The sequence below is a fragment of the Urocampus carinirostris genome, chromosome 8, assembly GCF_059441175.1.
Source record: "Urocampus carinirostris isolate Australia breed hairy pipefish chromosome 8, RoL_Ucar_1.0, whole genome shotgun sequence".
Lineage (NCBI taxonomy): Eukaryota > Metazoa > Chordata > Actinopteri > Syngnathiformes > Syngnathidae > Urocampus > Urocampus carinirostris.
The window spans coordinates 31,376,686-31,665,043 of NC_142356.1; the positions used below are offsets into that span (position 1 = coordinate 31,376,686).

General features: G+C 39.4%; 1 protein-coding gene and 1 long non-coding RNA gene across 2 annotated transcripts; both read right to left on the reverse strand.

The window, feature by feature from the left end:
- Positions 1-8,976: 8,976 nt before the first annotated feature.
- On the reverse strand, positions 8,977-166,699 carry xylt1 (xylosyltransferase I). The gene is made up of 11 exons (XM_088342384.1): positions 166,349-166,699; positions 86,335-86,875; positions 68,890-69,062; positions 66,659-66,861; positions 55,602-55,682; positions 52,941-53,157; positions 52,593-52,769; positions 43,549-43,814; positions 30,162-30,360; positions 17,776-18,109; positions 8,977-15,106 (listed from the first exon to the last, which is right to left on the reverse strand). The coding sequence occupies exons 1-11, from the start codon at positions 166,622-166,624 to the stop codon at positions 14,784-14,786; spliced, it is 2,790 nt and encodes a 929-aa protein (XP_088198510.1). The 5' UTR covers positions 166,625-166,699; the 3' UTR covers positions 8,977-14,783.
- Positions 113,482-128,377, reverse strand: LOC148361638 (uncharacterized). The gene is made up of 2 exons (XR_015851143.1): positions 128,067-128,377; positions 113,482-114,003 (listed from the first exon to the last, which is right to left on the reverse strand). It is a non-coding gene; the product is annotated as an uncharacterized LOC148361638 (long non-coding RNA).
- Positions 166,700-288,358: the final 121,659 nt, after the last annotated feature.

Here is a 288,358-nt window from a genome sequence, read left to right on the forward strand (position 1 = left end):
TATGTCTTGTCTGTTCTGATTTTGACTCTCTCATGTCTTGTCTGTTTTGATTTTGACCCTCTCATGTCTTGCCTGTTCTGATTCCGCCTGTCCTGTCTGAATCGTCACTCTGAACCCGAACCCCCTGAGTCTGACTCTTCTGAACCCGAACCCCCTGAGTCTGACTCTTCTGAACCCGAACCCCCTGAGTCTGACTCTTCTGAACCCGAACCCCCTGAGTCTGACTCTTCTGAACCCGAACCCCCAGAGTCTGACTCTTCTGAACCTGAACCCCCAGAGTCTGACTCTTCTGAACCTGAACCCCCAGAGTCTGACTCTTCTGAACCTGAACCCCCAGAGTCTGACTCTTCTGAACCTGAACCTCCTGAGTGCGACTCTTCTGCATCGGCCTGACCTGAGTACGACTCTTCTGCATCGGCCTGACCTGGGTGCGACTCTTCTGCATCGGCCTGTCCTGAGTGCGACTCTTCTGTAGAGGCCTGTCCTGAGTGCGACTCTTCTGTAGAGGCCTGTCCTGTTTACCTGTTCTGATTTTGCCTGTCCTGTTTACCTGTTCTGATTTTGCCTGTCCTGTTCTCGTCGGTTCTGCCTGTCTGTTATCCCCTGTCCAGTTTGCCCACCAGACCCCCTCCCTGCCGAGCGCCGATTCCGATCCGCCCGACGCAGATGGCGCCTGCCTCTCCCCGTTCCTGCATGTTCGGAGGAGGGAGCGGGGTTGCCCCAATCGCGAGCGTCAACATTCCGGGGCGTGAGGTTGTAATTTTTTCTGTTTGGGACCTCGGGAGCTGTCCCTTAAGAGGGGGGCTCTGTCACGGTCGCCTTGGTGACCAGTCTGCCCCGCCCTCTGGGCAACAGCTGAAGCAGTTCCACTAATTGTGGGTCTGCTATTTAAGGCTGCATTGTGGGCTCTGCGGTTGCTGGTTCATTACTCTTATACACAATCCCGGTCTGTTATGCTTGTCCTGTTTTAGTCTGTTATGCCTTGTCATGTTTTAGTCTGTTATGCCATGTCCTGTTGAGTTCGTGCCGGAGGAACTCTGTATTGTTCTGTTTTGCCCTGGAGTATTGGGCGACTTTTATTTTATTAAATAAAACTTATGGATCGTCAACGCATTTGAGTTCTCCCTTCATGCCTCCTGCCTCCGTTCTGGTCCGGTCACCTTCCACGCCACCACGCCTCGTGACACTTATGTAAATGTGATTTCTTAGTTTTCTATTTTTAATCAATTCAAAAAAAGTAAAAAAAAAACGTTTTTGCATTGCCATAATGGAGTATTTTGTGTAGAATTTTGAGATAAGAGATTAAATTAATACAATCTGGAATGAGGCTGTAACATAACAAAATGTGGAAAAAGTGAAGCGCTGTGAATACTTTCTGGATGCACTGTATTTCTATATTTTATGCTTTGTTGAAAAAGGAAGAAAAATCAAAAGTGAGTTGAACAAAATGATCAACTTTTTTCCATAAGAGTATATATAGATTAGTTTAGTTTTTAATTTTAAAACAATACAAAAATCCTAAAAGATATGTATGAGACTTTTGTAATGTCAAGTCAAGTCAAGTCATCTTTATTTGTATAGCCCTAAATCACGAAGAGTCTCAAAGGGCTTCACAGATTATTACACTATATTACACAGACTATTTTTCAGCCGACGAGAAGACTAGGTTATTCATATGCTATGGAGTAGAAGTGAGTTTTAAGTTTAGATTTAAACATTTCCACTGAGGTTGCAGATCGGATCTCAGGGGGAAGAGCATTCCACAGCACCGGTGCCCGGATGGAGAACGCTCTCGAACCAGCAGAACACTTCTTTGCTCTTGGGATCACCAGAAGACCGGCACTCTCAGATCGTAGGCTTCGGACCGGGACATAGGGGCAAATCAGATCTGAAAGATAAGAGGGAGCAAGTCCATGTATGATTTTGTACAATACTAAGAGAACCTTGAAGTCACATCTATGGCTAACTGGGAGCCAATGCAGGTTAGCCAAAATCGGTGTTATGTGATCGTACTTTTTTGTCCTTGTTAAAAGCCTCGCTGCGGCATTTTGTACCAGCTGAAGAGACTTGATTCTAGACTTCGGGAGACCAGAGAGTAGTGCATTACAGTAATCGAGACGGGAGGTAACAAATGCATGAATTATAATTTCCGCATCAGACTGAGACAGTATTGAACGGATTTTAGCAATGTTACGAGGATGGAAGAAAGCGGTTCTAGTAATTTTCTTTACATGCATTTCAAAGGATAGATCAGGGTCAAATATGACACCTAAATTTTTAACTGAGTCACTCTGTGTGATGTGACGTTTGTCAATGTTCACAGCAGTTTTTGAGAATAAGTCACGGCATTTAGATGGACCAATGACTAACATTTCGGTCTTTTCAGAGTTAAGACGCAAGAAATTGAGTGACATCCACTCTTTTATCTCAATGAGGCAGGCCTCCAAATTTCCACAGTTTAGTGTGGTAGATTCCTCCAACGGAAGATATAGTTGAGTGTCGTCTGCGTAGCAGTGGAAGCTGATATTGTACTTGCGAATAATATCACCTAATGGAAGCATGTAAATGCTGAAAAGAAGGGGGCCAAGCACTGAACCCTGCGGAACACCGCAGGTAACATTAAAGGGCTCAGATGTCATTTCACCATATTTAACACAGTGCGTCCTATCTGAGAGATAGGATCTGAACCACGAGAGGACGGTTCCTGAGAGACTAATCCATTTTTCCAACCGTTCAAGTAGGAAATTGTGGTGCACTGTGTCAAAAGCAGCACTAAGATCCAGCAGCAGCAAAAGTGATGAAGCGCCAGAATCCATTGCCAGTAGGAGATCATTTGTTAAATTGATCAGAGCTGTCTCAGTAGAGTGGTTAGCCCTGAATCCTGATTGCATGGATTCAAAAAGGTTATTCTCGGATATGAAAACATTCAGCTGCTGTGCCACTACTTTTTCAAGTACTTTAGAGAGGAAAGGTAGGTTTGACACAGGTCTATAATTACTTAAGATTTCTGTATTAAGGTTGGGTCGTTTCAGTGTGGGTTTAATAACGGCGGACTTAAAAGCTGCTGGAACTACACCTGAGGAGAGTGATATGTTTATAATATTTAGAACTGAAGGCCCAAGGACGCCAAAAAGACTTTTAATAAGTGAACCTGGGAGCGGGTCGAACTGGCAAGTTGTCGGTTTGGCCGCATTCACCACCTGTTTGAGATCATCAAGTGACAGTTCACTAAAACCGGACAATTTCCCAGGACAGCCACCCTGTTGTGCATCTGTAGATTTCAGCCCTTTAATATGTGTGGTCTTAATAATGTGTTTAGCAATTTCTTCCTGTATGCATTGAATCTTCTTAATAAAGAAGACCATTAAGTCATGAGCAGAGTGCGTCGAACTATCTGCGATAGTCTGTTGCCTTGTAAGCGATGCTACAGTGTCAAAAAGGGCTTTGGGATTGTTCCTTTGAGACGCAATCACCTTCGAAAGGTAGGCTGATTTTGCAGAGGCAAGGGCCGCTTTATACTTTAACAAGCTGTCACACCAGGTTTGATGGAAAACCTCAAGCTTGGTAGCGCGCCATTTTCTTTCCAATTTCCTGCATTCTTGTTTAAGGGTTCTAGTTTCATCAGTAAACCATGGCGTGCGTCTTTTAGGACGTGATTTTAGCTTTATGGGCGCTATTGAATCCAGGACACTAGTCAGGGTGGTATTGAACTCATTCATGAGTGAGTCAATCGAGCCATTGTATGAAGGCAAGGACGCAACTGCTCCAGGAAGGAGTTCAAAGAGCTCAGAAACTGTGCCAGTGCTTATATTGCGTCCGCTAAATCCTTCAGCTTTTTTAACACTACATTTAGCTAGCACCTCAAATGTAACTAAATAATGATCCGAGATAACGGTAGTACACGGTAACACCATAATGTTTGAGGTTAAAACTCCTCGAGTCAGAATCAAGTCTAGCATGTTCCTATCTTTATGGGTTGGCAAATCAGCCAGTTGATTAAAACCAAATGCATCAATTAGAGACCTAAACGCAATAGTAAGTGAACTGAGTGGGGAGTTCATATGAATGTTAAAGTCCCCCATAATTATAATTTTGTCTGCATAGGTTACTAGTTCAGACAAAAGTTCAGCAAATTCGTCTAAGAAAGTTGTGTATGGCCCAGGTGCGCAATAGATAGTTATTACATAAATTGACAATAGAGAGGACCGCATCACAAGAGCCTCAAACGCCTTGTAATTATTAGAGGTACGAGGATTAAATTTGAGCGATTTTTCAGAAATTAACGCAACACCACCACCCCTTTTCAACGTGCGTGCTATATGGCTACTCTCGTAGTCTGGGGGAGAAGCATAATTTAGCGCTAAATACTCATCCGGGCGTAACCAAGTTTCACAAAAACCCATACAGTTAAGTTTATAATCACGAATAATGTTATCAACAAGTAAAGCTTTTGGAGCAAGCGATCTAATATTTAACAGACCAAATTTTAGCTTTGCTGAATCATTTGACTTAGCTGAACTCTTTGTAGTCTTTGTCGAGATCTTCAAAAGATGCCGCGGTTGTTGCTTTTCGTGTGCGCTGAGTGTAAAGCTTCGGTTGTCCGGCGAGGAATGAATGGTGTAATTAGTTACATCCTCGCGTCCATCTTGCTGCTTAGATTTCGCACGCTTCACACATCTACCTGCACGGCAACCACGCTTCTGTTTTCTGTCTTTACGGCGCCGTTGTCGTCGTTTATTAAGAGGAATAGCTGTCCACAAGGATGCCGGATCTCTTTGAAGTTCGCTCGGTATATCATAGGCGGTATAAAAAGTGCCCGAAAAGTCGAAATTTAGACGCCCACCCAACCGAATAAGTTCGTCCCTACTGTAAGTGTTTTTGGCCACACATGTGTCCAAAAGTGAAAGCAAAAAAGACAAGAGAACGGCAATAAAGAGAAGATTAGCTGGAGAGCAACTAGCCGCATGCATGCATCCATGCGCCGCCATGTTGACAATCTCATGCAGTAATGCAGTGAAGAAAAAAATAGTAAAATAAGAAAAATATATATTGAGACAACGGGCAATTGTGAAGTAGGAATTTTTCCAATACTTCTAAAGTTTTATTTTTGTCAGAGCTCACCCTCTTAGTGTCAGAACCCGAACAGATACAGGACCCAATCGCTTGACGCAGCAATGGGGAGTCATGCACGTTAGGAAGCCGGTCTGGTGTGGAAGGACAGGACGCCAGAGACCGACGAGATCGATAACGGATCAGGGTAACGAAAATAAACAGGAGAAACTAGACGGGAACCAAAACTGGAGAAACTAACCAACAGGACAAGAATAGACGGAAAACAAAACTGGAGCCCGAAATTAAACAGTACAAAAATAAAGCGGAACAATAACGGACTGCAGATATCACAGGAAAACAGGACAGAACCCACGGGGCAGAAGTTCGTTGATGGGGTGACACTGAAGCAAGAGAGCGCTGAGCTTTACATACACAGAAAGTCAATCTCTAAACGAGCCGCAGCTGCGCCACACGGGCGGGGCCAATTGGGCACCATGGCAACCTAGACACACTCGGGCGCGGCCAAGTTGGCGCCATGGCAACCATGACACTTAGGGCCCGGTCACACAGTTTTTCACGGGCGTATTGAGGCTGAATCACGGCCAGAAATTTCTGCCCGTGAAGCAGACACTGTTGGACGCTTTGAGATCGCCATACAGACGGGATACAGCCGTGCTTTACACGCGGTCAGAAATTCACACGCGGTTGGCCGCGCGAAAAAGTTTTGCGCTGCTCAAAAAGACCACGGGTAACCGCGGACGGCACACGTGGTACACACGAGGTAATGACGCGGAACGACGTGCTACGGCCGCGGCCAGGGCGTGGTTACACGCGGGTAGGACGCGAAATTTTAGCGGGTTATCGCGGGTGGAGCACAGTCATAGCACGTTTGTTCTGCGCCTGTATCGCGGTGTTATCACTTGAATTAGCGTGAGTAACGCGTGTGACGGTCAAACGCCTTGCTCCGCGTATATACAGCGCGATTTGCTGAGCACACGTCAGTTGCGCTCGAGACGTCAAGGGGTGAACATGGATCCCCGTCACCATAGTGACCTCGTCTTAATCCATTTTTATTTCTTGACATTTCTTTTCATTTCATAACAAGATAATAAAATAAAAATGAAAAACTATTACAATAATAACATATTGGCTTCTTCTTCGGTGCCATAGCTTGAAATCTTTATCTTCACGGGACTGTGTTTTGAGCGGTTATGATTTCTACAGCCCGGCTCGGCAGCTTTTATACCCGTGGTCCACACACGGAAACGACGTGGAACTGATGCGATGAGGAAGCGGAACAGTCGCCGGCGTCTGTTTTGCGGGCATACCACGGATGAACAGAGGGTTGGCCAATTTTGCGCATTTTCTACCGCGGGCAACCACGGGCAAAAAAAAAATCGCAAAATTTTACCCGCGATACAAACGCAAAAGGCTGTCTGACCGGGCCCTTAGTATAAAAGTAAGTATCAACCATTTGAATTGTTTTGTTGTGTACTTACAACCCAGAAGGTTCTGTTAAAAATGATTTTATAATAAAAACTGGTCATTCCAGCATTTGTTTTTCCCGTCGCGTTTCCCAATTCAAAAATTAAACGAATACAAGGGGGAATAACATGATTCCCTCCTTCAAATGGTGAACCCCGGGGCTTCTGTGGAAAGTAAACTGCAGACTAAGAGAGGCAGGCGAGCTAATAGTTATCCTCGAAGAATTTACCTTCTGTTTGCGAGGTTGGAGTCAAAATAGGGATGCACCTTTTATGCTGAAAAGTTTACCCTGGCTGGAGTAGGGAGCATTTGAATGGGCAAAACGTATTTTTGAGAAGCAGTTTTGTTCGGCGGAACTCTGTCAAGAAAATAATTATCTTAAGAGTACTCTAGGAAATAAATTATTCAGGTGTTCTTGCAAAAGGGATCAGATGCCTTTAAAATTAAGTTTGGGTACATGGTGATAACAATAAAGATTGCGTACCTCTTAAGGATAAGAATTGAGAGCTTTTGACTTGATTCAGATCTGGCCCTTTTAAATAAAGTTCCAGTACTATTAAAGGGGATTGGACTATGTTGTTAACTTTCTTTTATAGTAACAAAGAGAAACAAGTGTTTCTGTCAAAGTAAGATTTAAATATTGCTGATTTTCCGAACCATATTATATTTGAAATAATAGAAAGTACGGACATCAGGAAGTGAGGAGTCAAATTTAAAGATAACCAGACAGAAACGATCAAATCAAATTGGAAATAGCTGTGTCAGTCTCATTACGTCAGTGGTGGGACGTCTGGGCCTGCAAGGCCTTATTTGCTGGCCTAAAACATATCTGAATCATTTGATGTCAATTCTATTTTGTCCATGAATACCTATTAAATAATTCCAAATTGTCTGTCGACTTCCTTTCATTGTTTATCCCATGGATGTGCTGATTCCAGATGTGTGCTTTTATGTAAGGGCATTCAACCAATCACATTTCAGCCGTTACTTGTCACTAGGGTCATTCAGCTCAGTGAAGTTGGATGGAAAGCGTTTGTGAACAGCAGTTTTCAGTTTTTTCCACAGATTCTCAATTGGATTGAGGTCTGGACTTTGACTTGGCCATTCTAACACCTTGATATGATTTTTGGTGAACCATTCCTCTGGGGGCGATTCACCACCTGCTGGGAGGCATAATGAAATGTTAGCGGTTACACAAATTATGATATACTGGGGGCGGTAACAGAAGTACCACAAGGAAAACGTGAAGAAAAATATGGTATTTTCGTGTGCACTGCTTCTGTCAACCGGACTTTTTCAGCCCTAAATCACCTAAAAACTTACATTGAAGAGGCTCAACTTTCAGCATTAGTTTTGATGGTGATAGAAAAGAACTTCTTCATGGAACTGAAACACATGGAGAATCTTTACAACAGAATAATTACAATCTTCTTGAGGAAAGAGAGGAGGATATTTATTTTTTGCACAAATAAAATCATTCCTTAATAATAATGGAATTTTATGAGGATATTATTGATGCTTTCTTTATATGTGTCGCAGCCGTAGCTGCAGCAAATGTTTTATACCCATAAAATAGTTATTGAGAGCTTGATTGATTAAGCCTACTGAGAGCTTAGGTATAAAATGCACCGTCCACCACTTGGTTATCGGACCATTTAAGGGGATTAAACGCTGTCGCTTCAAACAAGGGTTTCTGTTAAAGATTTGAATATCACTGGTCGTCTGAAGCTCGATATCTTTGAAATAATATAAACTTTGAACATTAGGAAGTGAGCAGGTGACTTAAATGACAAGACAGAAAATCATCAAATTAAATTGGAAAGGTACTGTGTCAAACTTCATAAAATACCCCTGTTTATTCTACCTCTTATTTTTTTTTATATTATATGACCCCAACACTGTTCTGTAGCCACTCGCCTGAAAAGCAGTGCGTTACTACCAGGGTTGGGAGGGTCACTTAAAAATGTAATCTGCTACAGTTACTATTTACCTGTTGAATAATGTAATCAGTAACGTTATTCAAATACATAATATTGCACTCATATAACCTGATTACTTTTAATTATTTGTGGATTACACCAATACAAAATATGCTAATAAACACATACTAATAAATCTAAATAAAATTAACACATTTGGTTTTACAATGTAACCTTAGAACAGAATAGAGGAAACTTAGATCATATATTTGCTTGTAGTACAACAAAAAGTGCTCACATTTAACCACGTAGTATCGTGTATTGAGAAAAAAATACAAATTTTTCTTTGACGTGGCCGACAAGCTCGGTTTTACTTCACATTAAGAACCCAATATTGTTGACCTAGTAAATTTCTCATATAATATTTGAATCCTAACCACCTAACGCCGTTACATGTGTTGTGTTACTCCCCAAGCCTGATTAGTACACAGTGACAGTGAGAGCAGTTTGTCCACTGAATTTTATTTTAAAAAAGCAGTCAAGATAAAGTAAGACAAGCCTGACACAGTCAACAAACCGAATCTCCCAGAGGGAAGATGAAAAACAAAAGCAGATAGAGACAAAAGGCCTGATGATATATACCAGTACAACATAGCACACCTCTTCTTTTGGTCTTGTAGTACCAGTTTTAATATTTACCGTTTCATCAGGTAAAAAAAATGTGCAGAGAAGGTTCTAAAAGTCATCTAAGGCACACAGAGCCTCCCCAGAAAACAAAGGTAAAATAAAAACCAACAACAATGAGGACACAAATTGATAGGGGGAGTTGAGAGAAATTTGTGCAACATTTGCTCGACGATACATTCAAGCAAGAACGACAACAATCCGCCATTCGGTTTTCTCAGGGAGGCCCGGACACCGGACCAGGTTTTTGTACGCTTTCTGCACACGTTGACGACTCCTTTTACAGGCATGAAAATCAGTTGGGGGTTAAATAAGTGAGAATGGTGTGGCGGAAATACCGTATTTAATTGTGTCTAACGAGCACTGCAAATGTTTTTGAATATAAAAATCGCTGTAAAACTCAGTTTGACTTTTTCTTTTTCAAACTAAGCATTGAAAGTGACAAATGTTGTTGAAAGCAAGCGACTTTGATTCAAATCTATTATTGACAATACCAACAATACCAATTTATTTATTTAATCTCCTTCAAAGTCTGATTCAGCATTAGATACACCATAGAGTTGTTTTCCTCATTGTGATTTTTTGCGTTCTTTTATATAATTTGGGACAGCATTGATAGATTAGGATTCTCGAAATTAGATTGAGGACTCGAGCTGATCTGATAGGATGCTGTGACTTGTCCCTCCTTTGGCGTGTTTTTATCTAAAAGCACTCTTGCACACATTATTATCCAAAAGTCATATTGAGGAGGCTGTGTCGCCCCCCTCTGCGTGGGTGGGCGGCCAAGACAGTATAAGACCAGGCACTTCCTTAAATAAGACGGGCTTCTTCTGCGTCATGTTGAAAAAAAGCTTTACAGCAGTGTATTCAATCATTCTGGCATCCAGTGACTCGGTAAAAGAGAATATGGAGCCTCCTGGTTCTTCTTTTTAGTACAACGGGGATTTAAGATAAAAGAACCGGGCTATGGTTCAGGCAAATCTTTGAACTTTGTTTCCTCAATTCTTTAACATTTGTCTCTGGTACCGTGAAAAAAAAGGCATAATGAGATAAAACCTAATGCGAGTTACACAAAAATAAATACAGTAGTCCTGCCCGCGCAAACAAAACTCATTTTAATTCAAATGCACCATGTCTCACTCTGGGAAATCTCACAATACCCCCCCTCTCCACCTCAAAACATTTTCTCCTCGGATTTATACAATTCACGTAGGTCACCTTTTTTGACTTCAAAACGGTGAATTTCTCCTATAAGTGAGAGATTTTCATGCCTGACGTATTTTCACACACCGCGTCTTTTACATAGTAGCGCAGTAAAAAAGGCTTATATACAGTTACTTCATTGTTGATCATTTGTGTTACAAAATAAGACGTTGACAGTGAGTTACATTGGAATCATTCTTTCACCAAAAGTGCCAATAAATTCACATAGGTGTTGAGAAAACGCAACCGACGGAGAGCAACAAATTGTCCTTGGGAAATCAATGTCGTGAAAAGGAGGGTTGTGTGTTCCATGGAAAGAGGAAGGTGAACTTGAGATTAATGAACAGTAATATCTCTAAATCAGCCTTTAAAAAGCTAACATATACTTGCCTGTTGGTAACTAAGCATTGTTGAAAGACAGATTGAAATCTAATTGGCTCCAGTTACTCAATGTTTGAGGGGCAATTTTCCCTATGACCTTATCAGCGATTGTCTCCATGACGGCTAAATCATTTCAACGTCGATATTGTTTGCTAATTAGTCTGCATCCTAACAAAATGGTGCTTTGCCATATTATATGGAGAACCATCAATGTCAAATAAATAATGAAAACCTAAAAGGTACAGTGTTCTTTTTGTTATTTGACTACTAGATGTCACTGTATGGTGTAGTCCAACTAAAAACGAGAGCTAAAAAGCACAGGGAAGAATACAAACTACGGGGACATAAACTGGGGAAAATGCACTTTTTTACTTTTAAGGTTATGGGTATAGGTAACAGCAAGATGACGGATAATTATGCCAGCTCCCATTAAACGAGGCTCATGTTATGTAAAATAACTGGGAATTTCTCAATCTATGAGTATGTTTTAAAACACAAATTTATGATATTTATGATAGTTAATTTATTTTTGTTTAATATTTAAATCAATATTTTTTTCATGAATTGTTTTTTTTTTTACTACTAGAAAGCGCTAAATAATACACACTGTCCCTTGAAAAGTAAAGATAATTAAAATACACATGGAAATTAAAAACTGATGAATATATTTGAAAATGTAAATAATGGAATAGAAGTACATACTTGACAAGTTTATTCTGTTTTAAATACTGTACTGACGAGATGGCATAAGATGCCAGTTCTTTATTTTACTATTAAACCGAACTGTTGTTTGTTATTTTGACTATTATGCATTGTTTACATCACTATCGGCCAATAATGTTACTGTCCTTTGATTTTGAAGCTCATCCATCCATTGTCCGCACTGCTTATACTCAGTAGGGTCACGGGGGTGCTGGAACTTATCCCATTTATCTTCGGGCAGTGGGCAGGGGACACCCTGAGCTGGTTGCCAGCCATTCGCAGGGCACACAGACAGGCAACTCACTCGCTTATTCACATCTAGGGACAATTTGGACCAGCAAATTAACCCTACATGCAGGTTTTTGGAATGTGGGAGGAAAACCGGAGTGCCCCACAAGCACGGGGAGAACATGCAAACACCACACAGGAAGGTTCTATCTCAAGACCTCAGAAATGTGCCGCAAACATGCTAACCACTGCGCCGCCGTGCTGCCCGATTTTGAAGCCATTTCGGAGATTTAATTAAATAAACGTACGAGATTTTATAAAAAGAAAAGGCTCAGGGGTGGCTTTTGAGTAGGTTAGAACGTCTTATCAGAGGTTTGAGTCCTCTCCTGTTCTCCTTGCAAGTTGAAAATCCATGGATGTCTTCCCTCTTTATTTTGTGTGTCTACCAAACTATAAACTTATCAACACTGAATACAATTAGATTAAAACAGATAAGAAATAAATACAGTAATAAAATGAAACAAGCATCTATGAATAAAGTCTATTTGTACCATGAACAAGTTTGATAAAAATTTCATGATTCGTTCCCTACTGAAATTTGCAGCATAAATTTGAAAGAAGATAATTTTTATTTATGAATGTGTATTTTCACAGAATTTACTCTCAAGAATTATTGGCATTTATTCCTCTTGCTTATTTAAAAAAATGTCTTGCATTTATTTTGTCTTGCGTTTCATTTTAAAATATTGAGACATTTTTGGTCCTCCGTACAAGCGATGTAGACCTGCACCGTGAAAGCATTCAGAGCATAGAAAGCAGTAGTAACCAAAAGTTTTCTCTTCACTAAGGATCATCAAGAAAGTTAAGGTCAACGTTTCATTTTTGGTGAGGTCGTCGAGGAAGCTGGCCTTTAACCCCCTGGGTCAAGAGTTGCTTTCTCTTGGCAAACCCAAACAAGAAAGTCTATTTAACAACATTTAATACCATATAGGTGCAGGTTGTAAAATGGTACAGTATATGTTTGAGTTGTTGGCCTTTGTAAATAAAGGCAGCTTTTACAAAATAAACTAACAAATGATGAAAAACCAACAAATATTCATTATGCTGCCAAGGCAGCATCACAATTATGTAGTCACTGACTAAAAATATTAGTATTACTATAAGCTCAAAATAAATACTGACTCATGGAACCCCATTCACTCAATTTTGAGACTTGTTTTGTATTACCCTATACAACATGAAATGTCGTGGGAATAATCTGGAAACAAATATGGCAACACTTAAGGTCATCTTGGAATCTTGTGTTTCAAGTTTAAGGGAGGCTGGTAGGAAAAGTGAGCAGGATATGGCAACAAATTTAATGTTCCGACACTGAAAACATTTGGAAAATTCACTCATTCATCTCCCGCCCTGTTCAAATGAATACTTGACATCCGAAGCCAATATTGGCAGGGAATCCTAAAACTTGATTACATATTTAATGAATACTGAGTTTGTTTTACCTTCTTAAGAAACTTGTGCATTTATCGACATATTTGTGACTGATGGTTTAATTCGCTACCTCAGTTTCCTGATCAAGGAATCAGCTTGAGATGTGTAATGTGTTTTCTCAACCGTAGACATTTTTACAGTACAGGAAGTCCTCCGTTTATGAACTAGTTCCGTTTATACGGTAGCCATGTAACCCAAATTTCCCCCTATATCAATTTCAAGCTTAAGCCAAAATTGTAGACTGTAGCCTGGAGGTAAATTTGGGTACAGTGAGCCCTAGTTTATTTATTTATTTATTTTATAACAATTATTATACATTAAAATATTCCATTATCCACAAACACAAGTGAGTTTTTGTCTTTTTGCAGGCCTAACCATTTGTTTGGAACATAAAGGTAATGTAAGCTGCACATGTAAACATTTATCAATTTATTTATTCAACAATAAGTACTTTATTATAGACTAATTAGCCAATCAGAATGCAAAACAAAATCCATGATGAAAATCTGTGAATGAGTGAGACTGTAAAAGATGAACCGCATTATAGTGAGGGATTACTGTAATACAAACAGAAACCTTTTGGTAGGTTAATACTATGAATTCAAAATTGTTATTATTCCAAAATTAATTATTTCAGTCATCCGTCAAGCTCCCTCATGATGCGCGTTCAAGTACGTGCATTTTTCTGACACGCAGAAATAAGCTCTTTTTTTTATACTTTCTTGGTGTTTGGGTTGGTGTCTGGACTGCACTTGAAGCTGGCCTTTTCTTACGTTCTGCATTTTCATGCTACACTAACAAATAGAAACAAGATTAACTCCACTCACACCCCATTTGCTTTACCCAGTGCGTTGGCGCGGTGGCAAAAAACATAAACGCTCTTTAAATTCAGTTAGCCATTGTTAACACATACTTGATAGCTAATCTATTTAACTCAAACAATGCCAAGATTTTTAAGTAAAAGGGTATGTAAACAAATCATAGGCTAGAAAATACAATATTTTTTTCATTGTTAATTTTAAAACGTCGATGCGTAGAACAAATCATGATCCTTAAGTGACTATTGTACCAACAGAAGCTAAGATACTTGGGACTGAATGGTGGACAAGGCATGGCGTAACGTCAAAACATCACAAGTGGAGCACGTCATAAATCGAGGACTCTGCATTGATGGTTTCTTCAAGAGATATCATATTTGAAGTTCTCTAAAAGGCAGTAAATATTTGCTCTTCATAAACCTCTTGCTACCTTGGCCGTGTTGCTCTTCATGCTAACTTTTGGGAGGCACTGAATGAATCTGGTTCCCCGCAGCTAAGGCCTTTAGTGGAGCCACTCTGCCCCGTGCTTGAATATCCAAATCCAGAATTCATAGAGTAGCAAAAGAAACACTTGAAATTGCAAGATTTCATCACATTAAAACTCCCGCGAATAAATAGGGCGCAAAACTGAACTGGTAAATCCACGGCGTAGTCTTATAAAAGCAAGGGTGGGCGTCGCTAACATTGATCCACTTCTCACGTTCCCTTCGTCTCCTGAGACAGAAGGAGAACTCCCCTGGCAACTGCGCTTATAAATAAATAATAAAAGCAAAGTCAACAGTGACTCCTGCGGCCTCCCGTCCAGCTGGAGGCCTCGCTGCTACCTGATGCGCCCGTCGTCCCGTGGCAATCTCATTTGGGATTTGGGGTCCGGGCTCAGGGAGCTCCAAGGGTTCTTGGTGCATGACTGCATGATGGGGCAGGCGCTGGGGCCCACAGCGCAGATGTCCGCGGCCTCCCACAACTCGCCTACTAAACCGTCCACCCAACGCTCCAACTCAGGGCCGGTCAGGGCCGCGTTCCTCTTGGCCCGCTCTACAGACGCTGGGCTGACGGGGATGTTGAGAACCGGGTTGAGGCCATGGAAGCTCTGCTCCATGTAGCTGTTCTTGGGAGGTCCATTGTGCAGCTTCAGGGCGTCCTCTGAATGATGACGAAAAGAAACAGAGCGAGAACGGGTGGATGAGGAACCTCAATGAATTACCTTTACACCAGTATCTAAATTACCATAAGGCACACCAGATTATAAGGTGTACCCTCAAAATATTACTTAGTGAGAATTTCTTTTTATATGTATAAGGCACTCTGGACTACAAGACGCACAAAATTCAAACTACAATAAGAGCAAGAGTTGCATATTTAAAAAAAATAATCCATAGAAAATAAAAATGAGGAAATCTTGTCTCACGACTTAAATTGAATTGGTATATTCATAAATGTTTACATAATGTATGCATTTCATTGAAAATTTGCATTCCCAAGTTTCTTCTAATTGTGTTTCTGGTCTGTACTGTATTATGAAGCACACTTTCCAATTTCTGGCAAATTTAGGGTTTTTAGATGCATCTTATATAATATTTTCTGTTATATTGAGCTACCACTGTGACTTTCAACAGTATTATTTTAGGTAGATAAAATTGTTGCTGATGTCTGTTGGTTACTAAGAGAGCACCACCGCACTTACCAACAGCGATGGATGTGCAATTACAGAATTAAATGGTAATTTACTGGCAAAAAGATTAAAAGTTAAAAAACATAATTATGAAAAGTAACATTACAAAAAATAATCAGTGGAGTTGAATATCACCTCCCCCACCCACACTTGATCAAAAAATAGCCCTCCTGAGACTACCCTCTATTTGACAAGGACCAACAAAAGACAAAAAAGAAGAAATATTACATTTGGAATTACATTTGCTTCATGGTCTAGACATCATGTGATTAATTGTCTTTGCTTAAGCTTTACCGACCTTTTAATTGTCCCTTTTAATAGTTGTTACAAGGGTGATCCTAAAAACATTTTACAAAATAATGAATAATAGTAAGTAAATAATAATAATAATAAATAAAAATTAATAAAAAAAAAAATATATAAGTAATTAAAAAATACAAAAAAAAATCCAAACCGAAAAAGAATGATGATTTTTCTTTAAACTGTTCCCTTTGTAGTATTCAAACAAGTATTCATAAATTATGTTTACATTCAATACATGCAAAATGATAAAAAAGTGAAAAATAACACTTTCATAAAAATCTAAGGACAACATTCTCCAGGAAAAAAATGTTCCAAAAACACGCAAAATGGTTCAAATTTGTGAAGAAAAGCCTTTACAACACATTTCATAGAATTTTTTTCAACATTTTCCCAAAATGTTTATTTCTGTGACCAGTTAAACTAAGTATTTAGCTCAGTGCTGGTCACAAAAAACGAATAAACAAAAAATGCATTAAAAAAAATATGTGAAACTTGAAGCTACAAAAGTGAGCCTCATTATTAGGTTTAAATAATTCTGTTAATGTGTTATAGATAATATATTATGAACCATTAGCTTTGTTGTTATTGGTACTTGGTGTCAGTATTAGAGGTGATTACTCAACAGTTAGACTCTGCCCTACCAAAGTCCTACCAGTTGAAATCAACTTTCTTGTTTCATTTAAAACATAATTTTTCGTTCTTCTGTTGACAATCGACTCCTTCAAATGTCCGAGACACATTTGTTCCTTAAACCTGATCTGCAACTGAGCTGTAAATTCCTCACTGGTTCTCTAACTGGGCCAGCAGCCATTCCCTTTCAAGCTTGCTTGTGGAGCACAAACGCTCTAACACCCGCATGCGAGCAGACAGCGCTTTTCATGTCTTGGTGACGCACCCCCCAAATAAAAACTGCAGTCAGACATTGAGGTGCACCATCTGATGGAACGCCCAAAAGGAGCAGAGCTTGCTCCCTCGTCACGCAATGCCGAATTCATGTCGTTTTGCGTGTAGTCGAGCGTGGATGTGGCGGAGCTTCAAGTGAGTTTTTGTTTTTTTGCAGGTGCCTAAATCAGCAGCCAGCAGGTAGTGGGTCACGTTGTTAACTTTTACTGGCGCTGCATGTAAGGGGATGCCAGACATGGCAGTAAATAAGCAGCATGAGGAATGAGGCGCTTAGAAGCAGAAACCGTAAAGCTTTTGGCAAAAACACAGACGCTGTCCAAAGTGCAAAAGAAAAAAAAAACATGTCTACAACATTACAACCTTGTAGGCAAAAAATAGATGCATGTTATTAATTTATATCTTGTAACTTAAGGGACTCTATATAATATTTGACCACTAGATGCTGCTGTATTGTGTTTTGTATTAGCCTAACTACAATAATTTTTGCTTTAATAAGCAAAATCCACCTCTTTTTATTAATCTTTGGGGGAGGCCATTTTGAGGCATGTTTACCCTGGAGTGCCATGTCTAATCTTGTTGCATTCAATGTTTCACCACATTGATATCAACAACAATAATGACAATTCTATTCTATTCTTAAAAACTGATCCTGTCCAGTTAACTGTTGCTAAAGCTAGAAGGTCTCTCCAAAGTTTATGTAACATGGTAAAACTTTATTTATTCCTAAACACCAACCTTCTTAATTGTATTTTTTATTTAGTGTGTGATTTTTCTCTTTCAAATTTAGACATTAGGGCGGCATGCAAGCAAACACATGCTGTCAGATTCTTATCTACGCACCCCACAGTAAAAGCAAAGGCGACTGTTTAATGTTTGAAACGATAGAACGGTAGAACTTAGCGGAACTTGTCTCTCTCTTAAAAGGTTCTCTCACCTTGTCGTATAGGCAGGTGCTTATTATAGGCCAAAGGGGTAATAAGGAAGCGCATCTCGGCCACGGGGCTCCAGTGGTGCAGGATGCGGACGCTCCACACGCCAGGACGCAGAGGCTGGTTGAGCGGCGGCCGGTAGTGGGTGAACTCGGCAGACGCGTCGATGAGAATGTCGTATGTGGCGGCGATGACGTTGGTCGGGTCTATCCAAACCACCGTGACCGTAACGTTGGGTCCTTTGGTCCACTTCTGCATGCCCACTGTCTCATCCATGGGGCCCATCAGGCCACCAAAATTGCGGAAAATCCGTTCTTTGGCGTCCCAGTCTGTGCCGATCTGATACGAACACACACACAAACATAAGTAAAATGAATTGGAAAGAGGAAGGAAACTGTAAGAGATGGGGTTGTGTGAATTCCCTCCAGTGAACAGAAGGCAGCAAGAAACTGCATCACCATTTCGCCATACTATTAAGATAAGCAACACCCGGGCTGAATTATCACTGGAAATAATCTTCAGCATGCATTTTTCATCAAACAGCCCAAGCCTACACACAGCAGTTATAGAGTGTAGCATACAGACGCTGACAAGTCTTTTTTTCCCCAGGATGTCGAGGGGGGCGTGTGGGTTTGTGTATCGGAGTCCGTTTGTCCACAGCATATACATTTACCCGACTTCCATTACCTTGTCTGAAACTGCATTAAGTGAGACCGAACTGAAAGCAGTGACAGAGAGAGCAAGCTAGATGATGACAATAAATTAAGTTGAACCTTTGACCAAAACAGGTTATTTTCAAACAATTACTTTTCTCTAGAAAATATTGTGATAAATATATAAAGTTTGGTTTAGTTGTTTTTGTTTCAAATAATTTACAATGATGTAGTAATTAGTGAAGTCTGATGATGTTCGTGTAGTGAGGCACAATCAGATTTACAAATAAATAAACCTCCAGTACATCTTATTCATCATTTGATTGGTCGAGCAAGAAAGCAATATATATATATATACACAGTAAACTACAGCTTATTGTCTTACTTTAACTTATAAATGAAGTATATATGCTGCTCCTTTTATAGGAGGAAGAACTTGGGACAGAAGCTGATGATGTCCTTCTCTGTTATGCAACAAGAAATCATTTTTGGGATGGATTAACTTGCTCTTAGCTTGCTAATACTATGACTACGGTAATTTTATTGTTTGGGGCTGAGGTGTGCACCAAATCAAATTCTTAATCTCACTGTCCGACATTAGGCAAGATAATTGCGTGCCTTACTCTGCAAACGCTCAGCACAGTAATACATTCTATAATGTATTGTATTAATGATAAAATATAATGTGAAAATGTAGCAATATTGAAGCACAAAATCAAAAAGTTGTGAAGTCAAATGAGAAAGAACTGCAAACCAAAATCATTACAACCAGTTTTTGATTTCATATTTATGATGAAAGGTAAGCACATCGTCACCTGCCACCCCTGAATGCTCATCACTGGTTGTGATGTTGTTAAATTAAATATATAAATTACGGTAGGCATACACGAAATACTCGATACAGCCGAAAGAAAAAGCCACCGAAAGATGTCGTCATGTCGAACATGAGACGATCCTCACAAAACTTAATGCACAATGTGGCTGCTTTTTCTCCATTTTACACACGAGAAAGAAGGAGATGGAGAACGCTGTCAAAACAAGAGTTCGGCCAGGCTTTTGACGAAATGACATTTTATTGAAAGTGTGTGTGAGTATTTCTGCTTCCATGTTTCCATTAGCCGCTAGCCGGACTGACTAATGTTTACTTGCTAACGCTACTGAACTGACTTAATACAGTTTAGCTGTTTTAATCCATTAAGTTCATTGGCTAGTGGTAAGATACATACAGTGAGACTTCAATTAACTATTATTATTGTACTCTGGCAAGCATGTTCGTGTGATTTCTTTCTGTAAAATCAGTTCCCTCCTTCTCTTGTTTTCTTGTCACTATTTACTCTCACGTCCATTAAAAGCTAAATTGTTTAATATATCATTAAAAAGGGACATTTAGACTGTGTAGGGCGGCAGCTACAAGCTATTTATTTTTTATTATATTATTATATTACCACAAGATTTCTTGTGTTGTTAACCTTTAACAGTTTTACTTCTTTTGTATCACTTTCTTGTCTAACAGATTTTTTAGCACTTTTTTAAAAATTAGATTTTAATCAATTAAATACCTATAGTTAGCATCTAGTAATATGCCTCTTAGTTACTTATCATTTTATATTGCACCTTTTTAGCATGGCTGTGCCAAATAAGTGGTTAACATTTTTTTAAATTTTTTTTGGGTGATTCAAGCATTTCACATTTCCGGGTCTTGGTTTCGGCCACAGAATTTTTACTTTAGTGCTTCCCTGGTACAAACACATGATGTACCTTCGCAACTCTGTTGAAAAATCATTATAGTAGCGGTGGGTAAAATATATACTTTTTACAAAGTACAATTCAACTTAGATATCGAACAAATTTTCCCTAAACATGTTTCAGTCCGAGTCAATGTTGATGTTAAGCCCCAAGAAAACTATCCCATACACGTTGTATTACTGAATAACAGGATGAAGCCTCCCCTTATACAATTGTTACAGCAAAAAATATATAGGATTAGTTATTTTTTTTTCATACTGTATATTGACACAGCAATGACAACTTGCTTGATGCAGCGAATGGTATTCACTATATCATACGTGTTTAATAAATGCAGCACCAATAGATCTCATTGATGAGTGAGGAAAATAAATCTCTCTGGAGAGATAGCCGGCTACATTTATCACACTGGAGCATTTGCTGGATCTCAACACTTTTTCCAGTACGCAAAATGGAATTGGAGTTCTCACTACGGATAGAGGACGGTTGTATAGATGCCAAAGATGGAGATAGCGCCCGCAAACATGTAAGAGGTGCTGGCGGAATGGTGAAAAGGATGACAGCTTTAAGGAGCGCTCATCCTTAACAAAAGCAACTGATTAACGTGGCTTTAACCTGCCGGCGATCAATGTCTGACTGGAAGAGACTTTGTATTACACCCTTTGAGAGTTGAGAAAAGGATGTATGTGATAAATATAGACCAGGAAAATGAGTCAGAGTGAAGCATGTGTCTTGTGCACAAGACAGCTTACTTTCATCTCAATTATTTGACTGACCTTTTGCTATTGCTGCCCTCTGGACTTTGGTTCTACGCTCTTCAAATTGCTAATCAACCCTTGTCGGGCACCTCTGTAGCTCATTAGTTTATCCAATGCTGACTCCATGGCATCTAACATCCTCAATTGATTGGCAATAAGAACTTGGAAGGAGAGAAGGCAATAATGCTAAATGAGAAGTAATATCTATCTACCTACCTACTGACCTACCTGCCTAAAAACCCAACCGCCTACCCACCCTATAGGTATATTTTCTTAGTTTCCAAACCTATTTTTCATTCATTCATTCATTCATTCATTCATTCATTCATTCATTCATTCATTCATTCATTCATTCATTCATTCATTCATTCATTCATTCATTCATTCATTCATTCATTCATTTATTCAGCTAGTGACACAGATTTTGTCCACATTACTCCTGAGTTAAAATTTCTTTAACATCCCTAACGTCAACATTTTCCTGCTTAGACGTCAAACTACAGAAAGGTGTTAGTTTTGTGTTTTCATGATATAAGGAAAGTGCCTTGTGTGAGGTCACACAATATTGATGGAAGCCATTGCTTTTCTCCTTGTTGCAAATACAGAACAATCTTGATTTTACTGATTTATCTACAGGTGTTGTATCAAGCTTTGTGGAAACAGAGCGTATTGATTTTGTGGATGTTTTTTCTACAGAAATGTCAATTGCTCAGACATGAAACTTCAATAAAGTTGGTCATGTGACTAGTCAAGATGAATATAATTTTAAAACGTTTTTATATATTGCGTAGGGCAGTGTTTCTTTAAAATAGCGTGCCATTAGATCTTGTTTTGTATGCTGCTCCAAATGTCGATTTATGGAATTAGTTTTGTTATTTTATAAGAAAAACAGGTTCAAATATTATGGTAAAATGTGCTTTACTCGCAGATAATTCTGCTTGTTCTAAGTACATTTTTTCTTATTGTGCCAAAAAAGGCTGCCACAAATAATTCTATTCAAGTGACTTTGATGAGATCATCTTTACATTTTCAAGTAAAGCCGTGTAAGCCTGTATTGACCATTTAAACGTTATTAAATTAAACTGGAGCATCAAATGTATTCTTTTTGGTAAGCATTTCACTTGTTGGTGTGCAACCTTTTCAATGAAAAAAGTGTACCTTGGCTCTAAAAGGTTGAGAAACACTAGGATAGATTCTTCCCAGGTCCAGTCTCCAACTTGAGCAATACAGGACGCCACAGGAATCAAGAAAGTCTTCAGAATGAAAATGGGTCAAATACGGATTAACTGCTGGCTTGTTCGAGCTAGGGCCTATAGCTCACGATGCAATGACCTCCGCTCACAACCTGTCCCTTGGTGCCTATAACCCAATAATCTTGGGCTTAGGACCAATGTCTGTATGCTCACAAAGTCAAAAGCTTACGACCTTGTTGCGCTTATAGCTATACTTAGAAGTAGATGCCTATGCTCTACTAACTCTGATCCGGTAACTTCTTCTTAAACTGCGATCCAGTTTCTCACGTTTTCTCTTTAACATTACATTAGCTAAGCTTAAAAACCGCTAAGATGTTAATACTCAGGTCTTATTCACCTGCTTGGCTGCTTCCACATCATTTTTCCACTCCCTTCACAGTATGTACTGTATATTTCCTCATTTATGTTCCTAAGAGCAGAACCTTGGTTCAAAACATGAATTCATTGCCTTGCTGGCGCCCACAGCACGACATATCCGTTAATTAAGAGGGGTCAACTTGATCAGGCAGCATGCTGGACGGTCACAGTTGGCATCTGGCACTGTTTAAACCCGGAGGGCGCGCGTGCACCCTTGGGCCCCATTTGGAGCCTTATTAGTGGCCCTGCTTTGTGGATGTAATGAAACACAGGTGTTCTCGTGGCATCAGAGGATTTCCTGAGGCGGTGGTTACACTACTGATGACTGGATGTTGGCCATCCACGTTTTAATGTGGAAAGATAGGTGAGAAAGACGTGTCAAGGAGCAGTCAGCTATAATCATAGATTGGAAACATTCACAATGTGCTTTCCTAGAAGTGTCACATCATGCAGCGTTTGTTGAGTTTGGTGTGATAAAAACATTTCTGCACTTGCATTTTTCTGCAGCTTATAAAAACAAATTCCGATTAGCTTACAAAGCCAAGAAGGGACATGTAGCATCATTTATATGACACCGAGTTACACCACCAAAGAAGGATCAGGACTATGGGGAACGTGTTATCAAGGGTTTAATTTCCTTCAATGGATGGTGAAAACTGCAACAGTACAATGCAGTACTTCCAGAGCATTGGTCAATATGTTGCACATCTGCAGCATATTTCTGAGGTCATGGTTTCAAATCCAGCAACCAGCCTTCCTGTGCAGAGTTTGCATGTTCTCCCCTCGCTTGCGGGGGTTTCCTGCAGGCACTCCGATTTACTCCCATATTCCAAAAACATGCTTGTCAGGTTAAGTGGCTGGTCAGAAATGTGAATGAGCGAGTGAGTTGTCTGTCTTTGTGTGCCCACCTACTGGCTGGCCCATTCAGGGTTTTCCCTGCCCACTGGCTAAAGATTGCTAGGATGGGCTCCAGCATCCCCGAGAACCTACTGTGGATAAGCGGTGCAGATAATGAATGGATGGATGGATGGATGGATGGAGACGGATTGTCAAGGAACCATCAGGTTAGGGCCCGGTCACACCGCCATTTGCGTCTGTATCGCGGGTAAAATTTTGCGGGTTTTTTTTGCCCGTGGTTGCCAGCGATGGAAAATGCGCAAAATTGGCCAACCCGCTGTTCATCGGTGGTATGCCCGCAAAACAGACGCCGGCGATTGTTCCGCTTCCTCATCGCGTCATTTTCGCGTCATTTTCTCGTGTGGACCACGGGTATAAAAGCTGCCGAGCCGGCGTTATGCCGAGAAATGCATCCTTGCCGAGATTTGCATCCCCTCGCTACTACAACCACTTTTACCTCGTTTTATCCCACTTTTATATCACTTTTAGGGAATTTAATGGCGAACATATAACCAAAACCACTTCGTCTTGCATTTGTTGGGAATGTAATACAACTTGAACCATTCCATCTTTGTATTTGTTGTGAATGTAATCGAACGGTAATGCACGCCGTATACAAATCACTTTTGAGCAGGTAACATGTTTATTTTGCCTTTTTCTATTTAAATCGCTCGTATTGAAACTGTTATGCACTCTACCATAAAGCTTATTTCTGCATAATAAGCTTTACGGTAGAGTGCATAACAGTTCTCAAAAGTGATTTATATACGGTGTGCATTACCATTCGATTACGTTCACAACAAAAACAAAGACGGAATGGTTTATGTTGTATTACATTCCCAACAAATGCAAGACGAAGTGGATTTGGTTATATGTTCGCCATTACATTCCCTAGAAGTGAGATAAAACGAGGTTAAAGTGGTTGTAGTAGCGAGGGGATGCAAATCTCGGCATAACACCGGGCTGTAGAAATCATAACCGCTCAAGACACAGTCCCGTGAAGATCAAGATTTCAAGCTATGGCACCGAAGAAGCCAATATGTTATTATTGTAATAGTTTTTCATTTTTATTTTATTATCTTGTTATGAAATGAAAAGAAATGTCAAGAAATAAAAATGGATTAAGACGAGGTCACTACGGTGACGGGGATCCGTGTCCACCCCTTGACGTCTCGAGCACAACTGACGTGTGCTCGGCAAATCGCGCTGTATATACGCGGAGAAAGGCGTTTGACCGTCACACGCGTAACACGCTAATTTCACGTAATAACACAGCGATACAGGCGCAGAACGTGCTATGACCGTGCTCCACCCACGATTACCCGCTGAAATTTCGCGTCCTACCCATGTGTAACCACGCCCTGGCCGCGGCCAGAGCACGTCGTTCCGCGTCATTTCCGCGTCATTACCTCGAGTGCCGCCCGCGGTTAACACGTGGTCTAAAGTTTTGAGCAGCACAAAACTTTTTCGCGCGACCAACCGCGTGTGAATTTCCGACCGCGTGTAAAGCACTGCTGTATCTCGTCTATATGGCGATCTCAAAGCGTCCAACAGCGTCTGCCTCACGGGCAGAAATTTCTGGCCATGATTCAGCCTCGATACGCCCGTGAAAGGCTTGGTGACCGGGCCCTAAAGTTTTGAGCAGCGCAAAACTTTTTCGCGCTGCCAACCGCGTGTGAATTTCCGACCACGTATAAAGCACTGCTGTATCTCGTCTGTATGGCGATCTCAAAGCGTCCAATATCGTCCGCCTCACAGAATTGAATTAAATTTCTGGCCGTGATTCAGACGCAAACGGCTGTGTGACCGGGCCCTTAGCCATAATGTCTTTCTTTACATCGGGTGTCCTGGAACTGGGTGTAGCATGGAGCTTCAAAGTAGTATTATTTCGCCAATTCTATTTTATTTTTTACTAAAAGCTCAAATAAACAGGAACTATTTCTGTAAAATACTTCTTGATGAGCTTAAAACGATCTTTAGCTATGCATTCTATTTTAAACACATTCAATTATTTATCAGAGAAAAACGATTCCCTCATAGGCAACACACTCCCCGTCTGGCCTCGTAAATTGCTGTTACTAAACCTTGCAAGGAGGCAACATAGGACAAAAGATTAAAAAAATGAAGGCTAAGAAACGATTCTAATTTGGTTGAGGTCCAAATGACTAGAGCTGCACATACTTAGAAATGAAAGAGCCACATGTTTGTGGCCATCCTTCAGAAAGAAAATCAATGGAACATTGATCTGAAAGTTACCCCTAAATAAGGTCAAGCCTGTGGGCCATTCGTCAAGACTTCATGGCGCATTGATGGAATAATTTACTGACATATATGTAGACATTATGTATACCATCTATCCCCATTATGACTGTAGGTGGGCTCAAGAGTATTTCTGCTTACTTTGGGCTAGTGGGAGGGTAAACCTTAATTGGACCGGCTACCAGTGACTTGGTACAGTATATGCGACATTCCAGCTTTGACGTCAATAGAAATTCATTCATTCATTCATTCATTCACCCCATCCGAGCTGACATCAGGTAATGGGCATGGTACACTCTGGACTTATTGCCAGCCAATCACAGGTCACACATAGACATTCAACCCCTGAAACTCATTCCAAGAAATTTGGAGGCACCAATAAACCTGGAATGTAGGAGGGAACCTATGAAGGCACAGGGAGAACATGCAAACTCTGCACAGAGAGGCCAGTAGCCAGAAGTTAACTTTGAGACGGACGTCCTAACCAGTCAGCCACTGAACCACCCCTTAGAAGATAATTTGGAGTATTTTTTGCTACACAGCAAAAGTACCTATTAGAAAAAGAAACAAAACAAAAGAAAAATAATCATTTTTTTCAGGGTAAATTTTCTTGATCAACTGCCTGATCATTTTGCTCATAACAAATATAGTTTATGATATATCTTTTAAAGAATAGATTTAGGTGAAAAAAATAATACTTGATGAAAATTATCAAGCGCAACAAATGGCAGATAGCTTTAATCATTCTATATTTTTTTATAAGTTGTTTTGTTGTTCTTTTTAAAGGTAATTTATTACATTTTAGAATTGGTGGTTTATTCTAGTACTTATTTTCATGGGTAGTAAGAATAATACTTAAAATACACACATGCATATTTTTTTTTACCTCATTAATATTCTTACAATATTATAAAACACAAATAATTGAACGAACAAATAAAATCTATTTGTGTTTGTATACAATATACACAAATAATTTTGCTTTATTTTTAACTCTTAGTAAAATATTATTTAATCAGAATTTAAATGAAAATAAGTAAAACAATACTTAAAATAACTAAAATTATCTGCCAGCAGTACCAGACTTTTTTTAATTTCAGTGTAGTTTTTGTAACGTGGCAAATATACAATGCATTCTAATTGGACTCTTTTTGGCCATATTTATCACCCTTTTTAAACGCTATTGTTGGTATTATTTTGGTCTTCTGTTCTGGTTGGAGTTTGGAATGGTGTGACGAAGCATTGAAAATAGTGGAAAATATTTTGGACACTCTGATTCAATTTTCTGTGCGTAATGTGGATGTTATCATGTCGGTCATTGAACAAGCGAAAATATTTCAAACCCGCTGAAATAAACGTTATTTTTAAAGCTGTTCACTGAGGTTGAAGGCTATAGATGCCGGAGATGATTTTCATATATTCTCTTTGAGGAAATTAAAGGTTTGAATGTAAAATTTTTTTATCAGGGTTTGCACACCTTTTTAATGGCCGAATTCAAGCACTTTTAAGGACTTTAAAATCAAGTTTTTCAATTTTTCCAGTACCATTAAAAGAGAAAACTGGTGTTAATCATGTATTTTGCAGATCCACAAATATATTTATGATTTACATAAGACTTTTTTAATGTTATGTGTGCATTTCATAAGGTGTATGCTTTCTGACATCTTGGGTGATTCGCCAATATATTTGTAGATCTGAACAATTTGTGTATACATCGTTTTGAGACAAATTTCTCCCTAGATAGGGGTTGGGTAAAATAATGGAGCTTACATTTTCAGTTGCATGAAGTTCTTATTACAATTTACGATTAGGAAAGAGAACCTTAATTTTTTGCATGACAATAATTGATACCTAATCCTTGCACTTATACAAAACTCATAGTGCCTTGTATGAGTATAGAATGCACCTGTCCTCTTGGGCGCAACCCATTGGGGGCAATGACGCTTCATCGGATAATGCCATACAAACTAATGCCAGCTGCGGTTAATCACGAGGTAAGAAGACACGCAATGACAAAACGAAGACACCAGATTGTTGTTAATGAGACTTGTTAAGAAAGATGGCAAGAATTTCAAGCATTTAAAAGCACCTCACCCAAAATTCAAGCATGTTTCAAGCTTTAAAAATACAACATTTAAATTCAAGTATTTCAAGCACCGGTACAAACCCTGTTTCATGAAGGAAGAATTTCTGATTTATCTCATTATGTTGTACAGTTGTACCTAATAAAGAAGACTCCAATGACATTGCGTCACGGGGATCTTCTCTCATTAGTTCAACGATCAGACTGATTCATCCTGCGAAAGGTAATACTTCTGAATGTCATATAAATGCCATGTCACGTAAAAGTCGAGCTGATAGACTCATTTCAGGTGCTCAGGCTTAGAAACTCCAGAACGACATCACGCTGTAAAAGGAATATAAAAGCCACACAGCGTTAAAAGGAAAGACTTATCAATCTTGCTTTACTGTTTTGCAAAGGCGAATTCGGGGAACACGTTAAGCCGAGAACGAGGTTTATCTTGCAAGTTAAGCATATAGCTTTTGTATAAGGAGCCATATCTCCCCTGACGACTGCAATGCCACGATGTCTTCTTAAAAGTCTTTCTGCTGCCGTTTTGTAAGACAGACTGACAAGCAGACAGACTGACAGGCACGGCACGCTGCCAGACACTGAACGCTTGGTGAGGCTCAGCATCCAGATAAAAGCCACCGCTCACATCACTTCGCTGTCACTCACGCTTTCATACGCTCGGCACTCGGCGGGAGGCTGAACTTCCCTTTTCGCTCCCTTTGAGACGATTGCGAGAAAGGTCAAACAGAGACTGGGAGTGTCCAGGTAGACACAAGTGAGGCCCCCTCGGGCAACAGCAGACTGAAGCGATCTGTCGGTTGCGTTTGATGACATTTTGGACGTGACCTCCGCTCCAAGCTAAGTGACGAACTGGAGCGAAATGTCAGTTTGCATTACCTCATTTAATTTTGCGGATGCTGCAAACGCATTCTCCTGTTGTTGTGTCAGAGCGCCGGTTGCCGACTCGTACAATGAGAAAGAAAATCTAGGCATGCATTCACCGTGAAGGTGAGCGGACATTCGGGATCAACAAATAAACCCGTTGTGAGACTGGCCAATGAAGCTGATTGAATTCAATAAAGGTGCACTTTACAAGGCCGTTACATTCGTCATTTTGTTATTATCTTGGCGAGGTCACAGTAGTGCAAGGTCAACATTGGCCGTGTGGTCTTGCTCAGTGATGTTTACTGGAACAATTTCTGAGGGCCCGACATCCTGTAGTTGGCCCTGTGCTCACGGTCTGGCACTGTTGAGCTTGATTGGCATTTATCATTGGTGGTCCCCTACCTTCTCTGTACCACGAACCAGTTAACTGTGTCAAAATATTTAATGGTCCTGGCCAATAACTACAATGACAATAACAATAACAGCAATGAAGAAAAAAAGTTCGAGTTGAATATGTAATCAAGTGCAATATTTCCCTTGTTGCATGAACCAATCTCACTATGGGCAAATCTGTGCAAGTCATTGCAACACACTCTGGTCACTGCAATTATGTTTAACACAACTTGTATTCAAAAATAAAAAATCACCATGTAAACCTTGAGAAAAGTGTGTTGCGAACTATTTGGACTTAAATGGAAATGCACTGCCTCAAACACCTGGTACACTCCCTTGGGAGAATGTCTGTGACCGTAGATGTGTCAAAAAATAATAATAAGCCAAAAATAAGAGTATTTATTTTTCTTGCTGAGCTGTAAAAAATGACTCGAAGCCCAGTACCGCTCTTCAACCCGGGGTTTAGGAAGCCCTGCCATAGACCACTAGAATTGGCAGCTTTGCCACTTACCCCCTGGTACTGGTGCACTGGTGCACTGGTGCTCTTCATCGTTGAGAGCAAGTTTAGCCTGAGCACATGTGACCGACGTGAAAGGGTCTGAAATACCATGGTGAAGCGTTACTCAGTTTGACTGGTTAATCCTGCATAATCCTGGAAAGACGCAGAGACTTCCACAGGTTAGGTAATGGGACCCTGACTGCTATTAGATATCTGGATTAAATAATTTGACCCATTGTAAGAACCTATGCTTGTACAATAGGACCTGGGGGGTTCCTGGTCCAGGACAAAAATTGACGTCATGTGGCTTGAGTAATCAGGCAGTTCCTAGAAGATGAAGGAATTGATTACATTGACTGGCCCCTACGTTTGCATACCCTTAAATCTACCCAATAGAACACTTTAGGGCGGCCCTAGGTTGCTGCGCAGAATATCCAAGGGCTCAGGGATGCCCTGGTTCAGATCTGGGAGAAGGGCTCTCAGGACAATTCCCTCGTGTTGATAGGAGTATGCCTCAACATTGTGAGGCAATAAATTCACAGTGTGGTTTTGACAGGAACCATTTTTCGAATGTAAATATTTGGTGAACAGAGGACTCAAAAGATATGCCAACTTACCTCTGCAAACATCAACCTGCTGAATGTGCTTTTCAGAGGCGTGGTTAACTTGAAGATTTTCTTCGGTGCTACCCATGTCTCCATTGTCTCAAGCTTGCTTGTTGCTAAATTAGTGGCGTGGTGTCTCACGAGGTAGCCCTGGAACTGGTCGGACTGGAAATAGAAATGCACGGACGCTGGGTGCCCCATGGGAAAATACCTGGAATACAATTAAGGAACATTTTAGCAGAATGTTGTTTCAATGTGGCATGCAAGGACAAAATTGAGCTATTGATGTTCATGCATACGATTTGACGGTAAAATGAGTTCTCCAGCTTTTTGACACAACTCACATTAAAGCTGTGACCTTTAGTAAAGCGCTACTCATCAAATGTTCATCTCGAATACTAATCGTCACCCTTTATCTATAGCCTTATGTATATGTCTGAGGGACAAAGGTACGAAATGGATACAATCATTCTGACAAGGTGTCTCTATGAGAGATGAACCCCGCAATAATAATGCTTGTGTCATTGTACATAAGGGGTCATCAACCTGTGGCCTGCGGACCATATAGAACATCTAATTCTTCTGAAAGATGATGCAGTACATGTGGCCGCACACAGCTTGATTATCCGGTCGCACTATACAATACAGTGACACCTAGTAGTCAAATATTACATACATAAAGTAACTTAAAAATGTCAAATCTCAAATCTGTTCCAGGTTTTATGTCTTTATTATTAACAATAGAAAAATACATTTGTACTAGTGGGAGTGGTAATGAAAAGATGCCAGTACACATTTTAGACATTTTGTAAAGGCCACAGTTAAAAAGGTAAAAAGGATAAATACAAATATCATCAATCTGTACTGAATATTTTAATTTAGAAACAAAAAGGGCCTCAACTTTGAGGGGCCTGTTTGGCTTCTTCTGTCACTGATAGAGAATAGACTCTGCTTTGGATTCATACATACTATGAGAAAGAGTTCAAATACGGCTCTTTTCCTGCTCATTTTCTTTTTACTTCGTTTTTTAACTAGCATTGCGGGATCTCAAAGTTGATGACTATGCAAAACGGGCAATTAAAACAAGATACTTGTGTCTCGGACAAGAATAATTTATCATACTACCCTAATATACTACGCCTGTGAGCTTAAGATGTGATTTTAAGGTTCTGTTGCTTACATTCAAAGGTTTGCATGGATTTTCCCTCTTACATCTTTTTAATTTAATTGCGCACTATGTTACGGCTCAGAGTCTCTGCTTGGAAAACGCTGGTATACTAGTGATTCTGGGGGCCAAGAAGAAGTCTGCAGGTTCGAGAGCATTCTCCATTCAGGCCCCTGTGCTTTACAATGCTCTGCCCTCAGAGATAAGATGTGGAAGTATTTAAATCTAGACTTTTAAGACACACCTTTTTAGCTTATGAGTGATGTTGACCTCATACTTTTGTTGTTTTGAAGAAAAAGGATGAACCTTGATGTTGCACAATGCATGTGTTGTAAGCCATCGACCGGCACCTGGACCTGAAGCTCGACATTATCTGAAGCAGTGGTCTATAACTCGATTGATCTGAGGGATGCCGGAGATAAGTGTCTGATAGATAGATAGATAGATAGATACTTTATTCATCCCCGAAGGGAAATTCACATTTCCAGCAGCATCCCTGAGCTGAGAACAGTACAATAATAATGCCAAAAGAATACAATATACAAATACCCAGTGTGACGTGCAAATGCCCACTGTAGTGTGTTATATAGAGTAACTAAATAGTGCTACACAGAATACATATTGCAGTAAGATTCGGTAATATCCAATGTAGGGTGTGGTTGGGCCCAATCAAGTTTTCCACAAAAATAAGGTTTGGATAAGAAGATTCCAATCTTTCCAAATATTTTTTTATCCTTGCACATAATGAGATCAAAAAAACAAAACAAGATTTCATATGAAAATAAATAGATCAATCAATAAAAAAGAATCCATAATTAGCTTAGATTAATAATTTACAAAAATACATGACCATATATAGATGTGATTTCCTTTTAAATACACGTAGGACGAGACATTTCTATTTATTTTACATAACATGATCCTCACCCAGAAGGAAATTACATATTGTCTGCCATCTTGCTGCTACAGGTAACAAGAACAAAAAAAAGACAAAAGGCTAAGCAAAAACAAAATGAAAAAAAAAATGTGTTTAATGGTCACTTTGAGTCTCTGTAGCTTTCATTCTTATTTGAGACTTACTGCTTGTTGTTTGTTGCATGACAGAGTACTACAACATCTAGTAGTCAAATAATACACACTGTCCCTTTAGTTTTCTGATTGAGGCGCCGGTCAAGATTTTGAGACAGGAACCGCTAAACGGAACTATTCTGTTGTTCCCAGTACCTATAGTTGTTGATGTTAATGATAAATGCAGAGTCTTTTGATGCTCGTCCAATATCTATTGCAGCCTGGTCAAAAGACGATTACCTCGTAAGTGATCCCTTCTCAAGGTTACCTAATTGTTCTCATGCAGAGGTTTTTGGAGTTATTTCTTGCCCTCATAAAGGTGTCAGATCAGAGTATGTTGTAATGATATTTTGTGCAGCCCTTTGAGACTTTTTGTGCTGAATAGCTATACAAATAAATATCACTATATGGCAAGCAATAAAAGGACCTTGGGCCATAGTTTGTGACCACTGAATTAGAAGCAAAATCATGTAGGAAAATCACTTCTGGGATCTTGACAGTAATAAATAAACTTTGATATTCCCTGCTTTAGACCAGACTCAGAAAACGTTTGACAGCTGAGACCACAGAATTGTCATCCACATTAGTCTTTAAAGTGGGAACACACGCGCTCGGCCATATTGGAACTGGGTCATTCAGTCAGTTGGAGTTAAAAGAAGGTCTTTCCCTCCCGATTGGTCTCTTTGTTAGCGCGCCTCCGAGTGACTTCTGGAAAAACAAAAACACGCCCGGATGGCCACTGCCGGGCAACAACCCGCAGCTGCTCTCAGTGTATGTCCTGCCTCGCCTATCCAACTCATCTTTTTCTGCTCCTTTAAATTCATCTACATCCTCAGACTTTTCCATCAGCTAGTGCATCATCCTCTCGCACTGGCTGCCGCTATGCCCGGGGCCTCATCAGTATTCCGCAGAAAGGGCGGGAGTCGGCCCGTTGCGGTAAATGCTACCCTGACAAGCGGAACAGCAAATATTTGCACCCGCACGAAAAACAGTGCATTCTTTTTTCAAGTCTTTTTCTTGTCGCTCTTCTCGAGTTGTACATCTGTTTTTCATTCTTGCCGCTCTTCTGCGTTCTCCTCGGTCATGATCCTTTTCTTTGTCTCTTCCCTTGGCTTTCGTGTCTTAGTATTTCCCAAAAGACCAAGTTGGCTGGTGAGAGTTTAGTCTGCACAGAAGCTCCATTCAGCCCTTGACAGCCCTCACAGTCACGGTGGGTTGCTAAAAGAGTCAAATGCAGCCTCCTGACTTCAACCCACAGTGACGCATATGCTGGTTCTCCCAAATGATCAATGAAAAATCGTGTACAATAATCCCTTGCAATAACATGGTTTACTTTTCACAGTTTCTCTACTTTGCGGATTTTCACTGTGCATTGTGTTTCGCATTCTGATTGGCAAAACAAGCATGCCTCAAATCCAGCCCGGAGGCTAGTTACAGCCAGTGAATACATTTTTTCTGGCCCACGGCCTTCGTCATAAAGTTAATAATGTTGACCGCAGAATGAAAATAATTTGTACCAAAGAAAAACCAAACCATTTCATCAGATGATGGCGGTAGCCCTTTGGCCACCTTGCCCTTGGCTTCCTGTGAAAAATATAGCCTGCCCCTTTTCTGCCATGGTGACTGTACATAAAAAAATGAAAGATGACTGTGAGGGCCACCGCTTTCAGGACAAGTGGAAATTGGAGTATTGTTTTCACAGAAATCCGAAACTGCGCCTGCCTTATTCGCTAAGAGACTGGGGCTGTTTTCCCAGCATATAATATCAAAAGGCACTGAAGAGAAAATTTTCTGACTACAAAAAGCTAACTGGAAACGAACACCCGAGAAAAGTTCAAGCAACTGTAAGCTGCTTTAAAGGCACAGCAGCGCTTTTTCACAAGACCCTGCTACTCAAATCTGATCGCTAAGCACAGCATACCTTTCATGGAGGGTGAATTTATTAAGGACTGTTCAAAGAATGCCAAGCTGAATAATCGGCCCTCACAAATTTTGAGCTTACCAAATCAAGAAAAAAAAAGCAACAAAGTTTTTACGCCACATTTTTGGACATCAACAAATTCTTCCTTGCCGCCATTGAAGACACCATGATTGCTTGTGACCCCCCGTGCCCATCTCACAGCCTCCTCAACACGCTGCTGTCAGGAAAAAGACAGCAGAGTCTTAGAGCCAGAACCAACAGGCTCAAGGACAGCTTTTTCAGGCTGTCAGGACTCTGAATCTTCTCCCTTTAATATATGAGAGTTTAATGAAAGTCCAATCCACAAGATTTATGGATTCATTCATTACTGAACACATTGTTTCTCAAGGTTTTATTTTTAGAACTTATTTTGTGTAGAATTGTTTAGAAATGGTATTTGAGGAAATCAAAATGTCTGTTTCAGTGATTTTCTGGAAAATCCAACCCCGGTGACCTCAAGTAAAGCTAAAGGGAAAATAAAATAGGAATGTTGAAGGAACACTATTAAAGGGACACTGTGTGATATTTATTTTGTGTAATACTGTATCTATATTATGCAGTGCAAACGGAAATGGGTGCTATAAAACAAAAAGGAGAATAAAAACTACAGAGAAGTTTTTACCCAGTTTGGTGTTTTGGGGGTAGCTGAAGCAGCTGGATGACAGACAATCATGTCAGCTCACTTTAGGTTAGCCTCATGTTAGGTAAAATAAATACACATTTTTTTTGACCCATGAGTACTTAAAAAAATGCACATGAATATAAAAACGTGTATTTTTGCTTATTATTCAAATCAACAGTTTTTCTAACTTGACTTATTTTAACACCAGGAGATGCTGAAGAATACACGAGAAAAATCTTTAATTTGACAAGCAGCTCTATTTTGGTCATCAATGCAAAGTCTTATTTTTTGCAGTATGGGTCGGAAATATACAACATTTCAAAATGTGTTTACAAAGTTTTAACTTCGATCTTCGCTCAAGTTTGGAGGTCATGTGTTAATAAACCACAATGTCAGCAGGCTTTCTTTTTACACCCACATTCTGATTTTTTCTGAGGCCATAAAAAATGCCTCTTTTCGGCTGCAAATCTGAAGGGCAAAACCGCTCAACAGCCATTTTCCAACAATTAAAAATAAATTCCTTGCTTGAACAGTCATTTTTATACAAGGTCGCTGAAAGCAAAAATACTTGAAATAAGACATATGACACACAAAGATAAACCAGCATCAACCCCCGCACTAATACTTATCGGCGAGGTAACATTTACTTTAGATTTAAATCAAGTGGGAAGAAACCAAAGCACCTTGAAGGTAACCACACCATCACACAGATGAAATGCAGATGTTTACACTGTTCGTGTTAGTAACATCCATTCTTCCATTATCTGCACCGCTCATCCTCTGTAGGGTTGCGGGGTTGCTGGAGCCCATCCCAGCTATCTCCAGTCAGTGGGCCCGGGACACCCTGAACTGGTTGCCAGCCAGTCGCAGGGCACACAGAGAAAGACAACTCATTCGCTCATTTACACCTAGGGACAATTTGGACCAGCCAATTAACCTGAAATGCGTGATTTTTGGAAATGTGGGGGGAAACTGGAGTGCGCGGAGAAGTCTGGTAGGAGGTTTTGAACCAATGACCTCAGAATTGTGCCGCGGACGCGCTAACCATGCGTTGCCATGCCGCCCCCCTGTTAGTAACCATTCTTTACAAATGCATTTATGGGACTTTTGGGGAAAAATGCCCCCAACATTTATTAATACCAGCGAGCAAAGTGAGAGTGGTGATAATGTTTATGTTTGGGATCTTGTATGTTTGTCCGTTTGTTTTGACTGTTTGGGGGTCTGTCCACCCAAGAAAAGGGGAAAAGAGTTATATGTTATATAGATATAACCGCTATCTTTCACAAGCAGTCAGGTAGGTTACCCCAGATGTGAAGACTGCTTACATGACAAAACAAGTTTGGCCAGGAACACAATCTTTCACAAGAAATCAGGTAGGTCACTGGAGAGGTGAAAATGCCCCCCAAAACTGACTCGGCACTTTTTGTTTTGCCTATTTGGCAGTTTTTTCCCAGAAAATCATTCCCCTCTTCTCGGCCAGAACAACATTCAGCTCAATGTCTTGCAGACAATTAAAAGGGTTGCCTATATGTGAAAAAACAAAACAAAATGTTGACTCAGCACTTCCGGTTTTGCCAACCAAACATTTTTTCCAGCAAGATATTCCACTCTCCCAGGCCAAAACATCATTAAATATAGAAACCATTTTTTACAGGCAGTCAGGTAGGTTACCCCAGATGTGAAAATTGCCAATAAAAGAGAACCTGACATTTTTGGTTTTGCTGACTCAGCAGCTTTCCCAGAAAGATATTTTACTCTCTCAGAACAGAAGAAGTTTGGCCAGGATCACAATCGTTTACAAGCAATCAGGTTGGTCACTCGAGAAAATGCCCCCAAAACCCAGACTCAGCACTTTTTGTTTTGGTGACTCAGCAGTTTTTCTGTGAACTTTACTCCCCCAGGCCCTCTTCCCCTCTTCCAATTTTAGCACAATGTCTTGTAGCCAGTTAGAAGGGATAACCTATATATGAAAAAATGCCAATACTGTTAAAGTTAAATTTTATCCAAACTCTTTGGTGGCAATATTACCCAAGTAAAAAACAGACATTGAGTTAAATCAGTGTCCCTAGCAGAGGAGCCCTGCCGGGAGGCCATTTGGCCAAGTATCCTCGACAGAAAACTGGCTCGTACCGGTCGGGCGTGGTTTTATTGACACAAACAGGACAAGGAACACACATGAGGGCGACTTCACAATAAAAGAATATAAGATTGATAAACGTATAAAAGATATAATTAGACTGATGTTTGAAACGTGACTTTATGTGTGTGTGTGTGTGTGTGTATGTGTGTGAGAAAGATTGTTTTTACATTTAGGACTATAAAAACAAGTTATTTTCATTGCATTGAATTCTGAGAAATGCACAATATCCAAAATGGCCAACTTTACAAATACAAAAGTCAACTGAGCACTTTTGGTTTTGCCAACATTCACCTCATCCAGTTATGAGTAAAGGTTTTTTGCTCTCTTTTTTAATAACTTCATTCTTTGCTGTACTGCGCTCCATCAAACTGACTACCTTGTACTTGATGCAATGCAATACAGCGTTTTACCCGGGGTAGCACACGACCGGACGGCGTAACACGGACATTACACGTGAGTGACATCTGCAGAGATGTTTCCTGTCTGTCGAAGGCTTCACCCAGATGACTTTACAAAGAGCCCACAATGCATCAGGGGATAGCGCAAGGGTGCAGGCAATGAGACTGGACATGCCGTCCTGCTGAGTCTCGCCCTCAGGGGGCAGACCATCATAACTGGCTAACTTTTGACTACACAATGGCAAGCGATGCCACATTCGAAGAAAGTAAAATAATGTGAAAATATGCTAGTGTTCACAACTATAATTTCATATTAATATGTTTATTTTGATGAGGAGATGGAATAGGATGCCAGTTCGTTGATTTTGACTATTATAACCTCACTGTGGTTGCTGTTCTTAGTTTTTGAAACCCTTTAGGGTGGATCTGCATTTTGTAACCTAAGATATCTAATTTAAAAGAAGGGCTCAGTGGAGGGATTTTAGAACAGTTTTGGAATTTGGGCAAAATTCCTTGATGGTTTCTCTTTATTCTAGCTTCTCTAACTTATCACATATTTAGAATCAAATATTACTTCAAATTTAGAGATGTTCTAACTTCATTTAATTCCGACACGATAATGTAACTTTAACTAATTTGATGTGCTTTTTGTTTTGTTGCCAAATACGTGTCAGGATCTGGAATGCCATCTTCTGCCAGAGGGCACCAACTTGGCCCCATCTCCAGACACCAGTCCCTAATTATCAAAATACTTTATATTGCCTGCTTGGACAGCACACGGTGTCGGATCACAGCATTTCCTTTTCTAGTTTGGTCTTTATTACTGGTTGGGATATTGTCAGGTTTGATTTAGTTTGAACATGTAATATGTGTTGTGACCCTTGTTTGTTTGTTACTTTGTTCCTGATTTCGTTATTAAATACCATCCTTTTTTTGAACACCCCTGCCTCAGTTCCTGTTTTCCTCCACTTGGGTACTCCCGCAAAATGTAACAATATGGTCTTGAACGTGATTTAGAACAATTAGGACCTGGTTAAACTGAAGCGTAGTCAACGATGTAACATTAATGAAGTTTGGTTTTCTGGACCGCCCTTTCAGTATAATTGAGCGCATCTGCCATTTTCTATTTATCTATCTTTCGTTTTTAATCAAGGACCAACTTTCCAGTATAAAAGTGATTCTCAGTCATGTTAGTTTTTGCTGTTTTGAATTCCTACAACCATTGTACTGTAGCTCACTTGTGCCCGGAATAGTCTGTAATAAAAACATCCAAGAAAATGCTTATCTTTTAAGTATCTTCCAATAATGTTACTGATCTTTGATTAACACACCCTTCAGGGTGGATCCACTTTTTGTAAGCCAGGAAATTTGGAATTTGCTATTGTGAGGGTTTTTTGTACAGTCCGCGCCTGTTCTCCGTGCTACTTCAAATTTAGAGTTGTTTGTAATTTCAATTAATACAGACATGATCATATAACTTTTACTAATTTAAAGGGCCCTAAATGTAATAAGACCGAACTTGTTTGAGCCAGTTAGAATAAAGGTTATATTACAGTGGATAAGTGCTCAAGTTCTGACTTCCGTAGCTTTTGGTTTTCCGGTCTGCCCTTTTAATATATGCGTGCTTGTCCGCCATTTTACATTTTTTTTGGGTCTCATTTTGGCCGCCCGCCCTTACTATATAAATGTGATTGTCAGCCATGTTAGTCTTTGCGATTGTTAATTCTGACAGCCATTATTCTGTAGCACATTTGTGCCCGGAGTAATCTGTAATGAGAACCCATGAGAGAGTATAGCAGTATGTATTAGAGTATAGTAGTACTGTATGTATGAACGAGTACAGTAAGACTATGATGTTATATATGAGCGCAAGTATGATTTACTCCTCAAACGGCCTCTCACAGAATGAGTTTTCTTCCGGATCTTTTATGCATATACTGTATTCATCAACAGTAGTCCGCCCCACATAAAATGTTATTGTTGCAATCCTACAAGGGTTTAACTTTTTCTCCTGTGTTGTTTTGACAGGGCGCATTTCTCTGTCAAGCAGAAACAAATTGGCATTTCACACCTCTGCCTTCTGTTTTTAGTTTCTAACAGTTTAATCACTTTGCAGGTGGGTTTCATCACCTCTGCATAAACACAGCAAAGGAAAGTTGATCTGGTAAACTCTTACAGCAGTTGCTAGGAAGCACTTATGTTGATCAACTGCTTTAGAGTAAATGTATTCAAAATGTTCCAGTTACACTTTCAACAGTATACAAGAAGGACCTAATTAAACAAACATATAAACTAAATTCAACACTTACTCAGGGATTCAACCACCACATTTTCTTTCCAATAGTATGCCAAATGCGCCCAAAACTCTCAACAAACATTAAGATTTATGTTGTGTTGTTAAGGGCTCGTATCACTGCTGAGTTTCAGAAAACAGTTGAACCGTGATTGGTCATAACTCAGTTGAGCCCTTTGGCAATGTTACATGATATTCAGTCGACACCAAGTTACAAAATGGCTGTTCTCTGCGATGGATTAAAAAAGATGGAATATTTTGTTAAACTCATATTTAACAAACACAATGTTCATTAGCAGGGTTGGGTAGGGTTACTTTAACTGGATTACTTTCAATTACTTTTGGATTACTCCAATACCAAATATGCTAATAATAGACAAAAGAAACTAAATATGAATAAAATTACTAAATTTTGTGCAGGCTTGGGGAGTAACAGAATACATGGAATGGCAAAAATGATTTTGGCAAGCTGTTTGGATTTATTTTCATTTTGTTTCTGTCGCATTTTATGTTAGTTTTGCCGGTGATCAAAGAGATCAAAGCCAGGAGAGATAGCTTACCGGGTGTTGTGAGTCATCATTTTATTCATATTTAGTTTATTTTGTATTTTATTAGCATATTTGGTATTGGAGTAATCCAAAAGTAATTGAAAGTAATCCAGTTAAAGTAATCCTACCCAACCCTGTTCATTAGGTTCAAAATGCAAACTCCGAGTACTATTTTTGGTAAGACTGCCTGCTGATTTCAGGAGACAAAATATATGTCTAGTATTAGTATAAATATATATTTTAGTTGACAATGTTTGCTTATTGATAACAAGATATTAGGGTTTCAGGTCGAGTCAGGTTATTATAGTTTTTAAAAGGACATTCTCAGTAAATAGCACTTAAAGCGATTACTTGATACAACAATAGATGAACTCACAATACGCTAGATCAGGGGTCGGGAACCTATGGCTCGTGAGCCATATATGGCTCTTTTTATAAGTACCTGTGGCTCAGAGACAAATTTGATTGCATGCAAATTTTCTCCATCTCGTTCAAAACTTGAGCCATTATTCCTGTTCAGATACACGCAAAGCCAAACCAAGGCTGAATTATAATGTAGTACTTCGCAGAGTATACAGGGCACGTTCTCACTACAATTTACAGTCAAGGTGTAGCGTTGTACAGCCAAAACGAGTTTGTACAACGCTAAAGAATCCTTTATATTAAAGCTCACTATATAATCTGTGTTCAGTGTTCAGATACCTTATGATGAAATCCACAGAACAAACTGTAAATACGGCAAAACACCAGAAAATAATTTAAAATTATTTGATTGGGTGAGTGGGAGGGATGGGTGGAGCTATGCAAAAAGTGCAAGCACTCCCTCCCATCTCTCGCCCTACGCCGTCTGCACCAAAGGTAAGCACATCAGGCTCCCTGTTTGCAGAATGTTGTGACGTTTTTGCAAAATAACTGCTTGCATCTGGTTTTGAAACCAAGATGTATGAAAAAAAGTGTCAAAATGAGTTTAACCGATCTTGAGTAATTGCAAGAAAGAGACAAGTTTAAAGTGGTTTGTTTGTTGATTTTGGGACATGGGCTCTGACATTATTCTCTTTTCATAATTTTTATCAAATCATCAAAAATAAATGTTCTGAAGACTAAACTTTTGTCTGGGGCGCGGGTTTAGCAATTAAGTAAATTTGTCTCATAATATATGTTGTGGCTCTTTCCCAAAATAAAATTAATATATTTTGCTTTTATGGCTCTTTGAGTCAAAAAGGTTCCCGACCCCTGCGCTAGATGGTTTACATTAGTGGTAGGTATTTTTTGTGAACCTGGTGATACGATATGATCCGCACCTACACAGGCAGAATAGGATCGCACCGTGATATGATTTGATACTATTTTACCTGTTGCAATACAGGACAATAATATACGTTAAGGCCGTATTGCTTTTAACTTTTTGTTAAACATATTCGATATGTATGTCCAACCTGTACATACACAAAAAATTAGGAATACAAGAGCGACTTAACTTTTTAACTTTTATTTACAAAAAATATATACTTTTGTTATTATATTTATATTAACAAGACAAAATAATGTATTATTTCATTGTTTGGATTGCGATAAAAACGATTAGTTGTGTTTCAAATTTTGATCTGATTTGATATAATCTTAACACCTCACAAGAAACTCACCATCACCTTAAAGTATGGCAGTTAATTGAAAAAAAAAAAAGATTTTTTTTAAGTTAGGTAATCAATAAACTGAGAGCAGCCAATTGAACTGTCACTTGGGTGTAATTGAAATGTTTGACTTTAAATGAACAAAAAAACATTGGTGCCGCATGTCTATTTACAGTTTGGATATTAACTTAAATTAATATACACAGTATCTTTCTGTTTTCTGATTCTGTCTTTCGCAACACACAGTTGAAGACGTGGTCAGAGTGTTTAATCTATCAGAATGCACGACGCAAATCAATGTTATGGTCACGGTTGCCCATTGCCCTCACTTGGCCCCGCCCGTTTGGCGCCAGCTGGGGCTCGTTGCCTGATTGGCTTCCCTCCTATTTGAGCTCAGTGCTCTAACTCACCCCTTGTCAGTCCGTCAACGAACCTCTGCAAGACGTGTATTTTGTGTATCCTGTCCGGTGTTGATCCCTTTTATCTCGTCCTGTTTGATATCTGACTCTAGTCCTCACGGTCTGGTATCGATCCCGTCCATCTCGTCCTGTTTGATATGTGACTCCAGTCCCCAGTGTCTTGTATCGATTCCGTCTGTCTCGTCCTGTCTGATATCTGACTCCAGTCTCCAGTATTGAGTATCGATCCCGTCTATCTCGTCCTGTTTGATATCTGACTCCAGTCTCCAGTGTCTGGTATCGATCCCGTCTGACTTGTCCTGTCTGATATCTTGCTACAGTCTCTGGTATCCGGTATCAATTCCGCCTGTCTCATCTTGTTCGATATCTTGCGCCAGTCTCCAGTATCCGGTATCGATCCGGTTTGTCTCATCCTGTCTGATATCTGACTCCAGTCTCCAGTATTTGGTAACAAATCCTGTTTGTCCCGTCCTGTCCGCTATCGATCCCGTCAGTCCGGTATCTGCTCGTGTATCTGGTATCGATCCTGTCGTTCCTGTCCTGTGTCGATCCCGTCTGTCCGGTATCTGCCCGTGTGTCTGGTATCAATCTCGTCGGCCTCTGGCTTCCTCTTTTTACACGCCGGACTTCTGTCTTACTTCTTCCGCCCAGAGATCGCCGAATCACTGGCGTTAGTGTTCACGCGCATGACTGCCCCATTCCCGTAAAATAAAGTTTCTGTGAAAACGTTACGCATCTGGGTCCTCCTGTTCTTGTTCTGACAGTTTCTTGCACCAAAAATAGTGTGATGATGAAATATGTTTTAATGACGTATGACACCCGTACCACTGGTGGTGAAATGCAAAGTGTCGCCGGCATAACTGACACCACTGGGCTTTGGATCCCGTTGCGTTGATTATCCAATATAGAAGTATATTGTAAAACCTCGTTTAGTAATGCAAACCTCTAAATACTGTGTGCATTTCCAGTCTTACCCAATGTACTCAGTGGCAGTATATAAGGCGCACCGGGTTCTAAGGCACCCTTTCAAATTTCTGACTAACTTTGGGATTTTAGGTACGGCTTCTAGTCCGGAAAATACAATATTACAATAATAATAAAGCAATTTAAGGAATAGAGCTACGTGCATGATTGAGTGCGTATTGAAAATCGAACCTGCAGCTGTGATCCCTCGGGTTGCCTTGCAGAGAGGCTGCGGCGCGGGCCAGGCCCAACCTCGAGAAGGAGTGATAGTAGGTGAGCTGGGCGTCCGACAGACTGGCCACGCCATCTGGCTCATCGTACACATTTTCCCAGTACGAATTGAGGCCCGGCGTCCCCGGCGGGAAAGGTCCAAACAGGTAGGCGTCCAGATGGTTGACTATCTCCTGGTTCACGCTGGCTTCAAACTTCCTGGCAAAGAAGGTGGGCCGCACCGTTTGCTGCAGGGAGATGAGATTAAGAGAGAAAAAAAAGAGATTAAGAAATGGTTTTGTGCTAGGATGACAATGGAACAGATGTGATGGGTGTGCAGGGAACAAAGAGAAAAAAATGTTTTTTCAACACACAAGGACAAAAACTTTGCTATTTCCTCGTTGTGGACTAACTTTCCTCAACACAATGGTTCTTATCGTTCTATTTCCTAGTCCACAGATAATAAAGTGTAAGCGCTGAAAGTGTTTTTAATAAACGTTTTTGTGATGGGATTGTGCATACAGAACAATCTGACAAAAAAAAAAAAAAAACTAAAAAAAGAGTCTTATAAAACAAAAAAATAACCTAAAAATCTATAGTTGATTAGTTAATTTGTTTTTTAATATTGGGGAGATAAGGGAGATTGAACAGGATGCCAATTTGTTATTTTGACTTGAAATCATTGCACGCTGCTGTCCCTTGTTTTGACTATTAAGCACTCTTCTTTACATCAATGTCACTATCGGCCAATCATGTTGCTGTTCTTTGATTTTCACACCATTTAGGGTAGAGCTGTATACTGTATCCTAGGAGATTTAATAAAAATAAAGGGCACAAGAGAGGGCTTTTCTAACAGGTTGGAATTCCTTTTCTGAGGTTTTGTCTCTCTCCCTTACTCTCCTTGCAAGTTCAAAAGCCAATAACGTCTTCCCTCGTTATTTTGTGTGTCGTACATAACATTAAACGTATGACTATTAATACAAATTAAATAGAGTGTTCAATTCATTTAGCTATTGTGATTTCCCTGTTAGAATATCCATAACTAAGATATAAAAATAAAGATAATAGAGATATGCTGTACAGGACTGTCTCTGTAAATTAAAATATGATTTGTGGCCACCGTACTTCAGGAAGTAATACAGGTTATTCATTTTGGTAAATAATATTTCTGTAAAGTGGGATATTACATTATTTTCTAACTTGTTTTATTACATTTTTACCATTTTTGTAGAAAAAATGCAAAATAATACATAATATGAGCAAAAATGATCTGCCTTTCCAACCTTTTTTTGTAAAGTAAGAAAATAATTCAAATCCTTAAAATTGTATAGAATATTTTTACCTGGTTTATTTGATATATTCTTTCCAAATCAAAAATTACATATGAAAAGGCATTCGATTTCATCTTATTATCGCACTATTTTTATCCACGGTACTAGAGACGGACATTGTAGAATGGAAATCACAAAAAGTCAAGATATAGATATACGCAAAAGAGCACGACAAGGGAAATAAAATAGAATAGAATAGAATAGAATTTACCTTTATTGTCATTGTTACAACATGGGTTGAACACATTGTGACAACGAAATTGGACGTAGCACTCCAGTTCCACATTTTACAGTGAGGATAAAGAAATCAAAGAGATAAAGGAACAAAGAAGATGTTTGTACTGTCCTTGTTGCATAGGCTTAACTCTTTGGTGTATTTGATGATTGTGTTTGTGTTTATAGTTTACGTTGTTGATTAATAGTTTGAATCATTGTGACACATATTAAACAAAATTTGTCACTTACAATGCTTAGTTTGTGCTGATAGAATGTGAAACAAAATTTAATACTCATTGAAGAATTAGTGGTCGGCTTGATACACAAATATTTTACTAAGGTCGACAAATGGATTGAATCAACCATTCAAATCATCTTAACAAAAACAAAAACAAAAAAATTACCGTAGGAAACCCCCCCTTTCAAAAACATTTTTTTCTGACTTTGCCCATACAAGTAGTCCAGTCACAGCAAGAGGCACATTTAGATACAGGGGGCTACTATAAACCTGAAAGAGTTCATCGGCATCATCATTTCAGCTTTTCGTATCCACTAGACAATAGCAAACTCCTTCAAACAATAACATAATAAATTGTGCCCAGTAAAAAACAAAACAACAACAACACAGTGATTATTGTTCTTTGAGGAGATTGAGGTGGCAGCAGCAGAAACTGTTATTGCGTGATTAAAAAAAAAATAGATTGCAAGCTTGTAAACAGTGGCAGTCCTTGATGAGATTATGCTACGGTAAAAAAGGGCTGTGCTAGTTAGCCAACCCAGTAATGAGGCCCTTTACATCAAGGGCCCCCAATCTTTCTGTGCCACGGATTGGTTTAATGTCTGACAACATTGTCGCGGCTTAGCCCAATGATATCAGTATTAATAACAAGAACAGTAATGATAATAATAAGTCAAATCCCGTGGAAATAGTGACGGTTGAGCCTGGGCTCTGGTATGTAGTCGTTAGTATGTTGTCATTAGCATAGAACCGTTAGCATGTAACAGTTACCATGTAGCCATTAGCAGGTAGTAGCTAGCATGTATCCGTTAGAACAGTGTTTGTCAACCTTTTTCGAGCCATTGCATGTTTTTTACGTTGGAAAAATTTTGCGGCACACGACTAACCAAAAATGTTATAAAATGACACTGAACAGTATGTTTGATTACAATATAATTTATAATACCCCCAGTTTCTACAGCAATGACAATTGACAATTACATCATATTTGCAGAAAATGATTCATAAATGTTTTATAGAATTTAAAATTTTAAAAAGTGACATTGGATAATTTCTCACATCACATCTGACGATCTCTCACGGCACAGTAGTGTGCCGCGGCACAGTGGTTGAAAATCACTGCATTAGCATGTAGTCTATAGCACATATTTGTTAGCATGTAGCCATTGTCTCATAGCCGTTAGCTTATGATTGTTAGCATCTACTTGAGAGCACCTACTTGTTAGCATCTACCCGTTAGCGTGTAGCCATTAGTATTAGCATGTAGTCATTAGCATCTACTCATTTGCATGTAGTCATTAGTATATACTAATGAGGATGTAGTCATTAGCATGTTTTCGTTAGCATGTTCCTGTTTGCATACAGTTGTTGGCATATAGCACTGTTGAAAAGGAGTTGCACCTTGAAAGCCAGCCCCAAATAATAAGCCTAAATCCACTGTACAATCACTAGATGGATGAATGTAGATGACAGAGGAAAAAGCATTCCATTTTATCTCGGCATCACACTATTTTCTACTCATATACCAGACTGTCAGACTGGAGGAAACAGAAAGTAATCCCGAGATAACAACTATTTGGTGTACCTGTTGATGAATCCGACTTTGAAGGGCATTAACTAAATATTGTAAATGTTATGTTGGTATTACGTTCATAGTTTACTTTGTCAAATGATTTTAATCATGACCCCACGTATTCAACAACGTGACTAAAAATAGTTTGCTGATGAGATAACATTCAAGAGATTCAAAATTGTCTTATTGTCCTTAACATAAACATCCCAATGAAGGTTTATTTACAACCCCAGTGTACAATGTTGGAAAAATAATTCAAAATTAGGTTGCTCGCCACTCCTCTACATTACACAATCAGGATGTGGAACCTCATTTACGGTCTTTTTGGACTTCCCTATTATTTGCTGACATTTTGTGAGTGGACAAAGGATTTACTCCAGGTGTGTCCAGATCATACTAATATTTTATTCCTGTAGTCCAAATTATTAAAATTAGATGATTTAGTAAAATTTTCACTGCACAACTGCTATTTAAGGTCAGCAAATACATAGTGCCAGAAAACATCTGTAAATTATTCATTCGGAAAGAGGGAAATTATAACTTAAGGGGCTGTAGTGAATTCATAATCCCAAAGGTGAGAACCACTAGGAAAAGTATGTGTGTGTCTGTGTGTGGAGTCAAGCTTTGCATTTGCACGTCACACTGGGTATTTGTATATTGTATTCTTTTGGCTTTATTATTGTACTGTTCTCAGCTCAGGGATGCTGCTGGAAATGTGAATTTCCCTTAGGGGATGAATAAAGTATTTATCTATCTATCTATCTATCTATCTATCTATCTTTGGAACGGATTGCAAGACGAGACCAAACGGTGTCCAACTATTCACTTGGTCTGGTTTAGATACAAAGCAACATTCCTGGCGGAATACAGAGATGAGGAGGGTGGGGTATGAGTAGTGCAGGAAATTGTGAATAGTGCATCTAGTTAACTTTGTGTTATTGTTGCTATTCTTATATTAAATCTGTTATTATTAATATCATTACATTTGTTGTCATATCATTGGTATATTTGGTGGGGAAGATGAAGGGGTAGGTAATATAAGCATTTGCTTCTTACTACCCCCTTTTCGAACATATTATGTAACGTTATTTTTTTGTTGAGTTATTGTTTTGTTCTCATCTCATCTCATCTCATTAGCTGCACCGCTTATCCTCAGTAGGTTCGAGGGGGTGCTGGAGCCCATCCCAGCAATCATCGGGCAGTGGGCAGGGGACACCCTGAACTGGTTGCCAGCCAATCGCAGGGCACACAGGGACAGACAACTCGCTCGCTCATTCACACCTAGGGACAATTTGGACCGGCCAATCCACCTGAAATACATGTCTTTGGAATGTGGAAGGAAACCCACGCAAGCACGGGGAGAACATACAAACTCCGCACAGTAAGTCCGGAATTGAACCCACAAATCCAGCTACCGGAGGTTCCCAAGACCTTAGAACTGTGCCGCACACACGCTAACCACTCCAATTACACCGCCGTGCTACCTTTCTCCTGTTCTGTTTTTCTTTTATTTTGATGTTCAAATAAAGTTTTATTTCATTCATTCATTCATTCATTCATTGTCATCATAGGCAGTGAAGTCTGACACTGCTGGATTAAACAAATCCTTAATCACAGGAAACAAAGGGGTAGTATTAAGGTTAAGACAGATCTGTAACTATTATTTTATCAACAGAACTGTTTTTATATAGTCCCCCATCCAGCGAATATGTATGCTGAACATTTTCAATATTTAATCTTCAACATTTAAGAAATTTCAAGCCTTTATTTTCACAATGCAATGATAATGTAAGTATAATCGTGAGCTATTGTTATTATGGCCCAAAGCTAAAATATTTTATATATTATATAATTATTTTATTGGTTTATAAATTTAATCGAAAAATGTTATTCATAATTTACCATATTCACAAATTTGGCTGTACAGTAATTTAGGAAATAATTTACATTTTAGTAAAACAAAAATGTATTTTGTAGTGAGTCTGGAGCGAAGCCCAAAAACACACAAGGGGATCCGTTTCCAATTTGCCGAATTACTTGAGCCAAGCTATATCTTGTCTCACGCCTTGGTGCATTGTGGGGGATTAGTCAGATTTAAAGATTCTTATCACAGATGTAATGGCAAGTGGGTAATACTGCATGGCAATTTAACAAGTAGGATTAAAAAGAAACTTATGACGATGAGCTTTTTGCTGCAGTGTGAGGTGCATATTCTATAAAGTGAGAACTTAAAAATGTATAAAATAATAATAATAAAGGAAAGCGGTTTTGTATTATCTGAGAACATATGACTTTGACTCTTGCCAAATGGGCGCCCCTTCGTTGCGGTTTTGACGCCGCTGCTTGGTGCGAAGATGTGCAGAGAGACTGTGTGAGAAGAGAAAAAGTATTACTGTTAAGGCTAAAATGCTCTTAATGTTAAAAGCTGAGGTGATCAAAAAGAGAGGCAAATGTAAGTTTACAACTTTATTCACTGCGCAGTGGGTAGACTAGAGGAGTCTCACACCGTTCCCGCGCAGCAGACGGGTTTTGTTCAAAAGTCTGCGCATGCGCAGGAAGTATCAATGACGTCACACATACGTCTACGGTTCAAAGTTCGCACATGTGCAGGAATTACCAATGACGTCACACATATGTCTTTCGGTTCAAAAATAAAGAATACAAAATAGTAAAAACGAGTTGAAATGTAAGTCAAGTTCATCAGGATTATTTGTAACATAGAACACAGAGAAATACACAATTAACTAAATATGATCTGCTTTTACATTTAAAATACAAAAAAAATATGTTGGCGGCTCCTGTTTTCCAAATGACGCACATTACTTATAACTTTGAAAATACAGGCTAAGTGCTGCACACCATCCATTATCTGCACTGTTTATCCTCAGTAGGGTCAAATGGGAGCTGGAACGCATCCCAGCTATCTTCAGACAGTGGGCAGAGGACACCCTGAACTGGTTACCAGTCAGTCGCAGGGCACACAGAGACAGACAACTCACTCGCTTATATAAGACTTATATAAGTCACGTCACAAAATGTTTCAAAGGACTGCACAGGATTACAATTACTCCATCGCCTGATCTTAAACCTACATGCGGGCAAAGAAAAACTCAAAACCTCAATCCACCTTCCAGGATGACAAGGGTGGAATGGATTCAGCTTTGGTAAAAGAGAATCGCGACCCTAATAAGGATAAGCGGTACAGCTGATGAGATGAGATATATATAAACCAGAATAATAGGTAACATGATGAAATTTGTCCAGAAAGTGCATGACAGGCAACGATGCCTCACTCACAGGGAGTAATTAAGCATACAATCGCCACTGAGTAGAGAATATTCTTCTGTTGAATTGTTCTAACACAGATTGCATTTTTTGGGGGCTTTGCCTTCTTTGCTTTTTGCGCCCATGCCAACCTCGCTCTGAGTGCCCTTGCCACCGTTGCGTGTTTGGCTGTAGGTGTACGATGCCACCTCCACAGCTTGGCCTTCACACAAAGACTTGTCTTGTCAGCCATTGCCACAAAACTATTAACCAAAAGTTAGCTAACAACGAGCACCTTGGTGCAAGCTGCTCACAAAAAATATCAAATGAACTTTTGGCAGATTTGGGGGATTTTAGCTTCTTTCATTTTTCTGTTGCGACTGTCATTCCTCGCTGCCAGCTCGATACAACATGGCACCAGATGATTGTGTGCTGTTCCAGCAATTAAATGGAACGTGTAGGTGTTTTTTTTTTGCTTGAACCGTCCCAGAACTAGTGGGTTTTGACATGCCCTCCGGCGCTGTCATAGCTCGTCTTTTCCACATGCTTCTGAAAATGTAACTGCACAATGAGGACTGACCCATTTAAAAGGGTATGGTGCTACTTTCTTTTCAAGATGACGTTTTCGGAGGGTGATGGAAATTTAAAGGTATTTAGGCAATGATGAAACACCATCTGTTAGCTTAAAACTGGCCTATCAATTGCCAAGTTAGGCAATTTGGCCAATAGGTTATGACATATTTCACATCAACAATTACGGAAAATGTGACAAGTTTTACTGCTAGCCTTTTAATATTTGTAAACGTGACACAGAGGCATATTTTAAAGTGGTTTATTATTCAAAAGAGATTTATTTACGAACCTGATATATCTAATAAAAAAGTTATTTTCTGAAATACAAACCTCAACAGAACTGCTCAGCACTTGTTTCACTGGTCTTACAACCCTGATGTTAAACAAACAAATGAATAGAGAAAAGTAATTTGTTCTCCACTACAATCGTAAGAATTCATACCCTACAAATGGCTGATACCTTAACCGAAAATGAATCGTTTGAATCACTAAAATAGACATTTTTTTGGGAGATCTAAGAAACGACATGCTTTTCCAACCCCCAAATTAACAGGTAATGCATATAGTCCAGAAAATAGAGTAACAGTCTTCCATTATTGAGGAACAGGGGAAATTGTTAAATATTTATTTAAAAATTGAGTGAATTTTTTTTCGATCCAATGTAGGAGTTGTTTAAATTAATGTTAATTGATTGTCAGTGATTAGTTGTCTCACTCTCTACATATCAACATAATCCTGCTGTCTCTGATAGTGTATGAATTCATAAAGCAATGCCAAATTTGCTTGGTTTAAAAAAAGTCTATAGTAATGTGGTGGTCTCTCTTTGACGTAATTTCAGGATTCAAAGTCACCAGTGGGATAGAGAGTTCCTATTTATAAAGGAGCCTGGCACATTCCCTGTGTTGTTCCCTTCTTTATTCCCAGGATGGCCTTCATTGATACCACTGTGCCAACCGAGGCCGGCTGCACTGCCAGCAAGCTGTGGTGATTTGTTGGCACTCCCACGCCAGGGAGCAATGTGAGACGGTAGGCGTACCAATCTGGCGGCCAAGTCAAGTATGGTGGCTTTGACAGACATTTGAAGATAGGTAGTCACGCTCAAAAAGAAAGATGACTTCTCCAGGTCTTAACTGCAACTGAGCATTTTTGATTTCGTGCCGAAGATGGTACTTTGTGAAAGTCCAATCGGGAGACAGAATGTTTAACAGGTTCCTGGTGTTACTGCCACTTAAATCCATTTCGAAATGCTAACTATCTTTTGATACCCAAGGCAAGGAGGTTGTAGTTTTTCAGATGCTCACTTTGGGGAGTCACCAAAAACAGTTATATCATTTAGTGCTCATTGATTGTAAGGACTACGACAACATCTTGACAAAACCTGGAGGCAGAAGATTAACTAAGATTTTGTTTCTAAGATACCCATCTTTTCAAGAAGTTGCTAGAGGGAAAAACAATGAGCTGTCACTAATATTAAAATAAACTTTGGACTGTGTCATTAAAAGTGAAGTTCGTAATTTGAGGTACCCTTAAAAAAGTTGACTGTAGAATATTTTCTCAATTACGTATGTCTTAACAATGTCCAATTGAGTTCAAAGAGCCTTTTATCTGCTTTTATCCTGCTTTTAGCAAAGCTGTTTGGGGCGAAACACAAAACTTGACTTGAATTTAACAGATTAAACATATCCACTATTAAAATTTATAATCCATCCAATTCGTGTAGTGTGGTTAAAACGAGAAACAAAATGTGTCGAGCGTGACTGGCTTTGTCCCTGGCAACATCATCAATCATTACGCGGCAAAAGGGGAAATTAATGGGGGATGTTATTATTACCTGGAAGCGGTGGAAGTCAACAGGCTTGAAGTCATTAGGGGAACATCCGCACCAGTCGACGATGTGCTTGTACTGGCATTTACAGCCCAATTTACGATTCCAGTTGGTGATGCGCAGGTTGTTATCCACCATGCTCTCACAGTAGGCGCTGTTCTCCAGCACGGTGTGAAAAAACGACTGCCAAACAAACAAAAGGCGCCAGGAGGAGAGTGACGCTGAGGGAAAAATTGCTTGCACTCTACAATTTTTAAGTTCTTTTCAACAAGCCTGCAGTTTCTGTATGTGGGCAAAGTGCAAAGTTTTGCTGATACGTCTGTCACTCAGCTTTAGGAAGAAATAATGCCTTACCTCGGCAGGCAGCAGCGTGTAGGCGTAGAATCGCTTCATGTTGGTGACCAGATTGTCCTTGGAGTTGATGACATATTCTACAAACATGCGGTTGAGGAGGAACCAGTCAGAGCCGCCGTCCACGGAGATGCCCTCTGGGATTTTGCGGTCGCCCAACCTCCACATGTGCGTGTCGCACTCATAGAAAAGACGATCCAGGCCTTGTTTACGGATGAACCTGCCCGAGACACAAGTTATTTGGACTTAATAAGTTTAAAGTTTAGTAGACACTCATAATGGGAAGAAAATACATCAATGGATTTTGAACTTGGAAGGAGGATAGGGGAACGAGCCCAAACCTCAGATCAGACATTCCAACCTGTTCTAAAAGCCATCTCCTGAGCCAGTTCTTTTTATTAAATATCCTAGGTTACAGAAGCAGATCCGCCCTATAGGATGTGTATATTAAAGAATAGCAAAATGATTGGCCGATAGTAAGTACCCAGTAATAGTCAAAATAAAAAACTGGCAGCCAAAGCTCTCTTTTGCAGGTGTCCCAAAAAGGACAGAAAAACAGATGTGGGATGTCTCAAAACTAAAATACTGAAAATACTTGGACATTGCTGTAAGTTAGATTTTGTATTGCGTGCACCTTTTTCCAAGTACAAGACAGTACTGTAGTGCTTCTCATGTCGCTACTGGCGTGCTGCACTGTGAGAGCTCACCCAGCATCCACTCGGAAGAAAAAAATCCGCTTCCTCTTCCTAGTTTGTGTGTAAACATTCCATACTTTATCTCTAGCGCACTCAAAATTTGTACATTTTTTATTGTTTATTATCTCATGCATCCATTCAATATGGTTGGTGTGAAGTGTAAAGAAGAGGCAAGCCCTTTCTTTTAAAATGAAAGTGGAATAAGAAAGCTTGATGCGGTTGAGAAAAGGGTTGGATCGGGATGGGTGCCCAACCCTAAGGCCAGCGAGCGGGTCGTATCGAGTATACCTATGCCTTCTGTTCCTGCTTAGCCGATTTTGATCCTATTACCCCTTGCCAGCATGAAACTTACAATATATTTGACAACAGATGCATGGTTTTTAGATGCTGCATTCTTTAGTTATAAACTATTTACACAATTAGAACATTTTCATAAGAACATTTTCAATTAGGATACAGTAAGTGTTATTAGTTGACGACTTTTTTTTTTAAACACCAATTTCTTATTGTTGTAACGGACTACATTTTTTATTTTTCAACAGCTACAAGTTACACATACATATTAGATGTTTTTACAACTGAACATATCAAGTGTTGGCGACGGGGAGTCAAGTTCAGGTCAGCCAGCTGGGCCTCTTTGGAATTAGTTGCTTTCATTCTGAGTAGAGGTTGCATTTTTCAGCCATCCAAATATGCAGTACACATCAGCAAGGCAAATTGATGTATCAATGTGTCTTTTTAAAAAACCTGTCTCTGTGTAGTTTATATGATTAAATATATGAACACTAGGGCTTTAATGTAATTGCCTGAATTGATCAAACAATTCAGATTTGCAAATGAGGACTTACAGGCTATGAAAAAATGGTATAATATATAAAATATCAGTAGATCCAATAAAGCTAGTCAAAAAGCCTAAAGCACTACATTTTTCGTTTGATGGAATAGTATAGTAGTATATTAAGGTTGTTTTTATTGCATTTGCTCTTTGAGCACAACCAGTGGTGTGCACAGATTGTCACGAGGTAATGCTAGAGCTCATGTTCGTCAGTCTGCTTTCATAAAGGTGCACAACTAGAAAATTAGTGCGTTTTTAAGTTATTATTAAACTTTAAAGTTAAAAATGAAATTAATAACGACTGACGGACCTGGCCTCTTGAAAAATGTATGCCTTTTATTTTAAATCAAACTTCAAAACTCAATGGAAAAGAAAGATTAAGGAGCTGGAATTTTCAAGGGTTACCAAAAAAACTGCTGATTTTCGACATGGCACCTTGCTGCCTCTTTATAAGTTTAGTACCTGGAAGCAAAGTTCGTTAGCGACTCAACATTTGTAATATTGGGTACGTTAACACACAGGCAAAAATCCATTTGGAAATTGACTGTATAAATATGTATATCCAATTAAGGTCCTGGTCTTAGTGTTAGGATTCCAATGGGTAAGGTAGTCCTTTCATTTTCTTATAACTCGTGCATGTACCAGTATATACATTTGAGTAATCTGATTGCAACCTCAGGCTTACTCGCTAAAAAGTCTCATGTGTATTGGTTGATTTCTCTTGGACTTTTCTATTAAATTTTCTGCTGCCACAGCAAAGATTCTACAGTCCATTGGATGCCACAGTTGTATCCATCCATATATATTGTAAGTGTTTGCTTTTGGCAACCCCCTTTAAGCACACCTTGTAAACAATGGAGCTCAGTTTTGGAGGATGATGAAACAAGAAGGTTACTTTGTAGAATTTGGTGAGTGACATGAATGAAATAATTATTTATAAAAACGTTATATGTGTATGTATCTATATGTTTTATATATAACTTTTAATAAGTAAGTCTGTGCCCTTTTTATCCTGAGAGCAGTTGGCCCCACTAAAAAGATGAAAAATAAGCAGCAAGAGGGTCATCATAAAAACAGAACCATAATATGTAAATTAGCGGTACAGGTGTATAATTCCGTGCAAATTGGACTGACCTGGCGTTGTCCCTGCCATGGGACTTGATGAAATTCATGTCTCTGTATTTGGACAAGAAGGCAACCAGCTGATTGTTGGTCCTAAAAACAGAAGAAAATAGATGATTTAAAATGTTATGTAGGGCAGAGGTTCTTAACTGGTCTGTCTTAAAGACCCACCATCCCACTCTAATTACAAGCCACGATCCCCCGCCACCTCCCACCCTCTCAAAAAACAGCCCTCAAATCTATTAAATAAAAAGATAGTTTGTATCTTTCCTTGTGCTCTGTAGAACTTGTTTCCAGTTGCAGGACACGATACAGCTACGTCTTGTAGTAGAATATTACATACTGTCCCTTTAAATACAATTTGTGTTTCTGAGATTGGTCCAAACGATTAAATCAAGAAAAAGCAACAGTTGAGTGGCGATTATTAATAACCTTGGCTGCTCTGGTTGTTTTCCCCGGCGGACCGCTTGGGATCATAGAACAGATTGTGTGGCCATTATTTTTGATGAAAGACCCCATGCTGCTTTTACATTGCAGGCCAGACAGGCTAAAAGCTTTGCTCTGCGGGCCCCATGCCCCAGCCGCTTCATCTGCTTGACGGCCTTTCATGATGCTTTTGCTTTGCCTTTCGCTACAAAGCGGCCTGGCTTGCGCTTTCAAGCGTAAGGATCAGTGGGGGGAGGGACAAGTACATATTAATGTCATTTTCTCTTGAAGGAGCAATTTCACAGCCTGAGGGGCTTATCTTAGGAGGTCCTGAGCCATAAAGTCCAACTGATGATACGCTGTGCCGACGCAGGCGGGCTTCTGTCTCCCACCCACACGTGCGTGCTTCGTGACGGCTAGTTTGCACATCGCCAATATAATGTAATATAATGTACAAGCGCGAAGGCGCCGAAAGCGCTTTGGAGTTCGCATGCATACTCTGCAAGTGTCAGACTCCAACTTTGCCACCTGAGCGGTCACCCCCGAGTCCATTGGGTCGGGTTCACTTACTGTCAGGCCTGCGGTCATGAAGTGATTTTGGTAGTTTTTGCACGCACACAAAACTCTTGCTCACATCCCACCGGGCGGACCAGAATTGGCCACTTTTTCCCAATATCATAGTCAATTAAACATCACTACGATGCCACTGAGTCACTTCCTTGGTCTTGTTAAATTCATAATGTCCCCCTGTATATGTGGGATTTTCCTTATAAGATCTCTGGGTGAAAATAGCGCTGTGTTCCAGTTGAAGGGGTATTGCTCGACAAGCATACATTTATCATCTTTGGCCAAAACAGATATTAGTTTACCTACCTACCTACCTACCTACCGACCTTCCTCCCTCCCTACCTACCTACGTACCTGCCGCCATCACTCCTTCCCTCTCTCTGTCTCTCCCTCCCTCCATACCTACTTACCTACCTGCCCCCCTCCCTTCCTACCTACCTACCTACCAACCAGCCTACCTACCTACCTACCTACCTACCTTCCTACCTCCCTACCTACCTATGTACAGCCCTCCCTCCATTACTCCCTCCCTACCTACCTACGTACCTGCCCCCCTCCCTTCCTATCTACCTACCTACCTACCTACCTACCTACCTACCTACCTACCTACCTACCTACCTACCTACCTACCTACCTACCTACCTACCTACCTACCTACGTACCTATCCTTCCCTCCCTCAGTGCCACAAAGTACAAGGAAAAATTCAAACTACAGCGACTCAAAGTAACGGAACTGCACAATTTTTATTATTTTTCTTCCACAATGTTATGAGTTTTTGGGGTACCCTTAGCAGCAAGATGGCAGCTGATCATGTCAGCTACCTCTAGATGAGTCAAATGTTATGTCAAATAAATAGGAATTTCTCAACTTACAGGCTAGTTCATGTTTACCACAAAGAGGCACTAAATAATACTAAATTATATATATAGATATATATATATGTATACGTGTGTGTGTGTGTGTTTGTGTGGTCTACCTTTTATCCTGATGGTCCTTTTATATTATTTTTTCTTTGAAATCTTTATCACATGTTTACCTTGGAGTGCCATGTCCAATCTCTTGCCATACAATGTTTTACAACGTTGATATCAATGACAATAAAGATGTTTCAATTCAAATGAATAACAACTTATTTGATTAAAAACATACTCTTTACATAAATGTAGAAACTAACACAAAAATAAATTGAAATATGAATTGTTAAATTAAAACATTCCACACACAATAATCACAATACGTGTCAGAATTGTAAAAAAAAGTTGTACTAATACAATGGTACTGATTTGGAGTCCCAAATGTCCCAAACATTCAAATACCTGTATGCTAGACTCCAACTCAGAGTCCAATGGGTCGGCTTTGCCTACTGTCAGGCCTGCGGTCGTAAAGTGTTTCTCAGTAGTTTTTGCACGCGCGCAAAACTCTCGTTCACATCCCACTAGGCGGACCATAATTGTGCACTTTTTCCCATTATCATAGTCAATTAAACATCACTGCAATGCCACTGAGTCACTTCCTTGGTCTTGTTAAATTCATAATGTGCCCACTGTATATGTGGGACTTTCCTTATAGGAACTTTTGGTGGGAATAGCGCAGTGTTTCACTTGAAGAGGTTTTGCTCTACAAGCACACATTTAGCATCTCTGGCCCAAGAAATTGATACAAACATATAGACTTGGAGCAATATTTGCAATATTCTTATTGTTTTATTTTAGCTTAAAACCTTTAGACCGGAGCCCCTGTACAAACAATGTTCCTTATCTACAGAATGATAAACGATGCCAACAGCAATCTTATTTACGTATCGGTACTCTAAACCACTGTTTCTCAACTGATGGGTCTGGACCAAAAAATGGGTGGTGGACCCATTTTCAGTGGGTTGGGGGCCTTTACCTTGGCAAAATAATGCTAAGAAGAAAACACAGAAAGTCAGATACACTCCTCAACAGCAGAGGGCAATAATGTCCCGCTAGATCTCTTCTTCCTGTTCAATAAATTGGTCCTGTACCAATAGTGAGGAACTACATCTCATTTTATTGTGATTTTTTTCAATTTTTTTCTCCATAATATTGGGTCCCCGAAAAGTTTGTGATAAGGTGAAGGAAAAGTGAAAAACAGTCACAACAAGGATCGAGTAAAAGAAGTCAAATGTTTATTTGTATAGCCCTTAATCACAAAGAGTCTCAAAGGGCTGCACAGACCACATATCATTGCAAACCACAGACTATTATGACACCATCCCCTGATCTAAAACCTACATTAGGGCAAATAATACACAGATATTGTCAACATAAAATATAGGTTATTCATACTCTATAGCAGGGGTCGGGAACCTATGGCTCGTGAGCCATATATGGCTCTTTAAGTACCTGTGGCTCAGAGACAAATTTGATTGCATGCAAATTTTCTCCATCTCGTTCAAAACTTGAGCCATTATTCCTGTTCAGATACACGCAAAGCCAAACCAAGGCTGAATTATAATGTAGTACTTCGCAGAGTATACAGGGCACGTTCTCACTACAATTTACAGTCAAGGTGTAGCGTTGTACAGCCAAAACGAGTTTGTACAACGCTAAAGAATCCTTTATATTAAAGCTCACTATATAATCTGTGTTCAGTGTTCAGATACCTTATGATGAAATCCACAGAACAAACTGTAAATACGGCAAAACACCAGAAAATAATTTAAAGTTATTTGATTGGGTGAGTGGGAGGGATGGGTGAAGCTATGCAAAAAGTGCAAGCACTCCCTCCCATCTCTCGCCCTACGCCGTCTGACTATCTTCTACTCCCTCTGCTTTAAACTGCACTATCCTTTCATTTGATTTTTTGAGAATTAGGGTTTTTTTCTCTTGATCTGGGTTACAGCTTGTCATCGAGGTGGAATGGTGGGTCCTGAAGTCAGAGTAATTTAGGATAACTGCTCTAAACAGTGACCGATACGAGAACAGCGGGGCAGCAGTAGCTCAGGAGGTAGAGCGATCGTTTTAGGATTAAGGGATCCCAGTTCGAATCCCGGCTTGTCCGTGTTACATGTCGAAGTGTCCTTGGGTAAGACATTGAACCCCCAATTACCCCCAATAAGCAGGTTAGCGCCTTACATGGCTGCACAGATCACGGCCGCTATTGGGAAATGTGAAGCACAATGTAAAGCGCTTTGGGAAGTCATTGACTTGAAAAGCGCTATATAAATGCAGATCATTTCATTTCATTTCATTTCAACAGTTTTAATACTAAAAAGGATATAAAGCAGTGGTTGGCCACCACCGGGTTGTGCTGAAAGAAAAAAAAAATACCTTTTTGCTTAGACTGTATTTATTTGTGTATACACGCAATATTTTTTTAATCTGAAAAAAAAAAAAGAAAATAAATTGAGGATTAATGGTGGTTACTGTATTCGAGCAATGGTTGATCAGTCGACACTTTTGCTCAACATTGGGAAACTTTTTACTGTCAACATGACAATTTAACCTTTAAAAAAAACAAACAAACATAAACCTGGTACAGGGAATTCATTTAAACATTTTTAAACATTTTTTTGTCTTTGCTCAAAAAACTCTTGGAAACACTGGCTCAAATCAAGTTCGGGCGAGTGTTTAATTTTCGATTATAATCTATTTATTTTGGCAAATATGCAAGTGTAAACTTTTTTTTGCATTGAACTGCACAAGGTGCTGCACTTCTTCCCATTTTCTCGTCACTAGTTACTCTCCTGGTGAATGTGCTCACCTAATAGTCATTGTAGGATTATATGTTTGTAAATTTTCATCAACCAATTCGTGTTTTATTTATCCATCCATCCATCCATCCATCCATCCATCCATCCATCCATCCATCCATCCATCAACTATCTTCACTGCTACTCCTCAGTAGGGTCGCGGAGGTGCTGGAGCCCATCCCAGCTATCCTCGGGCAGTGGGCAGGGGACTCTCTGAACTGGTTCCCAGCTAGTCGCAGGGCACACAGAGACAGAAAACTCGCTCGCTCATTCACACCTAGGGACAATTTGGAGCGGCCAATTAACCTAACATGCACGTTTTTGGGAATGTGGGAGGAAACCTGGGTGCCCGGAGGAAACCCACACAAGCACGGGGAGAACATGCAGACTCCTCACAGGAGGGTTTGCGTTTTATTTAATTTATTTTATATTTATACATTTTCAATTGCAGTTCTTTTTTTGCAATGAAAAACAACACATGAAGTAGTCTGAAAAAAGTTCATCATTTTAAAGACTATCTTTACATCAATGAAAGAGCCTTACAATAGGGGGGCGGTAAGTTAAAAGCAGGATAAAGGGTTATACTATTTGGCAAAGCATGAGTATAGTTCATCCTTTGGCCTCTATGGCCATGAACAGTCATCCACACACATTCATTCTGCATCCCCTCAATTGGTGTGAGTGGCTCAGCGTTTGCCTTTGAGGGCCAGCCATGCAGCAGACAGACAGACATTATCAGGGAATTAGAGGGGAAATAAGGCTTGTCTCCTGTCCCCCTGATAACAACAGCAGTAGCCAAGACAGGAGACCACCCTTACTTCCCCTCCTCGTTTGGATGCTTGCCAGGACTGTATTCTCACAATGGAAAGACTGGCAAGCAGAGTTCTCTGATTAAGACTATGGGACTTTATGCATGTACGGTTCAAACTGAAATATTTTTATTAGAAGTTTTTGTGGAAGATTTTTTCATTTATTTTCAAACAGGGATGCACTGTAACATTTTTTTTTAACAAAGCTGATGACTAGTAGCATTCCGCTCTCATACACAGATACAACTGACTGATTTTTTTTGGTATGTTTTACTTAAACATAAGAAAAAATACACATGCACACACGGGGAACTTAGGTGCATGAAGCTTTTTTCTTTTTGGAGGTGTCAGGGTTTGCCTTAGCATGCCTCCTCCACAATAGAAAAACTAGCAGTAATCCCAATTTTATCAATTTTATACGATACGATAAACTCTAAACAAATAATATTGTTTTTAAAAAAAAATGATTTTTTTTAATGAAAAGTAGACTGTACGAAATACTCAGATAACAAATGATGCTGAATCAGTATTAACAAAACTTACACGGATACGTCTTGCAAAAAAATAATTCGTAGCATTGTCTAAAATGTGTGCAAAGACCTCTATATGTATGCTCTAGCTTTGAGTGACCCAAACTAAATTGGGGCTATTGTGTATTATTTAGCGCCTACTAGTGGTAAAAAAATACATTTGCTTTCCTTTAAATGTGCATTGTTGAAAATACCCGTAGGCGTCAAAATTCCTTTTTATTTTACATTACATGAGGCTTTTCTAGAGGTTGCTGACATGAGTGTCTGCCATCTTGCTAAGTGTACCCCAAAACCCGAAACCTTGTGAAAGGCTGGGGAAAAAAAACAAGAAAAATGGTGCAGTTCGGTTACTTCAAGTCTCTGGAGTTTTTATTCTTGCTTGTGCTTTTTGACACTGTTTTTTGATTGCACTGCACAATACAGTAACATCTAGCGCCACTTTAAATGATTTTCCTCAATTTTAAAAATTTTAAAGGCAAGTGGGTGGGTGGATCCTTCAACCACTAAGGTCATAGGGGCACCACTTAATGTGGAGTGTCTTGGACAAGTACAGCCTGGTAGTGACCATCCCTCTCCAAGCCAACAAATGTTTCCAACCAGTCTCAAACCGGCGACCATTTGCATGTTAGGCAAATGTGCTAACCACTGCACTGCGGAAACAACAAGATGGCAAGTACATGAAAACTATTCTAACTATTGCCTAGCACTAGTACAAGCAATAAAAAAGAAAAAGTAAACTTCTCAAAGCAGAAACTTGTTAGGTGACTGCCTGAAAGTACCGTAACTTTCTAAAAGTGGAAGCAATCAGACCAGCGAACAACATTTTCAATCTTTTCTTATAGCTTTAAACTAACTGTGATTTCAATATGTTACCTATTGTTCTCTTTCATTGATGTTCACTGTGTTTGTGTACTGTTACCCAACGCTAATTCTACTCCACCCTGGTCATCCTGGAAGGGGGATTACCACTTGTGAGGCCCCTTCTAAGGTTTCCTTTTTCCTCACGCTGAGGTTTTGAGTTTTCCCTGGCCTGCATGTTGGTTAAAGATTAGGCGATGAAGTAATTGTAATCCTGTGCAGTCCTTTGAGACATTTTTTTTGTGATTAAGGGCTATACAAATAAATGTGACTTGACTTGACTTAATGTTGTTGTTTCTGTCACCACTATCTGTCTGCTAAATATGGGTCAAATAAATATTGTGTATTTAGTGTTCACTCCAATGAAATGAAAAACACTTATGGCTACTGGTATCCAATCTAGAAGATGGGAGAACATGACCAAACAAAGACATTCTCCATATAAACACCACAATTGGAATACAAAAACTGAATTCAAAAATATAAACCCATTCATCCAGAAAATGATTCCCAAAAAGAATGAACTAAAATAACCCTTGCCAGTCGACATGGTCAAATCCAGGATGTTAAAAAACATTTACTCTGCAATGTTATGTGACGGAAATTTACATATTTCCGAATTGCACGAATCCAAAACCTCCATCTTCCCGTGTTTGATCTCGCCTCCCTCACAGTAAGTTTAATCTCCGTTCTTCCTTTTTGCTCCATCAATCGTTCCGTTTCCCAACAGATGGGTCTTAAAATCTTCTGTCAGCTGTTTCTCAAACTCCACCAACCTTCATGCAAATGAGGATGCAAAATATCCGCAAAACAGCCTTGGCACGCTCACCACTTCATTTAATCACGCCATGACAGGATAAATACACAAGCGTGTAGCGTGATGCAAGACGTGTACTGAAAACATGATGCAGAGTCGTATCGACAACGTGTCAGCGACATTCCTCAAATGACGCGAGAGACAAGATTGGACGTGTCGCAACAAACTCCATTTCTTGGCTGCTGTTTCACGAAATCTCATCCAATTTGGATTTGTCAGTTATAACAACTTGTCTGAATACGCCTGGTGGACATCGGGCTGTGCAGTACCGATAAAGCATTTGAATTACCCAATTCATTCAAATACAGCCTAGTGAAAGTATAGGGCCGCACAAGAACTTTTTGTCATATTGCCCCATTTCAGGCTTTAAACTTAAAGCTGAGAAACTACAAATGTTTTCTAACAATTAACAACACTTGAGACAAAATCATAAAGTGGAACCAAATGATCTCAACATTTTACATTATACTAACATTGAGAAATAGGTATTGCAAAAATATTGACGTTCCTTCAGTTCAGCCAACTGACTCCAGAAGTTCCCTAATGACTTTTAAATGATCGAATGTCGACCTAAATGACTAAAAATGGCAAACAGATCGCACCTTTGTGTCATTAAGTCTGAATGTAAAGTCACCTTTTCTGTGATGTGCTCCCACTTTGCCTTAATCTGCTCTTTATGGAAGAGTAGCCAGAAGAAAACCCTTTTTGAAAGAATACAGTGGAACCTAGCTAGTTCGCGGTTCCACTTTTGCGGGTTCAGAGCTTCGCGGGTCTAAAACAATATACCTTACCTTCTCAATAAAAGCATTTATTGACTTGAGCAAGCGCGAGTTTATGTCAACTGAGGACACGGTGTGGACACTCTTATTGTGAAGGGGAGGGAGAGGCCCTGACACAATGCTTAGTCATTGCCTCTTCGCTCCCCCCCTCCTTCAACTCCTCCCACCTCACCCCTTTCTTATGTGGCGCTGTTTATCATGGAGGAACTCGGCAACACGACGTAAGTACAGTATATTCTCTTCTGTCACATTTCATCTCAAGTTTGACTTTATTATACCAAAAGCAAGCGGTTGTTTGTACTACCTAAACATGGCTAATTGTGTGTGGTTTCGTGTATTTGTTGTAAAAGCCGTTCGATGCCGCTAGTTAAAGTATGTTGTTATTGTCAGAAGGAAGCTCTTTCACTTTCATTCAAATGAACACAGACCATTTTTTTAACTGTTGTTTCCCAAAATGCTTCACAAACACTCATCAAATATCACATTTTCACTGTTTTTATTTTCAATATGTAACCGATAGTGTTAACAAGCGAAATAAGCTGCGATGGGGGGTGTAAACTGTATACCTGTATACGTTTTTTAAGCATTTTTGAAGGGGCGCCGCTACTTCGCGGATTTTCAGTTTTCGCGGGTGGTCTCCATTAACCGCGATAACCGAGGTATTACTGTACCGTAAAAAGGCCTGTATGGTGTTTGCAAGAATCCACATGGGAGACACAAAAAAATGTGCTTTGTTCAAGTGAGACATAAATTGAGATTTTGAGCTCATTGCAAAGCGTTAAGTTTGGTGTAAGAAGAACACTGCACATAATCCTAAACACACCATTCCAACTATCTAAAATGGAGGTGGCAGAATCATGGTCTGTGGTTGCTTTTCTTCTGCAGGGACTGAGACATCGAGTTGATTGGAAGATGTATCGAGCCAAATACAGGATGATTCTGGCAGAAAATCTGTCAGAGACCTGAGGATGGGCTGCAGGTTCACCTTCCACCAAGAATACAACCCTATACATAAAGCAACATCTACAATACTTTTCCAAAACACTATATAACGCACAACATTTTTTACCAAAAATAAATCAAAAGTTTGGCGAAGGTTTGAAAAAATCTGACCAGCCAATTAACCTGAAGCGCATGTTTTTGGAATGTGGGAGAAAACCGGAGAGCCCGGAGGAAACCCACGCAAGCACAGGGAGAACGTACAAACTCCACACAGGAATTTTCGATCTCATGACCTCAGAACTGTGCCGCACACGTGCTAACCACTGCGCTGCACGTATGTTTAATGAAGAAATAACAACATTTTATACAGATTTTCAATCAAAAATTAGAGGTGCACGTAATCAGTGTTGGGGCTAACTCGTTACAAAAGAGCAGGTTCCTAGAACCCAACAACTTTTTCGGAAACAAGTACTGTAACGCGTTGCAAAAAAGATTTAATAACTCAACTGTCGAGACTATGTAGAGCGTTAAAGCGTTACTCATTAAATACAGGACTGATGTCCTGCGACTGATGAATTGTCATTCATATGGTCACATAAATCAGCATATTTTCCTATCCAAGCCGCATTTACAACTATAGAATAAAATAATCAAATCAGGGGGTGAAGTTGTATGGGTATATTTGTTTGTGTGACCCCAGTCACGAGTGTAAGGCAGCGCATGGGGTGAGGGGCGTAGCCAATACAGGAGCAACTAACCAAACTCAATAAATGGGGAAAACGTCAGCAAAGAATTTATGGTAAAAGTGTGCTGAATTTTTGTCTTTTTACTTGTAAAATTATTTTGCTTGAAGAAAAGAAAAAATGTCTTGGGCAGTACCCAAAATTGGAGAGGGAGACCTCCGAAGGGTTTGCAGTCCGGAGACAAAATTGATATGGAGTGTCTTCTCTAAGTGTTGATTCGCAAACTCTCAAGATTGCACAGGCCAAGGATTTGTGTACACCTTTTTCTTCTATTTATTTTTTTATGTGGCTATTTCAAAGCAGTCTTAGGGGCTCAGCTTCTTTGCGAGTACATACAGTAATTTGTAACTAGATTGTTACTTTCAGAACAACACATTTTTGGTCTTGGTAATCGGGGGAGTAACTGAATTACTTCTAAAATAAAGTAACTATTAACTATAATTAGTTACTGTTTTTCAGTAAGGCCCCCGATGTGCACGTTAAGCATGTATATCGAAATGAATACGGCCTTTTCAGAAATGCAGCACAGCTTGAACTCCCTCAAAAACAATGCACTCACTTAAAGGAGGTCACTTGAATGACATTGTGTCCAATTCAATTGAGCTTTGTGGCTTTCTAAAAGCAACATTGTTCAAAATTGAGATTGGGTGTCTGGACCATCCAGGCAGAGAACATCAATAAGTATCGACCCTGGGCAATTAAATTGTAATCAGGTTGCCGTGTAACCATTTCAAAGGAAAAGAAGCAAGGAAACAAAAGTGTTGGACAAGCGGCTGTCCGACTGCATTGATCCCTTTCGTTTGGGTTGAGGGAATCTTGAGTTAAAGCTAAACTCATGCACATCGGCTTTCAGGAACCAAATTCATGGGTTGCCTGTTTTACCTTATGGGGTAGTCGGCAGCGCTCAGGTTAATGAAGAAGTCCCAGTTCCAGTCCCTCATAGACAACAGGTCGGCCATGCTTCGAAGATACATGGTCAGGAGGCTGGCACCCCCCCAGATGGTGGCCATGCGCCATGGGGTCACCCTCACGTTGGGGTACTGAGCAGCCAAAGCCTCCACCTGACGATGGAGGTAATTGGAACGCTGCAGTAAACAACAAAAAAAATCACATTACAGAATTAGCAGCAATATATTATCAACATGATAAGTTTAAAGTTTAGTAGACAAGAGGGGAGAAGAGCTCCATTGATTTTGAACTTGCAAAGGGACAGACAAACCTTCAATAAGAAATTCCAAATTGTTTTAAAATCACTTTACCAACCCTTTCCTCTTCATTAAATCTTCTAAGTTACAGAAGCGGAAGTGCCTTAATATGTATGGTCATAAAAGAACAGCAACATGATTGGGCAAACATATCAAGGATATAAAGAGTTCATGACAGTTAAAACAAAAACAAAAAACATTGTCCAATAATAGTCGAAATAAAGAACTAGCATTCAAGCAATCTCCCCTGCAGGTATTAATATTAAAAACAGAATAAAAGTATAAAAACTTAATGTATAATGAACTAGATAATAATATTGTGCATTGATTTTAAAAATGCATTAATTCATTAAACATATGTATCCAGTACATGGATTTGAATAGTCAGCAAAAATACATGAACAATCATATAGACATGCATTTTCTAAATATTTGTATGTCAATGATTTTGTATTTATATTACATATTACATTTATATTACATGCCATGGTCTTCACCTAGAAAGACATGATTGTCTGCCATCTTGCTGTTACGGATACCCCCCCCAAAAAAGGCTGGGCAAAAAAATGTAACGAAAGAATGATGCGGTTTGGTTACTTTGAGTCCGTTAGTTTTTATTCTTCCTTGTATTTTGCAACACTTTACACAATACAGAGAAATCTAGTGGTCAAATACTACATAGTCCCATTAACTAACCATTAACTCTCATTTTAATTATTTCGGTAAAACATATTGATTAGTTTCCAGTTGCTTTTTTGTGTCTGAAAATGTTCCGGCGTTTTACAAATCCTTTCAGTTAGGTTTGAATCACATTTTTGCAAAAGTTACACAATTTGTGTTTTGAAAGTGGTAAAACTTCACTAGATGTGCTTTGACTAACCCAATGAAAACAAATAAGGGTGCATTTTGCATTTCGGGATTTTTTTGTTGCGGAGCATACCAGAAGGCTTATAAACAAGTCAGTTAGAAAAAGCTTCCATTGTCGAATTAAATGGGAAGTTCACACAACTTAAAAAAAGCTCACAGTTCCAGATTCTTTTTTTGTACTAAATTGAAAACGCACGGGGAACTTTCAGTCAATATAAACACATACCCGCCAACTTGTACGTTTCCCACTTATTTGATGTGTTTTTTTGATCATTTCAAATTGTTTACACCAATATCTTATTTTGTACAAGTGAAGAAAGAATAATAATTTAAAAAAAAAGTTGTTTTTTTTAAACCGATCTCGTATTCCCCATATGGCTCTAATTCGGAACGTCTTGGTCACTGATAGTACAAGAGATCATAGTTTGCTATTATAGTCGTGGTTTTCAACATATTCTGTCTTGCTGTGAGTAAATAGGTGCTTGGTTGTGTGTCAGTTTTACTATCGCTTTATAGGGCAATTGCAATCATTAATAATAAGCCTAACCCTAATTGGCTGAGGTTGGCGGGTATGTAAACAGGTCGCTAGATGTTCATTTGTCTGAAAAACTAGTGACCTCTGACTGTTTCACAGTGTGTTGGCATCTTAAGATGGAAGTTATCTCGATAAAACATTGTCAGATTTTTAAATCATTGCCTTATATTATATTAGAATAAAAATACATTTTTCTTTGTAAATGTGACGCCTGTGAAGAAAAACTGCAATTTGACAACCTATAAATGTGACAATTTTCCCTGCTTTTCATAACATGATTTTGTGTTTATTTATATGTTTACTGCCTTGATAACACTCATTTGAAAATTACATAGGCTTTTGTACCATTAGGCTAATGGAATGATAGAACGCATAATTGACCAGTCACACAAGCTAATCGCACATTACATCATCAGTGCAAAACCCTTGAATCATCCACAGCTAAGAGAAAAAAAATATGGAGTGAAACACGTACTTGAATTGTTTCTGAGTAAAGCATACCTCACCTGATCTACGTGAATGTAGTAGTAGTGGGAAGTGTGGTAGATGGTTTTGAGGAGTCGCTGAAATTGACGTGAAGCACGGCCATGCACCACCAGGACAAACGCTATGCGCACTGGATTGGATGGGAAGCTTTCTGCCGAGTCCTCGTCCCACTGGACATTGGTGTTGGCTTTCCCTGTACGAGTAAAAACAAAGAATAAAACAAATAAGATCACTGCTTCTGTTTATAAAGTTAAACTTCTATAAAATAAGTTTACAGTCATTTTATAATGAAAGAAAAATGCTGTACTGTTTGGGGCCTACACCAGGCATGTCAAACATACTGCGCGTGAGCCGGATCCAACTTGTTGGAAGATTTAATCCTGCCTTACAGAAATTTCTGAGTATGTAAAAAAAACAAGTGTGTCTCTATGTCATTTCCACCAAAATATATGATTTTTCAAATAAATGCAAACCAAATACTTTCTCTGAGTTTGTATAGCGTGGTGAGTTAGTTATGGTGTAAAACTCCTTTCACTCAACTGTTCATCCATAACTTCAAAGTCCAATATTCTCGTACAACATTGAAAAGCCATTGTGCCACCCGAAAAGCTATTTATTTATGGAACGATTTAAATGATGACACTCATGTCACTTATTTACATCTATACTAATTTGGATCTTTTACAGGCAAAAGTCAGCAGAATTCAGGAGGAGGCATGGAATAAACTAACTGAAGAAAAAGAGATCATGAACAGATGGCCAGAAAACTGCTTCAAACTCTACAAGCACTCGACACAGGTAGACCCTGAGGTCCTTAAGAATTCCGGTCCAGGGTAAAGTGATGACTTCCTATCCTCAGAGAAGAGGTAGAGGCAGCATTTATCTCACTGAAAAAAAAAACGAAAACGCTCCAGGAATCTACATCTGATCAGAACTCGTACGAAATAGTGGTGAGCAAAGTGTAGACTTTTTGACAAATATTTGCAGAAAAATCTGACAAACAGGACAGTGGCCATCTGCATGGACAAACTCACTAGCAATTATGCTACCAAAGAAAGGAAACCTTGAATTATGCTCCAAACTACAGAACCGTCAGTCTCATCAGTCATGCAAGTAAAGTTATGCTAAAGGTTTTACTGAACAGACTGAAACCACAGGCTGAAAACATTCTAGCCGAAGAACAGGCAGGTTTCAGTGAGGGAAGGTGAACCACAGAACAGATTTTAAATCCGCGCATCCTATGTGAGAAGTTTCAACAACACCAGAGATAGATCTATCACGTTTTTATTGATTTTAAGAAGACATTCAACAGGGTATAGCAAGTCCCTTTATGAGCCACCAGGCGAAAGTACAATATAGGCCAGAAACTAGTTTAGACCATTAAACAACTGTATGCCAATGCCAACAGTGTGGTACCTATCAATGGTATCACCAAAGCATTGGTTTCAAACCACAGTCGGTGTGAGACAAAGCTGCATTTTCTAACTTTATTCAACATCTTCCTGGAGAAGATTATATCCGAGGCTCTGGAGCAACATAAATGTACAGTCAGTATTGGAGGATAGAACATCAAGTCAAGTCAAGTCATTTTTATTTGTATAGCCCTTATTGCCGGATTGGCAGGAAACGAGAAGGAACTCAGAGATCTGGTCAATGGCCTGGACAAAACATCAATCAAGTATGGAATGGAAATCAGCACAGAAAAAAACAAAAGTAGTAACCAACAATCCCCAATGTATTGCCACAGAGAGCTAGAACCTGTCACCAAATGTAAATGTCTTGGAGCTGTCATATCAGAAGAGGGGTCAGAACCAGAAATCATAGCCAGGTAAGCTCAAACCACAGTCACACTTGCCAGACTTTAACCCATATGGAGGGACAAGAACGTAGCAGTGAAATCAAAGATCAAACTCAAGTGTTGGTTACTTCCATCTTCCTCTTTGCTTGCGAGACATGGACTCTCGCAACTAAACTCAAAAAGACAAACAGGCCTAGGAAGTGCAATGCAACAGGAAACTTCTGGGCATAAGCTTAGCCCATGTGACAAACAAACTGGTGCGCAATACCATTAGAGGGCACATTGGACCCTACGAAGAACTGTTATCAACTACACATAAGGAAATTTCAGTGGTATAATCGCGTCACAAGATCATCAGGACTGACCAAGGGTATAGTCCAAAGGGGCACGAGGAGAGAAAGACCTAAAAAGAAATGGGCCGACAACATTAAAGAATGCACTGGTGCCAACTTTGCCACAACCAAAGTTACAGGCCAGGGACCGTCAACAGTGGAAAAGGCTGTCCTGAATTGCGTCCTCATTGATGCCCCAACAACCCATGTGGTTAAGGGATCCGTGAACCGTAATCTATTTTGGATAAATATACTGGAGAAGTTTAATTTATCAAATATGTTACACGAGTCACCAGCAATGCTATTATAAGTCTGAAATGTTGTTTTTCCCAAATTTCCTTTGTTTTGATTTTAAATATGTCTTCCTGGCAAGGAAAAAAAATAAAATAAACAGGGACTTAAAAGTTTCGGCTTTAGCCCACTAGCTTTGGGCACATGTTTTAGTACTGTCCTGTATTATTGTATTTTAGAGCTGTTTATGTGCAAATAATTTAAAGTTTGCTTTTGTTGTATTGATTATTGATCCTGTTTTTTGTCTGTGTGTTGTGCCCAAATTGAAAAAACAAACAGTTAACGCATTCAATGCCAAAAATGAAAAGCTTGTTTCCCTATTGTTTGAAAATAAATGCATACATACTGCTCTTTTGACATTAAAAAGCGGTAGATTCTATAGCACACTCTATTTTTACAGGCAAAACACAACCTGTCTCCAGAATATTTGGAAAAACAACTTGTTTCAAAAATACTTTTGCGATTGTATACTTGTCTTGAGTCCATATTTTTTGTTGTTGCTGTTTACATTTTAAAAAGGGCTAGATTTAAAGTGTTGAGTGTTTTTAAGGGGGTGAAAAGCTGTAGTCTAACCCAATAAGTGGCAATGTGGGCAAGTATGTAAATGTGTTTTGTTTAGAAAATATCGCTTGTCATTTGTGAATATGATATGTTGGAAAGGTTATGAATATAGGCTTAATGATAAAGCATAATACTGAAAAACAAAGCTAAACATTTGGAGTTGACCATATTTTACTGATCTGGCACACCTCAGAATAGAAAATCTGGAACCGGCCCCTGAGCCAAACTGAGTTTGACATCTCTGGCCTACACCATTTGATATGGGCTTATTGTATGCGAGGTTTTTCCACCACACCTGCCCGTACCATAGTTCTGGAGTATAATCCCTCCAAGATTATTTAGATGACAGATACTGGTGTCCTTGGTTAACACTCTTCCTCTGTTAATCCTATTCTCATTTCTCTTTTAGTTTCTGAAGACAGGCACTGACCTCAGTGGACTTTGGTGAAGGAATATGGACTGGCAAACTGGGGGAAGACCACATGCATGCCCGATCCTTCTCACTCACTATTAATTTCAGAGATTTTTTTCTCATTTTTTAAAAGGCTGAGTTTCTAAAAATGGAGCCTGGTCTCACACTGCTATATCTACCTTTCACATCTGCTGGTTTATTGACTACTTGAGTCAGCTAAGAGTGAAAAATAAGCAGGAATGGCCAAAGTTCTGTTTGTTGTTGTTTTTTTAAGGGACAGTGCTTAATATTTAGCTCCTCCTAGCGGCAAAATAACTTCCATCCAGTAAAAAAACACATTGATTTAAATACTGATACATGAACTATCATACCAATGTCAATTTTTATTTAACAAAAAAAATCCGAGGTTGAGAAATCCTTTCCTGGATCGTCGTCATGTTCTTTCGGCATCATGCCGCCACACTCTGCCGTGTATCACTAGCCCTTGCTTGTACCATTCAACACAGTGCCATCTAGTAGTTAAATATTATATATTGGGGCTTTAAAGGGGAGCAATGATGCTATAAGAAATTATCCTGGACCAGATACATTGAGCTCCTAGAAAAACAACGAAAAGATGCAATCCAATCAATGCACATTACTTTCCATAACACATTTGCCTGAATTTCCATATTTTGTTCCATTTTGTCAGATCATTATTGCTGGGGAGTTATTGCAGTACATTGTGTAATAATATAAATATATAACCATTACTCCACAACCATAGTGGTTACTAATTCATGGCGTCAATATTTGCTGTTGGACTGTATCTATTGAATCCGTCTTCTAGTGGCTAATGCTGCTGCAGCCTTAATCAAAATATATCAGACTTACCATCGCCAAATTACCACATTTCAAATTGTAAATTCTAAAATACTCCAAAGGGTAATTTAAGCATTTTTAATTGTTTAATTTAAAGGGAATATTCAGAAAAAACAGTAGTCTAAGTCAAATGCATTAAAATAAATTGTTTTATTGATAAGGAAGTCTAAAGTGTCAAGAACCGGAACAGGATCAGGACCCAAATGCGTGACGTTTCTCACACAGCTTTTATTTTACGGGAAATGGGGAGTCACGCATGTTAGGCAGCTGTCTGTTGTGGAAAGACAGAAAGCCAGAGACAACGAGATCGATTGCAATTGCCTGAGCAGATATAGGACAAGTGGGGTCGATACCGGACAGGACGGGACAGACAGGAATGATCTTGCGGGGCTTAGGTTCGTTGACAGACTGACAAAGGAAAAATGAGAGCACGGAAAGCCATTCTGTCAATGAGCCGCAGCTGGCGCCACACGGGCGGGGCCACCATGGCAAACGTGACATAACGAGGTAATCAAAAGATTAAAAACTAATTGGATGGTATGAATTTATTGCTTTTGCTATATTGAATATCTGATTTAATGCACAGGTCGAAACAGAACTGTTAGGATAAACAATAATACTGGACTAAAACCGGAAAGGAAGGTTAACTTTGGCAACCTAATTTGAAAACAGACAACTTTGCTGATACCACGTCTTTCATGCATGCGTTTTCCATTTCTTCTGTCCACTACTATTGGTAAAAATGCCAATTTATACCTTTTGGGACAAATAAAGGTTATCTTATGCTATAAAATAAATATTTATAATATGGATACAATTTTAGCCTCACAGACTCGCAGTGTGTCCTTGACGTACGTTGCATCATTCTGATTATTTTCCTGTACAGGAAATACTTTGCATGACTTTCGCACCAGAAACAGATTCATTTATCTGCTATCTTTGTTTAAATTGGTATTTCCCATCTAAAAAATCAACATGTCACTGGCGTTATGTATCAGATAAGGGGTCTTCAACCTTTTTGCAGCTGATTAGTGCGGAGTGCTACCATTTTGCTATACATTTCTAAAATAACAACTTTGCAAGGAATGAATACATTATTTATAATATATTACAAACTTGTTCTGAGATTGTACTTACTAGAAGAAAGGTTAAGTTAGGCTGGTCAACCAGTAAAACACCATGATATTTATAAATTCAATTTCCTAGAAGATTACAATGCCCTTTCACTGATTACAGTCTCTCTTTTTTAAAACCAGTCAGCGGGCAACTAAAGTGTTCTTAGGGGGCAGTTCAAAGCGCAGAAGCGACTTTTCTCACCAGTCAAACCAGGCAGTTGCTTGTGGCCCCAAATGGGTGGTGACAGAGAGTCAAAATTTGCATTGCAGTTGATAGAGAAGTTAAATTAAGAATTTAAAATTGCGTTTTGAGACCTTCAATATGAAGAGAAACAATCCTTCCGGGAAAGAAAAAAAGAAACAAGAAAAAAGATGAGAGAAGAAAGCAAGATAGTGGTAAGCCAGTAGCAATATAATAATGAACAGAGATTAACAGTATTTACCCCCTACCGTTGATAATGAACGATGTACAAATGGTGCTAGTCTAGTTTCACTCACGGTGGCAATAGCATGATCATAATTTATTCATGTTTTTTTTTTTGTAACGTCAAAATTCATTGCCATATTATTAAGTAGTCTACAATACAATTGTACGGGGATGAATAAAGTATCCATCTATCTATCTATCTATCTATCTATCTATCTATCTATCTATCTATCTATCTATCTATCTATCTATCTATCTATCTATCTATCTATCTATCTATCTATCTATCTATCTATCTATCTATCTATCTATCTATCTCTCTCTCTCTCTCTCTCTCTCTATCCATCCATCCATCCATCCATCCATCCATCCATCCATCCATCCATCCATCCATCCATCCATCCATCCATCCATCCATCCATCCATCCATCCATCCATCCATCCATCCATCCATCCATCCATCCATCCATCCATCCATCTATCTATCTATCTATCTATCTATCTATCTATCTATCTATCTATCTATCTCTCTCTCTCTCTCTCTCTCTCTCTCTCTCTCTCTCTCTATCTATCTATCTATCTATCTATCTATCTATCTATCTATCTATCTATCCATCCATCCATCCATCCATCCATCCATCCATCCATCCATCCATCCATCCATCCATCCATCCATCCATCCATCCATCCATCTATCTATCTATCTATCTATCTATCTATCTATCTATCTATCTATCTATCTATCTATCTATCTATCTATCTATCTATCTATCTATCTATCTATCTATCTATCTATCTATCTATCTATCTATCTATCTATCTATCTATCTAGTACGATAGTGGACCCAGCTTGAGGGACACTGAAACATCTTTTCATTGTGAAGATGACGTGCCACCCAGGACAAAAGGTTTAATCACATTAGAACATTCTGCACATTAGCCAGATGTTCTCGGCTATGGTGAAAAGTGTGATTTAGTCAGAAGAGGAGGCACACAAGTAAAGTATATTGTTTTCCCTCAAAACACAGAAAATGATTCAAAGAGATTCACGAAAGAATGCTACAATATGGTAATGAAAAATGGTGAAAAGACACATAAGACGTGGCGTGTATACTCTGTGCAGACTCTGTGTACTGTTTTGCTTGCAAATTCTTTGGAAAACACCATAATACACTCACAAAACATGGATTTAGAAATTCGGATAAAACTAAACTATACTTGTTACAATTTGTCAAAATTACACAGGCCCAGAGTTGGTCCTAGTGAAATTCTGTTGTGTGTGTGGGTCAGGGGGTGGTGGGCGCCCCCAATAAAATTCTGCTTGGGGCCCCACTAGACCCTAGAATCGCCACTAGTAGCACGTACGCCAAAGTTGTTGTTTCCCTTTTTCATAAATGAAGTGCTAATTTGTAAATGTTAATTTATACAATTTTTACTGTCTACCATATTTTTTGGCTTGACATGTGGTGCTAATGTTAAACACACTAACTACCAAGCCGCCGTGCTATTTACCTTGTAAATACTTTTGCCTATTTATTCTAACATTTATTTATCCTTTTTTAAGTCTTTATTACAAGTTTATCCCAGAGTTCCTAATTTCCTTGCAAACAATGTTCACCAATACATGGTTATAATGACAATTCAATTAGTTTACACTGTAACAATTTGACGTACAATATTGAATATATCTGATTCATTTGGCAGATCTGTAAAAAAAGAACTAAATGATCACTGTTATAATATACATTGCACATTTTAAAAGATGTCTTGTTACTACCCGCATCAATTTATGCACTCAAACGTACAAACTGAGTCTAATGGTGCATTCAAAGAATCTTGGAGGTCTGATTCTTTCAGTTTTTTGGAAGTTTTCACAGACACACCTTTTGGGCTTCCCAAACAGATCTGTTTTCCTATTAGGCACAGAACGTGTAGTGTTGCTCCGCACGATCTTGCAAATGTGTTGCAAAATATTCTCCAGAAATTTAGTCTCAAAGTTGACCCGTCTAGCTTGTTTCCTCTAGAGCTGTGGCGTAATTGAATGAACACAACACCTTCAAAATGGCAAATCCCATTTACACAACATGTGAGGTGAAAAAAAAACTGTGATTCCAGTGAGGTGCTACAGCATACCGCTAATTGTGTCACGCGAGGTTTAATTTTGTCAGGCTAGCTCCCAGTTAGCGTCAGGCTTTCGCGTTTTGTTTACTCTTTGGCTGCCCACTGTGTGTTGTAGGCTGATTAGCCTGGCGTCAGTGCCGATTTTGTTGCGTCACTTGTTTTATTTCCGGCTGGCATCGCGTTTCTTGCCATAACAGTTGGAGATTTTCGTTGTTGGTTCCCATTTAGCATGCCTGCTCAACACGTGCTTTTTTTGATCACCTGTGGCCCCCTTTCGTTGAGCAGTCTCCATTAGCCCCCACTTTGACAGCGTTCTGTGTTAATTTTTTTCAGGTAGTCTCGTTTTGGCTTCTGGCGCTTTGTTGTACCATAAATGCATTTACCTGCAAACCATTACCTAGGCATTCTCCAGTAAAACTACAAAACTTTGCTTAAAACACTTGTAACCCCTTCGATTAATTATATAAAACAATATGGCGACTGCCTTGCTAGGGTTCTTGTTTTCCTCCAATGACGTCACAGTTCAGGATAACAAAGATAAGACATGCTGTCATCAAAATGCATTATTTAAGAAAATGATTAGTAAAAACAATGGACTATATATAGATTTTATGCAAATGTCTTGTACTACTGTATTTCCTTACATTTTCCACATTTAAGAATTCGGGAATTCCTTGAAAGATCTCAGTTGGAAAAGCATATACTGTTTATATTCCCCTTGAGTGCTTTGACGTTGAAACTGATCATCGGAGTGGAATAAAGATACCTCCTTTGTTTTTTTCTACAATGTTAGCTTGAAAAAGTGATGATAATATCAGTTATCAGTTACAAGCCTTGATGATTTCTTTTGTCTTATAATAGGAACTCATCACAATTTGACAACATGCCTTTGTTTCTCTCAGGTACGAAGTCAAAGTGCATTTTGCAAAAATGACAAAATAAGCAAAGCCAAGGCCTGCAAAGTCACTACCAAAGCATCTAGTGTATTATAAGAAATATCACATTTCTCTTGCAAACTTGTTGACAATGTGAGCTAACAATAAGTAAAACGTGTGGAGGACAAGGTTTGAGTTTTCTGTTATTAAAATAAATGCACATAATCATCTTATGTGACACGTATGTTGACAAGGTCATGTTTTAAGAAGATTAATGACGGCAATTTGTGACTTTAGTTACCAGGAGCCTTTCCAAAGTGAAGATGAAGTGAGAATACAGAAGCTGTCTTTTCCCTACAGGATATAATATCCAAAATGTCCATGTTGACACTAGGGGTGGGTGGATCGATCCTAATATCAATATTATCGATACTAAGCAAGAACTTGGATGAGATAGATACTATTGTCCTGGGCTCGATACTTCGCTCATCCAACAATTTGCAATACATGCTGCTTTTCGATATAAGTTTCTCTAAGTTTCTGCCTGAGTTGTGACTGACAGGCACACTTTTAGCAACTCTCACTACCAGGCCTGCTGCTGCACTTTGACAGGTTAAAACAGGGACAAATCTATGCGCCCAACTCTACCAGAAGCTAAAAATCACAGAGGCAAACAGCTAGCGCAGCGCACTGTGGCCTTTTTTCTACTACAGAAAAAGACAAAGACAGATGTCTTGCTTTGTGACTAGACACTACATTTACATGAGCAAATAAAAAAGCTCACCCTGCAGAGAGCAATGAACTGCAACCAAAAATGGAAACATTTTCCTGTTCCTGAACAAAAACAACTGTAAATTTGTGGTCAGTATGGCAACAGAGCCAATGAGAGACAATTGACACTTTATTTGCATTACTGGCTTTATGTTCAAAATATTGTGCAATGGAAAATATTCTAGTTTTCTACTTAACATTGTTATACAGTATTTGTAACATTAGTGCTTTTTGGGCTGACTCCATTGGCTTTTGTCCTGAAACAGTTGTAATAGAAATATTTCTATGATTTTTCTTTATACTGTTAAAGTTTGAAATGTTGTTATTTAATAAAAAAAAGAAAACAATGTATTGCTTAAAATCTTTGTAATGTGGTAATTTTAACTATAAACTAACTCAAAGGGGTAAGGGTTTAATTATTCAAAGATCATGATCATTTCCAAGCAAAAAGTATAGGTATCGGATCGTGTTGAACGATGCGACCCTGTATAGTAATCCCTTGTTTTTTTGCGGGGGTTGCCTTCAAAAATGCCCCGTGACAGACAAATCCCGCGAAGTAGAAACCTTGATTTATTAACTTTAATTCTTTCTTTATCACTTTCTTTATCACTCAACATACCCAACAGATCATTTATTTGTTTAACAAAAAGAGTACTGTACTTTAGAAACTTTTTTTTTTTTTACAAATAACTTCTTTACTATCAAATTATAATTTTAAAAATGATCTTGTTGTTTTATTGGACAATTATGGATTAAGGATCCAATCCACTTTTATTCATATGATACTTTGCCACCGTCATATGGACGTACGGGAAAACTGGATTTGTTTTCCAGTCCGGAAACCATAATTTTTTTTTTCTTAAACACATTTGAAAATGTGCCAGGGAGCCTGAAAGGAGCAATAAAGACCCACACATGGCTCTAGGGCAAGTTCGGAGGGTGGAGAGCTCCACTTTGTTGGTGATAGAAAGCATTTTCCTCTGTTTAGTCATTCATTATGCATAGCACAGTGCACAATTTAAGTCCGCGTTCTAGAGAAACCGAGCTAAATAAATCTGAGCAAAGGATTACTGTATTTACTTACATTGGATCAATACCAAAATCCCCAGTATCGCCCGCCCCTAGTTGACACACCAAAATGTCTTGGGCAAGACTCGTAAAAAAACTCGTATTTACCTGATTATTACTACAATAGTAAACGATGTCTTCAGTCATACTTTTTAAAGCGTATTATCCACATTTTGATCATAAACACTGATTTCAAATATCATCCAGTTTGTACATATTTCTGCACTTAACTCTAATTCAGATATTCCAGGAGGGGAATATTTTCTAGATTTAATGTTAATTACTGGCCGACCAAGAAGCTTCACCGATTTGCTTTACACATGGATAATTGGGCCAGTGGTTTCACAAAAGATCTTGAATGTGTGCCAATCCAAAGGAGTCCGACTAATGAGCGCTGCTAAATGCGTGAACTTCATTTGTGCTGTCACTTCTGCAGTTCCACTATCGAGTTGTTTTGACCTACAGGAAAATAGACGGGACTCTGTGAAAATAACAAATCAATCAATCTCCTCTCTTGAGCCAGAACGTCTTCATCGTTCTTCCTGTCGGCATAAATCCTTTAAAGTGCGGCTCCCTTATCTGCTTTCCACCCTTCTATTGTCCTCATTTATCTTGCATGATATCAGTTTTAAATATCCATGTGAGGTAAGAATAAAGAGTAACTTAATCTCCAAATCTATGTATGGTTACAGGGTTACTATTTCACAAATCGACATGGCAGTATCGTTTTTTATAGGCAATAACTCAAAACGACCTAATAAAATCCCTTGAGTCAAAATTTAAAATCTTGTGCCATGGGCATCTTATTTTGCTCTTTCAATTAGTATTTTTCTAATTGTAATTTTTTTAAAGTTGTTTTTCAATTATTGTTATCTCCTCTGTGAGCTGCTACCTTATCATAGTGGAGGAGTTTGTGTGTCCCAATGATCATTGGGCCAATGTTTTGGGGCTTCAAGCCCTCGGTAGGGTTGCACATGACAAACAGGTCCCAGGAGAGGGGCCAGACGAAAGACAGGTCACAGAGCCCTAATAAAGAAAAATAACTTTGAAGCACGGTTTCCCTTGCGGGTAACCAGGGCTTCCCTCTAGCACCAGGCCTGGAGGTGGGGTGCGCTGGCAAGCGCTTGGTGGCCTGGCCTTTTGCTCACGGGGTCCGGCCAGGCACAGCCCGACTCATACTGACCTAATTTTACTTCTCATTTCTGTGACCGGCCTTTTTTCCCCCGTTTTGGGTACCCATAGCAGCAAGATCCCGAGCCAAGAACATCATTGGGGACCCCTCTCACACCCATCATGGCCGGTTCACTTTGCTAGCCTCTGGGAAGAGGTACTGCAGTGTGCGGTGCAGGACCACCAGGTTCTGCAATAGTTTTGTCCCCCAGGCCATTAGACTGTTAAATGATCAATCACACACATAGTAAGTCTACACTGCTGCTAATCTGTATATCTGTTCGTCTGTTTGTTTTTTTGCACTACTAGGAGTTCTTTATACCTAGCCACTCCTTTGCACATTGGTTCTCCTCTGCACTATCGTACTACATTGTTATTGTTACTATACAGTGACTTGTTTACCTGACTGCCCATTTTGCACATCTGGTTAGCTGCTACTCTTGCACTCTTTGCACTATTGTATAATACTATACATAGCCATAATTATTTAGTATATTATTAGTACTTTAATACTCCAACTCAATACAACATTTTATTTATATCTGTACATTCAAGGAAACTGTGCGGGTCAGATGTATCGACATTTCGTTCTTTATACACGTGTACTAGAATGACAATAAAGTATATCTGAATCTGAATCTGAAAAAGGCAGGCAATTGTGTCAGCTCTCTTTATGTGCAATAAATGCAAAATTCTCATCCATCCATCCATCCATTAACTACACAGCTTATCCTCAGTAGGGTCGCGGGGGTGCTGAAGCCCATCCCAGTTAACTTCGGGCAGTGGGCAGAGGACATCCTGAACTGGCTGCCAGCCAGTCGCAGGGCACACAGAGACAACTCACTCGCTCATTCACACCTAGGGACAATTTTGACCGGCCAATTAACCTGAAATGCATGTTTTTGGAATATGTGAGAAAACGGGAGTGCCCGCAGGAAACCGGTGCAAGCACAGGGAGAAGATGCAAACTTCGCACAGGAACGCTTGATCGCATCACCTCAGAACTGTGTCGCAGATGCGCTAACCACTCATCCGCCGTGCCACGCACGATTCTAAACCTACAAGTATTTTGTTTTCAAATACATGTTTATATAATAGGCTAGTTCATGAATTTTGCATATTATTTAACTTGATATTCTTGTTTTGAATGAATGAAGATTTTTATTTTTCACTACTAGGAGGCACTAAATAATCTACACTGTCCTTACATTTTTAGTAAACTGTAAATCTAAATAAAATGAAAGAGTAAGAATAACAATCACAACATTAATAGATGAACATTATTATCCGCCAATCATGTTCCTGTAGTGTGATGACCACACCCTTTGGGGCGGATCTTATTTTGTAATCTAGGGGATTTGGTAAAAAGAACGGGCTAAGGAGAAAGCTTTTGGAACAGGTTGGAATATCTTATCTGAGGTTTGGGTTCTCTTCTGTTTTCCTTTCAAGTTTGAAATCCATTAACGACTCCTCTCCTTATGACGAGTGTCTACTCATTTTTAAAAGTTCACCTTCTTTATTGCATTTGTCTAGCTGGACCTCTTGCAAGGGGGATTAAAGATTATGGTACATGAAAATACGGCAATGTAGCTGTCAGAGATTGACCAAGAACACTTGAGCTACACCAGAAACATACTTATGGTGCAGTACATGAGCCCACTAGGGCACTGAAACCCTCCAATGTATTATAATCTTGGCAAGACACTCAAATGAGAAATATTCACTGGCTCTAAACTCATTTTGGCAAAAGGTCCCACTGCTGGTATTGCACAAGGGCTACGCCAAGCCCTGGAGGAACGCAACCTAAACCATTAATAGCCGAGTTAGCATATGGAAGACAAACAGATTGACCGTGTTCCTGCAGCATTCAATGATGCAAATATCAAATGTAACACAATTGCTAATCCAGCCAATGCCTCAAGGACGCCACACTGATCAAATCAAATTGGACAATTTTGCAGTAACAAGGTTAGGACTTGGATCAGGATGGGAATAGAAGAGGGGAGAGGGAGCGATAACACGTTGGCAGGCAGCAGGCAGGCAGAAGGACAGTAAGACAGACAAGTGATTTCATTTAGCTGTGGCGTTGTTATGAAGACGGCCACCGGGGGGAAGCTTTTTCAATTTCTTTCCGTCACTTTGAATGGGCTGCCGGGTTGCCATGTGAGACGGAACTTGGCACAGACAAATGACACCTCCACTCTTGGGACAGAAGGTGAGTGCACAAAAGTTGCAACGTCACCATGCTGTTTTTTTAGTTGGCGGAGGAGAGCGATGGTGTGTTCCATTTCCAGCCCATCTGTGTAAATACAATGGTTGGCGTGTTATGATCACTTTGGCTGATTCAGTGTCAGTATCAATGGACACTAGTCCATTAAAGGTATTAGGCTATTCTTTCCTTTAGGGGGTGTGGTCATGAGACCAGTGTTTTCCTACAAGTTTGCCAGGAAAGACTAGTGCGCCGCAGGAAGTTGCTATATTTCAAGTTTGCTCCCAAAAAAACCCATGCCATTTTTCAGTGTCTTTGCTTTCTTCCTGTAATCAACCAAGGAACTCCAACATTCATCCATATAAGTAGGAGAGGTGGGCAACCCTGTTATATCATTTCACATGTCGGTTGGTAACATATATTTTTTAATAAAATCACTTCAGTCAGAATTTCAAATCCTTTTCCACGGGCAGCTATTATTTGTCCTATTTTAATGTATTTTAATATGTATTTCAAGGAATCATCTTTATAATTTTGCACAAATCAAGTATTGTTTTTGTTATATTACTATCTTTTCTTTTCAATTAATGGGACAGGGTGTATTATTTGACCTGAGAGAGCACCATTTTACTTTTCATTTTTGGCAGTAAGATTGCAGACCTTTTAGGTGAGTCCTATTTTATGTAAAATAAATGGTCATTTCTCAACCTTTTAGTATTTTTAAAAAATGTGTCCTGGGGCACACTATTGTGCCACAAGACCTTGTTTAGTGTGCCAAAAGAAAACCCTTTTTATATACTAATTATCTGCGCAAAATAATTTAGTTTGATGAAGGTGTTTCAAATCCCACTGTAAAAAAATAATAAAATGCAAATAATATCTTCCCATTTTACACAAAAAATCCTAGAATATAGTACAATAACATTTTGTTCTACTGGAAGATATATTTTGCTTATTAAAATGATCTTTTGGCGTTTTTTTTTTTCTAGAAAAACAATATAAAAATGTAGTAAAAATAGAAATGATAGGCTAACAATGTTGGACAACCATTACGTCAGCACTTTCTATGTGACGCTCATGTTGTTCATCCATCATTTGCACCGCCTATCCTCAGTGGGGTCGCAGGGGCGCTGGAGCCCATCCCAGCTATCTTCGGCCAGTCGCAGGGCACACAGAGAGAGACAACTCACTTGACCATTCACACCTAGGGACAATTTGGACTCGCCAATTAACCCAACATGCGTGTTTTTGGAATGTGGGAGGAAACCGGAGGAAACCCATGCAGACACAGGGAGAACTGCAATAGCTGGACTTGAACGCTGAACCTCTGCACCGTGGGGCTTTGCGCTAACCACCCAGCTACCGTGCCACCCTATGTTTTTTCAAATTTAAATGGTCTGCATTTATAAAGCGCTTTTCAGGTCAATGAAAACCTCCCAAATCGCTTCACAATGTGCTTCACACTAACCCATGCACATACCGATAGCGGCATCAGCCATGCAAGGCAACTACCTGCTTATCGGGGGCATTAGGGATTCAATGACACTTCGACACATAACACAGAGGAGCCATACACATTCAAATACATACAAATTCATCAATTATTATTTATTTAGAAAATGCACATTTATATGATAGTTTATGTATTTTTGCTTATAACTTCAATCATTGTTATTTTTTTGAATGAATGAAGGATTTAGTTTTCTTTTTACCAGTAGAGCTCTTTATTTTGAGTGTCTACTAAACTATAAACGTATCAACAATCTTCCATGTACCAAAAAGGAATGTTGCCGACATTAGGGACCAAAATAGGCATCGTCAACAAAGACTTTTGAAATTCAGCCATCGGCTACACATAAAATTTCCCTTATTTCAACAACTTCAAGACACAAGTCTCTGTTTGTAATCAATGGTGCTGCCTACAATACATTAAATATCTTCTCATCATTCTGAAAGACTGAGGGCCACATATTTTCGATTTAGACTTCATAAACGATGCAACGGGGCTCACAGGCCGTATATAGCCCACGGCAGTTGCAGCGGGATCATGGAGAATAATTTTAGATTAAGAAGGCCCAACAAAACCGCAACAGAGACTTTTTTTGTTCCCTGATAGTTTGCGATCCTCCAGCAAGACTAACAGAATCCATGCAAAGGTCTATCTGAGCACTTCAGAGAACTGCTACCAGTGGAAAACATTTCAAAACTCTGTGTTTGTCCCTAGTTTGTTGTAGTAATCCTCCAATTTTCCTTCACAACCAAAGTAAAGGTAAAAAAAAAATCCATGTGAATAATGGTCTCTTTAAATATAAATAAGATTGATACATGGCCACTTTCAAATAACAAACAACTAATTTAGAAACTAACTTGCAAAAAAAACATTCAACACCCTCATTGTGAAGAGCAATTACATGGAATGCATGACTAAATAATCAACAATCTTGGCTCTAACACGACAGCAATTATTTTAAAGAATCCATTCTTGGCCCCAAATAACTTGAAACAGACTTTACAAGTGAATTTAGAAAGCTGTAACGTAACCTTTATGATAAGCTATGAACAGTATGATATTGCATATTCAATAGCTACTTTATTTAACAAATTTAATTCCGACTAAAAGTATTTTTTTCCACACATTCAAAATATGTATTTTTTTCTTATTAGCTTAACAGTCTGTGAGTTAATTAATACTGTCATTTTTCCTCTGGTCCTTTCTGGAAAACAGTCAGATCCCGCCCAGAGCTACATTAATTGGTTAGCCATGCAGAGACAATCGGTTGTTATCCAATCTGCTCATTTTGTACCATTTTATCCATTAAATATAATAGTAATATTGATGCATTTCCTCTAAAACTAAAAAAAAAAACAATGAAAAGCTGCTGTTTACTAACATTGGGCCTTTTTGGCATCTAATTCAATGAAGCGTTGGGTTTTATACATGCACTGTCTTGTACCGATACTGTGTATGTGTAGCTATACTAATACCAGCCTTTTTTAAGAGTTAGGGTGGAAATGGTGACCCATACTAATACCTCTTCATAGCGCCTCTTAGTGGTAAAATAACAACTTATCTTGTTAAAAAAAACACACATTAATTTGAATCATAAGAAAAAATACATAAACTATCATATGCATTTTTAAAAAAATATTCTTAAGTCAATAATTTTTACAATTTTTTTGACATGATTTCCCACCATGTTGCTACGGGTACCCCCAGAAACCAAAAACCTTATGAAAGGTTTGGCAAATCTTTTAAAAGAAAAACGGTGTATTTGGGTCTCTTGTCCTTTTTAGAACTCGTTTTCGGTTGCACTGCACAATACAGTGACAACTACAGGTCTTGTCAGGTCATTTTTTCATTTTGTGATTTGGTGTTTGTTGCAACACAATTGTAAAAGAAAAAACGAAAATACAATAATACAAACCAATACAATAATTCTTTTAACAAACTCACCATCTAAGGGACAGTAGCGAGTGACCTTTTCTGGCATTAAGCGGCCCTCCTTGTGTCTGCAGTACACTTCTGCAATCTGCTGCCTGCAGTCCTTGCTTTTGGCCCGCGACAGAGCCGAGATGGCTTCCTTCCCGCCTATTTCGCACTTGGGTGGTTGGTCGTAGGTCACCTCCAGGGGCGCTGTCGTCGCCGGTCTCCTGCGCGGGTGCTGATGTCGGTGCTGGGGCTGGTAAGGTGCACGATGCGGCGCCCCCACTTGACCGCGAGTACGCGAGTTGTTGGCAACCGCCAGTGTCTGGTGGCTCAAGGGCAAAACCTCGTTGGAGCCTCGGACAAGGTTAGGGGCGTCGTTGCCCCAGACACGCTGCTGAGCCTTTTCTTGCGGTCGCTCTCGCTGCTGCCTCCTGCTGGCCGCCCCCGCACGTTGCGAGCGTGCACCAAAGTTACTGTTGTCGATGTTGTCGAAGTCTTTCGGTACTGAGTTTTCGTTGTTGCTGTCCACTCTGCTTTTCTCTTTTGGCCGATGGGAATAGTATCCATCCTGCCAAGAGACAGATGCTTGTTAAACCGCAGTGGAGGCTGAAAGAAAGTAACAGTTTTCCTGTATTCAGAATTGAGAGCCGATCGCCACCAGTAAGAGCCATTTAGATAGATAGATAGATAGATAGATAGATAGATAGATAGATAGATAGATAGATAGATAGATAGATAGATAGATAGATAGATAGATAGATAGATAGATAGATAGATAGATAGATAGATAGATAGATAGATAGATAGATAGATAGATAGATAGATAGATAGATAGATAGATAGATAGATAGATAGATAGATAGATAGATAGATAGATACTTTATTCATGTGATTGATGTTATGTCCAACACGTTTGTAACAAATTAGAGAACTGACTAGGAAAAATAATATATTTTTATCATTTTGCTATTTATTTCTCAACTTTTTCATTTTAGTAAAATAACACTCAATAGCTCAAGTATAATTCAATTAATAAATCCAAAAATGCCAGATGATTTTGAAGGAACATTTTGTATTATTTAGCGCATGCTAGTGGTAAAAAAAAATCTTCATTCATCAAAAACACAATATCTATTACAACAATCAGCTAAAATACACAAACTGTAATAAAAACATTGATTTTGTTAAATACTCATGGATCAAGAAATTTGGATTTATGTTACATAACATGAGTCTCTCTTAGAGAGAGGTTGACATGTTTGTCTGCCATCTTGCTGCTACGAGTACCCCCAAAAACGTTATGCTTGCTGGGGATTTTCACAAGACTGGGCAAGAAGTAAAATGGGACAGTTTAGTCACTTTAGTCTGTATTCTTCCTTGTGCTTTGTTGCACTTGTTTAGGTTGCACTACACAATATAGCATCATCTAGTGGTCAAATATTACAGTGTCCACTTAAAGAAAGACTGACATATCTTATACAATTCATCAGAATTGCCTTGAATTAAATGGCAACATCATCATTTCTCATTTCTACATACGGCCGTGGCAAGGGCGGCAATGTCAGTTTTGTCCGCACTTGTTATTATTAAAAACTTAAAATAACATCTTGACTTTGTACTCACTCCTCTTTTGTCAGGAAAGTGTCTAAATTTGAGCTTGAAAAATCCCCCTTATTAGGAAAGACACAAGATAAGAAGCAAGTAAGCGTGAGTGGTGCATATCACATTTTGCTTTAACAATCAATGTGACATGTTTTTAAGTGTGCAAAAAAGCCACTGAACTGTGTGGCATGAAATTAAGTATCGAGGTATGAAGTGGGAGGGATGCAAGGTGCAACCCGACCGGCGTTGACACGGGCCTGCGGGCGGGCTTCTGTCGCTCCTTACCATCATCAGATTAGCCCGCTTTCAATTAAATTCTCCCTCAAATGGCCCCAGCTCACCGTAAACAGATTACCCAGAGGGGATAAGGGGCCGGAGTATGACTGCGAGTCGGCGCGGGTGTTAATACTTGAGCGCGTGTGCAATTCTTTTCACTTCAAGTTGCAAAATAAGAAACTGCAGCATGCCATGTGACAAGGGACGAGTGTGTGTGAATGAGAATGTGTGACTGAACCGGAAATTTATCTCTGAAGCAGAACAAAATGAGAGAGGGAGGAAGGGACGGAGGTGTGCACGATAAGCAAAAAAGGTTGTAATGTCAAGTCAAGTCATTTTTATTTGTATAGCCCTAAATCACAAAGAGTCTCAATGAGCTAGAGTGGGAAAGAAATCTAATATAATTTATATATATATATATATATATATATATATATATATATATATATATATATGTATATATATGTGTGTGTGTGTGTGTGTGTGTGTGTGCGTGTAGAAGTGATAATGATGAATAAAAAGAAGCTCCTGCTAAGCTGCTTCATCCTGCAGACATTTCACATTCCAACACACATTTGAGCCCTAAGCTGCTACCTGTCATCTTTCTTTTCTGCTTCACTCGCTCCAGTCCCTTTTCCACACATTTTTATTCACACCATCAGGAAACCATCCCCCCGATTCCTCTCCTCTACATGCTAAACACACCTTTTCTCACCCCCTTTTCTCATGTAATACCTCTTCTTCTCCATCCAGTCGTATTTTTTTGTTTTTTTCTCCTTTCGCAAGTATCACAACTTCTTTCCTTTCTTCAATTTTCCGGTTTAAAAGATCCTGTTGTCTGCAAGAAGCTGGTAATTCCCTGTCAAACATCTGCTTAGTCTTCTGATCACCTTGTAAAGATTTCAAGACTTCAGAAGGAAATAGTAATTGAACAGAGGTATTTTGATTTTTTTCCTTGTAAATCCAGTCAAGCCATGTGTTGTTACTTAGTCCTTTTAAATAAGAAAAACAACTCACTGTTTTTAAGACTTCAAGAAAGGTGTTTGTTTGGAAATGAGTGAAGAATTGAGATCTTTTCTAACACATTACAGCAATATTAATCATTTTTAAAGATCATTAATAAATAACAATCCTCTTTGTATAATAGAAATTCAAATGAACTTACTGAACCCAATCCATCAAATTTTCCCCTAAATAAATGACAGATTATTCAATAATGATCATAATTTTTGAAGCCCTACAATAAAAGACTTTTTTTTTTCTTTTTTGTGATCATTTTTTCTATTTTTTTGAGTCAATTTCCTGTGTGGTTGAAATATGACATTTATTAAATAGATTGGTTGAAATCAATCTATTGAATATATATTCCTTGATTATTATTTTTATTCAATATTACTCATTTTTAATCAATTACCCTTAACATCGTTTAAACTGTGGTATTGCATCTTTTAAATTTCCTTGCACCGTCGGGATGACACTTTTTCATTTTGTTGTGCATTTGATATGCTACACTGACAGCACATTCTATTACGTTCAACCACGGCCGAATGCCCGATTCAATGGTCGTTTTTGTGCTTGGAGGTAGAAAAATACTTTTATTGTAAAAAATGCTGAACGATATCTTTAGCACCAAGGGGCGTGACAATATCCAAATAAACCCAATGAATTATATAAAAAACTGATATGGGGTATTTCTCTTCGATAGCAACTTCCGCAGTGGCCAGATATTCCCAGCTACAATTTAACATTAGTAAAACACCAGAGGGCAGTCTTGTTCTGCCCCTGGAAAAGTTAATTTTAAGTTTATATAGTTTTCCATACACATTTAAACAGGAAGTCCTGTCTTATGGGAAGCCATAGTGGTTCAGTATTGACACATTGTCACGTCCAAAACAAAGGGTAGACCCGATTGCGTAACGTTTATTGAGATAGAGTAAGTTTATTGAGATAGAGAGAAGAAGGGCAGCGCCCGCGATCCGGTCCCGCTAGACGCGGGAAGCAAGTCGCTCTCGCAATCGGATCGTGATCCGAATACGGAAGTGGATCTTCCAAAATAGTTTCAAACACCTAAAAAAAGGGCCTCTCCTGTCTTTGAGTCTTTCAGTGTGTATGCTGATGTTTTCCTTTGTGTCTTTTTTGCTCATTTTGACCATATTTTTGTTATTTCCTTTTCACTTCTTTATGGGGTGGGGCATCACCATTCCTGAGAAATGATTGGCCAATGCTTTTAATCAGCGATTTCAATCGATTTATCACTTTGTTGTTGCAGCCCTAGACACAATGCCAATCGATTTGAAAATTTTCCGATTATGTATATCAACATATTATTTTGTTCAATATGTTAAAAACACATGCATGATACATTTTATTTTTTCAGTATTGTCATCATGTTTGCATGACTAGTTAACGCCTCTGTCCTTTCGGAGCAGCTGCTGTTCTTGCTTTTCTGCCACGACCCAGGTGTGAAATTGCGTGTGAATGCTTGGTTGTCTGCACGTCATGGGATTAACTGGCCACCAGTCCGGGACCAGCCGGGTAGCTATCAGCTCACCCATGAACCCACAACATGATAAGCAGTCGAAAATATGTTGATCCGCAGCGATTAAAAGGTTTCTTTTCCATGGGATCATGACTTGTTGAAAATGAATTGACACGGGTCAGATCAGAACAGCTTCCAGCATGTTTGAAATGGGGAAAAAAGGGAATTTTCTCTGGATAAACCTAGGTCTGGAAGCTTTTGACCAAATGAGCCATGAAAGCAAAATATTTTGAGGGTTTTTTCTTTTAGAGAGAGAGAGCAAAACCATATTTTAAGACAAAAAAACCCTGCTAAACTCACTTTCCGAATCAACCGAATCAACCACAAAACCACTTAAATTGGTCTCTCTCCTGCAGTTACGTTAGTTCGTTAAGGCCCATTTTGACTGTCTTTTATTTAATAAATAATGGTTTCAAAACAAGATGCAAGCAGAGTTCGTACACCTTTTTCATGGCCAAATTTGAGCACTTTTCAAGCACTTTCAAGGCTTTCAAAATGTCTCCATACCCCTGTTGTTTGAGGTGACTGAGTGCTGTAGGAAAAAAAACAGAACATTTGATAAATAAGCCGAAAATCCCCCATATATCAACCCAGCAGCTGAATGGGACATAACAAATGAAATGAGCCTGATTTTTTTTAGTTTTTTTGCTGCTGTCTCTGTTTGTTTTTTGTTATTTTTATTATGTACAGCACTTGATGATGTAGAGCTATTAGCATTGGCATTTTGGTGTGCTTTACCTGTTCTGATAAACCTTTCCTAATGTATTTGTAGGGGGCAATGACGCTTTACATGACAATGCCATACACAGCAATTCAATAGCAGCAGCGTCATTTTGAAGCTGATTCTATTTTTTTTTTTTCAATGCGTTGTCTGTCAAGTCAGACTGCCGAGAAACATCACATGGCAAGAATTGAATGCATTGCATTTTCAAGAACTTCACACAAGATTTAAGTTTGTTCCTACTCTTGAAAACACAAAATTAAAATACAAGCATTTTCAAGGATTTCAAGCACCCGTACAAAACCTGTATTTACAGAGGACGCTGGGCGAGAGAGAGAGAGCAGCGCGCTGTATGTGCAGAGATCAGCCCACATCTACTGCTTACCCAATCAAATTGCTCTGGGTGCTTGGCTGTCGTTTTCAGGTGTTTACAATTTGTTCTTTGAGTTTTTCATAAAGTGTGTCAACAGTGAACATAAATTGAGTATGGGCTTCATGATTCCAAAGAGACATACAGCCAAAACGGGGTCTGTTGGTGTAACACAGTGACTGTGAACCGTAGTTGAGACTCAAGCCTCGCTTCAAAGTCAAATATACTAAAGTTGGAACGACACAAAAAAAGATTTGGATGTGGAACACTTTATCTTTGAGCCAGATGTACTCAATAAAAGAGCCATATGAGGCTCGCAAGCCATAGGTCCCTGACCCCTGGGATAAACAATCTCTCTAGCGTTCTCCTTTTAGCCTTCCTCTTCTTCCTCTTCAGGACTTAGTTGGCAATGTTGCTTTTTAGTCTCGTGCTGTGGGCGAAAAAATTAATGATTGGACCGGAGATGGGGGGGGTTTCTAAATGTATTGCTAGGGCAACCAATAATTCCCTGGCATGCTTTCTGGCATTCGCACAAACAATACAGATTGGAAAAAAAGGCAAAGGAGGTAAACATTAATATTATCCATCAATGGTGGGCAAATAACATAAAAAGGGGACAGATCCAGCTTACTTCTCCACAGATGGTTTGTTCCATTATTTAAATACCGGCAATTCTAACTTTTCCTCATTTTCTTGTCTGCGGGGGGACATATATCCCCTTTCCCCTTTCCTTCTTTCGTTTTTCCGATTTTCTTTTTGGTTCCCAGATCTCTTGCGTCGCTGAGGGAAAATAACTTATCTGTCTCCCCACACCTGTCTTTCTCCTCCCCTGGCTCTCGCATCATCCCTCGCTCAAAGCAAGGAAGAAAATCCCTGCCGCCTTTTCCCCACCTCTTGAATGCCGTCTTTTGCGTCTAAGGGACAGCATGCTAGCGACACATGCATTTAACCACACCTTCCTATCGAGCTCCTTTCAGACACAACGCTCCCGAAGGACAAGGCGAATGTAAGCTGACACAATGTCGACACAAGCAGTACGGTGGGGAATGCGTTTGGCCATCCCGGCAATACTAGCAGCATTTGGATCACTTCAGTCTTAGCCTGGCCTGGAAGCGCTTGCCATATGGCTAACAAGCTCAGATTAATTACCTGGAGTTAATCTCCGAGCAAGATACAGAGTCTTGTATCATACTCGAAGTTGATACACAAACACCTTGGCTTTACAGCTGTTCTTGCACCGCTACAGCTGAGAAAACATTGACAAAAGGGATTTTTTTTCTTCCATAAATTTTAAATGTGAGCTAAATGTCCTTGAATGACATTAACACTGGAGGGAACACAAACAAGTGATGGAGACCTTCTATGATAGAAGAGGAAATTGTAGTTTATGCCATTTTTATTATCATTTGCATATATTTTTTAAATAAGACCAAGTTCCAGCTATGAGCATTTACTAAGACCAAAGGGCAAAAGTACCGTATTTTCCAGACTATAAGCCACACCAAAAAATCCCAAATTGGCCTTACGACGCAGTGGCCTTATTTTTAGGAAACTATAGTGAGTAAGTAAGTAAGTAGTAGTAAGATTGGAAATGCATACAGTATTTATTCATATGTGTTATTACATCAGGTTTAAGGTATGCTACAGAATTTGTGCATTGACTGTTTAATCGAAAAACATCACTGTAAACTATCGCAAACATCGTATGCAACGGAATCAATCCTGGGCAGTGAGAGCACTAACACTTAATCCACCAGCGATAACATTAACACATGAAAAATCGTTCTTTTTTTTCTCATTATCACATAATTTTTTACTTACGCTGTCAGCAACAGATGATAGAGAATAGGGAAAACAGAAAGTTGCCCTGAAATAAATAAATAAACACAAATTCCGATTCATCATAAGATACACCAAAGAGTTGTTTCGCTTGTTGTGCTTTTTTGCATTTCTTTCTTTCAGGACAACTTTCAGTTTTCGCTATTTTCTAAAATTCATTTATGAAACCCTGAGAGAAAATAGTTTGAAAAAAAGATCAGATCTGATGGCTTTTTGACTTCATCTGAATAATTAGTGGGCTAGTAGTAGGGTTCTGGTGCTCTCACGCCACAATTTGAGTTTGATTCCCGTGGCAAACAATGTGCTTTCGATTGTAGTCAATGGATTGTTTAAATGCTTAAGTTTCAGTTTAGGGGAAAATACCAAATTAAAAAACTCTGAGAGACTAGATATAAAAATATGAATGATATATTCTTTCATGCATTCTTCTCCAGAGTCTTCACCAGCCTAAACAAGGATGCGAGACTGTTAAAAATATATATATTTCCAGTTGTTTTGAAAAATATGTCTCATCTCACCTCATCTCATTAGCTGCACCGCTTATCCTCAGTAGGGTCGCGGGGGTGCTGGAGCCCATCCCAGCAATCATCGGACAGTGGGCAGGGGACACAAATGGGTATTCACATTTATTATTAACCTATTTGGGAATCTTGTGGCTACTAAATGTTATTTTACTGATTTTCATTGAATCATTGTAACAATGCACTACTTTTGATTCAAGCACTGCCTTGTACATTTTTTGCCTATTCATCTTGACAATCTTTTATTTCATTCTTTTCTTATGTCTATTTTATGTTTATCCTGGAGTGACATGTCAAATCTCATCGCAAAATATGTTCAGTAAGTTGTCATAATTGATTAATTGAAAAATACAATTCCATACAATTCTATTCCATACGTTCGCCTGTGTGTTTATTTATCAATTAACTTATCCCTTTATTCAGTCAGTTATTTAGTTAATCAGCTTCATACGCTAATATGACACCCGCACAGGAGTATTTTTTTCAGAATTAATTGATGCAAAGTATGTAAACAAAGATTTCAGTATCTAATAATCCATCCATCCATCCATCCATCCACCCATCCATCATATTACACAGAAAGTAATCACACTCCCAGTCAGTGAATAAAATGTGCAACTGTTTTCCATCTTGGTAAACAATTATTGTCTCCATTCCTTTTCAACACTTTTTCGTTCTCCATTCACAGCCTTGACCATTACTTTTCATTGCTGCAAGCGTAGCATATCTTGCTAATTTATCTATTGCAATTAATACATGTTGCTCAGAACCAGGCCAGCAGATAATGCTTGAAATGTAAATGAAGCATAAAATGGACCTAATTTAATTTAAATTGTGCTCAGTTGTAGAAAGGAACTGGAATAAATTGAATGTTTTAGTAAGAAAGTTATTCCGATGAACAAAATAGATGGCAAATGAGTTGATGTTATTTTTATCCTTTTGAGCATTATCATCAGATCGATTTAGATGAAATTGGGTGAAGCGGGGCATGGCGGATTTGAGGTTAGGGTGCAGCCCCACAGTATAAAGGTACAGGGTTCAATTCCAGCTCTCCGTGTGCCCTACAACCGGCTGGAAACCAGTACCTCCCTGCCCACTGACAGAAGATGGCTGGGATGGGCTCTAGACTTCCGCGAGTATAAGCGGCACAGACAATGGTGGGATGGATGAGTGAGGGGGTAACCTTAAATGACCTTCAGAGAACACAAGCGAAGTGTGTACCAATGATCACATTCAACAATGAGCTCAAATCCCTAAAGCTTGTGGCAAAAATAAAGCAGGCCTACCTAAGCCTCACGAGGTTTGGTTTGCTGCTATGTACAAAAAAAGGTTTCTCCGCAACCAGGCCGCTTAGACTGACAGATTACAAAACCACACACTTACAGTTGCACTTTTCTTCTCTTTCTATTGAACAAACCGACCTGTTGGCTCACTCGCAAACTGCCTACCAATGGGACTGATTTATCCTGGTGAGAAAGAGAGACAGATAGAGAGAAAAAGAGAAGGTATGGTTTTATATAGGGATTCAGCACCCAAGTTCGTTATTATTGACTCAATAGCTGTCAATGATTGTCAATGATTCTGAGACAGGGCCTATCTGCCCTGCTTATAGGCTTTGTATTACTTCTGAGGGACTGGTAGTAGTCATAAAAAAAAAAATCAAAGGAGGCCCTCTAAACAATTCGGCACGTCTTTGTCAGATATGCAGAATCGACTTTATCGTACAACAGATTTTGCCACATGTGACTGCTGTAGCGATTGCTAGTTAGATTAAACATTGCACTTTAAAGATGTGAAAGTCCCATGACTTTAACAATCCAACATTTTTTATGCCGCTTTTTTGCCTCATTTGTAGTCGATTGCCAACAACGTATAGATCAAACAACTATCTACACTCATGTTATTCTCAATTATGAAGTTTAGCATGTTTATGGCTAGCAAGGCAATACTCACAATCACTTCTTTATATTACAGATATTCGGCAACACTTTTTAAAAGTTGTGTAGATACCTTTGACAGATTTAGGGTAATGTTCCAATGCCGAATCAATAAATAGGATTTGTTTTTCTTCATCAAGTCAGGTTTGTGTGCTCAGTTCATTTGAAAAAAAATGACCACGTCACAAAATTGATCACATTTTTTGGCATTATTAACCCATTTTTGTCATTACACATTATCCTATATTATAATATATGTCAGGTTTTCCAAGAAAATAAATGTTCAATAATATACAGTACATTGATTGCCTGCTGGGAACATTGAATTCTGTAAACTGAATAGTTAGTTATGGCTAATGTGACTAAATAAAAATTCCATGTTGAATCACAATTGTTCAAACTTCAGGGCTTCAGCACACAGTGTTGGCCATGTTATTTAAAAAAAAAACGTATTAGTCATAGTTACTCACTACTTCTTCCAAAAAGAGTTGGTACCTGAATTGCTCTATAGTAAAAGTAACTAGTTACCAGGGAAATTAACTATTTCTATTACTTTGAAAAAAAGTTGTTGTATGTCAAGTAATTTGACATTTTCTGAGCAGTATTGAAGTCAGATGACTAGAGAAAAACAGACAGTTGTGTTATAATTTATATTGCACTTCGCCAGGACGGTTTAATAAACAGTAAACAACACAATAAAAAAAACATCAGCATGTACATAATCACGCACAAAAGGCACGTAACCACACACAAAAACATGCGAAAACACACAAAATTGTATGTAAACACACAAAACCTACGTATACAACGTATGGAAATACACGCAAAAGCTGACATAAATGCTAAAGCATGTGTAATATCACCCATAAACGTACGCAAACACGCGCAAAATGCCTAGAATGTTTTGATGGGTTGGGAATTGTGTTACTCCTTTCATAAGCAACTTTCTTGTTCATTTAAACCCATTTGGTTTATCTAATGCCTTACACACATGTTCTACTTCTTTGGCTATTTTTTGTTTCTTTGGATTTGCACAGAGACAAATTATGTATGCTAACTCTGTCAAACTATCTAAACACCAGCTCGGTAGCTTAGATAGTAGGGCGCCCGCTCCGATACTGGTAGGTCGCTGGTTCAAGCCTCGGCCGAGTCATACTTAAGACTTACAACATTAGTACTCATTGCCTCCCTACTTGGCGTTTGGCATTAAGGGTCGTAATTGGGGGGTTTGGTCACCTAATGACTCCCAACACAGCAGTTGGGTCTAAAATGGCTGCGCCCTGTTTGGCTACAGTTTACAGTGGGTCAGGTGCATTGACATTTCGTTCTGTGTGCATGGTTACAAAGAATGACAATAAAAGTAAATTCTATTATATTCTATATTCTATTCTAAACATGCCTCGTCTGAATGTTGTGTTTTTGCCCCATTATTTTTGTTAGATTTTCTAATAATGTGTCAAAAATTCCACTACTGTATCTATGCATATGTCTTGTCCATGCTTCTTGCAAGCAACATATGAGCACAACTTGTGAGAAAGAGGGAGAACCAGCTATCGTCTTTTGCTGAGTGAAAATCACATTTTATTTAATGTATAAAGCTATGAGCAAAAATGTTGTATTTTTTGTGTAAAAGCGTCACTCACCCATTACCCCTTCCAGACATCCCAAACATCATGTCTATGGGGTTAATTCTTGTCACTTGACATGTTAACAAATTATTCGTACTGGTCCAAAAACCAACATTCTGATCTCAATCCAACAATTCTTTGCATGTAAATACACTCAATGGCCAATATAGGAAACTAGTTGACATTCTAGCACAAACTTGAAGCTCTCTACCATGCTCAGAATTGATGGAGTTTCCAAATGACAAGGGGAATCCAAATTGCAAAGAAACATACAATATCTCATATCCATACTCTACAAAGCATAATAGCCTTTAGAGTGATCATTAAAAGACACTGGAAGCTCTCCTGCGGTGTGCCCTCACCCCTTCTCTGGTGTACTTATCTATCCCACCCTCCAGTCTGCGAATAACCACCCAAACTTTACAGCTCCAGCTTTGAATGGGTCCCGTCATGCGATCACTAAGCTATATCTCACAAAGGCGTAAAAAAATCTGTCCCAGCCCTTATCTTACACCTCCCTGTTCAGCCATGAAATGACACCCTCATTTAATCAATTGTGAATCATGAAATTTTGCACAAGAGACCCCCTTTCTCCGAGTTTGACAGTGATTGAACTGCACAGCCATGCAATTCCATTCACCACGGCGATGAGAAAAAAAGAGCGGGTGGGGGTGGTGTCTATTCCCCCAACAGTTTGGAGAGGGGATGAAATGATGGACGCTTCCCTGTGATGTCATTGCTATGGATGACACCTAGGCATCCACGTAAAGCCCTGCCAATAGATCAAAGATGAAGCCCTGAAGAAGAGAAAAATTGGGCTAAAGTGTATAAGGATAAAAGAGCCATGAGAAACAGTCGCAACAGCAGGGACGTACACAGGAGCAGAGGAGGAGATAGGAGAGATTGGGGGTGTAACGGGAAGGCCTCCCCCTTTTGTCCTTTTGTGTTGCATGAATGGGTCGGTGGGAAAAACATGTGAATGTATGGTAGGCAGGGAGTGTGTTTGGGGAACATTGCCAGTATTCGCAGACACCCTATTAGCCTGCCTTGTTATGTAACAATGACCCCAGTGAGGTCCTACCCCAGAGGTCAGTGCCTCATCTCGACATTTTGGCCCAAGCGTGGGTGACGTCAGTTTTCCAATTTTGAGGAAATTGGTAGAGGAGTGACATCGATCCCAGGATAATACTATCAAAATGATCCAAGTACTTGCTTAGTGTTGATAATGTCAATATTTGAATCGATTCTCTCACTTCTACGCTACTTTATCTGAAGCAGCAATTTGTTACCCTAAGGTTAGAGTTTAAAGTGCTTTACTCATTTGTTGTATAAAAATTAAATGTATACCCTTTGGAGACATTTTTGAGTCATGTTCAAGTTATACTTGGTCAAGCCATGCATTTTCTTTGGCCTTTTTCAACCTTGATTTTAATGTTATTGTTTTGCTGTTTGCTACAGAAACAAAAATATTATTAATGTTGAGAATATTGTCAAACAACCTATTCCCAGCCTGGCGGCTTTAGAAGTCCTTGGCTTTCACTTATCATATTGCCTTGGAATGCTATATATTTCATTGGCAGTGAAAGTGGTAATGCTGCCCCCTTGGAATGACTCACAAGAATCACTTTTAGCTTTGTTTTCGCCAACTTTGTTATTCAACACCCGGATCGGAGGCATCTGCGATGTTTTTTTCCTCTCAATTCCTTCTCTCTGACTCAATTTCTTCAGTCTCTTAACGTAATGCATTACCAAAAAAACAAACATAGGCAAACCAATAATACTAATGGATGAATTTCCCATTACAATCTGTCTTGAATTTTACAGTTTTTGGAAATTATTGTTTCTAAATAAATAAAGTTATTACAGGGTATCACATTAACGCTACAAGGGCTGCAATGAGTATTTTAACATTATATTAATGTGTTGTTTAATCTCTAAATCGGATGCAATGAAAATGTTTTTGTTTAAATCTCTGTATCAAAAAAACAAAACATTATATCAAATCTATGTGACAGGAAAAAAACGATACAGTAATTCAGCGCAAACATATCAGAAACTAAATTACTATCTGCCAAAGTGAACGTTTAATGCTGGTATTGAAATTTTTTCACGTTCAAATGGTGAATTTCAATGGGATTTTTTTTTCAAATTTTTTTTTGCATTCTTACACTTTAATTTGGTCAGTATAAAAATGCACATAGGCGAGGCTGACCCATCATAAAAATTATATTTCTAGTTTTAGCTTAGTTTTTCAGTGTAATGATTATTTGGATGGACAAAAAAAAAAATAATAATATTGATGAGATGCATACGTTTATTAACGTTTATTCTGCTTGTTTATGTTTTTAATATTGATTTGTATCAAAACTGTTATTCCTCAATATTCTATATTTCGACTATCATGCACTGTTTTTATCATTGTTACTATTGACCAATTATGTCGCTGTTCTTTGAATTCCACACCGTTTAGTTTGGATCTGCTTTTTGTAACCTAGGAGATTTTATAAAAAGAAAGGGCTCAGTAATCCTGAATCTTGAGGGTTTGGGTACGGTCCTCTTATTTTCTTCCTGCAAGTTCAAAATGTCTTCTCTCACTATTTTGAGTGTCTATTAAACTATGAACTTATCAGAATTTCGAACTATTAAGATTCATTAATGTCATCCAAATGCGTTTTCGTGATTATTGATTATAAAAATAGTTGGCCTATAGTATGATTGTCAGTTATTCAATAAGTTGCACCTCCAAAAATAACTTAAGAAACCATCATTTGACCGTCTATAATCAGTTTGGAATGCATTTTCTTGGTATATATTTGAGAACTGTTTAGTACAGTTGCATCATTACAATTCTCTTATGTTCGCAATGCCTTTCTTCTTTTTTAGATTTCAGGAAAAATAATAGGAGACTCACTTTTAGATACCTCAATGCATGTCTTATAGTTTATCATAGTTTGGATTTAGATCCTGGTGGAAAATACCAACAAGATGTCCTGGTGTTAGGGACAGGTAATTGGTCCAATACTGATACATGATGCTGGAATAGGCAACGAGACCAAAATTGTCTTAGTTTTAATTCATAGTGTGACTCAACAACGGTGTGCTGATGTACAAGGATTCTGTTCATCTTAAAATTGAGTCTTCAGCAAGAAGATGTGATAAAAAGCTGAATTTAATTAAAAGTATGCAAGGAACAGGACTTCAATTCAGCACATGAAGTTAACAAACTCTGTGGTGCAACACATCCTTGCGCAACAGCTGCTATTAAATAAAATATTTTTTTTGCCTAATAAGTGTTCGTCATTTTATTTGCATTGGTTTATAGTTTCTTTATTCATCTCACATTTTTAACAAATTAATGAAATGTTTTGTTCTCGAAACTAAATTATTTGAGGGAAATGATTACCAATGATTAGTATGGATATCCTCTTCCAGGTGCCACAGATGCATTTATGCATGAAGCAACTCAGTCAAACAGGGGACCTTGAGGGCTTCAGTGATTTGCATGGGAAATATTATCCATCTGGTCACAATATTTTAATCACATAATGTCAGTCAGACCCTGACGTTTCAGCCCATGTAGCGTGTTTGTGTAGCTTGTTTAAAGGGAGTGTTGGTGCAGTAGGAAAAGCTACAAATGCAACAAAAAAAAACCTCTTTCATTCAAAAAATAAAACTAATATTGATTTAAATCATTTGAAAAAAATACATGAACTATAATATAAACATAGATTTTTAAAAATACTTTTGGGTCGAGAAATTAACATTTACTTTACATAACATGAGCTTCACCTAAAGCGAGATGACAAAATCGTCCGATATATTGCTCTTACAGGTTCCCAAAAACCTAAAAATGGCTCGGCACAAAAATGTGAAGTAAAATGGTGCGCTTCAGTCTGTTTGAGTCTCCGTAGTTTGTATTCTTCCTTGTACTTTTTAGCACTTGTTTTTATTTGCACTATAAAATTCAGAGAAATGTAGTGGTCAAATAATACACATTGTCCCTTTAAGAATACTGTAGAGAAAAGCAATTCTTAAACAAAATAAAATATTTTGCAAGAAAAACAGGTAACAAAATATAGTAGCACTAAAACCTACATAAATCAGCAAAATGTTCTCATAATTTACATATTTTTATGATGATTTTTGTTTTCTAATAAAGTCAGTTAAAATACAGTAAAATATTAAAAAAAATTGCAAAATATCTGGAAATTCGATTTTTTTCCCTTAAATTGTATTTCGTATTGCAGGTAGAGGGAACGAGAGTGCTTCGTTTTTGGTGGGGGTTTTTTAAACCCCAAGTCCTCACAAAGTGTCTTAAAGTACTCCTATTCCCATTTGAAAACCACTAAAACCACTGATTTACTGTAGCACTAAATTCTTGCTTATAAGAAAAATGTAGGTTGATGAAAAAATATGGACAAAGTTGGCAGTATTTCCTTCCCTTCAATCTTAAACCCTTAAAATGACTCCACCAACACGCTCAATAGTCTTTTGATTGATGACTTCCTAAAGCTAAAGCTACATTAGAAAATGATCAAGTTGAAATGCCAGCAATTTCTGAGCCCCCTTCATCAAACGTTGTTTGTCGGCAGCCGGACTGCTGGACCTGGTCAACACCTTTCAACAAGTCTTATCACAATGAGGTCAAATAACTAGGGTGACCTCTATATTTCTACTGTCCAAAGGGGACCTTTATGTCCATTAACTACCTAGCTGGCATCAAAGCCTTGGAGGGAAACACATAAGCGACACTTTGAGCTTCCAATTCCTTGGTAGCCACAGAGGTGCACGGGGACAGACAAGTGAGATCCCGAAGGATGAACTGTGAGAACGTCAGCCAATCAGCTATGTTATTTGTGCACACCTAGCAGTTTGTTTGGAGTCGGATACATGTGCAACATACTTTTCTATTTAAAAAAGTAGGAGGGATTAGTCAAGATCAACCCACCCACCGTGCCGCCAAAAATAATAGCTACTGGCCTCCCGTCCCTGCAAAGTATCTACATCAAACGAACTAGAAAACGGACACTAAAAATTATAGACGAGCCCAGTCACCCTGCAGGTACTTTGATTACCTGCCGTCAGGTTGCCGTCTTCGCTCCATTGTGAGCAAGACTACACGTCTTAAAGAGAGTTTTTACCCTTCCGCTATTCGTATGTTCAACGGGAATTGATTTAGGTTATGTATGGTATTATTATGCCAACGGCGTTCGTTCGACCTATTCTACTCTTGTCTTGTTATTTACAAATTTCTTCTTTTTAAACTATTCTATATAATTACCTTGCATTATACACTACTATTCTTTATATTCTTTTAAATCTATTATATTATCATTATTGAGAGTTCGCGTGTCAAATGATTTCTTGTATACATTATGTTTATGGTTTATCCTGGCTGAATAAATAAATAAAAACAATAAATTCTGAAAAATATTCCGCATTTTAAAATCACTTCTGACGGTGTAGAAGCACAAGCATTAAATAAATAAATTAATTAATAAATACGATGCAACTGGATGAATCTATCAATTATGTTGTATTGATTTGCGTTATTCCTTTTTTCATATCTTTGTTCACAATCATTTTTACTTGTTCTTGTCATGTTGTTGCAATGTCACCAGTTATTAATCATTATTTTAGAGTGAGCAAAGCTTTGCAAGTGTGTGGCTAGCCTCACACAGAGTTTACCTCACTCTGTGACGGAAATCGATTAAGGTAAATTTACCTCAGTCTGGTCAGTCCTTACATCTCCAGTTTTCTCCCACTTTATCAAAACAAACACATCTGCAGTTTGAAGAAAATATGTCTTCAAGACCTTGATGGGAAAACCTCTCCTCTAAAATACCAAAACGACAATTCATACCCCCTAAAAAAACTGACAACATCTATTAAATGATCAGAAAACTGTGGCAACACAACTGCATTCTGGTCCCAATCAACCTCACAACTAGGTAGAACAGATGCTTTTGCATTTGTCGCTTCATTGAATTTGACGGATCACCTTCCTGTAACGAACATAGGCGAACAGTGTCCAAATGGGGAAAACCACAATGATGTACTTCTTCAATCCAAACTTGCACATACAGAAAAACACACACACAAACACTCTCCTATCTCTTTCCAGACAGTCTCGCTTGCCCGCCTTAAATGTCCTCGGCACAACACCAAAGGCTAACTGCTGCAGGAAAGCGGCAATTTGAAAAGGATTTCACCTTTTAATGGAGAAAAGAATGTTGGCTCTACTGAGAAGTGATTCCAGAGAGAAAAAAAAAGTGGGAAGAATCGCTGCTATGATTTACATATCATTTAATTGCAGTGTCCACTTATCTGCGTGCTTCACGTTTTGATGCAATTTGCATGTCGGCACTTGCGCTCCTTTTTCGAGGACAAATGTCTGTGCGTGCGCGTCTGCGGTCTTCAAAACAAGCTTGTGCCAAGGCTTAGCTGATAGGCTAATTAAGCTCACCGCAGGGAATAAATGTTTCCTCCCTGACTGCCATTTGTCACACCTGGCTTGGAAATGTCACAAGGAAAAGAAACACACTCGTGCGGGCAGCCAAACAAGAAATGCTGAGGTGACGGAGCCCCGGTAAAGAGGAGGAAATTATACAAAACATTTGCACAATGAATGGTTACGTTGGCACATTAGGAGAATTGAGATAAAACACAAACAAGGAAGCAGTAGAAAAGCATTTCTATTAGAAGAAGTTTAACCCTCAGACGCTTTCCCTGGGAAAACCCTGAACAGATTGACCATTCACTCTCCAAATCATACCCATGGTCAATTTGGACCCGCCCGGTAATGCAATGCATGTTTATGGGACATGAGAGAGTTCCAGGATAAAACCCGATCAGTCAGGGACACACACATGCAAAACTACACAAGAGGGGTCATTTGGATTTAACCACCGATTTCTTAACTGTGAGGCTTATTTGATATTCAGTCAACCACTTGACCATCAGTTTTCTAAAATGAAAAACAAAAACAAAGTGCAAATTTGGTGTTACGATGCAAGATCTAACCACAAGATAATTTGTCACTTTTATAAACGTGGTCTGTCTCTGACAGTAGTCTGAAATCACTGAGTTACAGTATGGCTATTGCAAGATGTGATGCATGTTTTTAGAAAACAAAAAAATAATGAGTCTTAAATGAGACTCTGAATATTTTTTTTAATATACAATGCATGAACAGAAGACCCGCGAGTCAGGGCGTACCTACTTTACAAAATATTCACATTAATATGGGGAATAAAATGTTATTCGGCCCCTTGTGACAGGATTCTCCAGTATATATAGTAGACTGACTTTTCTGTTGATCTACTCTAAAAGAGGTTTCTATTTTGTCTATTTGCACAGTTGAACCATGTATTTATTTAGCTATAAGCTCCTTTAATATTTTGTGTTTATTATTTCTTTTATATGATGCTTTGGGTTTATTTCCAACCGTGTCACTGTGTAATATTGCCTTACAGCATCAGATAGATCAGGAGAATCAACGATCGACTGCTGTAGTCTGAAGTTTGTAACTCTTGTTGACGATCGATTACTTTGGTCTGGCCCAGTGAGCCCTGTAGGGGGAGCGCGGGCTTTTCTTTATTTGTAATGTTGTGTTCATGAAGTGGAACAGCGTCATTCTTATTTCTTTACATCATGTCCCCTCTACAGGGGCGTTACACATACAGCATCGATGAAAATTTACTTCGCGTGTTTATTTGCGGTGTTTGTGCGTATGACTCAAGTACCTTACATGTTTTTAAGATACCTGTCTTTTAACGGTCGATGTATTATAACAGGGGTCAGGAACCTTTTTAACCTAAAGAGCCATAAAATCAAAAAATGTTTTAAAAGAAATTTAGAGAGCCAATTCATATATTTTCACAAAATTGAACAAACTGCCAAACACACTCCCTAGACAAAAGCTAATTCTTCAGCACATTTTATTTCACTGTGTGTCATTTGATGATTTAATCAAATGTATGAAACGATAATAATACCAAATCCTGTGTCCTAAATCAATATAAATATTCCATTTACAATTTGTCTTCCACCTTCAGTTAAGAGTGTTGAGGCATTTTTTTTCCATGAAATTTGTCCTTAATAACGGTTTCAAAACAATGTGCATGCAAAGTTCTTTGGTAAAAAAGTCACAAATTACTGCAAACGATAAGCATATCGTCATATTTACTTTCGCTGTAGACTGCACTGAGCGAGAGAGAGAGAAGGAAGTGCCTTGCGCTGTGTGCAGGGATCCGACCACCTGTACTGCCCACCCAATCAAAGTCGTTTGCCGGCGTTTTTATTTATCAGTTTAAATGGTCTCTTATCGAACTTCTGCATTAAGTTGCTTCAGCTTTATATAGAGCAAAATTGGGATGAAATCACTTGACTTTGGAACGCCACAGAGAGATGTGGAATAGTTACATTTTATTTCGGAGCCATATGTACACATGAAAAGAGCCATATATGGCTCCCAAGCCATAGGTTCCCTACCCCTGTATTATAAGATGCTAGGTCATTTGCTGAACTCCCCCCAAAATGCAGCACCTCTCACTCTTTGTTCAGTTCGGAATCAACTAACTTTCATTGGTTTAGCTATGGGTGCCCAACCTTGTAATAATAGTAAAGGGGAAAACAAAAAGATCATAACAACAAGCTCCCAGCTAGTGTGTACACGTTTGTTTTTACTCCCGTCGACGTTCACAAAGGCTCAAGCTCTTTCTTATACAGTACAGCGGATCAGAACTGCTGAACTGCTGAACACAATAAGACTTCTCAAACCTATATCTATTTGATTTAATTTTATCGTATCATATTTTTAACTTCTATTTTGAACAATATATGACAGGGTTGCAAAGAGCATTTTATTAGCATTCTGTGATAAAGACAATAAAAAAATCTTGAAAATGTTAAACCTTGAAAGTAATATAAGATAAAAACATTAGAATAAGGCAAAGTAATATAACCATAACAAATCGGCGATCGGAGCAGTTATTAAGAATTTGGAAGAACTTGAAGCACACAAAAATATTCTAAAAGGTATGACAAGTGGAGGTTTTGAAATAGTTTTTACTTTTTAATCTCCCCGCCAAAGCCCGTCAAGTAACGTCACACCAAAGGTAAATGACGTTTCATTTTTTCTTTACATGCTTAACTTTATCTAATAATATTTAATCATGTAAGAAGTACTTACCATATACTAGCTCATTTTCACAGTTTTCCATACCTCCCCATAGGGCAATTTCACCTTACGGTCCCCACCACAGAACAGGTTAAATTCTTATCCCTGAGGTCTACTTCAATTTTCTGTGTGTTGTGTATGATTTTACCCAAAACGTCAAAAAAATGTTTCATTGGTAGATAATCTTGCCAATTTTAAGCATCATAGTTCTTATTCTAAAAAAAGACTAAGTCTAAAAAAATATTTTACCCTCCTATTTTCCGAATTTTCTGTATACAAACCATCACGTTGCACAATGGTTGAATGAGAAAGGTTATCCCCAAAATTAATTTTTACTAAGGGGCGGCACGGCAGAGCAGTGGTTAGCGTGTGTGCTGCACAGTTCTGAGGGTCATGGGTTCAAATTTTGCTACCAGCCTTCCTGTGCGGAGTTTGCATGTTCTCCACGTGCTTGCGTGAGCTTCCTCCGGGAGTTCCAGTTTCCTTCCAAATTCCAAAAACATGCATGTCAGGTTAATTGACCAGTCCAAATTGTCCCTAGGTGTGAATGAGTGAGTGGATGGTTGTCTGTCTCTGTGTGTCCTGCCACTGTCTGGAAACCAGTTCAGGGTGTCCCATGCCCATTCCCCAAGATAGCTGGGATGGGCTCCGGCATCCCCGCGACCCTACTGAAGACAAGCAGTGCAGATAATGGACGGATGGATTTTTGCTAAAATAAAAAATAAAAAGTAAACATTTGTAAAATGTATGGCCATAACAGACACACTTTTTAAATCATATTTTTTTTAAACACAAAAAAAAACATACACAAAAAAGAAAAACAAATTAAATACAACTTTAAAATGACCAATAATGGTGTAAGCATAATCTGCTTTTAACTTTTTCTGCCTAGAAAGGTGATTGAATATTTTGAATGTCCGGATCACATTCAAGTACCGTAAATTCCGGACTATAAGCCGCTACTTTTTCCCCAAACTTTCAACCCTGCGGCTTATTCAGAGATGCGGCCAGTTTATGTAATTTTTCTAACGTCCACCAGCGGCGCTCGAGTACAAAAGGTAAGATTTAGACCGGAGGAAGACTGCAACTTCACTAAAACTGGCCGCATGCGAAAGGCAACTTTTTTGCAAGTCTGCCAGTGGATCCTGACAGCATGGGGCAGCATCAAAAAATCCACCATCACCAACGGTTTCCGAAAAGCTGGTCTGCTGCGTCACGGAGAGAAGGGCACACCAGCGACAGTGACTTTGATGGCTTCAGTTGTAAGGAGGAAGATGAGAACTGTTTCCCGTGACTTTCACAAGTACGGTATATTTTTTTTAACAGACCCGTTTAATGTTTTGCGAGTGTGTTGCTAGTAGCGTGTTGCTACCTGTCACAGTCACGGTTTGGAATGAAAGTTATATTATTATTATTAAAGCTTTGAAAAATCTCTCGGTGTACCGTCTTTCTTTGTAAATATGTGTAACCATGTATAATATGTATTTGCATCTGTATATTTTTGTAATGTATTTATTTGAGACACTTGTTCTGATATGTTTTGCGAATTAAAAAAGAGGGGCGGAGCAAATGCGGACTGACGGGAAGTGGGGTAAAGGTGAGTGAGACCTGTTGTCGCGGCGGACAATAGTGGATATATATTTTTCCCACCCTTACCTTTGGAAATATACACTTTTTTTCTTTGGATCAGTTTCAACGGGTACCCGGACTCTGCAGGTCTGCATCAAACATTAAGTACCGGTATTATTTTCCGTTCAATTTGCCGGCTGTGATTTTTGGAACTTGAAGTCGGGTCTGGATCAATTTAATGTTTGTGTTGCAATTTTTTAACGTGGGCGCATGCGGCTTATATACAGGTGCGGCTTGTGTATGTACAAAATCGTTTTTCCTCTGAAAACGTGGTGGGTGCGTCTTATTAATCAGGTGCGCTCTATAGTCCGGAATTTAAGGTAATTTGTTTACAGTATAAGCAACAAGTAGAATTTTGCAAATGCAGACTACATTTATTGGCACACTTGAAATATTTCATTGATCGAAAAAGTTTTTAACGATGGTAGAAAAATAAAATAACGTGCAATGTGAACATCCCATTTGACCATCCGCTACAAATTTATTTCAAAAAGCTGTTTTGAACAGTATCTACGTCATTGTGCTGCGTTGTTGTCACCGCACCAGTTTTTCATCTCATCTTGTTAAGGTTGCCACATTTGCGCCGACCTACTTCTATTTTGCAACAAACTTGCACAAGAAATGTTCACGCAGCTTCACGCCAGGACTACTGTTCATTATGGGGCCCAGCAGTTCCAGTAGCCCCCCCACACCCTTAGCAATTATAGTACGAGCACCAGGCAAAATCACACAGTTGCACAGTTAAACCGTGAAACGCGTTCGGCTGTATTGATTGAAATCCGAAAAGAGATTTAAGATTAGGCTAATAGATGATGACAGAACTGATGTCCAAGTTCACCTGGCTGACTCAATGTTTTGTGGGGGATTGAGAAGGGAGGGGGTGCAGAAAGTGGAGGGAACTATTGCAAGCATCTCTCGTTAGATTGAAACTAATGACCTGCTGCTGCTGCTGTTGTTGTTGCCTTTCTGCAGTGTGAAGCTCTACAATGGAAGAAAGAAATCATGCTTGGTGTGTGTGTGTGAATGCTGGAGAATAGCACACCAACGCGAGGAGTCAATTTATTTTCATTTTGCATGAACATGTAAATTAAATTTGGCTGTTTTTTTTCCATTTCATCTATCCATCCATCCATTATCTGCACCGCTTATCCTCAGTAGGGTCGCGGGGGTGCTGGAGCCCATCCCAGCTAACCTTGGGCAGATGCCAGCCAATCGCAGGGCACACAGGGACAGACAACTCACTCGCTCATACACACCTAGGGACATTTTGAACCGGCCAATTAATCTGACATGCATGTTTTTGGAATGTGGGAGGAAACCGGAGTACCCGGAGGAAACCCACGCAAGCATGGAGAGAATATGCAAACACCACGCAGGAAGGTTCGATCTCATGACCTCAGAACTGTGCCGCACACGCGCTAACCACTGCGCCGCCGTACTGCCCCACATTTCATCTAAATGTCAAAAATTTTAACTTGGTAGGTTAAGAAAACTGAAATATTCTATCCAGTGTTGGTACACCTTTTTTATGTCCAAACCGAAGCACTTATTAAGAACTATCAAAGTCAAGTTTCCAATTTCTGCAGTAATATTAAAATAAATCCGGTATGAGCCATGTATTTAGCAAACCCACAAATCTATCTGCGATTTACATATGCGATTACATATGTTTTATAAAGCAAATTAGCAAAAATTTGTAATTTTTTTATGCTACCTATGTTTGTACCTTTTACTTTGTTGGTATCTTCCTACCTTTTCAGCAATTTAGCAAGCTATTGAGCAAGCATTGTACATTTGTTCTGCATGCTATGTAGCTAACATTTTAAATTTTTCGCTAGTTATCAAGCTATTGTGGCCTCCTTTCAAGCTAGCTATTTAGCTTTGTTTTTAGATTTCCATCTGGCTATTTAAAGTAGATGGCTTTTTACTCTTATTGATAGCCATTTAGCCCCTTTTTAGTTTTTTACCTGTTTACCTTTCTAGCTAGCTCCTTTTTTAGCTATTTAGAAAGCCATCTAGCTAAGTTGCTATTTTGGAAATTCGTATCAAATGGGGTGACTTTTGCGCTAATTAGTAACAAAAAGTACCAGTAGCTCCCAGATTGAAATTGGTTGGAGGCTCCCCTGATTTAAAGCATGTTCTATCGAGTCAGTCTTCAGAGAAACATGGCAACAATGTCAAACATTGACAAGCGCTTCACCTGAAATCCAAGCACTTTTTGAACCTTAAAAGCACAACAATAAAGTTCAAGCATTTTCAAGGATTTCAAGCACCTGTACGATCTATCTTGGGATTTACAGCAATCAAATGTGGTCTTTTTCCTCCTCATTTGCAGCATGTCAACATGTCACTTCAACATCTTTAAGGTAAAATAATCCGCAGTGTTGCGTACAGCCGTGCTGATATTTTCCTCCTTCCTCCCATCTTCGTTACCGTTCACCTCCATCTCTCCCATCCACTGAATCGACAATTGACACATCGATGTCATTTGTCCTAATAGACTCTACAAGCAGTCTGACAGTGCGTGTATGCTGCCGTATTGCCCGACGCAGCAGAAACATGGCGGAGCCATATGGACCCTCTCTAAAGGGGAAATGGATACGGGAAAGCGGCTCAGGGTCTGAAAGAATGCTAAGAGAAGAAAAGGAGTTCACAAAGGACAGGTGAATGGCTGCATATGATGACCTTAAAGCAGGGGTGCCAAACCGGCGGCCCGTGGGCCGGAACAAGCACGCTGAGGGATTGAATCCGGCCCGCGACACAACGCTGTGAAAAGTGCAAGAGAAAAACGAGCTGCCGGCTGAAATATAAGCATTTGATGTTGCCAAAGCCAGGTGCCTCACACAAAAGCTGTACTTGTATTTCACTCTCTCTCTCACCCTCTCTCACTCTCTCTCTTACTCTCTCTTTCCCTCTCTTACTCTCTCTCTCTTTCACTCTTTCACTATCTCACTCTTTAACTCGCTCACTCTTTCACTCTCTCTCTCTTTGCTCTCTTCCTCCCTTCTCTCTCTTTCACTCTTTTCCTCCCTTTTTCTCTCTCTTTTACTCTCTTCGTCCCTTTTTCTCTCTCTTTCGATTGTCCCACCCTGTCTCTTTTTCTCTCACTCCCTTTCTCCGATTTCTTTGTCTCTCTTTTTCTTTCCCTCTAATCAACCAGTCCAGCCCCCGAGAGAATGTTTGTTCTAAAAATGAGTTAAAACAAATTAAAATGAGTTTGACACGCCTGCCTTGTGTATTATTTAACGTCCCCTAGTGGTAGAAAAAAAAACTTGTTTCAAAATTAAGCTAAAATACAGGAACTTTTATATAAACGTGCATTTTTAAAAATACTCCTAGCTAAATAAATTTGCATTTATTCTGCATAGCATGAGGCTAACGAACTGGGAGTTGATATGATTTCCTGCCATCTTGTTGCTATGGGTGCCCCTACAAACCAGAAACAGTGAGAAAGGTTGGGCAAAATAATGAGAAAAATAATACCTTGCAGCATAAGACTGTTTGGTTGCACTCCAAAACACAGCGACATCTAGTCCTCAAATATTACACACTGCCCCTTTAAGCAGCTCAAGCCTTAAGGTGGTTACATTCTTAATGCCAATCCGATTGCTTAGAACTAATAGATAAATGAAAAAAAATACACAAATAAATGTAAAACAAATAAAAAAATATACCTCAAACAATAAAAAATAGCTTTCCTTGCTCTCAATAACAAGTATACATTTGGTACAATATTGAAAGTACTACTTAAATGGGAAAAATATTCGCTTTTGTGGGTTAGGGTTTTTTCCACACACATCTTTTATTTTAAAATGCATTTTCTATAATACTAATTGAAGTATACTTTCAAATTAAATCAAACTATATATTATATTAATATATTTTTTTAATCTTATTACTATTAAGAGTAATAATCATAACAAGATGATTTAAGCATCATTAAATAATTTTACATTACATTTTACATTATTGATTTATAGATACCCAATAATAATTATAATAAAATTCTATGTGGCTAATATTAGTATTCTGTTGTTGAATTGAATTGTGTCATTGCATATGTAGTCCTTATTTAGTTTTCTTGTGATAGTCCTTTAATAATATTAAACCATCACATTGATATTCAAAATTGTTAATCACCTTATGATTATACAAATTTTACTTCTTTTTTTTTTTTTTTTTTTTTTTACAATATATTCATTTATCTAGTTATTATACAGTTTCTACATTACTCTAAGTGGAGTCTTATCAGGCCACCTACAGAAGTCAGCCTAGACATAGGGTGTGAAGCTGATGTCTTGGGAATGTTGGGGTGCAGTGTGCTCCCTACCACAAATAGAGGCCTATTTGGTTAAGAATTGGGACAGATGTGTCCAATCACCACCCAAGCCTGCATAAGGATATTTTGGACAGCACCCGTTGTCAGTTCATGTTCATTTTTCACCACCACAACCACCATCACATTTCCTAGTTCATTCTGATAGGTGAAGTTGTTTTTCCTGGTTTAGACAGTTTTAGTGTTGTTTTGACCATTTGTTTGTTACTTTGTCGACGGGTTTTTGATAAATTCCATAGTTTTTGAGCACCTTGCTATGCTTCCTGCGTTTAGTCCACCACAAATCACAACAGGGAATTTTCCACTAACTTCTGTGTTCCACCCCTTGGGTGTATAAATGATTGCCAGCCATTTTGAAACTGCACTTGTGAAACAATTACAGCCTTGTTCTGTTTTATTTCTGTCTCTTATTTGATTGTCATAAAAACCTCAAAATGCTCACTATTAGGTTTTGCCCGTCTCATGACCCAGATGTTAAATGGAACACCCAGAAGAAAATAATGTCCTTCTTCAACATCTAAAGAACATTGTCTAGTGTTGTGTTGTTGCAGTGGTGTATAATTTCTGCGTTCAATACAACAAGGATTCTCAAGTATATCATCTAGTAGTTTTAATTATATATAACAAAAGAAACACAGACAGTCTTTTCGTACTGTTACAATTATCACGGATGCCTTAACCGCATGGGTTGTCGGGGCACCAATGAGGACGCAACTCTGGACAGCTTTCTCCACTGCTGATGGTACTTGGCCCATTTTTGGGTCGTGGCAAAGTTGACATCAGTCCATTCCTTAATGTCGTCGGCCCAGTTCCTTTTCTGTCATCCTCTCCTTCTGCCCCCTTGGACTGTGCCCTGGAGAATTATCTTGGTCAGTCGTGATGATCTTGTGAAGTGACCATGCCACTGAAGTTTCCGTCCGCGCACAGTTGTCAACAGTTCTTCGTAGGGTCCAATATGGTCTCTGATGGTGTGTCACACCGTTTTGTTTGACACATGGGCTGGTGATGCTTAAAAGTTTCCTATAGCATCTCATCTCCATGGCCTGCCTTTTCTTTTCCGGTTTTGCTTTGAGAGTCCATCTCTCGCAAGCGTAAAGGACGATGGGAGTAACCAGCGCTACAATTATAGAAAGAGTTTTTAATCTTTATGGATTGCAATAAATCATTCTGATACATCCTTTTTTATCAGACGTCATCAGACTGTATGTACTTAATAAAGTGACGAATGAGTGTATACTCCCAATGTGAACAATTAGAAGTATCAACTTGTTCTCGTTCAAGACCAATGTTCCAAGCGTCAGCGATTAATACAAAAAAGGAAAAGGAAGACATAGGATTCAGACAGCAGCTGAGCTGGTGCCTCTTAATCTCGCCTCCTCTGGTTCAGCCTAACTGACATTTCCTTAATTCATTCCCCCCAGGATTCTCGCATTTTAATTAGGGCACTCAAAATCTCCTCCCAAACAGCTTTATTCAGATTTTTGGGGGAATATATTTGGCATATTTGCCTCCTTCGTCTTGGGTTGTCACCTCTTCTGTTTTTGTCTCATTCAGCAAGTTATCTCCCAAATAATGTACTAACAAATCCCATTGCTTCCGACATGAATATTTCATACTGTGCTGAGGTAAATTAATCATTCAACTGTGACATTTCATGAATGAATAATTTTGTTGTGTTGGGAGAAAATATCTGGCATCAGAAGAACAATGGCAAACCTACATTGTCACCTTTAAGACGCAGACCGGTTAGTTAACATATTCATTTGTTGTGTAAATCCATAGTTTTTATACTCTTCTGTGGGTTTCTTTGTGTTACACGGATTTAGTTGTAATCTTCCCCACAATATTTCTGGCGGCTTATCACCAGCTTCAATGGAAACATGAGGAAATTGCTTTTTTTTTCTCTTTTTTTAAGTGTCCGACAAGGCCAAATTATTTATGTGCATTCCTCTTGGAACAGTAGCACCTTTATTATGACCTAAGTGCTTTGCTAAGTGGGTCCAAGACGACCGAGGTAGCACCTTGGTGGTTACTATTTCTTACGATGTGCCGTGTGTAAAATCACAAACACGCTGGCTGATGCTTGTTGAAAAATTTCGTATTTAGGGATGTTGAGTCCGAGTTGACTATCCAGAAGTTTAGTCTTAGAATGAATATCTGAGAGGACAAATGGCCAAAATCTGCCTTGTCTGCATATGCATGTAAGCATAATTTATCAGTATCGTCAAAAAATTGTAGATACTGAGGTGTAACTTATGTATTGTGTGTGTGTGCTTGTTTTCAACTACTTTTGTGTATTAGTCTATGTGCTTACACTCTAGAGCAGGGGTGTCAAACTCATTCTAATTCGGGGGCCACAGGATAGAACAGACATTCTCTCAGGGGCTAGAATAGTAGATTAAGGAGAAAGAATAAAAGACAGGGAAAAAAGAGACAGGGAGGGAGATAAAAAGAGAGTGTGTGACAAGGTAGGAGAGAAAGGGAGAAAGAGAGACAATAAAAGAGTGAGTGTGAGAAACAAAAGACATGATATGAGAAATAGTGAGGGAGGGGGAAAGAAAGGGAGAAATAAATAAATCCTAAGAGAAAGAGAGAAGAAGAGAAAAGAAGAGGGAATGAGAGAAGGGTAGAAAGAGAGAAGGGGAAAGCAAGGGAGAGAGAAAGAGAAACAAGAGCAAGGAAAAAAGGAAGAGAGAGCAAAATAAGGAAAAAGACACAGAAAGAGAAAGAGACAAAGAGGAACAAAGAAAAAGAGAGTCAGAGAGTGAGAGAGAGATAGAGGGTGAGAGAAAAAGGGATTAAGAGAGAAAGAGAGAGAGAGAGAGAGAGAGAGAAGGAGAGAGAGAGAGAGAGAGAGAGAGAGAGAGAGAGAGAGAGAGAGAGAGAGAGAGAAATACAACTACAGCGTCTTAGTGAAAACCACCTGGCTTTGGCAACATCAAGTGGACATATTTAAACCTACAGCTTGTTTTTCTCTTGCGCTTCCCTCAGCGTTATCCCGCAGGCCTGATTCAATCCCCAACGGACCTGATGCGGCCCGTGGGCTGCCTGTTTGACACCCCTGCTATAGAGTGACTTCAATTTTGGAAAAATACTATGCATGCTCAAATTGTGCACCGAGTACAAAACCATTTTATGATTTGTTTTCCCGAAAAATAAAGCCAGTTTTAAAATCAGTTCATCATTGGTATGGGAATAAAACTTTTAACCTATTTTGAAACCCTTTCCCAAATGTTTTACTCATTCACACTCAAAATGTGACATTGAGCCGGTTTTATCATAATAGGACTTTTACAGAATATTGCTCCGCCCTACTACATTGTGAGTATTTGTGGTTCTTGTCTTAAAAGTGATTTTCTTTCCTAGGTTAGCAATTTTAGCGCACAGGCAACTCACGTTCGGATCTATGACTGCATGATTTATTCTGGCAGGTTCTTAGACTGTGTCACGGTTGCCTGTGGCGCCCAATCGGCCCCGCCTGTTTGACGCCAGCTGTGGTTCGTTGACTGATTGGCTTCCCTCCTATTTAAGCTCAGTGTTCTCACTTCCCATTTGTCAGTCCGTCAACAAACCTCTGCACCCGCAAGACGTGGATTTTGACTCTGTCCGGTTTCCTGCCTGTTTTTCCTGTCTGGTATCGTTCCCGTTTAGTTTGTCCTAATCGATCTCCAGTATAGTATCATACCCGTCTGTTTTGTCCTGTTTAATATCGATCTCCAGTGTCTGGTATCGTTACCGTCTGTTTGGTCCTGTTTAATTTCGATCTCCAGTGTCTTGTTTCGTTCCCGTCTATCTCGTCCTGCTTGTTATTGGACTCCAGTCTCCAGTGTCTGATATCAATTGAGTCTGTCCCGTCCTGTCCAGTATCGACCCCTTCTTTCCGGTATTTGCTCTTGTAATTGGTATCAATCTCATCAGCCTCTGACTTCATGTCGTCCAACAACAGACTGCTGCCTTACGTCTACCGCCGAGCGCTCGCTGAATCACCGGCGTTTGAGTTAACGAGCATGACTGCCCCATTACACGTAAAATAAAGCTTGTGTGAGAAACGTTACGCATCTGGGTCCTCTTCCTGTTCTGGTTCTTGAAAGACTGCGCAACTTTGCTATGATGATACTTTGAGGAAAAAAAAAAAATAAGAGGAAATGCAGCAAATTATGAAAATAATCATCTTCCCAAGAAAACATTTCTTGTTGTGTTATGGAAAATGTTGGTTGTTTTAAGTACTATGTTTGTTATTGTTATATGTAGTATTTTTTTACTGTATATTGTCTTCAATTCCAAAACCTTTTGCAGTGTAGTGTTACAGATGGTCCAGAAAAACAAAAGAACTTTCAACAGAACAAGAACAATTTACTTTTTGTTTATTAAAAATATTATCTTTTTCTTATTTTTTTTTTTTTTTTTAACTTTTTATTTCTCACACCCATTTTTGACAGAGGTTTGATTCCCCCCTTACATCAACACAAAATATATACACTTGACACACTCATAAATAACAGAAGGAACAACAAAGAACGAAAAATGCTATTAATAGAAAATAAGAATAAATGCTCATACAATAAATCCATACAAAAAGAAATATATATATATATATATATATATATATATATATATATATATATATATATATATATATATATATATATATATAAATTAATACATCCAAATATACACCCAAAGAAAAAAAAAAGAAAAAAAAAAAAACCACACATAATAATTAGGGGGAGGTGTTTAGACATCAAGTAAAATTTGTGTGATAGGCTTCCATCTTTTCTCAAATTGGTCAAGTTTCAGTTGAAGTCTTGCAGTGATTTTTTCCATAATGTACATTTGCTTTTTAATTTGTCTCTCCATTGTTTTATGTCAGGCGGTTGTGGTTTCAGCCAGGACACTGTGATCATTTTCTTTGCTACCAGAAGCATTACCCTTAGTATATATTTCTGTTGACCAGATAGTAATTCTTCTGGCAAAATTCCTATTATGTAAGCCTTTGGGTCCAACCGCAACTCCCAGCCCGTGATTAATTTTATTTCTCTCTGGATACTTCTCCAAAAATTTGATATTACAGGGCAATTCCAGAAAATATGCGTAAAGTCTCCGACCCCCCCACAGTTACGCCAACATAGATTCGAGGTATTTTTATACTTTGAAGTGATAGAGGGTGTATAGAAGAATCGCATTTTTACTTTCCATTCAAACTCCCTCCATGTCGGGCTGTTGGTTATTTTGTGTCCCTCTTTCAATGTTTTTTCCCATTCGTTGTCTTTTATCGCTACATTAGTTTCTTGTTCCCATTTTTCCTTAACTGCCATGTCCTCATTACTGAGGTCCATTCTCAGGGCTTTATATAGTTTTGATATAACCCCCTTTATTGATTGTCCTTTTGTATACGATATTAATAATTGCTCTACCTTAGTTGGCTCCTTACATATTTTCCCCCATTCCTCGTGTTTCTGGAGGTAATGTCTTAGTTGCAAATATTTGTAGAAATCATTTCTGGGTAGGTCAAATTCTTGTTGGAGTTGTTCAAATGATTTCATTGCCTGTGCTTCCAATACTTGGGTAATCAACATCAGTCCTTTTTGGGCCCATTTTGGAAACCCTACCTCCATACCCCCAGGTTTAAAGTCTGGATTTTTCGCTATTTTGGTAGCCCTATTCACAGATCTTGATATTTTTAATTTTTTTTGTATTGTTGACCAAGTTTTAATAGTTCCCTTAATCCATTCATTCTGGATTTTTAATTTCTTCCACCTCGTGACTGATATGTATGGTAACGATTCCACAGGCATATTTGGACAAGATCGCTGCTCCATGTCCACCCATATCGTATCTTTGTCTGTAGTAATCCACAAGATGAGTGCTTTAATTTGAGCTGCCCAATAGTAATATTTAATATTGGGTAGGTCTAGGCCCCCCTTTTCTTTAGGAGCTAACAGGGTTTTGTATTTTATTCTAGGTTTCTTGTTTTGCCAAAGGAATTTTGCTATCAACTTATTTAACATTTTAAATGTGGATGCCGGGATCAGAATTGGAAGGGATTGAAACAGAAATAATAGTCTTGGTAATATGTTCATTCTGATTGTTTCTATCCTGCCGATAAGACTTAAGGGCAAAATTTCCCATTTTTCAAAATCTTTCCTTATTTCTTTTATCAACATTCCATAATTTGCATCAAACAGCTGTGTGGTATGTGGTGTAATGGTCACCCCCAAATATTTAAACCCTTTATTTGTCCATTTAAAATCAAATCTTTCACTCAGATCTGTTGGACATTTTCCTGATATCATCATTGCTATTGATTTGCTCTCATTATTTGAATACCCAGCTACTTCTCCATATATTTTAAGGCTCTCCAACAGTGGTGGTATTGATAACGAAGGTTCCTCCAGCATTACCAACAGGTCGTCTGCAAACAATGATATTTTATGTTCTGTTCCTCCTTCATCCAATATCCCCCTTATTTGCTCATTTTGTCTAATTGATTCTGCGAGTGGTTCTATGCTTATTGCAAACAAGAGTGGGCTTAAACAATCCCCTTGCCGGACTCCTCTTTTGATTTCAAAGAAATCTGAACAGTGACCATTTACTCTAAGACGAGATTTAGGATTTTTATAGATTATTTTCACCCATTCGACAAATATTGGAGGGAAGCCAAAGGCTATAAGTGATTGATGTAAGAAGCTCCATTTCACCCCATCGAAAGCTTTTTGTGCATCCAAGCTCAGTAACATCGAGGGTTGGGTCTTAGATTTTGTGCTCGTAATTATGTTTAGTATCCTCCTAATATTGTTTGCACCCTGCCTTCCCGGAATAAACCCTGTTTGATCATTTCTAATTAATTTCGCTATAAATTTCTGCATTCTTTTTGCAAGTATGCTTGTAAGAATTTTTAGATCATTACAAAGTAAACTAACTGGTCTATAGCTTTCACACAATATTGGGTCTTTTCCTTCTTTGTGCAGGACTGTTATGATGGCTTCCGACCATGCTTTGGGGGGATCTCCTTTTGTTAGAGCATAGTTAAATACTTTCTGCAGTACTGGTGTTAATTCTTCCTTAAAGCTTTTGTAGAACACCCCCGGGAATCCGTCCGTTCCTGGTGATTTATTTATTTTTAAGTTATTTATTGTGTCTTGTATTTCCTGTTTTGTAATGGGGCGAATAATTTCTAATGTATCCCCTCCTGTTAGTGTCGGTAAATGTAGTTTTCCTAAAAAGTTTTGTGCCGTGTAGCTATCTAAGTCATTTTCTGAGTCCTTGTATAATTCTTTATAATAATCTGCAAATGCTTCTGCTATACCTTTGGGTTTTACTAAACACTGTTTAGAGATAGGATGTTTTATTTGTGATATAATTCTATCTGTTTGGGCCTTTTTAAGTTGGAAGGCGAGCAGTCGACTGGCTCTATTGCCCATTTCATAGTATCTCTGGTTCACAAAGCGCAGAGCCCCTTCTGCTTTATTTGTCAAAAGTTCATCTAATTTGCTTCTGGTTGTTTTTAATACCTGTAATCTGGATTCACTTGGTGTTTTTTTATGTTCTTCTTCTAGTTCCTTAATCTTATCCTCCAATTCCTTCTGATTCTTTAAGCGTATTCGTTTCAGCCGGGACGATATTTCAATTAATTTCCCCCTTATTACAGCTTTCCCTCCTTCCCATAATATTGATGGAGAAACCTCATTGTTGTTATTGATTTGGAAATATTCTTTTATACACCGTTTTATTTCCTGTACTACGTTTTTATCTGAGAGGAGAGATACATTCATCCTCCAATACCTAAAATGGGGTTCATTGTCTAAACTTAGTTTCAAAGTAATTGGAGAATGGTCACTTATAGTAATATTCTCTATACCACACTCTACTACTGTATGCATATGTTGTCTTGAAATGTAAAAGTAATCAATTCTCGAATAGCTGCCATGCGGGTTTGAATAGAAAGTATAGTCTTTAGTTTGGGGATTCTTCTCTCTCCATGGATCTATCAATCCCAATTCTTTAGTTATGTTATTCAACATCCTCGACCTCTTTGTGTTTGTTCCATGTACTGAAGGATACTTGTCCACTTTGCAATTCTGTACAGTGTTAAAGTCACCTCCTATAAGTAACATTCCCTTCGCACAGTTGGTTATTACTTTAGCTAATACTTGAAAAAATGTCCCCTTTTCCTCAACTGGTGCATAAACATTCATTATTGATATTTCCCAACCGGCCATTGACCCTATAATCATTATATATTGCCCCAGATTGTCCTTCACTTCTTTTTCGACTTTAAACGCCACCCCTTTTCCAAGTAAAATTGCTACTCCCCTCCTTTTACCATAGGATGCGTAGAACACCTGGTTCACCCATTCTCTTTTTAGCTTCTTATGTTCAATCTCGGTCAAATGTGTCTCTTGTAATAAGGCTATTGAGCTCTGCAATGTCTTGAGTTGATTCAATATCTTCTTTCTTTTGATGGGGTGGTTTAGCCCATGTACATTATATGAAACAATATTTAGATTGCTCATGCTTTGTATTGAGTCTCACTGATTTTTGAAGCATACAGAAACACTACATTAATTACTAACACCTCCATTGACAAAACAAACCAAATTACTAACAAACATATTGACAAGCACACATAATTTCTCACCAAAAAGAAAAAAAACACACCCAAAAAACAAAAACCCATGTCTTCCAAGAGTCCAATTGGAGAGTTGTGGCTACCCTCCTGGAAATATGCACTCAGTGCGTGAACAACTTTTGTACCGTCGTCCATAGTTATAACTAACTAAATATTTTAAAGTAGCTCTATGCCAATATAAATACATACATTGTTTTGATTTAAAGATAATAATTTTACTTGGTATTTTACTTACTTCTAACTTATTGAATTTATAATAGAAAGGGCAGATATGGTCCTTACTCTTTCTCCCCAAATCCGAATATGGCTTCGTTTTGCTCCATAGGAGCTTGTAAGTCACCTTCTATAATGGGGCTGTTCCCTTGTCTTCCTCTCGATTCCGGTCACTGTGGTCCAAATGTTCTTTGACAACATCTTTTGCAGTGTCTCCGTGTTGTCCTCTTCCACTTCGATCCCCAATTCTTTTAGCAATGTTGCTGCCTCCATCAGTGTAGAGAATGTTCTTATTCCTGAGTCCAAAAACATCTTCAGCTGGGCGGGATATGGTGATTGTGCCTTTACGTTCTTTTCCTTTAACTTTTTGATAACGTCCCTTACTTGTTTCCTCTTTTTTTGGATTTCTGTGGTGTAATCTTGGTTGAAGTAAACGGTCTTGCCTTCGTACGTTGTCTTCTGCTTCCATGCTTCTTTCATTACGGATTCTTTCACTATGTAGTCGGTGAAACGTACGATAATTGCCCGTGGCAGTGCTTTACCTTGAAACTTGTTCCCCAGTGAGCGGTGTGCCCTCTCAATGCGCACATCCATATGTTCGGTTGTCGGAATGTTCGATTTAATAAAGTTTGTTATGAAGCCGATTGTGTCGTTTCTTTCGGCACCCTCAGGAATCCCATGTATCCTTATGTTGTTCCGCCGTGATCTCGACTCCAAGTCCTCACACTTTGTTGCTAGTTTGGCAGTTTGTTGGAGCAAGGAGAATGTTAATTGTTCTAGTTTTGACGTTCGCTCTTCCGTGTTAGCATGTAGCTCCTCCATGCTTTCCACCCTCCGCTCCAGCCACCCAGTGCGCTCCAGAAGTTCTTCGATGCTTTTTTCCAGTCTTGTCATCGAAATCTTGTTCTCCCGGGCTGCTTCCGTGTGTTCTTGCCGTAATTTACGGATTTCATGGAGGATGGCCGAGTCACGTCCTTCGTCAACCGATGACATTCCTTCTGCTCCCTCGATCTTTTTCTCCTTAGCGCCCTTTTCCTCAACAAGTTTCCCCTTCTTGACCATGTTTTGTTGAAAAATTTCTCATAAATATGGGTCACAATTTGTACCCTTTCTGTCTTTTCTCCAAGTAAGTATTACATTACTCTTTAGTGATTTTTGTCAGAGCTACTTTCCTTGCTGCCGTCTACCTCATTGCGCCACCGGAAGTCTCCCCTATTATTTTTTTGTTTTATTGTAAAGTACACACAGTATTTCTGAATAAGAATTTAGATACAGACGCCCCTCCTCATACGAGATTTATTTGTTTTTGGATCAAGTTCTCACCTAAAATGTCTTGTACCTCAAACGAATTATCCTCATAATAAATAACTAAAAACCAATTGATTGGTTCCCGGCCTCCCAAAATCATCCAAGTGAATGCTACATAGCTATAAAACAAATCTTCCTGATCACTAAACACATCCAAATACAGAAATAAGAAATATAAGATGATAAAGACTAATTAGAATGCGGGTTTATTAGAAACACTTAACATGGAGGAAGTCGGCGGTTGCTAACGGAGGTGTATGCCTGATGGTGGAGGAGTGAGGGAGCACGAGAAAACACGATAAAACATCAATACAAGTGGATCAGGTATGTATGGCAGTAAACGCACATACTAACAGGGATAAACTGATGCTATTGGTTTTTAGTGGTAGCATTTAGGAATTCTTGTCATTTAAATTTCCTCTAGTAAGTTGGTCAAAATTTTTGCTTAAAAGACCTCTAATCCCTTGAATTTCTTGTAACTAGAGTAGCTTCTATGTAAAGAGGCCACTGTCCATTGCTCCAAGTACTTAATTTTATAAACTTTCTAAACTTTCTGTCTTTACCAAATATATCGAAATATAATACTGCTAGATTTCACATTATAAACAAGCAAAATGTACTTAAGAAAATTCTGATCATCTTTGCATTTCCAATAAAACAAAATTGATGGTGAGAGCGGTGCTCTGGAAAGGGATCAAATTCTAGTAATTCTGTAGCTGCTGAAGAACCCTTTGATCAAATCCAAATGGGATGAGCTCCACCTTAGTCCCTGATGGAGGAGCTTTGCACACTCCTCACACAATCAAGGAAATAATCCAACACAATTGCGGGACACATTCCTGTTTCCGGGGTGAGCGGAAGGGGAGAGGGAACAGATTTACAGAGGAAATGACACTATCGATGAGAGTGGAAAATGGGGGATCCATTCACCTCACTCGTGTAACTCCATTTTTTAATGCCTTTTATTTTGTTACTGTTTGTAATGTACCGATGGCCCAAGGCTTTTTCGTTAATTTATAAATCATAAAGTTTATTTCCTATTTTGCAGGGATCATCACAGTTCTTCGTCCTTTTTCTTATAATTTGTCATTACTTATCTGATATGAATACAAAGTCAATGTAATTGATGCAAACACACATAAAAGTCAAACATGTATAAGTATATATATATATATATATATATATATATATATATATATATATATATATATATATATATATATATATATATATATATATATATATATATATATATATATATATATATATATATATATATATATATATATATATATATATATATATATATATATATATATATATATATATATATATATATATATATATATATATATATATATATATATATATATATATATATATATATATATATATATAATATATATATATACCAGAGCCATATCCCCCTAGTGGGAGGTGGCTAGAGTCATTTCTGACTCTTTTTGGGAGATTGATTCAGAGGAGGGGATTCCCAGCCCTCTCGCTCAACCCAACTGAGGTGTTGGGAGTCATTAGGTGACCAAACCCCCCAATTCCAACCCCTAACGCTGAACGCCAAGCAGGGAGGCAACGGGTACCAATGTTTAAGTCTTAGGTATGACTCGGCCGAGGCTTGAACCACAACCTCCCAGTCTCGGGGCGGGCGCCACACCCCCAAGGCCACCGAGCTATTTATATAACCTAGCTAAAGACACTTGCGGAGGACTATAGTATAACTGTGTAAATTTTCACAACAACCGGTTCTGCCTTTTCAGAGCCTGTAGGTGACATACAAACACACACATGGACACACACAAATTGGGATTTGGAAAGTAGTTTGGATTCGATTTAGACTGGATGGATTCAATATTTATATATTTATTTGCTTATTTAGATGTTTTATTTGCTATATGTATAATGGAATTATACCGGCCTCCCTTCCGGAGTTTGTATGTTCTCCCCGTGCTTGCGTGGGTTTCCTCCGGGCACTCCGATTTCTTTCCACATTCCAAAGACATGCATTTCAGGTGGATTGGCCGGTCCAAATTGTCCCTAGGGAATGTGAATGAGCGAGCGAGTTGTCTGTCCCTGTGTGCCCTGCGATTGGCTGGCAACCAGTTCAGGGTGTCCCCTGCCCACTGCCCGATGACTGCTGGGATGGGCTCCAGCATCCCTGCGACCCTACTGAGGATAAGTGGTGCAGCTAATGAGATGGGAGATAATGGAATTATGAAAACAGTAACATTCGCCACAGATAAATATTTTGTGGCACTCTAACAAAAGTATGCATTGTTTTTTTTAAATTACTTAAAAGTATACTTTATTTGAAATATATTTTGTCAGGGCATCCCCAGTTCACAAACACTGTTATAGCTTGGCTTGGAAAAATTGTCAAACCACATTGTGGTGGATTACCGCACCTGCAAAAAATCTTTAACTTAGTTACTAAATACTGCACAGCAACATTCATTATTTAACCCCATAAGCACATAACTCGTAAGTTAACTGCGTACTGAAGCGTTATTTCGACTAAGGCAACATAGCTACAAGGCCAAATGATTTCTAATCCATGACCTTCTGCTGAAGATAAGTAGGAAAAATCTTCTGCTACGAGGGTTACGAGAGCTCAGCTCAAGACTTTCCTGCTTCCGGGCTTGCTTAAGCGTCTCCCCCGCAACTGCTGGATCACACTCGGGAATTGCATTGAGAAGCGACTCATTCAGATGAGCGGTGCTAATTATGCGGTTAGCCTTAGCGAGTGAGGACGAGCTGATTATTGGTGCTGCTGATACTTCTGGCATACCGGCCTGCTTAGTGGTGCGCAACGTGGCGAACCGAAATAAATCTGCAGCAAAACAGCCTCTGAGGAAAGCGACACAGAGACCTTTTTGTCAGTTGGAGGGTGTGTGAGGCTTGCTTGTGGTTGAAGTCATATTGTGGAGGTAGAGAGCGCTTTGTGTACTGTTTGGGTGTGTCATTGCATGTTATTGGAACTGTTAAATTGGAAATTTACTGTCATATTAAGGTACTCACAAGCAAGCGAGATTTTAGAAAAAAAAAAAAACAACGTATATTTTGCAAATTGTAAATGCACTTAATTTATTGAATGTTTCTCTCACATGGACAGGGCCAGCCAATGTTTGCCATTTGAACTGATTTTTGAGGGCCTACAGAACTATTTGTTCTGTAACTATATAGGAAATATCAAAAGAAAGCTTGAACCCTCATTTTTCATTAGAAAAAAATATGTTGCTAGCTTTTACCATTGATTGGTTAACAATAGTTGAAAATACTAATTTCCAAGAAGAATCTGAAAAAAAAACAGATTTTACATTTCAAGCAGAACATTAACGTTGGTGCTTTTTTTCAAAAATATTTTAAAATGCGCACATTTGTAAGGTTGTTCATGTCTTGCTGCTATGTATTTAAATTAGTAAAGTTTGTTTTTAATAAATCATGTTTATTAAAAACTGAGCGGCGCAAAATAATACAAACTGTCCCTTTAAGTAGAAGAAAATTTTTACTGTGTGTTCAAAAATTCAACTTGCATTTTTACAAATGGTAAACAAAATGGAAAATTGCAGCCACATTTTTTACATGACCAATAAAAGCGATGTGAATTTTACCACACTGCCTCAAAATAACCTTTTATTTTAAAAGTTTTGCAGTTTTACTTATTTTTTGGCTGAAATAATAAAAAAAATACATTCTAATAAATCAAAAAGCATATGTTTTATGTTTGTTAAGATTTTTTTTACCAATATCATAAGAATTATTCCAAAACACACGATCAAAATTGCCTAATTTAAGTATAGTTTTTTATATTTAATACTGAGAAAAAAACAAAACAATTTTGATCATTTTAACTATTATCGAAATTATTTATTTTTCTTGTAAAATGAGAAAATAATAATGGTGTGGTAGATGTTATACAATCTTAATTTATTGTCTTCCTATTTGGCTTGACAAATGTTCAAAATGTAGTACTATGCACTTAAAGAACAAGTTATATAGTAAATAAATAGTAAAATAGACTAAAACTCGATTTTGTGTTTTTTGCAATTTCATTGTAATTTTCTAAAGTCTGTATTCGTCTATTTAGCATGAATTAATTCTTGTAAGTATCTCAACAATCCATTGATTATGAAAAAAGATATATCAAATGAATCTAAAAAACGATTAGTTTTGCAGCCGATACGTTTATTGTTCAGTTGAACTTGCAAGGAGAAGAGGAGAGTACTGTACAAAATAGCCTCACAATGCCAAATTCCAAATCTTTTCTAAAGGACCTCCCCTGAACCCATTCTTTTTGTAAAATCCTCTAGGTTACAAGAAGTAGGTTTGCCCTAAAACAAAGAACAGCAACATAATTGGCCGATGGTGACAATGATGTAAACAGTTTTAACAGTCATAATAATGAATATCAGAGAGGAATAATAGGCAAAATCATGAACAAACTCGGTGGCCCGAGGGGTAGGGCGCCCGCCCTGAGACTGGGAGGTTGCAGGTACAAGCCTTAGCCATTGCTTCCCTGCTTGGTGCTTGGCATTAGAGGTTGGATTTGGGGGGTTTGGTCACCTAATGACTCCCAACACATGACTTGGGTTGAGCAAGGGGGCTGGGAATCCCCTCCTCTGTATCAATCTCCCAGAGAGAGTCAGAAATGTGAATGTGTTCTTGACTCTGGCCACATCCCACTAGGGGGATATGACTCCAGTAAATATGACAAACTTGCATCAAATGCAATCTCCTTCAGGTAATAAAAACAGAAACAAGCGGAATAAACTCAACAGATCCCTACTATGAACTTATATTTTCACATGAAACAAGTGAAAGCAAACTTCTCATAGGGATTACATCGGAGCTCGAAGCAGGCTACATGCAGATGTCGCCGGTCATAAAAAAAGCAGTTAGCCAACCACGCAGCATCAAGTTGATGCTGTGTGCCAATAGGAACCCTTCGGGGCCTTCCAGGCGGCCCAGCAGGTGCAGGATGCACACAGCTGGACGACCATCAAAAACGTACTCACGGATTAATGTAGCGCTTCCAAATGGGGCATTGTTGTAGTCGTTGCGGACGAACTGGGAACGAAGCTACGGTGTCTTGGCCCTAGCCCGTTCTACATATGCTGCACAAACAAATATGCAGCTGCGCACGACATTAGCAGCTGCCGATGAGGGTCAAAGACAGTGCGTGTCACGCACCATGCGTCCTCTGAATCATCACACAGGCTTGGAGGGAGGGCGACACAATGAGGAACACAAACACACGCATAAAAACTATCACCTTCACTGACATTTGATGTGCAGTGCAGTATGCAAGTGCTAGTGCACGCAGACACTGACCATCTAGTTGACTGGTTCTCAATTGGTTTGACTTAAGGACCCACCCTAATGACAAGCTGTGATCCAAGTCAAGAGAAAAGGTCCAATTTTCAAATGTATCCGATGAAAGCATTGTGCAGATTAAAGCAGAGCTAATTTAATATTTTTTTTTTCTAAAAACACAAGGACCAGCAAAACTAGAACAACTTCAAGAACCGTATTAACTTGCACATAAGCCTACATCACATACAAGCAACCCCCTAAAACTGCTTTAAAATAGCCGCATACTAAAAAGAAATTCAAAATACTAACAAAGCGTGTACCTATACAACGATAATTTATAAATTATGTCATGAATAAAGATAAATAATAAACTAGTAAAAGCTAAAAGTATATCATTTCTAAACCATTTACTGTATCTGCCGCACTCGTACGCCATTTTTCTTCTTTTTAGCATTATTTTGCCGGGGAAAAGGCCCGGGACCCACGGAAAAGGTGTTCTTGACCCGCTTTTGGATCCTGACCTGCCAGTTGAGAAACTGATCTAATTTATCACTGCGAATATATCCATAAAGTCAATACATGCAATTATATATAATATATATATATATATATATATATATATATATATATATATATATATATATATACATTTTTTTTTTTTTTTTAACTTTTTCAGTGGCCCCAAGTTTGCTTTTTTTTTTTTCAAGATCCGTTTTTCAACTTGTCTTTACCCAAGCACCTGTCTTTGCAGAGTTCCAATGAATGCCTAATTTCATAAAGTAAAGTAAATGGAAATGTTACAAAATATACCAAAATTGTACTTGAAATAATTTGTTAATGTCTGGTACGCCTCTACCACCACAGGTCCCCAACCAGGGTTTGAACTGGGCATAGGTGTTCAGGATATTTGGGGACAGGTGTGTGGGGATTGGACACACCTGTGCCCAATTTTTCTGAACCCCTTATAGGGGCAAAGTGAACGTCACATGTTGTCGGGTCATTTGCATTTCATTTCCTCCACCACACACGGTTTGTTGTTTCCGTTTCTATTTTTTTGTTACTTGCATTTTCCATTTACAGTTTCAGTCTTCATTCCTGATTTGGACCTCGTCAGGTATTGGTCTTGTTTAGACATGTTGTTGTTTTGTGAACCCATGTTTGTTTGTCACTTTGTACCTCATTAAAAGCAATCCATCTTTTAGACAAGCCCTGCTTCCCCACATTCGTCCCACAAAACTTAACATACTTGGAACAAGTAAAATTATTTGGAATAGGCTGTTTGCTCAGTTTAAGGATTATTTGGATTTTTGACAGTGTTTGTTGTTTAGTGCCTCTTAGTGGTCACAGAAATGAACGTCAATTTGAAAGAAAAACAATATTGACTGAAATGATTAGCAAAAATACATGAACTATCATACAAACGTGCATTTTTTAAACACTTGTAGATCGAGAAATGTGATTAAGAGGGATACGTTTATTTTGTTTTTAATATTACACAAATGCAAAGAAGATCACACAGGATGATAGCTCGTTATTTTAACTATTATATCTCACTGTGTTTGTTGTTTTGACTATTACGCATTGTTTACATCAGTGTAACTATCGGTCAACCATGTTGCTGTTCTTTGATTCCAACACCCTTTAAGTCAGCTCTGCTTTTCTAACCCATGAGATTTATTAAAAAAATAAGGGTTCAGGTTCAGGCATTAGAAAGAGGTTGGCATTTTGTATTTGACGTTTGGGCTCGCTCCCCTGTTCCCGTTGCAAGTTATAGTAATCCATTTAGGTCTTCTCTCCTTATATTAAATGTCTACTAAATTCTAAAGTTAAAATGGGGATTGACATCTTGCCACCATAGGTAGATGATAAAAAAAGCCTGAAAAAGGCTTAGCTAAAAAAATAGAAGAAAATGGTTTGGTTACTTTGTCCATAGTTTTTTTCTTTCCTGTTGTTTTTAGCACTCAATTTTGGTTGCAATACACAATGGAGCAACACACACTGTCCATCAAAAACGCTATATGTAATATAAAATAAAATAAATAAATAATACAATTAATGACAAATGTGAAATGATAATACATTAAAAAAATGTTTAAATAAAATGAAGACCAATTAAATTATATGAATAAAAGCTGTGATTGCTTCTACTTGAGATTAGTATTTGTTCATAGAGATGTTCAATTATACATTTTTTTCTGCTCGATTCCAAGAAAACACACATTTTAAGCAGTAAATACAGAAACTACATTACGATACCATTAGTGTATAAAATCATCTTCCTTTTTCAAAACTTATTATTTTAAACAATATACCTTAATGCATTATATAGACATTAACTGTATACACATATATATTGCATTTCTTTAATGGCAACATACCTTTGAGTTCAGATTTAAATGCTAATTAAAGGAGACACCTAGTATCAATGCTCTTCCCTACCTATTAATAAGTGTATTCAGTTTTTAATTCTGGAAACCTGCAACTGAGATTGCATAGGTTGCCAGCTCGATATTTTGTCTGTTATTGTCTGTCTATTATAACTCACTGTTTGTCGTTGATTGACTATTATGAAGGGCCAATTATGTTTCTGTTCTTTGATAACTACTCCCTTTAGGGGGGATCTGCTTGGTAACCTAGGAGATTAAAAAAAATGCCTTCAAAATAGGTAAAAGTCTCCTTTTTGAGGTTAGGCTTCTTTCCCAGTCCACCTTATAAGGTCAAAGTACATTGATGTATTTTCTCCTTTTTTAAGTTTCTACTAACTTTAAACTTACCCCCTATTCATTATATGATCTTTTCATTTGTTTTAATTCTAGACCAGTCCAAGTATTTATCTGACCTCTGTAGGCAAATTAAGTTGAAACTTTAGTAGACAAGCAAAATAAGCCTAGAAGACATGACTTGTGAGGAGGACAGAGAAAAACACTCAGATAAGAAAATTAAGACAACGGGTGTGAAATCAAAGAACAGCAACATGATTGGTTAATAGGGACAATGGTTCACTACTCAAAACAACGAACAACAGTGAGTCCAGATAAGGAAGAGGCATCTCGTGAAATCTCCTTTACACTCGTCCAATAGTAATATTACTAGAACAGCTTTTTTCCATCTTCGCAACATTGCTAAAATTCGCCCTATGCTGTCTCAGTCGGATGCAGGGATTATAATTCATGCGTTTGTTACCTCCTGTCTCGATTACTGGAATGCACTACTCTCCGGTCTCCCGAAGTCCAAAATCAAGAGCCTTCAGCTGCTACAAAATGCTGCAGTTTTAACTAAGACAAGAAAGGTTGATCACATTACCCTGATTTTAGCTAACCTGCATTGGCTCCCTGTTATTTTAAGATGTGATTTTAAGGTTCTGTTGGTGGTATACAAAATCATGCGTGGGCTTGCTCCCTCATATTTTTCAGATTTAATTTCCCCCTACGTTCCGGTCCGGAGCATTCGCTCTGAAAATGCTGGTCTCCTAGTGATCCCAAGAGCCAAGAAGAGATCCGCAGGTTCGAGAGCGTTCTCCATTCGAGCCCCGGTGCTGTGGAATGCTCTTCCCCCTGAGATTCGATCTGCAACCTCAGTGCAAATGTTTAAATCTAAGATTAAAACAGACTTCTACTCTATGGCATATGAATAACCTATATTTTACGTTGACAATATACGTGTATTATTTGCCCTCTTGTAGGTTTTAGATCAGGGGATGGTGTCATAATAATCTGCGGTCTGTGCAGCCCTGTGAGATTATTTGTGATTAAGGCTATACAAATTAACATGACTTGACGAACACATTTATAATTTTCCCCCTTTTTTCATTTATCAGTAACAAAAACATGAATCAAATCACAGTTTTGTAAGCCTTGCTAGACGTCAGTAAGATCGAATCGCTACAAATGTGTGACGCTAAAAAGATCCCACCTTTTTAACAGAAAGTGAAGAGATAGTGTTGGAAATTGACAGGCACTTGATTTTTTTGTTGTTGAAAATTTCAAAATGTGTATTTCAAGCACCACCTGTCTTGCTCTCACACATCAAATACTACACTTTTGACTCAAACGTATGAAGGAAATGAAAATGAGAATTAAAAAAAAAAAACGGAATTCATTTCAAGGCAATAACGAACCTTGTGCTCATTAATCTTCATTGCTGCTAGTGGACACAATAGCTGTGTAAATACTGTCCTCTTCCTTTGATGATTTCCTTCACCTTGCAGCGACTCACACCAGGAAAATACTTACTTACTCATTAGACTGCCGTTAAACTGCGCTCATTTGTGTCTTTTAGGCAAATAGACTGTTTGCTTTGTAAGCACACATGTCCTGGCTGATTTATAATTACCGGGAATCTCTTTAGCACTTTCAGCAGGATGATTCCATCTGCCCGTTATGAGCGGCACACTGCACAAGGTTTAGCGCCCGAAAGTGAGTGCTAAAAGGCACAAGGAAGAAAACAGACGCTCCCCTACTTACAAACGTAACAAATTCCGGACAATTGTTTGTCAGTTGAATTTGTTCGTAAGTTGCTTCAGTGTTAAATTTTGTCTGGAATGTATGTTTAATTAAGGCTTTTATAAGTAACCAGTATAGTTTTGTACTGAAAAATAAACACTTAATAAAATAATGCTCTCTAAGATAAATAAAGTGAAGTTTAACTTACATTTGGAATATGGACTTCAAGAGTTAGGCTATTTCCTCCTGCGAGGTAGAAAGTGGCCGAAAAAAAGCGATCCAACTATTTTTTCAACCGCGTCAAGCTTATTCCACTTTCATTTCAAATGAAACGACTCGCCCCGTCTTTACACTTTACACCAACCATACTGAGTGGATGCACATGATATTAAAAAATAAAAATGTCTAAGTTCTTTGCGTGCTGGAGACACAGTATAGTAAGTGTACACACTGAGACTGTGACAGGAAGAGGAAGTCAGTGGATGCATGGTGAGCTCTCACAGCGCCTCACGCTCAGTAGCGGCGGAAAGAAGCACTACAGTAATGTCCTGTACTCGGAAAAACGTGCACAATACAAAATGTAACTTGCAGCAATGTCTGGATATTTTTCAACATCCCAAAAAAATGTTCGTATCTACTGTTGTTCGTAACTCGAATGTTCGTAAACAGGGGAGCGTCTGTACAAACATGGACAAAACACACAATTTTACTAATTTCATTGCCCAGCCGATTTGAGGTTTCTTGGCACCAGTAGCAGCAAGCTGACACACAACTATGTTGGTTCCATTCAGGTGAGGCTCACGTTATGTAACATAAATGCCAATTTCGTGTTCTACGAGTATTTCAAAGGTGGGGTCCGTCGTTTGAAGTATCCTTAAAAAATTGAATCTTTTTTCATTTAAGTACGTGTCAGGCATGAAAATGGGTCAGTGGTTAAAAAAGGTGAGACGGGTATTAATATGTTCCGGTACACTGTATAACCAAACAAAATATTGATAAATGTAATATCTTGGCTGAATTTGGCCTTAAGTTGCTTGCCTGAAAGCAGGTTAAATTATGCTTAGCAAGGTTACCAAGGTGGTTTATTCTCTACAGTTAGCTTGCTCGTAAAGGCTAAAAAAGAAGGCTCCGATTATCACCGAGACGCATCTGGCACTTCTACTGTATCGCATGTGAAAAATTAATGGGTTTTATAACCCTCCCCGCCCCTCAAAATATTTTCTCCTTGGATCTACACAATTCACATAGGTCACCCTTTTTCACTTTAAAATAGAAAACTTCCAAAAGGTTGGACATTTTCCTGCCTGATGTGTTAATAATGACCAACTGACTTCAAGGAACCCTTAACATTTTTTTCCCATCTCGCCTATCCACTTATATCTTACTTTTAGCAAAGCTGTTAGGGCCGGGGAACATTTTAGTAAGACTAAAGATGGGGGATGGGGGCTGTTGTAGAGTGACTTTATGCTCGTCACTACAGTTCTTTTTTAGTGTAGCATGAAAATTGTATAAGTAGGGAACAAGCACTTATCAAGCACTTTCAAGGCCAACTTTTCAATCGTTCCAGTACCTTTAAAGTAAGAAATCCAGCGCCCGTTTAAATAATTTTTGTTTGGTTGACTTATAATAATTGAGTTAAATACGGAAGAAAGTACTATATGTAAAGAAAGCAGAAAAAAGCCAAATTTGGACTCATCTTAATAATTTTGATTGCTCCGAAGCATTCAATCTTTTAATCTTCGAGACTGCTGATCTTTTCCTATTTGTTTTACTCATTTTAATGTATCATTTTGCATGTTTTAAAGAGTATCTGTGTCTAAATTGGTTAAAATAGAATTGTAAATATTTTAGGGGCATTTTATCATTTAATCATAGCAATTAAGAGTTAATATTTGTAATTTGTATGTGATTATTTGGCATTTTCAAGGATTTTGCGTTGTTTTTCAACTTTAAATCTGTTAAGTGTGTAAAAAGCTAAAATTGTTTTGTATTTAACATTTTTTGTAGGTCTATGAACATTTTAATTTATATTACATCTGTATTATAAGGGATTCCCTGAAAAACATATGAAATTAATAATTACTAAATATGGTGGTGCATAATGACTTATAATTATTGATACCTTTAAAAAAGAAAATAAAGGAAAACTGATGAGCCGTTTGGTAGCTGAAACAGCCAACTTTTCTCAATAAGCCGAGCCAAAATAGCCAGTTTTCTAAATAGAGATGTCCTGCAGGGTGTGACCAGTACGGGGCGGTTAGGCTTCACATGACAACGCCATAATGACAAGCCACGAGAGCAGGCGTGCCAGTGTCATTTTTATGGCTTTTTAAAATATATATTGATTTATTGTGTCATGTATAGAGTCAAACTACCAAGAAATATGGCATTTGCAACCATTTTTAAGCATTTCAAGCAATTTACCCAAAATTTAAGCATTTTCCTGATCTTGAAAACTCAACATTAAATTTCAAGGATTTGAAGAACCCCTATGAACCCCGAAGAAAAGGACTGTTTTAAGTACAGTCCAAATGCCAACAGAAACCCTTTAAAATGATGATATAAGAAATGCAGCACTTTCAGCACGACGATTGCATCTGGCCATTGTGAGTGGCAAACTACACCAAGTTTAGGATCCACCTTTGCAAAGTACACTACAAAAACGTCCTGTTCCTGAAGCAACACTGATGGTTCTCACCACAAAGACATAATTCATCAGAGTCCCAGAAAATATTGTCATAGGCTAAAGCTAAACAGATTTCCCTCACAGAAATTAAGTGGCAACCTGAGAACAAAGAGAGTAGTCAGAACTCCTGACTGGGCTGCAAAAAAAGAGAAGCAGTGTTCTTTGTGGAGGCTCACACGTGCCGTTCTGCAGGCCACTTTGACACGCATTAGCTTTCCTTTTTGCTTCTGTCTGTGTTTACATCTCAGTCTGCTTTTCTCAAAGTCAATTCACATCCGCTTCTAGTATTTGTGTGTTTTTCTACCATGCAGCAACCTCCTCATTCGGGGACGCCGTAAAAAGGGGGAAGGAAAGTAACGACGATTCTCATGACTGACACTTTCCCGAGAAAGGATTTGGCATTGAAGTGTAAGGCCCCAAAGTGATTTCTTATTCACTGGGTGGCCAATCCCTGGAGGCGGCCCCTGTCCATAACTGTGCTTTTACTCTTTTTACCCTTGAAGCCACTGAAACTGCTACAATCACAAAGAACGGTTATACCCGTATGGGTAAACCCCGGAACATTACAGAAATGGTTTGCATTTTAACAGTCAATTGCCTAAAGCACACGTGGCCTTCTTTTTTTTCAATACTCAGGGTTCTTACACCTATTTCATGGCCAATTTTCCGTTTTTTCAGTAACATTCAAAGAAGAAATCCGGTGTAAATCATTTACTTTGCAGAGCCACATATACTAGTATATCTGTGCTTTACAAACTTGATTTTGAATATTGCATGTCGTTTATCAAGACTTTTAGATAATAAGTAAATTATGAATACAATCACCATGACTAAATTGCAGAGCATACATTTCTGACCCAATCAACACACAGGCGCTCCCCCACTAACGAACATCCGAGTTACGAACAACGGTACGTACGAACATTTTTTTCGGCATTTTGAAAAATATCCAGACATTACTGTAAGTTAGATTTTGTGTGCACCTTTTTCCGATTAGAGGACAGTACTGTAGTGCTTCTTCCCGCCGCGTGGCGCTGTGATAGGTCACCCAGCATCCACACTGTAGAAGAAATACGGCTTCCACTTCCTGGTTTGTGTGTAATCATAACAACGTGTACTGTATCGCTAGCGTGCTAAGAACTTTGACGTTCTTTATTGTTTAATATATCGTGCATCCATTCAATATGGTTGGTATAAAATGTAAGGAAGAGGCGAGCCGTTTCTTTTGAAACGAAAGTGGAATAAGAAAGCATGATGCGTTTGAGAAAATGTTTGGAACATTTTTTTTCTGCCACTTTTTACCACGAAGGAGGAAGTCGCCTAACTCTTGAACCTCATCTTCCAAAAGTTAGTTCAACTGAACTTTGTTTATCTTTATAGAGCATATTATTTCATTAAATGTTTACTTTTTAGTACAAAACAATACAGGTTACTTATACAAGCCTTAAACATACTTATACAAACCTTAAACATACAAAATATAGCACTGAAGCAACTCACAAACGATCGTCCGGAACCTAATTCGTAGGTCGGGCAGCGTCTGTATGTTTGTGAATATTTTTGAGACAAATCCCCCTGTATAAGTGTTGGGTAAAAATGACATTAACATGAAGCTTACATTTTCAGTTGAAGGGAATTCTTCACATTACAATTCACCACCTGAAAACGCTACCTTCATTTTTTTGCACGACCCTTAATAAATGTCGATTAATACGTAGTATTTGCACTAATAAACATTTCATACGACCTTGTTTAGGTAAAGCATGCATCTGTCCTCTTGGGCGCAACCCGTAGTTAAGATGCCTTATAGAACAATGGCATACAAACTGATGCCAGCTACCGTTAATCACAAGAGAAGAAGGAAAACAACAGCGAAGCACAGCCAACAGAGAGAGGTGTCTGCATCATTTTTAAGTATACTAGTTGAGAAATATGGCAAGAGTTTCAAACATTTACAAGCAATTAGCCCGAAATTCAAGCACTTTTCATTCCTTGAACACAATATTAAAATTCAATCATTTTTAAGGATTTCAAGCAACTGTACGAACCCTGTTTATAATGTATTTTGAAATGCACACAGATTACAGTATGATGAGGAGAAAATAGCAAGCAAGTGGCTCTCATCAGTGGCAGTATGACTACTTGTGGTTGTGATTTGTTTTTGAGACAAATCTGTCCCCAAAAGGTTCTTGGCTAAAAATAATATATAATTTACATTTTCAGTTGTAGGAACTAGTCCTATCACAATTTTACACCGGGAAAGACTACCTTAATTTTGCCCATAATTGACATGTAATCCTTGCACTAATACGCATTTTATAGGTGTAGCATGCACCTGTCCGTTTGGGCGCAATGTTGACAGAAAATGTAAATAGATTTTGGTATTATTTTACTTATTTTCATGAATATTTTTTTCTTATTTTACTACACAGTATTTTAGCCTATTTGAATATAATATTACTTTTAGAATCAATCGATTATTATTTACAGATGTAAAAAAATAACTTTTGGGGACTCTATCTTGGATAAAATCTCCTCTTGTAATATTTATACTTTGTCCCATGCTTAACGAAAGATATCGGTATTAAAATTGAGGTATTAGCAACATACTATACCAGAACTACGCAAAAACAAATCTGACTATAGGTACGTCTTTTAAGACAGTAGATGGCAATATCCTAAATTAAGTGGCTCTGAACATCCCCCAAAACACTTATTAAAACACACTTCTACTCTATAGCATATGAATAACCTATATATATTTTTTTTTTGTTGACAATATTTCTGTACTATTTGTAATTGCAACATCCATTGCAGCCTGGTCATCCTGAAAGGGGGATTACCACATGTGTGGTCCCTCCTCAAGGTTTCTTCATTTTCCTCATGATGAGGTTTTTGAGTTTTTCCTTGCCCTCATGTTGGTTTAAGATCAGGGGATGGTGTAATAATAGTCTGAAACAATAGTCTGTGCAATAACCTGTGCAGCCCTTTGAGATATCTTTGTGATTAAGGGCTATACAAATAAAAATGACTTGACTTGCCTTGACTTATTTTTCTACCTATTTTAATCTGTATTGGAAAATTGAAGAAGCCAACCAACCTGTTGGATGTGGACAACTACTTTGAGTGACAAATCAATATTTTTCGGGAAAATTGTAAAAAATAAGAATAATATAAATGAGAAGCAATTTCCTTTTCATTCAAAGACTTTCCTATAACATCCTTATTCTCAAAATGAAAGAAAGTCAAATACGATATTCTCCCTTGACAAACATCATTGCTTCTTTTATAGAGTGAAAGGATCTCTGTTCCAATCATTAACCCAATTACCTCTTCTTCCAACCTCGTCAGTATTTTTTTTCGACTCTAATTTCAGTATATGCTGGAGGCTGGAGGTTCACCGTAACGGAACATAAACGCGAAGGTCGACCGGAGTCAGACGACAGGGGAGAAAAAAGAGCAAGAAGGAAGAAATTGGAATCAAATAAGCGCAACCAGAGCAATTGAGGAGAGAGAATCGAACAGGTTGAGCGGCGGCGTGTGACCGCGTATGTCGAATGTCGATGATGACGGTGAAGTTGAGGATTCGCCGCGACTACAAAATATGCAGAAAAAGGAAGGTACTATTATTTGGGAGTGCTCAATTACAGCACAATATCTCCCCGGCGGTGACAAGCTCTGCATGGCGCCTCATTGAAGCTGATTTGGGAGGCCTGCGGCGTCTGGAGCACCATCGAGCGACTCGGCGACACAGCGAGACATCCCCCACTTGAGACGCGGCAGAAAAGCCGGGAAGTTTTGGAAGCATGAGTGGCAGCAAGACAGATGGCGAAGCTAGCGAAAAGTGCCATCCGTGAAAACGGAAGAGCTGCCATTCAGGTGGTGTGGCGTTTTATGTGCTGGATGTGTAGCTGCAGCTAGCTCAAAAATGTAACTGGGTTAATTTACTGGTGACTAAATTGCAAGGAGGAGTCATTTTATACGTTTCCCTCATATTTCCGTATGCGGAGACCCCCTCGCTACTTCACGCTTCGGTTATCGCTGCTTTACTGCTTTGCGGATTTCGAATTGAATTGTCTTTATTCTCAATGAGATAGACGCATCGTGCATTGTGTTCAAAGCAGACAGCACACAGAAAATGCTACACAGAAGCAGGTTAGGGAGGGCTTTGTGTGTTGGATGGGAGTGACGGTGCGTGACAGGCTTGTGTATGGTGTCAGTGAAACAGCGGGCGGGTGGACAAGTCAAATTGTCCACCCAAAAGGAACTTTGAAACATGGCGACACCTAGCTTTTAGCGGCTTGTCAAATATAAAAATTTAATCCATGATTCTGAGGAAATCTGACTCCGAGGAAAGTCAGAAGAGCGCAAAAAATGGCGATCACCGGCAGGTGCTCCGTGGATTGTTATAGGGTCCGGGAGGCGGCTGAGGAGGAGGCTGGAGTGAAGGCAATAGCGGGGCTATAGGTCCAGCCTACTACTACGGCTAAGATACGTAGCAACCCTTAAAATATGCCCCTGCAGAGCCTGTATCCCACTAACAGATTACCCAAGAAACGGATGACTAAGAGCTTAGAACTCGTGGGAAGCCACTGTATTTGGGAAAGTTGTATTTTAATCATCGCGGGGACCTGGCTCAATTCGAGATCACACGATCCTTGCGTGAAAATAGCCAGAATCTATCTAAATTGCTTTCTTGCACTGAAAGGAGAATCCCTCCAATTTTGTTAATAACAAAGGCCATTTATTCAACTGCAATTTTGTGTTCTGTGTTTTTAATTGTAGATCAATAGTCTTTATTTTGTTACACTTGTATACTCTGAATCGGTAAGGACATCATCTAGGACTTTCACTTTTTGCGGGGGTTCTGGGCCCCCTTGCTGTACATAACATGAGCAAAACGAGAGGTTTTCAATCTATTTTAAATACTCTTGATAATTCAACTTTTTTTTCACCAATCAAGTCATCAATTCATACACCAGAATTTACCAGCAGTAAAAGTTATCCATCAAAAGTTATACCGGTTCTATTCCCCATTGTATCATTGTCAGGCCGCACTGAAGTATCCTAATTTTATCATTTCATTGTATTGTGGTTTTGTGTCTTTTTTGCCTTTATTTCCCATAATATTGGATGCCAAATAGATAACAATAAGTTAACAATTACAAAAAGGAGAATGAAAAGTGGAAAACAGGGACATCGTTCGAGTCAAAAGAAGAAACCTATTGCAAATTGAGAAATGGGTGTCTGCAATCGAAACACTGCTTAAAGGTACAGTAAATAGTTTGAAATAGCTGTATTTTTATCTTTGTTACCCGTATATAAATCTTTAATATCTTTTACATTTAAATAATCATCATTCATTAATATATTGGGTACATATTTCTATTAGTATGTGACTATTTTAAAGCAGTTTTAGGGGATTAGCTCATAGGTGATATAGCATACCTGTCCACATGTACGTTTTTGCCGTACAAAGTACGTTTATTATGCATTTTAAGACGCCTACGACGTACAAGAAAATCTGTACCGAAAAACGCAAATTTGTCAATTATGGGTACCATCCGGTACACACCGACTATCACGAAACGGTAAATCAATCAAGTCAAACGAGTTCGCCGCTATCTCAGTATCGTTTTTTTTCGTTGCAAACAAAGCGAGCGGTTTGATGCTACTGTGCGCATGCGTCTGCAGCCTCGGATTTCATGTGGTAGTTAAAGGAAGTCCGTCTCTTTTAGAGAACCGGCTTTTTCGGCTCAACTAATTAAAAAGAGCTGGCTCTCAAACGGATCACTTGCTTTGATGCATTATATTTCAAATCATTATGTTGTATAAAAAAGTTAAGAAAAAAGGAAGTATAAAAGGAGAAAACACAGGTGGCGGAACAGTCTGCTCTTGAAAAACGATCTTCTGAAGAAATGCTAAAATATAACACTTACTGGGGTATTTTTAATGCTAGTTGTCCGCGGCAACAAATTTTGCAAGTTCCTCACCTGCATAATGAAGTAGAAGTTTAAAATGCATGTTGTGTCTGCACACCCACGCTTCTGATTGAATGTAAATGGCCAGACGAATGCAGGTGAGTTAATGAGAGTGAAGCGCTTCGCAAACGTTTAGACCAATCTGGAGAAACAAGCGCCACTTGAGTGCTCTGCCTCAGCTAACACGACGCTCCATTAGTGATGCTTGAAATGCGCCTGCGACATGTAAACAACGCCACACGTAGACTCCGGACGAGGGAGGATTAACATTGAGTATATCGTCTACAAACATGTTCCAAAGAATTTACTTGATAGCTTAAAATGTCAGTGGAGTGCGTAGATAGGACTTGGCGGTGCCAAAGCCCCTGTTCTTTTATCTCCTTTTAAAAAGATCCCATTATTAACTGACATGTACTATTAGAAGTGCAGAATGTCCAAAACAATTTTGTTGGTCTTGATTCCATTATCACAGAGCTTGAGAATGTTTCCATGTTTGGGACAAACAAAACCAAAATGCTTTACCTGAATTTTAAAGACTATATGGCACAGATAGAGTTTCAGTGGTACCACGTTTTACGATTGACCCATCTTACAAATTTTTCAGTATCCAAAGTTTGCGTCTGACATGAATCCTTCTCGTTATACGATCAGTTTTCCAGTGTCCGAAATCAGTGACATTACAACTAATGGTTCACGCAGGTATGCACCAACAGCAACCTGAGTGGTTTATCAGCTTGGTGAGACCCTTGCAACTCTCCGGCATTAAATTGCTAAATGTTTTAGTCAGTTAATTCAATGGTTGCAGCCACCAGGGTTCTATTCATTTCCGCCATTGTTTAAGTTTCCAGCCGTGTGTCCTGCAAAATGAGGAGAGATAAAGAGAGCCAGGGCTCCACTTACGATCAAATGGAAGCAAAATATTAGCCCTAAAAACTGCGACAGCGGCAAGGGGTATCAGTGTTTTATCAAGCCGGAGGACGGCAACAAATAAAGATATGAAAAAGCTTATTTAGATTTGGATACCAGGAAATGAGCTGGCTAGGGACACGATCACGTTATCGACGGCAGAAATTAAGGAAGCATTCTGGGGAAAAACTGCAGGCTTTCATTATTTAAAGACATCTTGATAAAGCCAAAAGCGGACGATCAATTGAGATGATCGATGAAAACTGAAACATATTAAAAACATTCAGAGATCTAGACAGATACAACAATCGCCTGATCGGGATTTTATGCGTCCAGCGACCGAACCTGCACATTGAGGGGAAAAGCGTGCCGAGACAGTGAACTGACTTTTTACATTTTATCATTTTTTATTTGGGTCGCCGGTGTTCTAATCGCGACAGTACTGTATTTCACATAGGCATGCTCTCTACTTTGAGTCAGTCTTTTCTACATATCTTCAGAAAATGTTTAATAACGGATTGAAATTGCGATAGTACGCTATGTGACCGTTGTCATCGATCTGCAACCTCAGTGGAAATGTTTAAATCCAAGCTTAAAACACACTTCTATTCTATAGCATATGAATAACCTATATTAACCTATATTATGTGATTAAGGGCTATACAAATAAACATGACTTGACTTGACATGATCCCAAACATGTGATCTTAAAAACTTGAAATTTCTCTGAAAATGGTGTCTGGTGTGACAATGCTGTCTGCCAATGGCGCAGATTTTCAATAGCATAGTGGGCCTCGTCTGCACGGGGTTCCGCAGCTGATGTGAGAAAATAAGTGAAGCAGACGTACTCTGAGCTTGTTATCATTGGTTGGATGGAAGATGCTTGGATGAACGAATCTGTAAGAACTGTTTTCCGAGCTTCCAAAAAAGGGGCATCACTTCCAAGGACCCAAAAGGGAATTTGACTGTGAACCCTGCACGTTTGATATTCATTAGACGAAGCTGTTCAATTCAGAAAAAAGAGGATATGTTGGGGATTCACTCTTAAAGTAAAGGTTCTGAGATATATTTGAGAGTTTTGTGCTTGTCTTAAGCATTCTTTTTCATATTTTACAATCATTTCAGTATGTTTTTACATTTGAAATATATTGTTCCTTTTTTAAGTGGATGTTTGCAGCATTAATGTTGTTCTTTTCTTGACATCGTATACTTTCTTCTCGATATTTACTTGTTTTTGCAGTTGATAAAAACTTCCATCTGTGGAAAAACACCAGTTTTCTCTTTCCTTGATTGTGCGTCTTATTTGATATACAAGTAATCACTGTGCCAAAAGGAAAAGAAGCCCAGCTAGGAAAAGCAGCATGACTTAAAATGCCTTAATCATCTTTCATGCCCTTTCACACTACACACTTGAACCTGAACTTTTTTTGAAACAAGCATGAGTACTGCATAGCGTGTGACAGATATTACCACAAATTAACCATGTCAGTAATGTTACAGATAAGCACAGTGTGTTGTCTTTTCTTCAGGCGCAGTGGTTTCTTGTGTATCAGATTAAAACCACAATGTATTTTTTAATCAACTATAATATTAGGAATAGTCTCAATGCTGGTCAGCTCCCCAACACATTATCCGATTTCTCTAAACTGCTGATTATCTTAAAGTGTAAAGGGACGGTGTGTTTCATTTAGCAACCCCGAGTAACTTTGAGAAGCAATAAGCAACTTTTTGCAAGCCTTTGGAAACACATGGTGTCTTTACTTTTATTTGAGCAGTAAAAAAGCAGTTTTTATCACTACTGTACTACATAATATTAAGACCATGCCTTAAACTCCATACAGTAAGAATAATATAACGGGGGCGGCAGTGGCTCAGGAGGTAGAGCGCTCGTCTTGGGATCAAGAGATCGCAGTTCGAATCCCGGCTCCTCCGTGTTACATGTTGTAGTGTCCTTGGGTAAGACACTGAACCCCTAATGCCCCCAATAAGCAGGTTAGCGCCTTATATGGCTGCACGGCCGCTGTTGGGAAATGTGAAGCACACTGTATAGCGCTTTGGGAAGTCTTGACTTGAAAAGCGCTATATAAATGCAGATCATTTCATTTCATTTCATAACTTCATGATTGTTCCTTACACTCAGGAATGGTGGTCCTGCTGCCTGGGGGCAGATCCCTAAGGCAGCAGGTTCAAAAGATACTCATATGACGGACAACACACACATACAGTAGCAGTAAGTTGTCACCATGAGCATTAAGAAGAAATATTGTTATTTTAATAGATACGTTTATTATATAGTATGCTATAAGAATGAATGAGACAGCAATGATAATGATAATGACGGTGAAAGTGGTGGTGATGATGATGATGTGATGATGACGGAGTGACTGTGCATCCACAAAACTGATGTAAATATGTATATTCTTAAGGTATTTGTTTTATGTAAATACACAGGATTTTTAGTGATTAGACACAATTATTTAGGAAGTGGGGTAGGATCAAATAAGCATATGCTTCTTCCTATTCCTTTTCGGACATGTTACGTTCGCATTGTTTTTGTTTTTTGACTTGTTGTTTTGTCTTATTTTTGTTTTCTCATGTTCGAAATTAAATTTCATTCATACATTATAAAGTACATTACATGCAAGCACTATGCATGAATGATTAAATAAGGATTTAAGTTTTAAGTTTGTCAGTTATAATTTTACTTGTTGTCATTATTTATCTGGTTTCCTTTGCTGTGACTTAAAATATTGGTTGATGCGTTTATTTACAATTAATTACTTTAGATAGAGAGCAGGAATTAAAGACATGTACAAGTGCCTTTAATATGTCACAAAATGAAACGTTCATTTCTGAACAAAAATATCCAATCCACAATGATGCAATGTGTATAGTACAATGTGATACTCAAGGTGATTTAGGATCTAGTATCAGGATTGGCACACCATAATTGACTTTTGGTAAAAATGAACTTTATAAAATACCAATTATCATAAAAATACATGAATTATACATGCATTTTTTTAAATATGTGTAGGTCACGAAATTTGCATTTATTTGACATCACAGGGGGATTACCCAGACGGAGCTGATATAATTGTCTGCCATCTTGCTGCTACGGGTAACCAAAAATTGAGAGGAAAAATTGCGCTGTTTGGCCACCTAAATTCTTCATAGTTTGTATTATTCCTTGTGCTTTTTAGCACTTGTTTTGGGTTGCACAAGAATATACAGTGACATCTAGTAGTAAAATAATACACACTGTCCCTTTTATTCATAATAAAACATCTACTTTTCTGCTACAGCTTCTAGACTTATACAGTATTAAACATTAACATATCTTGTTTATCCTTAAAAATATTGCAATTGAAATAATCAACTAATTAAAATGAACAACAACCAAAAAGTACTACCCCAAATAATTTTATTTTCAACAGAAATTATCTGCCTCAAATGTTTTCCACTATCGGGCCTTCAAACCTAGCCAGTTTTCTGTATGGATTACTCGGGATTTGAGTCAATGTGGGATTTTCAAAAGGGATGAGGTATTTATCTTTATTTCACCCATTTATCCTCTTCTGTTTTGCCTCCCTTGTTCTCTCTTTCCTTTCCCACACCATCTCCTGATCACAAATGAATTTTCAGTTTTCTGTACTGCAAATATTAAAAAAGTGTCACTGCCTGAAAGGGAAGATTACCCCGGTGACACCATGACGACAAATTTTCTGACAAAGTTTCATACAGGGTTCGTACATCTTTTCATGGCCAAATTCAAGCACTTTTAAGAACTTTCAAAGCAAATTTTCCAATTTCTCCAGTACCATTCAAAGAAGAAATCCAGAGTGAATCATGTATTTTGCAGTCACAAATACAGTACATCTGCAATTTACATATGCGATTTGTGAACTTGTGTGTGCGTTTATCAGCCGATATGATTTTTAGATCTTAAGTAAATATATTTGTGCATCCGAACGATACGTGAGTAAATATATTTGAGAAAAATCTCTCCCCATTCCAATTTACCACAAGGAAATGCGACCTTCATTTTTCACATGGGCTATAACAAATATCTATAATTTATACGTAATGCTTGCACTAATCCTTACACAGTTCATAGTGCCTTGTTTAAATTGAGCATGCACCTGTCCTCCTGGGTGCAACCCGTAGGGGACGATGATGCTCCATAGGACAATGCCATACAAACTAATCCCAGCTGCCGTTAATCACGATGAAAGAAGAAATGCAATGGCAAGGCAAACCCACCAGAGAGCAGTGTCGACATCATTTTCAAGCAGCCTTCTTGAGAAATATGGCAACAAATTCAAGCATTTACAAGCACCCAAAATTCAAGCAATTTTAATTCCTTGAAAACACAATATTAAAAATCAAGTATTTTCAAGGATTTCAAGCACCCGTACTAAGCCTGATAATAATGCCTTTCCGAAATGCACACAGATTACAGTATGATGTGAAGGAGACAATGGCTGTGAAGTGGCTCATGCTCAGTGGCACTATGACTGACTATTCGTGGGCGTGATGACATGTTTTTGTGAATTTCCATGTTCCACGCAGATCAGCATGTTGCGTGTCAATGCAGTCGCGCTTTACAAAAGTGTGCTTATTCAACAATGGACTGTCAAGTGATTTTCAGCATGATGTGCCTTATAGGTCTGAGAGATAAACATATTCTATATTGTCTAATGACCCTAACATTGTGTTTAATGTAACATTTAACAGAATTATGCTAACATGTTGTCACACGGCTGAGTGGTTAGCGCATTAGTGATACGGTTCTGAGGTCATGGGTTCAAATCCAGCTAGCCTTCCTGTGCAGAGTTTGCATGTTCTCCCCGTGCCTGCATGGGTTTCGTCCGGGCACCCCAATTTCCTCCCACATTCCAATAACAAGCATTTCAGGTTAATTGGCCCTTCTAAATTGTCCCTATGAGTGAGCTGTTTGTCTCTGTGACCTGTGATTGGCTGGCAACCAGTTAAGGGTGTCCCCATTCGACTGCCCAAAGACAGCTGAGATGGGCTCCAGCACCCCCACGACCCTACTGAGGATAAGCAGTGCGGATAATGGATGGATGTTGTCTCACTGTTCTCTAGGACTTTAAAGACAAAATGTTTTGCAATATAAAATATTAGCACTGGTAGAATGAACCACTGTGGTAAACACAATACATCAAATCATTATATTAAATATTTATCAGCTTCAGGACATACACGGGCCATTGTACCGAGCCAAAGCACCGTTACTGCTCGAGTCCAGAATTTAGAGATAATGTGACTGCAATCGATTTGACTCAGAGCACAAAACACATCCGCAGTTGGGCACACTTGGGAGTCAGGCTTCAGCAGGTAGGGATGAAATGGCCCAAGTGTGAGTCCAATCTTAATTTAGTAGGGAATATAAAAGTAAATTGCTATTTCACAATGTTTCAGTCCTGTAATTGGCAGGTAACTCACCAGTGGCCAGCCTCAGATTGGAAAAGTTGTTGGCGAGTCTGTTGGCTAGCAAGGCTGGTTGTTAGAAGACAACTAGCTCAAGCCAGCCTAGATGTCAAATCATAGACTAGCAGGAAAAGCTAATAAAAAGTCTGCAAGCTAACAAGTTTCCTTTCACTTGGTCGGTTTGCAAGAAAATGTGTTTGCTAGTAAGTCTGCTTACTGAAGTCTGCTTGTAGGGGAGTTTTTTTCTCTATGAAGTTGGCTTAAATTTAGCATACTAGCAAGTCTATTCCAAGAGAATATGGTTTGTACACAGCCCAGAATATTACCAGCTGTTCTCTGCCCAGTTCAAAGGACATCACCTGCTTGCAATCCTGCAGCAGAGCCAAAAACATTATGAAGGACTCCTTTCACCCCGGTCACAACTTCTTTGACTGGCTGCCATCTGGTGGAAGCTGCAGGGCCTTAAAACAAAGACAAACAGGCTCCAAGACAGATTCTCCCCTGGATCATCGGCCCAAACAAGTACACAATACTGTGAAAAATATCTAAATCTTGCTTTAGTGGAGAAATGTGTGTATTCATATTTTATTTCTCGACACTTATTACAAATTATGTTGCTACTATTGTCAGTGCACTATTGCTCATTGCACCATTGTTCTCATGCACTTAGGCCGGTCCCCAAGGACTTCTATGTAATTTTTTGCCTATTCATCCTGAGATCCCATTTTACCTTATTTTTGTCTTTTAAGTCTATTATTTCATGTTTATCGTAGAGTTACATGTCTAATTGTGTTTTAACAAGGTTCCCCATGTTGTTATCAATAACAACAAAGCTGATTTTAATTCTAAATTCACCTTTTAATGTGTATCACATCAATTAGCTGGAACAGCTGCTAGCACATCTGTTTGTTACCAAGACTGTTTGCCAATAAGCCCTCTTTTTAGCAATTTTATTTGATAACAAGTCTGCTTAACTATTAGCCAGTGGAGAAAATATGGTTTGTATTCAAAACTTACATTATAATGTATCAATCTTTAATTGAAGCAATATTTCTTAAAATACTTTACATTGGTTTGAAAAATGAGGAAACTGACACACACTCAGTCGGCCACACGCCCATAATCCTGGACTGATCCATCCACTTCGCACCAGATATCTGTTGGACTATTTGGGGTTTTAGGGCTGAATCTAGTCTGGTCCATTTTAAATATAATTTAATCCAAAGATGTCTCAATTTTCGCGGTGTTTAGACTGACAAAAGTTCATTTTTTAAATACGTTTTTTCTCAACTCAATATGTTTTTGGGGTAAAACCTTGGCAGATTTTCAACATATTTTAAACTGGTTTATGCTGGGTTAAAATAACTTTCTCACAGAAAATATAAAAGTAACTGACATATTCACTTTTAAAATTATTCTCTAAATGCTATAGGCACAACACACAGCAAAGATGAAATTGCTTCCTCTTCCCTGTGTACAAACATACAATAATAAGGCCCAATACAAACAACAAATAGCAACACGTTTTCTTTTGTCATTTTGTCAAAAAAATAATATAAAAGTATGCACATAAAAATGTATGGGTTTTCAAATACAAAATGGGCAAAAAATTGCTAAGTATTGTGAGGTTTGGGTCATATTTTAAGTATTGTGTTCAAACTTTTAGGTAATTCAAGTATTTAACTTTGAGTTAACTCAGGAGGTAGAGCGCTCGTCTCAGGATCAAGAGGTCGCAGGTTCGATTCCCGGCTCCTCCGTATTATATGTCGAAGTGTCCTTGGGAAAGACACTGAATCCCTAATGCCCCCAATAAGCAGGTAGGTGCCTTGCATGGCTGACTCCCTACTGGTGTGTGAGTGTGTGTGTGAATGGGTGTGAATCACATTGTAAAGTGCTTTGGGAGGTCTTCATTGACTTGAAAAGCGCTATATAAATGCAGACCATTTACCATTTTACCATTTGAATGAGCTTTTAAGTTTTAACTATACAGTTAACTGTTGAGTTACTGCTTTACCTTTTGCATCACTGCCTTACACAAAATAAAGGTTCACGATTGGATTATATTTTTGGGTGAAAATGCTAAATTAAAAAATGTGTGCACCCATAACCACTGGAGCAAAATCAACCAGGAGGAGACCGCCCCGCCCCTCCCCTCCCACTTTTCCCGCCTCGTCCTCATATCTTTCTCTTTGTCTCTCAAAGGGGTTGTCGGCTAAGCTTCTTACCTACGGGATTATTGGCAATGCTACGCATTATATGGCTTCATTCATCTGAATGATGTGTTATTAATGTGTTGGGAATGAAACCATCTGCAACAGCAGCCCAGAATGATGGGAGGATTCGGGAAGATTGAAGGTGGGGGTCAAAGGGGTACCTTGGATTATTTGGAAATATGCCCTCACTTTGTGATTATTGCTGTCGTGCCAAAAACAATGTGTTTTATGTTCAAATGCGCCAGCCAACATTTTTTTTTACTATTTGAATGTTGTCCAGATTTCAACTCCCGATTTAGGATATTTTTTTTCTTCTGCCGAATCAGGAAATAGCATCTTTTTCTCTTCATCAGGTCAGGTTTGTGTGCTAATTTGATTTTAAATGAATCAGACAGAGTGACAAAATGTATTACTATTTCATGTCATTATCAGCTATTTATTTTCAATTTTTTTAGTACAAAACAATACAGGTTTTTTATACAAGCCTTAAACATACAAAATATAGCACCGAAGCAACATACGAACAACTTACGAACGATCGTCCCGAACCTCGTTTGTAAGTAGGGCAACGTCTATACTAAGTAATATTTTTAAGAAAAAAAAAAAAATTCCTGCTATATTTTGATGACCTGATGATTACTGGAAACTGAACGGCGGACATTGGTAAAGGTAAGTAAACGTAAATTGCATGTTAGATAAACAAAAGTTGTTCAAATGCTTTGGTATACTCAATAAGCTCCGTAAATAAAAATTGTCTGCTTCATCTCAAAGGTGCTGACAAGATTGCCGTTTTTATTGAGTGGCTCAGATTTGTCATTTTCGTGACAGCAGTGTTGAGGGGGTGGAGGGAGAAAACTGTAATAGCTTCCATCACTTTGTGGTTGACTTCAATACAACAATGTTTTACTGCAACAGAGGCAAAATGTATTATTTTGGTTCTTCGGTCGGACGTTTTACAACGAAATAGTGCTCTTTTGCAGTTGCTAAATGAAGTCAAGTCATGTTTATTTGTATAGCCCTTTATCAGAAGGAGTTTCAAAGGGCTGCACAGATCACAGATTATTGCAGACCACAGACTATTATTACACCGTCCCCTGATCTAAGAATGACATGAGGGCAAAGAAAAAAATCAAAACCTCAACATGAGGTAAATGAAGAAACCTAGAAAAGGGACCACACATGAGGTAATCCCCCTTCTAGGATGACAAATAATACACAGATATTGTCAACATGAAATATACAGTGCATCCGGAAAGTATTCACAGCGCTTCACTTTTTCCACATTTTGTTATGTTACAGCCTCATTCCAAATTGTATTAATTTAATCTCTTATCTCAAAATTCTACACAAAATACTCCATTATGACAATGTGAAAAAGTTTTTTTTTTACTTTTTTTGAATTTATTAAAAATAAAAAACTAAGAAATCACATTTACATAAGTATTCACAGCCTTTGCTTAATACTTGATTGTTGATCCACCTTTGGCAGCAAATACAGCCTCATTTCTTTTTGAATGTGATCCCACAAGTTTAGCACACCTATCTTTAGGCAGTTTTGCCCATTCTTCTTTGCAACAAGTCTCAAGCTCAATCAGGTTGGATGGGAGACGTTTGTGCACAGCCATTTTCAGATCTCTCCAGAGATGTTCGATCGGATTCAAGTCTGGACTCTGGCTGGGCCACTCCAGGACATTCACGGAGTGGTTCTGAAGCCAATCTTTTGAGATCTTGGCTGTGTGCTTTGGGTCGTTGTCCTGCTGAAAAAAGAACCTTCGCCCCAGCCTGAGGTAAAGAGCGCTCTGGAGCAGGTTTTCATCCAGGATATCTCTATATATTGCTGCATTCATTTTTCCTTCTATCCTGACTAGTCTGCCAGTTCCTGCTGCTGAAAAACATCCCCACAGCATGATGCTGCCACCACCATGCTTCACTGTAGAGATGGTATTGGCCTGGTGATGAGCGGTGCCTGGTTTCCTCCAAACATGGCACCTGGAATTCACACCAAAGAGTTCAATCTTTGTCTCATAAGACCAGAGAATTTTGTTTCTCATGGTCTGAGAGTCATTCAGGTGCTTTTTGGCAAATTCCAGACGGGCTTCCATGTTCCTTTTACTAAGGAGTGGCTTTCGTCTGGCCACTCTCCCATACAGGCCTGATTGGTGGATTGCTGTAGAGATGGTTGTCCTTTTGGAAGGCTCTCCTCTCTCCACAGAGGAACGCTAGAGCTCTGACAGAGTGACCATCGGGTTCTTGGTCACCTCCCTGACTAAGGCCCTTCTTCCCTGATCGCTCAGTTTAGAAGGCCGGCCAGCTCTAGGAAGAGTCCTGGTGGTTCCAAATGTCTTCCATTTACGAATAATGGAGGCCACTGTGCTCATTGGGACCTTCAAAGCAGCAGACATTTTTCTGTATCCTTCCCCAGATTTGTGCCTCAAGACAATCCTGTCTCGCAGGTCTACAGACAGTTCTTTTGACTTCATGCTTGGTGTTTGTGCTCTGACATGCACACTCAGCTGTGGGACCTTATATAGACAGGTGTGTGCCTTTCCAAATCATGTCCAATCAACTGAATTTACTGCAGGTGGATTCCAATTAAGCTGTAGAAAGATCCCAAGGATGATCAGTGGAAAAAAGATGCACCTGAGCTCAATTTTGAGCTTAATGGCAAAGGCTGTGAATACTTATGTAAATGTGATTTCTTAGTTTTCTATTTTTAATAAATTAAAAAAAAAAGTTAAAAAAAAACTTTTTCACATTGTCATAATGGAGTATTTTGTGTAGAATTTTGAGATAATAGATTAAATTAATACAATTTGGAATGAGGCTGTAACATAACAAAATAATGTGGAAAAAGTGAAGCGCTGTGAATACTTTCCGTATGCACTGTACATACATATATATTCCTTTCAGATGCATTCTTACATTTAGGGCTGAATAAAACAACACCTAAGGGCCTTTTTCTGTTAACCCTTAATTAATTGGATGCATATCAACTTATCGTCCATTATGAACTGATAACATTACTTTTGTCTATTACATTGTAGGGAACATAAAGTAATAAATATTCAGCTAGCGGCTTGGGCAAGAAATTAAGCAAAATTGACAATTCCTCAGCTAAGTAAAGGAATTCGGTTATGCTCCAGGGTCTGAAACATTTTCATCAACCCCCAATGAGCATTTACGCTCGTAAGATATGTCAATACTTGCAAAAATAATATTCCAAAAGATATTACCACCACACATCGGCTGAGCAATGACATAGATTTCTTGAAAACTCTTACGTGTACCAAATTGTAACCCGAGTTTTCATTCTGATACAGGCAAAATGCTATTTTCATTCAATAGAAACATTTTGTAAATTGAAAGTCAATACAAATTGACAAAATTCTGTTGCAAAAATCATGAAAACGATCATATGATTATTTAAACGGTTGACAATCATTTGATAATGTATTAGTTGTGGATGACTTGTTTTCAGCATTGGTTGCACTTCTAAATAATACTTTGGGTGTAGTTTGAGGTGTCTTTAAATGGTTTCAAAGTAAATATTTTCTCTATTAAGTATGTGTTAACAATGCCCAGTTAAGTTTAAAGAGCCCTTATACAATTTTTACCCACCAAGCCTATCTGCTTTTATCTTACTTTTAGCATAGCTAGGTGCAGTCCGAAGTCAGACGTTTGAACGTAGTGCGGTCATGAAAACTGCAAAGCACTGCGTTTTTTTTCAAGGTTTTGTAGTGAGTGATGGAGTTTTGGCCATCCACAATTGTTAGGGTTCGAGTTTCAAAAGCGCCGACCAATCAGAGTTTTAATGATAGCACAAGCCAGTAAACGCAATTCAAAGTTTGCAAGCACCACATTATGCCACACCCACCGTGTGAACTCATTGAGTGTCATGGCGGATTCCGTAAACATAGTCCCAGAGTCAACAAATGAGAAGGAAACAAAGCTTGCACCGAAGAAGGGCGGTACATCACTTGTTCGGACCTATTTTTGTTTTGACGAAGCGGACGTGGAACAGAATAAAAACGTTCGTTGCAGTATTTACTTTCGCGTAAAAGCGAGTTCCAGAGGAAACACAAGTAATTTGTAACAGCACCTTAAAAATTATCACGGCATGTAAAAAGGATCACAAGTAAAAGACGAAGACGGTGCGCTAGGAATACATTAAGGAGCCACAGGGGCGCAAGCCTGCAAAAGTTTGGGAACCATTGCGCTCGAGGAAAGGATGTGAGGAGAGTGATTTCATGCATGTGCTCAAGGTTTACTTTTATTCTAGAATGAAAATTGTGAAAGTAAGAAAATGACTGTTTGGACTGCCAACCCACACCCCAACAAAGATGAGAAATGAAGAGTTTATTTAAGCGTACCTAAGAGAGACATACAAGCAACTTGAAAGAGGCTGCAATGATGATTTCAGCCAAACGATGGCATCAGTAAGTAGGATATTTTGAAGTTACGAACACCACCTTTAAGAAGCAGGTATCTGACCTATTTAACAACCGTGTGATAAAAGGACAGCCAAATCAAAGTCGGACACGTTAAACAACCTTGTATCAACCAGTCCGAACAACTTTTATTGGACAGCTTAACGGCCATGAAAGCAGAAAATCTGCCCGTTTTTGACATCCAGACGTTACGCTTTGTCCTCCAAGTAATCCTGTGGTAACCATGTACACTGTCAAACACGACTCCCATGACCCTTTCACCCCTGCTAGCATCTCTTATGTGCGAGTCAACAGCTCAGACATGGCCACGTTGAGTCACGCCATTAGGTTTTGTATTGCCGCTTGTGTGTAGTATTTCGAACATCCTGGCACCTGTTGACCGTTCCGAGCAAAGTCAGCAAAGAAGCACAAGAAGTGCTCGGACGGCTTACGCGGAAACCGACCGCGCAACTTTCAGCACCGGAGCTCTAAAGAATGTTTTGCTGATTCGTGTCTGTGTTTGAGCTGCTATGGAGATGCAAAACTTTGAGTCTGCACTCTAGAAATAGTCGGAAGTCCTAAAAGTCTGTGATGGCAAGATCTGTAAAATCAGCTCAGATTGGACCAGTCCTGCCATATGGAGATAGAACTGTATGAATCAATAAAACCTACAAATATATGCCATATTAATAATTCATGCAATTCCGAAATATAGGAAATAAATGCATTTCATTTGTTTATTTATGAATGTTGTCAGTTATTTTGTCATTTATTTATTTTGTATTTTTCCGTGTGTTTGTTGTGTATTATGTAATTTTGTCATGTAACTTCGGCATTGTTTTTGTCAATTCATTTTTTCAATGTATTATGTTACGGTATTTGTTGTTGATTTGTCCTTAATTATTTTCAAGTACTTTGTCGTGTATTTTGTCATGTATTTTGGCGTTATTTTGTCATGTATATCATATTTTTTGTCACATATTTATTTTGTTCTTTTTGTCATGTATTGTGTTCATAATTTTTGCACGTACCTTGTCATGTATCTCTTTAAAATTGTAGTAAATTTTCTCACGTATTTTGACGTTTATTTTTTGCATATATTGTTGTGTTTTTGTCATGCAGTTTGTCATGTATTTTGATGTTATTTTGTCATGTATGTCATATTTATTTTGTCCTTTTCGTTATGTATTTTTTCAAATACTTTGTCATGTATTTGGTTTTTGATTTGTCATTAATTTTGTCATGTATTTTATCACGTATTTTGTTGTTAACTTGTCATGAGTTCTGTCATGTATTTTGTTGATAATGTATCATGTATTTTGCCACACATTTTGTAGTGTATTTGTTTATGTATTTTGTCTTTTATAATGCCATCTTTTGTTATTTTGATGTGTATTTTGCCATGGAATTTTTGTGTGTTTTTTTATGTGTAATTCCATGTATTTTATTCTTAGTTTTTCATGATTATTGTGAAATGTGTCATTTATTATGTTGTTTATTTTTTTGACAACAAAATGTTATTTCAATGAGTAATTGCCTAAGCTTGGTGGAATAGAAAGGCATTGCAGTTGATCAGTGCACTAATCAATCAAAGCTGAGTCGGTCTTATTTGAATTATCTTTTGCAGCGACAAAGTACACAACAAAGTGCGGGAAAAACTATTAGACAATATACGCAACAAAATACATTGCAAAATACATGAGGAACTAAAAAAAAGATAATTAAATGACAAATAACATACACTTATTGTTTCCACCCGTCTCGATTACTGTTATGCACTACTCTCCGGTCTCCCGAAGTCCAAAATCAAGAGCCTTCAACCGGTACAAAATGCTGCAGCGAGGCTTTTAACTAAGACAAGAAAGTTTGATCAAATTATTATTAGCTAACCTGCATTGGCTCCCTGTTAGCTTAAGATGTGATTTTAAGGTTCTGTTGGTAGTATACAAGATCATGCATGAACTTTCTCCCTCATATCTTTCAGATTAAATTTTGCCCTATGTTTCGTTCCGGAGCATTCACTCTGAAAATGCTGGTATACTAGTGATCCCGAGAGCCAAGACAAGATCCGCAGGTTCGAGAGCGTTCTCCATTCGGGACCCGGTGCTGTGGAAGGCTGAGCCTTCCGAGATTCGATCTGCAACCTCATTGGAACTGTTTAAATCTAGGCTTAAAACTCACTTCTACTCCATAGCATATGAATAACCTATTTTTCATGTTGACAATATATGTGTATTGTTTGGTATTGCAAAATCCGTTGCAGCCTGGTCATCCTGGAAGGGGGATTACCTCATGAGCAGTCCCTTCTCAAGGTTTCTTTATTTTCCTCATGTTGATTTTGTCGAGTTTTTCCATGCCCTCGTGTAGGTTGGTGTAATATCTGTAGTCTGCAATAATCTGTGGTCTGTGCATCCGTTTGAGGCTCCTTGTGATTAAGGGCTAGACGAATAAACATGACTTGACTTGACTAGATAAATTGCATGTATGCATATATTTAGGTATTACGTGATTCATCCATGTGTTCATTTATTTGTATGGCTTATAGTTGTAGTTATTTATTTATCTATGCATTTATTTCTACATATGGCAAGAGTGGTCCTCCAGACCTAGCGCCCTTTTTTTGTTTCAAAATAAAGAAAGGTTTTCCCAGTGCGGAAGTGTGAAGGCGTCATGCGTAACGATTATGCTTTGACATCAAAGTATCTGAGGTTTGGGATGTGTTTCTTTTAAGTCTGCGGTGCGTCCCCACTTCCCCTCAGATGTGAGTACGGTTTCAGACTTCACGGCATTCGATAAAAGGTACTCAAAGACCTGAAATGGCAAATGGACTGTTATGTTTTGGTTTCATTTAGGTTACACACAGGTGTTATTGATGCAATCTTTGAGGAATTTTTGATTTTTTTTTAAAAAAACACTCATCATCCACAAAGTGTCGTTGGCTTGTGATTGTGAGGTTTGGGGGTCTATTTAAAGCGGAATAGCTTAAATTGCCACAACATTTACTTCCTCGGGAGCTCCAATTTAAAAGTCAATTACCAGCGCTAAAATGGCCATGCTGTGATCCACAACAGTGGCATTGACTGGCGCTTGAAATGGTCCAGAAACAAACACAATTGGCAAGGACGGGGCGTGATGTACGCAACCGTGGGTTGCTACAGCCTCTTCATGTCAACAACAGATGCTATTAAGTGTCAAATATAGAAGAGGTTATGTGACTTTTTCAAATCAGTGTTTTTCCATAGCTCAACCTAAACCAGGAGGTTTAACTAGGGGTGAAATAAGGTCAGCTATGTTCATTAGTAGTGATAATGCTGAAAAATATTAAATGAATGAATAAAAAAATCTCTGTACACTTAGTAAGACAATGAATTCTTACTTTTAAAAAATTGTTCGTACTTTTGCTGACTGTTAAGTATATTTAAAGATATTTTTTCTTATTGCAATTAATGGAATGCTACTGTTGTAGTTGGATGAAATTAATATTTATTAAAATGTTTGAATGTGTGTAACATTTTTTTTAGGGTTACTTGTTTTCTTATTTAATGTAATATTGATTCTTCTTCTTAAAAATAATAATAACAATAATAATTATATATATATATATATATATATATATATATATATATATATATATATAATTATATATATATATATATATATATATATATATATCTGTATATATATGATGGCTTTTGTTGGAAGCGTGCATTGACGTTGGTGACTTTTTCATCCGCGTTAACAAACGCATTTTGTAGAATACGATCGCACTTTATTGTTTAAATAAACGCGTTATTTAGACTAGGATCTCCCAATTGTTATAATTAGCTCGCTTTATTGTTTTAATAAGCGTTTTATATAGAATACTATCGCTTTTGTTGGAAGCGCAGCAGAATGCGCGTTCACGCGAGGGGGGGAGAATTTTATATACGGTGTGCATTACCGTTCTATTACGTTCACAACAAAAACAAAGACGGAATGGTTTAAGTTGTATTACATTCCCAACAAATGCAAGACGAAGTGGTTTTGGTTGTATGTTCGCCATTACATTCCCTAAAAGTGATATAAAAGTGAGATAAAACGAGGTAAAAGTGGTTGTAGTAGCGAGGGGATGCAAATCTCGGAAGGGATGCATTTCTCGGCATAACACCGGGCTGTAGAAATCATAACCGCTCAAGACACAGTCCCGTGAAGATCAAGATTTCAAGCTATGGCACCGAAGAAGCCAATATCTTATTATTGTAATAGTTTTTCATTTTGATTTTATTATCTTGTTATGAAATGAAAATAAATGTCAAGAAATAAAAATGGATTAAGACGAGGTCACTACGGTGACGGGGATCCATGTCTACCCCTTGAAGTCTCGAGCACAACTGACGTGTGCTCGGCAAATCGCGCTGTATATACGCGGAGAAAGGCGTTTGACCGTCACACGCGTAACACGCTAATTTCACACAATAACACCGCGATACAGGCGCAGAACATGCTAGTACCATGCTCCACCCACGATTACCCGCTGAAATTTCCCGTGTAACCACGCCCTGGCCGCGGCCAGAGCACGTCCTTCCGCGTCATTTCCGCGTCATTACCTCGAGTGCCGCCCGCGGTTAACACGTGCTCAAAGTTTTGAGCAGCTCAAAACTTTTTCGCGCGGCCAACCGCGTGTGAATTTCCGACCGCGAGTAAAGTACTGCTGTATCTTGTCTATATGGCGGTCGCAAAGCGTCCAACAGCGCCCAACAGCGTCTGCTTCACGGCCAGAAATTTCTGGCCGTGATTCAGCCTCGATATGCCCGTGAAAGGCTGTGTACCCGTGCTCTAAAGTATTGAGCAGCGCAAAACTTTTTCGCGCTGCCAACCGCGCGTGAATTTCCGACCGCGTGTTAAGCACTTCTGTATCTCGTCTGTATGGCGATCTCAAAGCGTCCAATAGCGTCCGCCTGACAGGCAGAAATTTCTGGCTGTGATTAAGCCGCAAACGGCTGTGTGACCGGGCCCTTAATACTGTACATCAAAACATAATATACAGTAAAATGCACAGGACTAATTGGGGACTACAGGATGTAGATGGGATGTTTTATTTTATTTTATTGTATTTCATTATTACAATTTATTTGTTCATTGACTTGTTGTGGTGGGATGTATCTTTCTCATATACTTATGTGGATACAATCTGTCTCTATCTTATGAAGATTTTCCCTCTTTTTTTTTCTTTTTATGTTGTTCACATTAGTAATCACAAATTCTTCACAATAAAAGGGAATGTTGATGTTCGCTGTGTATTGTCTATTGTATAATCCATTGCAGCCTGGTCTTTCAAGGAGTTTCTTAATTTTCCCCATGCAGAGGTTTTTGGAGTATTTTCCCTGCCTACTTGTAGGTTTCAGACCGGGGAATAATGTAATGGTGGGGTCTGTAGCCCTTTCAATCTCTCTGTGATTAAAAACTATACAAATTAATGTGACTTTTCTGTCTTACTTTCTTAAAGATAAATAATAGGTGTAATATTTGTGAGCACACGGGCATGGCACCAACGGTGGAGAAAAAGGCTGAGACAACGCCAGGAAATATGACGTCCCACACCATCTTTTTCCCTTGTCGCCAAAGGAAAGATTTGTAAATGATTTGCTCCTGGTAATGGAAACAACTAGAGCAATGTTACACGCTTTACAGTGACTAAGCAGGAAACTCTTCACAAGGCGAACACCCATTGGAAACATGGAAAACGACATAAGGGGAGAAAAAAGCAGACGAGCAGATGTGAAGCCCCCCAAAACTTCCTCTGCCTCCTGATGAAAGCAAATTGCTGAAAATCTGGCAGATGATTATTTCCTAACATCTCACACAAAGTCTGATGAGATAAATGTTTCAGTCTTGCCTCTTCTGAACTGACACCATACTTTGAGTTAAAGAACTTAAAAAAAAAAACAGATCAGTTTCAGAGCAGAAAATCTCTCCACACACTTGCATCACTTCCCACAAATGACAAGTTTGGCTCCTACCAGCTGGATTCCTAACTGCAACATATCATCTGCATCGTTCAAAAAGTAGTCACGTCAAAATGCAGCCATTGTCCCAATGTGGTTTCTACTGTGGTGGAGAAGTGCTGCTGTTCTTTCTTTGAGGAACCGTGACTCACTAAGCAACGCTTGCCGCTTATGCATCACTCTAATGCCAGGACAACGCGGCTTTACCGAACCCGGTACTCTCACAATCATGCATACCTGCCACTTGTAATAGTAAATGGGCAGCCAAAATTATGTAAAAGTCATGGATATAATTGAAGAGAACAAATGGCACATATTTGAATACATTTTAAGCCAATTTGAGGGATGTGCCAAGAGGTTGGAATAGTCCCGAATGCCAAAACAAACCCCCGGAGCTCCACAACCCTAGACAGTAACTATAGGGAGGCCAATAACGGATTAATTCGTTGTCCGTTTTACATTATGGGTAAAATTTGTTCACGCAATGAAAAATTCAACATACGAACTCCTATCCGGTATCGGATTATTTTGTATGTAGACGGACCAGTAGACGGAAAGTTTGTATTAAAGAGACTTAAAATCACCATTGTTTTCAGAATATTTTGTGCCCATAATTATGACAAACTGACCTGCTTTGGTGAGGAATCTTATTAAGTTTCCCAAACACAACACAACTACCTCAAAATGACCAATTGGAAAGAGAAAAAAATAATATAGTATAACCCTTGTTCCATGGTAACATGGTTCCAATTTTTCAATTTCTCCAGTACGAAAATAGAAGAAATCCGGCAAGAATCCTGTATTTTGCGAATCCACAAATATATCTGCAATTTAGAAATGTAACGTTTAACCTTGCTTGTGCATGTGCATTTATCAATACATATGACTCCTGTCTAAATCACGAATATATTTGTGTATCTGGACAATACGTGTGTAAATATTTTTGAGAAAAATCTCTCCCTATATGTGTTGGGTAAAACAGCTGTAGTATGTAGCTTACATTCCGTTTTGCAGTAAGTTCTTCCCATTTCAATTAACCACTGAGAAACACAATCTTAATTTTGTGCATCGGCCGTAATAACTGTCCATAGTTCATACATAATCCTTGCACTAATACACATTTCATAGAGCCCTGTTAAGGTGTCGCAAGCACCAGTCACCTTGGAGGGAAGAAGAAACGCAACAGCAGAGGAATCCACCAGAAAGAAGTGTCTGCATTGTTTTTAATTGTTGAGAAACATGGCAACAATTTTTAGCATTTATATATCACTTTATTCAAAACGTAAGCAATTTTTACTCCTTGGAAACACAACATGAAATTCAAACCCTTTAGTCCAAAAAATAAGCATTTTTCCTAGTAAATTGTACTGTTAGCAGATCATTTTGGGGGCGGCAGTACCTCAGGAAGTAGGATCAAGGGATCCCAGTTCGAATCCCGGCTTGTCCGTGTTACATGTCGAAGTGTCCTTGGGTAAGACACTGAACCTCCAATACCCCCAATAAGCAGGTTAGCGCCTTACATGGCTGCACAGATCACGGCCGCTATTGGGAAATGTGAAGCACACTGTAAAGCGCTTTGGGAAGTCATTGACTTGAAAAGCGCTATATAAATGCAGATCATTTCATTTTGCTTGTTTAATGTATTGATGTTCTTTCTTTCCCTAGGGTATTATAAATACATTTAACATTTGGCAGTCATCATCTGTTCCTCCAAGGCCAAAGCACTACCAACTGTGCCGAGGCGTGTATGAAAAGGGATATGTTCACAAAAAATTATCTTCAAAACCTAATGAGACGGACTGCTATGAAGACAATACAAGAAAAAAATCAAGGCCAGACAGCATCTTACTGTTTTTTCATTAGCGTAAGCAACACGTCCTTGGCGTGACTTTGAATTGTTAAAATGTCGGCAGGTGGGACCAACACTCCCACCGCAAAAAGAGAGTGCCAGAGGGCGAAGCTCGCGCAGTAGACAGATGACAGTAAGGAAGGCGCAGTTTATCACGAGCCATCGCCGGTGTCTACAGGTCGCACGCGGTCTGACGAGCACGCCTCTGGTAAACGTCTGGCACTTTTATAGAAGGAAAATGCTGCGTGATCGCCAGACGCACAACTGCGTCTCGTTTCTCCAGGGCAGCTTAACATCTTGCGAGACCACGTGAATGAGAAGTCCCATTTTCACAAATTTAATGCCGCCCGTCAGGCTGTAAAAAATGAATAACGTGCTGAGCAGAAGTTCTGCTCCAATGCAAGGCAGCTTAGTAAACTCAAGGGTGCAAGGACCCGGTGGGTTAAGAGTACAAATATACCTTGGGGACGTTTATTCAATCTTTTTAGTAGCTATATTATGTACAGGTTTCCATCCACAAAAATGCCACATTTGTATTCGTAATCATGAGAAAATTATAATAATAATAATGTCAGGTTCAATAATTGTGCAAACAGAAAAATCTTGGAAATAATGTATTTCCAGAAAAATATTTACTAGCTCTAACTGAACAAAACAAGAAAGGGGAAAAGCAGGGATTTTTCTCTTTTTGAGGATTAAATTCTCATGAGAGTACTCTGATATCAAGATCACAAAATATTATTTACTGGTTGATTGACAAGCAACAGAGAAAAATGGTGGCCAGAAGCAAGCAAGTAATCACACAATGCAGCAAGTCCTCGGAGTTCCCTTTACACCGTACCTCGAAATATTTGTGATGTCAATTTTTGTAACAAACCTTGTGACATCACCAAGCACACACCAACAAAATACACCAAACCATGTATCATGGCATAATCAGGTGTTGGCATCTGTGCCAATGCCAGTTATTGGTAATCGTGACTCTGGGTAATACCTGTATCAAAATACCCACTGGGGGCCATTCAATAATCATTATGTAAACTTACATTTTGATTTGAAAATTTCTGGCATTTTCTGCATTAGTTGTGGAACATAATGCACAACCGGGATGCACGATTTCTTCCGATGTCTCAAAAATATACGTCTTAAAAAACGTTGTGGAGCAACCCTAGTAATAATTACAAATATTAATATAACAACACCTAGAATAAAAAAAACCTACTGAAATAACTTGAGCCAATCAGAATGTGAATCAACCAGGTAGCTTTTTGCATTCAACAGTGGGCAAAAAATCACAGCCAGCTTTAAAAATTACCATGACCCCTTATCTAGAATGAGCACCACTATTTTGCAAATGACAGACACTCTTCTATTCTATATACCACAAGTGTCAAACTCGTGACCCGAGGGACAAATATGGCTTGCCGCACCATTTTATGTGACCCGGGAGAGCTTAAGACTCATCTAAAAATACACTAGTCCAGAGTGCTTTGACCAAAAACTAGTTCCCACAATGCTTGTCAACTACCATTCGCATGTGACGACTCACTGTCACTGCTCAGCAGTGTTTCCACATCATCGCCAATGGTGGAATTGTCAAATAAATAGATAGATAGATAGATAGATAGATAGATAGATAGATAGATAGATAGATAGATAGATAGATAGATAGATAGATAGATAGATAGATAGATAGATAGATAGATAGATAGATAGATAGATAGATAGATAGATAGATAGATAGATAGATAGATAGATAGATAGATAGATAGATAGATAGATAGATACTTTGTTCATCCCCGAAGGGAAATTCACATTTCCAGCAGCATCCCTGAGCTGAGAACAATCGAGAACATTCAAAATTCCTGACACACTAGTAAAAAAATATGTTGATCCCATATATAAGATTTGGTTATTTTGTTATGTGTATGTGTAGTGATATTTTGAGAATACATATTTACCATGTGTGAAGAGTTATTTGACATGAAACAGTTGTTTCATTTATTCAACATGCCATTCAAGTTCCATCAAGCCCTTTGAGGACAACAGTCGGGCTAATGTGGCCCTTGATGAAAATGAATTAGACTATCTATCTATCTATCTATCCATCTATCTACCCTGGTCATATACCTTGAGAGGGGTGACCGACAGCAAGACAAACACATACAAAAAAGAAAGAAAATAAAAACAGGGAAAAAGTAGCAAAAAGCACCCGAAAAATTTGGGACCATGGTCAACCCAAATGCCCAAACACCCAAACAAGTTAAGCACCTCAGCTTTCGTCCCTCCAGATGAAACGGGACACAAAAAAGCGGCCATGTCACTCGGGTCAGGGTGACACAACACACTCTTCTGTTCAACAGCAGGGCCCGACAGCTTTCACTGGTTTACCCCTGCCGCAACATACAGGTGCCCTGCTCATCCCTTAAAACACGTCCAAACATCCCACCATTCTTTTACAACACCTCTCCACTCATCCCTATCACCAACAAAAATGAATTATACACCATGTTATAAATATTAATAAATTGTTGTTACTTTCTACCAGAAGTCCACTTTAAGAACCTGACCCTCCATTTCAGCCCATATTAGACACACCAAAAGATGGATTTGAGAACCCTATGCATGCCGTCATTGCTCCCCAGAGTGACCAACATCACTGAGTTCACGTTTCATCCTCAACCTTGGTTAGCATTTGCCTTTACAGTGATATGCCTCCTTCCCAGTGTTGAGAGTAACAATTCAAGAAGGAATGCATTCTTGGAACACAATTACTTTCCTTGGTAACGAGTAATCTAGCGTGTTTTTAATAAAGGTTTGTAACTCAACTGTCGTACAACATGGTGCGTAATTCCGCTACATTTTAAAAGCGGATCAAGAATTATGTCTTCTCTCTGACAGGCTCTTTCTCGCTCACAAAGCATTGCACTACGGTACTCTCAATCCCACAGTATCACAATTCTGATGATATCACCTACAAAGGGTGGGCAAGTTTATGTCTGCCTACAGAATACAACTGAACACAGGTTTGATATTTTCTCCCGACGGATATTCAGATATTTTTCCTACGGTATATACACACATCTAAGCCATATTTAAAACTATAATATAAAATACTGAAATCTGGGGGATAGTTTATATAAGAGTGTTTGGCTGTGTGTCACCGGTACAGAATGGAAGACAGCGAATAGGAAGCGGATCTGGAAAATCAATGGAGGAAAGGTGTGCATAGGATTTACAGTAAGAGTTCTGAATTATTTGTGAAATTATTTTTGCAATGAACCATGCCTGGAAAAAAAAATAAAAGGTCCCACCTGCCGGCATTACCTATAAATGAAGACGGAAATATTCGAGTTGTTTGAAGACAAAACACAAAATTAATATGGGGTGTTTCAGTTTTGTTAGTTTGCAAGTTCTCAGGATTGCAAAAGCCAAGAAATATAAAGGGTTCACCACTTCCACAGACTGGTGTAGTTGTTTCCCTCTATTTATTTTATTATTTAGCTATTTTTAGGCAGTTTTAGGGGGTCGGCTTCGATATGAGTATTTACAGTAATTTTAAGTCAATAGTTACTTTTAGAGTAAAGCGCTACCTTTGGGGATCAGTTATCACAACCCCCCAGTCCTTTTTATGGTGTAACCGTAACTAATTACTTTTTGAGTTAGGTGCCCATCACTGACCATAAGAACCTGACACTTAATTTTAGACCGACCAAAGGATTGATTTGGGAACCCCACGCATGCCCTCATTGCTCCCCGAGTGCCCAACATCACCGAGTTCACGTTACATCCTTCCATGCTTTGAATTCGTCTTTCCAGTGAGTTGCCTCTTCCTGTCCTTTGCATCCGAGGAAACAAGAGGCCACACGTGTGTGACTGCAAGCGGGCATGCTGGGATTCGCCTCCCGGGCTGCCTTCGTGCAAGACAACAAATAACAAGCGCGCTGTCGGAGGCCCGCTCGTGCGCTCGTCTTCTGCACCGGTGGTACGAGGCTATCCCGAGCCAGCGGCATCGCTTCGCCTAACGGAACATGTGTCTTACCGGCTGCTGTATGTGCCGAGAGGTCCCTCGCTGAGACGGCGGGAGATGCTGCCGCCTCTGCCGCTGCAGCCCGTGCTGCAAATCGCCGCCAGCGGCTTTGTCGCCCGCTCCCCGGTCCCTCCTCTTGGAACCTCCGTCTCCCCGGTCGTCTTGGTCCGAGTCCAGGCTGCTGAAGTTCCACACGATGAGCGTCTGCAGCAGCAGCACCGACAGGGCGACGATGAGGGCAGACCGAGACCTGCGGGCTAGTCTGCGAGCGCACGCCCCGCCGAACATCTTCGCAGCGGGCAGCGCCGGAGCTGGAGGAGCAGCCGCGGTGTGAGTGCAAGAGCAGTGCTGTACGGCGAGGTTAGAGAGTGGGGAGAGCCGTGCGAGTAGGGTGATGGGGATTGAGAGAGAGAGAGAGAGAGAGAGAGAGAGAGAGAGAGAGAGAGAGAGAGAGAGAGAGAGAGAGAAGGGGGGGGGGGGGGGGGGTGGAGGTGTTAAGGACCGTGGAGGCTGGGAGAAGAGCAGCAGCATTGGAGGGAGAGGAGGGGGCCATCGTGTGGTGGAACTTGGTGTGTCGATGTCAACACTTTCAATTTTTCATGAGGCTTTGATGAATAGGCGAGAGACATACGGGGAAAACTGAGTGAGAGGAATGGATAGCGTGAAAGAGAGTAAGACAGTGAGAAAGAGAGAGTGACAGATCAACGAGAAAAAGAGAGGGAGCGGGACAAAGAAAGAAAAGGAAAATAAAAAACTGAGAGAAATAGAAGAGGGGTAAGAGCAATAGGGGGCGTGGTGAAATAGAGATACAGAGAGAGCATGAGCTGGGAAAGTGAAAGGATAGAGAGAGAGAGACAGAATGAGAGAGAGAGAGAGAGAGAGAGAGAGCGAAAGGAAGAGTGAGAGCAAGATATAGAGAGAAAAATAGAGAGCGGGAGAGGGATAAGACAAACAGATAAAGGAGAGGGGATGAGAGTAAGTTAAAGAGTGTTTGGGAGAGATACAGTGTCGTGAAAAAGTATTTGCCCGTCTCCTGATTTCTGTGTTTTTTGCATATTTATTACTCACAAAGGTTTCAGATCATCAAACTAGTTTTAATACCAAACAGAAACAACCCAAGGCAATACAAAATGCAGTTTTGAAATGTTGATTCTATTTTAAGGCACCAAAAAAAATCTATCTGGCCCAATGCGAAAAAGTAAATCCCCCCTGAACTGAAAAGCACATTGGGCCACCTTTGGCAGCGCTAACAGAAATCAAACATTCATGATAATTGGAAATGAGTATTTCACAACGCTGTGGAGGATTTTTGGCTCACTCTTCTATGCAAATGTGTTTTAAATCTGCCATATTGGAGAGAAAGACAGATATAAAGAGGGAAATAAACAAGAGGGTATAAGAGAGGGCGGGTTAGGTAGAGAGCTTACATGAGAGACAGAAAGGGAGAAGGATTAAAAAAAATGTATTTTTTTAAAGGCAAAATGACTTTTATATGTATACCTGAAAAAACACCTTGCATATATGTTTTCACATAAACGGATGGCATGATGATAACATATATTAAATTTAATACTCTCAAGATAACATATGTGTTCTAAAATGTGCATAAAAAGTCAGAACTGAATCAGGACCCAAATGCGTAGCGTTAACAACAAGTTTATTGATAGAAAGAGGAAGGGCAGCACCCGCAATCCGGTGCTAGCTGGACGCTAAGCAAGCCGCTCACACAATCGTATCGTGATCAGAATACGGAAGTGGCTCTTACAGAGCGGGAGATGTCGGTGTCAAGGACGGAAAAAAGAGGTCAATAGGGGAGAAGAGATCCAAATCAGTCATCATGACATTCCTGATGACTTTAGTGCGCATCCTTTAGCCACAAAGTGAAAATGTGTGAGTCATTTTGATTACTAATATTCCTCAGATTTTTTTTAGTTTTTTTCTTGCCCTCATGTAGGTTTCGAATCAGGGGATCTTGTAATGGTGGTCTTTTCAGCCCTTTGAGACTTTTTGTTATTATAAGGGCGTTACAAATAAATGTAAAAAAAAAGCAACTTAGACAAGAAAATTGAACTTCTTTATCTCAAAGTTTTGCATCTCCGTTCTTATTGTCACATACAGGGTTCGTACATGTGCTTGAAATCCTGGAAAAATCTTGAATTTCAATGTTGTGTTTTCCAGGGGTTGAAAAGTGCTTGAATTTTAAGTGAAATGCTAGTAAATGCTTTAATTTGTTACCATGTTTTGCAACAAGTCTGCTTGAAAAACACCCTGGTGTCTTGGCTTTGCCGTTGCATTTCTTCTTCCCTCATGATTAACTGCAGCAGGCCTTTTTTTTCTATAGTGTTGTCCTACAAAGCGCCATCACCTCCTTTGGGTTGCATCCAAGAGGACAGGTGTATGCTACACCAAATCAGGGTGCTATTACATGTGTATTTGTGAAAAGATTACATATATTCTATGGACATTTATCATAGGCCATGCTAAAAGTTACTATTCCTATACGTTTTTTTACCCAACACCTGTATAGGGGGATTTTCGTCTCCAAACAAATACTTTCGCGATATACTCAATGTGCCTCAGCCAAATGCATAATTCACACTGGTTTTGTTTTTTAATGGTCCTGGAGAAAATCTAAAATTGACTTTGAAAGACGCTTGAATTTGACAATGTACAAACGCTGAACCGAGAACCTAGAGTGCCCAAATGTCAGTCAGAGCAACTCGGGATTTTTTCACACTTACTGATGCAAACGAAAAGCAATGCACTTAGAGACAAGGCCATATTTTTTATCGCAAATTCCAACTTGTCTCACTCTCTCACATTCTTCCCAGAAGATTTCAGTTGGTCAACGACCTCCAGAGATCTGCACTCTCGCCTCCGTGCGCGTGACTTATCTTTTTTGACTGCTCATTTGAAGATAGGTAAACTTGTACGCATCCATATCAAGCTGCATAAACAAAAACTTCACTATTGGTTGACCTTTTCATGGAATCTGTCTCACATCACATTATGCTTTTTACTAACCCATTATTTTGTTTTTAGCAAGGGTTTCACGTGCCCTCTGTGGACCATACTCTTTTTGCATAAGAAGATGTCCTACATTATTTATCTTCTTACAAATAATTGGAATATTTCCCTGTCATTAGCAACCTGTTAAATAGTGGGAGAAATAACATCGACTTGAGCTGTCTTTAATATCAAGGGCAGTTCTAGCAAAATTCTGCGACAGGCGTTTTTCTTCTGTTCCATGTTGAATTTGTCAAAACCAAAAAAAAGTCCAAACAAGTGATGTACCGCCCTTCTTCAGTGCAAACTTCGTTTCCCTTTTGTTTGTTGACTCTGGGACCATGTTTACAGAGTCCGCCATGAGGTGCTTGCAAACTTTGAATGGCCTTTATTGGCTAGTGCTATTATTAAAACTTGCCTCTGATTGGTGGCCGCTTTTTAAACCGAACAGTAACAATTGTGGTTGGCCAAAACTAATATCACTCACTACAAAACTTTGAAAAAAACGCTGTGCTTTGCGGTTTCACAACCGCACTACGTCACATTGCGAAGTCAATTCGATTTCCGTTATTCGTGCAGCCCTAACGTGTTGTATACAAATCGTCAAACAAACGTTCAAACTTTTGACTTCGGACTGCCGCCCCCCTACCGCCCCCTACCACGCCCTACTTCCTCACAGCCCCCCCCAGATCTTTCCACTGCCTCCAAGGGGGGCTGTACAGCCCACTTTGGGAGCCACTGCATTCAATTAACAGACCTTACATCCAGAGCACGTTTCACCCCACCCATCCAACTTTATTTGGGCCTTCCTCTTATTCTATTTCCTTTCACTTATGCACTACATACTCTTAGTCAAATGGCCTTCCTTCATTATTTCCATATGTTCAAACCATCTATAAACATTTCCATCAACCCTCTCACCAAGCTCTCTCACCACACCAATTCTTCTCCTTATTCCCTCATTCCTTAACCTATCCAGTCATGTCACCCCCTAAAAAAGATTCATTAAAAAATATTCATCTGAATCATAACAAAAAATACATAAACTATCATACAAACGCGCAATTTTTAAAATACTCGTAGGTCGAGAAATATACATTTATTCGAAATAAAATGAGATTCACCTAGAGGGACCTGATTTGCTACTGTAACACCCCAAAAACCTTGTGAAAAATGTTGGTGCTGTTTGGTCACTTTGAGTCTTGATAGTTTTTATTCTTCCTTGTGCCTTGTAGCACTCGTTATCAATTGCATCATACAATACAGAGACATCATCCAATCCCAACCCTGGAAGGGCAAGATGTCTTACAGGTTGTCGACATTTGTGTCTTTTAACACACCAAATAATCACTTTATTAGTGAATTTTGCACTAGTCTGAAACTGATCCTCAGTAATATAGATGGTAAATTGATGGATGCTGATTTTAAATGACGGACTCTATTTTGGGGTGTCGCATGTCATGCATTCAATCACCAGTTGATTATAGAGTGCATTTGAAGGCCGTAACGAAAGTGAAAATGTTAATTACGGTGCTGCATCGTTGACCCATTTCAACTGTCTTTTATATACCAACATCGTATTTAGCAAAAAACAGCAACCGCCAAAGTTATTCTCCTTGAAATGCCAACCTTTTCTTTCAAGGCAGGCATTAGGCATCTTCAGACTTGGGTGGAGTCGCACATTTTTCAGGAATGTACTAACAAATACACCCATTTCAGAGTCAAGGCCGTGATATCTCATCGTTTTCAAACAATGTTTTAGTCACGATTAATTTATACAATGTGAAAAAAGTGTGAAGGTAATAATCTTGATTAATGTTCACTACATGTATCGAAGCTTATTTAGATAAATGGTCAATTGAAACATATGGTGACAGAGCATCCGAGTGCCTCCGTGCAAGGCGACCATGTGGAAACCGCAGTAACATGGACCTCATTATCCACACAATGCATTTACGTTAATCAAAATCTTCCCGTGGATGTCAGGGTAGCCGGTGGGATGGTCACAACGCGGTATGTGCCCCGGTTTTCAGATTATATGGTCAGGTGGGTTGTGTCAAGAGATGCACAGAAGACTGTGAATTCGGAAATACGGGCATTTTAACATCTTTTCTACGTCTTGGGATCAAGAGTTCGCAGGTTCGATTCCCGGCTCCTCCGTGTTATATGTCAAAGTGTCCTTGGGCAAGACACTGAACCCCTAATTCGCCCGATAGCAGGTAGTTCCATTGCAAGGCTGACACTGCTTTCGGTTAGTCAGTGTGTAAAAGGGAAACGTGTGAAGCATATTGTAAAGCGCTTTGGGAGGTCTTCATTGACTTGAAAAGCGCTGTATAAATACACACCATTTACATTTAGAGTAGAGATTACTGGTCATAACTTGTTGTTAACCTGTAGTTAGCTAGCTATCTGGGCTCGTGACATAGAAGTTTTACTAACACAAAAAGTGGGTATTGCTTGCGCTTTTGCTTGGTGCATGGACTCCAGAATGTATTAAATCGCTAAAAAGGTATGGCTGTTTGTACAAAATGGAATTTCACAAACAAAATCATCCAGACATCCGTCAAAACCAGACATACAGTACATAACAGATCTTCCAGTTAATTAAACCGAAGGATCTCCTTCTGATTTTATGTAATAATTGTATTTTGTACTTGTCTACAAACAGTGTTTTGAAAAATGTTACATTGTAGAGTATAAATTAAGGAACAATAGCTACCTATTTTCATCTATCCCAGAGGCCATTCTGCTACTTCCTGTTGACTGAATACAACATCAAAATTTCCCAAGTCTTAGGTAACAGCCTAACAACAATAATATTCTGTTTGAAAAAACACAGATTGGTCAAAAGTTGAGGTTAAAGGGACAGTGTGTATTTTTTGACCACTAGATGTTGTTGTATTGTGTAGTGCAACCGAAAAGGAGTGCCAAATATGACAAGGAAGAGTACAAACTACGGAGACTAAAAGTGACCAAACCAGATCATTCTTTTTCTCCTTTTTTATTTTTGCCCAGCCTTACGCCTTGTATAATCTTTTTTGGGATATTTGCCAATTATTTAAATCAACTTTGTTTTGTTTTTAAAAAAAGTTTTTCACCCCGAGAAGGCACTGAATATTATATACTGTCCCCTTGAGCAATCCCGGTGGCCTTGGGAATTGGGTCACCGGTTCGAGCTTTGTCCAAGTCATACCTAAGTCATACAACATTGGTACCCGTTGCTTTCCTGCTTGGCTCTCGGCATTAGAGGTTGGAATTGGGGGGTTTGCTCACCCAATAACTCCCAACAAGAGGTGTTGCGACATATCAGTAAGGTTGAGCGAGGGTGCTGGGAATCCCCTCCTCTGTATCAATCTCCCAGAAAGACTCAAGAATGTGAGTGTGTTCTCGACTCTAGCCACCTCACACTCGGGGCATATGGCTCTGGTATATATATATATATATATATATATATATATATATATACATTACCGAACAGTAGCAAAACTGCGGCCCCCTCAGATAAATCAAACATTTCGATTTTGTATTTTACTTAATTTTTCACAATTGCAATACTAACTATAGTTCTAAGTTGGACTGTTCGCAAAAATAAAACATTAATGTAAAGGAAAAAATTATTGGGTTGACTCACTCATTCATTGCCAATGATGGCTACAGACGTTTAAGATAATTTTTTATCAGGCTGGCAATGACTTTTTTCAATGATATATTCTAGTCACTGCCATGCTTGCAATAAAAATTCCCCTCACAGTTTCTTGCCGTATTTTTTTTTGCATTTCACTTGCAGCTAAAACGATTAACTTTGTGCTCTATCTACAGGCAAACAGAGACAACACTCCAGAGATAAGGCTGCACGTCTGACACTCCAAAGATATTTGCCAAACTTCCAAATGCCAAGCTTTTGTTCATCAAGGTGAGTTGGAAATATGGCGGGGGGGCTGGGGGACTGAAAAGGATAGAAATACAAAGCTGGTAATTACAGCGAACGCCAGCGTGATAACACCCGGATGGGAGCCAGCGAGGGAGACGTCGCAAAACCATAAAATGAGAGCTAAATGAAAGAAAAGTGAGATGAAGAGCAGCTCAAATAAAAATAGATATTCAGCAAGTCGGCTTAGCTGGCGGTTATAATGGAACACAAATCAAAGCATGTAAAGCACTCTTGTGAAGCTGCTCAAATAGCTGCTGGATTGAAGGGTGGTAGGCAGATAAGTCCGTCCGTCCATCTGACCCCGGACAGAGAGGACAACTGGTGCCAATAAGAATCAAAGCTGACCATGTCGCTAACTCAAACTCATTTGGAATTTGCTAAAATTTCAGCTAAACCTGTACATTTTTTAATTGGGCCTGCATGTGGCGGCAATTAGGTGGTTATGACCGACAAAAAGGAAACTTGGTTGACCCAAGGTGGGTTGCTATAAAATATACAAACATTTTGAACACAATTCATGTGGCACAAAGGAGAACCGGAGAAATATTCAGATTCAGATTCAGATATACTTTATTGTCATTCTTGTACACGTGTATACAGAACAAAATGTCGATACACCTGACCCGCACAATTTTCTTGAACGTACAGATATAAATAAATGTTGTACTGAGTTAGAGTATTGAAGTACTAATAATATGCTAAATAATTTATAGCTATGTATAGTATTATACAGTAGTGCAAAGAGTGCAAGAGGAGCAGCTAACCAGATGTGCAAAATGAGCAGTCAGGTAAACAAGTCATTATAAAATAACAATAACACTGGAGTACGATAGTGCAGAGGAGAACAGATGTACAAAAGAGAACTGCCCGTAGTGCAAAAAAACAAAACAAACAGATGTACAGATCAGCAGCTGTGTAGGCTTACTGTGTGTGTGATTGACCATTTAACAGTCTAATTGCCATGGGGACAAAGCTGTTGCAGGACCTGGTGGTCCTGCACCGCACACTGCAGTACCTCTTCCCAGAGGCTAGCAGAGTGAACAGTCCATGATGGGGGCAAGAGGGGTCCCTAATGATGTTCTTGGCTCGGGATAGGCAGCGCTTCTGGCCAATGTCCTGAATGGAGGGGAGAGAAGTCCCGATGATTTTCTCTGCTGTCCTCATCACCCTCTTCACACTACCCCAGTCGGACACACTGCAGCCTCCACACCACACAGAGATACAGCTGGTCAGGATGCTCTCTATGGTGCCCCTGTAGAATGTGATAAGGGTGGGTGGGGGCAGGTGGGCTCTCCTCATCCTCCGCAGGAAGTACAGGCGCTGCTGTGCCCTCTTCACCAGTGATGCAGTGTTCACGGACCAGGTGAGTTTGTCTGTGATGTGCACCCCTAGGAACTTGGTGCTGCTGACAACCTCCACAGCCTCGTTGTTGATGAGAAGTGGGGCATGGTTGGGCTGGTTTTTCCTGAAGTCGATAATGATCTCTTTAGTTTAAATAAACACTACTTACTTACTTACTTATTGCTCCAGCGAAGGTCGGGGGGTCCCGTCCCTGTGCGTTGAGCCGACCAGATGAACCAGGTTTTTCCAATGCTGGCGGTCTTGTGCCAGCTGTTCTGCATCCTCTACGGCAACTCCGTGTTGTTGGAGGTCGCCCGCAACGACGTCGAGCCATCGAGTGCGGGGTTTCCCTCGTGGTCGTCTCCAGCCTGCGGCCTTTGGGTCAAACTGGAGAATGGCTCGTGTCGGATGGTCTGGTGGTAGACGAAGGACATGGCCAAACCAGCGGGTGCGGCGTTGTGCGACCAAGGAAGATGCTTGGGGCTGGCACGTGCGGGCTCTGAGCTCTTTATTGGAGACTCGCTGGGGCCACCTGATGTTCTCGATGGTTCTGAGAGCCCTGCTATCAAAACCATCGATTCTTGTGGCCAGGGTGTCGTTCAGGGGCCATGTTTCTGAGCCATAAAGCAGGATAGGGAGTACGGCGAGGTTGTAAATGCGGAGCTTCGTCTTGCGTGCGATGGTCTGGTGCCGCCAGAGTGGTTTCCAGAGAGACTGCAGAGCAGATGCTGCCAGGGCTCTTCTGCGGAGAATCTCTGGTTTTAGGTCCCCATTGTCTGTCACCATGGACCCCAGATATACAAAGCTCTTGACAGGCTCTACGATGTCGCTACCAATTTGGATGGGAGGTGGATCTGGTCCATCACCGACATACATGAACTTGGTTTTCGTCCAACTCACTTGCAGGCCAAGCCGCGCTGCCTCTTCGCTGTAAATGCCCAGAGCGTCTCTCAGCTGGCTGTAGGAAGTGCTGAGAATGATGGTGTCGTCAGCATACTCCAGGTCAGTCAGGTGGTAGTTGCCGAAAGACACTCCGGGGATGCGCTCACTAACCCTGAACATCAGATGGTCGATGATGCAATTAAAAAGGTCGGGAGCAGCCACACAGCCTTGGCGAACGCCGCTGGAGATAGCAAACCAGTCGGAGTCAATGCCGTTGATACGGACACAGCTCTCTGTGTTGCTGTAGAGCAGCTTGAACAGGGCTATGATCTTGGGTGGTGCTCTGAGAGCTTGGAGGATGTTCCACAGTGAAGAGTGGCAGACGGTGTCAAAGGCGGCCTTCAGATCAATGAATCCGATATATAGATGGCGATCTTTACGGAATTCACGGGTCTTTTCTATCAGCAAACGGACGGCAGAGATGTGGTCCGTTGTGGAGCAGTTGGGCATAAAGCCAGCCTGCTGGGGACGGCGGCAGCTTCTGATTGCTGGAAGGGCACGGCTGAGCAAGATCCTGGTAAAGACCTTGCCCGGGATGGAGAGTAAGGTTATGCCTCTGTGGTTTCCACAGACAAGCCTGTCGCCCTTGCATTTCCAGAAGGGCAAGATGACTCCTCTGGTCCAGTCGGTGGGCAGCTGCTCCGATTCCCACACCTGGTTGAATAGGCGGGTTAGCCACTCCACCATGCCATCACCGCCGGCCTTGAGCATCTCGCCGGTAATGGCACAGATGCCGGGGGCTTTCTTGGTGTTCAGCTTCTTCAGAGCAGCTCTCACTTCCTCGGGTGTTACAGGGTCTGTGCAGCAGGTGTCGTTAGGAGGTGCTGTGCTCGCAGCCCGTAGGAGGGTGGGATCAGCCGGGATGGTGCTGTGCTGCAAGAGGAGGCTAAAGTGCTCCTTCCAGCGCTCGAGGCAGTTGGCTTCTGTCATGATGAGGTTGCCGTCTGAGTCCTTTACCAGGGCTGTCTTTATGTGTGGGCCGCTACGGGCTTGGCGTAGTAGACTGAATACGCGGCTCATGTTGTTGTTGTTGGCCGCGGACTCAAGCTGTTGGGCTTCTGCCTGCCAAAACCTCTCCCTATCTTCAGCAATGGCCACATTGCGCAGGCGATTCAGTCTCCGATACTCTGTGAGGTCGCCTCGGAGTCGGGCCTCACGCCGCTGGTCTATGATGTTTAGTGTCCTCTCTGATATCCAGGGCTTTCTCGGGGAGGATCGCGGGCGTCCGAGGACATTGTGAGCAGACTGGAGGACACTTTCCTTGAAGGCCGCCCAGTCTGTCAGCTTGTCAGGAGCCAGGGTATCAAGAGAGCGGCGGATGGAGCAACTGAAGTCTCTGGCGATGTTGGGGTCGCTGAGTCGGGAGGAGTCGGGGCGAGGCAGAGTCTTGTGCTGGTTGGCTCGGAGCTTTAGCTTGAGCTGGGCCACCAGCAGACGATGGTCTGTGTTGCCAAGCTGTGCTCCTCTGAACACCCGGCAGTTGGTTACAAACGACTTCCAGCGTCGTAATATCAGGATGTGGTCCAATCCCTTCCTGGTTCTGCCATCTGGGCTGTACCACGTCCAGTGATGGATGCATTTCCGGGGAAACCAGGTGTCAGCAACACAAAGGTTGTTTTGGTGGCAGAGGAGGAGGAGGCGGTTGCCATTGTCGTTTGTTGTGCTGTCAACGAAGGTGGTGCCGACAGGTGAGCCGGGGGACCGATCATTGCTGGATAGAGTGGCGTTGGCATCAGTGAGGATGATGGTGACGTCGTGTGGTGGGGCTTGGTTGACAGCCTGGTGGAGTTGGTCAAAGAACGCGTCCTTCGCATCCTCGTCAGCGACATCGGTGGGGGCGTAGGCGACGATCACTGTCATCTTGCCGTGATGGTGGAGGAATCGAGCAGACAGTAGTCTGTCACTTATTGGTGTCCAGCTGATGAGGGACCTCCGGAGGGCTTTTGGAATGGCAAGAGCCACACCGTAAAGGCCGGTCCGACTCTCGGGGCCACTCCAGATGTAGCAATGGTTGCCAGCTGTTGTTTCACCATTGCCTTGCCATCGTACTTCACAGAGCCCTGCCATGGTGATGTTATAGCAACAGAGCTCTCGGGACAGCAGGGTGGCAGCTCCGGGGCGAAGGAGTGTCTGGACATTCCAGGTGGCGACACGGGTCTTATGACGAAGATCGATCCGTACTCGTTGGTCGGGGGCAGGCTGGGGTCCGTTACCGTGTTGGTCAGTCCGGCTTCTTTCTCTGGTCAGTTTCGTAACAAAGTGTGTTTCTCCTGGGTGAGTTGTTAGCCCTCCGCAGGATAGTCGGTTGGTGGGGCTGCCACCTCACAGCGTACCGACACGCTGGGGTCTTTGTTTGTCTGGAACCTACCCCGGAGACCGGCCCGCCATGGGTGACCCTACCAGGAGCAAGCTCCCGACGGTATCGCTCTCCAGGGTCACTGGAACACACAAGCCCCCTCGCCGCATCAAGGCCAGACCCATCCGTAAACACTACTATTAAGTTTACCTTTATAGACACTAAAAATAAGGCTAGAAGACATCACATAATCATTTTATAAATGAATTTGAACTTGAAAAGAATACCAGGAGAAGAGCACTTAGATATGAAAATTCTATCTCTTTCCTATGCTGTTCTCCGAGGTCCTTATGTTTATAAAATCTTTAAGGTTCCAAAAAACAGATAAGCCTTAAACTTTAGGGCTTAAAGGGTGTGAAAAACAAAGAACAGCTACAGGAATGGTCGATAGTGACAATGATGCAATAGTCAAATTAACAACAACAATTAGTCCTCCTTTTGCACTCGTTTATTAGTAACAAACTATTTTTATATCCGTTTCATCGAACTACATTCCGTTCACTGCTTCCTATTTACGACCATACCACAATGCCCGATCTCAGGAAGCTAAGCAGGGTCAGGCCTGGTTAGTACTTGAATGGGAGGATACCTGGGAATACCAGGCACTGCAATTAGGCAATTTGCCGCACGTTCTGCTGCAACAGCACAGACTGTACCACCTCCCGGTACAGTCACTGAAAATGAACTTCCCTAAAGGAGGAAAATAAATGTACTTGAACTGAGTGAGATTGTGTTAGTATAAATTAACTTCAATTGAATTAAATTGTGTTAGTCAGTACATATCTCTGTGTCATTTGCTTGTATACAGGGGTGTCCAAACAATGGTTTAGGGTAGTGGTCAGCAACTACCGGGCCACGGACTGGTACTGGGTTGTGAGTTGTTTGGTGACAAACTGCACGGAAAAAATAAAAAGGTTTTATTTTTTATTCATACTGTATTTATTCATGTATACAAGGAATTTTTCTCACGCAATAAAAAATTAAGAGTTTGGGTGCGTGTTCTACCGAGGTTTACATACACGATAGTATAACACTGTAGTTGAGCAATGATTGATCAGTCGAGAACTATCGCTGACCTCGTTTGCACAACATTGAGAGCAACGGTAATCAAACCCTAATCATGACGGTGAGAATGCAGAATCTTTACTACTAGGCCATGAGATTTGTAGATGACAAATGAAAAGGCATTTGTTTTTATCTCATTATCACTGTTGTACAGCGTGATTTTGGTTTTGCAAGTATTGAGGGAAAAAACACACAGCTAAGTCAATGTTGTAAATGAATAGCCATCATTGTTGAAAATAAGAATAGCACTGTTTACACAATATGTAGTGAATGGAATAATTGATAAAACAAATTGAACAAATATTACTAGGTGACACCCTTTATGTAATTGATAATCAATAATTAAGTAATTATTATTAATAATTTATCAGAAGCCATTGTAATAGACAAATCCCACAGCATCTGAATGGTTAGCGCATCTGCGGCACTGTTCTGAAGTCATGGGTTCAAACCCAGCTACCATCATTCCGGTGCGGAGTTTGCATGTCCCCCCTGTTCTTACGTGGGTTTCCTTCGAGCACTCTGGTTCCTCCCACATTCCAAAGACATGCAAGTTTATTGGCCGGTCCAGATTGTCCCTCGGTGTGAATGAGCGAGTGAGTTGTATGTCTCTATGTGCTGTGCGACTGGCTGGCAACCAGTTCAGGGTGCCCCCTGCCCGCTGCCCCAAGGATAGCTGGGATGGGCTCCAGCACCTCCATGACCCTACTGAGGAGAAGCGGTGCTGGTATGGATGGATGAAAAGGATGGGTGGATTTTTTTACACATAAACATCAACAATCTAAAACAAGACAAAAACAAATTGTGTTTTTTTTCACATGACATCAACGTTACGGTCTTTGGGCCTGCAATTACATCGGTATTTCCCGGCCCAATGTCTACAATTGTTCTAGAATTTTCCAAAGAAAATACTTTCAGCACAGCATATTCATCATAGAGTGTTAATTTTCCAAGCCGTTTTGGAATCTATTGCCGAAAGGGGTTGCCATGACACTTATGTTGTTGGAAAATGGTGTGGCTTTTGACAACGAGTCCTTGCTTTTCAGAAGGTTTAAGTGTGAATGCTCAAAAGTAAACAAGGCGAAAAATGGAAAAGGGGCTTTTCCATTTGTAGCCTTTGGCGAAACGCGGTTGTCACATGTTCTAAATTTGGGAGTCATGCGGCAAAGGCACAAACAAGTCTCATCTGCCTTTGTTTGTTGTAAGGCTGTTTTGCCATGTTGACCGTTTTTATGACTAGACTCAACACAGCCTAATATTGAGCGTTACAAGAGACATCAGTCGGAATAAGCTCCAGTTATCCCCAAGACTGGGTGGGTAGCATCGATGCTGCTAGACAGAAGAAACAAAAGCTACTGGACTAATTTTAGGTTTGGTGAGCGGTGAAATTAATAGAGGAAACATCAGAGTCAAAATTAATTTTGACCAATAGACAACAGTTTAATGAATAATGGACAAGACAACAGACAACATTCAACATAAATTATAGTTAGACATTTATATTTAGTTTTAGGTGTTAGAAATCATGAAATTGGTTCATCTCTATTAACTAACCCTGTTTTATATCTATTTTAATTAGATGACCCGTCATCTGTTCTAATTTCGGTTGATAATTATTTGTGGCAAAATTTGTGTTTAAGCGCACTGATAGGGTTTTAGGATCAATTTAAATGTTTCCTGTCAGCATATAAAGTCAACCAATAATCAAATTTACATTTTAAGGACAATTCAAATGGATGACAAGTAGGTTAATTAAATAAGCAAATAAAACGCAATTCTGATTTTTTCCAATTAAGGGGATCCCAAATCCATTGGTATCACTGGTTTCTCAAAGCTCATGAGTTTACATTCAAGATCAAAGGCATAATCCAATTCCTACCACAACCTGAATGTGAAGCTCTACGATGAATTAGGTCCTGGATGTGGATTATTGGTCTGGGGTAGCTCGCAACTCGGATCACTGAGATTTATAATCGTCCAAAGGATCAAGGAATTTTCCCGGGAGAGAAAAGAACGTTGCCTTTTTAAAGGCCAATAAAATTAATATATTCAGTCTTTTTTAAGGAATAAACTTGACAATGTTGAGTCATCTTCGGCTACGTGTCAAGAAACATGAAAGGTGGACTGCTGGTTGCTCGAGCTAGTAACATTAGATGGGCGATACTGGTATTTCTGCTATCAATTCGATCCAAGTAAATATAGTATTAATTGATACTGATCGGATACTGATTCTTTTTGGTTGGAAACCTCATGATCTTTAAATATTTGAACTCCTCTGCCTTAAGTTAATGAATTAATTTTATAATTACGACGAAAACAGACTAAAAATGCAAACTTGAAGAATATACAAAACATCCAAACATTTGTATTATAACTGTTTTGTAACCAAAGCAGCAATGTAACAAAAATACAAATATAACAAGGTCAACGTGACAACTATAATACCGTATTTTCCGCACTATAAGGCGCACCTAAAAGTCTTAATTTTTTTCAAAAGCTGACCATGCGCCTTATAACACAGTGCGCCTTATATATGGCTCAATATTAAATTCGCAAGGTCTCGCAACTTACTCAACAGCCGCCGACTAGATTCTCCCCCGAGCGCGAAGTCGTCCGCGGTGTATGCTGGGATTTATATACCGGCGTTTCATTGGCTAACCAATGTGTCAATTATCATTTGAATCGATCACTATTGGCTGAAGTTATTCGGAGCCTCGGATTGGCTAGATGCCCAAAACAAACCCTCCAATCGGCCGAGTTTAACAATGGTGTAGCAAGTCCGCGGTGTATGCTGGGATTTATATACCGGCGTTTCATTGGCTAACCAATGTGTCAATCATCATTTGAATCGATCACTATTGGCTGAAGTTATTCGGAGCCTCGGATTGGCTAGATGCCCAAAACAAACCCTCCAATCGGCCGAGTTTAACAATGGCGTAGCAAGTCCGCGGTGTATGCTGGGATTTATATACCGGCGTTTCATTGGCTAACCAATGTGTCAATCATCATTTGAATCGATCACTACTGGCTGAAGTTATTCGGAGCCTCGGATTGGATAGATGGCCAAACCAAACCCTGCAATTGGCCGAAAAAGATGTGTCAATCATCAGTTAAATCGATCGCTATTGGCTGAAATTATTCAGAGCCTCCAATAGGCTAGATGACCAAAACAAATCTTGCAATTGGCCGAGTTTAGCAATGGCGTAGCAAGCTTAGCAAGCTTGCTAAAGTACACCATAGAGAAACATGTTTTATCAGTCTGTATTTGCAAATAATTTACTCTCCTGGATTTACTTCACTAACGGTTGTAAGAAGACCATGATTGCGTATCATTATTGAACGTGAGAACTTAGGTGAGTTATGCGGCTTTATGTTTTCCCGGTATCTTGTTTTAGAACTATCTTGATGTTGCTGTGATGAGTTGAGTGAAGTCAACTCAATTCCAAGTGTTTATTGTCATATGCACAGTAAAGTTGCGAGTGAAAAAGAAAATAGAAACATAGAAATGTTTGGCATTTCTTGAATCCCAAGACTTGAACCTTCCGAATGATATTTGAAATGACGCATTTAAGTGACATCGTACGGACACCGCATTCGCACGTGTCTACGACACGTATTTGCTTCTTTGCAAGCTTTGGGAATGTTAAGGGGGTCATCAGTTGGACTGAATCATCGGACCGTTTTGTCCACGTTCCCATTGTAGCGCCTTATAATCCGGTGCGCCTTATCTATGGAAGATATAGGACCAAAAACTATTTTTTGGGGGTGCGCCCTATAACCCGGTGCGCCCTATAGTGCGGAAAATACGGTACTTTCCATGTCACAATATGATGAAAGTAAGGTCAAAGTGCAAATTCTGAAATTGAATGGTCTTTTTTCCACTCATATCTTGATTTTAGTTGATTTTCTTAATTCAATGTAACATTATTACATGTATTTGACCTCACAAAGGTAAAGGGCAAATATTAACAATATATATTGTTTATAATGCTTGTAATTGGTAGAAGGTAAACATCTGTTCAGTATTTTAAAATAAGGTGTTTTATTGTAAAGCATTAAAGTCACAAACTGCAACGGGTCCATCAGACTCACTAAGACTGGCCGAGTAACAACGGCATGAACACTACACGAGGGTTAAGAATAAAATACAGGTCCTTGGTCTTTCTTGCATGGCATTGCTGCCTGCTGGGTGCAAGGTTGCTGTGGGCCTTTCTGATCACACTCTGCTCCCCCCTGGTGGATTTGCAGCCCCCTATACGTGGTCTACCTTTTCCATCCGTAAGTGCATGTCTGTAGGATCTTCTACTCTTTGGCTGAAGTTCAGGTTTTCTCCTTGTCGTTACTGTGTTTTCCATCCTATTAGGCCCATCTTTAATCCCACCTCTGAAGGGCCAGTGGGTTTTTAGTATACGACAGGGGTCTTTCAATACAAATCTTTTTTAGTATACGACAGGTCTCTTTCAAAACAAATCTCAAAGGTCCAAAATTGTATTTTTTAAAATTATTATTTTTTTTTTAAAAAAAGCATAAGTCCATTTAGTATGACATAAGTGCAAGGCAGGTCAACAGAGCTAGAGTTGGTTCTCGTTTGTCCAAACACAAAATTCGGCAGGCGACAGGGCGGCTGGTTGGTTAGCGCACAGCCCCACGGTGCAAAGATTTAGGGTTCAGGTCCAGCTACCGTAGCCTCCTCATGTGAAGTTTGCATGTTCTCCCCGTTTCCTTCGGGCACTCCGGTTTCCTCCCACATTCCAAAAAAAACATGCATGTCAGGTTAATTGGTCGGTCCAAAATTGTCTCTAGGTATGAATGAGCGAGTGAGTTGTTTGTTTCTATGTGCCCTGCGACTGGCTGGCAAGGAAGGTTCGATCTTATGACTTCAGAACTGTTCTGCACACGCGCTAACCACTGCGCTGTCATGCTGCCCGGACCAATATGTATTTTTAGAATTTTGGGGGAGTTTTGTTTGAAAAAGTGACATTCACCCTGTGTCCGCAGAGAGGTGGACCGCGGTCCGGTCGTGTGGCGCGGTCCACTAATTGAAGACACCGGGTATATCGTATCGATCCAAACCTAGAACTCACTAAGAAATGATTACATAGATATCTGGATCGATCTGCCCACTCTTACCGCAAACCCTAACAGGCAGAAAGCATTATGGAATATTGAATTAAGACTATGCCTAAAATCATAAATGACTGGTAATGAAGAGTGGACAGCATCTCGCAAAGCTTAATAGGAGAGATATTGAATAACTACATCAAATCCAGAAAACATGGTAGGAAAATACATATGAGGCGTGCAGTCTTTTGTTGTTGCTGAGTTGAAGTCAAACAGCATGCTATGAAAACAAAATCATGCCATTCTGTGCCTTAGAGTCCCTTTATGAGCAGCCGTTCGGTTTGTAGGAAGTCAGCACATAACAGTTACAGAGCCGGGATTTGTTTGTTGCCCGGCAACAACAAAAAATATGCCATGTACACTAATAAACGTTCGTGTTTTTCCTGCTGTTTCCTCTTAGGTGTTTTTTTCTTACTGCATTTACCTGAATGCCATTTTTATTAGATTTTTACATCGTGTGATTGGAATTTTACAGATATTACAAAGCCCCGGATCCTCAATTTATTTCGTAGCAACTGTTATGAACTCACATGGAGTTTATCTCCACCAAAGACTGTGTACAGACGCTCCCCTACTCACGACCATTCAACTTACGTAAAATGTTAGATACGAACATTTTTATCGGGTTGCCAAAAAATGTTCGGCCATTGCTGTAAGTCAGATTTTGTATTGTGTGCATCTTTTTCCAAGTACTGGACATTACTGTCGTGCTTTTTTACTGCCAAAGAAGAAATACGCTTCCTCTTCTTAGTTCGAGTGTAAACATTCTAAACTGCATCTCGAGCACGCTAAGAACTGAGACATTTTTATTGTTTAATATTTCCTGCGTCCATCCGATATGGTTGGTGAAAAGTGTAAAGAAGAGGCGAGCCGTTTCTTTTTAAATGAAAGTGAAATAAGAAAGATTGATGCAGTCGAGAAAATGGTCGGAACGCTTTTTTTCGGCTACTTTTTAAGTCGGAGGAGGACTTCTTGAAGAGTCTTGCCCAAAAGTAAGTTAAACTCAACTTTATCTTTTTAGAGCATATTATTTAATGAAATGTTTATTTTTCAGGACAAAACAATACAGGTTGTATATACATGCCTTAAACATACTTATACAAACCTTAAACATACAAAATATAGCACTGAAGCAACTTGCGAACAAATTAAACTTACTAACGATCGTCTGGAACCTATTTTGTTCGTAAGTAGGGCAGCGTCTGTATATAAAAAATAAATCAATTTTTGTTCTATTGAACTAGAATGGCTGTGCGTTATTATGACTGGTGTTGGGCTCATTACTTTGAAAAAGTAATTAGTTATAGTTACTCAATACTTCTTCCTAAAAATAACTGAGTTAGTAACTGAGTTACTCTATAGTAAAAGTAACTGTTACCGGGGAAAGTAACTATTTCCATTACTTTAAAGATAAGTGCTATGTCAGAGAATTTTACATTTCCTGAGCAGTATTCGAGTCAGTTGAACAGAGAAGAACAGACAGGTAGTCTTGCGATATTTATTGCACCTCACCAGCAAAAGATTTATCCTACACTTGATGTGCAACAAAAGGAAACAGTTACCAATAATGTATGATGACAATCAGCAGTAAAATATGTAAAGGGAAATTAATATATTCAATCCAACTCGAATCTTCAATTGTAGGGATGGTAATTTTGACTCTCTTTAGAGAACTGGCCTTTCTGACTTGGATCACTAAAAAGAGCCTGGTCTTTCAGCTCTCAAATGACTCTTTAGGTTGTTTTGCTTGTTACAAATATTACTGTCAGGGAAATTATTGTTTGATTATAGTTTGAATGTGCCTTTGTATGATTTCATCCTCAAAAGCACCTTAACGAAGCCAAAGATTGTAACCAGGTGCTGTTTGTATTCTTACAACGATTGTATCCTCTTGGGGCCTATTAATCAAGATGTCCTTTACTTTAGTGCTGGGAAGTCTGGTCTCAAGCTTGCCTCCCCTTCAACACTTCCTAGGTTTATAGTAACTCATTGTTCTTTTATGTTAAAAAAGATTCACTTTCCTTACTGTTCATTTATTATGTGATTTTGTTTAAGCCAATCAGATTTGTTTCATGTATTCATGTGATCTTGTTTAAGCCAAACAAAAGTGTTGTTTCACGCCTGTGTTTTTAATAAATGAGCCTGTAGTTAATGTTTATGATTCCTCTCTGAGACGAATTTGGAAGCAGATCAAGGGGAAAGCTCTGTTGGGTTGTGCCTCCGATGGAAGGGCTACCCAAAACCACTTCCAAAAGACTGCTGATAGAGCCGTTTCGTTCGCGATTGACCTGTGTCAGTTGCCTTATTCACCAATTGGCCTTTTCTTTCTGTGCATTAATAAATACTGTAGTCGTAATCGCTATTCAACTACAGAATATGGTAGTCACTATTTTGAATTATGACATTATACCAAAACACGTGACGTTACAAACTCGGAAGAGAGCGAAAAACCGCGCCGATGAAAACAGCATCAAGTGTGCGGTGACACGTCGCTTTTGACTGCCAGTAATGGCAGAAAAAGTAACTCGTTAGATTACTACAAAAGTAATGCCGTTACATAACAGCGTTATTTATAACTGCATTCATCTTGGGATTAAACCATTTTTGCGTGGCATTTGCCTTTTTGGCAGGGTCATTGGCACATGAGAATGAAAAACTAGTAAAGCTGAGTCGAGATGGGGAGTCAGCCAATCCAAAAACGCCCAATGAGCTTTTATTGCAGTTTTCACATCTGGTGTAACCTATCTGACTGTCTGTAAAAGATGGTATTGATATTCAATTCCGTTCTGGCCCGGGAGAGCAGAATGTCTCTTTCGGAAAAATGCTCAGTCATCAAAACCAAAGGAGTCAATTTTCTGGGTATTTTTCAGGTCTAGGGCAACCTGTCTGACTGCCTGTAAAAAATGGCATTGATATTCAATTTTGTTCTGGGCCGGGAGAGCGGAACATGTCTTGGAAAAATGCTAAGTCAACAAAGCCAAAGGACTCGTTTTTTTTGTATTTTTCAAATACAGGAAAACCTGCCTGACTGTCTGTATTTCAGATTCAGATTCTGATATACTTTATTGTCATTCTTGTACACGTACAAAACGAAATGTCGATCCATCTGATCCGCACAGTTTCCTTGAATGTACAGATATAAATAAAATGTTGTATTGAGTTGGAGTATTGAAGTACTAATTTTGTACTAAATAATTATAGCTATGTATAGTATTATACAGTAGTGCAAAGAGTGCAAGAGGAGCAGCTAACCAGATGTGCAAAATGGGCAGTCAGGTAAACAAGTCACTATACAATAACAATAACACTGGAGTACGATAGTGCAGAGGAGAACAGATGTGCAAAGGAGTGGCTAGGTATAAAAGAACTGCCAGTAGTGCAAAAAAAACAAAAACAAACAGATGTACAGATTAGCAGCTGTGTAGGCTTACTATGTGTGTGATTGACCATTTAACAGTCTAATGGCCAGGGGGACAAAGCTGTTGCAAAACCTGGTGGTCCTGCACCGCACACTGCAGTACCTCTTCCCAGTGGCTAGCAGAGTGAACAGCCCATGATGGGGGTGAGAGGGTTCCCTAATGATGTTCTTGGCTCGGGATAGGCACGGCTTCTGGCCAATGTCCTGAATGGAGGGGAGAGAAGTCCCGATGGTTTTCTCTGCTGTCTTCATCACCCTCCTCACACTACCCCAGTTGGAGGCACTGCAGCCTCCACACCACACAGAATACAGCTAGTCAGGATGCTCTCTATGGTTCCCCTGTAGAATGTGATGAGGGTGGGTGGGGGCAGGTGGGCTCTCCTCATCCTCCGCAGGAAGTACAGGCGCTGCTGTGCCCTCTTCACCAGTGATGCAGTGTTCACGGACCAGGTGAGTTTGTCTGTGATGTGCACCCCTAGGAACTTGGTGCTTCTGACAACCTCCACAGCCTTGTTGTTGATGAGAAGTGGGGCATGGTTGGGCTGGTTATTCCTGAAGTCGATAATGATCTCTTTAGTTTTGTCAACATTCAGGACCAGGCTGTTGAGTCTGCACCAGCCCACCAACTGCTCCACCTCCTCTCTGTAGGCCAGGCGTTGTCGTCCCTGATGAGGCCCACCACTGTTGTGCCGTCCGCAAACTTCACGATGTGGTTTGTGGCTGACCTAGGGACGCAGGTGTGTGTCATCAGGGTGAACAGCAGGGGGCTCAGGACGCAGCCTTGGCGGGAGCCCGTGCTGAGGGTGATGACATCGGAGATGTTCAGACCAAGCCGCACTGCCTGGGGTCTGTCAGTGAGGAAGTCCAGCAGCCAGTTCCGCAGGGGGGTGTTGAAGCCCAGGAGTCTCAGTTTTGGTAACCAGGTGTTGTGGGATGATGGTGTTGAATGCTGAACTGAAGTCCAGGAACAGCATCCGCACATGGGTGTTCTTCTCCTCTAGGTGTGTCAGGCTCAGGAGAAGAGCAGAGGAGATGGCATCTCCGGTGGAGCGGTTTGTCCGGTAGGCAAACTGAAAGGGGTCGAGTGAGGAGGGGAGACTGGAGGTGATGAGCTCTTTAACCAGTCTCTCAAAGCACTTCATTATGATGATTATGATGATGCTGAGTTGTCATCAAAACCAAAGGAGTCAATTATTTTTTTATCTTTTTACATCTAGGGCAACTTGCCTGACTGCCTCTAAAAGATGGTATTGATATTTAATGTTGTTCTGGGCCGGGAGAGTAGAATGTCTCTTTTGGAAAAAGGCTGAGTCATCAAAACCAAAGGAGAAAAATGTTGGGTATTTTTCACATCCAGGGCAACTTACCCTCTTTCTTGGGTGGACGTACTGATAAATACGATAAAAGACAACAAATATACACACTTAAATCTCAAACAAAACATTATATAACCCTCGCTTTGTCCCGGGTGATTTTATTCTGTCAGCATTGAGTGTCCAACATATGTTGTTCCTATTATGTTCTGTGTGATTGCAACATACAATATGACAAAGATTTAATGTCACAATGATTTCCAGGAAATATATAAAGGCACTCACGTTTTTCTCTATTTTGTCCGATTATTGTTTCTCTCTCTTGTTCACTGCCACCATGCCGCCAAGCTTTTGTTAAATTCATGGTTTTGTCGCCATGGCGCTCATGTTGTTGTTTGAGTATATATTGTGTGTCTTGTGTGTCGCTTTTTCTTTCTTGGTTTGAAAGGTTTAATCGAAACTGGAGCCTGCTGTGATGCATCTTAGATTATCTTGATTGCTGAAAACGTTGGTCTTTTTTGTAACGCATCAAATGCAATAGTGTCCCGAAGTTAGGGGAGGCAAGGTGAGGCTGCGCTTTATCTGCCATAATGTATATATAAAATAAATGAATAGAATGAATTGTCATATTTTTTTTAGTGTTAAAGTGTTTCTCATTTACAGTCACAATTTTTGGATTTTCGTTTTCAAAATCACTGAATTTTGATTTTCTTCTCCATTTGGGCCCCAGTCTTGTGGAACGCTCTGCCCCCTGAGATTTGATCTGCAAGCTCAGAGGAACTGTTTAAATCTAGGCTTAAACAACACTTCTATTCTATAGCTTATACATGACGTATATTTCACGTTGATAATATCTGTGTATTGTTTGTTATTGCAACATGGTTGCAGCCTGGTCATCCTTATGTGCGATCTTCTCAAGGTTTCTTCATTTTCCACATTTTGAGGTTGTTGAGTTTTTCCTTGCCCTCATGTAGGTTTTATATCAGGGGATAGTGTAATAATAGTCTGTAGTTTGCAATAGTCTGTGGTCTGTGCAGCACTTTAGGACCTCTTGTGATTAAGGGCCATACAAATAAACATGACTATACTTGACTAGAACAGCAAGCACAAAAATGGCTGCCTCTTGGATGGATATACAGTGGGACCTCGCTACTTCGCGGTTCCACGTTCGCGGGTTCAGAGCTTTGCGGGTCTAAAAAATAATGATAATAAAATAAAATAATTAAAAAAAAAGATTTAAAAAAAATTGTTAGTTTTTTTAAAGCATTTTTGAAGGGTTGTCGCTAATTCATGGTTCCACGTTTAGAGCTTCGCAGGTCTAAAAAAAAATAATAATAAAATAAAATAATTGAAAAAAAAAAAAAGATTTAAGCATTTTTGAAGGGGGCGTCGCTTCTTCGCGGATTTTCACTTTTCGCGGGTGGTTTTGGTCCCCGTTAACTGCAATAACCGAGGGATTACTGTAGTGCCTTTTAATTTATACTCTACAAACACAATACAGTATTAATCAAAACGCTGCTAGTCGACAAGTACAACATTAAATTACAGTATAAAAACATAAGTAGTCATTTGCGTAAGGTCTGTTATATGTCTCCCAACTTATTAAAAAAGGAGGCATAACAGATATTATTTGAGAAGTAGAGACCTACAGGAAGCTGACATAGTTGGCTGACATCTGGCTACGAAGGCTTCCCTCGAAATCTGTCTTTTGTTCTTCTATTTTTTAAATTTTGCACACAATCTTAAACACTTATTATTCCACAAAATACGAAAAAAGATTAGGAGGTGGTTAAAAAATGCTGCACTGTAAGATAGTTTTTTCTTATTTTAAGTATTATTTTTCATTTTTTTCTCTCTTCTTTTTAATTTTTTTGTCTTGTTTTACTGTATTCCCTTTTTTCTGAATTTCTTAAATAATTAAAAGGAAATGTTGCACAACACATTCCTGTGTCTTTTAGTAAATTATTTCACAGTGTACCTTTAATCACATTTTAAGAAAGTACGCCTTCAATTGCAGTATTATTTTAACTTTTTTTTTCTCTGTATTTTTCTTTATTTTGTTTTTATTTATTTCACCATGTCAAAGAAGAAAATCTCTCCACATTATGTGTCTGAGGAATTTAACTCACCCAGACATTTTACATTTGCAATGCAACCTGTCAGTTCTACAAGACTTTGGGGGATATAACTCTAAAATATTCATATTAATATTCCGTGACCTTTCAGTTATTCAGTTCTTCCAAAGTCCCTGAGCAAACCTCCTAAGACGAACAGCCATTTTGTAGAGCAAATTTACTTCCATCCACCTTCATTACACTACTGAATCATTTATTTTTCCGACAAGCAGACATTTTGCTGACAAGATAAAAAAATGAAGCCTTGTTAAGTTGCTCTATGTCTGAAAGATTAAAAACAAATGACTGAGTAGGTTGTAGAGTGAAGTCTGCAAAAAAAATTATCTGTGTCGACCGTGAAGAAAATGTAGGCACCCCATGCTAATCACTGTGAATAAGAAATAGTGGGACAGTGGTAGGCAAACTTTATGATTGGCGGGCCTCATTGGGTTAAAAAATTTGGCCAAAAAGCCAGGAGGAAAAAAATATTGATTTGTTGTTTTTTTTATTTACCAATGCAGTCTGCAATCTGTTACCTGGGCAATTTATGAGAAAGATAGATAATTTTGCCGTATCCAATTTTTCTCATATTGTACGACACAACTCATTTTAGGCCTTTCGTGGTGTATATTTCATTCATGCAAAAAAAAAAATGTAGGCACCATTATTTCCGCACTATGAGGCTGACCGGATCACAAGGCGTACCCCCCAGAAATACTCTTGTCAAATATTTTAATACATAAGGCACACCGGACTATAAGGCACATGAAATTTAGACCACTGTGTCCATTTGTCTATAACCATAGGTGTTAAACTCACGGCCCTCGAGTCATACCCGATCCGGCGTACAATTATATTCAGCCAGTAGGGCTGCGCATCGATAACCGGTTCTAATTTGGAACCGCTTCCGGAGTTAACTGATTCCTTGGATTCGGTGGTAAAACTCCACTTCAGTTGCACTATCGATCTCGCCCGGTTAACATGGCAAACAAACGCACCCCAATGCAGGGTCAGGTGACGTCAGTCCACGTGCTTTTTGCTGTTGCTGCTCGACCAATCATATCAGCTGCAGAGATGTCACTGGCTCACAGTAAACAGTCAAAGGTGTGGCTGTATTTCACTCCATAAGACGTTGCAGGAATATGTTATACTTGCAAAAAAGCAATCTCCGCAAAAGGGGTAACACTAACAACATGCTCAAACACCTGGCTGGAAAACATGCCATTAAACTCAAAAGAATGCACCGTGGTTGAGGTACTCCGAAGTCAGGAGGACAGTGTAGCCACAGCAGGTAAAAAATCTAGCTGGCCTGCTAATGGTTAGCTAGCTACGTTAGCTAAGTTTTTAGTCGTGACATGAGGTTAATTTAGCGCCACTGTGTGTATCCAGCTCTCACTTCTGAATACATTTTTTGATCCATGTAATTTAGATGACGCGATTGGCAGTCAGAATTTGACCGCAGGTAGCCAGTGTTCAGCTGCAGGCACAGCAGAGCCCCTTCTTCCAACAGTCTAGCCCATCTTTAAATTATTTTTATCTCAATAAAATCTTTTGTACTATATCTGTGGTCACATCGTACTTATTTTTCTGCAGTGACAATCGATTAGAAAATCGATAAGGAATTGGAACGATGAGCAGGAATCGATAAGGAATCGGAATCGCTAAAACATTATCAATACAAAGCCCTACCGGCTAGTGAAATCATTTTATATACATCTACTATAATGGCCCGGCTCTATGAAATGCTGATAACGGTCAAACTACAGATCCCACAATTCAGCAGAATTCACAATTCACAACCAGCTCGGTAGCCTAGATGGTAGGGCGCCCGCTCTGAGACTGGGAGGTCGCTGGTTCAAGCCTATATATATATATATATATATATATATATATATATATATATATATATATATATAAAATGCATATTTAAATGGTATTGAGTGAAGAAAAAAAGCACAAAGATAGTTAAAGAGTAATTCAATGAAAGAGATCGAGAGCCTAGCAAATTTGGGCAAGTATGATAAAGCCCAATGTGAGGTCCAACTTTGATCTGTGTAGATGAGGCCACGCACTGTTTTGTGCCCCCGCTGATTCGTCTGATTACAAGTGACCTCTGCTAATGAGATGAGCAAATAAATATTGATCTCGCATGGATTTCACCGTGAGCAATATCTTCTCTACAAACATAAATATTTGCATGCCGATTGTGTACAAAACACAGTGAGGCAAAGCCTCAAATGGTGTGATCAAACCCCTCCAATTAATTCATGCTTAACACAAGAAATACACACGGCAACAGGCCATTTGTTTGCATATATTATTAACCAATGTCAAATTTCTACGTTTATACATTCAATCTATATATACCATGTTTCCCGGGCTAAAGGTGCACCCAAAAGCCAAAATTTGGCTAGAAATTTGAAAGTGCGCCTTATAACCCGGTGAACCTTATATGTGGTAGAATACAGTGAATACGATTGGTAATGCATACAGTAATATTCGGTATACATTACCATAAAACGTTTTACGGTATAAATCCGTATTGGTGCAATGATCGAGCTATATTTGCTCAATCTATTTTAATTGCGGCACAAAAATAGCAAAACATTGTATGTAACAGGAATCAAACCCAAGTTGTGATGGAAGAAATGCTGACACTTTGCCACCTGACCACCACTTGGGCAAGTGATATAAGTAAATTACAAAGTTAAAAAAAAAAAACATTGTCATAAATTGTTAATATTATAAATATTATTTTACAGTTTGTCCTGTTTGCTTTAACAACGTTGCAGTTACATTACAAATATAAATAACAGTTGCCATAATAACCCTAACACTAACCTCACCTCAGATTACCAACATGATCATGACGCGTTATGACCCCAGCCATGGACTCGTGCGACTTAAAGGTAGATTACATTTCATTTATTGCCCCCCTTAGGGAAATACACTTTCACTGACTGTACTGAGAGAAATAACAGGTATTACATTACAAAAACAGCACAATGACACACATACACGACAGTAGGACAATGAGGGTAAACTGATTGGATGGGTCGGTGGTGGCTGTTGTTTGGAAGGATGATGGTGGCAGGGATCAGGCTTTTCCTGAGGCGGCCCTCCTGGATCTTATTGTCCTGTATCTGCACCCTGATGATTGTGGGATAAAGTATTTGAAAAGAGATATTGTGTTTGCCAGTCGGAGGATGGTCCTGTTATTTAAGTAAGAGAGATTGGAAGTGGGTAGGCCAATGAATTTTGCTACTGTGTAAGTGATACCTGTGAGTTTGGTCCGGTTTGTGTAATGAAGCATTTTGAAAAAATGAGTACAGGAGGATGGGCTGAACAATGCTTTGGTAAAGTCGTAACAGGAAGTGAGATGCAACATAACAGTCCTTTGAGTTTACAGATAGCTGACAATCTTTGTTGACTCTTTTTTCAATGTCCATGGAATGCTGATCAATGGTGAGTTTGTCGTCCAGTGTAGTGACAAATAAATTCATATTTTTCTTAACAGTATTATCTTCAAAAAATATGTCTATTTTATAATTATTATTACAATGCGGAAGTTGGATTAAGCAGAAAAATCAACTTGTTTTTGTCTAACCCAGGAGGCAGTTCTCCATGTTGTTGTCCGGTAAAGTTAAAGTCATTCTTCTTGAAAAAAAGATAAATGTAGTAAAACGAGTTAAAATCGTATAGTGTCACATGACCATTTAACTTTTAAATAAAACAAAAAAACATGAAACTGGTAACTGCAATTCTTTTTTTAACATTTTCGACAGACGATGGGTCTGAAGATTTTTCTAACAAAATAAAAGTTTGCCTCGTCTCGAAGAAGATTGAGAAACACTGTCCTATAAGTAAATTACACTACAAAACACACATTTTCGTTGTAATTGTGCACTACAGTGCCAATCTAATATTAATTAAAAACAGTTTTCTCCTACAAATAATACGATACATATATATATATATATATATATATATATATATATATATATATATATATATATATATATATATATATATATATATATATATATATATATATACGGGCAGCACAGTGGATGAGTGGTTAGCGCGTCTGCGGCACAATTCTGAGGTCATGGGAGTTCCTGCGTGGAATTTGCATGTTCTCCCCATGCTTGCGTAGGTTTCCTCCGGGCTCTCCGGTTTCCTCTCACATTCCAAAGACATGCATTTCAGGTGGATTGGCCGGTCCAAACTGTCCCTAGGTGTGAATGAGCGAGTGAGTTGTCTGTCCTCATGTGCCCTGCGATTGGCTGGCAACCAGTTTAGGGTGTCCCCTGCCCGCTGCCTGATGATTGCTGGGATGGGCTCCGGCACCCCCGCCACCCTACTGAGGATAAGCGGTGCAGCTAGTGAGATGATATATATATATATATATATATATATATATATATATATATGTATATATATATATATATATATATATATATATATATATATAAACATAAACATACGGGCAGCACGGTGGCGGAGTGGTTAGCGCGTCTGCGGCACAATTCTGAGGTCATGGGAGTTCCTGCGTGGAGTTTGCATGTTCTCCCCATGCTTGCGTAGGTTTCCTCCAGGCACTCCGGTTTACAAAAACACGCATGTCAGGTTAATTGGCCGGTCCAAATTGTTCCTAGCTATGAAAGAGCGAGCAAGTTGTCTGTGTGCCTACGACTGGCTGGCAACCATTTTCAGGGTATCCCCTGCCCACTGCCCCAAGATGGTTGGGATGGGCTCCAGCACCCCGCGACCCTATTGAGGATAAGCGGTGCAAATAATGGATGGATAAATATATGTACATCTCACCTATTTATCTATTGTCTAAAAAATACTTTGAATCAACCTTGATATTTACAGCAATAATATCTCAAAGACATTCGAACACTGGTTAAATATCACATTCAATGTATATCTGCAGCAGGAGGTCGGGAGAAAGGTCAAATTTTAATGCCACTAATGCTATTTTTGGCAGGCCTTGTGCTGATGATGGAGGGAAAGCCCTTGCTCAATAAAGTCCTAAACAGCAAAGTTTACACCAAGGTTGTTCTCGATAAAACGCATGCGAGGGGGATTCATGTGGTGTAATGCTCCTTGGAGTGTGCATTTGTGAGTCCTGCAAGTATGATTTCCTCCCATTACTGAAGCAGATGAGGACCCATGGATTTGCTTTGCCTAAAACAAAGGAGTGTAAGCTCGATACATGGTGATATATATCTGGGGCAAAGGCGAGACGGTCGAAGATTTCATTATTTCAAAATAAAAAAAGTTTACTATGTGTATCTGGTGGGATCAGAAATCAGTTAAAACAATGAAGTGCAGCGTTCTTTAAAGCACTGGTTTTGAATTGTTTTGACTTAAGGACCACTCTAATGACAAGCTGCAACCCAAGTCAGGAAAAAAAAATCCACTTTTCAAATGTATCCAATGAAAGGATTGTGCTGTTTAAAGCAGAGATAAAAGATATTCACCTTATTTTCAAAAACAAAATGACCAGCAAAAAACAAAACGACTCGTACCATATATCATAGATCAAAGCGGCGCTGCCACGAGCGGCTGCCTTTTCCAGCAGCTGCCCTGTTGTTTTATTGTCTGCTCCTATCTTCGGTGTTTTTTCCTCCCGTTTTGACAACTACACTATGGATTACTTCTATCCTATGGGACATGGGTTTTAGCGCACAAAAATGCGTGTATTCAAGGAATTTCAACTCCTTGCCCTGAAGAATTCTCGTGCCGGCATGATGAAGGGGCCTATCGTGGAAGAAGAGCCGGAGCTAGCGAAGCGGCTAGCGGCGTTATAAGTCTTCGGTACCATCCGTAATCATGGTTAATGCGAACTCACGACCAAATAAGATCATCGAGCGCTGGTGGAAAACATCGAAGCGCACAGGGAGCGCAGTTGCTGTGTTTTGCGGAAACGTGGCTCACGTTTAGCATTCCGGACGCTAACGTGTAGCCACCCGGAGCTACCCGGAGCTATCCGGCTTCAACGCGGCTATACAGAGAATCGGAGAGGAGGCGGACTTGCTAACACGAGGTGGTGTATCCCTGGATTTTCACAAAGAAAAGATTTCCATCTGCTGCAGGGATGTCGAACTTTTGGACTGGCGTGACGTCATCCACTCCGCTACAAGCACCCCTAGGGCATCATGTTAATCTGTTAATAAACAACGGGGTAGACTGCTGGAAGTGTGAATTTCCCTACGGGGATGAATAAAGTATCAATCTATCTATCTATATATACATCACTTATAAACTGCTTTAAAATTGCCACTTACTTAAGTAATCCAAAATATTTGTGAAAATCTCTAATTATTTAATTATGTAGTTGATAAAGATTAATATACGGGAGAATGGCTAGCAATTTAATATTTTCAAAGTAAAATCAGGTGCGGTCCCTCTCAAACGCTCTGATTGACTAGCCAGGGAGAAAAAAATCGAGTAGGGCATTGTCGCCATCTACTTATAAGAATTGTGATTGACACTGTGTATTTTCTTCTTAGCATTATTTTGCCAATGAAAAGGCCTGAGACTCACTGAAAACAGGTCCGTGACCCTCTTTTGGGTCCTGACCCACCAGTTGAGAAACACTGATTAACCTACTGTTGCATGTATCTAGTCTTGCTCGATGGGCATAGTGGCAAGGAAAAGTCTTCTGAAAACTCTCATCTCAATCACCATGACCAAATTGCAAAGCATATATTTCTGACACAATCAACATATAACTTGAGATATTGTGATTAAAATAACTTTAATTCGAGTCAAGAAATCCATTAGATGATTTAACCCCTTCTCTGCTCCTTTGGAATCAGAAAAACCCTTTAATTTTTTTCCACATGTGGCGACACTGGGTGGTCTTGTCTGGGTAGGCATTGTTGGCCGATTTATCCTCAAATGCGTTGATGCTTATGACGATTTAAGCTTTCAGCTTTGTCAAGGCTTCATCCATTGTGGTTGACTGTTAGGCAAGACAGCTAGCCAAATTAGCATCTTGGCCTTGGACAAGAACCTCTATTGCGCAATTCAGTGATCTGGTTATTTTCATGCACCATTTTTCATTTTCTGTGTGGTATATAAGTCCAAATTCCTAAGCCTACAAGCAAAGTACTGCTGACAATCTACGTCTACTCAAAAATTTGGGATGAGTCTCAAACTATGTGGTAGCTATTATTTAGTCAAATCAAGCTTGCAATACTATGCTATGTTATGTCTATTACAGTCTGGATTGAAATGACTATTTATCTTGCAATATTTTAAAGGCAACGTAGCAAAAAAGTGTGAACAGACCAGCTGTTCAAGCAGCAGACACAAAGACTCCCTGCTGGTCCACCACTGGCTTGTTGCCCATACTTCCATTTTTTTTCCTTTTTAAAAGAGTTTCATCTATCTTTTGATCTAATCTGTCGCTCATTTTCCACGCAATGCCAGCCTTCATTTTAAATCAAAATAGTGCTTGTTTCCTGTGTCTGAAAATGCACGCCTTGTTTACAAGTAAGCGCATCAAATTGGTTCCCACGTCAGTAGAGGTTCTCTACCCGGAGCAATATTAATCAGTTTGGACACCATCTTAATCATCTTGACAGCAGTGTAGGTTGAATTAGGGAGAAAAGTAATTAGTTACAATCAGTAGTTACTTCATTTAAAAAATAATTGTATTGCCGCTTAGATAACTGACACCAAAAAGCAGCGGTACTTGCAAATCATACAAAATATTCACTCCGAAGCTTATTCCCTAAAACTGTTTTCAAATAGACACATAATAAATACAAATAAAACAAAATGTGTACACCAGCCCTTGGAAGCAATGAACCCTTTATATTTCTTGGGTTGTGCAATCATAAGAGCGTGCACACTAACATAGTAGAGACACCCCATATGAATTTTGTCTTTTGTGTTCAAGCCACTCAAAGATTTCCTCCATTTCTGGGTAATGTCAAAGACGTTTCTATTACAAAAGATCAGATATCTATAGGATTTAAGACCGCATATGAAAGGCCAGGTTCACACTGCGTGGAAATCAGGTTTTTTTTGCACGGTTGTGACCTGAATCCGGTCTCATAAAAGAAACTAAATATGAATAAAATTACTAAATTTGGTGCAGGCTTGGGGAGTAACGGAATACATGGAACGGCAAAAATGATGTTGGCAAGCTGTTTGGATTTATTTTCATTTTGTTTCTGTCGCATTTTATATTAGTTTTGCCGGAGATCAAAGAGATCAAAGCCAGGAGAGACAGCTTACCACATGTTGTGAGTCATAATTGTATTCATATTTAGTTTCTTTTGTCTTTTATTAGCATATTTGGTATTGGAGTAATCCAAAAGTAATTGAAAGTAATCATTTTAAAGTAACCCTACCCAACCCTGTTCATATGTGGTCTTAAATGTAACGCATATCTGATTTTATTGAATGTGATTTCCGTGTGAATGGTCGAGACGCAGCCATGCGACCCGCACGTCATCGATAGGCATAGATGTCACTATTCTGTGTTCAACAAGGCAGGAGGAGGCAAATAAAACAACCACGGCGGACAAAAAAACCCTTTTTGGAAGGTAAAAACTTGTTTATTTTGGAACTCACAGAACAGCCAACATCGCATCACATACAACTGGATTCATAACATGTTTCTCAACGTCACTGCTGTAAACAAGCAGTGGCACAATAGTATCCTGTGCAGGAGTAGGGAACCTTTTTGACCCAAAGAGCTATAAAAGCAAAATTATGTAAACCAATTTTTTGAGAGTCACACCATTATTTTAAGATCAAATTCAACAAAACCGCTAAATCCGCTTTCCAGACGAAAGCCAATTCTTCAGCACGTTTTATTGCACCGTGTTTGATTTGATGATTTGATCAAATCTATGAAATAAGAATAATGCCAGAGCCTCTGTCCCATATCAAAGGTACTAATAGTGTACATTAAGAGTGTTAAAGCTCTTTTTGACAGTTGTTTTGTCCTTAACCATGGTTTTTAAAACAAAGTGCAAGCAAAGTTCTCCTGTTAAAATGTCAAAAAATACTGCAAACAATATGGTTAACCTTCGACGCAGACTGCACTGAGCGAGAGAGAGAGAAGAGAGTGTCTTGTGCTGTGTGCAGGGATCTGCCCACCTCTACCTCTCCCCTAATCAAATAGCTCCGAGCGGTCTGCTGGCCTTGACCAGTGGGTTTTCACCGTGAAGTATCTCAAACATAAATAGTTTAAAGAGCTTCCATTTGAAGGGTTTCTTGGCGACCTACTGCCCAAATGGGGTATGTTGGTGTTACACCTTGACTGTTAACTGTAGTTGAGAATATGCACTCTATATACTGGACGTGACCATCCCATCAGTGTTGCTTTGGCTTCGCCTGTACCTAAAAACGGGAAAAAAAATCCTCAAATTTGGAATGCCACAGACAAGTGTGCAATACTTAAAGTTGAACTGTGAAGCATTTGTACTTATGAAAAGAGCCATTACAAACAAACAAACTCACCTGGTCCGTGAACACTGCATCACTGGTTAAGAGGGCACAGCAGCGCCTGTACTTCCTGCGGAGGATGAGGAGAGCCCACCTGCCCCCACCCTCCCTCATCACATTCTACAGGGGCACCATAGAGAGTATCCTGACCAGCTGTATCTCTGTGTGGTGTGGAGGCTGCAGCGCTACCGACTGGGGTAGTGTGAGGAGGGTAACGAGGACAGCAGAGAAAATAATCGGGACTACACTTCCCTCCATTCAGGACATTGGCCAGAAGCGCTGCCTATCCCATGCTAAGAACATTACCGGGGACCCCTCTCACCCCCATCATGGACTGTTCACTCTGCTAGCCTCTGGGAAGAGGTACTGCAGTGTGCGGTGCAGGACCACCAGGCTCCGCAATAGTCTAGTCCCCCTGGCAATTAGACTGTTAAATGGTCAATCTAACATATAGTTAACTTAAATCTAAACGGCTGCTAATCTGACTTTTTGCACTACTGGCAGTTTTTTATAGCTTGCCACTCCTTGCACATTGCTCTCTGCACTATTGTAATTACAGCGTTATTGTTACAGTGTTAATGTTACTGTGTACCTGACTTGTTAACCTGACTGCCCATTTTGCACATCTGGTTAGCTACTCTTCTTGCACTATCGGCACTATGGTAAAATACTATACGTAGCCAAAATACAATACAACTTTATTTATATCTGTACATTCAAGGAAACTGTGGGGGTCAGATGCATCGACATTTCGTTCTGTATACACGTGTACTAGAATGACAATAAAGTAGATCTGAATCTGAATCTGAATCTGAAATGTATGACCTTTGCTCCAATGGTAGTCAACAATATTTACATTTAAATCACACCACACGGAGGTTTTGGGTTTAGTTTATCTTTGGGGGGCCAAGAACTTGCGCAAACAATGGGCGCATTGCGTTTGATCTCACTCTTCCTATACTGCGCCTGCGAACCAATTGTGGTGTTCACCTGAGATGGAGTCGCATACAATTCACATTTAATTGGAATGTGAAGGATCTCACAAAACCATCGGATTCCCCCAAAAATCTGAATCGAGTATTAAGTTCTGCATTGTGATCCTAGCCAAAGTGTCCTGGGTCTAGTGTAAAGAAATCACCGTTCAGAGGGACTTCAACGGATCGGATTCAGGTCGCGTTCGTGCAAAAAAAAAAAAAATCAGATCTCCCTGCAGTGTGAACCTAGTGTTCTTGTACGGACGCACCGTTGTCAAGGTCCTTCCGTCCTTTGCCCATCGCCTGTGGACACGACCGTCCCTGTTGTCTGAGCAGATTAACATTTCAAGTACAGCTCAGACAAGTGCGAGTGTACGCATGTGCTCGCCCGTGCATACCTTGCAAGGAGGACCGGAGCTGCCGGATGCCGAATGCCGCCGCTAAGCAACAGGGGACATTAAAAGAAGACAATTCTTGACTGTTATCGGAGTGAAACAAAACTGTGGTTTGAACTGGAATTTGTACATCTCCAGGTGGAATCTGAAAAAAAACACCTAAAAAGCAGCGTATGTTTGGTCATGGCTCGGTTTGTGTTTCTCGAGGGGAGTGGGAGTCTTTCTGTTTTGACAAACTCCCAAAAAATGGTGGCTTCAAGGGTCAGTGCCTATTTTTTACCACCTCTAAGTGGTAAAAACAAATAATTCATTAAAGGAAAGAAAACACTATTTATTTGAATAAGTATGAAAAATGCATTAATTAGCAAATGAATGTGTATTAAATATTCATTGGAGGAGAAATTTCTATGTATTTCAGATTAGATAAGGCTGACCTAAAGTCCCTTTTTCTGCTAACGGTACCCTTAAAAACTCAAAAAAATGTATTTTTTATTTCCTTAGTGTATTCTCTTATATTTGTCTTACTTTTTTTCTCTTTTTCTTTCTCTCTTTTAATAGCTTTTTTTCCTTTTACTTTTCATTTTCCACTTTTTTATATATATGTTTTTTTTTTTTCATTTTTCCTTCCTCTTTTTTTCTTGATTTTTTTAATCTCTTTTTCCTCTACCTTTTTTCTTATTTTTTCCTTGATTTTTCCTTCTTTTCTTACATATTTCCTTTTCACTCCTCATGTTTTTCTTTTTCTATTCACTTATTTTTTTGAGTTTTTTTCTTATTCAGCAAAAAGCTATGAAATGATCTGCATTTATATTAAAAGCTAGGCAAAAAATGAGTAGTAATATGGTGCGGTGTGGTCACTTTGGTTATACGTGGTATGTATTCTTCCTTGTGCTTTGGGGTAATTGTTTTGGTTGCATGACAAAATAGAGCAACTTGTAGTGGTCAAATCATACACTGTCCCTTTAGATCGTGAAAGTAAAAGTGTGAAATACATTGTTTGAAGTAAGGATGGGCCTGTTAGTGTTCTTCCTTTTTCTTTGTAGAACTCCATTTTGGTTGCTTTACACAATTCATCAACATCAATTGGTCAAAAAATACACAATGTGCCTTCAAAGAACTACTTGTGACTATATAAACACATGACCTCCATCCACCAAAAAATATTCAGGAAATTAATTTTAATCAGAATCATATGATACATTATGCACTTTTGTTTCTCCAGCACAGTTTCACTGGTCACACTTAGTGCAGAACAGTGTTAGAGGCACATGCAACAGGCACATGACCAAATACAAATTCACCCGGTCATCAGTTTGCACCCTGGTTGCCAGCCAGTCGCAGGGATACAGATAACTCGCTCGCTCTTTCACACCTCGGGATAATTTGGACCGGCCAATTAACCGGACATGCATGTTTTGGGAATGTGGGAGGAAACCTTAGCGCCCGGAGGAAACCCACGCAGGCATGAGGAGAACATGCAAACTCCGCACAGGAAGGCTGGTAGATGGATTTAAAACCATGACCTACAGTTCAGGGTGTTCAGGGTGCCCACTGCCCGAAGATAGCTGGGAGTGGCTCCAGCTCCACTGCGACCCTACTGATGATAGGCGGTGCGGATAGTAAATAGATGGTTGGAAGGTAGAATATGTGGACAATGACTACTGTGGTGATTTCACAAAGGTAAAATGTGCTAGAGGGGTGGGAGAAAATTGAAAAAAATGATACTCATACAACTCAAAACAGGGAATGGTGGGGCCTGGCGTGTTGTTGATAGACATCCAAATGTGTTGGCATAGTTGTGTCAACCTCAATTTTGGAATGGTTCGTTTTAATGGATTTAGAAGGGAACCAAGGTTGAGGAAGATTTAAAAAAGAAGTATTGAAGATGAAAGTAATAAAGCGAGAGGCCCCAAGAAGAACCTCTGGGGCACACCACCTGTTGCTGGCATGGAATATGATTTTACAGCCTCAATATGCCTGTATTAGGTGCAATCACAAAGAATCAGAACAGGAGTATACCTTATATGATGCCAGTCCTTCGAGGCGAGATCTCTGTGTAAGAACTTGTTTGGGGTTTTTTTTTTCAGTTCAAACAGAATGATAATGGAAGGTAAGCCTGAGTCAGAAACTATGATGTGAACTATGCCGTTGAATGAACATGAAACAGATTTTAAACTGCCCATCATTAAATTTGAGATTTGGTTGTGAAGTTGTTTGGCAACTGATATGTCAGAGATTATTAAAGTTGGTTGCACTTAGTTGTGTTATCCCAATTAAAAAGTCGACAATCACTTGAAAAAAGAGACAAACATAATCTTTGAAAATGCAAGGTTGTTTGTACTGCTCTCCAAAAGTACAAGTACAGACCCTGCCCTACTTACGATGATCGTTCGTAAGTTGAATTTGTTTGTAAGTTGCTTTAGGGCTATATTTTGTATGCTTAAGGTCTATATAAGAATGTTTAGGTCTTGTACAAGTAACCTCTATTGTTTTGTACAAAAAAATAAACATTTTATTAAACAATAAGATCTATAAAGATAAATAAAGTGAGGTTTAAATTACTTTTGGAAGATGGGCTTCAAGAGGTCCTCCTCCGTGGTTGGGAGTGGATGAAAAAAAAAGTGATCCAACCATTTTCTCAACCACTTCGAGCTTTGTTATTCCACTTTTATTCCAGAAGAAACGTCTCGCTTCTTCTTTACACTTTACACCAACCACATTGAATGGATGCATAAGATATAAAACAGTAAAAACACAAAATTTCTTAGCATGCTAGAGATAAAGTACAGTATACCTAGTATATTTACACACTAACTAGGAAGAGGAAAGTGTTTATTTTTCTTCCGGGTGGATGCTGGGTGTCCTCTCACAGCGCCACCACACGTCGGTAGCGGCAGAAAGAAGCACTACAAAAATATCTTCTACTCGAAAAAAGCTTTACACAATACCAAATCTAACTAACGGCAATGTCCGGATATTTTTCAGCATCCTGAAAAAAATGTTCGTATTTAGGTTGGGGAAGTAGGGGCGCGTCCATACAAAAGTTACTCTTTGGGTGTGTTTACATGACAGAATGAGATTAGAATTGGTGCTTTTGGACAAATCCCAATATCTGTTTACATAGCTATTTACAAAAGTTAAACCCCGTGTACAGAACGTTTGGGAATACCCCAATTGTAAGGGATCAAGAGCAAACAATGGCAATACTCAAAAAGTCATTGTTTCTTCATCAATTTTTTCCCATTAGGTATATGATAATTCTATTCATGCTTCTTACAAAAAACAATGAAACACTGTATTTATCTCCTCATAACTCCCAAAGTGTACTTTGTTATTATGTATTATGTGTTTACAAGTGGTGCTTGTATAAAGCTTTCCAGAAACATAGACTTTCACACTATAAACCATTGACATTTTTGCCGTTTTGACACAAACTAAAAATAACATTTTGTGGAGAAATGAAAATATTCTTTATTGAGTTAGCAAGCCAGAGTTAGTGTGTATAATTCAAAGAAGAAATAGCAATAAAGGTAAACACATGTTTTGGATAAACCGAAGGGGTTTATGTAAGTTGCACTTTTTGTCACTGATTGGCATGAAGAGCTTGATATAAAAACTTATCATGTTATTATTGTTATTAACGGCGTTGTGATTATTATGTGATGATTATTATTAAGTTTGGCTAAAATAGGCTCTGTCAACCACTAAAACATTGTGCTAATCAAAAATCGAAACTCATGGAAAATCACAAGGATCTATCACTTGTGAGCTACTTTCGGAAGTGGTCCATGGGCTACTTAGGTGTTGTTAGGGAGGTACCGGGTTCGAGACCCCTGGTTTATGTGAACAAGCATTCCTTTTATGAAATAAGTTGCTCAACTTTCTTAATTGGACGCAGTTTGAGGGAGAGCATATTTGGGTTTCTTAATGAGCTTACGAAAAACGAATATCTATAATTTTCTGATTTTCTTTCAACTATTCCCTGTATGTAGGGGTGCACATCACAGACAAACTCACCTGGTCCGTGAACACTGCATCACTGGTGAAGAGGGCACAGCAGCACCTGTACTTCCTGCGGAGGATGAGGTGAGCCCACCTGCAGAACCCCCACCCACCCACCCTCATCACATTCTACAGGGGCACCATAGAGAGCATTCTGTCTAGCTGTGTCTCTGTGTGGTGTGGAGGCTGCAGTGCCTCCGACTGGGGTAGTGTGAGGAGGGTGATGAGGACAGCAGATAAAATCATCGAGACTTCTCTCCCCTCCATTCAGGACATTCGCCTGAAGCGCTGCCTATCCCGAGCCAAGAACATCATTAGGGACCCCTCTCACCCCTGTCATGGACTGTTCACTCTGCTAGCCTCTGGGAAGAGGTACTGCAGTGTGCGGTGCAGGACCACCAGGTTCTGCAACAGCTTTGTCCGCCTGGCCATTAGACTGTTAAATGGTCAATCACACACATATTAAGCCTACACAGCTGCTAATCTGTACATGTGTTTGTTTTTTTGTTTTTTGTCCTTGCACTACTGGCAGTTCTTTATACCTAGCCACTCCTTTGCACATCTGTTCTCCTCTGCACTATCGTACTTCAGTGTTATTGTTATTGTATAATGACTTGTTTACCTGACTGCCCATTTTGCACATCTGGTTAGCTGATCCTCTTGCACTCTTTGCACTACTGTATAATACTATACATGGCTATAATTATTTAATATATTATTAGTACTTCAATACTCCAACTCAATACAACATTTTATTCATATCTGTACATTCAAGGAAACTCTGCGGGTCAGATGTATCGACATTTCGTTTCGTATAAACGTGTACAAGAATGACAATAAAGTATATCTGAATCTGAATCTAAATGTAATGAGTGTTCTTTCCTACTCACAAAAGCAAATGTAGATAATAACACGTCATTGTTGATGTGTCGATTACATTTGTAACTTGTTGAACAGTATATGTGTGTGTCCCTATCAAATTATTTATTCACTTGATATTTTTTTGGAACCTGTCCAAAAGGACTGGTAAAATACTGAACCATAGAGAGAGTCGAAGCAGACGGATTCGGTTTTGTTTTTTTTATATCTTGTCTCCATCCATCCACTTTGCAGTCAAGCGAAACCTTAGACAAGATGCAACTGCAGCCCACCTGTTGTTTTTCTTTCACATCGAGGTGAAGCCGTGTTTGAAATTCCAAAAACGCACAAATAGTTGAACAGCAACCAGCAAACGTCAAACGTGAAGGACCAAGACAGTGACGCAATGGAACCTGAGTGCCACATAAAAGAGAGCCATATCTCGACAACTGTTAAAAGATTCCAGGCTTGTCAGATTTAAGTGCTTCCAAGCCGTGTTCTAACACCTGGTCAGGATACAATTATGCTTGTTTTTACTGTGTTGTAATGAGTGTGTGGGCATGTAATTAGCGCTTTGCTGTCTGGATAAACACAATTCTAAGAAGTACAGGCAGTTAAAAGGATGCAAACGCCTGAGAAAGATGACACAGCTCCAGACAAAATCTCATGAGGCTTTGAGCCTGATGAACGAACAAAAAATCCCTGTGATGAATAAGAGTGGAAATATGCCGCCAGACAGGAAATAGAAGATTACATTCAGATGAGGGAGTTGGGAATGGGGACATAAGAGAAAATTGAAATAAGGGGCCGTAAATAAGGTACTTTGTCAACGCATCGGGCGAGTCAATTCAAACAATGGCTGGTATTGTTTTGTTCTGTTTGATTTTTTTTCACTCATCATTTACTCGTAAACATCCATGCGTGCATGCATACAGCCCGCAAGCACAAAAATGCGCCGTGATATACTTTGGCGCGCTGACGTCAGCAGAAAACTCCACACAAGTAAACTCCATTGTAAAATGATGGCTTGTTGGCCAATGCTGTTAAACTCCATTTAGAGGTAAGATTTTAGGCCCGGACTCAGCCCGAACCCGGATTTCGGGCTTGAAATATCAATCATTAAGTTGGGCTGGGTTGGGCTTCTCTCTCTTGCCTTTTTGTTCTTTTTCTTTGTGGAGGATCTTAACAGCATGCACTTACTTGTGCTTATGTATTTAGTAAACTGATTTTTACTTCTACTTGAGTAATATTTTTCTGAAGTAGCAGTTCTTTTACACACTTCGACGCTGCAGTTCAGCGCCGAAATGCGCACTTCGGAGGCGAAGTTATTTTGTCAAAATAACTCTATCATAAAGAACATGCTTACAAAATAATTTTAACTCCACTTCACTAAATCCAAAGAAATTTGTATCCTCTGTGTCACGGTAGAAGATGCGCCGCTTCCTCTTTGCAACATCCATTGCAGCCCGGTTACCCTGGAACGGGGATTACCTCTGTGATCGTCTCAGAGGTCTGTTTAAAGAGCAGAGAGCATCATGTAGAACAAGGAACACGCCATGCATGTCCGATATACTGTTGTGGAGAAGTTTAAAGCTGGACTTGGATACAAAAATATTTCCCAAGCTTTAAACATCCCAAGGAGCACTGCGCAAGCAATAATATTGAAATGGAAGGAGTATCAGACCACTGTCAATCTACCAAGGTCGGGCCGTCACCCTAAACTTTTAGCTCATACAAGGAGAAAACGGATCAGAGACGCAGCCAAGAGGCCCATGATCACTCGGGGTGAACTGTGGAGGTCTACAGCTGAGGTGGGAGAATCTGTCTGTTGGACAACGATCAGTCGTATATTGCACAAATCTGGCCGTTACGGAAGAGTGGCAAGAAGGAACCCATTTCTTAAAGATATGCATAAAAAGTGTCTTTTAAAGTTTGCCACAAACCACCTGGGAGACACACCAAACATCTGGAAGAAGGTGCTCTGGTCAGATGAAACCAAAATCAAACTTTTTGGCAACAATGCAAGACATTATGTTTGACGTAAAAGCAGCACAGCTCATCACCCTCAACACACCATCCCCAAAGTCAAACATGATGGTGGCAGCATCATGGTTTGGGCCTGCTTTTCTTCAGCAGGGATGAGGAAGATGGTTAAAATTGATGGGAAGATGGATGGAGCCAAATACAGGACCATTCTGGAAAAAAACCTGATTGAGTCCGCAAAAGACCTGAGACCGGGACGGAGATTTGTCTTCAACAAGACAATGATCCAAAACAAAAAGCAAAAACTACAATGCAATGGTTCACCAAAACACATATCAAGGTGTTAGAATGGCCAAGTCAAAGTCCAGACCTCAATCCAATTGACAATCTGTGGAAAGAACTGAAAACTGCTGTTCACAACGCTTTCCATCCAACGTCACTGAGCTCGAGCTGTTTTGCAAGATGGAATGGGCAAAAGTATCAGTTTCTCGATGTGAAAAACTGATAGACATACCCTAAGCGACTTGCACTGTAAACGTAGCAAAAGGTGGCGCAACAAAGTATTTACTCAATGGGGCTGAATAATTTTGCACACACACTTTTTTGTTTTTATTTGTTAAAAAAGTTTAAAATATCCAATAAAATGTGTTCCACTTCATGATTGTATCCCACTTATTGTTGATGCTTCACAAGAAATTATACTTTTATATCTTGATGTTTGAAGTCTGAAATGTCTATCTGTCTGTCTGTCTGTCTGTCTGTCTGTCTGTCTGTCTGTCTGTCTGTCTGTCTGTCTGTCTGTCTGTCTGTCTATCTATCTATCTATCTATCTATCTATCTATCTATCTATCTATCTATCTATCTATCTATCTATCTATCTATCTATCTATCTATCTATCTATCTATCTATCTATCTATCTATCTATCTATCTATCTATCTATCTACCGTAAATTCCGGACTATAGAGCGCACCTGATTATAAGCCGTACCCACCACAATTCGGGAGGAAACCCGATTTTGTACATACTTAAGCCGCACCTTTATATTAGCCGCATGCGCCCACATTGAAAGAACGCATTACAAACACGAAATTAACCCATAGCCGATTCAGTCCAAAAAACACAGCCGGCAAAATGAAAGGAAAATGATACCGGTACTTAAGATTTAATGCAGACCTGCAGAGTCCAGGTGCCCGTTGAAAGTAATCCAAGGAAAAAAGTGTATATTTCCAAAGGTAAGGGTGAGAAAAATATATATCCACTATTGTCGGTCGCATCCACAAACACGTCTCACCTTTACTCCACTTCCCGTCAGCCCGCGTTTGCCCCGCCCCTTCTTTCTCATTTGCTCGTACAAAACATATCAGAATAACTTTCTAAAATGAATACATTACAAAAATATACAGTTGCAAATACATATTATACATGGATACACATATTTACAAAGAAAGACGGTACACTTAGAGAGTTTTCAAAGCTTTAATAATAATATTATAACTTTCATCCCAAACCGTGCCTGTGAAGGGTAGCAAAACGCTACTAGCAACACGCTTGCAACACAGTAAACAGCTCTGTTAAAAAAAACTACCATTGTCACGAGTTGGAAGGGGTGACCGGACCAGAACGGAGGCAGGAGGCAGGAAGGGAGAACTCAATTGCGTGACGATCAAAAACTTTTATTTACCAAAATAAAAGTTGTCCAAAACTCAGGGACAAGACAGAACAAACAGGCTTTAACAAAAACGTGCAAACACAGGTTTCTTCCAACTCAACTAAACAGGACAAGGCATGACAGAACAGAAAAGGTATAATGAGCCAGCACCCGCAAAACCCACAATCCAGCCTTAAATAGCAGACACGCAATTAGTTGAACTGCTTCAGCTGGTGCCCAGGGGGCGGGGCAGACCGGTCGCCAAGGCGACCATGACAACCATATTCGTAGTAAGCACGGTAAATCTACCTCCATATATCTGACGTCATCAAAGTCATCTTCTTTCAGTGTGGGAAAGAGACTTTGTCATATAGACGTCGTCCCACGCTCCCTTATTCAAATACGCGCTAGCATCACGCTCGCTAAGTAAAGTTCACGTGCAGTAGCTCTGTTTCCTTCTATAACGGACTGCTCGATTGCGTTTAGCTTGAAAGTTGCGTCATGTGCCTTTCTTTTTGCAATTTGCATGATGAAGATATGTCCACGCTAATTTAGTTTGTGCACAAGCTAAGAAGTTACAGTCTAAATCTTACCTTTTGTACTCGAGCGCCGCTGGCGGCCGTTAGAAAAATTACATCAATTGGCCGCATCACTGAATAAGCCGCAGGGTTGAAAGTTTGGGAAGAAAGTAGCGGCTTATAGTCCGGAATTTACGGTATCTATCTATCTATCTATCTATCTATCTATCTATCTATCTATCTATCTATCTATCTATCTATCTATCTATCTATCTATCTATCTATCTATCTATCTATCTATCTATCTATCTATCTATCTATCTATCTATCTATCTATCTATCTATCTATCTATCTATCTATCTATCTATCTATCTATCTACCCTGGTCATATCCCTCAAGCGGGGTGACCGACAGCAAGACAAACACATACTGTAACACCTACCCACCAAACACAAACATAGAAAACTTCCCCGAAGGATAGCATTTGCAACACAACACGTTTATATCAATAACAATAAAGTTAATTCATAATCTGCAAAGCAGTAAAGCAGCAATAACTGAAGCACGAAGTAGTGAGGGCTTACTGTAAATTGCAATGCCTGGCCATACGGCCCTGGGAATACCTGGCTAAAGGTCTGTAAATGCTACCTAAGAAATCCATGTTTTGTGGATTTGGCATCATAGTTTTGGCTTAGCATGAGCAACAAATAGACTGATGCAACACAGCTGGTGTTTGTCTCCTAAAGTAGCTTATCTGAGTATCTATATGAAACCGATCTATTCTCTTTACTATAGGTCAGTCTAGAATTATACTTATTTTGCAGCTGTTATTCATAGGTGGGAGGACTTTATGCAGTATTGTTGCCGCTCCAGGGTTATCAAACATGCGTGCTGCAAGCTGGGCTTGTGAATACTAATTGTGGTCTCGAGAGACACCTGATCCCTGCAATCCTTCACTTTCCCTTTTACCATCCCTTTCTTTCTCTTGTGAGGAGGAAGTGAGCGCTCGGGGCTAGATGTATTAAGCAGATGTTTGGGAATTGGAGAGAACATCAAGGTTAAGAGGAAAGGTGCAAGCAAAACCCCAGGCAATTCCGCTACCTGTGTAACTATTTATATGGAAAGATCGCAGTAGGGGTGGGATATATTTACATACAAAGGTGAACATCTCGGCTTAAACTCTTTTGGTTTATGCTCATGCTTTTTCAAGAAGTTCACCATTACTTGTATGGCTATCCATCTGTTTGTTGAAGTCACATTTTGTTGTGTAATTGTATAGCCACAAAGCTAAAGAGAACATAGATCATGGGAACTAGTACAATCGTGTCAGAAGGATCTTTTCTTATTTTCCATAACTAACATCACTTTGTGACGACTAGATAATACATATTTTGAATAATAGCCAAAACATATCCAACATCAAATCCTTTAACGTTTGAAATAACCTTAAATTATTTCAAAGGGACACTGTAATATTTGACCACTAGATGTAGTGTGTAGTGTTACCGAAAACCAGTGCTACAAATCATAACAAAGAATCCAAACTAAAGAGGCATAAAGTTATTTTGCCCAGCCTTTCAAATTGGTTTTCTATATTTAGGGGTACCCGTAGCAGTAAGATGGTGGACAATCATGTCAGCTCCCTCTAGATGAGTCTTATGTTGTATAGAATAAATACAAATTTTTACCTATACCGTAAAAAAATTAGGTTTATATGTTCATCCCCGCGACCCTAATAAGGATAAGCGGTACAGCTAATGAGATGAGATGAGATGTTAGTTCATGTATTTTGGGCCATGTGTAAAAAAATTGCACACTGCAGTTCCTCTTATTCATATTGTATTTTTTAGATTATGTCCTAATTCTGTTGCTGCTGTTATTGTACTAGCTATTGTTACGATGCACTTACAACTTTCTTACACACCTATCCAATCTACAATCTACAAGGGCTGCAACAAATGGCTATTTTTTGGGCTTGACCTAAATATTGAGTATTCATCAATACCAATACTAAATAGCCTAACCATTAATATTTTAAAAATCTTTCCTTCGCAAAAAATGACAAATATTTTTAAGAAATATTTTTGAATCCCAAAATATTTTTTCTTTAAAAGTAGATTTATTTAATCAAATTCTACCATTCCTTTAATTTCAAGTTCTAGAGAGTAAAATGGCCACAAGAAGGGAGCAGATACAGATGTCTGCTATTACAAGAAGCGATCTTTAAAAAAAAACACTATGAATCTGCATTGATAACCAATACTTGGTATCCGTAGTTGTCCATTCCTTATTATTTGGTAATTTAATTAATCCTTGGACTATTTTATTGATATAATAAAAAAAAGGATCAATAAAACATTTGAATCTGAAATGCACAAACGTTTACCGAGAAGCTGAAAACTTGCGGTATCTCACTGATAAATTGGTTTATTCTCCAAGGCCATCGTCATTCTAAATTAGCACACGACACTGTGGAAAAATATATATCTTGACTATGTATAGAAAAGTATATTGTTTCTCAACTTATTTTGGATATGTCGAGAGAAAATGTAATTACACTACTGCTCATTTCTCTGATGCACTTACGACCGTGCTCAAAGCACTACCTTATAAATATTTTTGCCTATACACTATATTGTAAACAATGTTCTCTGGTAATAGTTTTATCAATGACAAATAAGACTATACAAAATCTAAACAAACAAAAAATAAAAAAAAATAAAGGTGTTAGAATTAATCACAATAAGTGTATTTTGAGTTTGACTTAATCCCACACTAAAATACACAATTAATTAAGATCAGGTGTCACGAGGCGTGGTGGCGTGGAGTGGGGTGACCGGACCAGAACGGAGGCAGGAAGCAGGAAGGGAGAACTCAATTGCATAACGATCCATAAGTTTTATTTAACAAAATAAAAGTCGCCCAATACTCCGGGACAAAACAGAACAATACAGAGTTCCTCCGGCACGAACTCAACAGGACAAGGCATAACAGACGGAAAACGTTTAAAACTAAAACAGGACAAGGCATAACAGACCGGGGATTGTGTAATGAGCCAGCGCCCGCCAAACCCAAAATCCAGCCTTAAATAGCAGACCAGCAATCAGCTGATCTGCTGCAGCTGAGTTCGGGGGCGCGGCAGACTGGTAGCCATGGCGACCATGACAGAGCCCCCCCTTTAAGGGACAGCTCCTGAGGTCCCCAAAAAAGGAAAAAATAAAATAAAATACTACCTCACGCCCCGGAATGGTTTGACGCTCGGCAGGGTTGGGTGGGGGGGGGCAGGCAAACTGGACCGGCAAACACGAGGACAGACAGGGAATCAGAACCGGCAAACACAGAGGACAGACAGGGAATCAGAACCGGCAAACACAGAGGACAGACAGGGAATCAGAACCGGCAAACACAGAGGACAGACAGGGAATCAGAACCGGCAAACACAGAGGACAGACAGGGATTCAGAACCGGCAAACACAGAGGACAGTCAAAATTGGCAAAAACAGGCGAGAGTCAAAATCAGGACCGGCAAAACAGGAGAGAGTCAAAATCAGGACCGGCAAAACAGGAGAGAGTCAAAATCAGAACCGGCAAAACAGGAGAGAGTCAAAATCAGAACCGGCAAAACAGGAGCAGCGGAGTCGGACTGGCAGGCAGCGGAGTCGGACTGGCAGGCAGCGGAGTCGGACTGGCAGGCAGCGGAGTCGGACTGGCAGGCAGCGGAGTCGGACTGGCAGGCAGCGGAGTCGGACTGGCAGGCAGCGGAGTCGGACTGGCAGGCAGCGGAGTCGGCCCGGCAGGCAGCGGAGTCGGAGTCGGCCCGGCAGGCAGCGGAGTCGGAGTCGGCCCGGCAGGCAGCGGAGTCGGCCCGGCAGGCAGCGGAGTCGGAGGCGGCCCGGCAGGCAGCGGAGTCTGAGTCGGCCCGGCAGGCAGCGGAGTCGGAGTCGGCCCGGCAGGCAGCGAAGTCGGAGTCTGCCCGGCAGGCAGCAGAGTCGGAGTCGGACTGGCACGCAGGGGAGACTGAATAGTAGGCAATCGGCACGGGAGTCGGGCAGGCAGGCATGAGAGTCGAACAGGCAGGCGTCAATTCCTCCCGGGACCCCATTTGAGGCACAGCGATGGCCACGACGGGCGGGGCCGTGGTTCGAACGGGCAGGGAGTCGAAGTCGGACTCAGTGGGCGCTTGCCAAGCTGCGTTCTCCAGGTCTCCCCAAATCGCGCTGGGATCGTTCGCTGAGTTGTTGTCGTGGCTGGCTCATTCTGTCACGAGGCGTGGTGGCGTGGAGTGGGGTGACCGGACCAGAACGGAGGCAGGAAGCAGGAAGGGAGAACTCAATTGCATAACGATCCATAAGTTTTATTTAACAAAATAAAAGTCGCCCAATACTCCGGGACAAAACAGAACAATACAGAGTTCCTCCGGCACGAACTCAACAGGACAAGGCATAACAGACGGAAAACGTTTAAAACTAAAACAGGACAAGGCATAACAGACCGGGGATTGTGTAATGAGCCAGCGCCCGCCAAACCCAAAATCCAGCCTTAAATAGCAGACCAGCAATCAGCTGATCTGCTGCAGCTGAGTTCGGGGGCGCGGCAGACTGGTAGCCATGGCGACCGTGACATCAGGGTTACATTGAATAAGCCACGATATTTCCTCGCATGCTTTTTCAGAAGTTTATTAAAAAAAACAGTATAGATCAGCACAAAAAACATTGTTAAGGAAGATCAAATTTATTCCGTTTTTATTTTGTATTTCTTTGTATTTTTACAGTTTTTTTGCGTCATTTGAGCTGATTTAATGATTGTTCCCATGTTTTTGTTAGTGTAGCTTTAAAATGGGAAAAGTAAAAAAGGCCTGTTTTGAATACATTCCAAACGCCAAACAAAAGCCCCCAAAACAGGAAAAAATATAAAATAGTGTTTGAAGAATGAACTAATGGAGGCTTATTAACCTTGCAGAGACAACAAAGCAACAGCAACAAAACAACTCAAATATGGGAATAAAATTAAAAACAATACATTTACAAAAACACACACATACATAACAACAAAAGAGCTCATTATCTGATTGTCCTTCACTTTCCTAGTCAGAAAATCTGAAATGCTAATCCTCAGGACATAATCAGGAAACACAAACAGTATACTGACAATATCAAATAGTAAACAATCCTAAGTGTAACTACACACACGGAATATTATAATCAAATCTAGCGTGGTATTTGATGTTGGCATCAAAATTCTGCACCAAAACAAGCAAGGATTGTTGCAGGGATGTCTTTGAGTGTGACCCATCGATCATAATAAAGCACTGCACATTTCCCGGAAAACGGAGACAAGATAAAGATAACCGTGAGAGGGAGAAGAGTGGAGCCAAAGTGTGCGTGTTGTGTGTATGCAAGCATGTGTTTGTTCAAAGACTGAAAACTATCAAGTGCATTCTGGGAGATACAGCCGCTTTCGTATCTGACCTGTCCACTTCTGGAGTCACCGTTCCTGCAACCTGAGAAGTATTAGGCGTAAAAAAGTTCAATTTTATCAGCTGAGTCCATTTCAAATAAGACTGCAAAAATATATATAGTAATAAGGAAGAGTGTTGTAGCAATCCTCCGATGAATGCTTTTCTCTCCCTCATCTCTCACACACCTCCAGGCTTCACTGAGTCTCATCACTCCACTCGGGTTCCTGGAGAAAAGTTCAATCTTTGCATTTTCATTGTGCTTGCCAGCACTAACCTCATGAAAGTTTAATCTAGTCCACCTCCCTTCCCTTTTCCTCTCACTTTTACCTTTGGCCACGGGTGGATCTGATCTGGATCCCCTAGTGACACTTAAAAAGGATGCAACCCCCCCTCCAGGGTTCGTACAAGTCCTTGAAATCCTCTAAAATATTTGAGTTAGAATGTTGTGATTTGGGTGGCACGGCGGATGGGTGGTTAGCGCCCAGCCCCACGGTGCAGAGGTTCATGGTCCAGCTACTGCACGCTCCCTGTGTAGAGTTTGCATGTTCTCTCCATGCATGCGTGGATTTACCCCGGTTTCTTCCCACATTCCAAAAACATGCATGGCAGGTTAATTGGCCGGTTCAATTTGTCCGTAGGTGTGAATGAATGAGTGAATGGTTGTCCGGCTGGCAACCAGTTTAGGGTGTCCCCTGCCCACTGCCCGAAGATAGCTGGGATGGATTCCAGCACCCCGCGACCCTACTCAGGATAAGCGGTGCAGATAATGGATGGATGTATGTTTTGTTTTGAACGTTTGAAAAGTAGTTGAAATTTAGGTGAGGTGCTTGTAAATGCTTCAAATTGTTGCTCGGCAGTCTGACTTGTAGACTGTGCATTGAATAAGGAAAATAGTTTGCTTAAAATGACGCTGACACTGCTCTCTGTTGGTTTTGCTTCGCCATTTCTTCTTGCCTCATGATCAATGGCAATTGATCTTTACAGTAGTCTAATTCACACATAAGGTTAACTTTAGAGGAAATTACTTTCCTTGGCTTGCACCCACCATAAATACATTGTCAGTGTTGGTGGATCAATAAAAGTAATAATTACATGGATTTTATAATTCTTATTATTAACGGAATAATATTTTTCTATTTCATCTTGGAATTGTAAAATTGGCTTTCAAAGTCCTTTAAAGTTGCTTGAACTTGGTCATGAAAAAGGTGTATGAATCCTGCCCTCCATCATGATACAAAAGCAGACTGTTGTTGTCATATACCCAATAAATTGTGTGTTTATAAGTCGAATTGGGTGATTGTGTTCGGAAAAAATAATGATTTTAAAACATCAAACATTAACATAAAGAATGTTTGAAAACTGTAAAAAGTTCCAACAACAATAGAATTAGAATAAGAATTGTCTTTATTGTCAGTGGTAACGACGTAATAAGCACCTTTAGTCGTCCCCCATTCTACCTTAAAAGTGACTGAATCGATTGAAACACTTAGGTTTACTTCCTCAATTTTATATCTTAGCAATTTTCTAAATACATATATTTTAAAATTCCGTCATAATTGAATTATTTCAATCTATTGCCAAGCCCTACTCAGGTGACATAAGATTGAAAATACCAGACAGGTTCTCTAATGTTGATGGCACGTTTGCATGTTTAAATGCACGGTTCCGACCCAGGCTAAGATTATCACAAAACAAACGCTGACTGTGCAGGGTTGGCAGACATCCAAAATTGCAGGACAAGAAAATATTACGTACGTCAGTTGGGCAAGATGCATAGTTATCTGGCAGCCTGACAAGAAGGTGTGCACTCCGTGGGCCTGCAATCCTGATAATGTGGTAAAAATAGAGTGGAAAAATATCAGCTTTTTCTGTTGCTGTTTGGCAAGTAAGTTTCCATCAAACCATTGTCATGTTGATGCTACCCAGCTGCAGAAATGATTCAACCCGCTGTTGACCACAGCATTCCCACCCTGGGGGATGCCGAGCCATTTACAAAGAGGGCAGAGTGCAAGTGCTATGCCCCTTCAAGCATTGTTTGTTGGTGAAAAAAACAAGTCAGTCTGTACAAATGAAATACAATGAATTCTTTTTCTATATTGGTTATGGTGGCGTTCCCATATTAATGCATTTAAAATTGTTTGGATAGGCTTTGACCAGATAATTTTCTAAAGTTTTAGACCAAGGTAGCCCACTGCTAGATATAACTTCAAATGATACATTTTGAAAGTGCATTTTGAAATAACTTGTGTAAAGCAGACGTATTTTCAGTAACGGTAACATGTTTTGTGTTTTGTATTTAAATTGGGAGGGATTAAAATCTGTGGCTGTTTTTTATGATAAGTGTCCCCTGCCCTCTACCTTCATCCAAAAAATAGTTTCTTGGTTAATTGAATGCTCTATAAGGATGGATCTCAACTGGTCCGACTTCAGGATCCACCATCCATCCATCCATTATCTGCACCGCTTATCCTTACTAGGGTTAGGGGGTGCTGGAGAATGGGGAGAATATGCAAACTCTGCAGAGGAAGGCTGGTAGCGGGATTTGATCTCATGATCCTCAGAACGTTGCCGCGGACACGCTAACCACTCATTCGCCGTGCCGCCTCAGGATCCACCATTGTACGCTGAATACAAGCCGCGACCAAAATCAAGAAAAAATGTACAGTTCTCAAATGTATGGAATGAAGTTTAGACTATATACAACTTTTTTTTCCCAAAAGGACTTTAAGTATCACTTATACTGGCATTTAAACCTACATCACATATAAGCCTCCCCCTAAAATTGCATTAAAATAACCACATACTAAAAGAACTTCATACCTGAAATATCGATAAAATGTCAAGTCAAGTCATGTTTATTTGTATAGCCCTTAATCACAAAGAGTCTCAAAGAGCTGCACAGATCAAAGACTATTGCAAACTATTATTACCGACTAATAGCCTCATCTAAAACTTACATGAGGGCAAATAATACACATATTATCAACATAAAATATAGGTTATTCATATGCTATAGAGTAGAATGTGTTTCAAGCTTAGATTTAAACATTTCCACTGAGGTTGCAGATCGAATCTCAGGGGGAAGAGCATTCCACAGCACTGGGGCCCTGATGGAGAACGCTCTTGAACCTGCGGAACTCTTCTTGGCTCTTGGGATCACTAGTAGGTCAGTGTTTTCAGAGTGAAGGCTCCGGACTGGAACATAAGGGGAAATTAAATCTGAAAGATATGAGGAAGCAAGTCTATGGATGATTTTGTATAATACCAACAGAACCTTAAAATCACATGTTAAGCTAACAGGGAGCCAATGCAGGTTAGCTAAAATCGGGGTAATGTGATCAAACTTTCTTGTCTCAGTTAAAAGCCTCGCTGCAGCATTTTGTACCAGCTGAAGGCTCATGATTTTGGACTTCGGGAGACCGTAAAGTAGTGCATTACAGTAATCGAGACGGGCAGTAACAAACGCGTGAATTATAATCCCTGCATCTGACTGAGACAGCATAGGACGAATTTTAGCAATGTTGCGAAGATGGAAGAAAGCTGTTCTAGGAATATTCTTCACGTATGTTTGAAAGGACAGATCGGGGTCAAACATGAAACCTAAGTTTTTAACTGATTCACTCTGGGTGAGATTACATTTGTCAATGTTCACAGCAGTGTTTGAGAACAAGTCACGGCATTTAGATGGACCAATAACTAACATTTCGGTCTTTTCAGAGTTAAGGCGCAAAAAGTTGAGTGACTTTCACTCTTTTTTCTCAGTGAGGCAGCCCTGCAAATTTCTATTACTTAGTGTGGCAGATTCCTCCATCGGAAGATATAGTTGAGTGTCATCTGCGTAGCAATGGAAATTTATATTATACTTGCGAATAATATCACCTACTGGAAGCATGTAAATTCTGAAAAGAAGGGTGCCAAGTACTGAACCCTGTGGTAACACTAAAGGGGTCAGATGTCATTTCACCATATTTAACACAGTGCGTCCTATCTGAGAGGTAGCATCTGAACCATAAGAGTACGGTTCCTGAGAGACCAATTCATTTTTCCAACCGTTCTAGTAAGATATTATGGTCCACAGTTTCAAAAGCAGCACTAAAGTCCAGCAGCAGCAAGAGTGATGAAGCCCCAGAGTCCATTGCCAGTAGAAGAGCATTGGTTACCTTAATCAGGGCTGTCTCAGTCGAGTGGTTAGCCCTGAATTCTGATTGCATTGATTCAAAAAGATTGTTCTCGGATATAAATCATTCAGCTGCTGTGCCACAACTTTTTCAAGTACTTTAGAAAGAAATGTAGTTTTGACACAGCTCTATAATTACATAAGCTTTCTGGATCAAGGTAGGGTCGATTCAGTTGATAACAGCGGCCTTAAAAGCCGCTGGAACTACACTTGAGGAGAGTGATAAGTTTATAATATTTAGAGCTGAAGGTCCAAAGACCACAAAAAGACCTTTAATCAGCGAACCCGGAAGCGGGTCAAACAGGCAAGTAGTCGGTTTGGCCGTATTCACCACCTGTTTAAGATTATCGAGTGACAGATCACCAAATTGGGAAAAATTCCCTGGACAGCCACTGTGTCGCGCATCTATAGATTTCAGCCCTTTAATATGTGATGTGTTAACACTGTCTTTATAAATTTCTTTCCGTATGCGTTGAATCTTCTTATTAAAGAAGACCATAAAGTCATGGGCCGAATGGGTAGAACTATCTGGGATCATCTGTTGCCTTGTTAGCGATGCTACAGTGCCCTATTATTCCACACTGTCTTCAGGGTTGTGCTGCCGATCTACCAGGACCGTTGCCACTTCCTGGGCAGCCCTTAAAGAGGGTGCTGCCCCCTCTTGGCCGTTGCCTAGCACTTTTGCCAGGTTTTGAACCGTTGATGTGGCCTACCGCCCACTCTGCTCGACGTTGCGTTTGGTCCAGCCAAGGCTTCTTAGCTAGGTTTCCTCGTAATTACACTCGCATTAGTCATTCCTTGCTTGAAGCAACATCTCTGATGGTCAGTAGGGGCAAAATAGAACGGAAGTAACTACGGTTCTATGAATCCCGTGCGACCGCTAGATCATTTTGTCACTCAGAATCCTCGTGTTTGCTTGAGAAAATTCTGAAGGTGACTTACCTATAATATTATGGGAATTTATAGACATTCCGAATGAGACCTTTGCAATGGTATGCATGTCTCGAACTGCATATGCGCGAAGTTGAAATTCCGTGCTCAAAGCACTCCCTTTGGTGATTGAATGAGACTCATAGAACTGTAGTTACAAATTTATCTTTCGTTTTAGGCGGTCGGCTTCAATTTAAGTATATACAGTATTTTTTAACTCGATAGTTATTCCAAGTAACTCTTGGATGTCAGTAGTCACTTTTATCTGTAACTCATTACTTTTCAGTTACGCACCCAACACTGGTAATGACATAAATAAAATAGTCAAAACATAGTAATTACATGTCATTTAAGAAATGCTTATCAAACTCGTAGCCCTTTGCGACAATCAGTAACAAAAAGTAGATCTTAGCTTCTAAAAGGTTGTTGACCCCTGATTTAACTGCACAAACCAAGTTAGCATCAACTACAATGCTCTTTGACACGAGTTTGATGAGGTAGTCACAGTATGCGATGAGCTTCCCAAAATGCTCCAGCCATACTCTTCATAAGGTCACTGCTATTTTTGTGCTTTTGAGACAAGCGACCTCTCGCTTAATTTTTCCGCCAGGGTGCGCCGGGATCAGCCGGTCATTTTGGCGAGATCACGGCTGGCCAGAGCAGGCCTGCGCTTCAAACGCAATGACATCATGCCGGGGTGCGTGTCCTTGACATCATGCACAGCAGGGGACTTAGAGAGCCTGTTTTCCCCCAAGGGGCCTTGAGCGACATCACTCACCAAATTAATGCATAATGTATTGATAATCTAAAATGCAGAGCAACAAAGTGGAAAAATATCATTACACAATAACATTGTATTAATAGCAACTGTACCAGGCAATTTAGTAGGTTTATTTTGTTGTCCATTTGCAGTTTGCATTTATTTCAATTCAAATGTGTTAACCTCACAAGCCTGAGCTCACATTTTCCCCCACCAATGGAGAAATTAAAGCCAATTATTTGATTCACTTTAGACTTGTGATAAACTTCTTGCCTTGTGTGGCATCAAACGCATTTCACTGCCAAGGATCCTGAAACACACTCAAACCTTTTTGCCCGACGAGAAGCCTGCGGGAAAAGAAGGTGGCCATGCAGCCAGTCAAAACGAGTCTTGGTGCTAATAATTTCAGCCTTCATTTGAGGCAGATATTGATAGGCAATGATGTATGTCAGTTTACTTACTGTGCCAGGCTTGTTCAGACCGTTAGCTGAAAACATCTTCAACATCAAGACTCAAAAGACATTTATAGAGTTTACTTTTACTTTTAAACGAAGACAGTTGCAAAACAACAATAATTTAAAACGTTAATAACGAGTGAACTGCACTCAAGGCTTATATTTAAAAGCTGGCTACATTTTTCTGTAGAAGCATTTTTTATCATGTTTTTTATCAAGATATTATGCAAATTTCATGCAAAAAGAATATTCTGAGCTAGCCTTATTAAAATTTGACTAGTAAGGCTGTCGTGGTTGCCATGGTGCCCACTTGGCCGCGTCCGTGTGTGTCACGTTGCCGGGGTGCCCAATTGGCCCTGCCCGTATGTGTCACGGTTGCCATGGTGCCCAATTGGCCCCGCCCATGTTGTGCCAGCTGCTACTCGTTTAAAGATTGACTTTCTGTGTATATAAAGCTCAGCGCTCTCTTGCTTCAGTGTCAGCCCATCAAAACACTTCTGCCCCACAAGACGTGGGTTATGTCCTGTTTTTTCTGTTATATCTGCAGTCCGGTATTGTTCCTGTTTATTTTTGTATTGTTTAATTTTGGGTTCTAGTTTTGTTTTCCGTCATTCTTGTCCTGTTGGTTGGTTTCTCTAATTTTGGTTCCCTGTTTATTTTCGTTCCCCTGATTTGTTATCGATCTCATCGGTCTCTGGCGTCCTGTCCTTCCACGCCAGACCAGCTTCATAACGTGCATGACTCCCCATTTCCCTTAAAATAAAAAGCTTGTGTGAGAACGTCACGCGATTGGGTCCTGTATCCGTTCTGGTTCTGACAAAGGCTGGATATTTATTACTATGCAGACGCGTAATTTCTCCCTACTAATATTGTGATATTCGTCCTATCGTATATTCTTGCATTTAAGCCATATTTCTACCTATGAAAATAAATACTGAAATCAAGGGGTCACTATTAGGAAAAAAGTGGGCAGCGCACAGTGTGGGAGTGTGGCTTAAACAGGAACAAAGAAAGCAACGGGGGAAACGTGAAATCCGAATTTATGGTACAAGAGTGCTGAAATGTGGTCTTTTATTTATACTACACATATACAGTATATATATATATATATATATATATATATATATATATATATATATATATATATATATATATATATATATATATATATATATATATATTTGCATTGGGGTAGAGGCTATGCATCATTTTATAAAGAAGCATTGAATGCCTTTCAGCATCTAGCAGCCTGAGTGTAAATTTGACAGCATATCCGTCATGCAACACAATGTGTCCCATCCCTCAGTGTGCGTTTGCACACCCCCTCCCTCGCAGATTACACATTCGATCCACTTCAGATCCCTCAATTCGTCATGTGCGATTTTGTTGAGCTGCACCGGGTTGTACAGACGCAGATGATAAACACTAATGTCTGCTCTGCCTAAACTCACCTAGGAGAAAAGATAAAGCGGCAAGAAAGCAGCCAGACATGACCGGAACCTCACCTTGACTTTGGTGGGTTACCACGGGGGCAGGGGCGCAATGAAAACAGGAAAAGTGAGCATTTGAAGGATGGCTCTGAGAGATATTGTACTCGCCGACAGCTTGGCCTCAATTTAATATTTGCTGTTTTTGTCCTCGGGCGCAAGTCTCTGTCCATATAACCACTGAACCGTAGGAGAGCGAAAGAGCAAGTTTGGGTTTGGGCAGGTTTGTGAATCGATGTGCAAATAAAGCTGCAGTTCATATTCGAGTGTAGTGCTTTTAGATGCTGAGTGAATGTGTCGAATTATGTGTGTGACACAAGGACCTCATCCTTGAGAGCGCTGGGCTGCCTTTCCCGTGTTCCTGCATGTATATTTACTATATTTCAAGTTCTGCGTGCGCAATGATTGCAAATTGGCCAAATTTAACATTTGCGCCACAGGTACGCAGATAAATCCAAATATTTTTATTATTGCTGCTAAGGGGCCGGTCACACAGACATTTGCGGCTGAATCACGGCCAGAAATTTCTGCCTGTGAGGCAGACGCTATTGGACGCTTTGAGATCGCAATGCAGACGAGATACAGCAGTGCTTAACACGCGGTTCTGCGCTGCTCAATTCTTCAGAGCGCGGGTACACAGCCTTTCACGAGCGTATCAAGGCTGAACCACGGCCAGAGATTTCTGGCCGTGAAGCGGATGCTGTTGGGCGCTGTTGGACGTTTAGAGACCGCCATATAGACGAGATACAGCAGTGCTTTACTCGCGGTCGGAAATTCACACGTGGTTGGCCGCGCGCAAAACTTTTGAGCTGCTCAAAAGTTTAAGCACGTGTTAAACCGCGTGCCGCACACGTGGTCAACACGAGGTAATGACGCGGAAATGACTCGGAACGACGTGCTCTGGCCGCGGCCAGGGAGGTGGTTACACATGGGTAGGACGGGAAATTTCAGCGGGTAATCGTGGGTGGAGCATGGTAATAGCATGTTCTGCGCCTGTATCGCGGTGTTATTACGTGAAATTAGCGTGTTATGCGTGTGACAGTCAAACGCCTTTCTCCGCGTATATACAGCGCGATTTGCCGAGCACACGTCAGTTGTGCTCGAGACGTCAAGGGGGTGAACATGGATCCCCGTCAGCGCAGTGACCTCGTCTTAATCCATTTTTATTTCTTGACATTTCTTTTCAAGATAATAAAATAAAAATGATGCCATAGTTTGAAATCTTGATCTTCACGGGACTGTGTCTTGAGCGGTTATGATTTCTACAGCCCGGTGTTATCCGAGAAATGCATCCCTGCCGAGATTTGCATCCCCTCGCTACTACAACCACTTTTACCTCGTTTTATCTCACTTTTAGGGAATGTAATGGCGAACATATAACCAAAACCACTTCGTCTTGCATTTGTTGGAAATGTAATACAACTTAAACCATTCCGTCTTTGTTTTTGTTGTGAACGTAATAGAACGGTAAATCCTCCCCCCCTCGCGTGAACGCGCATTCTGCTGCGCTTCCAACGAAAGCGATCGTATTCTATATAAAACGCTTATTAAAACTATAAAGCGAGCTAATTATAACAATTGGGAGATCCTAGTCTATATAACGCGTTTATTTAAACAATAAAGTGCGATCGTATTCTACAAAATGCGTTTGTTAACGCGGATGGAAAAGTCACCAACGTCAATGCACGCTTACAACAAAAGCGATCGCAGCAGAATGTTGCGTAGGAGTCGGATTTGGGCACAACACCGGCTCGGGAGCTTTTATACCTGTGGTCCACACGAGAAAATGACGCAGAAATGACGCGATGAGGAAGCGGAACAGTCGCCGGCGTCTGTTTTGCGGGCATACTACCGATGAACAGCGGGTTGGCCAATTTTGCGCATTTTCCATCGCGGGCAACCACGGGCAAAAAAAAAACGCAAAATTTTAGCCGTGATTCAGCCGCAAACGGCTGTGTGACCGGCCCCAAGCAAGAACTGAAATTGGATCGAAACTGTTGTTTTGGAATCAATGCATCGTTCCTCTGCCGATTTCCTCAAAGTGAATTAAATTGTCAACCCTATTTGCACTTTCTAACTTTATATTCAAAATATTGTGGAATGGAAAGTATAGTTGTCATGTTGATAATAAAATACATTAATCACTTGTCTTGTGCAGAGGTTACGTTCCAAAAAGAACCCGTGCGAGTCGAACCGGTGAAGTAGAAACCGCACTTTTTTACAATTAATATCAGTGTCGGGCACGTTACTTTAAAAAAGTAATTAGTTGTATTTACTCGCTACAGAAAGGAACTGAGTTAGTAACTGAATTACTCCATAGTAAATGTAGCTAGTTACCAGGGAAAGTAACAATTTCCGTTACTTTAAAAATGAGTTGTATGTCAAAGAATTTGAAATTTTCTGAGCAAATACGAAACACCACAGTGACGTCTTTGACCTGAGTTTAACTGAAGAAATGGGAATCATGACTGTTTTAGAGAACCTTTTTATTTGGTTAGGCTCACTAAAAAGATCCGGCTCTTTCTGGTCCTGAACGGCTCCATGGGTTATTTTTGTTGCTTTAAGGAGTACATTACCAATTATTCCCTATCGTTTTGCACAGAATGACTTAGAAAGGGGGAACAAATAAAGAAAAAGAAAGGCAAAAGTGGGGGATGAAAGGAACAAAATAAAATATTCAATAACAAAAGGAAAAAGAGAGATAAGACAAGAAAAAGGAATAAACTTAACAATTTTATTACAAATCAACACTGAAAAACACAGTAAAAATAATTAAAATACTTATAAACTTACTAGGGGCAGCTCGACAGCGCAGTGGTTAACGCGTGTGCGGTACAGTTCTGAGGTCATGAGATCGAAACTCCTGTGTGGAGTTTGCATGTTCTCCTTGTGCTTGCGTGGGTTTCTTCTGGGCACTCCGGTTTCCTCCCACATTCCAAAAACATGCATGTCAGGTTCCTCCATTGGTCTCACCCATACTCCCCTCAGTTGGTTCCATTCCTATCTCACTGGCCGCACTCAGTTTGTCCAGCTGAAATCCTTCACCTCAAAGCCCTCCCTAGTCACCACAGGTGTACCCCAGGGATCTGTCTTAGGTCCTCTTCTCTTCATCGTCTACCTCTTGCCTCTTGGTCATATCCTCCGCAAATTTAATATCCACTTTCACTGCTTTGCTGATGACACCCAACTCTACCTCTCCTGCAAACCAAACTCCATACTCCCACCTCCCTCCCTCACCTCTTGCCTTTCCGAACTCAAAACATGGTTCACAACAAACTTTCTTAAATTAAATGCCAATAAAACAGAATTCCTCCTTCTTGGCACCAAATCCACTTTATCCAAAGTAAACAACTTCTCTCTCAACATCGACAGCTCCTTAGTGTCCCCCTCCCCCCAGGTCAAGAGTCTGGGTGTCATCCTGGATAGCATGCTTACCTTCCACTCACATATCAACACCATCACCCGCACTGCTTATTTCCACCTCCGCAATATTACCAGACTCCGCCCTTCCCTCACCCCCCGCACTACTGCTATTCTCGTCCACAGTCTTGTCACATCCCGCCTTGACTACTGCAATGCTCTCCTCTTCGGCCTTCCCCAAAAGTCCCTCCATAAAATTCAGCTGGTTCAAAACGCCTCTGCTCGCATCATCACAAAAACATCTTCCCAGCAGCACATCACCCCCGTTCTCCAACAGCTACACTGGCTTCCTGTTCAGCATCGCATCAGCTACAAACTCATCTTATATACATATATGGCCATTCACAACCTGGCTCCTCCTTACCTGTCCGACCTTCTCCAGGTGCACGTCCCCACTCGCTCCCTCAGATCCTCGTCCTCCCTCCGACTGTCAGTGCCCCCTGCCCATCTGAGCACCATGGGAGCCAGAGCCTTCAGTCGCGCTGCTCCCAAGCTTTGGAACAATCTACCTCCGGACCTCCAAAACTGCACACCTCTCTCCACTTTTAAGTCCCGTCTAAAAACACACCTGTTCAGGACTGCCTACAACACATAGCTTCTCCATTTCTTATGTTTTTATGATTTTATGTCTTGTTTTTATTTATTATTTCGTTTACAACTTTTTAAATTGTATTTTTTTCTTTCATTGTTTGTACAGTGTCCTTGGGTGGCCTGAAAGGCGCTTTTAAATAAAATGCATTATTATTATTATTATTATTATTATTATTATTATTATTAATTGGCCGGTCCAAATTGTCCCTAGGTGTGAATCACGAATTGTCTGTCCCTGTGTACCTTCCGACTGGCTGGCAACCAGTTCAGGGTGTCCCCTTCCCACTGCCCGAGAATGACTGGGATGGGCTCTAAACCACCGTGACCCTACTGAGGATAAGCGGTGCAGAAAATGGATGGATGGATAAACTTACTAAAAATATAAAATACAAAAAAATTGTAATATTTTTTAAGAACAAGAATTTAAAGTCAACAACACATAATCTCCAGAAAGTGTATATTGACTAATCATAAGAGAAAAAAGGCGTTTTAGAGAAAACCATCTGTTGATTGGTCGTGAGCCAGCTCTCTGTTCACTTTCAAGAGCCAGCTCGTAGAGACATTTTGTTTGCAAATTTTTCGTGAATCAGCCTTTATTCGGCTTTTCTTTTGGTGCATTGATACATTTATTCGTGATAGAGAGTCCTTTTTTTGAATGGTGACATGATCTGAAAAGACAACTTGGAGGAGAGCAGAAAAAAGCGCCTCTGAAAGCAGCGTCGGGTTTGCAGGTACACATCATCGTTGGTGTTCTGCAGCCAAAGTAACACACTGCTTTTGATCGTCAGTAACAGTAAGAGCGTTGTGGCGGCAGAAAAAATAACTTGTTAATGAAAATATAACGCAATTACCTTTAACTGAGTTATTCCCAACACAGATTCTATACAATTAAATACTGTATTATAAACTGAAACCAAATAGGCTCTTTCACTTCTTAACAGATACATTTACAGTGTGAACGTTTACCCCGGTTTAGCTAGCCTGCATTGGCTCCCTGTTAGCTTAAGATGTGATTTTAAGGTTCTGTATGGACTTGCTCCCTCATATCTTTCACATTTAATTTCTTCTTATGTTCCGGTCCGGAGCCTTCGCTCTGAAAACGCTGGTCTACTAATGATCCTAAGAGCCAAGAAGAGATCCGGACGTTCAAGAGCGTTCTCCATTCGGGCCCCGTTGCTGTGGAATGCTCTACCCCCTGAGATTTGATCTGCAACCTCAGTGGAAATGTTTAAATTTAAGCATAAAACACACTTCTATTCTATAGCATATGAATAACCTATATTTTATGTTGACAATATCTGTGTATTATTTGTTATTACAACATCCGTTGCAGCCTGGTCATCCTGGAAGGGGGATTATCTCATGTGCGGTCCCTTCTCAAGGCTTCTTCATTTTCTTTATGTTGAGGTTTTTGAGTTTTTCATTGCCCTCATATAGGTTTTAGATCAGGGGTTGGTGTAATAATAGTCAGTGGTTTGCAATAATCTGTGGTCTGTGCAGCCCTTTGAGACTCTTTGTGATTAAGGGCTATACAAATAAACATGACTTGAATTGACTTGACTTTTATTTGTTACCATCAAATACTAGACTTTTTAGACAATCACACAATTCACAATGCAGATACCTGAAGTAGCGAAACCATAACAAGTATTATTTGTTTGTGGCTTTTTATTTAGGCGCAGCACGAAAAAAACCCAACATCAACCACTTAGTAAAAAATGATATAATAAAATATTTGAACATAAGAAAGCTGTACAAAACAAAATTATAATACATAAAGATGTGCCTAAAGGAGGTAGGAAAAAGACGAACCTTTTAAATGCCTACCATTACTTCAGGTTTTTTTTTGCAGTAAAGACACATTTAAAATCTGAACAAGAAGACAGAACCTTACCCCACAATAGGAAATATAATTAAATAACATTTTTAACTTAACAATAGTATCACTAGCGACTCATATTATATATAATATCCGAAGAAATTCTTGATATAATTATCTTTCCTAACATATTTATCCAATAAAAACATAGTATATAATTGTGTGAATTGATCTGAAACAGGGACATTCTTAACGTCATTATCTAAATCGTTCTAAAAGTAAATATTCAGGGATTACTACATTTCTATTTTCATTACATTGCCTCTTGTTTTGGTTCGACTTACTGAAATATTTGTAGGATTTTTTTTTTTTTTTTTCATACTGTTAAGTTTGTATTTTAGTTGTTTATTAAAAAAAGAAAACGTTTTGGTGCCTTAATGATTCGCGCTGTTTATCATAATTATAATAAACCAACTCGAGGGATGTACATTTTAATGATTCTCAATATTTCCAAGCAAAAATTACTTGTGTCTAATAGGATTGAAGCCAGCAACCGGCCTTCCTGTGGGGAGTTTGCATCTTCTCCCGTGCTTGGGTGGGTTTCCTCTAGACACACCGGTTTCCTCCCACATTCCAAAAACATGAATGTTAGGTTAATTGGCCGGTCCAAATTGTCCCTCGGTGTGAATGAGCGAGTGAGTTGTCTGTCTCTGTGTGCCCTGCGACTGGCTGGCAACCAGTTCAGGATGTCCCCTGCCCGCAGCCCGTATATTTGGGATAGGCTCCAGCACCCCCGCAACCCAACTGAGGATAAGGGGTGCAGATAATGGATGAAAATATCAGTTTCAGATCTGTATAACCCGATACTACCCTGTATCTACTATGATTTGATTGATACCAAAATTCTCAGTGCCACTCACACTTAATTTGCATGGACATGTAAAACCAGCCTGTGGGAGTACAAACAAATTCAACGAGAGACACCAAGGAACAAAATATTTGTTTGGAGTGAGGGCTATAATTAAACACATTTCTGGCCGTGAGATTAAAAAGGCAGATCACGGGTTATCCTGTGTAAATGCAATGTTCATGATAAGCACAATAAGTCAAAAAGCACAAAAGTCAGAAATGTTATTTGCAATGGGTGATCAGAGGCCTACCAGCATTAATATTCTGCTCTCTTTCTTTTACTTGCAAAGTATTCAGTTTTAGGCACTAAAAATAGTTATATTTACAACATAAATATCAAACCTACTTTTTACACAGGGGATATGCCTTTGTTATGATTTGTGCACGTGTCCTTCCTAGTACATTTCTTTGCTCAGTATGTATGCTAGGCGTTGATGCTAGGTTTATTTTAGCTATGTGTTAACTTATCAGTGACGTGCAATAAGGTTCCTGTCGGGTGATTGGCAGAGCAAAACGCAATATATAAACTGTAGTAAAGAAATAAAACTTCTAATGCTCTTCACTTATAGATGAAATTTATGCACTGCTCCATTTCAATAAAAGCATTACTATTGATTTAATCGTCCATTGTGGAGAAAAACAGTCCATGCACCGAGAAAATTAGAACTGGATTGCTTGATTACTATTAGGTTGCTCATCGGTTTTCTGCACTGCTTATCCTCACTAGGGTCACGGGGGTGTTAGAGGCCATCCGAGCAGTCTTCGGGCAGTGGGCAGGGGACACCTTGAACTCGCCAGCCAGTTGCAGAGCAAACAATTCACTCGCTCATACACACCTAGGGACAACTTGGACCGGCCAATTAACCTGACATGCATGTCTTTGACATGTAGGAAGAAACAAGAGTTCCCAGAGGAAACCCACACAGGCAAAGGGGGAACATGTAAACTCTGCACAGGGAGGTCAGAGCTGTGCCCCCTTGATTGCTAATACTATCACTAATGCGATTGTTTGTGGCTGTGGTGTGCGCAAAAGCAGAACCCTCAGTCTTTTAAACTGTGAGCCTCACTTTGCATCTGCAGATGCTCAGCACAGTAATATGTTACATTTTAATTGTACTAATACTATAAAATTCATGGATTTAAAAAATAAATTGTGAAGTGAGCACCACCAGGCTGTACTTGCCCAAAACACACCACAGGAAATGGTGCCTCTAAGACTCTAGTGAGTAAGGGATCCAACCAACCAACCACAATATGAAAAACAGAATAAATATAACACTTTATTATATTTTTAATTTCATATTTCTACAATGACAGGAGAGGCACAGCCTCGCCTTCCTCCCCAGCCAGTTGGGTACTCAATATAGTGTGCTAAGCACAAATACAGTGGCACAGTAGATGACTGGTTAGCACAACTGCTTCACAGTTCAGAGATCTGCGTACAATTCCAGCTATGAGCCTCCTTGACTGGAGTTTGCATGTTCTCCCAAAGGCTTAGGTAGGTTTTTTCAAGGCATTTCAGTTTCCTGGCAAATTCCAAAAACATGTACTCAGGTTGGTTAGTGAGTCATAAGAGTTTCCAAATTAATGGATGAAGTACAAATATGATGTAGATAAAAAAATTGCTGTTTGCTACAGAGGTATTTCTAAGTCCCCTAGTCCATCTTAAGCCAAAATTAACTAAGGGGCCGGGCCATACATATGAAAAGACTAGTGATTTCTTCACGAGACATATATTTTGATGAATTGTTTATTAATTGCTTGACGCCACATTTTCCCAGAATGATACTGATACTCAGCTCTTGAGTAATCATAGATACCAAGTCCCGAGACCACTATTAAATAAAATCACTTTCCTTTTAAAAAAAAACTGTCTGATATTTTATGCCTTTGGAACCAAATTTAAATTTGACTAAATAATTCATTTAATTAATGCCATTTCATTTTCCATTTGATATCTATTTCATGATCGTTAAATAACCCCAATTGCCTCTAAACGCTAACAAAAGAGAATAAAGTCAATTGTGGCATGAATTTAAAGGGTATTTGATTTAAAATCTTGATTGCAGTAGGCGAAGGATTATATCATCGCCAATATGTCAACGCAGCTCCCCCTACACATGTAAGAAATTGTGCATTTAAGTGTCTGTGCTCGCCTTTATGTGTTTGCTCTTTTCCACCCTGCTTCTATTTTTAATAACGATGATGTCACCCTACAACAGTTATAGAAAGCAATCTGTTTTCACAAGATGTGTTTTTACTCCATCATGGCAGATTTTTCGCTATGAAATCTATCTTTTTGAGAAAAGTATTAAAAAATTGTTTACCCATGTTAACAAAAACAACATAAGACATTTTTGACTGAGTACAAAAACAGACTGCATGTGATGAAATCACATTTTACAATGGGTATTGCCGTGGTCACTTGGTTAAAAGAAAAAGGACCACTAATTCTAACTCTGCAAAAAAAAATAAGAATAATAAATACGGCTGAAATGTTGGAAGTGTGAAATTTCAAAACGTATGACGTAGTTTCTGTTGTTTTTTCTAGGAAAAGAAGAAAATATATACTTAAAGTACACAAACCTTTCTTATCTAGCAATTAGATAGGTAGATGGTTTTGCTCATTTGAATAGTTCTTTTTCTGACCTAAAATGAGAAAGATAATTTGCCTACTGCTAGATGAGATCATTTGCTTATTTTACGTTTTTTTTTTTTAAATATTTCATCAAAGGAAAAGAGAAACAATATTTTAAAACTTGAAAAAAACTTAAACAGACCAATATTTCTGTCAATGGGTTGAGACAAATTTTTGCAGTGTACTTGACTGCTATTTTGTCTTCATGCAAATGCAGGTGAAAACTGAAGAAAAAAATCTATGGAAGGACAATACAGATGCTGCCCTACTCACAAAGGAGAGGTTTGTTTAAGAGTGTTTAAGGCTTGTATAAGTAACAAGTATTGTTTTGTACAAAAAAAGTAGTCATTTCATAATATAATATGCTCCATAAAGATAAATGAAGTTTAGTTTAACTTACTTTTAGACGATGCGCTTCAAGAGGTGCTCCTACGTGGTTAAAAGTGGCTGAAAAAAAGCGCTCCAACCATTTTCTCAACTGCATCAAGCTTTCTTATTCCACTTTCATTTCAAAAGAAACGGCTCGCCTCTTCTTTAGACTTTTGAATGGATGCATGAGAAGCAGATTTTTTTTCTTCCTGGTGAATGCTGGGTGACCTCTCACAGCGTCACTCGCCAGTAGCGGCGGAAATAAGCACTACAGTACTGTCCTCTACTCGGAAAAAGGTGCACACTATACAAAATGTAACTTACAGCAATATCCGGGTATTATTCGACAGCCCCAAAGATATGTTCATATCTACCGTTTTACGTAAGTCGAAAGGTCGTAAATTGGGCAGTGTCTGTAGTGCCAAAATGTGAGACAAAACAAAATAACACAAAAATGATTCTGTTCTACACAACTGCTACTGTGAATGCTGCTACTTAAAACCTAAGGAATGCATATTTATTACATTGTATGTCATTAATATGTGTTTTTTTACACTTTTTTTGAACTTTTTGTCTTTGTCTTACTTGGCATGCAAAGGAGAAGCCCTCCAACCTTATACTCCTGTGTAATGGACAACTGAAAGCCATTCATTTCAAATGTGTTTTTTATTTATTGCATTTTGCTACACTTGGGCATCCAAAAAAATCTCGATTGGTTACACAAAAAAAGAGTGAATAAAAAATGAACTAATCAGTATAATTGTCTCAATTTTGTACTTTCCCTTCATAACAATCAAATTCAACAGAATTGTTTTTCTTTGAAGACTTCCACAGTGTTGTCAAAAAGTCCCGCACACCAGCATCTTTTTGTAGGGCACCAACAGGCAGAAAAATTGGTGGACTCCACAACTGTTCCTCATCGCCCACACCGGACTGAAATTAGGAGTATTTGAAGACTGTGCCGACAGCAGAAGCCGATGGATTGTAGTTTGTTGCTTTTCTGGATTTTCTGAACTTTCCCAGCTGTGAGTGTTATTCGGAATGTGTTTTATTTTCTCCCCGTTACCATGAGCGGAACACTTTTTGTTAATTCCTTTTGCCCCCGAATAAACTCATCATTCAGCTTGTGTGTCTGGACTTGATTCTGCCCCACTAAATCACAACAACTTTGATAATGATGGCATTTTTTCACTTTAAAGGGACACTAAAAAAGGGGATTTATTTTCAAAGTGACTAAACCACACCTTTTTTTTGCCCAGTGCTTCACAAGGTTTTTGTCTATATCCTTAGCAGCAAGAATGTGGACAATCATGTCAGCTCCCTCTAGGTGAGCCTTATTATGTAAAATAAATACACATTTTTTAACCTATGAGTATTCTTTAAAATTCACTTTTTTATAATAGCTTCTGTATTTTTTTAATCTTTATGTATTTCTGGTATACACAATGTCCCTTTAACAAAATAAGCCGCATAGTATGATACATTGGTGCTTGTGCTTTCACATGTCTTACAAGCACAGATGCAAATGTTAAAGGCAAAGCGATGATGGTATTATCATCACCAGCATTCTGTGTAAAAGAACACAACAATTTAGCTTATTCACATACCCGCATTTGAGTATCAAGTGTTAGGTTGCCTCAGCAACTTTGGATGGCAACACTATTTTACATTAATGCTGCCTCCAATTGTGATTCCATCTTGATGAAATTCTCACCGGGGCGGGGGAAATAATGATAATACAACAGCGGTGGCAGTCTGAGCTGGCTGTGAATAAAAAAATCACAAGTGCAATTTCAATGACAAGTGCGTAAGCTCCATGCGCATTTGTCAGCAGTACATTACTCTAAGTGCCACACTCAGTGACACGTGTGTCAGGCTTACTTCAAAAAAGGGAACATAACGCTATTATGACTCCAAATGGAAATACACAGAATGTTAAGTAATGGTACATGCTCCATTCGTCACTCCCTGCTCCCTCTTGTCAGCCAACCCCTAATCGGCAGACTTCAACTTCATGCTGTTGTCCCAGATTCATTGTTGCGTCGACACTTGCACAATGACGTTTTCCCTTAAAAAGTACTATTAGCATAAAAATAGTCCAGGTTCTCTTTAAAAGTGTTTCTGGAGTGGTGGGTCGAGACCCAAAAGTGGATAGCAAACAGGTTGTAGCAGGTTTTTGCCTTGGCAAAATAACGCAAGGAAGACAAACGAAAAAATGGTCCTTAATTGTAGATGGTAATAATGCTATTCTTGATCTTTTTTTTCATATTCAATCAGTTGGGGTGTTGGAGAACAACCACATCTCATTTTATTGGGATTCCATTGGTTTTATTTCTTTGGAATTTTCCATGAAAGTTACTGATAAGTGAAAGGAACAAGTTGAAAACTTTGACAACGATGATAGACTCAACAAAAGATTCAATTGCGAAACTCGTAAATAATGTAAGAGTGTTCGCCATTGAAGAGCTGCTTGAAGGTACAGCAAAAGGTTTAAAATTAAACATTCTAAGTTTTTGACCTGTATATTAATGTCTATTAACGTCATGATTAAATAATCGCTGATGTTTAGGGACATGTTTTATCAATATTTTGGATTTCCTTTAGTATGTGACTATTTTAATGCAGTTTTAGGGTGCTGCTGTCATGTGATGCAGGCTTATACGCTAGTACCGTATTTTCACAATTATAGGGCGCACACAAAAGTTTTCGATTTTCTTCAAATTGTGCAGCGCGCCCTTTCGTGCAGCGCCCCCTATGTGTGTTGTAAAGCAGACGTAATTGAGGATATCACGAGACTGCTAAAGGGTGAACTGGACGTGGGAGACAGCTCAAGTTTATATGGTAGTTTGTGTATTTTTGCTTATAATTTAAATCAATATCGTTCTTTTAAATGATTTATGTTTCTTTTTATTTTTCACACTGTCCTTTTAGCTTGGGTTGGATTAGTTATTTATCCAAACTGACAAAAGGTTGCTTCCTTATGACAGCCAAAGTTGAAGTCAATGTATGTAGTTCTCCCCGCATTCTATTAAAAGCAAACAAAACTTGACATAGAATGCAGGCGTCAGAGCCGCGTTGAGGAGCAAAAGGGCATGAATCAAGGTCCCAATAAATGGAATTAAAACGAATAAATACTTAACCATCATAGACAGGGAGTGATTTATCCCGCATTTTACACAGCAGCCCGAATACCACCAGTGCCATAGAAATCAATATGTAATTACAGACATCCTACCTTGGGCCGTTCGTCTCCCAGCATGCATTTCCCGCTAGCCTGACCAACGTCGCCATCAAAACAAATGTCACAACAACGATGGAGCTGAAAAGAGAAACAACACATAGAGGACTCCACCCTAATGGGTGAGGTGGATAGCGATGAGCACAGACAAATCAATGTGAATTTTTTGCACCATTTCTTATTTTGACAAAAAGTTATCTTTCAATAAACGTGTATTTAAACATACGTACACGTACACAAGTACACGCACACACGAACATTCACAATTTCTCCTGCCCATATAAACTAATATGGGATATATATTAATATTGAATAATATTGATAATATTGAAGAACAAACTAGTTCTTCAAATAAGAAGTTTTGACGTCAACGTGGTGAATATGCCAAACAGTAGCATCAGCAATGCTGCGTGTGTTTGAACATTCAGAATGGCCAGAAAAGTGAACTTTAATCTAAAAGTTGACAGTCTATTCTTGTTCTAAGAAATGAAGGCTATTCCATGTCAGATATTGCCAAGAAACTGAAGATCTCCTACAATGGCCTGTACTACGCCCTTCAGAGAACAGTACAAACAGGCTCCAACTGTGATACTGTGGAGTCTCTAGTTTGATGGCTTACAGGTCCTCAACTAACAGTTTGGTTGAATAGTACTCTCGAAACACCCGTGTCAATATCTACAGTGAAGATGCGACTCCGAGATGCTGATCTTCAAGTGCGTTCGAGTGGCAGAGAAAAAGCCATATCTAAGACTGGCCAACAAAAGTAAGATATTAATATGGACAAAAGTAGAGAGATATTGGACATCTTATTTGATAAATAAAAGTGTGACTTTTTAAAGGAAAACACAAAATTGAACCCAAACTTTAGATTGGTAGCGTATACAGTATTGAATGCACTGGAGTTCATGACGGTGCTCATAATTGTGACTAGTAATTATCTTAAGTGTTAGCTAGCTACCTTTTAAAAAAAATTAAGTCATATATTTACCTTTTTAAAATGCATTTCATATATTAAGTCATGGGTGGCAGAGAACTTCCTGATGCTCAACCAGGACAAAACAGTGGTCCAAGTCATTAGCCCTGAAAGTCAGATAGAAAAACTTTTACCTAAACTCCAAGATTCTAGACCTTCTGATTGCATTGAAAATGTGGGCGTTATTTTAAACTCTGACTTCAATTTGATTCCACATAACCCAAATTGGGTCTTATCATCTTAAGTATATAGCCAGAGTCCGCCCATTACTCTCCCGGGCCATTTTTACACTAGAATATAATGTCTGTAATACGTGTTTTGGGTTTTGGGCAGAGATCAAGGAGGGGATTTTATTTTCTTATTGAACACTGAATGTTTTTATACAGCAATTTTAATGGCAATTTATTGCCTGAAAAGTATTTTATAAATAAATTTGATTGCTCGATAGCTATATAGCTAGATAGCTAGATAGCTAGCTAGATAGCTAGATAGCTAGATAGCTAGATAGCTGGATAGATGGATAGATAGATAGATAGATAGATAGATAGATAGATAGATAGATAGATAGATAGATAGATAGATAGATAGATAGATAGATAGATAGATAGATAGATAGATAGATAGATAGATAGATAGATAGATAGATAGATAGATAGATAGATAGATAGATAGATAGATGGGTTAAAGTGTTACTAGATAATAATTAAATCTGCCGAATCATTTAAATTTATTTTATTATTTCACTTTTTAATCTAAAAATAAATACTGATTCTTAGAAATAACAGAAATATGTGCCCATAGAATAATAGGTAATGCCATTTATCAGGTCCTATAAACAAGTGTTAATCAGAATTAATGAGCATTAAAATACTCATGTATGTTTGCTTATTATGTATTATGTTTTCTACCACTAGGAGGCACTGAAAAAATACACACAGTCCCTTTAAGATTTTTGGCGGTTGAGGAGAGAACTTAGACTAAAACTGTCTTTTTGACATTGTTCACCATCTCACATGAAAAACAAAAACGAGAATAAAGGTTAAAAATTTTGGATCAATAAAAATGTCTTCTTCCCCTGGCTTTAAAACACGCATATACAGAATCTTGTTTCATTTTATAACTTTTTTTTATGGTTTTATATACAGTATTTACTAAACTAAGAAAATATTGTTGGCTTCTCTTATTTATAATATATTTTGGGGGGTGGTTTGTGGTAAGTAAAGCGATAAGATGATCTTCTTAGGTGGAAAAGTGCTGCATAAATAAGGTGCTGTCACGTTCTTTCATATGTAAAACAGATGCTCTGGCTCCACAGGTTGGGAAAAACAACATTATTGCTGTATTGTTCAAAAACAAAAAGCCATCAGCGCTTGCTCAACTCAAGGGTAGAATATTTACGTGTCAGATTGAGGAAAAGGATAAGTGATTTCATGAATAGTATATATTTTACGCCTATAGCAACAAGCCCTGTTGAGAGTGCTACCAAGTAGATGCTGGCGTTGATGAGCAGCTGTGTGGTCTCTTTTCACTCACAGTAACATAAGTACTCTGTCGGTAGTGTCCACGTGGTTTGCCCCGCCGGCTTAAGACTGACCCCAAATAGAGCACGAAGAGACTTACTAATCCATTACTTTTATGCTAGGTTGAGGCTTCTCTTCCCGTTTATCTCACCCCACGATCCATTTTATTGCTGCACATGGAACTGAATATTATATTTTCTCCTGATACAACTCAATCCTCTAATCTACAACATTTACTCCTTTGGTTTGTTGCCTGATGGGCCGCAGGTTTCCCGTGGCCTGAGTTTGCCCACCCTGAGTGAGAATATTGTAATGTGTCACTGCCATAACGGTGTGAGTTTTCCAGTTACATTCTTTTCATTCATTTAAATCTATGCATCAATAATTTAAGTTAATCATGAAGTTAATCATGAGTGTAAAATATTACATTTTACGACTATCCATATAGTGAAATACACACACACACATACACACAAATATATATATATTTATATATATACATATATATATATATATATATATATATATACAGTGCATCCGGAGAGTATTCACAGCGCTTCACTTTTTCCATATTTTGTTATGTTATATTCTCATTTCAAATTGTATTAATTTAATCTCTTATCTCAAAATTCTACACAAAATACTCCATTATGACAATGTGAAAACGTTTTTTTTTTACTTTTTTGAATTGATTAAAAATAGAAAACTAAGAAATCACATTTACATAAGTATTCACAGTCTTTGCCATGAAGCTCAAAATTGAGCTCAGGTGCATCTTTTTTCCACTGATCATCTTTGAGATATTTCTACAGCTTAATTGGAGTCCACCTGCAGTAAATTTTGTTGATTGGACATGATTTGGAAAGGCACACACCTGTCTATATAAGGTCCCACAGTTGAGTGTGCATGTCAGAGCACAAACACCAAGCATAAAGTCAAAAGAACTGTCTGTAGACCTGCGAGACAGGATTGTCTTGAGGCACAAATCTGGGGAAGGATACAGAAAAAATTCTGCTGCTTTGAAGGTCCCAATGAGCACAGTGGCTTCCATTATTCGTAAATGGAATACATTTGGAACCACTAGGACTCTTCCTAGAGCTAGTCGGCCTTCTAAACTGAGCGATCGGGGAAGAAGGGCCTTAGTCAGGGAGGTGACCAAGAACCCGATGGTCACTCTGTCAGAGCTCCAGCGTTCCTCTGTGGAGAGAGGAGAGCCTTCTAGAAGAACAACCATCTCTGCAGCAATCCGCCAATCAGGCCTGTATGGTAGAGTGGCCAGACGAAAGCCACTCCTTAGTAAAAGGAACACGGAAGCCCGTCTGGAATTTGCCAAAAAGCACCTGAATGACTCTCAGACCATGAGAAACAAAATTATCTGGTCTTATGAGACAAAGATTGAACTCTTTGGTGTGAATGCCAGGCGCCATGTTTGGAGGAAACCAGGCACCGCTCATTACTAGGCCAATACCATCTGCTACAGTGAAGCATGGTGGTGGCAGCATCATGCTGTGGGGATGTTTTTCAGCAGCAGGAACTGGCAGACTAGTCAGGATAGAAGGACAAATGAATGCAGCAATATATAGAGATATCCTGGATGAAAACCTGCTCCAGAGCGCTCTTGACCTCAGGCTGGGGCGAAGGTTCATTTTTCAGCAGGACAACGACCCAAAGCACACAGCCAAGATCTCAAAAGATTGGCTTCAGAACCACTCCGTGAATGTCCTGGAGTGGCCCAGCCAGAGTCCAGACTTAAATCCGATCGAACATCTCTGGAAAGATCTGAAAATGGCTGTGCACAAACGTCTCCCATCCAACCTGATTGAGCTTGGGACTTATTGCAAAGAAGAATGGGCAAAACTGCCTAAAGATAGGTGTGCTAAACTTGTGGGATCATATTCAAAAAGACATGAGGCTGTATTTGCTGCCAAAGGTGGCTCAACAAAGTATTAAGCAAAGGCTGTGAATACTTATGTAAATGTGATTTCTTAGTTTTCTATTTTTAATAAATTAAAAAAAAGTAAAAAAAAAAAAAATTCACATTGTCATAATAGAGTATTTTGTGTAGAACTTTGAGATAAGAGATTAAAATAATACAATTTGGAATGAGGCTGTAACATAACAAAATGTGGGAAAAAGTGAAGCGCTGTGAAATACTTTCCGGATGCACTGTATATATATATATATATATATATATATATATATATATATATATATATATATATATATATATATATATATATATATATATATATATATATATATATGTATATTGCGTGGCAAAGTGCTACACTGAAATGTGGCAAGAAAGTGGAGTGTTGTTTAAAGTAATGAAACATGATAGGATCACAAAGCTGAATTGACTGATACTTATACCTATTAATTTAGTACGTAATTCAAAGATTGGAAGCGACATGATAATCTCACATAATTGCCATTTGATCTTGCTTCATTAATTCAAGTCAGATACCCATTTTCGCGCTAGAATGTCTTGTTGGGAGGAGGGATTAATTTGTTTTTGTTACCTCAGAAGCAATTAGTTGTTAGGATTTCCGCTGGTGTCAATTTCAATAGACATCGACAACGCAAAGCACTGCAAAACATTAAGTAAAACTCTGAGAGAATCATATAATTGGGGGAGGGGGGTGGTTGAGTTTTGCTGGCCAAATCTTATTTTTATAAGTATTATTGTATTGCATTACGTTTATTTTTCTTTTCAGTCATATTCCAACAAACGTCACATCACAGAATGAACTTATCACCTGAAATGAAAAAAGGGATTGCAGGTTGTAGTCGAAGGCTTAAAAGGGAGACCCGCCCCCAAAATAACTTTGGACGCTTTTTCAATCAATCATGTTAACAAATTAGCATATCCAGCATCATTCTATCATTTATTAAAAAATGACCACATTATTGAATCACAATATAAACAGTATTTTACAGTTTCAGAGAAATTATTCTTTTCTCACCATCCTCTTCCTCAATTTTTAACAACAAGATGTGTGTAAGTGTATAAAACCTTCGACAAACACACATTGTCTTGTGAAATATTTTAAAATTTTAAAATGTGATTGGACGTGCACCAAGAGTGAACCACAAGGGCCCGTCAGACCAGTGGAGCGCCACCCCACCCCCCTTCTATCGATTCAAACCACATCATCCTTATCAAGGTTATTGCCTAGTGATGTCTGTTTGGCCAAAGGGTAACCAAAAGGGTATCTCGGCATTACTCCCAGCCTGAGCCAGCGTACTCACACCAATGAGCATACTTGATTTACAGGTCAAGCTGGACATCAGTATTGTATCTTCTTGGGAGGCCAGTTCATGGTCATTACAAAGCCTGCCAATGGCCTTGCACCCACACTCGGTGTCACATTCCAGCTCCGCCCTCAAAACAAAAAGCTTCTATAACTCTGTTTTGTTGACACACTTCTGTACAGCTTTCCGTTGTGTTTATAAAGAAGCTATCTTGTAAATGTCCTTGAAGCAAACAGATAGGCACAAGTACTTGCAAATTAAGCATTCAGAGTATTCTTTCTCTTATTTGTTAGTTGTACATTTACATTTTTGTTTTCACATTTATTTGTTAATTATGTATTTATGCCAGTTAGATTTCATCATCACAAAATCACAAAATATCATTTAAAAAAGTCTTACACTGTGTATATATATATATATATATATATATATATATATATATATATATACTTTCCGGATGCACTGTATATATATCTCATCTCATCTCATCTCATTAGCCGTACCGCTTATCCTCATTAGGGTCGCGGGGGGGTTGGAGCCCATCCCAGCCATCTCCGGGCAGTGGGCAGGGGACACCCTGAACTGGTTGCCAGCCAATCGCAGGGCACACAGGGACAGACAACTCATTCGCTCATTCACACCTAGGGACAATTTGGACCGGCCAATTCACCTGAAATGCATATATATATATATATATATATATATATATATATATATATATATATATATATATATATATATATATATATATATATATATATATATATATATATATATATATATATATATATATATATATATATATATATATATATATATATATATATGAAAATGTGTGTGTGTGTGTGTGTGTATACATGTGTATATAAACAAATCTGTCCAGGTCTTTAATCCTCTTGATCAGCCATGTTTTATGATTCTGATGTGGGAGACTTCCTTTTGTTTTAACAAAAACTTTACAATTTCTCGTCTGAGTGCTGTCTATAAGTCCATATTTTTTATTTATTTGACGTGTTTTCTGGGCTATTTAAGCAATCATTTTGGACCTTGCTTCAAGATAGCACACTTCCCCAATGATTTGGAAACCCGCAGCAAAACAGATGATGGGAGCTGATAGCAGAGATCAACACGGTCTTCATTTACTGTTATATTGAAATTTCCGATTTGAGAAATTACCTGTTGAGCCACTGTCTCAATGTTTGTGGTTTGGATTTGGTATTTCTTGCTCAGGGCTGATCTTTCAGTCTTGAAATAATTAAATAATTGAGAGAAGCAAATTGTTCGAAATCAACTGACCTATGTTGTAGTATTTTAATCTTCTCTTCCATTTCTTTGTGCTGTTTTTGATTTTCTTTGATAGTCGATATGGCTCGATCACCCCTTTAACTTTCTCAAGGTCATTTTTACGATGTTGTTCTTAAGTCCCATGAAGTCTCTCGTGATTTCTGTCATATCTTTCTGGAGATCCTCCAGCTCCTTTTTTGTTTCCATCAGTTTGTTCAGCATTTTCTCTATTTTATCAGCATTTTTCTCGGTTTTGTAATCCATCATATCAAAGCGATCTTGCCTCTCTTCAAATCCCTTTTTTATAGCTGACTTTTTTCGAGTCCATGTCCATGAAGAGAAGAAAAAAGTTTTGGAGGAGTTGAAGGAGAAGAGACCGTTTTCGTGAAACTCCGGAAGAATTAAGAATATTTTTACTTTAGGTAACATTGAAAAAAAGATCTAAAAAAAGAATATTAAAAATTACGAAAAGCATGTCAACAAACCCATATTCGTTTATTTATTAAAGCGAGAGACCTGTAGTTTAGTGCTGCGTCTAACAAAATAAAAAAAGTCAGACTTTCCCGACGACAGACCAGAAAGGAGCACATGAAAGTCCCTTTGAAATCAAAGATCTGAAATGCAAAGTCAGATAAGAAAAAGGGCCCTGACTTCATTCACCCCTAACAATCTATCATTGTTCGACAATGGGGACAAATGAAAAAAAAGTCATGGACTGCTAAACCAAATATACATGATTTAAAACAGCAAGTACAGTCACTTTAATTTGATTGTTTGGCATAGATTTATTAAAAACAGCCATTTAGCAAATTTTTAGTAGTTTATGCTTGCCGTGAACATTTTGATCTCCACCAATCCAAGTAAAATAAAACCAAACTCCTCGAATGCAGAGCAAAATTTTTATCGATTTGTATAGTTGTCAGGACCAGAACGGAAACAGGACCCAATGGCGTTACGTTTCTCACAAGTTTTGTTAAAGGAAAGAGGAAGGGCTGCGCCCACGATCCGGCGTTCGCTAGGTGCGGGGAGCAAGTCACTCTCGTACTCAGTTTGTGATCCGAACACGGAAGTAGATCTTCCGTAGCGAGCGATGGCAGTGTCAACGAGGGAAAAACAGGTCGATAGCCGGGACAGGAGAGCAAAAACGTGGTCGGGGTCAGAAACGGGTCGTAAGCCAGGACGGGAGAGCAGACGTGGTCAGAATCAAAAGCGGGTCGTAACCGGAGACAGACGGGAGTAAAAACGGGACAGGTGGGAGTCAGGGTCAAAAAAGGCTTGCCTAGTGTTAACTGAGGTTCGCAGACGGACTGACAAAAGGGGACGGATAGGAGTGGGTTTAAATAGGGACAGGGAGCCAATAAGAGTCTGAGGCAGTTGGCATCAAAGGAGCGGGCAAAGATGAGTCAAATCAGTAATCATGGCAATAGCTGTTTTTAGATATTTAGATATTACAATTTGTTTTGTTTTTTTATTGCATCTCACTTCCATCCACAAACCGCTGTATACATGCACAAAATTCACATTTTTCAGATGCATCCAAAATAGAATGACTCTAGTAGAAGTTAACGAATAACAGCCACAACTCAGGAACAAAAAAATGTATACCACTGTCACTGCTTTTAAAAGCGAACATAATTGTCTATGTAAAGGAAAAGTTTGATATGGCTCCAATATCAAATCTTATCTGATTCAGCCGCTGCACCTAATTACTTTAATATTGTTTGCGTCGTTAAGGCTTTTAGGTGGAACATTTTTTTTTCCTCTCCTAGTCAGGCTTATCACACTTTTACATTTTCCCACACATTTAAAAAGTGTTTTTCACAGACTGTTCTTAATTTAAATTGGAACATCGTATGTGATATCTGAAAAAGGAAATTCTGTTCCGGACAAATGAAGATTAACCGAGTCAGAGGAGAAAAAAAGTTAATTATAATCAGCACAAGAGGAGAAGCCATTTCCTCATGAGCTAAGCTTATTCAAGAAGTATTAGGAAAGAGTTGAAAGGAAGAGTGGCAAATGCAAAACAGAACAAAATTATGTTGTGTTTTTGTTTAATTTCTGTCAGTCATGTATGATAAAAATGAAAAATGTGTTTCATTGTCTCGTATGAATTTACCAAAATAGTGGAACAGACACAAATAAATCCAGTAAGATGCATCCCATTGTCACTTGTGGAATTTAGAGCTAAGCTTCATCTACTGTACTTGTTCGAACCCTGTCATGAAAAACACAAAATGATTGCATTTTAAGTGGATTAAGGGTTTTCTGGATGTGGATGCAGTCAGAAGTGTCGTATGTGAGATGTCATGATCAGTTTGCTTTACCCACGCAAATATTTTCAGTTACAGTTTTTCAAGTAAACCAGGAGAGCCCACTACTACTCAACGACTGTGTTGGTAGATTGTGAAGTGTATTTCAGGAGGGCGGGCGGTAGTTGGTTCGATCCCTCCTGGATAAGATTTGAATTGGCGAGGCAATGAAAGAACCGTTGACATAGTAGACAAAAGTGCACGCCCCTTTTTTCTGGTCTCAGATTCATGTCCGTGAGGGAGGAGCACCTCACACAATAGAGAGTTATAAAGTTACTGAGCAGTCTATGCTATAGAGTTGCGTAGTTAGCCTCCAATTTATTCCTTCTAAATTCAACAAAGGACAAACAAATAAGCTGGGTGATCATTTATTTGTCATTATCAAAATGTGTTTGCCTAAACTGCCAGTATAGAGTTGCTACTCCATAAAAGACACATGTAGAGCGGCATTTTCGGACTGCCCATTAAAAATCTGCAACATTGAGAAATTGAAAAAGAGAAAGCAAATGGAGAACTCCCAGAGTTCGAAAAACGCTTCCAAGAATTTGTTTTACTGGAGCCAGCCTTCTCATTGATATGCTACCTGTTTTCGGGATGATGCAAAGGTTGATTCACCGGCATCAAAAATTGAAGCTGACATCGAGCTGAAGTCCAGGGCTCATGTACAGATCTGGGACTTAATGACAGACCCCAACATGGGAAACTGTGCTACCTCCTGAACTGCATTATTCAGCTCGAGTCAGCCTTTTCCCACACGAAGATTATTAAGTCACAATAACGTTTCATCATGACTGATTGATGACTCATGTAGAAGTTTTCTTGAAGATGGCTATCAGCAGCTACGGTCCAGACAATGCAACCCTGGCTGATTCAATTCAGTGCAAGTCATCTGAGTAACGTAATGACGACAAATAATCAAACGTACTGGGTTGTGTTGCAAAATAAGGGCTCATGCAGTAATGCATGATACATCAACATATATAGTACAAATAAACAATACTTAATAGGCTATATAAATAAATGTGTTTTGCAGTTTATAGTAGGTAGATCATTTTGACATGGCCCTTTATAAGTAGCCCTCATGGAAAAAAAGGGTTGGTACCCCTGAAGTAAATAATAAGAAGAGGTGGGCGTGTCAACCAATTTTTACCATCTGTCGTTTTAAGGTCACAGGGACAGTCATCCATCATTGTCAATTTGTTTTTATTTCAAATAATTGCAATCGTAATCATCAGTCTATCATCATTATTTTATTATTGCTCCAGCTGCAATTTTAAAACAATCTGGAAATTTCATCGGTCCATCAATCTCTGCCATGATTGTTGTAAACATGATTAAGAGGTTTCAAAGCGACACTGTGTAATATATGACCACTACATGTGTATTGTATTGTGTAGTGGACCCGAAAATGAGTGCTAAGAGCACAAGGAAGAATACAAGCAACTTAAACTCAAAGTGGCTGTACTGTTTGAAGGAGGAATTGAAAAGCAGGGGTGCTGAAAATAAGGATGTTATTTATTTTCAAAACCAGGAACAAAGTAGCAAACAAAAAAGGAGGCACAAAACAAATGCCATGTCCAAACAAAGACAAACCTGACATGATCCAAACCAGAAACTGAAAAAGACTGAAAATGGATATGTAAAGGCAAGGAGAAAAGTAACAAACAAGCGGGCACTAAAAAAATCCCCAAAAGAAAAAAAAAAGTAGGACAATGGTGATTATAAAGGGTCAGGATAATTAGGGACAGGTTTGCGGTGAATAGTTTTTTGTTTTCTGCCTCAGTATTGCTGGACAGTCACTCGGTGAGTACACCTTCATTTTACATCTATTTATCCATCCATTTTCTGCACTGCTTATCCTCACTAGGGTCGAGGGGGATACTGTAGCACAGGGGTGTCAAACTAATTTTAACCCGGGGGCCACAAGATAGAACAAACATTCTCTCAGGGGCCGGACTAATGAGGTAGGAAGAATGAAAGGAGAGATGGACAGAAAGAAAGAAAGAAAGAAAGAAAGAAAGACAGAAAGAAAGAAAGAAAGAAAGAAAGAAAGAAAGAAAGAAAGAAAGACAGAAAGAAAGAAATAAAGAAAGACTAGTAGATTGAGGAGAAAGAAAAAGAGAGAAAGAAATAAGAGAAAAAGAGTGGGAGAACAAGACAGGGGATGGGACGAAGAAAGAGAGAAAGGTAGAAAGAGGGAGAGAGAGATAAAGGAGAGCGAGAGACAGAGAATGTTAAACAAAAGAGATAAAAAGAGAAATAGTGAGAGAGGGGGAAAGAAAGGGAGAGAAAAAGAAATAGAAACAGAAATAGAAAGAGAGGAGGATAGAAAGAGAGAAGAGGAGAAAGAGGAGGTTGATGCAAGAGAGAGAAAAAAGACAGAGAAAAGGAAAAAAGGAAGGAAGAGCAAAAGAAGGTAAAAAGACACAGATAGAGAAAGAGAAGAAGAGGAACAAAGAAAGAAAAAGAGAGACAGAGCGAGTGAAACAGAGAGGGATAGAAGGTGAGAGAAAAAGGGAGGACGAGAGAGAGAGCAAAAATGAGAGAGAGAGAAAATGAGAGAGAGAAAGAAAGAAATACAAGTACAGTGTTTGTGAGAGGCGCCTGGCTTTGGCAAAATCAAGTGGACATATTTCAACCTGCAGCTCGTTTTTTCTTGCGCTTCCCTCAGCTTTGTCTCGCGGGCCGGATTCAATCCCTTAGTGGGCCTGATCCTGCCAGCGGGCCGGCAGTTTGACACATGTGCTGTAGCCCATCCCAGCCATCTTCGGGCAGTGGGCAGGGGACACCCTGAACCGTTTGATATCTAATTATTTAGGTATTTATTTACTTATGTATTTTTAATGGAGACATTTTTTTGAGTTATCTATGTATTAATGAATTTTATTTCGAATTTTAAGGAAATTATTTTGAATTATGTATTCCTTTGTTTTTTGAGGGAATCATGTTATTGATTTATCGATCTAGTTATTGATTCATTTAGATACATAAAACATTTAAATATAGAAATAAAACACAAAATACAGAAATATACAAAACAAAGAGCCTGTAACATATAAAAAAGCAAAAGGACATAACGTCATTGCCACAAAGTTTTTTTTTCAACAAAAATATACAGTAAATGCCCAAATGTTTTAGGATCTATTATTAGTATTGTCACATGCTGCTGCCAGTCAATGCCGAGCTCCGGCTCATATCTGAAGAGCAGGGTAACGCTGTAAACTAGAAAAAAACAACGGCCACCAGATGTGGAAGGTGCTGTATCTGAGTCAGATCAGGAGGTTTCTCCTGTTTCTGGTAAAGATGAAAACCAGTCTGTTTCATGCAGGGGGATCGTCGCCACCAGGCGGTACTTGCCCAAAACACACCACAGGAAGTGGGTGCCCAGGTGGTAAAAGGATCAGTAAACCATGAGTGTAAACCTTTAGTTCTCCTCTCTTCCCATTTTTGTTTGCCCCCTGCTTTTGTAATTCTTATTTCACCTGCAAAGTTATTCCCCCGCAGCGAATAACTTCATTTGCATCACCTCTTGCTCCCTGAGCAATAAAGGCCGGCGCTCACATACTCTGCCATACTTTAACGTGTTTTTTTCCCCGAGGTTGTGAGGTGCATTCCAAATATGTGAAATTAGTTTAGGAAGCTTCAGCATTGTCCTTTTTGATGATGATTTAGCCAAAAGTTTTACGGGTCACGTCCATCAGCCCTAGGTCAGGGTCAAAACGTCCTCTTAAGTACAACTGCAGCTTTACAATGAGTTGATCCAACGGGCCTCCAGTGAGCCATCTGCCTGGTCACAATGTGTAACTGATGTCCTTACCTGCCTGAGGCAATTAACACTAAATACGACTCATGGACCGCATTCCTCCTCCCGGCTGAGTATAAAAACACGAAAGTACCCCAAAGTTGAATTCCGGACGGGAACCCTCGCTTGTGGTTGTGTGATGGTGAAGACACTTTATTATTAGACCGCCAGTGGTACAGATGACATACGAAAATATATTACGACTTATCTCATTATCACACTATTTTTACTCACAGAGCAAGAAATGATGATTTGCATAGTGCATTCTGATATACAGTCCCTCCACTTCTTCATTTGTCTGTCAATAACTAAGAAATGATAATGTGAATTAAAAATGTTTTGTTTTTTTTAAACCACCTGGTAGCCTAGAGACTCTACAGGACGTACAGTATAGAGCCTCTTCAAAAATTCCTAGCTGTGCATAGAATTTGAGAACCACTGAATCAGACCACCAGATCAGGGTCGTCTTCACTCAAACGTTACACTCACAGTTCAGGGATCCCTTAACCATCTGGGTGATAGGGGAACCACTTTCTGTGGTGTGTCTTGGGCAAGTACAGCTTGGTGGTGCCCAGTGTTCCCTCTAAGCTGCGCGCGTGCGCAATTGCGGACTGCTCGCACATTCTCAGCGCACAAGAAAATCTAACCAGCGCACAAGGGTCCTAAACGGCTCTTCAGGTTGTTTTTGCTTCTTTAATCCCAACATGACCAAATATTATGTAAAATTATGTACAAAATAACTTAAAGGAAGGGGGGAATAGAACAAAAAAGAAAAAAATACCAAAATGAAAAAGTAGTGAAAACCTGAGAAAAAAGGAAGAGAAAAAATTTGAAAAAAGCCAGAAAAAAAGAAAAGAAAGAAATGTAGCAAAAAAGTAAATAGAGAAGAAAAAGAAATAAGTAACAGCTCGGAAAAAATAAACACAATGACATTTTTCTAAAGGAATTTTTTTTAAAGTAGAAAAAAACACGGAAAAAAGGAGAAAAAGTTTGTGTTGCATTCAAATAATTTCCAATTATATCAACTGAATATTGTTGCCAACATTGTACTTCCACTAAAAATGTGATTAAGTACATTTCTGTATCTTACAACCGACTAAATAAGCCCCCAAAAATGTTAATATTATGCGACAAACTATATCAGGAAATAAAAAGAAATGCATATCTTATGAAAGAATTGTAAGAACAAACGACGTTTGTAGGCCTTACAACCTTTGCAATAGTACATGAGTCTCATCTCATCTCATCTCATTAGCCGTACCGCTTATCCTCATTAAGGTCGCGGGGGGGCTGGAGCCCATCCCAGCCATCTCCGGGCAGTGGGCAGGGGACACCCTGAACTGGTTGCCAGCCAATCACAGGGCACACAGGGACAGACAACTCATTCGCCCATTCACACCTAGGGACAATTTGGACCGGCCAATTCACCTGAAATGCATGTTTTTGGAACGTGGGAGGAAACCGGAGTGCCCGGAGGAAACCCACGCAAGCACGGGGAGAACATACAAACTCCGCACAGGAAGTCTGGAGCTGGATTTGAACCCACGACAGGTTCCCATGACATGAACTGTGCCGCACAAGCGCTAGCCACTGCGCCGCCGTGCTTAGTACATGAGTCAATTCATTCAAAAGAGAAAAATAATTTTGCATAGCCGGAAACTCAGCAAAATGTATCTTGATGTCAAGTTTTGAACATGTTTGATAATTATCTTGCCACACTTAGGATTATGGTTGCTCACTGTTGTTTCAAGCGTTGCTCACAGACTTTGTGTGAACGCTCAGACCCGAGGAAAATTAGAGGGAACATTGGTGGTGCCTTTTCCTTCTCTTTGGTGAGGGGTCAAATGGGTGCAGTAACATGCGTCTCCTTATGTACTGACCACTCATACTCGTCTTTGGGAGCAGCAGGAAGATTCATTTGTATTTGAGAGTGCTGGGAACAGGAATCAAAAGAGGGATGAAAAAGAAAACAGCAACATTCACATCTTGGGAGTGTCTGTCTTTGGACTGACATTTCAATTAAATTGTCATCACGAGCTCCGCCAGTATTGACTTCATATCTCAAACAGGTTTTGTTGGGTGTTTTGGGGGGGGAGGATTTTGTGTTTAAATGAGACACAGCTGAAGAGCCACGGACAGCAAAATTATATCAGCCATTAAAGACGACTATTTCGACGGGTATAAAAAGGGTAAGGTCCATATTGGCTGATTGTCCATTCATAGTACAGTAATAAAAATGAAAGTCATTCCACTTTCGCCCTCGACTTCGCGACATTAGAATAAGTCGCTTTTTATCTGTGGGATTCAGTGAATGTCACTGCGGCTCTATTCTATTCTATGGCTCGGCCATTAAAGTCGCCCCCGGAACATGATGGATCTCTCCAGCCGCACCCCGCGAATCCTCGAAATGTTTTCCATTTACTTGCTAATACGACCACAACTTTGGAAAGTTACATTACTGTCGTTTTCCTTTTAATTTTTTTCACAAACGTCGTCAGAGTAGGCCAGTCCGTCACTACTCATGAAGGTTCTGTCCAAGTATCAATGACAAATGGCTATTTGTCCATCCATCCATTATTTGCACCACTTATCCTCAGTAGCCCATCCCAGCTATCTTCGGGCAGTGGGCAGGGGACACTCTGAACTGGTTGCCAGTCAGTCGCAGGGCACACAGGGACAGACAATTAGCTCGCTCATTCACACCTAGGGACAATTTGGACTGCCAATTAACCTGACATGCATGTTTTTGGTAATGTGGAAGGAAACTGGATAGCCCGGAGGAAACCCACGCAGGTATAGAGAGAACATCCAAACTCCACCCAAGGAGGCTGCAGTATCTGGACTTGAACCCTGAACCTCCGCACCGTGGCAACTGTTCAGTCGATGACAAAAAGACCACTTGAAAAAAGACAGACAGTGTACTACCATAAACGAGATTTTGGCCATCATTGTGATCAACAATATCCTTGTGAGTGCAACAGATCTGACAAACGGAAAAATTGACAGACCAACATTAATTTTAGTTCTTTAAAAGTTGTGGTATATTCCAGGTAATTTGATAGATTAAAAGTGAACCTTACTCAGTAGGAAAATGTTTTATTTGTTTTGATGAAGTAAAAGTCAACTTATAGGTAATGTTGTCCATAACACATTTTCCTTAGGGTGGATGGATTGATCCAAATATCAATACTATTAATACTGAGCAAGTACTTTAATCGGATCGATACTATTGCCTTGGTATCAATATTTTTCCACTTCCACCAATTTATTTTTAAGCGGCGCGTTTCTATGTAGATAGTGCAGCCATTCTTTCTCTCCCAATGCCCTTGGAAACTCATTAAGTTCAGGCCTGAGTGAGTGACTGAAAGGTGAATCCTTCGCAACCCTCCCTACCTGGGCTGCTGCTGCATTCTGCCTGCTAGGCAGAAAATGGTAAATGGTCTGCTTTTATATAGCGCTTTTCAAGTCAATGAAGACCTCCCAAACCGTTTTACAATGTGCTTCACACTTACCCATTCACACACACACTCACACACCAATAGGGAGTCAGCCTAGAAGGGGGCCTACCTGCTTATTGGGGGCAAGAGGGCCAAATGTAACTCAGAAGCAAACAGAAGACTTTATTTAGCTCTGGCTGAATCAGCTCTGTCAGTCTATTTATTTGGCACTTATCTTAGTTTATTTACAGCAGGCCATTTGTTCAGCATTTTAAAGGGCATTTTAAGACAGAGAGGTTATTGAACAGCTAAGTGTCCGAGGCAAAGATGTATGTCGGCGCATCCCGGGCTACAAATTCGCAAGAGTTATTGGCTAGGTGGCTATTGTTATCACACTCAAAAGTAATTCAAAATTCTGCACGAATGTTCATATTTGTAAAAACAGGATATAATCATGCACGTACATAAAAAAGATTTTACTAAGTGTCTTTGAGTCTAGCATATACAGGTATTGTCTCCATCCATTCTTTTTCTGCACCCCTTGTCCTCATTAGGGTCGAGGTGGTGCTAGAGCCAATCTCAGCCATCTTAGGGCAAGGGACACCCTGAATCGATTGCCTACCATTCGCATGGATGTAGTGGCTGGATTTGAACCCTGAAAAAAGAACAGCTGCTTGGTAGACCTGTGCACCTTGGGGCTGATGCACTAACCACCCAGCCGCTGTGCCGTCCAGGTATGGTATCTATATTTCTATTAAAACAATACACAAAATACATTTGCATTAAATAGCATACACCTTAGTCCAAAAAAACATCTTACCAAAGTAGAGAAACATTTTACAACTGCCCATAATGTATCTATATTTGATAGATTAAAAAAAAACAATTCTACTTACCCTTTTTAACTAATTTAATTAAAATAAACTTCAAACCATGTTTACCTAGTGTGGAGAAAAATGCTTCTTGAGAATTATTATACAAGCTTACATCATCGCACAGGTATCATTTGAGCAATTTGTTCTAATGTGGTCACCAAAGTTTGCAATCTCAGATATCGCCATGATCACAAACAGTTCGTTGGTAGTGAATTATGTACAGTACACTCTAGACAACCCTAGACCATTTCGAGTTGAGGAAAAAGAGGAAAGTTTAATGGTTGTTTCTTACAAATAAGAACCTAGTATGTCCAAACATGGACATCTTAAGTAAGTACTTGAGAACATTCTTATCTCGAAACCACTGCTTATTTGTTAACTTCCACGACAGGGGTACTAAATACATACATACATTTTCATAGACGAACATCACAAGCAACTAGGTGTGGCTGGATTGATCTTAATATTGGTATTATTGATACTAAGCAAGTACTTATATTGAATTAATACTATTGTCCCTGGAATGACACAACACCCTTTCCCCAATTTACTCAAAATACTTTTCTGTGTAGATAGAGAAGCAAGTTAATGTCGGAGTGGGTGACTCACAGGCACACTTTTAGCACCTCCCCCTACCCGGCCTACTGTTGCATCTTGCATGCCAGGCAGAAGTGAGGGCATAATATAAGCGCCCATCCTTACTAAAAGCTAAAAATGATTTTTTTTAAACAACAGAAAAGGACAATACCAGGTGTAATTCTTTGTGGTAAAGTGGTCCTCTACTGTGGCAAATATACACAAACACATAAGAAACGTTCACCCTACAGAGAGCAAAGAGCTGCGACCAAAAACTGTAAACAGGTTGCTGTTCCTGAACAAAAAACTGTAAATAGGTTGTCACTATGGCAACAGAGCCAAAATGGCAGTTATTGTTTCTTGGGCTTAGACTCTCTTGACTTTTGCTCTAAAACAGTTGCGGCAGTAGAAGTATTTTTGTGTGTGTGTGTCAAAACCTTTTACATTACCTAAATGCACTTTCATACTTTATTTTTAAAATATTTTGCTAAGGAAGTTGTGGTTCTCATGTAGACATTGTTGTATTTGTATTATTGTTATATTATTGAGTTTTTGGTTTGACACTCTTGCCTTTTTTTCTGAAACAGTTTTAATAGAAATATTTATATTAATTTTTATACTGTAGAGTCGAAATTTTAGTTGTTTAACAGAAACATTTTAGTACATAAAATGTACGTGCTGTGTTTATCCTAAATACAGTATAAACTAACTCAAAAGGGAAGGTTCAATTATTAAATGATCATGATAATTCCAAGCAAAAACTATCCATGTATTTACTTAGTGTCATGATTATCGATATGCATCACCTGCGCTCTTTTGGTGGCAACTGCCTCGGACTGTGATTGGCTACCTGTCCCTATTCAAAACCACTCCTGTCTGCCCCCTTTTGGCAGTCCGTCTGCGAACCTCAGTTTACACTAGGCAAGTCTTTTTTGACCCTGACTCCCACCTGTTTTTTGGGACCCGTTTTTGATCCTGACCACGCCCACTCTCCTCTCCTGGCTTATGACTCGTTTCCGACCTCGACCATGTTTTTGCTCCTGACCCGTTTTTTTTCGTTGCCGACACCACCATCGCTCGCCACGAAGTCCCACTTTTGCGTTCAGGGCAACCTGCTTCCCGCGCCCAGCGATCACCGGATCGTGGGTGCATCCCTTTCCTTTCTTCCAATAAAACTGAGAGAAATGTAACGCAAGTGGGTCCTGTCTCCGTTCTGCCCTTGACACTTGGATCGAATTGATATCCAATGTAGCCCACCCCACAAGCAATATCTGACACATCCTCAGTTTGTATTCGCATGGCCATGCTCGCATACTTTCTATTGTGACAGTACTTAGGCTGTTAAGGGTGATAATTCAAAAAGTCACAATTAATTGTAACAGTAGGCATAGTTTTGTCCTGGACATGGCAATAATACAGAGTTGCACTCTGAACAATAAAGCACACTGCATTATGTGAATTAAATCACAAACAAATTCATGTATTCACATAAATCCATTTCCCTTAACATTTTTTATTCACTATAGCTTATATTAATAAGCCGTAGTTAATTAACAGAGTTATTCGTTTTCTCCTGCAACTCTTTCCTGGCAGCGTGGATAAAATTCCAATCCATTCTGCTTATCAACAATTCCGCGTTGGCATAAAAGGCCCAAGACGGAGCCGCATGTCAATCCTCATTAACTCTCATGTGAATTACAGCCAACGTAGATAGAAAATTAATGTCTGCAAGGAGATATCTAAATTATTCAACAGCAGCAGAGTAATGATGGAGAATCTCTGAGCTGGTATTTACCCTCGCTCTCCAGACTTAGTTCTTCATTACTAAACGCTGGTATTTGAATGGGGTATTTTACCAACTGAAACTACTTTCAGTACACTGGATGCCCCCCCCCCAAAAATCAGATCCTATTGGCAGAAGATTTTAGGGATACTTTTTCTGGTTTAATATGTGCAGCCCTTTGAGAATTTTAATAATTGAGGGCTGTACAAATAAACACGGCATGACTTTTAAAGGAAGAGTATCCTGTGTTTTTGCTCTCTTTAACATTAAGCTGCAGGATGAATATTGAATGATTATAGCTTAGCTTTAACGCAGCAGTAATGTTTCCGTCTTATAAAATGCACTTTAATCTCAGGGAGATAATTTGATGTAGGACGTCTTTTTTTGTTTTTTGTTTTTCAAAAAACACGCCTCTACCAGGAAAAGCAAGGACAAGCATTCTGCGCCGGATTCTCGCAGTATGATCATAGTCTGAAATTTCAAATATTCATAGGAAAAGCTCTGATATCTGATTTTATTTTATTTGTTACATTCCAGATCTTTGATGTCCAATTATTTCTTTTAGATTTGTTTTTTAGACAAGCTCGACTTGATCCATGCTAATGATTCACTATACTGTCAACTGAAAAAAACAAAATCAATGGGTCCCCATATTTTAGGTGTAAATGTATGCACCCAGCTGTTTCTCGAGCGCAAGATGTTGAACAAAACAGTATGTTGACTGTGACTACATTCATATGAAGGTAATAATTCGATTGCAAACAGAATATTGGATTTCTGAAGTATTCCGATTGAATAGTTTACATGCCTAAAGGAAGATATAAAAACCCGTACATATACAGTGCATCCAGAAAGTATTCACAGCCCTTCACTTTTTCCACATTTTGTTATGTTACAGCCTCATTCCAAATTGTATTAATTTAATCTCTTATCTCAAAATTCTACACAAAATACTCCATTATGACAATGTGAAAACGTTTTTTTTTTTACTTTTTTTGAATGTATTAAAAAAAGAAAACTAAGAAATCACATTTACATAAGTATTCACAGCCTTTGCTTATTACTTTGTTGATCCACCTTTGGAAGCAAATACAGCCTCAAGTCTTTTTGAATATGATCCCACAAGTTTAGCACACCTATCTTTAGGCAGTTTTGCCCATTCTTCTTTGCAATAAGTCTCAAGCTCAATCAGGTAGGATGGGAGACGTTTGTGCACAGCCATTTTCAGATCTCTCCAGAGATGTTCGATCGGATTCAAGTCTGGACTCTGGCTGAGCCACTCCAGGCCATTCACGGAGTGGTTCTGAAGCCAATCTTTTGAGATATTGGCTGTGTGCTTTTGGTCGTTGTCCTGTCCTGCTGAAAAATGAACCTTCGCCCCAGCCTGAGGTCAAGAGCGCTCTGTAACAGGTTTTCATCCAGGATATCTCTATATATTGCTGCATTCATTTTTCCTTCTATCCTGACTAGTCTGCCAGTTCCTGCTGCTGAAAAACATCGCCACAGCATGATGCTGCCACCACCATGCTTCACTGTAGGGATGGTATTGGCCTGGTGATGAGCGGTGCCTGGCATTCACACCAAAGAGTTCAATCTTTGTCTCATCAGACCAGAGAATTTTGTTTCTCATGGTCTGAGAGTCATTCAGGTGCTTTTTGGCAAATTCCAGACAGGCTTCCACGTTCCTTTTACTAAGGAGTGGCTTTCGTCTGGCCACTCTACCATACACGCCTGATTGGTGGATTGCTGCAGAGATGGTTGTCCTTCTGGAAGGCTCTCCTCTCTCCACAGAGGAACGCTGGAGCTCTGACAGAGTGACCATCGGGTTCTTGGTCATCTCCCTGACTAAGGCCCTTCTTCCCCGATCGCCCAGTTCAGAAGGCCGGCCAGCTCTAGGAAGAGTCCTGGTGGTTCCAAATGTCTTCCATTTACGAATAATGGAAGCCACTGTGCTCATTGGGACCTTCAAAGCAACAGAAATTTTTCTGTAGCCTTCCCCAAATTTGTGCCTCAAAACAATCCTGTCTCGCAGGTCTACAGACAGTTCTTTTGACTTCATGCTTGGTGTTTGTGCTCTGACATGCACACTCAACTGTGGGACCTTATATAGACAGGTGTGTGCCTTTCCAAATCATGTCCAATCAACTGAATTTACTGCAGGTGGACTCCAATTAAGCTGTAGAAAGATCTCAAGGATGATCAGTGGAAAAAAGATGCACCAGAGCTCAATTTTGAGCTTCATGGCAAAGGCTGTGAATACTTATGTAAATGTGATTTCTTAGTTTTCTATTTTTAATAAATTCAAAAAGAGTAAAAAAAAAAAAATACTTTTTCACATTGTCATAATGGAGTATTTGGTGTAGAATTTTGAGATAAGAGATTAAATTCATACAATCTGGAATGAGGCTGTAACATAACAAAATGTGCAAAAAGTGAAGCACTGTGAATACTTTCCGGATGCACTGTATAGCGTTTGCAAGTACAGTAATGCCTCAGTTATCCCTGTTAATGGGAGCAGAACCCCTGCAAAACGTGAAAATATGCGAAGTTGAAACCTTTACCTATAGTGTATTTAATCATTTACTATTTATTTATTACTCAAAAACAAATCCAATTTAAAGGCTTAAGTATGTGTTTAGAAAATAAAAGTACTGTACTTTATGAAGATCATTTTTACGAATAACTGCTGCACTGTCAAATTATAATTTTAAAATAATGTTGCTGTTTTATTGCACAACTTTAGAAAATTCAGGACCCGATCTACTTTATTTTACACGATACTCTGACGCCATCATGTGGCCATTATGGAAAATTGCCTTCCGGTCCTGCCTTTCAGAAATCAAAAATTTTTGTAAAAGCGCCAGGGAGCCACCAGGGAGCACCAATGACCCGATTATGGTTCCTGAGCAGATTTAGCGGGTGGAGAGGTGCAACTATGTTGGCGATAGAAAACATCTTTCTCTGTTACACAATACACAATAAAAATCCAAAAGCAGTGAACCAGCCATAATCAAAGCACAAAGTAGCAGGATGTTACTGTATTACAAAAGTGAAGCAAGAACATCGTAAATATACAAATAGACATTGTTTTCCGCTTTTCAACTTTTGACAGTAAAACTAAGGATGATATCATTCATGTCACACACCAAATTTAAAAAAGCACTATGCTTGTTTCCTCTGAGCTCAAAAAGTGAGCTCTTCTCTTTTTTTGCCTCTGTGTTTACAAGATGTCCTCATATGCGTTTAGCCAGAAGCATAGACTTACACTATATATAGATAGATATAACTGTGACAGCCGCTATATTTAGATGTATATATATATATGTATATATATATATATATATATATATGTATATATATATATATATATATATATATATATATATATATATATATATATATATATATATATATATATATATATATATATATATATATATAACCTTTATTTAGTGATTAAGCAATAGATTTCGTGTATCATTTATTCTGTACAACAAGTACGTGCTTTGGGGCATAAAACTATTCCAGATGAGGACATTCATGCATGCGCACATGCAATCAAATTAATCGAATGTGTATACATGAACTAGTAATCACAAAATGGGAAGAAAGGAGTAACCAGGGGACAGCAACCTGCGGCTCTAGAGCCATGTGGTTCTTAACACTTCCCTAGTGGCTCCATGGTACTTTTTTAGGAATTGTCAAAATAGAAAAAGATGGGTTGTGGGCATTATGTTTTTTGTCCTTTGGTGGTTTTCTATGAGAGGACAATTACAACACAAACATTCTTAACGTTTTCCAGTACTTTAAAATTGTTAGAATAGACATTAAATGACTATGTTTTGAGGATGAATAACTCATTTGGTTTTAATTCAAAAATACATTCATACATAGTTTTATATTGTTTTACAGCTCCAGACATGTTTGTGTTTTTGTTTCCTTTTGTTTGTTTTGGAACATTTTGGGTTACCAATCCCTGGGCTAACCTAACCATTGCAATCAGAATACTAAGACCTTAATCAGCTTATTGTACATTTTTTCATGGAGAATTGGCAATAATGTAGTAAAGTTTATTCTTGTATTTCATAATTAATTTTCTGTTGCACTGAAAAGTAAATATATAAATTAACATTGTGTTGTGTTTTTTCAGAGATTCTGAACTGCTTGACATTGAAGTTGCTTAGTAAAAAAAAGTCTGAAGTTTAAAAGGTTAAAAGTTCACTGTATCATAGGAAATAATGCTATAATAATTTAGTCAAATGATATATTTTGTTTGTTTGTTTGTTTGTACATGATTCAATTGTTTGTTTGTTTGTACATGATTCAAATTGAATCTTTTCTTCCGGCGCCGTCACGAATGGCAGCCACTCCAGCAGCTCCCGTGTTATTTTCGATTGTTCTCGATTGTTCTCAGCTCAGGGATGCTGCTGGAAATGTGAATTTCCCTTCAGGGATGAACAAAGTATCTATCTATCTATCTATCTATCTATCTATCTATCTATCTATCTATCTATCTATCTATCTATCTATCTATCTATCTATCTATCTATCTATCTATCTATCTATCTATCTATCTATCTATCTATCTATCTATCTATCTATCTATCTATCTATCTATCTATCTATCTATCTATCTATCTATATTTTTGACTTTGGTGCATTACTGCCCCCTAGCTGACGTTTCCTTACGCTGGCAAGAAGGCATTGATGTCGCCAACCCGAAATCTGACTGGCTAAGCCAACAGCATTGAACACTGATCTTATTCCTCACTGCTTTTAGAGGTCTTTGTGAAGGCCTCCATGCAGATTTGTGGCTGAAAAGTGATTGGTTAAATGTGAAATGTGATTGGTTAAATGCTGTGAAATGAAAGCACACATATGGAAGCAGCGCAACCATGGCAAAAACGGTGAAACAATTTAGAATTGTTTGATAAGTATTCATGGACAAAATGTAATTGCATTAAATGATTCAGATAGTTTTTAGGCCAGCAGGGAATACCTTGCAGACCCTGACGGCCCACCACTGTTTTTTATTATTCTAAATATTATGATTGTTGTTATTATTATCATTATTATTATTTCAGAGAAAGTACAAACACGCCCTTGGGTCCGGCCGTGAAAATATTGTCAGACAATGAACAGGTACGTGGTATAAAAACGGATGTTGACCACTGTTTTAAAAGACACGGCTTGCCTCATTTCCATATCCTCAACATTGGTCTTGCCTGCTGTAAATAACCCTACGTCCCCCTCATTAGTAAGACAGCTGTGTCTCCTTTGGCCTCATTGACATAGCAACATACGCTTGGCCCCCTGGGACCCCGGCCAGCCATCACTGTCATAAATCTACAGGGTGCAAGGGCTGGCAGCCAGGACTGCGCAACTAATCACCTAGACAAGTTGAGCTCTGCATAAAGGTGACCCAAAACCCCCGTTTGGAAAAACAAATAGCGGCAGCGCAGTGCAGTTCATACTCCCTTCAGGAAGTCAAGACTTAAACCTAGGCGCGAACGATGTGGATTTTGTCCAGGGTACTAGACAATGTAACACTCTCAGCCGTGTCCTGTAAACAGTTGACCCCAACCTTTTCCGTACCATGAACCAATTCAATGTCTGACAGTATGTTGACATAAAATTCAATGTGTTTTTGTGTGGAACATTTAGGTGTCTGTAACAAGGCGCCCAAATCACATTCATCCATTCATTTTATGAAGAGCATCTCCTCACTCGGTGCTAAAGCCCATCTCAGCCATGTTTTTGGAATTACGAGGTAAACCGGAGTGCTCAGGAGTTCAAGGAGAACATGCAAACTCCAAACAAGGAGGCCGGTAGCTGAAAATAAACCCGGGACCTCTGAACTGTGTGGTGGACATGCTAATAGGAACACATTCTGGTTGCTATAACGGCGTTAAACGCAAAACGTCATGTTGATCTTCCAACTCTGTTTTCCAATGGCTTTTCCAACTTTGTTTGAAGGCTGCAACAACAAATCAATAAAATCTATTATTAAAAGAGTTGACAATGAATTTCATCATCGATTTGTTGTGCATCACGCAGCACGTTAGTTCAATGCAAATAAGAGTGCATTGAATTTCATTGTGACGCTCTAGTGTACTTGTGCTATTAAGAGGACATGCTTGCAGTACCACTGATCCAGCAAAGGGAGGCTCAAGATCATATTTTGTCGTGCAACTTTCTCTTAATTCGGCGACAAACTTTTAGTAGCACTTTAGTCAGGCAGACGGTGCGTAGAGACCGTATTTTGATACATAAGGTCCTCTTAAGCCGACAGAGTACTCACAATCAACTCTGATGTTTCCTCTTTTTTTGCACTTTATTAAAAATGTATCTTTATTTTTGTTTATTGTTAAGTTATTTGACAAACACTTGGATTTTTTTTTAAATAGAACATTCTGTTATTTAATGAACTGTTTTTCTATCAGTCCAAAACTTTAATATTTGAATAAAGAGGAGGAACTCAAAAATGTGTTTTTGTTAGTAATCCAATTCATCGATTTATCGGAAAAATAATCAATGGATGCATTATTTAATACAGTAATTGTTAGTTTCAGCCCTAGTTTCTTTACTATTTTTGTAACGACCTAGTAGATTGCAGTAGGCCATTCTCCTTGATGAGTGGCTGTGACTGGAAGAATTTGATTTAATTTATCCCCTGCCGTGATCTTCGTTTTCATTGTGACAGTTGCACTGCCCGACAGGCAGCAGCACCCGCCCATGTGAACCACACTGATTTCCTTTCAAACGCACCGCCTCCAATCCCCGGTTTGAACTCAGTCTTAACATAGCAAGGTCATTAACAATAAAAGGAAAAAACTATTGGAAATTATTTTTCTTTCTGTGCGGCCCGGTTACCAAACAACCCACGGTCCAGTACTGGTCCGTGGTCCGGTAGTCGAGGACCCCTGCTGTACGGTACCACAAATTTGCTTAGATGACCTGAACAAAGTATTCAGCCCTGTTCTGGGTGGATATTATGCCCGTCATTCATATTTATTGCAGTGATCATCTCAGGAAGCCAGTGGGTAAATGTTGAGGCTCAAATAATTTAACCTGCAGTCTGAGATTGGAAGAGTAGCCAATTTTTTTACTGAAGTAAAGCACTGTTACTTCAGAATAATATGATTTAAGTAGAAGTAAAAAGCAGTCATCCCAAAAAATTACTTGTGTAACAGTAAAAAGGAACTTGGTGGAACAATTACCCTAGCAATGTCTTATTTATTGATGTATTTGTTTTTTCAACAACCATTCAATCAGATTATCAATACATCAAAGTCCATATAATCAACAAAAATTGTCAAGTCTGTTTAACTGTAACTATGTGTACTCCGATAGTTTGTTTCGGTGAACATTGTGTATAGAAAAATAAAATTAATAAATTATATATAGACAGACGCGTACTTACGTGGAGGGGGCTCAGGTAACGGGTTCGATGTAGCTTAATGTAGCCGGGTATGAGAAAAAGTTTCATCTTCCCAAATCTACTCAACTAAAGGTGAAAAGTATAGTGATTTAGAAATACTCCCAGAAGTACAAAACGTCCTAAAACCCATTCAAGCAAACGTAACACAGTAACTTGTTACTACCCACCTCAGCCAGCAGTCAGCTTAAAGTTAGGATATACTTTAGGATGTGTAGTCTTACCACGCACATATGCGCACACATCACAATACAAAGTCAATGGAAAACAAACCCAACACAATTAAAGCTGCATAAAACGGGGTCTGGCTGTGCACTGAATTTCTACAGATGGATTGACAGGAGGAGAAAATAAAACTTACACTTGGAATAGATGAAAACAGATCATTTTCTCTTGATAAGAGAATATTCTTGTCCAAGAAAAAGTAGCCACATAGACACAAATTCTATTGAAAATAAAACATCTTGATGCTTTTACAATGAAGCAATTTGCTCCTTTGAACTCAAAGAGAAAGTGTCCAGGAAACAAATTGGTTTGGGGTGAACTCCGACCTTAGTTTTCTTCAACCGTCTCTCGATATTCTAAGATCAAGTGCGCTTGTTTGTGAGCAGACTGAGTGAGTGGAACAAACCAGACATACTTAAAACTGAAGTTCCAAGATTATTAATATAGGGGGCACAGAAAATACCGACAGCTGGATTTTATTTGGATGGTAGAAAAAGCTACTTTTATTTTAAGAATGAACAGATTTCAAGTTGTTTGGATTTTCCACATTCAGGGGTTGTCATTGTTGTTGTTTTTTAATCTGCTTGAGATGCTGGTAAAGGTTTTGTTCAGCCTGAAAAGAAATTGGTAAGAAATATATGATAATTATTGTGTCCCAAAGTAATCAATTCACTACTCTGATCAATTAAGGGTTTTAAAGATCAAATAGTGTAATTTTGGAAATCACTTATGTGAATTAGTTTCAATTTTGAGCCCTGCTATGCTAGCATTAAATATTCATGTTAAGGTGGGGGCATTAAACTTTGGTCCAACAGGCAGCAGTTGGCCCGCGGCCTGCAAGTTCGAGACCACTGATCCAGAGTGTCTCCTGCCCACTGGCCTGATGTCAGCTTGAACAGGCTCCAGGGCCCCCACGACCCAAGACTGGATAAGCGGCTCGGAAAATGAATAAATGAATGAACATATGAATAGAAAAAGCTTAGAGCTACTTTTTGCTAGTTATTAGTGTAAAGGGTATCCGTTTTGATTTACATTTCTAAAATAATAGCGTATCTTGATACTACCTACCATGTTGTTACTGTAATATTACCAGGTTAATTGTTGGAAATAGAAAGAAGGGAGAAAAATATCAGGATGAAAGAAAGAGAGAGAAAGAAAAGAGAAAGAAAAGAAGAGAGAGAGAGAGAGAGAGAGAGAGAAAGGGGGGAAAAGAGTGAGAAAGAGAAACAAAGAAAAAAATAAAGCAGGGGAGAAAAAGAGAGGAAGATGAAATGAAGACAAAGATATAAGGATAGAAGGACACAACGAAAGTAGGAGATGGTAAGGAAGGAAGGGGAAAAAAGAGCAAAAGACAAAAAGAAAGAGAAAAAAGACAAAAAGAAAGAGAAAATGTGAGATAAATAAGAAGTAGCGTTAATTTGAACCAGTCAACCACAAAAAAAAAAACTTTTTGTTATTCGAAATTCACAATGACCCAGCACGGTGGGGTATTTTCAGAACAGTTCTGGGGGCACCCGAGCTATCCTCAGGGGGCAGGTTGGAGACCCCTGGTATAGAGTATAAAACACAACAGAATGTCCATCTATGTATCATTTCAGACCAGTAGTCTAATATAACAAGTAGATTCCTAGGTGTTTTACCAACATTGCAAGGAAGAGCATTTTAACCGCATTTTTCTATTGGTTGCCACCAGTGTTGGGACTTACACGCTACAAATGAACACACTCCTGGAACGGAATGACTTTTCTCAGTAACGAGTACTGTAACACATTACCAGAAAAATATTGTAACACAATATGGTGCGACTATCAAAATGCAAATCATTATCCTCTTATCGCTAACTCATTCTAACGCACACAATGTATCATCGTCAACCATCACCACCAAGTTTATGTATACTTTCAAAATACACCTGAATACAGTTACAGTGGCGCTGTTTCAAGCACAGAATATGAGGACACCGAATTTTTCATCATGAAGATATTCTCCCCAACCTATGCACTCGCATCTAATCCATATTTACAGTACAACTCTAAACGAAATCCTAAAATCTGGGTTTAGTTTATAGGAGCGTATTTGGGTGTGTGTCTCCTGTAGCGAATAATAGGCAGCGCTTGGGGAGGGTGGCGTGGCTTATAAAGGAACAACAAACCAACTGAAAATAAATGGGGTGAACATACCCACAGAATTGACAGTAAACATGCGCTTAATTTTGGTCTTTTTATTTAAAAACGTCTTGGACAGTACCTATAAATGGAGAAGTAGATATTCAAATGGTCTTAAGCCCATAGGCAAACTAGACAGTGATAGAGAGATCGATAGTGCCTCCATAAAGTATTGGTTTGCGAAAAATATGAAGAATTTACTTCTTCCCAGTTATGTGTACACGTTTTCTTCTATTTATTTTATTATGTGTCTAATTTAGAGCAGTTTTATTTAGTGAATATATAGGGTAAATTGTAACTAGGTACCTTTTGACACGACCAGCACAAGCAGGGGACCGAAATGCGTAATGTTTAACACAATGCTTTATTGAGGGATCGGGGAATTCAGAGCGAGAGGAAGAAGACCGCCTTTCGGTGCTTGCTGGGCAGGAGGAGCGGGAAACTATAGCGAATAAAGCGTGTTCGGATATCGGAACAAATCGGGTGGCTGGGACGGGAGAACGGAGCGTGGTCGGAGATCCGAACAAGTCGAGCAGCCGGGACGGGAGATGGAGCATGGTTCGGCGATCGGAACAAGTCGGCAGCCGGGACAGGAGCTGGAGTGTGGATCGGAGATCGGAACAGGTCAGGTAACCGGAGACGATTGGGAAGCCAGGGATAAGGGATCGATAGAGGAAACACGGAAGAAATCGAGCAGAACAGGGACAGGTCGGGAACAGAACGGCGAGCCAGAGTCAAAAATGCTTGCCTTACATGCACGGAAGTTCGCTGACAGACTGACAAAGAGTAAACGAGAATGACGTGCTTAAATAGGAGGAGGACTAATTAGGGAACGAGTGGCAGCTGGGGCTGAACGAGTGAGAGCAGATGAGGGCAATTGGCAAATCATGACTCCTTTGTAGTAACCAGCTACTTTTGGGTGTCAATAAACTGAGGGGTAACTAAGATACTTTTAGATGTACTAACTAGTAACTGTAACTAATTACTGTTTTTCAGTAACACACCCAACATTGTGTGTGACTATCTTGGCTGTCATAAGAAAGTAATTTTAAGCAATTGAGTGGGGTTCAATGCGATTATATACAGCAATTTGTAAGTGGATAGTCACTTTCAGAGTAATGCGCTACTTTTGGGTGTCAATAATATTGGGGGTAGCGTTATTACTTTTTTAATGGAATAACTAGGGCCACACTGTGGCTGAGTGGTCAGCGCGTCAGCGGCACAGCTCTGAGGACATGGAATCAAATCCAGCTACCAGTCTTTCCTGTGCAGAGTTTGGATGTTCTCCCCGTGCGCGGGTTAATTCCAGGCATTTCCTCCGACATTCCAAAAACATGCATGTCAGGTTAATTGGCCGGTCCAATGAGCGATTGAGTTGTATGTCTCTGTGTGCCCTGCGACTGGTTGACAACCAATTTAGAGTGTTCCCTGCCCACTGCCCGAAGATAACTGGGATGGGCTCCAGCACCTCTGCGACCATACGAAGGATAAGCGGTGCAGATAATGGACAGTAATGGAGTAACCAGTAACTGTAAGTAAGTTGTGGACCCACATCAGAGAATTACATCACTTGAACCAGCCTATACTGAGAGTACACTACTATCTTTTTTGCAGTCCATTTCTTTTCGAAGAATCTTAATCTACAACTTTCTTGTAAGATTCCTTTACAAGCAGGTGAATATATTAAGCAACTCTGGTTTCCATTAGGCATGTTGCACTAAATTGTTTATCGACCAACATCTCAGCTCTGGCACTCCCTGATTAATGATCTTATTAGTGTAGGAGGAGCAGTGCGAGGGGGAAAGATGACAGCCCATTTCAAAAACACTGGTACCCATTAACATGCATTACTTCTCTAAAGAAGTCCTTTGACCATCATCTTTCCTGGATTACATTTCTTATTGCCATGCTTGGAGAATAACGGAATACATGTAACAGCGTTATGTAACCAGAATTTTTTTTTAAACTGTATTCAGTTACAGTTACAGAAAAAAAACGATGAAATCAAATGGCAGGTATGTTTTGTAAAAATAACAATAACTTTGCAGGATAATTTTTTTTTAAAAGCATACCACACATGTTGCTCAATTCTGTATGTCAGTGTGTTAGTTTGAACTCTTTATTCGTTGTATTCCTTTCCTCATTCACATTAGCTTTGTTAACATTCGCCATTTCTGTTCCCCGGTCTTTTTCTCTGCCGTCTCATTCAATCCACACTCACGCGACGGTGCGCTCACTCTCAGGCCCTTCGCAGCTGCCTCAGGTGCCAGACTACCAAACATGACTGTATGACCAAAACTAACAGATATGTGCTATGTAATTTAAGTGCAACCAACGAGACAACATCAAAAAACAAGTATAAATATACTGTATAAATTGAATCAATTAAAGCAATTGAATGCATTACCTGGTTAGCCTAGGTTTACGGGTTAAACATGGGGTAATCCAAAAGTAATCCAGTAACATTTCTTTAATATTGTGTTTTGGGGATTACCGATTACATTTTTTCATAAGATGACTGTATCCAATTGCATGTTCAACGTAATCCTCCCAACCCTGCTTATCGCATATAATATATCATAAAAATGGGGAGGAGTAAGTGAACGTATCAAAATGCAATGCGATTTTACCGTAGTTACATCAAAAGCATGCACAAATAGACACAAGCAATGGCTAATAAAGTCTTTTGGAGCAGTTGTTCTCAACTGGTCTGACTTAAGGACCGTTCCATCCAAATCAAGTAAAATAATTCCACTTCTCAAATGTATTGAGTAAAAGGGGTTTGTCGATTCAAAGCAGATATAGTATAACATTTTCACCTTTTTTTCCCCCAAAAAACGAAATGACCAACAAAACCACAACAAATTCAAGTACGGTACCTTACGCATAGAAGCCACCTACTGAAACTGCTTTAAAATAGCCACATACTAAAAGAAATTCAAAAATTGTAATAAAGTGTGTAAACAACGATAATTAATTATGTAGATAATGGGGAAAAAAAAGTTAAAAATATAACATTTCTAAACCGTTGACTGTACGTTTCAGCAAAGTTTGGAAGGCGGACAATTGTACACCATGTTCGTATTCCGCAATAATTTCCTTATTTAATTTGATAGTACTTGTCACTAATTTCCACTTCGCCTTCCCCTTATCACCAACTTTCCTGGGACTTATTATTATGGGCAGAAAAAGGAAATATAAGCAACAAAAGCCTGATATATACCCAGGGATGGGTAGTAACAGAATATATTTACTTGAGTAAGTTAAGGGAAATTATGTACTTCTGGGAAAATTTTTAAATCCCTATACTTTTACTTGAGTAAATTTGTGAAGAAAAAAAACAGTACTTTTTCTCCGCTACATTAGGCAACGATGAAGTCGTTACTTTGTTACACAATAAATCCCCTTCACGTAAGTACGCGTCTGTCTGTCTCCGCTATGGTGCATATGTTATGGCGGAGAACTCCGGAATGCTCTACCATGTTTAACCAATCAAACGTAGCAGCCTCGTCACGTAACCATATTCAACTTTAGCGGGGGGGAATTGTTTACGGATGAAACAGATCAAAAGTGTCGCTTAGCAATACCGAATATGAAAACACAAAAGAGGAGGAGCACCCCTGGCCTTACATCAAGAGCATGTTCCCCTTAAAAAGTTTGCAGTGTCGCCTTTGCTCAAGTTCATTGGCTAACTTTGGCGACTAGCAAGGCTACTGAATCATGCTTAAATGAGCATCTGTGGAAAGCAAGTAACACCGAAAGACGAAGCAAACTTTATTTACATGGAGAAGCTAATAATATCAATAGTGGCTAGCGGCGAGGCATGTGACTTGACACGTGATCCTTCTGAGACACAATTGGGACAGCGCCGATTGACTAAACATGAAAAGTGATGGAGCAGTACATTATTGTCATAGTTAAAAAGTGTAATTGACTGTCCATTGTTTTCTTCTTACACATTGTTTTGCCAAAGCTAAGGCCTGCGACCCACTTTGTGTCCCAACCCACCAGTTAAGAAAGAGTGTTTTAGAGAAAGTACCATTACTATTCCTTACATTTCTAATGTTTTTTCCACTTCCATTAAACAAAAATGTCTGGAAATAAGACCAGGAACCCAAAATTTCCTGGTGTTGTGTCAAAAGTGGGGGTGTTCGAATTTTTTTCTTTTCTTTACTTTTACATCTTTTACAATATTTGTTACAGGTAGACTGTGGAAAAGGTAAACTTTTTATATAATTGAATTTTAGTGTAAATTAATGTCAGATCCACTGTAAACTTAATGTGAAAATTGTACAGTATAAGGAAATTTCAAAAGCGAATTTGATTCAATGATGCACATTTAAAAATGTTTTCTTTAATTTTTGTGCATGTATCAGTGATCACCAACCTTTTTGAACCTGAGAACTGATGAAACTGTTCTTACTAGGTTGTTAGTATGTTATTATTACTTTAATACTAGTTATTCTAGGAATGCTAAAATACCCTGAGTCTACCACAAAAAACACTGTTGTCCAAAAGAGGGCACCTACGAGGCTAATTCTAAAACAGTTTACTCAGACTCATAATTACAAATTATTACCAATCATGAAATATTAAGAAGCATTCTCAAAAACAGTTTGCGGGTTGCCATGGGTTCCTAGGCGACACCTGCTGGATATTAACATGCTGACAGGGTGCAGAGGAGACTAGAAAACAAAGCCGGCATGTTACAATCGAGTTTTACTTCTCTCTCTCTTGTTTGACCCTACATTATTTGGTCCCTCTTTTTCGGTTGCTAATTTTCTCCTCACAGCTGTTCCACTTGTCTTGATTTTTCTCTTCCATTTATTAGTACCTAGTCCCCTTTGGCTCCTTGCTAGTTGGTTGTCTTTCATGTCAATTCCCAAGCACCCTTGTCACGTTTGTTATTCCAGTGTACCAGATCCTTGCCTGGACTACCGGACAAACTCTTGGCCTTTCACTTTCGTGTTTTGATGTACTGTAACACCAACCCCTACTTTGCCTCTTCGATCACAATTGTTGCTTCGCTACCTGACTTCCCATGTACCGAATCCTGCTTGAATAAAAGTCCACCGTTTGCTGTGATCTGAGTATCTGCACTTCCGCACCACCCGAATGGGTTCTTGACACGTCATCCATAAGAAACATTGTACAGTTGCTAATTTGTGCAACCTCGTCAAAGAAAATAAAACCAGGTTTTGACTGGTAAATACCCCCCAAACCTTCACCAACGATGATGCTGAAATTTCTGGCATAATCACAAAAGTTGTTTCCCTGAAACAGAGTTTGAAGTCACTTCGGGTCTCGATGACCTTTGAGCTGCAGCTGGCTGTGTGAGACGTGACGTGACACTTGAGCTCACCTCTGAGACGCAGGGTGAGCAAGAAAGAGAGAGGAGCATACACGCCTCAGCAAACAAACGACTGATCATTCAAGAGTGGGAGAAAAAATTAACTAATCAGCCTCTCCGGTGGCAGACTCTCACACGATTTATTTCCCGGCTAACAGGCGCAGGTTAATGAGCTGAAGCAAAGTATCTCCCCTCTCCGCTGTCTCTTTTCTCTTCCTGTCCTCCTGTTGTTCCACCGGTAATTCTTCAAACCAATTACTTTTGAGCCCATCTGCCGACGTCCGATCAGACGTGTTCAAAACTCAGCTCGATCACTTTAAAATAAATGGCAATCTTCAACAAAAACTTTTGTATCCACACAAGACACCACAGTGTTTCATTATGTTTTTTATTTTAATCAAGATACGATGCAATTGAAACTTTCAACTTTTAGATGATGGACAGGGGAAGGGAGTGAGCACATGGGACAATACGCTTACATTGCATACAAGCAAAGAACCTAAAATGGCTTTGAAATAGCCACGTACCAAAAGAATAACATACCAAAACAGTAATGAAACATGTGCCTAATAAAAAACGACAATTATTTAAATTTGAACATAATAAAGACTAATATACAGTACCAGTGATAAAGATGAAAAACAAAACCATTTTAAAACATTTATTTTACCTTTAAAGAGACACTGTGTAATATTTGACCACAATAGGCTGCTGAATTGTGTAGTGCAATCAACAAAAAAGTAGGCGCTAAATAATACAAAATGTCCTTTTGAGCAGTGCTTTGATGGCAGTCAATCCTTTACATTTTCATGTTTTGCAATCATTTCTTTCTTCAAATCGATTGTTGTTGTTGCTGGTTTTCAATTTTCTTAACAAATAACTTTCTTGGGAATCATTATTACCTGCAAAAAGGCAATAAAACACACGAGATCACAATGAAATAAGAAGTGGTCCGTATCAAACACAATGGAGACTGCCCCAATTGAACACAAAGAGATCGGGAGAAATGGGAGCATGAGGACACAACACGGCTGTGGGCCGTTGGGTGACTCCAACCACTTGTTTTGATTTTGTTTTTGCGAATACAAGCGGACGCTCTAAATTCTATATTGTATTGAACAGTTCTGAATGATGCTTATTTGCATGTATGTACAGTAATATTTGCCATCTTTCTTTTGAACTACTAAACTGAGTGAATTAACAAGAAATATTTTACAGTTGGGAAAAAAATAACTTCTACCTACATACATCTACCGCACATTTTTAAAGGAAAAACAATTTTGTACATACATAAGCCGCACCTGACTGTAAGCCGCATGTGCCTGCCTTGAAACAGATATTTACAGAGAAAGACGGTACGCAGAAAGTTTTGATAATAAACAGTAGCTTAACCCTTTAACGTTTTGACAGCCTATGGGTGGGCCGCCAGACTTTTTATAAATAAATACGTCATGTCAGAAATTATTTAAAAGCTTTAACTTTTGGGATTCAAGATATGAATAGAATAGAATAGAAAAGAATAGAATAGAATAGAATAGATTATACCTTTATTGTCATTGTTACAACATGGGTTGAATATGTTCTGACAACGAAATTGGACGTGGCCCTCCAGTTCCACATTTGAGGATAAAGAAAACAAAGAGATAAAGGAACAAAGAAGATGTTTGTACTGGTCTTGATTGCATAGGCTTTGTTTTCCTCCGGAGGGGGGTGTATGAGGGGGTGAGGGACAGACAGAGATGGCCGGATCCAACTAAATGTTTGATCTTACTGTACACACGGTCCAGTGTTTTTTCCCCTAATTGCTCAGTGCACGTATTGAATGAATTTGGGAAGTACAGTCCTTAAACATGCCCGATTAAAGTCACCGGCGACGACAAAACCTCCGTCGGGTGTGCGAGCTGCTGTTTATTGATAGCAGCGGGCAGGAGATTTAGCGCTATGCTAACGTTAGCATCTGGTGGAACGTTAGCATCCGGTGAAACGTAAACAGCAACCACAATGACCACAGTTAGCTCTCTTGGTGGATAGAAGGGTCTACACCAGGGGTGGGCAAACTTTTTGACTCGAGGGCCACAATGAGTTCTAAAATTTGACAGAGGGGCCGAGCCAAGAACAGATGGATTGAGTGTTAGATAAATTACATACAGGATTTGACCTATTAATGATTTATGATTAAATTAAATACATTTCAGTTGACTAAACAAAGCAGGAAAAATCAGTTTCAGTGGGAACAGTGTTGTTGATCTCCCTGTTTTGTCAGTGTATCAAAGTCTGGGGTAAGTTTTGTTGTGGCGATTCTCAGGATCGATCCGAGGTGTTGGTCAGTTATCCTGGATCTGTGACGGGCTTTGTTCATGTTCATAACACTAAATGTCTGGTCACATACATAGGTTGAGCCAAACAAGGCCAGCATCTTCTGTGCCGTCCTCCGTAGGTTTGGAAAGGTGGGTTCGTTCAGTGAAGCATAAAAGTTGTTAAGTTTAATAGTGTTAAACTTTTCCTTCAAAGTGGTGCCAGACTGAAGATCGATCAGTTCCAATTGCACCTCATGTGGTACTGTTTCCGGGTCTTGTGAGAAGGGACAAGACACGAGCTAAAGTGACTCATCGATGTTTTCAAAATCAGAGAACCGGCGACTGAATTCTCTGTGCAGGTCATCCAGTGATTTGCTGTATTTCTTTGCATATCGCGTCGCCTCTTTCTGAGTGTCAAGTGTGGCAAAATGAGTGAAAGATGTGTTCGCAACTTGTCTGGAGAATAAAATGAGCTTAGATTTGAACGCTGTAACATGTTTGTACATGTCGTGCACAAACTGATCTTCCCCCTGCAGTTTCACATTCAGCTCATTCAAATATGTCCACAGCAAACGCAAAATCACAAAGCCAGTTCTGGTCTCGTAGCTCAGGAAATTCTTCAGTTTTCTATTTGAACTCTAAAAATGCGCCAATCTCCTCTTTCAGGTCCCAAATGCGTTGAAACACTTGGCCCAAACTTAACCACCGGACACGAGAGTGGTAAAGTAAGTCCTGATGATCCGCTTCAATTTCCTCCAGGAACGTGATGAACTGATGATGCTGGAGTCCCCTTGCGCGTATAAAGTTCACAAGTTTTCGACTGGATTTGCAACATGACTAAGCTGTAAAACAGACTTGCAAAGTGATTCCTGATGGATGATACAGTGAAGGAAAATTACATCCTGTTCAGGGTTTTCCTCTTTTACTTTATCCTGGATTCGTTTCAGCAGCCCAACGTTTTTTCCTGTTAAATTTGGTGATCCATCCGTCGTGACATTGGCAAGTTTACTCCAAGGTAGTTTATGTTTCTCGATTGCAGCAGACACCTTTTCATATATGTCCTCTCCCCGCGTTGTTCCCTTCAGGGACTCCATGGTCAAAAACTCCATTATCTCAAAGTTGTAATTTATTCCTCGGATAGAAATTATGAGCAGCGCTGTGTCTTTCATGTTATTACTGTCATCCAGTGCAAGTAAATATAACTGAAAGAACTCTGCCTTTTTGTTTAGCTGGCTAGCTATATGTTCATCAATTAGTTCCACACGGCGAGTCACAGTCCGACGTGACAAACTGATTTTTTCGAAATTGCCTCGACTTTCCGGACACAGAACACCTGCAGTCTCCACCATGCAGTCTTTCAAAAACTCACCTTCGGAAAAAGGCTTGCTAGCTGCTGCTAATTTGATTGCCAGCAAAAAGCTTGCATTGGTAGTTGACTCCTGAAGCGCAGTTTGTCGGTAAAAAAAAATGTTGCTGGGACAGTAAATTGGCTGCCATTCTCTCAGCTGTAGCTCCCCGTTCTTGCGCCGACAGCTTGCTGGCATAATTGGAATGCTTCGTAGCAAAAGTGACGGCTAATATTGTACTCCTTAAAAACCGCGACACTTTCTTGACATATCAAGCATACAGCCTTTGATTGGAAATATTTTGTTGTTCCGGCCCGAAGCCTTCGTTCTGAGATCGCCGGTCTTCTGGTGATCCCAAGAGCCAAGAAGTGTTCCGCAGGGTCGAGAGCGTTCTCCACCCGGGCACCGGTGTTGTGGAATGCTCTTCCCCCTGAGATCCGATCTGCAACCTCAGTGGAAACTCACTTCTACTCTATAGCATATGAATAACCTAAACTGCTTATGTGTAATAACCTGTGAAGCCCTTTGAGACTCTTTGCGATTAAGGGCTATACAAATAAAAATGACTTGACTTGACTTGACTCCATTCTGATTTAAACACTCGGCACTCACTGTCGACTTTTCTTTTCTTTGATGAACTCATGTTTGTTTTTAAAAGGAAGAAAGCTTTACTGCGAAAACCGAGAAGGAGAGTACTTCTTCAGGGAAAAGCTTAAGCGCGAAGAAAAGGGCGCAAATACTCAAGATATCTATTGGGGAAATGTGGGCATTACAGGGGAAAGTAAATGAACAAAGTTTGCTGGTATATTTTTTTATATAACTGGGAAATGTTTGGCGGGCCGGATTAAAAAGACCAACGGGCCGTATATGGCCCGCGGGCCATAGTTTGCTACACGATACTGCTAGAAACTCTATACCGAGTGAGCAGTGTGTGTCAATGATTGGGCTGTTATTGTAGCGCATAATTCCCGACCCCTGTTTTTAACGGAGTCTCCGTCTCGTTCGTGCCGGTGAAACGGGCGTCCTGCTAGTTGGACTGCGGCGTCGGGGAAGCCAAGACTCAGTGATGACAAAAAAACTCCAATTTCGGACAAAGCTGTTGGTGGCGATCCGCAATTTCACTCATTTTGTGGACGATGGATTTGGCGTTGGTCAGGGACATACTTGGGAGCGCTGGTCTGTGTGGTCGGCTTTTTAGCCTAGGCCCGACCGGCAGCCTTTTTCTTTTGCTCCGTTGTTGTTGGCAGGCAGATCACCCACTGTCTACCCGTCCCACCAAAGATCCACATTCACGCTGGACTGGATGGTGAGGTTTTTATTACAGTTGCTGCAAATGAATGAGTCACACACAACACCTGGTTAGCTCCCTTTGCTGGCTTTCAACACGTTAGCAGCGCGCTGTAGACTGCCCTAAACACATCAAATAGCTTTCTTTTCAGTTTACGTAAAATACATATAAACCATCACAATGCATTCTTGCATCCATTTTAGCAAGATACTTCTAACAAGAGATCGTATAGTGTTTTTTTAACGTTTACAATGAATTCCACATATTTTTCTTTAAACTGAATTTTAACCAACATCATCCTTTATATATATATATATATATATATATATATATATATATATATATATATATATATATATATATATATATATATATATATGAGAAAATAGAAATAATAACAAGAACACGGGCTCAAAACCATTTCCTATACAATCAGTCTTGAAGAGACGCACAAGAATTTCCAAGTTGACCTTTATAGAGATGCAGTTCAAAACCTCCTTGCTCAGTCCTTAGTGCAAGAGTGCAGAACATTGAGATGAGCAAATCCTCGTACAGATTGAAAATGTAAAAAGGGCACACTTTATATGGTTGCCACTCATACTTGCTCGTTCTGCATAAAATAGAAAAATCTTGTTAATTTACTGATGGTAATAACATTTTAGGGGACATTTGTAATGTTTGACCACTAGATGTCGCTGTATGATGTGGTGCAAATGAAAACAAGTGATAAAAAGCACAAGAAAAACACAAACTACGACGAGTCAAGATGACCAAAACATACTATTTTACTTCTTTTTTTTTTCTCCCAGCCTTTTTGAGGTTTTGGGGTACCCTTAGCAGCAAGATGATAATAATGTCAGCTTCATTTATGCGAGGCACATGTTATATAAAATAAATGCAAATCTATCTAGTATTTTTTTTAAAGCATGTTTATATGACTGACTGTTCATGTATTAATGATTAATATTTAAATCAATATTGTTTTTTAAATTTATTATCTATGGCGCTGTTTTGAGTCAAACTAATTAATTAGGGGTTAGCTTGTTATGGTTTGGTTGTGGACGAACCCATGTGGGTAGGCAGGAACTGGAGGCAGGAATGCTTAAAACAAGGGATTTTATTTGATAGCAAAAATCAGGACCAGAGTACCAAACAAACAAGGCACAGAGCAACTGACAAACTGTCCAACTCAACAAAGTTCAAACTAGAAACAAGGACTTAAACTGGAGACGGCAATAAGCAAAGTAACAACGAAACAAACACAAACAAACCTGGCATAGAAGTGAAAATGACACAAGGAGAGGATGACAGGAGAAATTAAAAATGACCCAACAGAGTTTTCCATACAAAAATGTCCTTTTAAGATTTGAAAGACTGGACACAGGTGTGTGATAATTGAACACACCCATGTCCAGTTCAAAGCGCCAGTTGGGGCCCTCTGGTGGTGGGGGCTATGCCAGACCCAAACATAGCTTTTCAGTGACTGATGATTTTAAATAGTGTGACACATTTTATGTAATATGATGTACTAAATACAAGAAATTGTGTTAAAATTATTTCTGATTGTTACATTGAAAGTTGCATTGTGATAAATATTCAAATTCGGTCGGATCAATACTATTATTGAACTATTTAGTAATTACAGTGGGACCTTGCTACTTCGCGGTTCCACGTTCGCGGGTTCAGAGCTTTGCGGGTCTAAAAATAATAATAATAAAATAATTAAAAGTTAAGTATTTTTGAAGGGGCGTCGCTACTTCGTGGATTTTCACTTTTCGCGGGTGCTTTTGGTCCCCATTAACCGCGATAACCGAGGGATTACTGCACACACAGGGCCATGCACAGAGAAACACTAGGTGGTACTAGAGATCTTGCCCTACCCTCTCTCAGAAATTTCCCTTTTGGAAAGTTTGTTTTCAAAATATATGTCTGCTTTTTAAAGTATTCTATGAGTTCTGTTTGAACGGACAAGGTGAACTACATTTGCATACCTTTTTTTTTCATCGATTGATATATACACTTTTGTATGGAAATGCACATATGCGCAAAAGTGCTCTTTTTTCTCTGTGAGTAATCGCCACAACCAAAATCTACCAAATTAAATCGAGTGCAAAATGCTACGAAAATTGGATCTTTAGATTCATAGAATTTGCTCAAAAACAAAGGACCATATACTGTATACAGCATCTAGCTAATTTCTTTAAAATCGTATGAAATTACACTAGTGATTAATCCCTGCAAATAAACATAATGGACAACATCATTGCTAAAATTGGTTTGTTTCAATTGTGGGACAAATTAGAAAATTAACAAAATAAAACACATTTCTGATATTTTTTCACAACAATATTGATAGTTTGCACATGACACATTATTAAAAGAATTTTATTATTTTTGCTATACATTGCTTTTCCCTGATTGTATAAGTGCAGCGGTTGATAATAGCCAAGAGTACTGACACCGTGGGACATGTTTGGGCGTTCCCTGATATTGATATCTGGCATCGGTACTCTCTCATTCGTAAGGTAAGCCAGGCATGCTGAGCTGTGTTAGAAAGAATACAAATCTTGTAAAAAATCTCCAATGAACATAAAGGCAAGGAAACCGATCTTTTATCTCACATAGGGAAAAAAAAAAGAAAAAATATGTTATCTGGATCTATTTTTAAGTATTTAAGATGACGTTCTCCATTCGGGATCCTGCGTTGTGGAATGCTCTGCCCCCTGAGATTCGATCTGCTACCTCAGTGGAACTGTTTAAATCTAGGCTTAAAACACACTTCTATTCGATAGCTAATGAATGACCTATATTTCATGTTGACAATATATGTGTACTGTATTGTTTGTTATTGCAACATCTGTTGCTGTTATGAACCAGAACAGGAGGTAGGTAGGACCCAGATGCATAACGTTTCTCACACAAGCTTTATTTTACGGGAAAGGGCCAGTCATGCACATTAACACAAAACGCCAGTGATTCGGCGATCGCTGGGCGAAAGAAGAAAGGCAGAAGTCTGGCGTGGAACAGCAGAAAGCCAGTGACCAACGAGATTGATACTAGTTACACAAGCCGATACCGGACAGAAGATGTTGATACAGGACAGAACGGGATAGAACGGATTGATAACAGATATAGGAGACTGGAGACAGAATCAGACAGGACGAGAATGACGGGAGCGATACCAGACATTGGTGACCGGAGACCGAAATCAAAACAGGACGAAACAGACGGGATCGATACCGGACAGGATACACAAACGAGATACCGGACAGAGTCAAAACCCACGTCTTGCGGTTGCAGAGGTTCGTTGACGGACTGACAAAGGGTGAGTAAGAGCACTGAGCTTAAATGGCAGGGAAGCCAATCAGTCAACGAGCCGCAGCTGGCGTCAAACGGGCGGGGCCAATTGGGCTCCATGGGCAACCGTGACAGTTGCAGCCTGTTCATCCTGGAAAGAGGATTACCACATGTGCGTTCCCTTATCAAGGTTTTCTTCATTTTCTTCATGTTGAGGTTTTTGAGTTTTTTCTTGCTCTCATGTAGGTTTTAAATCAGGGGATGTTGTAATAATAGTGTGTCGTTTACAACAATGTGTGGCCTGTGCAGCCTTTTGAGACTCCTTGTGATTAAGGGCTGTACAAATAATCACGACTTGACTTTTAGGAAAATAAAACCAATATTGCTGGGCATCCATTTGCCTCATTGTGTGCAATATGTCATCAAAGCCCATTACATTTGACATGGTTATTTCTTTCTTCTGTGGGCATTTTATGTAAAATCACAGTGGGGAAAAGGTTACACACAGAATCATGCCGGTGAAAACAGCAATCACTCACAAGCTCTCAGTAGACACAAGTAAAGACTACAACAAACACGAGCACCTTAGATTGTTTCTTTATCATTACTGCTCAACAGCCACAATGGGCCCACACTTCCTTACTAGATCTTGGATAAATATGTATTTTCAAATATGTACAAAATGTGGGCATACATGCAATGTATGATATCTTTCAGTTTCCACATTTCTCACATTTCTCAATACATGCATGAAGACTACACCAAGGTGTTTCATGCAAAGAAAACAATCACATGTCTTCTATACAGGGCAGGGAGGATTACTTGTTGTCTCGCCAGGTGAGTAATTTAGCGTAGAACCGCCAATGGAAACAAACAATGAACCAAGATCATCTCAGGGGCCTTGGAAAACCTTGACTTAGACATACGTGATGTAAACAATCTTCGTAGTTAATCCAAAACAAAGAGGGAGCTTTAAATATATTACCATAAAGCTGTTAAATACCTCTACAGTCCGTTCATTTCTTTTTCTTCAGACACACTTCTCGGGACGGTGACGGTGGTACGATAAACAGACAAAATAAAAGACCTTTCTCTGATAATCCTTGATGGAGAATAATATGAATTGATTCGAGCCATTGTTGATGTTTACAGTGCAAGCCGCACACCTCATTGTGCGTCAACACAACAGACAAGAGCATGAGGGTGGACTTCTATCAATTTGTCTCTTACTTCCAGGCCTGTTCGAGAAATATGATGCAAGGCTGCTCGGCGGAGGGCGAGGGTTGGTGGAGTAGGCGCTTATTTATTTCCTTGGTGTCTGTCTTGTGGGAGAATCAATACAAGTGTCCATGCTGGATTCATCTATATTCCACTGTGTGAACAGAGTACCCTCGCAAAGGGGGTGGAGGGTTGAGTGGGTGGAGGGATCGGAAGGGGTGAGGCAAGTTCAGCGGCGGGGCGGCCTACAGACAAAGACAAAAAAACTTGAAGACAGAGAGGTCAGAAAGTTTGCAACAAAGTTGGAGATAAACCCTGCCAGTTGACTTTGAGATCGACCGTTGTTGAAACGTCGAGAGTTTTGCAAGCGGCAAAGTAAGACGACAAACCCTGCGGATCAGAGACACACGTGCTAAAGCTAGCACGCAACGTAACGAGCACATTAGCTGTCACCAGGAGGCTCATTAATCTGACAGGCTTTGGCCTCTAAGGGCGGGCCGAGACGTGGGCGCCCTCTCTGGCCTGTCACAGCCTGATGGATCTCTCCAGCACAGGCCCGCCGAGCTGCCAATCAAGGCTGCCTCCCTGCAGGCATCCATCGGAAAACACTCGCTAAGCATACTGTTGATCTAATTTTCAAGTACCGTGTTTGCCGGACTACAAGGCGCACTTAAAAACCCCAAATTGGCCAGAAATTTGAAAGTGCGCCTTATATACTGTTAAATACAGTGACATACATAAGATTGGAAATGCATACAGTATTTATAGGTGCTGCGCGCTACTACACAGGGTTTTACAGTATCAATGTTTATGGATTTCTGGTTCTTTGGGGCACTACTGAGGACGGAGCACTAGACAGATTTCGCTACTGGTGGCGGTTCCTGGCCCAAATTTGGGTCGTGACAAAATGGTATCATTCCGTTCCTTTATTGTGTCCGCCCAGTTCTTTTTAAGTCTTCCTCTAATTCTGCCCCCTTGGAATGTGTCCCGGAGAATAATCGTGGCCAGTCTTGATAATTTTGTGACCTGACCATACAACTGCAGTTTTATTCTGTGTTCAGATCACTGACAACAGTTCAGGGTCCAATGTGCCCTCTGAGGGTGTTGTAACATGGGCTATATAGCTGATCCCTAACTCTTCAGTAATATCGCATCTCCATGGCCTGGATTTTCCTTTCCAATTTTGCTGTGAGAGTCCATGTCTCACAAGCATAGAGGAAGATGGAAGTTACCAGCTTTGCATGAGTCTGATCTTTGATTTTATGTTTTGGGTTTAAGTCTGGCAAGTGTGGCTGTGGTTTGAACTATCCTGGCAATAATTTCTGATTCTGACCACTCTTCTGATATGACAGCTCCAAAATATTGTAGAGAAATTGCTTTGAATTATATTAATTTTGTTCAGAATCTAATTCTGTGCTTACCGATTTGGCCAGCAAGTAGTGCTCACGGTTTCCCACCCAAATTAAGTCAATCTAGCCTCATACGGATCTAGTATTCATTTGTTAAGAAAGCGATACTATAAACATATTTTATCAAATTTTCAGTTCATTGCTATGGATATTAATCAGTCCAGAAAGAAAATAGACACACAAACAAAAATGCACAGTGTAATTTCTAACAATTATTTTATTTTCACGGCTGGAAATATTGGATCATACGAAAGAATAAAAAAAAAACTTTGTTGACAAGAGAACCTCGAATTTCTTATTAAAAAGGAGAAAGCGTGTGGGGAAAAATGTACAAACGCTCTCCTTATGACCATTCGACTTACACAAAACAATAGATACAAGTATATTTTTTGGGGGATGGCGAAAAATATCCAGACTATGCTGTAAGTTAGATTTTGTATTGTGAGCACCTTTTTACGAGTAGCGGACAGTGCTTTAGTGCTTTGTTCCACCGAGTGGCGCTGTGAGAGGTCACCCAGCATCCACCCTGAAGAAGAAATCCGGCTTCTACTTCCTATTTCGTGTGTATACACACTGCACTGTATCTCTAGCACGCTAAGAACATTGACGTTTTATTGTTTAATATCTCGTGCATCCATTCGATATGGTTGGTGTAAAGCTTAAAAGAGAATAAAGCCGTTTATTTTGAAATGAAAGTGGAACAAGAAAGCTTGATGTGGTTGAGAAAATGGTTGGATCGCTTTTTTTGTCCACTTTTTACCACAGAGGAGGAAGTCGCTTAACTCTTTTTAAAGTAAGTTACACTTTATCTATCTTTACAGTCAAGTCAAGTCATGTTTATTTGTATAGCCCTTAATCTCAAGGAGTCTCAAAGGGCTTCACAGACCACAGCTTTGTTTTTCAGTACTATGCTTTATCATTCAGCCTGCTTTGTAACGTTGTAGAGCATATTATTTTATTAAAAGTTTATTTTTGAGGTTCAAAACAATACAGGTTACTTATTCAAGCCTTAAACATAGTTATACAAACCTTAAACAAACATTCCATAGAAAATATAGCACTGGAGCAACAAACGTACAAATCATCCGGAACCCATCTCGTTCGTAAGACGGGCAGCATTTGTAATTGAGTAGAGATGGCAACATGGTAATCGCTTGGAGAAACACGGGATTCTGTACTACTGTGCCTAATTTGAGAAATGTTCCTAAAAACTGTGTGCTAAGCTAACAGCTACCCAAAAACCGGCCAACATACTATCCATTTTGTGACCAATTTACTTTGATGAATGAGACCAACTTTGTGAGTCATGTCTTGGCACGCAGCAGGGAGGATTGGAGGGGCCCCTGGTGATCTAAAGATCTCTCCCCGGGGCCCTGCGTTGAGCCCATGCTCGTCGATCGTCGGACGGAGAGCGTAAGGGCTAGATACGTCCAGTTAAGGAAAATAAATTGACTGTGTGTGTCCTTATTGTCTACTCAAAATGCACTGATTCGATATTTTTTACCTCAAAATTGAGTGATTACATATTTCTTTCCCTGTGCTTGATTTATAAAAGTAGCATTTACTGCCAGCCACAAAATTTTTATTAATTTATTTTAGTGTTTCTGAATGACAATGATTTGCACTTTTGAAAAGCTTTATTATTTTTTGATGCTTTTTATCTCAGTTTGTTCGATAGTCCGAGTGAGGGATTGCCCAAGACTGGTGTTTCCATACTTCTTTGCTAAGGGTTGTATAAAGACCCCAAAAGTTATACACAAAAATACATGGTAGCTCTTACACTCGTCCTGATCCAAGCATCTTATTTTCTGGTGTGCCTTACACTGCGTATAATACGGTAGTCGTCGTGACGGCTACAGACATGCTTTGCTCTCACCTTTGTAAAGTGGCAAGTGTCTTGTGAGATTTAGCGTCTACCAACTACATTTGCAGTGCTGATTGGTCCCGTTTGATCTCTATGAAGTCAATGGGCTGCTGTGCCTAAATCGGACGCCTGCCTCTTGGGATAAACTAGATGAAGATGATGAGTCAATACCCTACGTGAGACCAGATACAGTAGATGGCAGGCCGCTGGGCAATTGCCTTGTATGACTGATGACCAGTCCAGGACTTTTTAGCCTCAGGTATTTCTTACTTACAATAATTTTGTGAACCTTCGGTGGAAACAAAAGCTCGGTACCAGTAGGTGCTACAATAGGTAAAGAATAAGGCATTACAATTTCTTTCCGCTTGTTTGTTTACAAAAAGGTTGTGAGATGCATACATACAAAAAAAACAAGCTGAAATGAGCAGTTTCTTCAAACGTTAATATGGCAGACATTTCCGTGCACAAATAAGCTTTAGGACAGCGAGTACACAGTCAAAATGTCTGACAAATACTCTGATAATGGAAAGGGTGTCTCATGGCGGGTCATGATGTAATCATGACTTTATATGGAGTAACAAATTTCAATATTACAACGATAGATAGATAGATAGATAGATAGATAGATAGATAGATAGATAGATAGATAGATAGATAGATAGATAGATAGATAGATAGATAGATAGATAGATAGATAGATAGATAGATAGATAGATAGATAGATAGATAGATAGATAGATAGATAGATAGATAGATAGATAGATAGATAGATAGATAGATAGATAGATAGATAGATAGATAGATAGATAGATAGATAGATAGATAGATAGATAGATAGATAGATAGATAGATAGATAGATAGATAGATAGATAGATAGATAGATAGATAGATAGATGGATGGATGGATAGATTTTTGAGCACAGCTCAAGTCTAGAAAGGCAAACACATTTTGAGATAGAATTTAATTTGCCCGTTGTGGGTGTGACCACAGTAAACTTGATTCATATTCTATAAAAGTGACTCCTCTCATTTCCTGTGCGATAAACACGTGAGAGGAAAACAGTCCTTGGCGTGGCAGCAAGCAGAGCTTGATTTGCTGGAGTCCAACCAGGAGGTCGAAAACGTAAAGTCAGTTTACGAGGAACCGTGAGCAGACCATGTAAAGCAAAGCAAGACGCAAGCTGACATCAGCACACATGTTGCTTTCAACAGATGCCAGCTGGCGGCAGTCGGCGCCATGCAATTCTCACCAACCGAGCATTATGACAGCTCGTACAATCCATGCAGACCAACGCCAGCTTGTACCAATTTAATGGTGCCCGAGCTTGCATGTTAGTTGCAGTCAGTGACTTGCTCCATAGCAGTGTTGGGTGTGTTACTAAAATAAAGTAATTAGTTACAGTCACTAGTTACTACATTTAAAAAGTAATTGCATTGCCTCCCAAAAGTAGCACGTTACTCTGAAAGTAACTATCTATCTGGAGTCTGGGTTTCAAAACAACACTTTGGTGGTTTTAAACACCCAAAAGGCCAAAGAGATTGTGGTGGATCAGCCTCTCACTATTGGCAGTGAGGAGATGAAGAGAGTGTGAGAAGTGTTCAAACATTCGGGGTAGAAATGACTGAAGACCAGTCCTGGGGAGAGGATGGAAGCCATATTGCTTCAGCACAAGGAAAAGCACAACAGCGCCTCTATCTGAGAAATCCGAGGAACACTCACATCCCCAGACTTCTTATGGTAAAATTTTACAACTGCAGCCTGGTTCTCCTTCTGCACTAAGTCTGAACAGCAAGCGCTCCAGCGGGTGTTGAAAGCTTCCGGGGGAATTATGGGAACTTTTTCCCAAAGATCAGCACCACCTACACTACCTGCTGTCTGAGAAGAGTCCACAGCATTCTGCAGGACCAGCACCATTCTGCTCACTACCTTTTCCACCTGCTACCCTCAGGGATGAGATACCAGTCAATACATGCAAGAACATCTAGACCAGGGGTGTCAAACAGGTGGCCCGCGGACCAGACCAGGCCTGACAGGGATTGAATCCACTCAGAGAAGCGCAAGAGAAAAACGAGCTGTAGGTTGAAATATGTCCACTTGATGTAGCCAAAGCCAGGTGCCTCTCACAAAGACGCTGTACTTGTATTTCTCTCTCTCTCTCTCTCTCTCTCTCTTTCTCTCTCTCTCTCTCTCTCTCTCTCTCTCTCTCTCTTTCTCTCTCTCTCTCTCTCTCTCTTCCTTTGCCCCCTTTTCTCTCACTGTCTCTCTCTCTCTCTTTTTCACTCTCTGTGTCTCTCTTCTTCTCTTTCTTTGTTTCTCTTTGTCTTTTTCTCTCAGTGTGTCTTTTTATCTTCTTTTGCTCTTTCTTCCTTTTTTCCTTTTTTCTCTCATTTCTCTCATTTCTCTCTTTTTCTCTCTCTCTCTTTCTCTTGCTTTCCCCTTCTCTCTTTCTCCACTTCTCCCTTTCTCTCCTTCTCTTTTCTCTTCTTCTCTCTTTCTTTTTCTCATTGGATTTTTTTCTTTTTCTCTCTCTCTCTCTCTCTCTCTCTCTCTCTCTCTCTGGTTTTCCCCCTCTCTCAGTATTTCTCTCTTTCTTTGTCCCACCGTCTCTCTTTTTCTCTCGGTCTCTATCTCTTTCTCTTTTTTCTTTATGTCTCTTTTTATTTCTCTCTAATCTACCAGTTTATTTCTCTCTAATCAACGAGAGAATGTTTGTTCTATCGTGTGGCCCCTGAGTTAAGATTAGTTCGACACCCCCGATCTAGACCAACCAACAACCCATAAGGCTGTAAGGGCATTGAATTCAGCGCCCCTCCCCTTCTTGATTTATTTATTTTTTTAACTTTATATCTATTTTTCAATAAATTAGTTTTTTTTTTCTTATTTAGTTATTTGTTCTTATTCTGAAATTCAGCCACTCAACTTTTCCGAAACAGGCAGAATTTTCACTTGGCTCGGCGTGAGGAGTCTCTAATGATAAACCCGAAGCAGATTCCCCTGGAGATCAGTGGATAAAAGGTATCGAAAAGATGTGGAATAAGGAAAAAAAACGTTTTTTTTGTGGATAGTGACGTACTCCCCAGTAGGACGCAACTGATTAGTGCACATTTGAGTCAGAGGAGAGGAGGGAAATCAGCACAATCACCTGCGGTTTTGCAGGAACAAAAGGCTGCATAAACATGATTTTACTGTCTGAGCCACTGCTGAGATTAACAGTAGCGTATTTTCTTTGATTGCTTCAAAGTTTGCAATCGAGCACTTCGAAACACAAAACATGAAAAGTCAAACCACTGGTACACAATAATGAGGTGGACTCATTCAGTGTCGTAAAGTATAATATGTTTCAGAAGCATTGTCCCTGAGAGCCAGAATTTTTGTTTCTAAAAAATGTTAGGAAGGCTTTAAAGACTATATAGGAAACATAAGGCCAGATCTCTGTCAACACACAATGCTTCCTGTATCTACCGTATGACACCGTATGGCAGTGTGTAGGCGGCCCATATGCCGAGTATGCGCAGGGTGGTGAGAAAAGCCAAGATATAAGTAGAAACAGTTAACGCTTCAAAGCTTTATTCTTTCCAAAAAAGAGATGACAA

What these genes read in the sequence shown, in the direction of transcription:
- xylt1 (XM_088342384.1), bottom strand. Translation starts at nt 166,624, where the DNA reads ATGTTCGGCGGGGCGTGCGCTCGCAGACTAGCCCGCAGGTCTCGGTCT. An exon ending in CTCGGCACATACAGCAGCCG is followed by an intron (nt 86,876 to 166,348) that starts GTAAGACACATG and finishes GTCTCTTGGCAG; the next exon opens with GATGGATACTATTCCCATCG. An exon ending in ACACGCTGCTGCCTGCCGAG is followed by an intron (nt 52,770 to 52,940) that starts GTAAGGCATTAT and finishes TTTGTTTGGCAG; the next exon opens with TCGTTTTTTCACACCGTGCT.